Source organism: Phyllostomus discolor, chromosome 4 (assembly GCF_004126475.2).
Source record: "Phyllostomus discolor isolate MPI-MPIP mPhyDis1 chromosome 4, mPhyDis1.pri.v3, whole genome shotgun sequence".
NCBI lineage: Eukaryota > Metazoa > Chordata > Mammalia > Chiroptera > Phyllostomidae > Phyllostomus > Phyllostomus discolor.
In genome coordinates, this window is record NC_040906.2 from 154124946 (window position 1) to 154413303 (window position 288358).

General features: G+C 34.9%; 1 protein-coding gene and 1 non-coding gene across 7 annotated transcripts; both read right to left on the bottom strand.

Annotated features, from left to right (window-relative positions):
* Positions 1 to 65027: 65027 nt before the first annotated feature.
* Positions 65028 to 236068, bottom strand: EPHA7 (EPH receptor A7). 6 transcript variants are annotated; one of them, XM_036024484.1, is made up of 17 exons: positions 235689 to 236065; positions 231004 to 231068; positions 226723 to 227392; positions 174080 to 174235; positions 172898 to 173233; positions 95635 to 95759; positions 92229 to 92397; positions 87883 to 87991; positions 87290 to 87345; positions 82878 to 82991; positions 81552 to 81737; positions 80915 to 80976; positions 79322 to 79531; positions 78297 to 78446; positions 71450 to 71643; positions 70263 to 70418; positions 65028 to 68542 (listed from the first exon to the last, which is right to left on the bottom strand). In XM_036024484.1, the coding sequence occupies exons 1-17, from the start codon at positions 235783 to 235785 to the stop codon at positions 68428 to 68430; spliced, it is 2970 nt and encodes a 989-aa protein (XP_035880377.1). In that variant the 5' UTR covers positions 235786 to 236065; the 3' UTR covers positions 65028 to 68427. The 6 variants fall into 6 exon arrangements, with proteins under 6 accessions (XP_035880377.1, XP_028366467.1, XP_028366466.1 ...); XM_028510666.2 differs by having other exon boundaries at positions 82878 to 83003; positions 235689 to 236064; XM_028510665.2 differs by having other exon boundaries at positions 92214 to 92397; positions 235689 to 236064.
* Positions 183813 to 183977, bottom strand: LOC114495875. Its single transcript, XR_003684538.1, has one exon. It is a non-coding gene; the product is annotated as a U1 spliceosomal RNA (small nuclear RNA).
* Positions 236069 to 288358: the final 52290 nt, after the last annotated feature.

The following is a 288358-nucleotide window of genomic DNA, read 5'->3' on the forward strand; positions in this document are numbered from 1 at the left end:
TTTGATGTGCACCAACAGGAGGCACATAGCCTACAGGTTATTGAGCCAGCATTCAAATCCTAGCTATTTGACCTTGGAAATTTACCTAACGGTTAATGTAAAACTAAAGGACATAATGATTTTAAAGTGTTTAACCTGACATGTCATATGTGCTGTATAATTGCCAGCTATTTTATTTTATTTATTATTGTTATTAGTTATAAAAACCGTCTATGTGTAACTTCATAAATTTACTGATAACTATATTTAAGTACATGCAAGTCATTTTCAAACATAGATCACATTTTGTATAGCTACTTAATCTGACTGATCATCAGGAGCAGTTTAGAGAATTGTTTAAACAAATGCTAATAACAAAACACATTACCGGACCATAACTTGGTATTAAGGTATAATGCATGATAATTAAATGAACGATAATATATGCATTTCATATATTTCTTTTGCTTTGGCTAAATTGATAAAGTTGCTATACATTTGCAAATTAATTTAGAATTCCTAGACTCATTCTGTTCCCTAAGGAATCTCAGCCCTCTCCTTTTACTCATGATCAAACCATGTGACTTTACTGTTAGTTGTTCCAAGGTGTAATATTTCCTTCCCACTACAGTCCTTTAATTTTATTCACTGCTCTTCCCTAATCCTCCCAGGACAAGACCCTTGGAATGCATTTGTTTCTCTCCCTCTCCTCTCAACCTTTCCCCTGCCCCTCACGAGACCATTCAACATCTTCAACTTCTTCTCTCACTCACACCACTGTGACCCCCCAACACCCAGGTTTCCTGGAATAATTTTGTACTTATTGGAATTGCTTTTTCATTAAGTCTCTCAGGTTTCGAAAGTCCTCATATCCTAATTTGCAGAATTCACGCTCACCACTATTTCCTCTTTCTACATCCTGTAGTCTCTCTTATATCTTTTGCTTGCTTTTGTTTATTGTTTCTCCTTGAGTGTTTTCCTTGGATAAAATATTTGCAGGGCAAGCTGTCTGAGTTTTTATGTTAACAAGAAAAGGACTGAGTATAGGATTTTTCACATGCTATTTTTTATTCCTTGTAGATTAGTAAAGAATCCCTTATTGTCTATTGGCTTCCAATGTCAAATAATAAGACTGACATCAGTGTGATTATTTTTCCTTTGTTGGTAACTTGTCCCCTTATGCTGGGAACATACATTATTTTTCTTTACCCTTGTAGTTCACACATTTTGCAAGGATTTACTTGGTTGTGTATGTCTTCTTACTAAATCGGCCTGGAACTCAGTCAGACTTTGTAATTTCTGGACTGAAATCTTTCTTTAGCTCATGAAAATTTATTTCTAAGAGTTGATTAGTGTTTACCTCCCTCCAGAGCATCCACTCCTTTTTCCTTCTTCTAAATCACCTTTTACTGTTCTTTTTCTTAAAATTACTCTCCTAGTTTCTTTTCCCTCTGTGATTTCTCTTTATCCTCTTTATCTGTGGTATGAGATATTTCTTGTACTTAAATCATTTACTCTGAACAGTAACTATTCTGCCTTTGAATATATTTAATTTGTCAGTTCCAAAATCAGGGACTTTGTTTCTGCATGTATGTTTGTGTGTGTTTTGTCCTTGTATATCTTTCAATTCCTTCTCCTTTTCTTATTTTTTTTAATCCAGTTGTTCATTTACCCTTATGTCACTGGACATGCATTCTGAATTTCAAGCTGATCCTCTTTTTTTCTGGCTGCTATGACTTCTTAAATAAGCAGTTATTTTCTCAAGCAGCTCACTGGACTCACTCTGGTGGGTAGAATTTATTTAGAGCAGGAATTCTCTAGAGGATAAAAGGTCAAAGGGTTATCTCTCTCTCTCTCTCTCTTTTAGCCTTGTCATGTCTCTAATGACAGGCTATCAGTCTCTTCCTGAGACACCAGAGTGGCCCTCCTTTTTTCTGGTTTCCCTGCATTCTCACAGATGTAAGATTAGGGCAGACTCAGCTAAACCTCCAATTCTGGCCTTTAGAGGGTCAAGTTGACCAGGGTCACTTAAACAGAGTGATCATATACCTTCTTGGTTGACAGAGTCCACTCGTTCCCAAACACTGAAGTCTTCCCTGGATCCACCACTCACCTGCCCATTTCCTGGGCTTTTGATGCTGTTCTTTACACAACTGAGTAATCTACATGAGAGGGACCTCCACAGAGCCCGGCAATCCATCGACCCTTAGTCACCTACAAGTCTTAGGAGTTACCCAGCTCAGAAATGGCAAACAGATTACAACTGAGATAAGGAGGAAAGGGGGATCTTTAAGTTGTTTCTTTGTTGTTGTTTAACTTGGCAGGGCATGAACTAGGAAAAACATACCATGTAAAAAAAGCCAACGATATATTAATTAAATACATAATAAACTAGGGTGCTAGTGTTTATAGGAACATGGTAATTATAGAAGACAGATAAGACAGAATAGTGGACAAATTGCTTATTGAAGAGGCACTGCTTCCCCTCTCCTTCTCTGTGCCAGAGCCCCCATTTTTCTCAGGTGATCACCCTCTCACATGCCTGGTGCAGAGGAACTCTCCTCCTCCCAGGGTGAGTCATGACCAATGCAAGCTGCTCATGGTGGTGTCCATCTTTGGCCAGTGTCTGGTCGAGGCTGGCAAATGTGACTCTAGTTCCAGGGCAGAAAATCTCTTTGGTGGCTTCTGGAAATGGTTTCCTCATTAATAAGAAGATACACACTGGGAAATATCTCCTTGTCCCCTGCAACTACTTCCTGAATCTACCAATTTGGTTGCATTTATCTTTTGTGAATTATCTAATTCTTTATTATCTGAACAGTTTTATGCATCTTTCTGACACGTGCTGCTAAAACCCCTCTACATATTGTAAACACATGTATGTATTGTGAAAAAGAACTTTGGGGTCAATTTAAATTTAAATTGAAAGTACAACTTATTTAGCTACATTAAGTCTGCTCTTTCATCAGTTGGTCTCTTACTTCGCTGGTCTGTGATAAATATTACACTTGACAGTTTATGTAAACTCCCCATAGATGATTGTGTATACTAAGTACTACCTGTGGTTGTCCCACAGGTGGTGAAAAAATCAACTTTTCTCCAAAAATTTGGTTCAGCTATTGAAGTAGATGAACCATACATGCACTGGGAGGATATTAAAAGCTTATACTCACAAACTGAGGTCTTCTGGGGAAGATAGGATGGCTCCCAAGCAAGTGTGAAAATGATGTGTGAGAGACAAGAGGGGTACCTGACTTGGGGATTACTTGTGTTTAGTGGGTGTGTCCAGGCTCAGGGTCCCTAGGCAGCAGACAGGGAGTTTGGGAGTTTAAACTTCCCACTAGCACCAGACAGGAAGTGTGAGCACCTTCTTAAGGATTTTCCAAGAAGTGGGGTAAGAAAGGAAAAGAGAGGGGTGGGTTTTGAAAGCTATTAGAGGCCAAACGTCAAAAATGAAGTCAGGATCCATTACACATGCTCATTTAATGTCCCCTCCCCACTTTGTCATTTTCAGTAACACATCATGAAATATTGATTAGGCATTCCTTTTACAGACATAGAGAAAAACGGGGTCTTAATAGGAAAAATAACCCCTATTGCCATAAGTTTAAATATCATTTTTGCAAGGAGCACAAAACACATGAACTCATTTACACATCTAATACTGATGTTACACTCTCATCAGATCCCATTTTAGAATAAAATCAATGTGTGAGTCATCAAATAGATAGTAGACAAGTGAATAAATGAGTAAATGCTTTCCTGTTGGTTTGAAGTAGCTTTGGTGTTTAATTTCTAGGAGTCTGAACATTTACACTAAAAGAGAACTTCCTTTTTCATGATGTTCTTCTGTCTGAGATCTGTTTAGTCTTCCTCCATATTGACAGTTAACCGAAATCTTTTGCAAACTTAAAACCAAAGTAAACAGCATGTTAAGAGCATTGGGGTTTTTTTCTCCTGCATGTAGATTTATTACATTACATTCCAGCCAGTTCTTGTGAGCACACAGCCAGAAACTCTGTGCTGCAGAAACCAGGCGCTTGCTGCCCGAGTTCTCACAGAGGCAAGGGGAGGAAGCTCTGTTTCACACATTCTTCTGCATTTCCTGTAAAGATAAAAAAGAAGCATGCAGCAACACTTTACATTAAAAGGCACAAAGACGAGTGATTATGAGCTTTTGGTTTTCTATTGCCTTTAAGATTGAGCACATAAGATATTGGGTATTTAAAATATTGATGACTTGGTCAACTATTCCTCACTCGGTTCAGAAAGTGATAAAACTCATTATAACCATCTCTTCCAAAATTGACCAGGTGTGCTGTGCAAAGATTTTAATATTTGCTTCTTTCCAAGCTATTGCACGTCCTTGTCAGTGTAATTTTCATACATTCTCCTTTTTCTCTATCTCAAAAAATTTTCATCTTTCAGTTCACTGCCATGAGTTTTTGAAATCAAAAAAGCAGGCAGAACAAGCTCATTTGACTTACTATGCTCTTGACCTCAGGCAGGTCTTTGCAGCCAACATGACCCTCCCCACCCCACTATGCCTTTTCTTCACTACTTCATAAACCCTTCGAATACCTGCTTACAAGTCAAGAACAACAAACACTATGGAATTTTCTCAGAAAACTAAAAATGGATCTGCTTTTGACCCAGCAATTCCACTGCCAGGATTATATCCTAAGAACCCTGAAACACCAATCCAAAAGAACTTATGTACCCCAATGTTCATAGCAGCACAATTTACAATAGCCAAGTGCTGGAAGCAACCTAGGTGCCCAGCAGTAAATAAATGGATCAAAAAACTATGGTACATTTACACAATGGAATTCTATGCAGCAAAAAGAAAGAAGGAGCTCCTTCACTTTGTGACAGCATGGATGGACCTGGAAAGCATTATGCTAAGTGAAATAAGCCAAGTGGTGCAAGACAAATACCATATGATCTCACCTTTAACAGGAACCTAAACAACAAAACAAAGAAACAAGCAAAATATAACCAAAGATACTGAAATAGAGAACAGGCTGACAGTGTTCAGAGGGGAGAGGGGAGGGAATTTCAGGGGAAAAGAGGAAGGGTTTATAGGAACAAGTGTAAAGAACACATGCATAAAAACTAGAGAGGGTTGGAAATGGGAGGGAGGTGGGGAGGGCTGGGTGGGTGGGCTGAGATGGGAGTGAAAGACAGAAAACTCTACTGGAACAACAATTAAGATAAAATTTAAAGGAAAAAAAAAAACAACACACAGGCTCACTATATTACTAGTTACACAATGTGGCACAGTCTGTTTCCTATTTCATTAGGGAGGAGCAAACATTAGTTTACTTTCCAAGCTAACCTTTAGCCACTCAATCAGTTACCAATACTGCATATTTAGTTTAGTAGCCTGTGTATCAAATTTTCTTTAGGTTATAGTGAACCATGGGACTGGACCACTGGGCTGGAAATTTGCTCTTAGCAATGACAAGAAGAGGCAAAAGTCAGGTTTTGAGAGGGAACATTTTAAATGCCTAAATATGCTCTACACCATATAATTCCTCCCCTTCTTCACACATTAATTAGAAGTAGAAGCTAGGAAAAGGGCAACCAGCCCCATATTGGCCCTTAATTCAATTCTTGCATGAGCAAGCTACTGAAAGACTCTGGACCTCAATTTCTTTAGTCCCTTTCCTTTCTACCCTTCCATAATCAAGGTGACTGCATCTTCTTGTCCCCATTACTCTCTGTGTGACTTTTGAGCTTTAGTCTTTTTAGTCTTTTCTTCCATCCCAGTTCCTTTTTAATGTGGTATCTATCACAGATACCTGTGGGAGAGACTGGGAAAAGAAACCAGAGTCTCCCAAGAAGCAGCCCTGCCTTCTTAGCAATGGACCAAACACTAACATGAGATATAAAGGAAAGTGTTAGCCTTTGAGATTTCCCTGTTGAAAAACAGGAGAAAAAAAATAAATGCAAGCGCTTTCACCTTTGCTCTAGAGTATTCTAATATTTTTCACAGATTTAAAGAGGCTGATAGGATTTACAAAAGGTTTGGACTTCTCTCCTCTGAAAAAGAAATCTAATAAAATCCTAAAGTCAATATTTGTTTTTCTCAGCAAGTGTTCATAAACAGAGTCAGCACTTCAAATGAATACACATTCATAAACCAGGGAACAAACAGCAAGTTTACATAGATATCTGGTGATTTCCATGTTTTCCTCACTTGTTTGCTTAACTCAAACCACAACATGTGGTCATTTGGCTTTATTTGACTTTATAATTATTGCAACTCTACATAACTAGGTACAAACAACTATGCCAAAATGTCCACACTCTGTGATCAATGCCAACATTTTTGCTACCATTGTTCTTGGTCTAAATATAGTTTTAAAGGCCTCTACTCTAATAGTTCCATATTTTTGCATAACACAAAACAGTGCTATTTTGAATTGCAAAAATTACCTATGGAAAAATACTAAAGGAGTGTCCAAGCAGAATTCTTTTTACTATCTCAGGTACCTGGGGCAGTTGATTTAAATCATTCAGACTATAAGGAAGTTATGTATCCTAAACAAGTCTACATGACCTTCCAAATACCTGGCTGTGTAGTCACTTGACCTATCAGAAAAATTAAAGTGTATGCTTTTTATTGCCAACTTTGTCAAACTCCACTTGCAAACATGAATCTTCTTGAGACTCTGCCCTCAGAGTCTTGTGGAGACCACCTTTGAACAGCTGTCACCTGACATTCAGCTCTGATCTCCCCATATCTGTCAACCCCCAAATATATAGTAATAGCTATGTCCATGGGTGAGGAACTATTCTCAGTGTTAGGAAGATATAAAAGAATAAAAAGATGAGTTCCTATTCTCAAAGAGATCAGAACCTATTTGGAAAGACAAAATTCAGATAGATGGAACAGCTAAGGACTCCCATCAGGTAATTTATAGCTAAGCTCCAAATCATGTAGCTCAGATAATAAAATATGCTAAGAATTTGGAAAAGTGAGAGATCAATAAAGAGCTTTTAATAATCCTTTTACTAATCTTAAGGGATCCAAGATTGAGATAGAGAAAAATTGCAATGTAGGTAGTTATGTGTATTATTTAATGGTCAGTTACTGTCTGACTTACCTAGGTCAAGTGAAATAGAATACATATTTAAATTTCATGCTTTCCTTTATAGACCAATTTCGCCTCTCTTTCCTCTCATCTCCTTTTCTTTCCTTTTTTCTTCCTTCTTCCTTCCTTCCCTTCCTTCCTTCCTTCCTTCCTTCTTCCTTCCTTCCTTCCTTTCTTTCTTCCTTCCTTCCTCCCTTCTTCCTTCCTTCCTTCCCTTCTTCCTTCCTTCCTTCCTTCCTTCCTTCCTTCCTTCCACTCTCATCTGACAGAGATTTATCTAGGGGCATTTCAATGACTTTTGCTAGGTGGGTCATAAGGATAGCAGTTATTTTCAGAAAAACAATTTTAAAGCTTCAAATGCTTAAATTTTCTCTATTGAGGTGAGTAATTTTCTTTCCTTTACTTAAAGCTTTACTGTCACATAGAGGATAAATTTTGTAGTAAAACCATTTGAGGCATCACTGCTGTGAGGTCTATGTGTAAAAGGCTAACCAAGCAGGGTGGGGTGAAAAGCAGGATATCAGGGATAAGAAGTCAGGGGAAAGGTATTAGAGAGGGAAAAATGTTTCAGATAAGAAGAAAATGTGTTCCATAAGAGATCTCCAGGGGCAGAACAAGAACCAGGTGTGTCTAACCCATGGCCCAGAATGTCTATGAGCGAAGCCCAATACAAAATTGTAAATTTATTTAAAACCAATTTTTTTGTTCATCAGTTTTTGTTAGTGTTTGTATATTTAACGTGTGGCCCAAGACAACTCTTCTTCCAGTGTGACCTAGAGAAGCCAATAGGTTGTACAGCCCTTACACCAAAAGAGGGTGGGCTTCTCTTAAAGAAGAGAGAAGAGACAAAGGTGATTGAGAGTAGAGGTGGTACAGGAAAACTATCTTTTAAAAGCAAACAGGCTGATAAAAATTAAACACAGTCTCCTAAGTTATACAAATGGGACTTTATTGCTCTTTCAGGCTTAATTTATTTTACCATATTTGTTCTCCATTCTTGTGAAAAAGTGGTCATTATCACCAACAAGAAGGCAGAGTATTCTGTTGTCATTTGTTTACTGTCATTTGTATTTTGTTTGTGTTTCATTTTGTTTTTATACTCGGTGAAGGGAAGTCTGTCCACCAGGATTCTGACACCTGACCTTACAAACTGTGTTTTATGATGTTTAAGAAGAGTTGAACAGGTTGAAATGAACATGCACATACAGACACGTTCCTTAATGCTACTTATTTTTAATTTTTGTGCCTAAGATCCAAGTAAGGCAACAGCTATTGTTATTTCTAAAATCAAGGTAATACCAACTTTCCATTCACAGCATGATTTACTTGTGCCATAAAATGAAGAACACTCTTGCTCTTTTCCTTGAAAACTTCATTCTGGGTATAGAGAAGAAACTAATTTGGTGGCTCTAACTATTGTTATGCACTTCCATAAAGAACAATGAATTATGTTACAGAGCTGACTATCAGTAAAACAAATGCAAAAGTTCATAGTAGAGTCTGATGATACCTGAGGAGTTTGAAATTAATATCCAAAAGCATGGCTGAATGTGAGTAAAATAAACCTAGTACAGCCGATCCTTGCACATTGCAGGGTTAAGGGCACTGACCCCTGCAAAGCTGAAAATCTGTGTATAACTTTTGGCTCCCCCAAAACTTAACTAATAATAACCTGCTACTGACCAGAAACCCTACTGATAACATAAACAGTAAATCAAAACCTATTTTGTACATTATATGTATTATATCAATATCCTTGTAATAAAATAAGCTACAGAACAAATGTTATTAAGAGAATCCCCCTGGCTGGTGTAGCTCAGTGGATTGAGTGTGGGCTGAGAACCAAAGGGTCACTGGTTTGATCCCCAGTCAGTGCAGGTCCCTGGTCAAGTCCCCAGTAGGAGGTGCGTGAGAGGCAACCACACATTGATGTTCCTCTCCCTCTCTTTCTCCTTCCCTTCCCCTTTCTCTAATAATAAATTTAAAAAATCTTTTAAAAAAGAAAATCATAAGGAAGAGAATATACATTTATAGTATGTATTTTAAAAAATCAATGCATAATTGGACCTGCTCAGTTCAAACCTATGTTAAGGGTCATATATAAAACAAAAACAACTCTTTCAAAAGAATGTGCCTACTGATAACTATAAAACTATGAAGTATACTACTTGGCTAGTGACTTAACATTTATCTTCAAGGTACAGGCTAGTAAGTTAAATCTCAACTTAAATTCAATTGTAAATAGTCTCCAGAATAGCATAAACTAATCTAGATTTTTTAAAAATTATGATATATTAGAAGAATAAGTTAAGAAATGTTTCAAAATTTATATTTAGAATAACTGCAGAAACAAGTCCTTTAAGAGAAGTGGTTTTCATATACGAGGAAATGTGAACATTTTATTTTCAACTTAAACTACAGTCACTTACCCTATATTGCCACAGAAAAATCAAGAGCCATTTGAAAATCCACCTACACAGTGCTTCACCCTGAAATATACTTAGAGGAAAAAGAATTACAGAATTTTAAAAATCAGATGTTTTTCTTTTTTCATCATTTCTGCCATTGGCAATAGCTTAAGGGGGAAACCTTTAACTAGGATTAAAAATATCAAATGTTCTATGAGGTGACATTAAGTGTAATGGAATTTCAAGGTTGAATTAATTTTGTAGCTTCCCTATCACTCCAAAGATTACTATCTCAATAACTGGCATCAATAGTCAACACAAGAGAACTTGAATAATTGGTGATCAATCATGGTGACTTCAGCCTTTCCAGGTCTTAAAACCTTAGAGATTTTGTTTAGGAAAAGTACATAGAAAAACATAACTATAGCTAGGTACAAGTTTAATTTGACTGTTTGAAAGTACAGTCTAACCTTGCATTTCAAATTTTCATTATTCCATGCTAATAAGCACATGAGAATTTTATGGGCTTGGTAGTTACTCATTTAGGAATGTTTCATATCACTGGAAGTAATGCATTTTACTACTAGTCAAACAACCTCATAAAATTCTCAGAGATAAGATTTCATAAAAGTTGGACAGCAGTCGAGATAAAAAAATTTTATCTTAATGAAATTCCAAGACAGGCATCATATTTCTATATGAAATAGTTTCACAGAGAAGACATTTTACATCAAAGAATCTAAATTAGGATGAGTGCAACTTGGAGCAGAAGCCCACCACCAAGAGAGGTTTTCACAAATTCTCTTCTCAAGACCAGTCTTCTATGAAAATAAAAATATTTACACATCTATTTAGTCAGTGACAAATAGAGAGGAAACCATCTGGCCATTTGAATCAGTGTAAATTGCCCAGCCACTCTTGTGAAAAGAGGAAGCTAGACAAATTAAATGCTTATTTTGTTTTGGAGCTAAACAATTGTCCTAAACTGTAATCATAAAATCCACATTTGCAGTACCAAATAAACAAAAGCAAATCAGTGAAGAAAACTTGTTTTTGTGTAGTAATTGGCAAGGGGATTAGTATTTCAGTGGATCCGATTTCCTAAACCTCCTCACTCCTGATAACAGCCTCAGTGGTGAGGTGACACACCAAGAGGCATAAATTATCTAAAGCTGGAGATAAGCAGAGGCCATTTGGGGGTTCTGAGCACAACATAAATAGATGCAAAACAGTAGGAGAACCAGCCCATCCAAAACCTCAGAAGGATTAGCCGCATGAGCTCTGACTCCTTTGCCATTGTTAGCTGTGATTTATCATCAGACAGTAACAGAGACTCGGCCTTATCTGTGATAATTCAATGGCTTAATGGCAGTACCTTTATCCGGAGGTCATAATTAAGCTTGTTTGATCAGACTGAGAACAAGCACCTATGCTGTGCATTAGCCTTAACTATTGCTTTTGGTGTCGGGGGTATAACATAATAAGAATATCATTGGGAATAACATTAGTAATTTTGTTTAAATGCTATGGCAAGTTATTACTTAACTGTAGAACAGAGTCCCCTAAATAAAGAACAATGCACTCAAAATTTAGGAATTTCTGTGTAGTTTGTTTTTTTTTTTAAGTTTAAAAAGTAGCTTTGGTCTTTGGGGCTTGGACCTAAAACCAATTTAAATATAAAACTTAAAATGAGGAAATACTGTAACATTATCTTCAACTAATAAAAGCAAATGTTTATTAAAAGAAAAAAATGAACATTTATTGCATCCTACAATTGAAACATCTTAATGAACTCCAGCATCTCTCCAAACGTAATAGAAATTATAGGCATTAATTCAAAAAGACATCATAAAACCTTATTAAACCTGAAATTACTGGATGGAGGTTTCATTTGATTTTAAGAAATATATGAACTATTAAATATTTTAAAATAAATTATATTTTATTACTTTAAAGTACTTAGCTAATTTGAACTAGCTGTTATACATTTTTAGAAAGAGATTATGTCAGCTCTAAATTTAATAACATGTGTTGAATTTAGCAATGCCATTTTGTAACAAATCATGAGTATATTAAAACACATAGAAAATTTTTTCTTTACCTTTGTTAAAATGTATTTATGATTACTTTATGCACAATCTTTTTTTTCTTAAAATTGTGCACAAGTAAATTTTATAGAGGTTAGGTATAATTATAAATTCTGAATGAAGGTATGATATATCTAAGATGTCTTGCAGCAGTTGATTTTAGGTATATGTCACTTGAGTATTTTATGAAATTAAATAAAAAGACCTCCATAAAATATTTTTTCATAAAATTTAATTGATTTAATGGATACTTAGTTCCACCTCTTTTTATATGTGATATGAAATTTTTTAAAAAAGTTCTCTCCTACTGATGTTTAGCAAGTTTAGACAAACAAATATACCGACAGCAAAGTCAGATGCCATGGGTTCAATTCACATCTCTGTCACAGTCTATGTGACCTTGGGCAAATTATTTAATCTCTCTAAGCTTCAATTTCCTACTCTGTTAAAGGAAGAGAATAGTAGCACCCTATGGTGGTATTCGGAGAATATTCCAAGAAGTAAATTCTTCTCCAAGAAGAAAATTCATGTAAAGTATTTTGCACAACACCCCACCATAATTCATACTGGATGTTAACTCTCCCATTTAGTCTTGCTTCCCTATTTCACCTTTGCATCTGCACCTAGGCAAGAGCTTGAAGTTAATTCCTTTAAAAAAGAGCATACCAGGAAATTTATGACAACTAGATGTTAAGAATGATTAAATAGATGAAGTCAATATGATAGTCAAAAGTAACTAATCAAGTCAACTTTACAGTCTCTTCTACTGATTAATAACCTGTTTCAAAAGCTTGCATCTTTTGGGAGTCTCAGATATCTTCATTTCCTTCTTCTCCCCATAAGTACATTTATAACCTCCTGGAGAAAATTATCAGAAGAAAACATATGCATACAGTGTATTAATATTATACGTATGTTAATGTATATGCATATATGTCAATTTAATGTAAATTGTTTCTTTTTACTAAATGTTAAAAGGAATTTTCCATGTTCTTAATAAGAAAATCATTAGTATATAATAATTAAAATATATATTATAATTATATATTTGTGTATTTAATTATATATTGATATACTTTATATATTAATATGTATTTCTAAAGTACAATAATTGAAATATATATATCATGAAAATGGGTTGTTTGAATGATGGTGCATGATTATTTGCCTTGAAAATTATTCTTGTCAGACCCTAAGCAAAATTTCAGCACATAGAATCAGAACATTTAGTCACCTTTGTTTTTAGTAAATAATTGAAGCATCATAAATGTGGGCTTTCTCAGCTGCATATTGGCAAACCTCAGGTCTCGTGTGAGAGTGTGCATGCCCAATGTTCCAAAGACTCTGATCCTTGAAGGGATCACCATAAATGCAATCTCAGAGCAGGGGCCCTGTGTAATCCAGTGAGGTGGCAGAAAATCCCCACTCTCTTCCCACATGGAGAATATTGTTAAGTATACCTCGAAGGGTATTTCTATTTTGCATCTCACTCCTTAATTAGAAAGACCAATAAAACCATGTAGGAATACAAGTTGAAAACACAGTCACTGCCTGGGTTATACTACCCCCAGCCTCCTGGGAGAAAGGCTGAAGTCAGGAATTCTTAAAGGCAAAATAAAGAGAAAAAAAGTAAAAGCGAGATTAAGGTTGGACTGTTACAAGCTTTCCAAGTATCACATTTATATAGGTCATTTTAAGGTCATCCATTCCATTTACCAATTTAAGAACCTGAATTTTTTCACTATGAACTGTGCTAAGTTGTTGGTACCATGTGCCGGACAAGTCCAGCTTTCTATCTTGTAAAACAGGTCCTTCTCTCTTCGGACACTATTGCTAAAACTCTTTTCCAAAGTTTTCTGCAACTTCCATCTGTAAGTACTATTTGTTCTTCCATTTAGATCCATATTAAGCAATCTGATCTTCTATCTAACATCCCTTTGAACATTTGAAATTATACAACATATCTCACATGATATGTTCCTACAGGAGGCTAAATCATAGGCTTGGTTTTGAAAGTCCATACCAAATAAATTAGAATTGTGGGGTGAGGGCCAGGAATTGGAATGTTTCAAAGACCCCCAGGTGATTCCAGTGTGCAGCAGTGTTTGAGAATCAGTACCCTATAGCCTTGTCAGCACATTAATAATGCCAGGCTTCATCATTTTTAATCTGATTGGTAAAAATGCTATTCCACTGGTGATTTTAAAATTAATCTCTCTAATTAACACTGAGGCAGACCACAGTTTTATATGCTTATTGACATTCTGAGGTTGTGTTCTGAGATTTCATCTTCCTGTTACTTGACCATGTTCCTCATGGGTTGCTTTTCTCATATTTATTTATTAGAAGCCTTATACTTTATTGATACTGAGTCACCTTATTTATATTCCAATTATTTTCTTTCACTTTATCTTTAGATTTTTACTTTAAATGGGGCATTTTGTTTGGTGATGTAAAATAAGTAAAGATTTTTCTTTGGTTTACTTAAAAAAGCTTTCCCGCCCTGGCCGGCATAGCTCAGTGGATGGAGCGCGGGCTGGGAACCAAAGTGTCCCAGGTTCGATTCCCAGCCAGGGTACATTCCTGGGTTGCAGGCCATAACTCCCAGCAACCGCACATTGATGATTCTCTCCCTCCCCCCCCCCCCCCCTCTCTCTCTCCCCTCCCTTCCCTCTCTAAAAATAAATAAATAAAATATTAAAAAAAAAAAGCTTTCCCTACTTCCAAAGAAAATTCATTTCTTCTTGATGTCAAGGTGGCCAGTTTATGAATATAATGTAATTCTCCATTTATTCAGGCTTTATATTGTGTCTTGTAATAGAATTTTGTTAGATTAACTTCCATATATTCATTGCACATTTTCTACTATCTTATTTTTGGTTATTGCTGGTAAAGGATGCCATGGACTTTGGGCTACCTTTTTGAATCCAACCATCTTGCTGAGATTTTGTTCATTTTAATAGCTTTTGTGCTTATTCATTATGGTTTCTAGGAAAATTACCAAATTATCTGGAAATAATGACAGCATTTCTGTCAAAAACTGACAGAAATGACCATTTCTATTCCATACACCTTATCATAACATTCTACCTTTGCCAGGACCTTCCATAGCACATTGTACAACAGGGACAATATCAAGAATCCATGTGCATTCATTTACTGATGGGCACTTGAGCTGTTTCCTGATCTTGGCTATTGAGTGGATAAAAATGACTTGGTACATTTACACAATGGAATACTACATAGCTGTAAAAAAAAAAGAAGGAACTTTTACCCTTTGTGACAGCATGGATGGACCTGAAGATTATTATGCTAAGTGAAATAAACCAGTCAGAGAAAGAAAAATACCATATGATCTCACTCATATGTGGAATCTAATAAACAAAATGAACTGACAAAAAAAAATAAAACTAGAGGCATGGATACATGAAACAGACTGACAAATCTCAGAGGGGAGGGTGTGGGGAGGAGAGGAAGAGATCAGTCAAAAAATATATAAATATATATACATAGTCCATGGACAAAGACAACAATATGGTGAAAACTGGGGGATGGGGGTCGTGTAGAAGGAAACAAAGGGGAGGAGAACAAAGGGCATCTGTAATATATGAACAATAAAAACAAAAGAATCCATATCTTCTTCCAAACCTTAAAGATAATATTTCTAAAATTTCTTATCTAATTGCTTTGGGTTTGGGGTAAACAACTTTATCAGGTTAAGAAATTTATTTTTTATTCTTCTTTTTTTGTCTTTATGATAAATAAATGCTGAAAATTTTTCAAATGACTTTTCTGCAGGTATGAAAGTATGCAATTCCTTTTTATTAATATGGTATAAAATATTGAGAAATAACCTGTTATCTAACTACCTTACACTTGCAAGATAAAGTCTGCTCAATTGTAAGGTATCCTGCTCTTTTTGATCAACTAAAGATAATTTAGAATTTTTGAAACTATGTTCATTTGAAATTTGCCTATAATTTTGTTTTTATGGATAGTTTATTATCAAAGTTAGAATTATTTAATTAAATTAGTTAGATACTTTGCCCAACTTAATCTATGAATTTAATTGCTCAAGTATGTTGAGGAGAAATAGAATCTGTTCATTGACCTTTTGATAGTATTTACCTGTAATACTTTCTAAAACTAAAGTATTAGAAGTGAATGACTTTTTATTACATTCAAATTTCTGTATTGGTTATCAATGTATTCATATTTGTTTTATTTCTTATGCCAATTTGGGCATTTTATTATTTTCCCCAAATATACCCATATTTTCAAGTTTATTGACATGTAATTATATATAATATTCTTTATGATTTTATATACCTATTTTACCTAAGGTTATTTCTCTTTTTTATTTAATATTTGGTCTATTAAATCTGGTTTATGAGGTGTTTAGCATATTAACTCTGCTTCATGGTGCAGTCCATGAAATTTTTAATGTCTTTTTCATGATATTGACCTTCTTTAGTGAGGCTGATGATTCTTGATTATGGGCTAATGTTCTGCAACATTGTGATCATATCTTGGCCTCCAGCCAACACATATATAGCATAAAACATACCCTTGTAAAAGGAGTTTGGGAGACTTCCCTCCTCTTGAATTTTTTGAAGTAGTTTGAGAAGGACAGGTGTTAGTTCTTCTCAGAACATTTGGTAAAATTTTCCTGTGAAGCCACTGGGTCCAGGGTTTTTGTTTCTTGGGAGTTTTTTGGTTACTGCTTCAATTTCACTAGGTGTAATCTGTCTATCCAGATTATCTGATTCTTCCTGAATTTTGAAAAATTGTATGTTTCTTCCTAGAAATGTTATCCTAGGATGTTATCCATTTCATCCAGGTTGTCCAGTTTGTTGGCATACAGTTGTTCATAATATTTTTGTACAATCCTTCATAGTTCTTTTGTGTCAGTTGTTATTTCTCCTCTTTCATTTCTGAATTTATTTATTTGAGCCTTCTCTCTTTTTTTCTTGATGAGCCTGGTTAACAATTTGTCAAACTTGTTTATATTCAAAAAGAAGCTCTTGGATTTATTGACCTTTTATATAATTTATTTAGACTCTATTTCATTTATTTCTGCTCTGATCTTTATTATTTTCTTTCTACTCACTTTGGATTTTGTTGTTCTTTTTCAAGTTACATTAGGTGTAAAATTAGATTGTTTATTTGAGCTTTTTTTTTGAGATAGGCCTATAATGCTATGGATTTTCCTCATAAGATTGATTTCCCTGTGTCCCACAGATTTTGAATTGTTGTGTTCTCATTTTCACTTGTTTCAAGGTATCTTTCACTATCTTCCTTGATCTCATTGTTAACCCATTCATTGTTTAATAATATGTTATTTAACTTTCATGTCTTTGTGTGCTTTTCAGTGTTTTTCTTGTGATTAATTTCTAGTTTCATAGTATTCTTGTCAGGGAAGATGCTTGATATGATTTCAATCTTCTTAAATTTATTGAGACTTGTTTTGTACCGTAACACATGATCTATCCTAGAAAACGTGCCATGTACACTTGAAAAGTACATATATTTTGTTGCTTTGGGGAGAAATGCTCTGGAGATATCAGTTAAATCCATTTGATCTAGTGTGTCATTTAAGATAATTATCTCTTTGTTGATTTTCTCTCTGGAGGATCTACCCATGAAGTCAACGGATGTTAAAAATCCTTAACTATTACTGTATTTCTGTCCATCTCTCCCTTTATGTCTATTTAGATTTCCTCTACATGTTTAGGTGCCCAGATCATCTTAATTCCAGATAAAGACGCTCTAAAAAAAGAGGAAATATAAGCCAGTATTCTTGATGAACATAGATACTAAAATCCTCAACAAAATATTAGCAAACCAAATACAGCAATGCATCAAAAAGGTCATACACCATGATTAAGTGGGATTTACTTTGGGAATGCAAGGTTGGTACAACATTCATAAATCAATAAATATAATTCACCACAAAAACAACATGAAGGAGAAAAATCATGTTAATATTAATAGATGCAGACAAAGCATTTGATTAAAATTCAGCACCCATTTATGATAAAAACTCTCAGGAAAGTGGGAATAGAGGGAACATACCTAAACATAATAAAGGCCATAAATGACAAATCCACTGCCAGCATCATGCTCAATGTGCGAAAACTATAAGCATTCCCCTTAAGATCAGGAAAAAGACAGGGGTGTCTGTTTTCACCACTCTTATTCAATATAGCACTGAAGTCCTAGCCAAAACAATCAGACAAGAAGAAGTAATAAAAGACATCCAAATTGGAAAAAAAGTAGAGTAAAACTGTCTTCACTTGCAGATGACATGATACTGTAGATAGAGAACCCCAACGATTCCAAGAAAACACTAGAACTGATAAATGAATTCAGCAAAGTAGTAGGATTCAAAATTAATATCCAAAAATCAGTTGCATTTTTACATGCCAATAACGAACTAATAGAAAAGGAAATTAAGAAAATAAGTCCATTCACAATTCCTTCAAAAAAATTCTAGGAATAACCCTGCCTGAGGATGTAAAAGATTTGTACTCAGAAAATTATAAGACAAGGAAGAAAAAAATGAAGAAGATACAAGTGGAAGCACATACTGTATTTGTGGATAGAAAGAATTAGCAACATTAAAATATCTACACTACCCAAAACAATCTATAGATTCAACACAATTCCTATCAAGATTCCAATGATGTATTTCACAAACTAGAACATATATTCCATAAGTTTATATTGAACCACTAAATGTCCCACATAGCAACAGCAATCTCGAGAAAGAAGAACAAAGTTGGAGGAATCACACTACCTAATATCAAACTATACTATAAGATAATAGTAATCAAAACAGCATGGTACTGGCATAAAAACAGACCCATAGACCAATGGAACAAAATAAAGAGCCCAGAAATAAAACCACATCTTATATCAATTTTATTTGGGAAAGGAAGCAAGCAATAAAATGAATTAAAGGTAGTTTATTCAATTAATGATGTTGGGAAAATTTGACAGCTACATACAGTAGCTGAAATGAAACTAGACCACTTTCTTACACAACACACAAAAATAAACTCAAAATGGATTAAAGACTTAAATATTACACCTAAAACCATAACAATCTTAGAAGAAAACACAAGTAAAATTTTGGACACTGCTCATAGCAATATTTTATGGGATATATCTCTCCAGGCAAAGGAAAAACTAAACAAATGTGACTGTATCAAACCAAAAAGTTTTTGTAAAGAAAAGGACAACCTCAACAAAATAAAAAGACAACCCACAGAATGGGAGAACAAATTAACCAATATATCTGATAAGGGGTTAATATCCAAAATTTATAAATAACTTAAAAAATTCAAAACCAGAAAAACAAACAATTCAATTAAAAAATGAGCGAAGGACTTGAATAGACATTTCTCCAAAGAAGACATACAGATGGACAATAGACATATAAAAGAAGTTCAATGTTACTAATCATCAGAGAAATGCAAATTAAAACCACAATGAGATACCATCTCACACCTGTCAATATGGCCGTCATCAATAAATCAACAAACACCAAGTGCTGGCAAGGATGTGGAGAAAAGGGAACCCTTTTTCACTGTTGGAGGGAACGCAGATTGATATAACCACTGTGGAAGCAGTATGAAGGTACCTCAAAAAATTAAAAATGGATCTTACACTTGACCCAGCAATCCCACTTGTGGGAATATATCCAAAGGAACCCAAACACTAATTCAAGAGAACATAAACACCCCTATGTTCATTACATCTTATTTATAATGACCAAGATATGGAAGCAGCCCCAGTGCCCATTAGTAGATGAATGGATAAAACAACTATGGGACATTTATACAATGGAATACTACTCAGCCGCAAAAAAAGAAGAAAGTTTTACTCTTTGCAACAGCATGGATGGACCCGGAGAACATTCTGCTAATTGAAATAAGCCAGTCAGAGAAAGACAAATACCATATGATTTCACTCATATGTGGAATCTAATGAACAAACTGAACTAACAAGCAAAACAGAGACAGACTCATAGATAGAGAGCAGGATGACAGCTAAGGAAGTGTGGGGTCAGGGGTGGAGGGGTTGAATAAAAAGAAAAAAGGACTGGTGGACATGCACAACCGTGACGTGACTAGGGAGGTATTTAAGGGGACTAAATGATAATGGAAAAAATACAATAAAAAGTTTTTTTAAAAAGAAGCATATTCATTTTCTAGAGTACTGGAAATCCTTTGCTTTGGCAGGTAGTTTTCATGAACTCTACTCAAAGTGCTTTTATCTGGTTTCTCAAAAGCCTCTGGAAAACCAATCAAGGACTTGACCTGCTATGAGAGATGCCCATAGTCTCTGTCTGACGTGGACTGAGTACTGAAGACCAAGGGGAGGCTTGTCAAATTTCCTTTGCCCGGAGCCACTGCCTTGCAGAAATCAGCAATTTCATCTCCTTTCCCTCCTTTAATTGCTTCAGCAGTTAGGAGAAGTTGAGGATGAGAGTCTTTGTTTCCATTAGGGAAAACTTGAGAACAGAATGGAACTTTACCTAGACCCTATCAAAACTATTAGAAGTCAATAAATTTATGTTATCTGATATAAGTTTGTGACTTCTGGACCAAAATTTCTAACCTCAGTAAGATTATAGGCACCTAATTCCTTTTATTCCTTAATCAGCTTCCATGTAAGTTTTTTAGACACTTTTTTAGAAAGTTTTTTTTCTTGGTATGCTCAGATGTCTCTTAAATTTATAAACTATTCATCCACATTTACTAAATTATTATCTATTTCATGAACCCATTCACTTCAACCGTGCTGCTCAGAATACATTTTATTAGGTGGGACAAATTTACACAGTTGCCTTTGAGGAAGTACCCCTACCATTCTTGCTAACTTTCAAATTTCTCTATGGCAGGAGTTTCCTTCTCAAAATAGACCTATTTAGTCTTTCTTTCCAAACTGTACATATTTCACAAAGGTTATGATTTCTGTTGTAATATTAGCCTGACCCATCTACTTAGCTCTGATGAAAGCTTGAGAGTATGTATCCAGGCAATAGGGTTGTTCATATTCCACAGAACTCTGGTAAAATTATTTTTTGAAAAAATTTTGAATCTGAGCTATGGGCGTTACCATTGCTTTGGGAATACTAGGAAATTTAATATTGTAGGAAAATTCTAATAAGTCTCTCTTCAGCCGTATACTTACCATACCATATAGGCCCAAGTATTTTAAAACATCTTGTTCACTTTCATATTCATATCTGTTCTCCATACAATCATTGTATTTCCAAAATTCTTAACTAGTTCTGACAGTCACAGTTTTCTTTGCACCACTTGCACCATGGTTCCTAGAAGAAAAATCCCAGTCAGTGTCCAGGGATCATAACTGGGCATCAACAATAATATGCAGTCAAACAAGATTGTTAGCAAACACCAAGCAACACTTCCTACACGTGAGAGCTGGTTTCTCAGTCCAGTCATAAGTTTGCAACAGAACGCATGTTCTGTGAGGTCAAATTTTTGCCTGTTTTTCCTTCAACTTTTTTCCCAGTCTCTAAAACTGTGCCCAGAACAAAGGAGATTCAGTAAGTCTTTGTCAGGTGACTAAAATATCACTTTATTTTTTAACCCCATCTAAATTCTAATTTCAAATAAGATAGCTGAAATTTAACTTCAGTCATGCTTCTCACATTTTTGTCACTACATTTGTGTCAATGGGCTGAAATCTACTCAGATTCCAGGTATAAAGATCTATACTGAGCCAAGGCATGTTTGTTTATTTTGTTTGTTTGTTTTGCTGAGCTATCATAAGAATAATTTTTAGGCATGCACATATGCACAATTCAACTAAAGATAAATGATTGTCAAGTTCAAATCTAGCATGGGAAGGGTGTTACAAACAGATTAAGAATATTGGTGGAACCTGGATGGGATGTTGAACATGGAGAAATCTTGTTCCCATCCCTGCTAAATAGGACAGAGTGGCCCTCTCCATACAGAGTGGCGTGGATGGCTATCCAGTTATTGTACTTAAAAAATGGGCTTATCGCACAGATGGTCACATATCATTTTCTAGAATATTTGTTTATTTCTTTGTAATAGTCAAGGACAAAGAATCTGTGTGGTAGTTAACTGTTTCTTGAAGTTGAAGGGTATAGTCCTGACCCAGTGAAAGTCAAAGAAGGTGATTTATGACAGCTTTTTCCTCCACGGCAACATTTAAAAAGAAATAAGAACAAAGTGCTCTGACACCTCTGAGCGAGTAAAACACTCACAATTTACAAAATAAGTGCTTCAACGTGACCTATGACCAAACTGACAGCCTCTTTAAAAGCAGATATAAATTGCCAAGATAGAGAGAAAAGTTACGACTTGTTCAGAAGGATACAGGTCTCTGTAGCAGAAGGGGGTGACATTTTTGACAACAGCAACATCAAAGGTATTGCCCTAAGTGAAGACCAATTAGTTTTCTGAAACATGCCTAAACTCAAGTGGAATGATTGATTGGCATCAGAACTTTTTTTTTTTCCTGGACTCCTTGCAGTCTCTGAAAATTTATGGGTCAAAAATGGAAAAGGTAAAGGTGTGAATATGTGATTAAGGTTACTGGGGACACTGAGCTTGAGGATGGTCTCTCCAAAGCTTTCTTTGAGGAGAATGTTTAAACTTTTCTTTTTTATTGATGCTGATTTAGGTAATGCAAATCCATTAACTAAAATGGCAAACCCATTCTGTGTATTCTGATTTGGTCACTAAATGAACAAAGAAGTGTTATTTGAAGAGGAAGGAGGAAAAAGGGAAGAAGTAAGGGAAAGCAGAGAGGGAGGAAGAAGAAGAGGATAATAAAATGAGGAACAGGAGGTGAAGAAGGAGAACATCATGGTCTCAATCAGCATTACAGCCTAAATTCCTTTGGTGAATATCAAAAGTAGAAGGTGACCATTTATCTATCTGGGGGCAGGGGGTCAAACTAGACAGATGATTTAAAATACTAATAACTAATTAACATGTTATCTTCTTTTATATTGTTCGATTAGATCTTTCGCATGCATGGTTGCAAAAAAGAAAATGTAGTAATTATATTTGCTCTTATTGTTTAAAAAAGAGTAATTGCCAATAGTAAAATTGCTTCTTTGTATAAGCGAAATAGACTGTTAAAGAAAACTTTATCATGAGAATATTTATTCTTTCTAAACAAGTAAATCACAGATTGGATTTGGGTTCTTGATTTTTCTTCTGGTTATTACAGTGCACTTGCAGACTTGGCTTAAAGAAGAATCCTTCTATTGACAATAATTCTGAGTGCTTGTCAATATTTTACTTTAAATCTTTGTAATTAATATTGGTGTTATTTTTATTATTAATTATCTTATACTAGAAATATTTGCATGCATTTTTGTTTAAAAGACTTCAGTAATACAGAATTAACAATAACAAAATATAAGTGTCCCATTAACCTCTTTTATTGTGATTCCTTCTTTTCTCATTACAAGTAACTACTAACAAAAGATCAAGTACATTCTTCTAGCCCTTGTTCCTATACATTCACACACACACACCTGTCCTGTCTCTTTTTGCTTGCTACATTACTGTAAGTACACTGTGTTATTCTAAGACTTTATTTTTTTTAGTTGTCTTGAGATCTCTTCATGTCAGTATTTGCAGGTATACCTTCTCATTGTCCACATTTACATATAATTTCATTGTATAGATATGCTATAACTTATGTAACTGATCCCTTAAAAAGCAAATTTTATTTTTTCTGTTTCAAACAATGCTGTAAAGATCATTCTTGTACATTTATCTTTATGAGGATATCATGAAGCTGTTAACATTCAATAGTGGAAACCAAAGATACAGATTATGATGAGAACATGGTTAAGCATGCTTTTAATTTTCATTTTATAAGAAAATATAGGTAGTTAAGGAACAAAGTGTTTATATATTTTAACACTCATTAAAAACAATAAATATTAATTATTAAATGTTACTAAGTTATCTGTCTTTTAAAATAAGCTTTGTATCCAACACTTAATGTAAATAATTTTATATAATATATTGCATGGAGTGTGGTTTTAGATCATTTTTTAAGCTAATAGAACACCAGGTATTATCAAAGTTTGAATCCTACTGTGTATTTTGTTTTAGTGATATTTCAGCCTATCTTCAGGGATAGGCTGAAAAGGAAACTTTATGTTTTGAGCCAAAGAGGGAGGATATTTATGGACTGAGATTTATGGACTTCCTATTATTTGGAAAACGCACAAAATCTTAATTCTAATCCTCATATCAACTTTATGATGTTTTTTATTTTGCATCATACTTGTGCTTATAGTTCACAATTAAATATTCTTTTTTTAAGGTCAAGACTTCCTGTTACATTAGAAGATATTTTTAATTATTTTTGTTGCACTTTTTCTATGACATTTATCCCCCTTATGCCCCACCCCCCAACAGTCATCACACTGTTGTCTATCCCATGAGTCCTTTTTCCTCCTTGATTGATCTCCCTGCCCCTTAACCCCCATCTCCATAGCTGTCATCCTTCTATGAATTTGTCTCCATTTTGCTTGTTTAGTTCAGTTTGATCATTAGATTCCACACATGAGTGAAATCATACAGTATTTGTCTTTCTCTGTCTGGCTTATTTCACTTAGCATAATCTTATCCAGGTCCATCCATGCTGTTGCAAAGGGTAAAATCTGACAAGAGGTTCATAATCAAAATCTATAAAGAAGTAATAAAACTCAATGCCAAAATAACAAACTATCCAATTAAAAAATGAATAGACACTTCTCCAAAGAGGACATACAGATGGTGAGTAGACATATGAAAAGATACTCAACAGCACTAGTAATCAGGGAAATGCAAATTAAAATCACTATGAGCCCTGGCTGGTGTGGCTCAGTGGATTGAGTGCTGGTCTGTGAACCAAATGGTCGCTGGTTCGATTCCCAGATCAGGGAACATGCCTGGGTTGTTGGTCAGGTCCACAGTACGGGGTGCTCAAGAGGCGACCATACATTGATGTTTCTCTCCCTCCCTTTTTCTCTCCCTTCCCCTCTCTAAAAAGAAATAAAACCTTAAAACACACACACACACACACACACACACACACACACACATACAAACACACAATGAGCTATCACCCCACACTGGTCAGAATTGGTATTATTAATAAATCTTCAAACAACAAGTGCTGGCAAGGATGTGAAGAAAAGGGAACCCTAGTGCACTATTGATAGGAATGCAGACTGGTGCAGCCACTGTGGAAAGCAGTATGGAGATACCTCAAAAAATTAAAAATGGGTCTGCCTTTGGATCCAGTGATTCTTCTCCTGGGACTATATTCAAAGGAACCCAAAACACTAATTCAAAAGGACATAAGCATCCCTATGTTTACAATCACCAAGATATGGAAGCAGACCGAGTGTCCATTAGTAGATAAGCAGATAAAACAGCTATTGGACATTTATACAATGGAATACTACTAGGCCATGAAAATAGAAGAAAATATTTTTACATCAGCTAAAATTTTAAATCTCTTTCCAACTTGGTACCAATCTGGATATTAGAGAGTATTTTTTAAGCCAGGTTATATTCTTATAAGCAATCTTCAAAGTGATTAGTAACTGCTATAAAATGTCTTGCTGAAATCAAGATATACTTTGCACCATAGAATTCTCTGGTTTACCTGTCTAAAACTTAGTGACAAAAGGAAGCAAAGCAAGCCCGTTCATATCACTCAGTATAACTGGGCATGCAATAGTTCCTTTTTGTTGTTTTAAAGATTCAAATCCACTTTCTAATTTCACCCTGGGCTGTCACTGGTAGAGTGTATGAATTCTGCTTCTGCCACTGCCTTTTAATATTGAAAAGGAATTTGGCATCGCCTGTCATCGGACAGTTTCCCATTCCCTGTGACATTTCAGAGTGGAGATAAGGTTTTACAATCAAATTACAAATAAAAGCACTTCAAGGGCAGGATCTCTTTCTGTTTCCCCCCCTCTCCCCCTGTGGTATGAACATATGCTTAAAACAGTGCTGGGTAGGCACTCAATAAACATTTACTGAATCAATGACTGAATTGTTACACTAAACAGGGATTTAACTTCTGCCTAAAGACATGAATTTAAAATATTCGAGTGCTGTCTTACCATCTTGCGTAATATTATTTTCTTTTCTGTTCTGAATTTAAATTTACTCTTAACACTATTTTACTATTTCTAGTTTGAAGATTTTTCTTTTGCAAAAAAGACTTGATACAGGTATTAGGACAGAATGAAATCATGTGAGAGAGCTTTGAGGATTATGACCCTGTTTGCCGTCTCAGGTGCTCCTTTTGTGAGAGGTTTCTCAGTTCCAGAGCTACACGTGATCGCTTTTTTGAAGTAGGTTTTTATCCCCGCTGAGTTCAGTGTCAGAGACCAGGCCAGAGTCATTTATTTTGCAGACTGTCAGAAAAGTGCAAAGTTAAACTTCCACTGCTGACTCTTGCCTTACCTTTAAACTAAAGGGCCATGGCGGCCGTGAGCGCAGACGCATCCCTCTCAGGAAGGTGAGCCTAGGGAAAGTGTGCAGGGGTCCTTCAGGACCTCTGCCTTCCTGTGGTGTGCCACAGAGGTACTGTCACTCCAGGTTTCCTGTCCCCTAAAAACACCTTCAGAACCACACAGAAGGACTGGACGTCATTCAATCCAAAAGACTTCATAAATTTTTAAAGCTGTAAAATATTTTAACAACCAGGAAACTAGGACTGGACAGATATGTTACCAATCTAATTATAAGAGTGATTAATTAAGCCTATTACTCTTCTAGGCTTAAGATATGTCATAACTATAAAAGAAAAGTTAAAGTAGGTATGTTCATAACTTTTTTCTCAAGCACATGAAAATACACAATCACATAACAATTTATCATGTTTTTGTTTGTACATCTTCTGAAGGAAAGCCTTTTTAATCTATATCTATGAGGTGAGTATAGAAGAATTTGAAAGACAACTGGCAAGTCTGTGTCGATTTACATTAGAAAGGCAGACACATCAAACAGTATAGGTGGGGAGGGAGAGAAACTCCTACTCAGGCTGGACCTGGAGGAGTTCCAGCGCATAGTCAGTGCTGGGGTCCAGCTAAAGGGGGACTTTGGGGAGATAAGTCAGTTATGATTGGAATTTCTGTCTGGTACATTCCATGTCTCTCTGTAGAAATGTTCAAAATGGTTCTACACTCTCTTTTAAACACTGGTTAATATTAAGGTTTATATTGTTTTCTTAATATAAAACAGGTAAGTGACACTTTGCCTAGACTGGATAAAGGTGAGGACTATAATCTAATTTATTAAAAAAAATAGGATTTATACTTCCAGCCAAATAAAACAACAGGGTAAAACTTTATGTTTCCACTACAGTAATCCAAAAATAAAGAAAAACATTCAAAACAATGGGTTTCAAGACATTGGACTACAAAGAACAATGATCTCTAACAGACTGGAAACCAGTCAAGTGAAGCCTACAATCTCCTCGGCTTTCTACTTCAGAGAGCTTTCCGGTTGCAGCTGAGGAAGCCACAGCAAGCAGAACCTGGCAGACTTCCTGAGTTGAAGAGATCAGGCTGAGAGTCTGAGGAGACCGAAGTGCCAGAGTTTGTAGATAGGAAAGTGCAGCATGGTGCGAGAACTCTGAAGATCTAAAGAAGGTGCTTCAATTCTGAATAATTGATAAGCGCATCTGAGTAAGGAAAGTACCCAATGCCAGAGAAAGAAACACTCCAAAGACATCAGTACATGGTGTTCATATAAACTGGGAACAGTTATATCTACAAGGTGTTTTATATCAGCTTCACGGTAACCACAAAGAAAAACTTGATAGTAGGTATACAAAAGACAAAGATTTTAAGACTTATTATAAAGCTACAGTAAATAAAACTGTTGTACTGGCACAGGGATGGACAAAGATCAATGGAACTGACTAAAAAGTTTAGATATAGACCTGTATAGGTGCACAATTGGCTTTTGACAATGGTTCAAAAAACTTAGGGGAGAAAAGATAATGTTTTCAACAAACGTTATTAAAATAATTGAATATCCATAATGAAAATTCAAGACAAAATTTGTACCACATAAAAATTAATTCAAAATGTATCACAATCCTAGAAGTTAAACCTTAACTATAAAACTTCTAGAAAAAAAAAAAACAAAGAAAATTTTGTGACATTAGGTCAAGCAATATTTTCTTACACTACCAAGATACACTACCAAGACATAACATATAAAAAAGAAGTTGATAAACTGGACTTCAAAATTTAAAAGTTCTCTTCAAAAGACACTGTTAAGAGAGAATGATAAGAGAAGCTACAAACTGGGAGAAAATATTTGCAAACTCAGTATCTGATAAAGGACTTTTATCTAGAATATAGAGAACTCCTTCATGACTCAACAATAAGGATAATCCTTAATAAATAAAATGGATCAAAAAATTAAACACATACTTCACCAAAAAAAAGGCCTATGGGTGGTGAATAAGCCCAAAAGACACTCAGCATCATTAGTCACAGGAGAAAACCCAAGTGACCTGCCAAGACTACTACACACATATTAGAAGGTCTATGTTAAAGTGTCTGAGCACATCAAGCTCTGGTGTGGATGAGAAGCCCCTAAGACTCTGATATACTGCTGCTGGGAATGTGAAATGGTGCGGCTGTTTTGGAAAACAGTTTGTCGCTTTCTTAAAAAGTTAAACATGTTCAGACCATATGATCCAGCCACTCCACTCCTGCATATACACCCAAAAGAAATGAATAAATATATTCATACAAATTTGGTATACCATTATTCAGAGCAACTTTATTTGTAATAGTGTAAAGACAACTCAAATATCTTTGAACAGGTGAGTAAATAAATAATTTATGGTCTATCTATACCAGAATGAAAGGAATAAATTATTGATATACCCAATGATACATATAAAACTGCAAATGATTATTCTAAGTGATAGAATCTAGACAAAAAAAGATTACATCCTATAGGTTTTCATTTTTATGAAATTCTAGAAAATGCAAATTAACCTATAGTGACAGATGGCAGATCAGTGGTTGACTAGGGATGGGAAGATAGGTGAGGATTTGGAGGGATTGCAAAAGTACACCAGGAAACTCTTTTGAGTGATACAACATTCATTATTTTGATTGTGGTGATGTTTTCATAGAGGTACATGTCTGCCAAATTCTCCAAATTTTACACTTTAAATGGGTGCAATTATGGTGAATTATATACTAATATAGCTATTTTAAAGAAAATTTGGAAAATTTTGAAAACCTTTTCTTAAAGTTAAAAGGAAAAGGAGAAAGAAGAGGAAGAAGAACACAATAAGGATGAGAAGACCTAGAAAAAAATACTCCTAACTCAGTAAGATAAATGACAGAATGTCTGGCATTGTGTTTTTCAAATCCCAGGTGCTCTCCACTTACCCTCTACACAGAAGCATCTGCTCCCTTACTCCCGTGCTGGTAGCTGGTCCTGCCAGCTACTGAATTGCAGTGGCCTGGTCCTTTACTGGACCAAGGTAAAATGCATTTGCTTCTAGAATTTGTGCACATCAGTCTATCATTGTTATATATAAAATATTTTTCATCGTTCTTACTAATGAAGCCCACAATAGAGTAGCAAATTCCAATCACTACACCTTACATAATATGAGTTTCTTTAAATAACCTCAAAAACACAATTATCAGAAGCAAGTGACCCAGAAGAATATTGTTATGAGAGTAGCTATTATGAAATAAGGAAAACAGTAAGTAAAATTTAGACATTGAAGCAAGAATGAATGAATCATCATCAATAGACAAAAACCAAAAGTTTGTACAAAATTTCATTCATTCTTTGGTTGCTATAAAATGTTATCAACATACGGTTAACAGTGGGGAGTGTTAGCCTATCTGTGTCCACTTCATAGTTGTAAGGTTTTCTTAGACCCCGCCGAGGAAATAAGCAGCCAATTAGCCATGGAAACAGGCAGATGAGCTTTATTGTGGAAGTTTGTGCTCCCGGGCGACATTTTCCCCTGCCCGGAGAAGGGGCTAAGAAAAGACCGCGCGGGAGAAGGGAAAGGCTGGGAGTTTTATATGGCTGGACTACCCGAGGGAGCCAAGGATTGGTTCTTGGTGAACAAAGAAGCAACTTAGCATTGGTGGCTCCTGGTCTGATGTCAGTCACCTCTTCTGGGTCAGAGTTCAGTTGCCATATTACTTGTAGTCCAAATGGTGGCCATATTTGTAGTCCAAAATGCTAATTGTAACTAGATGCCCACTTGTCCTACCCTGCCCATCCTGACAATAGTAACATCCACTTTAATGCCCAAATTGTGTTTTGTTTCTCTGGCAAGCTTATACCATTGTCTAAATAAATTATTCTTAAAAGTACAAGTTGAGAAAAATCAAAAACTGTGATGTGAACTTACAATAATACATGTAGTTGTATGCTGAATCCTGTGCATTTCACAGATTACTTGGCATTCATCTGATTGTTAAAGTTCCTGCAGAAATAAATGCAGATGGCCAAATTTTATCAATTTATCTTTTTATACAGCAGTTTGTAAATATTTCTTACACCTCACAATAATACTGCATATACCTAAAGTTAAGAAAAGACCTGAATTGGTCTCATTTAAACTTATAATCCTTATATTTCCTAATGTTCATTTTACTTTTGGGAGGAGTTACAGATGATCAAGTATTTGATGGAGCATGGAATCTACTATTAACATATAAATTTTATTGTTTTAATAAATTTTAATTTTTTTTCCTTTTTTAAGATTTTATTTATTTATTTTTAGAGAGGAGGGAAGAAAGGGAGAAAAATAGGGAGAGAAACATCAGTGTGCAAAAACGACATCAATAGGTCATCTCTCATACAACCCCAGCAGGAGACGCGGCCTGCAACCCAGGCATATGACTGGGAATCAAACAGGTAACCCTTCTGTTTGCAGGCTGGCACTCAGTCCACTGAGCCACACCAGCCAGGGATAAATTTTATTCTTAAAAATAAAATTCTAAGTTACAATAAAGTATTGATTTGATAGTGAATGCTAATTTTCTTGTTAATTGGGATAAGATAGTATAACAGGGTGCAGCCAAGAGGGGGGACCCCAAATAGGGATTTGAAATGGGGTCCAGAACTCAAGGTGTTCAGGAAATAGTAGGACGTCCTCACCCCTTCCCCTACAGGTGTGGGTTGGGGGAAGGGACACATGGAGCAGGGCCATTGAGAGCTGTTTTGCATAGCAACAGCCTTGCAGCTAACCTCTTCTGTGGTCATTTAACATATCTATAACCTTTACCTGGTTGCATAGATATGTTAAATAGCTGTTTCAGAGCTGTGGCCATGCTCTGAAACAGGGGGATGGAAGGAGCTTCCCCACAAAGATGGAACTGGGGGCAGGTCCCTCAAGTTACAGCGCCTGCGTGGGAGCTTGGAGAAGATTGGCTCCATGACATGGGGCCACACCTGCCCAGACCCATGATGGCAGCCCAGTGAAGCTGGAAGGATATGAGAGAGCTGTCAAGGTATAGCTGATTGTAGGAGGAGTCGGAAATAAGGCTGCAGAGGAAGACTGGTGCAGGGATTTAAACCCAGACGCAGCAGCCATTGAAGAGAGAACCACTTGGTCTTTAGCAGAGTGCAGACTCCCCCAGCCCTGCGAGAGAGAATCACCATGCAGCTTTAGCAGAGAATCGCCACTCAGCTTTAGCAGAGTGGCGACCCCCCTCCTTGCAGCCAGTGGAGGGAGAATCACACGGTTTTGGCAGAGTGGAGACTCCCACAGCCCTTGTGCAGAGAGGAACATGTGGCTGGGGCAGTGAAGGAGAACTACATGGCTCTGCCAGATTGGGGACCCCAGCAGCTTTAGAAGGCGGAACCACCACCCGACTTCAGCAGAGATCCCGGTGACACAGCTGATGGTGCCAGAAACCAGGGGAAGACTACCAGCTGAGATAGATTACTGGGAAGAACTGGGGGCTGCCTGAGCCTTGGACTTCTATTTCTTTTCCTGAGATACAGTACCCCAGACTGGGCAAGGGAAGGAAGGACTGTGTGTGTTTGTGGGTGTTTTAAGGGACTTTGGGATTTTGATGAAGACATTAGGTCACTGCTTTAAGCTTGTATAGCATTAAATAAACATTTATTTTCCTTTTCATGAATCCTTGGCATTGAGAGACGTCTTTCCTCTGGTGGCGGACATAATGAACCAGGGGGGTTCCTTTCGGGTAATAGTATATTGTCCCAGGCCCCCCTTGTTGTTTTGTAACAATAGCATGAGCTTATCAGTCTGGTTTCAAAGTGGAGTAGACAGGTGTGAGGATGTGCCCATGAGGTACTTTGGAGAGAAAGTTTTGGAACACCAAAGAGAGAGGGGTGGACTGTAGGTACACAGGTGCTCGTAACTCGATTTCCCAATCCACATGTTCTTTTGCAGTGATATCTTGTTTTTTTCAATCAAAAAGTAGAGTTTATTTCTCCACTTCATGAAAATGGCTGCAGCAAAAGTCCTGTGCTTCCAGGCATTGACCTTACCCAGCCTGGGAGCTTAGGCTTCCTTTCTCTTGGAAGCCACATGCTATGTAATCAGTGGAGCTACCTAAGACCACCAAGCTGTGAAATGCCCAAGTCATGTGGTAAGTCCCTAAAGAATGGGAAACCACATGGAAAGGGAGAAAGGGGACAAGGAGCATTGAGACACCAGACATGTGAGCAAAGAAGCAATCTCGGAAATGCTTGTTGTAGCCCAGCTGCCCTGGATGACATCGCATGGAAACAAACCTCCCAACCAAGTGTTTTCCCAGTTCCTGACACACCAAGTTGTGAGTAAAATGAAATGGTTCTTATAAGTCACTAAGCTTTAAAGTAGTATTTTTTCCAGCAAGAAGTAACAAAAACAGAAATTATATCTTGAAACAAGGTCTTGCTGTAACAAAAAACTGAAACAAATAGCATTTGTTTTGCAACTAGAAGTCAGACAGACACTAAAAGAGCCTTTAGTAGACTATTAGTGAAGAATGGGGACATTGTTACCAGAGCTGGAGAAAAGACACCCTCTGTTCTATTGTGGAGGAAAGTCTGGCAACACTGTCACTGCTGATAACACAGAGAATAAAATATATCTACCTGGTTCATTTTGCTAAGGAGATTTCCAGGCAGAATGGTGAAAGTTAGAACATTTTTTAGTGGCATGGTAAAGAGAGAGAGAGAAATGGAGTTAAACTGGAATTATAGAGGTTCTGACACAGCCTTTCCAGTCAGGGAAAAGTTTTTCAAAGTAAAAAAAAAAAATGGTTTCAAGGTAAAGGTAAAGTCAAAGGTACAATGCTAAGATCCTTTTGCCAAGAACTCAGAAGGTTTAAGGGTATGTTCAAAGACTCTAACAAATAAACAATGAAGCTTCTAAGACTCTTCAGGATATATGCGTTTTAGACACTGGGCTAGACAAAAGGATTTTTATGGATCCTAAAGGTGTTGTCCCACAGCACCTGGACTCTCAGGGTAGAAGAACCTGTGTCTAAGAGATTGACAGATCTGGCTTTTGTCTAATAGAGTAAACCCCAGTGTGATTTATAAGAAGCTCATGAAGTTTGTAAGAGAATTTTTCTTGTTAGCTTAGATTGAAAAAGATGGAGACAGGTCAAAATGGGAAAAAAGGAAAAGGCCTCTGGGATCCCAGTTGCCTGGGGCTAGAAAGCTACACAATTGCAAATACAGACCAAAGGCAGATGTCTGGAGAGTGAAAACTGAACAACAGAGACCACGCCCAGGAAGTAGCATCAAACCTGCTTCCAGGAAAACACAACAAGAGCCTGGAAAGATTTAATGCTTTCTACCAGCAATGGCTACATCCGTCCCATTTCATACTCCCTCACTTTTGGCACTGGACCATTTGTTACATTTATTTATTCTTGCTTCAACATTAAGTGTGCTGGAAGCTGATAACTTGACTCCCTAGTCACAGGTTGCTCTTCATTCTCAGACTGAGAGCAATGACAAATAAGAAACCTCTGCCATACCTGAACCTGATTTAGGTGGTGAGCTCCTGGACTTTGAGGTAATGCCACACTGGAATGAGAATGTGCAGGTCTGGAGATGGGAGTGAGTGTGCTTTTCACATGGGGGAGACATGAATTGTAACAGCCAAAAGCAGACTGGTGGAGACACTTGCTCCCTGAACAATTGCTGCTTCTCGTATCAAGAGGTAGAGTCTAACGTCCTTCTCCCTGAGTGTGATGGACTAGTCTCAGGGACTTAATTAACTAACAGACTATAGTGGAAATGACATTCTAGGACTCCTGAAACTAAATCATAAGAAGCTTTTTAGTTCTACTTGAGCTTCTTGGAATCTTCCGCAGTGGCATCACATCCATCTGAGACAAACCTCCCACCCAAGTTCTCCCCAAGTTCCCAACATACAAAGTTGTGAGCAAAGTAAAATGGATGTTATAATACATTAACTAATACATATATCGTCATATAACTAACACATATATGTCATAATGTAAAATTGTTGTTACAACCTCTCTCGAAACCTAGGAGCCATGCAGTTGAAAGTCCAAAAGCCTCATCCAGAATCCAGATGTATGTGTTTCAGTCAGCCCTAGAGGATTTCTCAGCCAACAGCCAGCCTGGGCTTCCATGTGTGTGAGGAGCCTTCTTGGATATCCAGCCCAGCTGCCTCCCAGGTGACTGTTAGCTTTAGTCACTATCTGCCGGCAAGACGAAAGACTCTGAGTGAGAGAAAATAAATTGTTACTTTAAGCCCCTGAGGTTTGGGATAGTTTGTTACACAATAGTAGATAGCCTCTACAGAAAGGTTTTGTTTTGTCGGAAGAAAGGAATCGTTACTTCAGAAATGTGGCAGTTTCACATCTCAAATTATAACAGACCCTGGATATCACCCTACATTCTTCCACTCCCTTTGCTCAAAATCATTGATTAAGGAGACAAGTGTTTTGCAGTATGGAAGATAACACCTTCTTCAGTTGCAAAAAAGGAGAAGAAAAAAATAAAAAATTGTGAATTAGCCCCATAACTTGTGGTCTGGGTTGTGCAAATGTTAGCATATTCAATACTCCTAAAAATACCTATAATGTATTTTATGGACACCTGCCTTGATTTTTATTTTAAAATAAGATATGTATGGAAAACACGTGGGGAAATATTTTCAGTATAAGTTGTTGAAAGGACAAATATTTAAATACATGCATTTTGAAAGAAACGCTTCCCATTATCTCTTTTTGAAATACGATGGATAAAAGGTTTAGAATGTGTCCCTGTGGATATTTCCAGCACACAAAAACTCGCCTGAGATGGTTGCAGTTCTTTAAGAATGAAACCAAGCCAGCCCTAGGTAAAGCATTTATTTGTGGTCCTCGGACTTCTTAGCAAACATCTTGTTCCTAAAACTCCTGCTATATTGGTAGCCCAACCACACTGCTCTTCCTACAAGCCACTGGATGGTGAGGAACCTGCTTCTTTGTACTCCTTCCAGAATATGGTCTAGTGATATGCTCAAAATAGCTGCTTAGGTGGCTGCTGAATGAGAGCCTATCTTCAAAGTACAGAGAGTGGGCAGCCCCCTGGCATTTCATTCCCTCCTTGTGGAAGGGTTCTTTAGTTGCATTATACCTGTTAGTCTCTGTTCCTGGAGAAGCATTTCACATTAGCTAGCATCAGTACTTTAAAAAAAATCCATAGTGTTAATGACATAGTTCCACCTAAAGAACACAAATGAAGGTTAGGGAACAAGAAGTCATAGGAAGGTGGTTTTTCAAGGGAAAGATTGTTTTGGTCACTGACACCTGGGGGCCGCCATAAGGTGAAGATTGCGAGAGCAGAGGTCAGGTGTTCGAAGGAACAGGCAGCAGTCAAAGATTAGAGAAAGCAGGAAGCCAAAGGCTGGAGACTCCGCCAGGGCCAGAGGAGGCATAAAGAGCGACACGGAACCAGCTATAGGGGGACGAGAAAGAACCGGTAGGAAACTAGCCAGGCAGCTCGTGAAAGCCACGCCAGCAGAGAAGAACCTCAGGTGGCTCTGCAGGAGCTTCTGGGCACCAATTGATCAGCCACTGCAAATAGAAAGCTTTTCTCTTAGCCCATCTATTCATCAAAAAATAAGTGTTTATAAATTGCTTAAATTACTTCAGTGCCAGAGTGCTTGGGATATGACACATCTAGACAGACCCAGCTTTTTTTTTTTTTTCATAGACTTTACATTCTAGGGCAGATGTACTGAGCTGACCAGCCACACAAGAGTTATACAGATCCTCGAAGGTGGGCAAAAAGAGTTCTTCTGGGGCACTGACGTATTTCCCCCTGTTCAGGGGGCTATTTCACTTGCCTTTGTCCTGTCTTGAGTTGGCCACCCAGTAGTTTCCAAATGGATGGAATTGGAATTCTCACCCACTGTGATGGGAGCAAAGAGAGGAGTGGAAGCTGACTAAGGATTGCTTCCCCATGACGGCTCAAGCTGCACAGCACTGGGGATCACACGCATCTCAGTGCAAGAGGGTGTTCTGCACCTGGAGGGGAGGTGCTGCTCCTCTAGATTCTGCCCACCAATGAATGCCAAGTGGATTACAGGTGGCCGCTCTTTTTAGAGTGTTGAAGCAGAACTTTCTCTAGACATTTCTGCATGTGGAACAGGAACATGACTATTATAAGTCATTTGCCAAGAAAAGAAGAGCAGAGTTGTTGCCCTCTGTGCAAGGTCACTTGTATCCTTCCCTGATTCAGAGGCTCATTCTGTGGACCTGGCACTCTCTCTCACCACTTTTAGACTCTGTGCTCTTGTTTCAACCCACCCAGACACTACTGATGCTCTCAGCACGTTTCCATGCAGGCAGAGGCTGCTTTTAAATGATTCCCTTGTTTAAAAAACAGCAACAACAACAACAATGAAAGAAAAACGTATAAGCAACCAGCATTGACTGACATTTCTCATAAGCTCGGTGTATAATGACAGCCTTGCCTCCTTCATGTGCATTGTTTGGTAGCTTCCTCTCCCTGTAACCTGAATACTAATGAGAAACCTGTTCTCAATATCACTGCAATAGAATTTTTGAAATATAAATAGGGAGTAGAAAGAGTAGCTGCCCATAGCAAGCAAGATCTAAAGTAATGAGGCAGAAAAAATTGCAAAACAAAGAAAAATAAATGCACATATCCTGTGTATGGACCAAACGTGATACCCTTCTTTCTATTTTTTTAAATCACAGTTTGGTAAGCCTTGTGAGTACTCATTCAGAGAAAAAATTGGTGGTTAGAATTTAAAATTTAGAGTCAAACCTTGATTTAACTCTCAGTTCTGCCATATGCTAGCTGTGTGATTTTGAGTAAGATCTTTAATCATTATTTATGTCTCAATTTTACCATCTACAAAATGGATGAAATAAACTTACTATTCTTCAGGCAAAAAATTACAAAAATAACACAGAAGCCTCTGATCTATATGAAGCCCTTAAAAATGGTAGTGAGGTTGCCAGGCAAGGAGCCCTCAGTGCGGGGCTAAAGGCAGCTCCCCAGCCCCCTTCTAACGCCCCCTCCCCACCCCCGGCTGCCATACCAGCACCTGGCAGTGCATTGAGCGAAACCCTGTGAAGAATCCTGCCTCCTGAAGGCCTGCAGACCTGTTCAAGCTCTCATGCCTCTCTTGTTACATGTCATAGATCATCCCCACTCTCTGCATGGGCACCAGGGGGAAATAGAATTTCTAGGAGTGTGTGCATCCTAATAAATAAGACACAGATACACAAATAGGCTCTGCTAATATTAATAGGCACTCTGAACTGGCACCTCCCCCACTAGCATGGGACAGCCACATCTGATGGAGGTTCTAGGAGGAATTTGAGAAATGGGTACTTTTGCCATGCGACATTCTCAGTGACCTGTTTGCTTTTAGCAGTTTGTATTGTCTGCAGTTTACCTGTGGACAAGTGTGTGAAGTTTTGACTTTAGCAAAATCAACACTCACGTAATACGGGGCTTAAAAAGATTTCTGCCAAATCAGTCTGAGTGTTGACCACACTTATCACATCAACACAGGAGAACAAAAAGAATAACAAGGATAAGACCTCTAATGTGAATCCTCTGAAGGCCACCCACATTGACATTGTAGTGACTTCCATGAGAGCGGCAGGCATGGCGTGCCCCTTCAGTGATGCCCCTCTGAGACAGAGCTTGCTGTGTGCCTGCGAGGAGCAGTGAGTTGATGGCCTCTGGTCATTTGTGCTGCGAAGTGCACCTCTGCTCTCCCCTGGTGGCCCCCAGTGATGGACCAGCCCTGTGGGAGCAGATGGCCTTGCCATTTCTGCTCAGTGCAGGACTCTTCTGAAGGTGCTCTTTGCTCTGGAGCTTCCTTCTGAGATGCTGGAGACATTTTCAGATCAGCAAGTCAGTCTGAGATGCTGCCAGCCCAATCCTGGGTCTCCCCACCTCACCTGCACCTCTGCTTTCCCTTTACAGTTGTCAGCTTTGCGTTGCACTGTGGTCTGAAGGCTTCTTTGTTGTCTTGCTTTATTCTTCTGACTTTCACAAGCGTTACCCACAATAAAACCCGTGAACTCCAAGCTCCACCTCAGCCTGTGTTTCCCTGAGAACCCAAATGACTGAGAACTGAAACTTGAGACCTGGAAACAGAGTTTCCACAGAAACTGAATTAAAACTGTATTTTTCTCTTTTCTTTTACTTATTTAGTTGTCTAATTTTTGTTTCCTTGTACTTTTAACAATCAATATTTCACTTAAAGTTTTCTGCATATTTCTTTATTGCTTATATTGAACTTGTCTTTGCATCATTGTTCACATGGAATCTTGGCAGATTTATTATTAAAACACATATATGTACATGTATTTTTAATTTGTAAAACACTGCATTTTTATGTCTTTCTTAACTTACCACCAAACTAATTTTTCAAAAGATAAAAATAATTTTTAAACTATTTAGTGAAATAGTATTACAGTTTTACTCTGTCCCAGGCACTGCTGAAATACTGAGGTGTCCACATCACATGGCAAGCGGTGTTTCCTGCATTCGTGACACTTAGCATTCTCTGGAGGAAAGAGATGGCAACAAGCAAACCAGCTTCCCATTTGCAATGCTGTTCCAACCTTCCCAAGGTGATGTTCCTCACTTTATTCTGGTCTCTGTTCTAACATCACCTTACATAGGGCATCTATGGAAATTTCAACTCGAATAGCTCTTCTCCCTTTGTCTTGCTGACTGTGTCTTCCTTGCCCTTACTGCCTTAGGTACTGCATTTATTTGCTCATTGCTTTGTATGCTGCCTGCTTGAAGGTAAGCTTCATGTACCCAAGGACTTGGCCCAACCCCCAGCTACTAGAACCTGGGGTGATGTTCACCTGGACTGGACCTCTTCTGCAGTCAGTCATGAGGTCAAAACGATGATACTTTGACTAGAAGCTTTTCCTCCTAAAATTAAATAGACAAAGAATTATTTGAAGTGAAAGCTTGAGTCTGGCGCCTTAGACCACTCGGCCATCCTGACAAGCTTGACAAGAATTATTTGAAATGTAAAATTGTATTCATTATTGTTGTGATAAACTTCCTAGACCATTTTTGTCCTTGGGAAATTAGATAAGAGTAGTATGAAGCTATGACAAAAAAAAAACCATTTTATATATTTAATCTTCAGGTAATTCCTTAAACTGTCCATATTTGTGTATGCTTTAGATGCCCCAGTTTATAAATAAATAAACAGATAAACATTGTGGGAATGTATTAAAATATTTTTTTTCTGATAGGATATATATTTAAACACATTTGATGGTCACTGCTCTAGACATGAGTTTTAAACTGTTGAATATGATAGAAAATATTACAGACTGAATTCTACCCCCAACTCCAAATTTTTACATCAAATTCTTAGCCCCAGTACCTCTGAATGTGACAGTATTTGGAAAGGACTCAAGGACTTTATTGATGTAATTAAGTTAAAATAAGGTCATTAGTGTAGGCCCAACTCAATATGACTGATGTCCTTTTAAGAAGAAGACATTTGGACATAGGGAGACACACAGAGAGAAAGGCCAAACGGAGACCGGGGGGAAGACGGCATCTGCAAAGCACGGAGAGAGGTCTCTGAGGAAACCAGCCTGTCAACACCTTGATCTCGGACTTCTAGCCTACATGACAGTGAGGAATAAATTTCTCTGTTTAAGCCACCTAATCAGTGATACTTTGTTATGACAGTCCTAGCAAACTAATACAGGTGATACAGATTTCTATACAATTCTACATAAATTTGTTCTTAGTCTTCCCATATAGTTGGTGTTTTTTTATATATAAGTATCCTTGTTATAGATATTTAAATCCTAATATTTTAAAATTATTGAACAACACAAATGATACATTTAAGTTATTTATTCCTACACCTAGACATCTCTAGAAAGAAATGAGTTACCATAAGTTTGAGACCACTATATATGTATAGATAAATATAGATCTAGATATAGGTGTGTAGATATAGAGAGATACATATATTTAAATATTTGTGTTAAATTCTTATAAGTTTTATAATTATAAAGTTGTATAATCTTAGTAACTTTTGTAAATGAAAAAACTTAATGCTGAAATGAAACAGTTTGGGAAAAAAGTAAATATTCCTCCCCAAATTATGGTGTTTGTTTTGTGAATGCTATCGAAATCCAGCTGCTTCTACTGGAATTGAAACTAAATAGATTGCTAGGGACAGATTAGTCAGAAAAGCCAACCTTTCCCAGTCTGCTTGGTGATACACTGGGCTCAGGATTATGAATGTGTTATCAAAAATGATCAAAAATGGTTTGGCCTCAGCTATGATCCAACATCAAGCATCTTGTAGATGCTGTTAAAAATAGTAGCATTGCCAAATGAAATTGATACCCAAAACCAAAGAAAAAGATTGGATTTTTCTACTTTCTGTAACAAACCAGCTACAAAATCTGTAACACAATAGAGCTCTAGAACTGATGGATTCTAGCCATATGTATATATATGGCTAGAAATTCTCCAACTAAATTATTTGCAAATTCCTGGGTAAAAAGTAATTTACTACAGACGTTGAGATGAGCCAAGTCTGCTCTAATACTGAAGAAAAATAAACCAGTTGAGGAATGTTCTTTTATATCCACCAATATCCTTAGGACCCAGTCCAAGGTATTGGTTGACTTTTTGGCTCACAGATTAGAAGGTTATTTAATGGTGTGAATCAAAGAGTGGATTTTTATTCAGAAGGATAACATTATTAATAATTTTATTGCATGCCATACATCTCAATCACCACAGTGGACAAAAAGGCACAGATGTTTCATTAGATGTTAAGAAGGAATTTATTAAGTTAATTGCCATGTAAGTATTACATTTAGTAAAATGTCTAATAGTAAGTAAATCTTTCCAAAAGATTAAGATATAAACTTCACAAGGCAAGCTTAACATCAATATTCACTGTCTTCAGTTTCTCTTCTCTCACTGCTCCCTTGAACCTACTTCAATAAATATTTCGCTACATCACTCTGCAAACACTGCCATTATCAAAATCACCCTTCGTCTATTCCCAGCCTTCATTTCATTTACCTTATCCATGACATTTTGGCAGAGTTGATTACTCTTTCCTGCCAGAAACCCCTTTATGTCCTGTATCTCAGCACAGTATTCTCTGCTGGTTTTCTTCTTACCGTTGTGTTCTTTTCAGTGGCTCCTCCTCTCTCTGGACTCATGAATGACCCAGGCTCATCCTTGGCCAGTTCCCTAGCTACTCATTCTTGGTAATCTCATCCAGTTTCATGACTTTTCTTGCCGTGTACATGAATACTTTGGAACTTAGATCCCAGCCTCAGTGTCTGCCCTAAACCCCAGGCCCACCTACCACTTATCAAACTACTTCTTGCCACCATACACAGTTATATCTGTGGATATCTAATGGCCTCCCACAGTTAATATCTCCAAAACACATCAACTTCTCCCTAATCCTAAACAGACTTCTCTTCCAATATTCCTTCCTTAATGAGGCCTTCCTTATTTTCATTTGTTCAGTCCTATGGGTCACACTTTATTACTCTGCTTCTTTAGCTCATACCCTACTTCAATCAGTATAAATTAGGTGGCCTATGCCTTCAAACTATACCCATAATCTAACTATTCTCACCAACTCCGACATTGCTACCTGCTCCAAACTGCCATCATGTCTCTCTTGAAACTTATTTCATTAGGCAATCAGGCTGTGCCACAGGATCAATATAGTATGAATGCAGCCAAGGTCAAAAGCAGATAAGTATCACCTGAAGAGGAAGGAGACCATTGCATGACTTGAGGTCACTGAGAACAAACAACATGCATACCAAGTTCAAGTGGTACAGTAACAGGAGAGAGAGAGTACAAAAGACCCAGACCCTTGCAATGTGTCCGTACCCCATGACCAGATCATTCCTATGTGAGGTGGGCATGCACCCTCAACCCTGGTAGAAGACCTCAAACCTGGCCTTGAAATAAAAAATCTGGGGTCATTTCTGAGGGCCACTGATGCGGGCATAGCCAAACAGTTCCGAGGAAAGTTTATATGTACCTGCTTTGAGCAAACAGGGGTGTCTTGACTGTGTTCTGAACTCTTTGCACACAATCCAATTTATGAGCTTCCTAGGGAATCCTGTGCAGAGCACAGGGTTCTTGGAAACACAGGGAGCATGTGTAGAGCTATGCTGAGGTCCTTTCCTCAAAATATAAGTGACCTGCTCTTGCCTGGATACTAGTCTTCACTGAGTAGCCAGAGCAATCTTAAAACAGTACCTCAGAGCACAACCACCCGGCGCCTCACCACTTCACTCAAAATGAAAGCCAAAGCTGTGCCAATGGCCAAGAATGTTCTACATAATCTGTGTCCCTGTTACCTTTTATATATTATATTAGCCTCTAGTTCCCTTTTCTTTTCTGCTTCTCAAATTGATCCAGCTGGCTCCCAAAGAAAAGCTTTGCATTTGCTCTTCCTGGAATGCTTATGGCTGGAATGCCTTTGCTCATTCACCTCCATTAAAAGTTTGCTTAAATTTAGCCTTCTCACCTAGTCTTTCTGACCTCCTTGGTTACAACTGACACACATTCCCAGACCCATCAACAAAGTCTGTAATCCTTTCCTCTTTTCTAGTGTATGTTTTCTGCACAGCATTACCAACGTCTAATAAACTACATTTTTCATGTAATCATTTTGTTTGTCTATTGCCTCTTTAAAGACTAGACTGTAAAGTTTATAAATTTATGTGGACTTTGAGTCACTGTTCTCATCCAGCCTAGAATACTGTTGCTTGCACATAGTAGGCTTTCAAAAAAATAGTTGTTGAATAAATGTAAACAGAAATGTGTTAAGAATATGTGACTCTATAATCAATTCTGTCAGATGGAAACATGGGTTATACCAGAAACCTTTTATAATAATGGTTTGAAAGAAATATTAATACTTACTTATTAATCACTAAATGTTTTAAGAAGTTGAAATTTATTTATAAATTTCCTCATTTCATTCTTACAAAAGTCCATGGAGACAGCATTATCATTCCATTTTACAGACAAGGAACCCAAGGCACAGAAAAACTGAGTGTGCAAAGTTTCAGTATTAATAGGTGACATATATGGGATATTTATACAAATTTTAGATTTACCATTTATATTCTTAAACACTGAGATTCATTACCACTCCATGATAGGATATTAAACCTTATGTTAAATATCGAGAATAATTTTATTTTCCAGTGACAACAATGCAAGCCAAATTAGTATACAAACCAAAGGAACTTTATTGTCACATTCAACAGGGATAGAACTGGTCTCAGTCTCTTAAGGGACTCAAATTTTATCTTCAGGATTTTCTTTCCCCTTATCTAATCTTTGCTTGTCTGAGCAAGTTTCCTTTACTATTTTTTTCCTGTAGATATATATTTTTTCTTCACAAGGCAGCAGGTGAGGGAAGATTAACAATAGCATAACAGCCCTAAAATCCAGTTTGGGAAATCCCAAGGAAGGAAAGGGCCAGTCACTGTCTTTCAGTATTCGTGTATAATATACTCATTGTCCCTCTTTGGTGAAATGTTCATCCTTGGTCCATTACAGTGGTCAGGTGGTGGTTTTCCATGATTAGCCAGGCCCAGGGCACATACCTGTGGGTGGCTGAGTGGGATCTTTTGTTTGACAGACCAGAATCACACAAAGTTCCCTAAAGGAAGGCTATGAGCAGTGACAAAACAAAAGCTGTTTTTCCACTCTCACCTACTTTATTAGGCAAGATCAATATAAGAAATAATGAGCAGTATTGTAAGTTTCATAGTTAGACCTTGTGGATATTCAGTCCATGTTTCTTATTACAGTATTTAACTACTTAACTAGGTAAATTAATATATTTTAAAAGTGGGCCATGTTTAGACCAATGGAATAAGCATATCAAAGCTGGAGATTATTTATTTAAACCTGTGTACCTAAAGTACTAGTATCAAATTAAATTAAAAAGTTGAAGTAAATAGGTAAAAAAATTACAAACTAAAAAAATTTTTTTGAATAAAATATTACTCTTAGAGTGCCATGAGGTTGAGACAATAACAAATACCTGGCAGGACATCACCAAGGGTTCTTCGCTAGGGAAACTGAGGCATTTATGGAGAGAACTTGAAGTGTGCTAATGTTGGACCTTTGTTTTTCCAGCCGCCATGTGCTCTGTCACTGGCTTCCACCCTGTGCCACCTCTCTAGGACAGTGGTCTAGCAGAAGGTTCAATAATGAGCCACATATATGAGGTCTGTCCAGAAGGTATCCAGCCATGTAATATGAAAAATAGAAACATTTATTGAAGAAGATAAAAGATACAAGAAACATTGTACATAGGACAGTGACACCTCAGTCCCCTTTAAAGTAGGCACCTTGGGATCTCACACAGTTCTCTCAGTCTCCATCAGCTGCCACATTGTATTTTCTTTAATCTCATAGATGGTCTGAAATCTCTTCCCTTTCAAAGGTGATTTTAGCTTTGGGAAAAGACAGAAGTTACAAGGCACCAAATATGGGCTGCAGTGGGGCTGAGTGGCCTAGGTGATTTGATGTTGCACCAACAAACTCTGCGTTAGACATGATGCCATGATGGGCACTTTGTGATGAAGCTGCCAATCACCAGTTTCCCATAGCTGCAGCCTTCAGAATTACCTGAATAGTTTCTGGGGAAGAATGTTCAAGCTTAAGGCAAAATTTGATGCAGATTCATTTCTCTACTTGCTCAGCCATTTTTAATGTAATGGATGCACAGTAAACATGCTCAATCATTGGTGTCTGCTGCCCCCACTGACTAGTACAGTGAAGTCATCATTGTTCATGCATGAGCATTCCAGTCCACTCTCTTTGGATGCCAGTTTATACTGATGTCGTGCCAACTGTTCTCCTTATATTAACAATGGCTGGACTTTTTCCATGCAGACCTCCTACATTTGTCTTGTTAAGTCCATGTTTTGCCTTCTCCGGAGTGCTTGGCATCATTAACCTTATTTAAAATTATAGACTTTAAGAGGGTGAATACCTACACCCTCTTAAATTAACTGTAAGAATATTCACAAAAGTATAGGAGTAGTAATATTTCATTTATGATTTTTTTCTTAGCACAGTAAAAATAATTAAAAATATGCAGGTACACATCCATGTGCATATATGACTAGGCTTACATTTTGATCCATACGATTGTAAAATGTTTAGTAATTCTCTAACTAGTTCCATCCAGACATCAAGAGGAATTTCTAAAAAGTCTTAAGTTAGAAGATTCACTCTCTCAATTTTCTACTTAGTATGAACGTTCTCTATGACCATCTTTATAATCAACCCAGTTTATTTGTTTGAATAATTAAAAGCATATATTTATGTATTCTGTGCAGGTACTTTATAAACTTTAATTTTTATTTCTCTCACTAACTTTTTGAGGCAAATATTATTGTCCCATTTTTTTAAATGAGAAAACTTTGACTCAGGGACGATACATGAATTTCCCAAAGTCTCATAGCTCAGTGGATCTCCAAACACCATTTAAATGCTCGTAAGTGAAGACTAATATATCATGAGGTATTCACAGAAGAAAGACAGATGTTTATTAAGAAGGGCACATTTTTAAAGCATTCAGGGAAGCTCATTTTATTTTATTTTTTAAAAAACATTTTATTGCACTTTTTTCAATTGCCATGTAGCCCCCTTATACACCCCCTGCAATCACCACACTGTTGTCCATGAGTCCTTTTACCTTTTGGCTTGATCCCTCTACCCCCTAAACTACCCCCCTCAATAGCTGTCATCCTGCTCTCTATGAGTCTGTCTCTATTTTGCTTACTAGTTTGATTTGTTCATTAGATTCCACATATGAGGGAAATCATATGGTATTTGTCTTTCTGTGACTGGTTATTTCACTTAGCATAATGTTCTCCAGGCCCATCTATGGTTTTGCACTCTTGGTGGGATTGCAACAACCCAGACTGGTACAACCACCATGGGAAGCAGTATGGAGACACCTCAAAAAATTATAAATGGATCTGCCTTTTGACCCAGAAACCTCATTTCTGGGAAATTATCCAAAGAATCCAAAAACACTAATTTGAAAAAACATAAGCACCCATATATTCATTGCAGCATTATTTACAATCATCAGGATATGGAAACAGCGCAAGTGTCCATCAGTAGTTAAGTGGATTCAACAACTACGGGACTTTTACACAACAGAATACTACTCAGCCATAAAAAAGAAAAAAAAAATACTTTTTAGGACACACTTTCACAGGACCAGTGTGTGCAGGCCACATGTGATTAATACCAAGGGGGAATGGGCACATGTAGTCCAAAAATAAAATAAGTCTTGTATGGTTGCTAGAGATTTCAGACATGGAGATAGATTTGTGCAGGGGAGTACATAGGGGGAATTAATACCGAGGGGGAATGGGTACAGCTAGTCCAAGGGCTTTTTTCAGGGAGTATATTTGGCTGAAGTACGGGTTGTGCATTAAGGTGATATTTGGTCTCATTGCAGAGGATTTTCATCGCAAATAAATGTGTGTGCCTAATTTGATAACCATGGTTATTGACCCCACTTATTAAACATTTGCTCTGTGCCAGGCAATGACTGTGATTTTACTCACATGATGATAATCTAATGGGAGTATTTTCTGACACTGAGCATCATGAGTGGAAGTGTCATTACTTTGGCTCTCTGCTCTTTATGCCACCACACCAAGGTCAGAACCTACTTGTACTTGAAGGACATTTAAAGACCTATGTGCTCCCCTTCACAAATTTATCTCAGTGTCTGAAATCTCCAGCAACCATACAAGACTTACTTTTATCTTTTATTATTTATTACAACATTATTTATAATAGAGAATTTTACTAAATTGCCAGGAGCAGAGTTTATGGCAAAGGCCAGATGAGAAACCATGAATATCAAACTATGAGAATAAATGTTCAAGCCAGTATTCAAGAGCCAGAGTAGAGTACAGAAATGGCAGGTCAAGTACAAGGGCAACATGAAGACTGGTGGAGTGAACAAGACTTTCTTACTCTCTGACTCTGGGGGAGGCTGGCACACCTCACCACCCAGCCCTACTGCCTGGGCTGACCCAGGATGGGAGACCAGACTAGCAGAAGTGCAGAAGTCTCACCACTGCCTCAGGAAATTAGGAGACAAAAAAGAATCTTGCCCTGATGAGGTATCCTAAATTACACCTGTGTTTCCATGCAGTGAAAACCTGGTCTAATTCCAGACACCAGTCATTTGTATGGATTGATTCTAAAAGGGGCAAAAGATTATGTAATTTTTTCATATTAATCTGCAAAAGTGAAAAAACTAATTTGGATCCACTGCGAGGAAACTGACCAAAGCATCCTGAGCCCCGTAGCTGTTGTGACAGAATAACCCTCTTGGCATGTAAGTCTGCCCTTGGATTCCTCCTCTGGCTCCTGGCTGACAATGATTTGCTAAGCACTGCAGTAAGAGCTGGGTGACAGGAGGCACTGAGTTATCAGGCAACTATATAACCTTGTGCCAGCCTCATGCCTGCTAAAGAGCTCTTGTTGAACTTGTCTCTTTGAAAGAAAAAAAAGGCATTATGAAACTGATATGTATACCCAGAACTCATATCAAAGCTGACATATCAGATACACATTCAAACTACTGTGCTGGGCTGTGATAATAATTATTCTGACTGTCGGTATCATCATGTTCACACTATTACCCAGAAAAATTGCACCTTGAGATTGTTGTGTTGATTCAGATTTGAATCTATTCATGTCTAGAGCATATAGAGATACTAAAATAATTTCAAAATCTTTCCTTAGTAGAAAATATAATATCAGGCACATCTCTAAAGCAAAATTGAACTAAAATGTACTTTAGTGACTCAGGAGAAAATAACTGAGTTAAACTTGTGTTTTTTTTCACTAGCAAGGTTTTGAGATCTTTATCTGACTTCTTTGCCTTCATATTTGTTAATGTTAATAATAACAATGATAGACAAAAGACAAAAGGTATAGTATAGGTTCCATTTCCTGAAAAAAGTCTTAGAAAGTACTGAAGCCTGTCTATAAGCATTCAGTATAAAGATATGTTTATTCTATTATTTGTGTAATAAAAACATAAAAAGGCCAGTATTACGATATTGTTGGGCAAAGAATTGGAGAAATAGTTTGAAATCTCACATGGAAAAATCAGAATGTTAGACATAATAAGGACTGTAGACCATCTAATTAAGTGGTTCTCAAAGTATGGAGCAGCAGCATTGGTACCATTTAGGTATTTAGACATGTGAACCCCTCCTGCCTGACCTCATACCCAGAGAAGCTCAGGTGGAGTCCAACAGCCAGTATTTAACAAATGCTTCTGGCGATTATGATGTTCCTTTGAGAGACACTGATCTAATTCAAGGTCTTTACTTGACAGACAAGGAAACTAAGGCTCAGAGAGAGTGTCATTTATTCCTTTTTTTCAAATTTTATGTATTTATTTATTTATATAGAGAGGGGAAGGCAGGGAGATAAACATTGATGTGAGAGAGAAACTTCCATCGGTTGCTTCTCACATGCTCACATGCTCTCAACTGGGGACCTGGCCTGAAACCCAGCCATGTGCCCTGACTGGGAACTGAGCCAGTGACCTTTCAGTTCACAGGCCAGTGCTCAATCCATTGAGCCACAGCAGCCAGGGCTATTTATTCCTTTTATATATATGCATTGCACTTACATCACGAATTAAATAACACTTTTCTTTGAAAAATGTCAGTGAGAAATTAGAGGGTTGACAGGTCTGTAGGGTGGCAGTAGAGGGTGGAACCATGTTTCAGAATCACATGCTTCTCACACACTGCAGTCTTGGATCATTCTCAGACAGCCTTGTGGCCCTAGCATTCTGTTACAACTTTAGGGCACTAATAAAATTAATCTAAGGCATCTGTAATTCATGACTGTAGAATTATTATAGTCTTTTGTACTCTCCAGAACTGATTATAATTTTTGTCATATTACATGCCACTTATGCTCTTATTTCTCAAATAGCATAAAATATTCTCCCTCCCAACTCCTGAAAGACTTGATTAGGAAGATTTTACAATGCTTACTGAGAAGATAGTCATTTTATTGATGATCACTTTTCAAAATGTTTTCATGTTGCTTATTGAATTTTATTACAGTTTCCTTTGAATACTTTAAAACTATACTTCTAATCTGGGAACTGCAAGATACTAACCTATCCTTATTTTTCCAACTATAAGGTACTTAAGAAATAAACTCATTACTAAACAAGCATAAAACAAATACTATTTCAAATAAAAGTATTTCTTAACTATATTTAAATATAAGATCCTCACATGGTTGTAGAAAGCTCTTAGAAAAATGTTCTAAGGATACATACCTGCATTTTTTTCCTCTTCAAAGAGAAGACCACTTAGAATCAGGAAAGCAGAAAAAAATCCCAAATAATTTTAGTTAATGTATGTAGAGAAGAGTATGACATTTCAGAGTGAAATATAGCCATCAAGACTATAATGCCTATCTAGAACTTGGTTTTCTCATTTGTGGCCTGAGAATGATACCAACTTCTGCCTTGTGGAATTATCATGATAAATAAAAAGAGACCACATATTGAGTCTAGTAATCCATTTCCCTACAGATGGCTCTGATGTAATGTTCAGCAGTAAATATCTATAGAAGTTTAGCTACTAGATTTATATCCTTTTTTCTCTCATCAGAAATTATATAATCCTACGTGTGTGTCCCTCACATGTTTGATTTGTGTGTGTGTGTGTGTGTATTTTTAGCAGCATCTTCTCTGCATTGGGAACAGTCTTTATCCTACAATTCTGTTTATACTTATTAATACTTTTGACTTTTGATATTGTTTTTAAATTCATATCTAAAATGTACTACAAGTATATTCATTTTTAAGTGGTAACTCTTCTTCAAATTTATAGATTATTAGCTTCTTAGGGATTCATACCATGAAAGTCTACTCAGCTGTAAAAAAGAAGAAAAATTTACCCTGTGTAACAATATGGATGGACCTGGAGAAAATTATGCTAAGCGAAATAAGCCAGTAAGAGAAAGAAAAATACTGTATGATTTCCCTCATATGTGGAATCTAACAAACAAACTGAACTAACAAGCAAAACAGGAACGGACTCATAGATGGAGAGCAGAAGACACCTAGTTGTGGGGGTGGGGTTGCGAGGTTAAGGGGAGGAGGGATTGAGCAAAAAAGAAAAGGACTCATGGATGTGGACAACAGGGTGTTGAGGGCTGGGGGGAGGGGGAATAAGGGACTAAATGGTAATGGGAAAATGCAATAAAGATGATATATTTAAAGAAAATAAAATGTATGTCAACTTCTATCTGCAATTATAGAATGACAATAATTTACAACAGGAAGTGATGAGTTTAGGCATTGTCTTAGTACATCAGAACACAAATCACCTTGTGAATGTAGCTACTAGAAAAACTTAACAGCTGTTTGGGTTATTTATTAATGATAAACAAAAAGAGCAAGTGTTATGAGGTAAGCTATTTGAGTTTGATGTTCTAAAAAGCCTGGCATCCCATACTATGTGGCTGTCAGATAATACAACGGAAGAATCTAGGGTTTATACTCCAAATGGGCAATAAATATTCTCCTAGTCAACTGATAAGTTCATATTTCTTTAAGAAAAGAAAACCTCCCTAATTTAAATGCAGATGGTAATAATTCAAATGGAGTCTTTAGTATTCAAAATGTACTTATTCTGAGAAAAATTTTGGATTTTGTTAATTGTCAAACCATTTATGGAAAAATAAAAACTGCATGTAAGTGAAAACAGGTATTTAGTTAAAATTACACACACATTAATGTTTCTAAATATCTGAATAAGACATTACATTTACTGGTAACCATGACTGGATTTTAAACTTTTCTTCAGGATGTTTAGAGGTTATGTACATTGCTCAGGTCTGGTCTTATTTTCATTACAATATGCTGAGCCTGGATTCTGGAGTTCATCTACCTAGTTTTGAATCCTGGCTCTCATAGTTGTTCTCTGTGTAGCCTCCAGAAATCATTCAAATTCTCTGATCCTATTTCCACATCTTGGAAATGGGAATAAGAAATCCTAACCTTACTGAGTTTTAGAAGACATAGTTGAAATAATTCATGCACCATGTTTAGTAGATTCTTGGCAAAATGTTAACTATTATTAGTAACAGAATATTAACCATTACTATTTTTAGTATTGAATACTTAAATATATTTGAAAAAATGTTTAGTTAATACTAGTTAAGGAAAGGATAACAGATAAGCTCTAGAGTGTCTGACATTGTCAATAAATTAAATTTTTATACATATATATGTATTTATATATGACTTCTAATATTTAGAATATCAGATATCACAAAATGATTCCAGAACTATAAAGTCTCCGGAAATATCTAGCTCATTTTTTAGCCCATATAATATAAAATGGCCCTAAACATATTTATTTACCTCACAAGTCTGAAATAAAGTTTCACCAAATTTTATGAGCATTTTCTGAAACTTTGTTTTTTAAAATTTTAAAAAATATATTATTTTTTTATTTTTATACAGAGGGGAAGGCAGAGAGAAAAAAGGAGAGAAGCATCAATGTGTGGTTGCCCCTTACACACTCCCCAGTGGAGACCCGGCCTGCAACCCACGCATGGGCCCTGACTGGGAATCAAACTGGTGACACTTACCTTACAGGCTGGCACTCAGTCTGCTGAGCCACACCAGTCAGGGCCATTTTCTGAATTTTTTTGTAAAGAAATTACAAATCACTATTACATGTTTGAAACTGCCAAAAATATTTTCTATTAAGGGGCACAATCACAATGGCTATTATAAAGTTAAATTAGTACACACTTATTCAGAATTACTTAGAACTCTGAAATAATAACATTTGGGAGGGGGGAAGTCATAGCTCTTCCTATCCCACATGGTATAGAATGACCCACAGGGAAATACACAGTACTATTTCATGAAATTTTTATAAACCCAAAGGTTATATTCAAATTACCCAAAAAACAATTTTATAACAATAATAAACATATTCTCTGTTGATCCAAAGAGATAATCTTTTTTTAATTCTTTTTTTTAGATTTTATTTATTTATTTTTAGAGAGGGAAGGGAGGGGGATAGAGAGAGAAACATCAATGTGTGGTTGCTAGGGGTTATGGCCTGCAACCCAGGCATGTACCCTGGCTGGGAATCGAACCTGCGACACTTTGGTTCACAGCCCGCGCTCAGTCCACCGAGCTATGCCAGCCAGGGCTCCAGAGAGATAATCTTAAGTTCCCATTTCTTGGCTAAGGAGAATTAACATAATTAAGATGAATATCCTTCTCCATCCCCGTACATTTCTCCATTATAGACATGTCTAAAGTTTTATAAAAAATTATGAGACAGGCAACTGTTCATTTTTCTTGAGGTTATGAGGGGTGGAGTGGAAAGAAGACTTGTAAGCAATCATCATTTATATTATTTCTTTTAAGTGAGGAAGGAGCTGGGAGTGTGTTATCCAGGCCTGTCCCAAAGCCTGTAAATCCTGGTCCAAGTCAGTGGTTCCCAAAGTTTGCTGCATAGTGAAATCACCTTGATTTAGGAGAAGAAAAATCCCAATGTGCAGGTTGCACCCAGAGGAACTCTATCAAAATGCTGCGATCAAGAGCAAGGCACCCAACAGTATCTTTAAAAGGCCCCCAGTGGATTTTTCTGTGTGTCCAGTTTGGAGTCGATTTGATTAAATGTGAGCTTGGAGACCTCAACCCTAGACACTACTCTCTTCTCTCATGCATCACATCAACTTGAAAACTTAATACTTTTACATTAAAACAAACATATAGGCAAAGTCACTTGGAGTTGGCTCATTTCTACACAATTTGGCTTTTCTATGAAATAATACTCAAGTCTGGTGGGAAATATATAAGAAAAGATACTAGTATCTGGAGTGACTTCAAATTTTGTGAACAACATGGTAAGGGCTGCTGGAGAAAGCGTGGGTGGTGTACCCAGCTGTGAAACTGACAAAAGAATTAGAATGCATGGGTTTAGGTAGTCATATAAAGCATTAATTTGTAGCTTATTAAGCAGTGGGAACTCTATTTCCCAATATAAACAAGAAAGCTATTTTCCTAAATATATTTTTTAAAATAAAATTGTTTGTTAACTGATTCCCATCCTATAACTGTGTGAGAATGTTAGTGATCAGATGAGTCTGTACAATCATGCTTCTCTTTATTTCTAAGGACTAATAAGCAGTTTACAAATGTTTCTTGATAGTGCCATAAACATTATTTGGGGTAAAATGGAAATTTTATCTTTCTGAAGAAGATCTTAGATTGTCTGATACACCATTTGTTTGCTTTATGTGTTTTTTTTTTAACTTGAAAAAACAAGGCCCACTTTTATTTTTCATCTCTAAAATCTGTAAACTAAAGTCAGCATGGATTTTCCCTAAAAACAGTTAAGACATGAAAAGTTGTAAAAAATAATTTATTTCAAGCAAGCTTCAACTACTACCTTCCACGTGAAAGAAAGAAATCAGAAAACATGCAATGTTTGGTAAAACATTGGTAAAAGTTCGGTAAATGGGTGGAAATGCCTCCAAACACGTAGGAACTCACTGCTGGAATTCTAAAATGTGGAAGCCGGGACAATGTGTTTCAACTGTTTCAAAGTCCTTTGTAAAAGGCGGGAAAGTCCAACTACTGAAGCTGAAAGACAACTTTTATGCCTTTCCCACTGTTGCAAATGTCGATTTTGCACAGCATAGCATTTGTCTGCCTAGGATAGTAAAGTCAATGACTGCCTGCTATTCGACTAGAAGTTTGCAGACTTCCACTGTAAAACATTCGTATAAAGATGGGGCATAGATACTTTCTTCATTTGCATTTTATTGTTTATCTGAAGCTCTTTGCATACTTATTCAAGTGGAGTCCCTTTTATATGCGGAACTATGCGTGAAGGCAAGACTATTTTTCCTACTGGTGACACAACATGGAATGCACATTGAGATAAAGTAGAGGAAGGTGATGTTTTCTACAATTTTTATGATTCTGCTTACAGCTATTTAAAACAGAAAAGAAATGGGTTTTCTAAACCTATGCAGTTTTTTTTAGAAAGGCAGGTTGTTGGTTTACTTTCATGAAAATTAACTTTCAATAGGTTGTGGTAGTGAAAGGAAAAGGAATTAGGGCAAAATTGGAAATTCAGTTATAAAAACAATAATTAGGTATTTCTTTTTCTTCAGCTTATGTTTTTTCACTATTAAATATCATCAGTTTTGAAAGATAATTAAACTATTGTCATATCCACACTGCCTGTGGTATTGGACCGGATTATGCTTGTCAGCACTATGCTGTCATTTGTACTCACAGGCACTTCATTCAACGAGCTTATTTCAGGCCTGTGCACATATTTCATCAATATATGTACATCTGCTTCAACAACTAATTGGTTTTTATCTATTTCGCCGTGACTTTTATTTTTACTTTTCTATTCAGATTTTATACATAGGTGAGATCATCTGAGTTTTAGAAAATACTGTTATCTGTGAGCAATTAAAATAGTTTCAATACATCTTTAAAAACCTGGTGACCTGATTATATCATGGGTTTAGAGGCTATTGGTAGAGTATGGATGTTTCATTTCTGCTTCCCTACAGAAAGACTTCTGCTCATCACAACAAAAATTAGATGTGTACTAATGAAGGACTTTGCTGTGTCACACTCTGGCTGCTTTGCACTAGGGAAGCAATTTTGCATGGAGATAGACTGAAAAGAATTTGCTCCCTCAGCTTCCTTGGGAACAATAACCAGCCAGGGTGTTCATGTATGCTGTGGAGAGATGGTCAACACCATACCTGTCCGAGCTGCTGTCATTGCCATCTCTGGGATGGACACTGGTAAAACCAGGAAAAGGCATATTTGATACTTCAGCACGTATCATTGTGTCCTTCCTGCAGTCAAGGGGAGAAAAGAAACATTGTGTAATTTTAGCAGACAGTATGCTACATTCTCTCTCTCATCTTTTTTTTTTCTCAAAAACAGCACTTTGAAGTAGGTATTTTAGTCTTCCTTGGCTGGTGATGAAAGAGGCTGAAAAAGTTTGAGGGGTTTTCTCAACATCACAATTAGCAAAAGGCCATGTCTGCTCTATAAGCAAAATGTGTCTCACTCCGAGATCTGTGCAATTGTCTCTTCTGCAACTGATTAGGAAGGGATTTACAAAAATCCACAGTTCACATTCGTAGCCTAAGGCAGTGCCTGAGCAGGTTTTCTTTCATTCTTTCTGGAGTCAATGCTTTGCTCCAGAAATCCACATGTTTAGTTATAGATCCTTCTTTTAAAAGTTTTCTGAAGCTATATTCTGGGTTCTCTATATAGTTTATCAGTGACTCTTCTGTAATCACAGGGCTCTGAGGTCTAGCAGAATCTGATATTTAAGTTACTCTGCAGCAAAATCTTTCTGATTGTTTAAAAGAGGTTGTTTAACAATCTTTCTGATTGTTTAAACTCATCCTCTAATGAGTTTCTGCCTCTTAACTTACAAATACTGAGTGGTCTTTAGTCAGAGCTTAATGATTAAAATAATAGCAGCCAGGAACATTTCTAAGGTCTTTAGACACATTTATTTAATTCTAAGAGCAACTTATGAAAGAAGTAGTATTTATCATTCCTATTTAACAAAGAAGAAAATGAGGCAAAAATGTAGTTATGTAACTAGCCCAAGATCGCATCTCTGGTAATTGATAGAACTGGGACTTGAAAGTAAAACCAAAGGAGTTTTCCATCTTGTTGAGAAACAAACATTACTAACCTCTTCCTTCAGCGAAGCCTAAGTATTTGTGGCTGTCTACCTTGCTAAAACTTGTTATAATCTGAGAACAGAAGAGACTTTTCATATCTTGGAATCCCACAAAGGTATGCATCTACCTTTGAAATGAAAACAAGGACTACTCTCACCTTCTGCCATCAGATTTGGAAAAGTTAAATTGAGAAAGGATTTTGCAAACATGATAACCAAAGATGTCAGTTTTGGGAAACAATTGCAGGAGATTTAGAAAACAGCAAAATGCAAATCAAAACATGTCATATATTATAAAAAATTATATGAATACACATGATAATATTTATAATGTTATAGGCAAAGGTGGAGAAACTACCAAGTAAGTCCAGGTTTATTTCAGTAACTCTTTGAATTGTGTTTCTTTGGTCTTAATAGCTTTTATGTATTTTTATGTATTAATTTATTCAGTCATAATCATTTTGAAGTGGCTAGTTTTAAAGCATTGCTATTTATACATATGCATACATATTTCTACATGTCCGAAATATATTAAAATAAAAAAAGTAATGCAGTCTATTTTATTTTCAATGGAGTGAGCCATTTGAAAATTCAAAAAGTCACAAACAAAAAAAAATCTCAAAAATGCCTGTCATCTTCTTACCTGATTTTCAAATCATCTCAAACCTGGGGAGAAGGGTCAGGGAAGGCCCACTGTGGTGAGTCTGACATGAATATTTACCTCCGTGTTATAAACTCCTAAAATCATACAGAGCCTGAAAGTAGCGGGGACCCAACCTTAGTCACATTGTTTCAACTCCACTTGTTCTGCTCTGTTCCTGTGGTTGATGTTTCAAGATGAGAAAACCCTCGATAACAACACTACCTAACACCTCCACACAGTGCTAAACCAGCAAGCATGATTACATGCATACAAAGAGGATTAAAATAAAGAAATCAAAATTTACTGTACCGTGGAGCACTACCAAACAAACAGTTTATTCACGCTGAGGTTACAGTTGTTAAATTCAGGCAGCTTACACCTGTGCTGGGTAACATCCACCTCCTGTAACCTAGGGGCCAACATGCAGACTTCATGATGGCCAAGAAACTCCAGGTGGGCTGTAAAAGTAAGTTAAATGGTATGTAGTTTGGAGAGTAGGGTATGTGATTTAGAGTTTATGGGATTAAGAGACCTTGCAGGTTACATGCTGCAAGATCCCAGGAAGATTTAAAAGCTAAGAAGAAAAACCTTGAATTTGAACCTGTGCTTGACTGGAAGCCACTGAACTGAAAGCAAAGCAGGTGAATTCTTAGACTATGCAATGTACAAGTCATAAACCCTGAGAAGTCACAGTCGAGTTAGAAAATGCCAAACAGATCAAAAGAAAATGTACCAAAATCGTTAATAAATTTAAAAATATCAATGTATTTTTCTAAACTTATATATTTAGATTTACCAAGCTAAATCAAAATTGCAGGGAAACATTTGGTAAGAAGACAGAAAATTCAATTAAAAAATGAAATAATCATAATGTTATTTTAAATTTATTCCATATTATTTAAAGCTCATTTATCCACTAATTTCATGCATTCTTCATTAAATTATTGTTAAAAAATGTAAGGTTGATATACCCAATACAATGGATAAAAAAACCTGTGTTTCAAAGAGTTTAATTATTCTGCCAGTGTCAAGGAATCACTAAATGATGGAACCAGGACTAATACCTCCACATCTGAAACCTTCTTATTTTGGTTATTTTTATTCTCTCTTAATTGTGAAGATTCTGCTTTGATATTAAATTTATATGGAGCAACATAAAATGGCAGTTAAAACTTAGTAGTAAAAATTGAAATATTACCAAGTAAGTGAAAGTCTGTATTTTAGTTGCATTTGAAATGTATTTACTTGGCCCCAGTAGTAGCTATAAAAACTAATGGTAGTTTTCCTTTCAGTCAACATTATTGATTATGTACATACCATGTGAAAGGCATTTTTCTTCCAGCTGCTATGCAGTGTCTGTTAATATATGGAAAGAAAGATCCACTGCAATAACTTCATGGCTGTAGTTCATGCATAGAGAAACTTTGCACTGGAAAATTAAATCTTTACAAAAGGAAAGTAAGAAAGAAACATGATAATATTTTTACTTTTGAAAAATGGAAAAAATATTCAATTAAATGTATGTCTCTAATAGCAGATTTTGGTTCTTATAATTACCTTGAATGTATGAAAGCAGCACAAGCAAAACCTCTTCAACCCTAGCCCCAAACACACTGTCCAGACAAGCCACAGGGTCTGTTGCCACTCTGGGAGCAGAAAGCAGAGGTAGAGTAAGAATTATAAAAACATCGCCCTGGCTGGCATAGCTCAGTGGACTGAGCGTGGGTTGGGAACCAAAGTGTCCCAGGTTCGATTCCCAGCCAGGATACATTCATGGGTTGCAGGCCATAACCCCCAGCAACTGCACATTGATGTTTCTCTCTCTCTTTCTCTTCCCCCCCCCTCTCCCCTCCTCCCTCCCTCCCTTCCCTCTCTAAAAATAAATAAATAAAATCTTAAAAAAATAAATAAAAAGAATTATAAAAACATGTGTTTAGCCTATTTAAGTCAGCTTATGTACATAAATAAATGATTAAACATGAAGGTATACATTTAAAAAATATAAATGTCAAGAAACATGCTAATTCTGAGTGTGATATTGCCTTGTGTTAAGACCATACAGATCTGTTGCTGAAGGAAAGAAGTGAAGGAAATGCATGAAGTGGTTAGTTTGATTATTTGGAAAGAGGTGGGAGAAGAAATATACAAATGTAGGTCAGTGGCCATATTTTAAATAGTCAGAATAGTATTTTGGAACAATGAATTTATGATTACATATCTGTTTTCCAATAAAAAAGTGTGTAAGCAGTTAATCGAATATAAACATGCTGTTTTTATACTCTCAGAAATTAAGATGTGCCCCTCACACCTTATTTGTTCATACAGGGTGTGCAAATCGCTGTGGTCTCCAGACTTCAGATGGGCTTGTGCGTATCTCTCAGGCCAGTGAAGATGGGGCCAGGTGAAGGACGGCACAGTGCCGCAACTGGGAAACCTCTGTGACACTGAAAAGAGACATATGGAATGAGAGTGATTAAGGGCTCAGGTCTGGAGAATGGTCTTCATGCAGCAGGTTAAGACTTACTGCCAGGGTATCTGAGTGCCTGGCTCCAGGATCATGTGATCTCAAACACTCAACACACTCCTGCTCAGAATCTGCAAGCTGGTAGGAGCTGTCCCAGGTTTTGAAATAGAAATGGGAGTAGGACAAAATTTCCACTTCCTGTTGGTGAGGCGACATAATTGACAGATAAACAATGTAAAATATTATATAATGTAACTGGGTAATAAAAAATCAGAGGGTTTTTTTTTACTTTTTGAAAAGATGATAGAATAAAACCATGCAGAAATCTCCCCACAACTTCAACAATAGCAAAGAAAGATAAAATTGAGAACATATACTTAGATGAGATAAAATATACATTAGCATATCAACATATAGATATAATTTTCTAATAACTAAGGGTGCAATGTTTATTAACAAAATAATTTGCTTTCTCTTTTTTTCCCAGAGGTACATTAAAGTCATTGAAAGAGATGCATACAAAGTTAAAAAAAATGACATTGTAGTATTAATTACAAAATTGAATGAAGATTGTGTGTTTTTCCTCAAATTTATCTTTCTTTTGTCCAGCATTTGTTTTAAAGATAATTACATATTTTGGCTTTGAGGTATAGGAATAGAGGCCATTCCCAGCCTTTAAATCTGTGTTGGGCTCAGTAAATTCTAGGAGACATTAAATAAATTCACTTGTTCCCTCAGGGAACTTTTAATGACATGGGAGTGTGAGAGAACTTTGTATGTCAAATACACAAGTAGCTGAGTCCAGCACAAGGGGTAACATCCCAGATCACACAGGCAGGGCCCCAGTGGTCAACGTTATGCTACAAAATTGAGTGCACCTCTCCATCAGTTAAGGAGCCATTACTTAGTCTTTCAAACTGGGGGAAAACAGGATCAGATACGGTTTAGAGAAGTGACTCTGAAAGTCATGGTTGAAAAGGACTGGGGGAAGAGGGTGTAACATCCATTTGGGTGAGAGGGGATGATGAAAGGTTAGGGCAGCGGCTGTGAGAGGGGTGGCAGATTACAGAAATCCCGAAGAGCCAAGGTCATCAGCTGGATGTGGAGAGCGATTGTTTATGGTCAGATTAAAGTTTGATGTTTTGGGGTATTGATTTGAGAGATATGATTAATAATGATTTGTTAGAAAATCGAGGAAAGGATATGAATGAGAGTTGGGGCAAAAACATATAACTTGTATTGAAAAATTCATTTGTAAGAATTTACAACAGTGTGTTCAGTGTGTTCATTTGTAAGAATTCACAACAGTGTGTTCAGGTGATAAATAGAACAAAATGCAGAGAAAAACATTTCCTTAAGAAATTGTAATAGCTAACATGTATTGAGCATTTCATATTGTTATAAGTACTTTCCAAGTATCAGTTGATAAATTAAACAACTCTTGAAGTTGGGAACTATTTATGCCCATCTTTACAGGTAAGAAAGAGGAAAGCTAAAGAGAAGTTAAACCATTTTCCCACATGATCTGGCTTCGAACTCTTCAATCACTGGAGACACTGTCTGCCCCTTCATGATGTGAATGTGAAGCAGATTTATAGGCAGGCCTGCAAAAATTGGCTTTATTATATATATTTTTAAAGATTTTATTTATTTATAGACAGAAGGAAAGGGAGGAAAAAAGAGAGAGAAGTATTAATGTGTGTTTGTCTCATGCACATCCACTACTAGGGACCTGGCCTGAAACCCAGGCATGTGCCCTAGACAGGGAATCGAACCTGTCACCCTTTGGTTCAAAACCCAGCGATCAATCCACTGAGTCACACCAGCCAGGGGCTTTATTATATCTTTAATTAACTACAAAATCACTGATGCTCTCTTGAGGTTGAGAGTTGGAATGAGAGACATTTTCTTACAGAAAAAGAAAATATTCTTTTCCATTGTCTAGGACTAACTTAAAAATAAATAGTCACAATCACATCTCATGTATTTCTGCAGACTACTACTCTTTTAAAAAAATTCTCACCATGTATTTTCTTCATCAAACAAGATATTGGTAAATAGCCCTTCATTGTTTCTTTTATGAAGCCCAATTTCTTCTACTTGATCTCAAATTCTTCTTTAATCTTGTTCTGTTATTTATAACTGGTGATACCTCTTACATTTAACCTCTGGAAGATGTTGCTATTTGAAGTATCTGGGTTTTGTTTACTAATCAGTTCCTCCCCTCTCCCTTTCTCACTCAGGTCCACGTCTCTGAGCTCCTCCGCTGAGTCCCCTGGGGCACTCCTACCGCCCCAGGCCTATCACAGAAGCATCCATCCGTGCTCTGAAATTACTTTTCTCCCTCAAAACCTATTTTTGTTACCACCTTCACAGCACCCCATTCATCCTTCAGAGCACCTGATTCTCGCTACTTTTTAAGACAAAAAGCAATTTGAATGAATTTGCACTTCAAGGATTCTAAAATATTTATAGAGTGTCTACTGAGTGCCAGAAACTGTTAAGTCCCAAAGGACACAATGCAAAGATTTCCACTTGGCTTCTGCCCTCCAAGAGCACTTGATCTACTGGGACATGCACACACACAGATAATCAGACCCAGCACAGGAAGATAATCACAGCACCAGTAGCATAAACAAAACACAGGAAAGAGCTTTGTGGCACTTGGGTGTCAGTGAAGACTTGAAAGAAAGAACTTTTGAGTTATGTCTTTAAAAATATATATTTATTTTAGGGAGAAGGGGAGGGAGGAAGAGAGGGAGAGAAACATTGATCAGCTGTCTCTTGCACACCCCCGAGCTGGGGATCGGCCTGCAACCCAGGCATGTGCCCTGACCAGAAATTGAATCAGTGACCGTTAGCTTGCAGGACATCACCCAACCTATGGAACCACACCAGTCAGGGCTTCAGTTCTGTTTTGTAGAGTGGAACTTCTTCCTTTTAGGAAAGTGAGAGGGGATGTGAGGATAGAGAGCGAAGGTATGAAAGCATAAAAGTGTGTGTTCTATTGCTCTGATCCAGAAATGCAGTAATTATTTCCTATTTCAGGTACAGTTGCCAGACCTTGGTTCCTTAACCTTCATTTCCACCCATCCCTTTTCTGGTTAGAATTGGTAATAGCTTGTCTTTGCCTGTGCCTTTAAACTCAGCTTCTCCTATCTGACTCTACAGATTTCCTGTAATGCATCTATGCCTCTTATATATAAAATCTTATATATATGCCTCTTCTATGTAAAATATTATGTGTTCCTTTTCAAAAAATGAAAGTTAGTATTATACAATGCTTGCTGGCTTTGTTTTATAAGTAGATCAGAAGAGGTTTGATTCCTTCTTGTTCTGCTGGCCCTACTCCACACTTAACCTATCAGGTAGTTCTTCATGATAAGTGGAACTGTTGAAATAACAGCAGCAGCCCATGCATTAATTCCTGTCCATTTCTCAGATAAAACTAAGCAGGACTGTTTGTCACATCAGGTTCCTGTGTGTGTGTGAAGTTGGGTTCTGGAGCTTGGGGTGCAACTTGCGAAGACCTCATGAAAACATGGAATAACAACGAGGCATGGCCAACAGGTCTGCTGCCCAGTAGGTCCCCCCAAACACTTGTGCTGACATCAGAGCTGGAGAAAATCTTTGGTTTCTTTCACCTGGAAAGAATACATATTCTGTCCAGTTTTCAGTGTTAACAGCATGTGTCTCTGACAAACGATAGAGGCATATCATATTAAACTTAGGACTTTCTTTTATAATTTACTCTAAGTCTGTCCCATCAGTATAGTGCAAAGCATTCTTGGTTTGCCTTATTTCTATGAATTGGAAAATATTTTTAAAAGCAAGTGATTGGTATGAACACTAGTTCTGCATGTGTAGTTTAATTTTTTGTTTGTTTTCTTAGAGTTTGTTTTCCAGTCACTCACTTTATTTTGTTTTGGTCACACAGTAAATTGAGGGGACTTGAGTAGTATGTATTTGTCTTTTACTACACTAGAACCAACATTGCTTAAACCAAATGTTCCTGCTTCTTCCTATGTGGTTTTCTTTAATTAAGATCTGATTAATGACACATTTAAAATATATTGTGCATTCTTATAGTTACATGTATAAAATCTACAAATATACTTAATTAAAGACCATGAATTTCAAAAAGGAAACATAACTAACCTTTCACAGGAGTAACCTGAGATGTTTAAAATAATGACATTCATGTGGTAAATTTTATCTGATTGAGCTTTATTTGCTATTCATGGAGGTTTAGAATAGACAACACTTCACTGGTTTGTGTCCCTGAATCATCAAATGCTGGTGGTTTAGGAATTCCTACCACTGTTAATATACTTAAAGTGCTCTCACATGCCTACAGAACACTAGAACTACTTATTGCTATGTATCAAACTCTGTGCAATAGGCCTAATAAAATCAATTATTTACATTATTTTAACCTCAAAGTCAATCAGAAAAGATTTTTTATTGATTAATTGTAGATTTAATTATGTTCAATCACTGAACTTGAAAAAAAACACCCCTTTACAGGATTTAAATCTAATGAGGCTCGCAGAAGCACTCATGTTGAAATATTTTATTCTCCTGTCCTGTTCTTCAAGCTATGTGGAGATGCATCAGGCGGAACCGAGACAGCAGCTTGGGAGGTACTGCTGTACACAAAGCCAAGAGGATGCTGTTTTTGTCTGAGCAGCTTGAAAGTTTGCCAGTCACTATGCACAGTTTTATATCACTTGTTAGAAATTTGATCACTTCTTTCATGTGTCGTGCTTTTAGAAACTATCCTCAAAATTGATATTGAGTATTCATTACAGTTAACTATAAAACAAAGGGTAAAGCAGGAGATCAAAGTCCTTCAACAAAAAGCTGTTAGTGATGATTACCATAAGTATTCAATCTAATTTTTACTTAGTGATAGAGCTTATATCCCTAATAATGGCTTTACAATTTTGGAAGAAAAAGAATACTGGTAGGATAGTGTATTTTTGTGCCACTTGTGAATCCAGTACTGAGGAGATCGTTTGAGTGCCCTTCGGTGTTCCAACTGCGTGAACTTAACAAAGGTGTTACCTGTTGAAAGTTCAGGAATAGCCAAGACTTCAAGATTATCTTCAAATTTCAGGTTGGCTTAGCCTAAACCTCGGCATCACCAATGTGACAACTGGCAGCAGTACCTCATCTGGTACGTTGCCTGGTCTCATGGTTTGAAATATGTTTGGATATTCATTAAGAGCTTGTAGAGCTTACGATGATGCTATAGAAAAAGGAGGGTGTGGTTTTTTTCATTTCAGGTGCAATTTGAAATGATCTTTGGGTCAGTGTCAGTGAAACACTCCATCAGACCATCAACTAGCTTACTTTTCCATTTGCTCCATACCCTATATTTGTGTCCTGCAGAATCTTAAATGTGAACTTTCAAAGTTATATATATGTACATACACACACATGCACACACACATATATATCCATTTTATCAAATGGGTAAAATATTCATCAGGGTCCAATGATGAAATATTACCTTCCCCATGGGAATATTCTTGTTAGGTCCATGTAGCTGTAGTTTCAAAGGGAACAAAAAAGGTTTTAATGAAAATGTCTGACAGTACAGCCTTTTTTTTTTTTAAAGATTTTATTTATTTATTTTTAGAGAGGGAAGAGAGGGAGAAAGAGAGAGAGAGAGAAACATCAATGTGCGGTTGCTGGGGGCCATGGCCTGCAACCCAGGCATGTGCCCTGACTGGGAAAGCACAGCCTTTTAACAGCCTTTTCTTAACTTGTTATTCTTTAATAATTAGAGTAGAATAAAATCAGAAGGCAAGAGGATGAGGGGAGGCAAAGGGTATTAATTCTCTTCATAGTCAGATGGGTCCACTGAAATATTTCAATAACACCTTTACTCTGAATATCTCCCTTCATGATATTGTGTAAGAAAATAAAGAGTAAGTCAGGGGCATAAATGAATCCGCCAATGACTGGAGACAGGGTTTTCTTTACATTGTCTAATAGACTCGTTTATTATTTTAAGCTGGTAAAAAGAGACTTATGATTTGTGTTGAAGAAAGAGTTACTTGTGCTTGATACATTGAAGACACTGTTCAAAAGCAGTTTGTCCTTAGAAAAGGATGACCCCTGTAATAATTCTTAGGCAAGGAGGGACAAATTCAACCAACAAAAAGCACATCTCGCCCCAAGTTCCCCATGATTTCTCCACATATAAGCAAAAAAATACACATCAGTAATTTATTTGAACATGCACATCTGTGAGCAGCACAGTTCTAAGCTACTCAGGAAACAAAAAGGAGAATATCAGCATTACCTAAATAAAAAAAAAAGAGAGGTGAATTACACCATTTTAATTGTCTTAAAATCACGGATAAGAGGAGCAATTAAAATATAGTCCTAAATAGTACTAGCTAATGTAGATTACATAAGTGTACAATATGATTCAACTAAGAGTGCTCTGACAAGCATAAACCACCAGTCCTAGGAAACGAGGCCCAGATCAATTGCTGAGAAAACGTTGGATCCAGATGTCATAAACATCACCTTTATTTCAGTACTGAATGCAAAACACAAGTCAAGTGTGAAGACAGCGTTCTAAAAAAGGTGGCTCTATTAAAGTAAGGAGGCCATTTTTTTTTGCATTTTTATAATTTTTGAATTCTACTTTTGACATTTGCTTTCTTTACTTTTCCTCCCCTGAGCACTAATTTATCAAAAAAAAAAAAGATTTCAAGGTGCAAGTTATACATTCTTACTGTTAAAACCATTTCATCTCTTTCTGGAAGAGAGTATTACAATCAGCATTACAATGTTAATCTTTTTTTCTCTGAATATCTGTTTCACACATGTTTCAAATTATAATGTCAATTGGGAAATGAAACTTACAAATGAGAGAGTGATGTCATCATACACTTCCTATTGTGCTGTGTGTCTTTCCCATCCCTTCTCCCCTTTCCCTGTAAAGAGCTGTAAAAAATTTAAGGCAGATGAGGTATATTGCTGAAGAAAAGTTATTTTTGAAAAAAAATCAAAAAAACTTTTTATTCTGCCCTTCTACTCAAGAAAGACTACTCAACTATAAATCTAGTGCTAGAAAAAAGCAGGAAAGACACCGTTTGCATGTACCATACTATGTCTTCTATTTCTAGAATGGCTTTTTGTTAATTTAATTTTAATAGAAAAAATAAGCACCTTAAGCTATGAACAAGAAAGGAACTTCATTATTAGTGAGTCTAGAATCCAAATGGAATTAAGAACACTCACTCAAACTCTTCCACTCATTCTCACAAAGGCCAATGCTACTGATTAGAATTGTAAAGTGCTGTACTTAGTATAAACACTTGTATACACTGCAGACACTGAAAAATAACCCTCAAGCACATTGTGTTATAGTTCCAAAAATATATTTACAGTCTATTACAAAGATTACAAATGGAAGTGTCTAGGTGACTGTAATATGCTAATTAAAATTATTTTACAGATTATTTTTCCTTAGGGACAAAAAACATTTTAGTGAAATTAAAATGATTTTTCTAGTCAATCAAAAATAAATAAAAATATCAAATAACACTGTACAGTGATTTAAAAGAAAAAAAGGGGTGGGAAGGGGTTTGGGAAGCAATCCATTTGAGTTTTTCTATAGCCATCTTTGGTCCTAAATGTGGGAAAACACATTATGTAGCACTGAAAATACCTGTTCTTTTGTGATGCTCTGCAAGTAAAATAGAAAAATATAGTGCATTTTCAAAGTATTCAGAGCCCACTACAGAGAAATGTGTGTACAAAACAAGACAGTATAAATAAAATTTACAAGTTTTACAAAGGAACATTTACAGATTTTGTTTCTGTTATTTGTTTGTTTGTGGATGCCCACATTATCAAACAAGACCAATTATGACCGATCCCTGGGATCTTTCTCTATTAAAATCATTATAAACAGCCCAATTCTCTTTGGAAATACAACAGTTCAATTCTGGGGTAGTTCATGATTTTCATAACTTTTGAAAGCAGTACTCACAATATGTATACATTCCTGAAATAGCTATAAAGACATTTAATTATTGCTTGTGAAATTCTAACATGTAATCAAATAATATGGAATAATAAATAAAGCTGAAAGAAAGTCAGATCCTTCACCTCTTTCGCCCATGGTAAAAAGAGTTCTTTCACTTAAGTTTCTCAGTGTTCACAAATAAAATAATTTTTTTCTTGAACTGCATTGGTGATATCCTGTGCAGCAAATTTGTTTTGAAGGGTGAAAATTGTGAACTGCCCCTTGTATCATGCTTCAGAGTTCTAATATAAAACTTAATTCTTTCCACTTCTTTTTGGACTGCGTTAAACAGAACAAGATACAAAATATATGCCAACTATTTCTCCTAAATTCCCTAATGTCACGATATTAAAAAAAATCTTGATGTGCTCACACTATATTTTAGATAACACTGGATAGTTCTTGCTTTAAGAGACTTGCCTTCACCAACATTCTCTAGATGAAGTGCCTCATATTTTCTGTGGTCATAAACCTACAATTTGAGTTTTTTTTTAGTAAATTCTGTCTAGTAAAATCACTTTATAAACAATCAGTTAAAAGTGCCTTATAGTATTTATGGATCATTATTGCTTTTTTCATTGAAAAGATAGCATTGTCTGCTCTTTACAAAAAAAATTCTTTTAAAAAATATCAGAGCTCTGGCAACTTGCATTTTCTTGACTACCTGCCAATTAGCAAACAATATCAAAACAGCACGGATTAAACAAAATAAAATGGCACAAGAAAGGATACCAATGTTCTGACAGAGATATCTTCAATCATGCTATTTTTTTCTTTTTTTCCTTTTTTTTAATTTGAGATTCTTTCAAAAGTACCCAGTGTAGTAATGTGTCATAGAGCAACACTAAAAAGGTCCAAAGTTATAAACACCTTTCTAAAACAAAGTCCTTATGAAGAATAAACACAAATGATTTTAAAAAGGAATAGTCTGAAATCACATATTTGAGGAAAATATTTCATTGATTTTAACAATAAGATCATGATTTTATTTGACAAATATATTCTTTCTTAAATTCTTTATGTACATTTTAAAAAGTCTATAAGATAAAAAGGAGGTTAGAGAGCTCAAGGTGTTTGGATGTGTTTCAGGTAGTACTTTGTTTATTGTCACTGCTGTTTTCCTGGCCACCAGTGGTGGATCCTAAATTCCCTTTTTATGTATTCCGGTGGCACTTAGGAGTTCAAGTGTGTAGGTGCTTCATCAATCTTCTCTTCACTGTAGAAAGGACCCAGGACTCAGCTGTCTTGTAGCAGCATCCTATGCACACGCCAAAGGCCAACACTGTTCTCTCCAGTCCGCAGCCTCCCGCACGAGGGAGAAGCGCCCATCACACCTGGATGCCGGTCCCGTGTAAGTGAAGCATTTGTGCTCTCATAGTCTGAATGCTGCTCATGATTTTCTTCTGATGGCCAACCAGTGTGATCCCTAAACTCATCACATCGCTGAAAAAGGCAGATGAATTTTTTGTTAGTTATCTTACCAAGAATTTATTCGGTAGTAGACTGTCGTCAACTCTTTAATTAAATGATCTGTGTATCTTATGGGAACAAATGCCATATTGATGTTCGCAGGTATTGTGGGTCACATTCCTGCAGCAGGTCAGGTCAGCGACCTGCATCACCTTCCCCTCTGTGAAAACTGCACTCCTTGGGCTATTTGCCAATAAGATATTTTAAAAGTGATTTGAAATTTCATGTAGGAAATTATCAAAGTGTTAAAATTATTATTAACTTAAGGTAAAATTAGGAAATGTTAGTTGAAACATTGTAATCTTGAACCTAAGTGGAATTTAAAATATTTTCTTATTAAAATAGGTGTATGGTATGAACAGAAACAGTTCTGGCCTCTAGTAGAACAAGAATTTTCATTGATTGTATAAATTTTGATAGAGTTTAATTATATGGTAGTTCTGAGCACACTATTGGTCATATACTTACTTTCAGTTCTGTTCAATAATTTTTTAAAGAGTACAATACCCATTACCCATGTTTAATAGCTTAAATCTGACATTAGCTAACTAATGTGTATGTACTTTTGTCTTTCTCGATGGCCAGAAAGACTGAGCTTAGGTATTCAAGCAACTAACACACAGCGACAGGACAGTGTGGTGGTATTCTGCAGCAGTATGTAGTAAGACTTTGAGAGGCAAGGTCTTTAAGGGGAGTAGCTTACTCTGGAAAGACAAGGATAATTGTGCCAGCTCTGCCCATGTGGTGCCTAGCAGAAAACTAGACAAGATAGCATGCGCAGTGTTAAATTCGTGTACATGGCATATCCTGACACTGGGAAGGACTGCTGGCCTTCATTTCATCTGAAAAGTGTAAATCCTTCTCACAACAGCAGGTAAAAAGGACCCCACTAATGGGAACTTGATAATTGTTTCTCATTTGCAAACACATTGGCTGAGAGAAACAGCATCATCCATAAGAGTTATGTAGTAGCCAAAGAAGGCAAGGTTGGGATATATTAAATTGTTTTCCTAAGGTCACATAATCGGCGATGGAGCCAAAGCAGAAAATTAGTTTTTACTTAAAGATCACAGCAATTTCTAAGTTGTTTTATCAGGTGATTCCTAACATTAAACATTTTTTTGACTCAATCAACACTTTCCAATAGGTAAGTTAAACTAAACTGTTACAATAGTTACAGTGAATTAAATTGTTTCCTTTGACCTCTTCAGAAAATAATCGTATTGAATGTCCTAATGCATTCTGGTGTCGGGTTTGAAACTTTGAGATTTGTAATGTCTGATACAAACATGGTGAAAGAAATCCTCCTTTGCAGTGAAGAAAGAGTAGGAACCTAAGGACACCGTGGTTAATGAAAAAAGAAAGTCTCACTGAATGATGTTTAGCACATTGGCTGCAGAGACAAATTAGCTGCCACTTAACTGGATCAGTTTGGGGAAAATTCTTAAGTTTCGAGGCTTAGCCTTGTTGTGGATGAAACTGCTGAGTTAGCAAAACTGTTGCTGTGAGGATTAAAAAATACTATACGTGGAAAGGTCATTTAGCATAATGCCTGGTGCATAGAAGGCATTTATTAAGGAGATACTTTTCTCCATGGTTTTGTGGTTCATACCTCTTTCATATACCTTGAATGGGTAAAGCTTGGATTGTACCTAATACATTCTTAAATATAATTTTTAAAGTTTAAACTTACTCAATAGTCATCCTGGCGACTGATTCAAGGGTGTTGTAGCCAGCTGCTGTGAAGTTATCTTTATATCTTTCCATCTTAATAGCTTGTAGCCATTCTCCAACTGAACAAAATGTAGTGAAGTCAGGAGTGTTTTGATCCAGAAGAGGGCTTATTGGCCTAGATAAAAATAAAACAAATACTTTTTTTTTCATGAACTACAAGGGAAAAGATCTTGCACCATACAAAAATAAGGGTATAGGGAATAAAATTGCATTCTTTAACTAATGTTATTATAATACTTATAAAATATAAAAATGAATAGATATGCTAATAAAATCTCATATAGTTTACCCAGTAATTACAGACTCCAAAATTTATATTTTATTTATATATGATGGCCAAGAGACTGCATGTTTTATGCATTTTTAAAATATAGTCAACAGTACTATAATCAGTAAATATTTGTTCATTTGCTTTTCCAAATGTAGCTGGGAGTAAAGGAAGCACATTTGGCTATGGGCTGACTTGTTTAGAAAAAGAGGCTACTGTTAAGACATTCTGTGTCCACTGCACTGCTGGCAGCCATATGAGCACCTTGTGGCTCACACGCTTTCACAAGGCCTAAGGGACAACCAGTGCAGACCAGAGAGCAGGCTTACCTGGCCACTGAGGCTGAATAGCTACTACCATGCATTACAATGGAGGAAGCCAAGTGCAAAGAATGGAGTGTTTCAGACTTGTTTAAAGCTGGTATAGTTCTTTAATCAGGTATTGAATTACTTTTATAAATGTTAATGTCAGAGAATCATTTTACTAACTACAAGCAAATAATAAAATTGATACTATGTAACAAACCAGGGAGACAGTGATAAAATTTTACATAATAATAATCACACTAATAATAGTAATTTGAAAATGTGAAATGTCACCTAATTACAAAATTCCAATTAAAAATTTTTTCTACATGACAGCCACTGATATCTATCGTAACTTTTAAGGAAAAAAGCAATAATAATTAATAGATCTCTTTAAACACTAATTTAATTAGGGATCTGAAAAAATAAAATCTTCTGCAAACACAGTATATTTAATATGGATCTATAATTTTACACAAATGTCAACTTGCCAAGGAGGTGGGGCTGAGGAGAAAAATGATTCCTATGAATATTTTAATTTCTCCAGATTCCCTTCCTTCAGGTTTTTCTTACCTACTACAGGTTCCCAAGGGCGTTTTCAGACTATTTGGGTTTCGAATCATTTTGTCTAGAATTCCAACTATCTGTTCAAACTTTGGCCTTTCCGAGCGCTCCTTCTGCCAACAATCCAGCATCAGCTGGTGAAGACCAGCTGGGCAGTCCATGGGTGCAGGTAAACGATAACCTTCTTCTATTGCTTTTATAACCTAATGGCCAAAAGGACATTAAAGATATTACCAAATGAGGTTCAGGTATAATTAACTAAATTGCCTAGTAGGCAAAGTGATTTATCCTGATAAAAGTGAAGCACACTGCTTTGCAAAAGACTTATTTTTTCCAAAATATCCATGAATATTAAGCATGTTATTAATGGGTGCATAAGGTGCAGGATATGATGACATTTTTTAGTTAATTCAGCAATAGACAGCAGCAATTAAGTTCACTCAGAGTGCAATAGATGGAAAATTTTTTAATGTCATCCCAGAGGTTTTCAAAAGGAAAGATGTTATGAAAGTATTTTACATGCACAATATATAGTTGTGCATGTACACATTTCTCCATAAATTTATACATTTTTTAAGTTGTAAAAGGAAGTTCTATGTTACCCAAAATGGGAACCTCCAAAGTTTCAATTTTTGCAAAGTTCAAATAATACTTTTAAACAAAATATCAAAATATGTGAATATACCATGATAAAAAATCACCAAGCACAATACTATTTTAAATAATATGAAGCTTAAATGTTAGAAAGTGTATAGTGTTGTCAGGTACAGTGGTGTGGGAGCCAATCAGTACTGGTTCCCGAGATGATTAAGTCACCTTGGGGCTCCAAGTTTAGTGACCTCACAGTGGCAGACCAAAACCAGCCTTGCGGGAGGAGAGGAGGGCAAGGAGTTCCACTAAGAAATTGAAAAAGGTTACAAATCAGGGCTTTCCTACTCAGATTTCTGGTTGTTAAACTTTTATTAGCATATAACTGCTTATTTATATGTAATAATAGCCTAAAATGCTATTTACGTTGTTTTGCCTGTTAATGAAAAATAGGCCTCCATAAACATTTATATGTGGCAATCAGAAAGTCCAAAGTCCAGAAAGTCCATTACTTATTCAGACTTATTTTTTTACTGATATGGAAAGAAAAAACAGATCTTGAGAAGCAGACATTGTCACAAATCTGAGCAGCACAAGGAAAATAATAGGAAGGCAAATAATTCAAAAGAGAAGGACTCACAAAATATTCATTGGGGGGTTAAAATCTTTGGGTAGTGACATAATATAGCAGAAATATAAGGGAAAATGATTGAAAAAAAGAGGTGACCTTGAGTTTTTTAAGAAAGTAAAGTCAAAGGTAGGCAAACTGCCTTGAAGAAATGGCTTGAAGCCTAAAACTGGCTTGAAGAAATGTTGATTAACTTATTATTTGTAGGAAATCAGATCCTTAAGATGCTTGTTGACATTTATGAACAGCACATACAAATGTAAAAGAATGTGGGATGGAATGAATAAAGTAGCTGTTATCAACAATTTTTGGAGAAAGTCCTTTGTTTAAAAAAAGTCCATTTGAATTTTTAAACACCTATGTATGCAAGTTGATAAAGTTTAAAAGGTAAACAGACAAACTTAACTACAGTAATTTTTGAGGAGTGTTGTAAGTGTAAAGTCCTCGGCCCCAATTCTCCCCTCATCACTACATTTTTATACATCAGCTTACTAGACATCTTCTTCACCTGTGTTTCCCATGGGCACCTCGTATGTCTTATAAGCAAAGACACACAAATGGTAACTCTGTCGAGGTCACAAATATATAACTATAGGAGGAATTAAATTAAAAATACATTAAATACAAACAATTTCATGTGGCTTTGTACAACATTCCAGGGAAGCACTCTGCTTGGACTCCAAAGCACTCTCTGTTCAACCACGTAGAAGTACAAGGAATGCACTTTGGGAAGTTGGGTTAAGTTATATAAACAAGTTGTGCGTTAAGTAAATAAAAACTTCTAAAAACTTTATTATTCAAAATGATCAAATCATAAACAGTTGGGGTACTTTTTAATTGGGAAAGGAGTGGCTTTCCCTGTATTTGAATTTGCTGGTGTGTGAACGCATGCAGTATCTTCTGATTGGACAGGGCTCCGTTCCCATGTCCGTAACATTACTGTGGTCTTTATTACCACCTTGGAACTTGTTTCCCTCTCATAGTTTGTCTTCCTTCTGATGTCCAGAAAGAAGCAACACAGGTAGAAGGAGCCTTCCTTTTTTCTTTCTCTCTAAACAATCTTTTAAAAGATAAACCTAAATCTTATCATGATCCTTCTGACCTAATACTGGTCAATAACTCCCCCATAAGCTTCTCTAGTTTTGAACACAAGAAGTTCTTGTCTTTGCATTAATGAACACAGTGTAGTACCATTTAATGACTCTTACAGAAATAAAAGGGTTAATTAATCCCTGCAGCTTCCTATGACATTATAGGAATTTCATGCTTATTATTATAGCAGAGAAACAACATTTAATTCAATACAAAATAAAACTTCCAGCTCTCAAAGCTACAGTGGTTTACACATTTTTAATGGAGAAGAAGCAATATATAACTTTTAAAATAAGGTGTTCTGGATTGGGAATCCATTTTGGGACCATAATGTTCCCCTTAATTATCATGCCCTCACCTACAGGAGCACTTGCTGGGAACCTCGGCCTGCACAGAGCACGGTTTGGCATTAACTGTGCATCCCCTTTGAGCATTAACCAGCCAACAGGGGACAAATCAGGCACAAACTGAACCTAGAGGTTCTGTGGTCTTTAATTTGGTTAGCTTCATTGTATTTCCAATTAGGAAAATAAGAATCACAATCTGCAGATTGTTAGGAATTTTTGGAAACAATAAGGCTCATAGACAGGTAAGGTAAGAACTTTGTCTTCTTAGAGCATTACACAATTATTCATGCGATTCATTAAAACATCTTTTTGTGAAATTACTGAAAAATACCCTGGTATTATCTGTCCAGATCTAGCCTTAATATTGTAATAAAAGTCAAAGAAAAAACATTTATAAGCCATTTCTAAGTTTAGATAGGTGCCTCAGGAGTAAGAAGCAACTAGGGTCAATGCCATCTATAAAAAACCACTGGGATACAATAGGGAGTGCTGGCATACACTGTAAAAAGTTACTTAGAAATAAAAACAGAAGTTGTTCATTGGTTGTGTTTCACTATGGCTAGTGTGACTGCTGCGATTAAGAGAAAAAGAAGCACAGAATGACCATGCTAATGGGCCTGTATTAACTCAAAATGGGATGTAAGGTGATTGGCTTCTGTTCTCTGCTCATGCCCATTTCACTTGGTTAACCTCACATAACGTAACCCACATTTCATATAATTAAGTATTTTGAACCCCACTTACAAGATTATGGCAAAGTTTTACAAGAATCAAAATTTTGTGTCTATCTTAATATAAAAATATGAAGACATAAAGCAGTGGTGGCTTTGAAAACAACTGAGGGTTCACAAAAAAATTTAGAGCTTGATATATTTTCAAATCTCACAAATGTCTTAAAATGGACCACTTTAAGAACTTATTGTTATGTCCCATGTACTTTCAGAAGCCCACTTTCATCATCCTATGTGTATCTACTAATAAAATAAAAATTGTATTGGCCTAACCCAAAGTGAGAAAAAATAACTTTGTTGGGTAATATACACAGAAAAAAAACTAATCTATACAATGAAGAATTTCAAAATTTGAAAGCAATAATGTTATTTGAATTAATTAGGACATAAATGCAATTAAAAGACAGCTGATGTGAATGCTAACTATGAGTATTTTCAATTTCTGTAATATTTATTACACTAGACTGCATTTTATATACAGAAAGATTTTTCTTTGAAAGGGCTATGTATCTGCAGATTTTTAAGAAGAATGAAAACTGGAAACTTATTTAGAAAACTCTGCCTTGATTTTGATTGTAAATAACTAGATTCTAACTGCTTCTATTTAGTAAAATTTGAGAAAGTTAGAGGTACATGAAAATACAATGAGCTTTCAAACAGTGTTAATCAAGTCACAAAGCATGTGGGTATCATTATACTTATGCACATTATCTTTTCCCATGTGTTTCTTGCTCACAGACATGTCTTGAGTTTGACTAAATCCTCCTGGCAACTATCTACCTCACTGCCTTCTACAATACCCCCTTTCTATATCTTAAGTGTGATCAAAGAAACTTCCCTTTATTCAGCATTCAGCCAGGAATTTTGTGAACTTGCTTATAAATAGAACCATCAATTTACTGACTATTTTCATGGCATTTTATTAAAAGTGTTTTAAAATCTAAGGCATTTGAAAGTTGGGGGCTTTCTAAATTCCTGACAAATCCCAAGCAGCTTCACTTAAACACTATAAAGTACATTGATTCATTTGGTAAATTAATCTAAGTTAATTAAAACATTAATATATCTGAAGTTCTGATGAAAGCAAACTCCCCAGCAAAACACAGTGTATTTGCTTATACACAAGATTTCCATATGCATGAGGAGGTTCAGAGATGTCAAGTCTCACCATGAAGTGTTAACCAGAGACCCCAAGTAAAAAAAAAAACCTTTTATCTAGAGAATTATTTACCAGAATGGAATTATTTTAAAATTACCACGTTTTTTCATCATTGAAAATGATGCATATATAATTGTTCAATAGTAGTTCAACAATACAAGTATGAAATAATAAATATTACCCTATAAAAGGAAAATTAACATCCATGTCATTACAAAACTGAACTGCATAGGTAATCTCTTACTATTGTACAAACTTGTCTCAGAATTTAATAATTCAAACCTTCAAAATGAAAAAAAAGAAAGAAGGTGTTAATTGTTCTACATCAGAACTCAATTTGATTCTATACATATTTGAATTTGATCAATAAAAATATTTATTAACTCTTGATATGCCAATTATGTATTCATGATATTTCACTTTCAAGGAAAACAACGGAACAGTACTTCAGGAATTCCAAAAAATGAAAACTGAATACATTTATTTTTTTTTTCTTAATCATTTCTATTATTTGTTTCTAGAAATGAACTCTGAATTTAAGTTATCTGATATTCCTGTCATTCCCTTTATGTTTGAATCTAGTACAGAGGGAAGGTGTCAAAAGAAATGAAACTCCACTGGGTGTCTGGGGAATGTAAATATTTCTCTGTCTCTGCCCCAAGGATGTTTGTCCTTGTCTTGACAGTCCATGAAATCTTTGACACTGAGACCTGTCAAATACTAACAACTTTTCCTCTGCCAAGAGACTCATCATTTAGACTTTTATCTTTGAAAAATGAAAACAAAAACTAAAAATAAAAAAAAGTTTCATGTTTTCTCTCAAATTAAAATACCAAAACATTTAAGTGATTTAAAAGCTTCACCTTTTCAGGGTGTGAACTTTTCAGGTGGTGCACCAGTTTGTAGGAAAATACATGGAAAATAACTTGACCAACAGTCCGACTTGACTTTAGTTGCTTAAAAATAACTAAGTTTTAAAAACCATAGACACTTGATATGAAAATTCTAAAATCAAGAACAAAGATATTGATATAACAGAACAATGTTCATGATCTTTTTCTTGAAAAATAACATAATTTTAACTTTAGTCAGCTTTTCTCAGTGTCCATGTTTGCAGAAATGACTAATCCAAACGGTTTGTTAGTCATGTCCCTATTCTGTATGGCAACACGAACTCTCCTCAATCACTAACAATTTTTTATTCTACTCCTCAAGAACATGCATTTGTGACATTTTTAAATTCCTTCAAAAAAGTCTGTTATGAATGTGTTCCAACCTAATCCTCATTTGGAATCACTACCAATGTGCACATCTTTGGTATAGAAAAGTAAATCTGTTTGCTAGGTCCCGACACACCTCACTAAGTCTTTGCTTCTCAACTTTCCAATGTGTTCCCTTCAAGAATCTTCTCATCAGCTATAAACCAAGGTCTTCAGATTTCTAGTTCCTGGGTTTACACTTTCTCTACTTTTATCTAAATTTCACTGACATTGTCAATAAGTTGAACTATATAAATCTGCCAGTACTTGAATGTTTCTGACTTCTAAAAATGTCAATTTCATAAAATTCAACCTAAGGGAAGCTAAAATTCACTTTTACTTATCTTGTATTGTTTTATAAATGGGTTCTTAGAGCGAGATGTTTACCCCCAAGAAATGCTCTCAGCTTCTTCTGTCAAAAAATAACAGCATGTTTTACATCTTTGTACATAACAGAACACACATTAATGAGTACCATATTTTTAGGAATTTCCAAAGACACTTCCATTGTGATTATGTTCTAAATATCACTATGAAACACTTACCAGTCTTGGTCACAAATAGCTTTGTCTCATGAAATTAAAATTTAATTAAATCAATCAATAATATTTAAGCATTTTCTCAGACCATTAAAGAAAAAGAAAAATAACATTCAAAGACAAAAAACAAACAAATGAAACCAACCCACAACCACAGCCTTCTTTCCCATTCTCTCCGGAAATGATTACTCCTGTGACTCTCCCACTACAGCTGTGAAAGCAAAGCATCATTATCTTTATTAAGGAGGAAATATCCCGTGTAGGCCTATTATATCCAGAGAATTTAAATTGAAAAAAAAAAAAAGCAATTCTTCAAAATGAAAAGGAAAATGAAATTAATTGACCTACTAATTTATGATTAATTATTGTGGTATTTTGTGCTATTGTGTATTCCCAGCAATTGTATTTTTATAATCTATAGAAGTTTCTTCTTATAAACCATTACCTACATGTTCCAATAATAATGAATATTAAGGTATCACATCCTTTTTGTTTAAATAGTGTAACACCTACATCTTGATTTGACATGTCCCAATAAGGTCTTTCTCCGTAAGACATAACTTCCCACATGACTATTCCATAGCTCCATACATCACTGGCTGATGTGAATTTCCGGTACTGGATGGCTTCAGGTGCTGTCCACCTCACTGGAATTTTCCCACCCTGTTATAAGAAGAAAGCAACATTTGAAATATGTACAATAACTTATTTAAATACATCATTTGTAGCTGAACAATCAAACTGTCATTAAACATCTATATATTGTTTGGCAATTCAGCAGTACCAACCATATCTGTCTTGAATCTTCCTTAAGTGTATTTAAAGTTACTAATCTGTTTTTTAAAATCATTATAAGACTTCATTTTTTAAGGCAACTCAATTTAATGGGTCTTATGTGGTCTCAGGGTAAGAGTCTAGGCAAAAGACGATAACAAATTAGGTAAAATAATTACTAAAATGGAATGAAATATGGGGTACTTAAATAAACACATATTTCCTTTTTATCTAGTCTCACAAGAGTTACAAGAATTACTGTAGTTAACACTTTTTAAATCATTATTTAAAATTGAATTATATTTTTCTGCTACAAGTATGAGGACTGGTACATATATGAATTCACATTTTTTAAAATATTTTATTTATTTATTTTTAGAGAGAGAAGGGAGGGAGATAGATAGAGAGAGATGGGAAACATCAATGTGTGGTTGCTGGGGGTTATGGCCTGCAACCCAGGAATGTACCCTGGCTGGGAATCGAACCTGGGACACTTTGGTTCCCAGCCTGCGCTTGAATTCACATTTTTATGAACATTCTGGTATAAGATAGGCATGTTGCCATTCTTATCATTATTTCTTCTCTTATCCTATATGTAGGTTGTAAAAGCAACAATGATTCTTCCAAAAGAAAACAGTAACACACAAAAGATGAGCTCAATTTTCCTCTTTTCTCCCTGTTAGTTTTGTATTACTAAAGCTTTGCTCTGTTGGTAGGAAAGTCTCAGGCATTGCAAAGAGAGTCAGGGCTAGGCTTTTTCTTACAGTCGTTGTGTAGACGGCTTCTGGATCATCCTCTATGACCCGGGAAAGGCCGAAATCTGACACTTTACAGACAAGATTGCTGTTGACGAGGATATTGCGCGCTGCAAGGTCCCGGTGAACATATCCCATATCAGCCAGATATCTCATTCCAGCAGCAATTCCTCTCAGCATTCCTACTAACTGAATGACTGTGAATTGCCCATCATGTTTCTACCGGGAGACAAAAACAGAAGTCCAGTTAACTACACCCTGAAAGGGAAAAAATCCCCTTGAAAACCGTCTGCACACTATTCATTTACTGTTGTATAATAAGAACTACTAATTAATTTTCTATACAATGCAGGCATTTGTGAAAAACATAACAAATGCTGATTTAACTGAGAGTCAAATATGAATAGAATTTTGGTAATCATTTATATTGATATATTATTTATATTAATAATTAGTTCAGATTACACAAATTCAAAAGTATGTGCTAATTTTTAGGTGAAAGTTAGGAAATGGAATTCCAAGCATATCCCTGATTGCTAAGTGTTTTCCTCACTAGCTATAAAATTATATAAATACTCTAAAATTACAAAAGTATGAAGACACATATATTAAAATATTTTCTCCCAGTGGTAAGAAGGGGTGGTGGATTTTTGAGTAAAAACAGGGAAAGTAAAAAAAAATGATTATATTGTCTGACTTTGTTCTCATTTTACACTTTTCCTTGTTTTGTTATTAGTAGAAACATTACTTGCAACAAAGAGTCTCCAAAATAGATGTACTAGCACACGGGATTGAAGACTATTTGCAACTTGACTGGCTATTACATATTTTTAACCTGTTTTTAACCCATAGGTTTCTCCAACTGAATTACAAATAGGGTGTGTGAGGCCACTGCTTTGAGCTGATGAACTTGCTAGGTGACACTTTCCTCCAGAGAGCTGCTAGTTAAGCAGGCCATAAAGATGCAGCAGTGCACATTTCTCTAGATCTTCTGAATATGTATACATCTGGGTTCAATGTATCATTCTAGATAATGCATGAAAACTCTGCATGTGCTCTTATTGCTTAGATTATTTTATCTTTGCTGTTAAAAATGTTAATGTGTTCATGTTCATGGGTAAAGTCTCTGAGAATTAAAATACACATGTTTATACATTTAGATTACATCATTTACAAAAATAACCACATACTATTAATTTAAAAAAAATGTTAACAACTCTGTGCTCAATATTTACCCAGCAATCTAAACAGTTTCAAAGAGCAGAACTTGGACCATGGTTCCTGGAGGTATAGCTGTGCTACAAAAGTAAAATGCTACTTTCCGACCTGCATTCAAGTTACAGGGCTTCAAATAGCCTCTGTTACTTGAGAGAACATAAGAATAGAAACTGTTTTTGTTAAGTACATTGTATCACCTAAAAGATCAAAAAGATTGTAGTTCAATCCAGTCTAAAACTCTCATTTTAATCTGCGTTTCAAAGACAGCTTTCTAACTTGTTAAAGTTTCTAACGTCCACATTTGCACCACAAAAAGAAAAGTTGAGGAAATTATTTTGGTAGCACGCATATAACATATTTAGAATGGAAGAATTTGCTACTCACCCTGAGAAATGCATCTAGGGCTCCGTTTTCCATGAATTCTATTACAATCATGACTGGTTTCCCTAAAAGTAAAAATGCACATATGTAAGAAAAAAGAGGTGTTGCTTAAGAAACCACAGCCTCAACTTCAGGGTTATTCTTCTTTTATCCCAGATAAAACACATGGTGCCATTTCGAAAGACTCAATGTGTGAGCCGTGAGTGTTTCAAGTATTTCTAGTGCTGCTGCTGAGGTCAAAGGGTCATTAAATGTCTGGAGCATGGTCATGATACATAAAATTTAACAATAAAAATCAGTGTGTTCTCCTGACTCCTGCTTTGTGCACAGAACTCAGAGAAAATGACACTTTACATATAAAATGTGAAGACTAAATGGCATAATTTTTACAGCTTTTTGAGCTAAATGAGAATATTTATCAGTTGCTCTATTGGATTTATTTTTTTAATTCTAATCCTGCACTCATTTGATTTTTTTTTCCTGAGGTGGTGACACAAAATAATTGTTTAGCCAGTTCATACCACGAACAACATTCATTTAGAATATGCAACATGTTTATAATTTGATATTTTATTATGTATGAAATGACACTAATTTCTGACAGTCCACTTGATAAATGAAAAGTACAATCAATATCTACCTCTTGTAACAACCCCCTCCAAATGCACAACATTGGGGTGGTCAAACTGCCCCATGATGCTTGCTTCACATAGAAAGTCTCTCCGTTGTTTTTCAGTGTAACCAACTTTCAGGGTTTTTATGGCTACGGCAACATCTCTTTTCCCTGGAAGTTTCAAACGACCACTACAGACTTCTCCAAATTCTCCTGAAGTAACAGAACAGGCAGATGTATTTTAATGTCAGAAATATTTCGTCTCTCAGAGTAAATGTAAACAAGTCTTCAAAAGCACTTTTAAGCTTTTCTAAACTATTTGTTACATAAGCTACCATTTTATTATATTTTTTACATCACCATTTATCTGCACTTTACTCTCCTCCACATCCACCCTCCCCCTTCTCCCCTGGAATCACCACACAGTTGTCTGTGTCCATGATTTCTTTCTCTCTTTTTTCCTTTCTTGCTCAATCCTCCCACACCCCAGCACACTCCCCAGAGCTGTCAGCCGGCTCTCTATCTGTGAGTCTGTCTCTGTTTCACTTGATAGTTCTGTTTGTTCATTAGATTTCATAAATATGTGAAATCATATGGTACTTGCCTTGCTCTGACTGGCTTAGCTACTATTTTTAACTGAATTAACAAAAATTTCAGAAAAAATTTAGATTTGAAATACACTGTATAATATACGTACACTGCCTACTAAAGATAAGAGTGCATCAGCAAATTCTAAACATTGCTACTGCTTTTATGGTTTAAGGAACAAATAGTTTTTAAAGGTTTAAGAGTTTGGAATTCATGTGCACTATGCTACATTGAAGGCAGTTGGAATGAAAAAAATGTAAAATTATTATGTAAGTACATTGTACACAGAGAAACTAATACTCATTTAAAATAAGTCATACATATTAGTTTTCTACATGAAATTAAATAGTACAAGGGCTACCTAATACCTATAAATACAAGAAAAAAGTATAAAAATGAGAGCTTAGTAAGAAGATGGAAAATCAAGAAAGATGAAATGTATTCCAATATAATTATGACACTTTAATTTTTTAAAATGCTACATCATTTCTTGAACAACAGGCCAAAACTTAATAAAACAGCTTACAAAAAACCCCCAGTATTTTAAAAATACAGCAAAAGACAAAAGATACCCAGATTATCTGTGCCACATGTTTTTTTTCCCCCTTAAGATTTCATAAACAAGTACAGCCTCTTGCTTCCAACAGTTCAGGTAAATGCAAAAGTTCTGTACTTGAGGTATAATTATTTGCCTGTCATTATGATATATGACTTTCGATCTTGGCTAAATGGAAGAGCTGAATAAGGAAGCTACACCAGCCTTACCTGCACCAATCACACGCTCAATTTTAATACAGGAGGCATCTAGCTCCTTGGCGAATTGATGGACAGCTCTATTTGGATCTTCATAGGTTTCAGGGTCAATGTAGGTTTTGGTGCCTGGAAATTTAACTGTAATGATGTAAGAAAGCATGACTGTGATGAAGCAAAGCACTTATTGTGCAGTCAGCCCAGGAATTTCATTATGCAGAGTGCTCCTTGGAACAGTGAACTTGCTTCCACATCACCTGATTCACAGCACTTTTAACAGACTACTTCAGTCTGTTGGTGTATAGGTATTATCTGCAAGCTTCTATAGGTAACATGGGATCCAGCTCATAGGTTACTAACTGAATTGCTTCTCCAGTAAATCAACAAAAGACATCATGAAAATTCTCTGACATGACTTATCATACTGGAGGTTTAATTAAAAACACTGCTATCACAGCACAGTTCAGGCCATATTGAAGTTTGTAATGGACTTGGAAACACATTTGTAAATCTGTAAGTCAGTCAATCAATCAAATACATACACTGAGAAAAGATGACATTTCATATACAGGTAGCCTACTACACTGATAGCAATATTAAAACATTTAGACATCTTACTTATTCTTTTGATTTATTTGTTAAAGACCAACCACCGTTGACATATACATAAAATTAATACAAGATATGAGGGTTGCTATCACAGACTCAGAGAGAAATCTACTAAAAACACAGTTTCATCTTTACCTTACAAGGCAATAGAAGCCAGATGTACAAAGTCCAGAATAAAGTTAGAAAATTTACAATATTCCTGGGATCTGCTAACCATGTATGACACAATTTGAAAGAGGAGTGGTTTATATAAACTTTCAATTATAAGGCTCTGGAGGGAGGCAGCAAATATGCCTCAGAAAAGGTAGTCAAGATTCAAACAACATAGAATCATAAAAGTTGCAAGAGTTAAAAACCTTCTTAAAATGCACCCAGAAGCATGCAGGTAACAGAAAATACTATGTTAACTATAAATCAAATTCAATTACAATAATGTATTCCAATCAATCATTTGATTAAAGGCAAAGATAAGATAAATAAGCATATATTTGGTTATATTAATGCAATGAAAAGAATTACACTATATCCTCAAAAACACTTTATTGTTTTTTAACAAAGCCACTGAACAATCTTTTCATTAAATCTTACTATTTGGAGAACAATATATTTCTTTATGTATTACACTGCAGCCTACCTGTGCTTATGTCATCACATTAACTTAAAATTATATTTTAGAAATAAACACATAACAAACAAAAAGAAGCAGAATGTATAAAGGAAAATGGGATTTAAAAATCTTGATTTATTCTGCTGTAGTTGGTTGTTTATCCAAAATTGATTGTCTTAAACAATTATTGTTGCAGTTTATAAAACTGACAGATGCTCATTTGTTACTAAAGCTGAACATGAAAAAAAAAACACAAGAAGAAAAGAGAGAGGGGATAGGAAGAGAAAAGAGAGAAGAAGGAGTGCAGGGAAGAGGGGGAAAGAGAAAAAGAGAGAAGGGAAGAAAACAATAGGTTAACCTCCTAGATTGGCAGGCAGATGGAGAATGAGCCATCTTCTCTCTTTTTATTCTCTTTCTTTCATAGTTTTTTTTTTTCTGTTTGTTTTGTTTTGCTTTGCGGTAAGGGAACTAGAGTGGAGGTAACCTTCTGCATCTCAAACGGGGTCTCTGATGGTTCTTTATTCAAGCTGTCATAAAACATTTTGACAGGCCAGAGCAATTTTGGCATAAAAACATGAAATACTGCCCAGCTTGGATTCAAAGACATTGTTAGAAGAAATGGTAGGAGGAAACAAAATGTAAATTGGAATTGCTTCACTAAACTCCTCCACTGTTTATATCTTTAAATGTAGCACTTGGGCCATAGAGAGTTGAGGGTGCCTGATACAAATGACTGGACATTCTATTAAATTCAGTGCTCTAAAAAGGTAGCAAAATGGTTGCTTTCATGTTTCCATAAAAATCCAATCTGGCATCTTAGCACCTAAGAAAATTGTTTGTATACTAAAGGAATAAAAGGACACCAACTTGTAAATAGCCAGTGACCATAGTGTTTCAGTTTACGTTTTTTTAGATACAGTCATAAAATCAAATAAAACACCTGGTCTCATCATATGATAAGAAAAGATATCCTGTAAAAAGGGCAATTCAGAACTATCACCCTCTACTACAGATTTACCAGAATAGGACATGTGAAGTGCACTTTGTTTCATTATTCATTTAAAATGGATCTTTAAAATAAAAAAATATTGACATAATTTCTGAATATTCTAGTCTGTTGCTTATCTCAATTTAAGACTGTGAGCTTTTTGGTGTTTTATTAGCTCATTTACATTTCTCATGAATGCTAAATATCTTAAAACCACCATTGAAATTTCTGTTCTATAGATGAAAACTGTGTATTTATCAAGCTCATCTTGTCTATGTTAGCAAGTAAAACACACAGCTCTATTTTTTCTAATTACAAACTGAATGTCAAATGTAAAAAAAGCAAATGGCATTAAAATATTAAAACGGAGTGATGACAAGCATAAGGCTATACAAGTTTTCTGGAAGCCATATTTCAATTTAACTTCTGCAATAAACTACAAGCTAAAACCAAATAAACTAAAATGTGTTTGATAATTCAGAAATGTTTCAGATATACTCAGTAAAAGAAACTAAAGTGACATAGTGATTAAGGCAATATTAAATGATTCTGCCATCAAATTATTCACATGTGCGCAGAATCAGGGATTCCAGGAACCATACTCTAGTTACTCTTCTATATACATATTAAAATAGAGATAAAATTGTAGGCATTCAAGTTTGGATTCCCTTCTTCCCGTCTGTGGAAGTGTTAAAAATGATTCTCTCTTGTCATGACAGAGGCAAGAAAAAAGTAACTTGCATCTTTTTCTGTACGTCCTCTAACTAAAACCTGTCTATGGAACACTCTTATCACCAAGACATGCTAGTCACAGGCAAATCATTCACTGCTGTGTTGGCAAGGGGAGGCATAAGCTTTGGGAGCGTATCAAATACTCCCAGAGGGGGCCAGTGATGGGATCATATCTACTCAGTCAGAATCACAGGGAGATTTCGGATTTATGAGGGTTAGACCTTCTACAATTGGAATACCCTCTTAAAGTAAAGAGAGATCACACCACAAAATTGCTAGCACTTTACCAGGTCCTTAACAGGGGGTCTGTGAAAGTGAGAGGCCCTGAAGGGTAGACTTTGCAATAAAGTCATCTCTGGTCAAACTGTTAACTTTGTCTTGCAGTATCCCCAATAACCTTCCTGCCTTCAGTGGCTGGAATTCTAAAGAGTTTTATAATCAACTTAGATATGATTATCTAGAGCCACTTTTATTTTGAAAACTGAAGTCATAGTAACTGCTGGTTCAACAAATAAAAACACATTAAAGAAACCCAGGAATAGTAATAATAACATTTATAATTTTTGTTTTTGAACAACACATTTTCTTGATTGATGCTTATATAAACTTTTAATTTTACATAAAATTGGATACATGACAATATCTCCTTAGATACTGACATCATGATTTAATAAATAACACAATAATATATATAATTCTTATGCCCTTTGAGAAATGTATCTATGAAATGTTCTAGTAAAGATTATTGCTACTATGAAAAATAATAAGTAAAATAGTTCCTAATAGTTTCAAGGATTACAATAACTAGTATCATTTGATTTTTAGTTTTTTACTTTGGTTGTCTTTTTTTTTCCTGCTTTCCATCCACGTTGAACAAGAATAAGAGTAATACAGATGGACATTTATTTTCTTTTGTTCTCTAAGCTTTCTTCTAAATATGATTTCTAAAATGAATGTTTAATAATCAGGTAACCCAAACCCAAGGGAGAACATTGGAGGATTACATCTTACTTTTATACCTTTGACGCCTGGTAAAAGCATCTATTGGGGATAGACAGTTTTAGCAGCTGAAGAGAAAGAGGTTCCTTTTTAGCCTTGCAAGGTAGCAACACTCATTGGGTGGGAAATCCTTCTAATCTGATACGAATTCCTTAGTTAAACGTGGGTCATGCAAAATTTAATGGGTCATTACTAGAAGAGTAGGAAACCATTGGTCAAAGTTTGCAAAAGGAAAAATTGTGACATTAAAGCAGCTTAATATCCTGCAGTTATATTAAAATTTCTTGTGAGGTTACATTTCAGAATATATTTTATTTTTTAAAAATTCACATTCTATGACTTTTATTCTTGTGAAATGGTTTAAAGCAATACTCTGAGTTCATTACATAATTTCAAGCATGATGCATTAGGAATTTTTGTCATGCCAATATTAACAACCACGTTTCTGTATTAACTGGGATATATAAAAGTAAAGAAAAACCAAACACTTACAATGAAAGTAAAGCTCTTCATCTCCTTCTTGGTCAGCTTTGCTATAACCACAGTGCCTGAAAAATAATCATCAAATTTGTGACAAGCACAATCAATAATCTCACTTTATATATTTAAAATCATATGAAATACACCTTATTTACAACATGCTAGTTAGATCTAATAAACTTAATAAATGACATAAACTTAATAATAATACATCAATTCATACGATTTAAATGGGCATAGAATATAAAATATTCCTGTAAGACAATGTAGAAGGAACATATTTTGTAGCTTTAGATTTACCAGTGAGTAAATATTAGCTTATACCTTTTTTCTGGAAAACAACAGATTTTAAATGGTTTCCACAAACATTAACTAAAAGAAGTAATTTACCCAATCAAAATTGCAATACTCATCCTCTTAAACTAAAGGCAACGATTAAGCTCAAAGTGTATTTTGACCTTGGGAGAATAAAAACTTACTGACTTTTAACGTTTCTTATCAGACAAGGAATATTGCATATACTATTCTATTGCACTAAATAATTAATAATGGGTAACATAATTTTGAAAAGTTATCTCAGAGATTAGAAGAAGTTTGCATTCTACCTTCTTCCAATGATGAAGCCAAAGACCATGAACACCAGAATGATGGTCCCTGCCACTGCCACCACTGCGATGATGATGACGGGGTTCTGCTCGCTGGACACGGCTGTGGCTGCAAAGAGGGCAGGGGCTTAGAAACACTCCGGGCCACGCAGAACTTGAGAGGCTACACAAGTCTTATCAACAAGAGCCATCTCTGCTATTGAATTCAGCTCTAATTTTAAATATATGCATTATATTGTAACTACAAATTTAAATATTTATTTTTGCGTGTTAAAGAAGTGGTAAGAACAATGTTTTCATCTATTTAGATCCCTCAGCTATAAGAAAAGTGAGCCCATACAATGACTTATTGAATGCCTATCTCCTGCTTATTTACTGGAAACATACTTATGAATCAGAAATAGAGATCTTTGATCTACAATTGCTATTAAATCTTTCTGAGCAAGATATGTGATCCCTCTATGGCTGTTTTCTTTTGTTGTTGTTGTATAATAAAGCAGACAAAATACATGCTCTCCTTTTTTCAAAGCACCTTAAGAACTTTATATTTCATATTATCAATGTAAAATAAGAATCATCATGTGATCATATTAAATCATCATGAATTTACAATGTACCATAATTATGGAATGAGAGAAGAATTACTTTTACTAATTTGAAAAAATATGCAATATACACATAAGAGTTTATAGAGGAGATTAATACAAGAGGAAACTTTCTTCAAGTTCTTTAAAAACATTTCAGCACGATCTAATTGCAGATTCTTCCCATCTTTTATGCTCACTTATGAAGGCAAGCCTAGCCGCCTTCCTGAGAGTCTCTCTGGGAAGAGTATATGTTTCCATGTCCTTTACAGCAGCCTCTGTTTCCAATTCTTCATCACATCACATGGCCTTCTTTCCCACTTCCGTTTTCCCAAATTAGTGAAGTTTTACTTACAATGTAATTTGTAATTGTCATATTTTTCTGACTATATTCTCAATGCCAGTATGGACTTCATAAAATAATCAAAGCAATATAAAGCACCAAAAATGTATAGTACAGTAAATGAATCAGTTGCAAATACCACATATAATGTCAAACTAATAGTTTGCTTATTTTTGACAAAATATGCAATATACACATAAGAGTTTATAGAGGAGATTTATTTCTGAAACAATCAATGGCTATAATCTTGAATTTATGGCAAGATGGAAAATACTAGCTCTTCTTTATGGTGACAAGGGACTGGGTCTCCAGAGAGGTACTCACAGGTGGGCAGAGATACGTGTCACCACCATAGGCAGCATAAAGCTTTTTTCCTTTAGTTTATCTATGTCTCCCTCTATTTGATAACTCATCTCTTAACTTTGTATACCTATGCTAACTCTGGATAGCTTTTACACTGAAAAACAGTATAAATAAATCTGTTGTAATAGTTTCTGAACACAGGTACCCAATTCATCACCTGCTGATTACTCCCCACGGGAACTAAATGAAGAGAGGGGGAGAAAACTTTTAACCTTTGTTTCTGATTTACAGCTTATTATCATTCAACAAGAAAAGATAACTTCAACTACTTTTGTTTGGTTGTTTATTGTTTTCATCTGTGTTTTTATGTATATTAAGAAAAGAAAAAGAATGGTGTATTTTGTTCATGAGCAAGGAAAAATTATACACATATGTGTCGAACTTATTTCCATTCAATGGGTATTTCTCATGGGTCTAATCCCTTGCGTGTCTTAGGTTCAATTTTCTCTTAACTTCAGAAACAGAGCTCCAATCAGAAAACTAACTCAGGTAAGTTATGAAATAGAATTTGTTAATATTTATTTCTACCTTTATATATAAATAAAAATATATATGTATTATATATACATATATAGTCACACTTTAATTTTTCCATAGTAAACATTTATGGTTAATATTTTCATCTATTTCATGGGTAATAGAATTTAAAACTAACTTATAAGTGTCATGGGGTATTGACAAACACCCCATGGTTTAAAAATTGTAAAAACAGTAGTTGACTTGGATAGAGGGGGCTTTTAGGATGATGTGCAATGAAACAATCTGTTTACCTTCTCTTGTCCAACAGTGCTGGACAGGCGTCTCTTTGGTGGCTTCTTCCCTTTTCCCCTTCTCCCAGCACAGTGCGTGGCTATTCCTGACACTCTGAGAGCACTGGGCCATGCCCTCTGTCAGCACTTAACTGCATGGCCAGCATTTGTGTACAAGCCTGTCTTTCACCAAATTTTAAATTGAAAGTATCAACTGTGTCATGTGTCTGTGCATCTCCAGTTCTTAGTACAGTTCCTTGTGCTAAATCAGTGTTTCTCAAAGGGTGGTCTGGGAACTCCTAAGGATCCCTCAAGAGCTCTCCAGGGGATCTGCAAGGTCAAAACTATTTTCATATGACATGATGTTATTTGAAGTTTTCATTTACATATGCTCAGAAGTGCACAGAGTAGTCCGGAAGTTATATGACATGGGATGATGTCATCACTTTGATAGCCAATGAAATGTGTTTTAATAGGGTGAATATTGATCGATATATTCCAAGTAATCAAAGACTCTTTGGGGATTATCAATATTTTTAATGGCCTATAAGGGTTCCTGAAAACGAAAAGTTTGAATGATTGTGATAAATAATAAAAGCTGACAGTTGAGACTGTGTGTTGGGCACTGTATTGGCACTTTGTGTACACTGATTCAGGGGACCACAGCCCCTGGGCATTGGACGGTACTGGTATGTGGTCTGTTAGGGACTGAAACATTCACAGATTAACTGAGTCTTCAGACTGCCCTCTGAGTTAGGTACAGAGAATAGTTCATTCAAAGTCCCACAAATGGGCATGGCAAAGCTGAATATGTCTACTCTCACTGATTGATACTGATTATCTGTTCTAAATCAATGACTGCGGGGCACTCATTCTTTGCTTATTTACTGAATGCCTTCTATGTGTCAAGCACTGTAGCAGGTACTGGCAAGCCAATAGTAAGAAAAGGAGATATTATCATTCTTTTATCAGTTTACATTCCAGGGGAAGAGAATATTCTTACACTAAAAATCCCCACATTCTTTCTAATGCACAAATCTATTTTTAACATTTATTTCATGTATTCATTCAGGTTTCACTGCTTCATTTTAATCTCTTTGAGTCTTATTTACCTCATTTTAAATAATGAACATAATATGAATGAATCTCAGCACACAATAAACAATAGTTTAGAAAGCTTTCAAACCTATTTGGAAAATATTTTGAGACCAATTTTGAAACCTATTTTGAAACTATATTTAAACATATTATGAAAATATATATATATTTAGATTTTTATTTATTTATTTTTAGAGAGGGAAGGGAGGGTGAGAGAGAGAGAGAAACATCAATGTGTGGTTGCTGGGGGTCATGGCCTGCAACCCAGGCATGTACCCTGACTGGGACTTGAACCTGTGACACTTTGGTTCGCAGCCGGTGCTCAATCCACTGAGCTACGCCAGCCAGGTGACTTTCCAAAATTAATGCTTTTGTGCCTACAATTCTAACCTCAGCTAGCCGAAGAACAACCAGCATTGGTGCCCAAGCTGTTTGAAACTTGCACTTTGATGATAAACTAGGACGTGAACCCAAGATAGCTCTGTTTAGTTTCTGTAGACACATGTGCTGTTTTGTTCCTAGGTAGCACTATAAAGCATAGGCAAATGTAAAGGGGATTCAATGTATTGGTGCCATTTATTTTTAAGTTGAGTGGTAGTTACAGAGATATTCATTTAGATATACATAAATTTCATATGTACTTTCCATATATTCTTTAGTATGCTTGAAATTTTTCACAAAAAGTGAAAAAGAAATGATTAAAATAAAGATAAATGCAAGTTCTAAGATCTTCTTGAACTCAATTTTTTGAACTTACTGCTAAAAGGCAAGTCACTTAAGTTAACACAAATTCTTCCATTTTATCTTCCTCTGGCCCGCCCAGGTGTGCATCCTGGATTTACCTGGTTTCTATAAGGAAGCAGTTTTGACTGACAGAAGCAAAACTCATTCATTTGGGGGTCTACGAAATCAGCCTGTGCCAGCACACAATTGAACAAGTCCCACTTCTGTTCCTAACTTTGTCTTTTCCAAATAAACCCAGTATGTATTAAAGAGACCAATGTAAATCATGTGCTTCTAATATTGCAAAATAAAACAGCACATTTTATATTATTATTCTAAATAACCTCCACAAAGTACATATACAGGCGTATACATTCACCTTTAAAGGTAAAACTTATCTTGAACAAAATCTTCATCCCTGATATTTTAAAAAAATGCCAGTTATAGAGAGTAATTATAGGTGGTAATTACCTTCAAACATTTTACCTGTAGCTTCCTCCAGTGTAGCAACATCAAGCCTGGGACTGTAATTTCCATAGCCAGCAGCAGTAAAAGCCCGAATCTGGAAAACATACACTGTCCCTGGCTTCAGGTTATTAATGGAGGCTGAAGTGGACTTGGTTTTTACTGTCGAGTAGGTACGTTCCCTTTGATCCTACAAACAATAAATAGAGTATATTTAATTGTGATTGCAACCAGGCAGTTTGACAGCCAATTTTTTCAATTTATTTCAGTTTTCTGCATTGTTACTAGAAAGGCTACATTGTATACTCTGTGGAATATTGTAGCATTGAGTTGTTTCTTGGAAAATATAAAATGTAAATGTGAACACATGCTTTTCTTCTATAAATTTCAAAGAGATATGTTTGTTAATGCATTTATGATGTTTTGAGCTTTTGCTTTGTTGGTGGAGGGCATAGTGGTAAGAACAATTGCATAAAGAAAATTTGATGTCCTAATGACCAAGACATAGTTACACCTGTAAAATCTATGGGTTAGTAAAGGTCTTCACTTCATAATATAATGCTCTTAATATTTTTAATGAGTGTTATTCAGCAAGTAAAAAAACATGCTAAAATGAGGAAACTTACTAAATAAAGATATTTAGCTAACACCACTACTATAGTACAGTGATTTTCCACCAGTGTGCTGCAAGAATTTTTAAGAACATACAATACCTAACTATTCAGTCAGGGGCATTGATCTGTTTTCCCTTAGACTGTCAAATAAGAAATGACAAGAGCCAACACAATAGCCATTGAGTGTGAATACCCTGTCTTGAACCATAAATATATAGTCATCTAATAGAGTTGCATCTTATTGGTCATGTAGCATGATATGGTTGTGTCTATTGGTCAATTCTTGGTAACAGAAATCCTTATATACAAGTAAAAGCACCTGATTTAAAAAAATCACATTGGGACAAAAAAGGGTAGATAATTAATAATATTATTTATTTTTTGTAAGTTGGCAATCAAAATTACACCTATTTTTGTCAGATCAGCAAAACACATACTTTTTGTATGCTGCAGAATTTTAATAATTAGCTTATGTGTGCCATGAGAGGAAAAATACTGCAAATCACTGCCACAGTAACATTATCAATTATTTTCATTATAAACTGCAATTCTAACAGAATAAAACCATTCTTACTATATAAATTAAAAAAAAATATTTTAGCCATGGCTGGGCAGCTCAGTTGCTTAGACCATTGTCCCAATATGACAAGGTTGAGGGTTCAATGGTTGGTCAGGCCACATACAAGAATCGACCAATGATGGCATAAATAAGTCAGACAACAAACTGATCTTCCTCTCTCTCTTTCTCTGAAATCCATCAATCAATACTTTTTTAAATAAATATTTTATATCAAGAGTATCAATATAGTATCAAAGTACTATATGATTTATGGTATGACAATACTTTAAACAATATTGCTTAGCTCAATTTCCTTATTTTTCAGATATGTAAACTGAGGCTCACAGAGTTTAAAAATGTTTATCATATTATATGACTTAGAATAAAAAGCACTTAAAAATTTAAGAATATAAAACTCCATCAAAATAATAGTAAAATAAATAAAAATTTAAAGCTTAATTGATATGCCTCTAATATTCTATTATGAAAAAGTAATAAAAACTACTGATCCAAGTATATAATTTTAGACAGTTTTTAATTTCTTCTATAATAAATTCCTGTGCTCAACTGTGACTGTCAATAAAACTGCTCACTGAAATCTGAAAATACCAGTCTAGTTCGATCTGTCTTTAGTTTGGCATTCATGGAAGTGTAAATAAATTTATATTTAAACTGGATTTAGTGAAACTGATTTGTGATTGTGTTCATTATAATCATGCATAAGATGATTGTATTATAGTATATGTTTATCTAAGAAAAACTAGGTATAGCTGATATTAGATGACAATGATATATACATAGATCATATGCTTACATACATTATAGTGCAACACAGTTATTTTCTTTTAATGATTGCCTAATTTGTAAGTGCAGGAAGTGTAAATACATATCACCTCTATCATGCAAAATAGAAAAGTATTTGAATGAACTTATTCTAGACTAAGGAACTGCAAAATATTCTGTTCCATTGTGAGACTTCACTCTCATTTACCATATAACTTACCTTTTAGAAACGTATTTTATTGCTTTTGAAATCTGATGAAATTTCAGAAGGGACTACAACTGTTAGAGCTCATTGGAAAACAGACATAAGACCAACATTAAAAACAAGCATTCCCTCAGAAATGCATTTGATGGGATAAAAAATACGTTCCCTGGTACAAAATGAGGCATTTTAAATGTGACTTTGGCAATGGAAGTCACAAATTTATAATGGAAAAATTAGCCAAAATATTGTAAACTTAATCTGAACATTGAAACTAATCTTAAACTCTGTTTTTTCCTCAAAGGGAAAAAAATATCTATTGTCACTGCACTATGTGCATGTTTACTCAATCAAGTTGATCAGTCCCAAGATTTCCAAAAGCCTGACAGTCCTATTTTGAAATGCTGTTTAAATGGTTAAAACAGTTACATGTATATTACAGCACTTCAGCTAACTCATTTAAGTCCATAACAGTAACACTTATTATTACTATTACCACTAGTAATCACAATAGTTTCCACGCTTGAACCAGGTCCTTCTGTGAGGTAGAGCTTACATAATAATTTGTGACCAGGATGCACCAGTCTCCCACTCTTTCCAGATGGGTTAGAAAAAAAAAGTGTTCATATGCTCAGATACATCACTAATCATTAAAGTTTAGCCAACATGGAGATTAAAGGAGCAGCACATGGGATTTAGCAGTGCCATTTTTCATGGAGAGGCATATAAAGAGGTGGTATTGTACATGACTAACATCACATACATGAACTCTCAGGAGGAATTTAAAGGAGTGGAATAGCCTCGTCCAATTCTAAAGTTTAGAGACTACTGTAAAGTTACTGCAGAAAATACAATTATATTTTCAAATTACAAAATAATTGGAGGCCAGCATCCCTATCACTAAAACCACATAAATAAAATAAACCATTAAAAGCTCAGGCATCCTAAAAGAAACATGTTCCACAAATGCATTGGGTTGTGAGGCTTCTGAGCTACTAAAACATCCTCCAACAAATTATCAGGATTTCAAAAACTGAATAAATCAATACTAGTGGAATATTTTCATTTGTGTGATTTAATATACAGAAATTATAATTATAATAATGAACCAGAGATTCAGGGAGATAGTTATCAAAATTGGATAAAATTAACTATGAATTTTGAAGTTCCACCAGATTGTTGGCATAATGACCAACGTTAGTCTACCGAGCGGTAGGATGACATGAGACATACTGCACATCCTGTGCATTTCCTGTTTTTAGCACTTACTTTCTCGTAATACTTGATTTCATATTCGGTGATGACTCCATTGGGATGCTCCGGTTCCTGCCAGGAAAGCTCCACACTCCGCTGTAGCACTCTCTCCTTCATTACTCCGCTCACTTGCGAGGGAGCTGTTTGGACAAGATGTGTCAATAAACAATGAGAAAATTCACTGGATGCCTCAAATCAAATGTCACAACCGATCAGTCCCATGCTGTGCCAGTTTCATTAAGGTAAAAGAAAGCACCTTTTCATAGCTCACAATTCAGAAGCTAATGAATATTCAAACAGGACCTTATTACTGTTCATAAACCTTAATAGGAATTTAAATTAAAGTGCAAACAGCAGAAGATAGCATTGTTCAAGTTAGTGAAAAATGGAAATGATGGGGCTGAGGATGACAATTAAGCAAATGAATGCTAATTAAGGCTACAAAATATGATTTCAGATTAATCTCCATTGATAAACTAAGTCCAAATATTTATTTCACATACAACAGCAATACACTTTAAAAATAATTTAATTTTGTGCAAGAAAAAGTATATGAAATGGCTACTTTAATATTCAATTAAATCACACTTTTCAAAAATATTTTCATGTTTCACGTGTGTGTATTCCCAAGAATTCCAGTTAACCTTGGAAAAAAATTTTATTCTCCATCATGTCAAGGGGGAGAACATGCTAAAGCTGCTGCTATTTAAATATGTATGTAAAAAAAAAAAACACATACATACCCCTGCATAAGTAATTTATACTTATGTAACCGAGGCTTCAAGCTTTGAGAGAAGCAGCTCAAACTATACTTTTGCTTCCTCTTTCTATATAGATAATAATATGCTTAGCGTTCTTTCATTCTAATTAGTGGCATATACTCCTTTTGGTAGCTAAGGCTGTGGAATGCAGCAAACTAATTTGCTCTGTCTAATTTGCTCAGTGATGATTAACTAGTTGTCTTCTCTGTCTAAATGAGTAGCTGCACTGGCTTGGCTGAATTTCAGTGGGGTCATTATGTTCCATGTATCATGCTCTATCTCATTTTGTAAAATATTTTCAGGCTGTTAATTTAATTTTCAGATGTCCAAATTTGTTAATAATCCTGCTGACAGAAAAGCAATTATATGGGGCCAAAGCTGTTTAAGCAAGATTCTGATGTTTATCCCTTTGGCTTTATTTTGTTGCTTCTACTTTTTAATATTTTCTTGTATCACTGTCTAGAAAAGAAAACATTTTTCACCTTCCAGCTTGGTGGTTGTAAAAGAAGGACATGGAAGATGCATGACCTCCATTTCCTCTCAGATTACTAACAAAAGTGTAACTAGGGAAGATTAAGTGGAACAACTTTTGCTTTTGGGGGATGCAGCTGAAGTACTCAACACACTGTGTTTACAGAGTTTCTGATAGGTTTCCAGTGTGGCAAGTTTCTCATAAGAAGTATTATTTTTTCCACAATTTAAAAACCGGAATATATGCAGTGAAGAAGAACTTGTTTTTAAAGTGATGTGCCTCTCCGCCCAGGACATGCTTAGCAGGTCTCAGCCCACTGTGAGACCTTCATGAGGCTGCTTCCTCAAGCCATACCCTTGGCAAAAAAACCCCAAAAATCACGAGGTGAGATTCCACTTAGAAAATAATCTGTAATAGCCTAATTTACTTAAAATCATTCAGAAAAATCTGTATTTTCACTTTTGTTAGTAAAAAAGAGAATACAGCACAGGTAAGATTACAGTAATAGTTGAAACACGTGATTATCCAGTATAAAGGAGGGTTAACAATGTGGCGTGTACCGTTTGGAAATAGGTTAGCTGAAAGTAGATTAGAGAGCTCATAGGTACCAATCTCTAGGTCTCCTTCAAATAACACACACAGCTTAATGTGATTTTCAGTTAAGTCAAACTGCAAGACATTTTGATTAGTTTCTGTCCTTAAATATTAAGGTGAAGGAGGCAGGAGAACTTAATTCTCCAAGGTGTGGAAGAGACTTGGTGTATAAGTCTACCTCATTTACTATCTGATATATTACTGCAAGATCTAAGTATAGATGGGACTTGATTTCCGCACTTACACACTAAAATTATATTCATTGTTTATCCTGAAGGAAAAACTTTAACCGATAAAATCAGAGTAATTGGGGGTTGGGGGAAAAAGATACCTAAAGTATTTTTCAAATAGCTAGTATTTTGAAATTCACATCTCATCACTAACAGTGCAGTGTGCTGTTTTTTATCCCTCTTTTGCACAAGGAGCCCTGTCCATAAGTGACTATACTTCTGCTTTTCTGTATATTTCCTGTTTTTAAAATTTATCCCTTGATGATACTGAAGCAAGTCACACATTTAAGAGGATCAGAGACAGAAGTACTAGCACATGGCCCTTGAGAATAGATAAACTGTATGATAGGAAAAATCTTTCCCTGTCTTATGACCTTCAAATACAATATTTTGGTACAGGAAAACTGATAATATTTTCCCTTGAGTTTTAATATCTCAGACATAAAGGATATACAACTCAAAAGATATATCAGCTAGTCAGATTCTAATTTTATTTGCAGATAAAATTATATGTACAAGTAAAACTGAAGTTGCATAAAATAATCTTAAAACTCAATGATTTCTATGGTTAATATAGATGATCTACTGAATTAATTACATTGTTACAATTTCACTAAGAATATACTCATGCTTAGACCAAAATATTCAATTTATTGTATCTGAAGTTCATTTTGAAAAGAATATGTATACAAATTAAATTACATACATAGTTAACAACCAATTAGGTGTTATGACATTTAAATTGTAATTTCTACAATTATCAAAGTGAAATAAAATATATTATAACTTGACTTGACGTGAAGCTAATAAGTGGTAACCAACAATAATAAATTCCCTAATTTGAAAAAGTAGGAAAACCAGTACTTCATGTAGAGAGGCTTTAAATATGAATTTTTGTTAGGGTTTCCAACAAATGATTAACAGATTCATTTCTTACCTAAGTTTCTAGAAATATTCAGATATAAAAATTAATTTCAACTGAATGAACAAATGGAAGTTTTTTCCCCATCAAAATCTTAATTACTTTTTTAGGGACATATCTAGAGTCTGTAGAAATGACAGTAAATGATGACCTCAGGAAATTCAGAAAATGGTTTCTGTGGCTCAAAAGGGTAAATTTCAACTGTATAAAAACAAAGTTGATAACATTGATGGGACAGGAAAGCAGAAATCTAATAACAAGGGGAAGGTAAATTTGTGGGCTAGGTTTGTTAGTGTGAGCCTTTGAATTACAAAATAAACATGTATGTAAATATTTAAAGATAGAAAACCCAATGGGTAAACAAATGTAGCATAGCCAAACAATGGACTGCTACTCAGCAATAAAAAGAGCAGACTACTGGTGCATGCTACAAAATAGATAAACCTCAGAAGTGTCGGTAAGTGGAAGGAGCTAGACAGTGAAACTGCACACTGCATCATTTAATGTATGTGAACTGCCTGGAAAAGACAGAAAGGAAACGTCAGTTGTGGCTGGGAGAGGAGTAATGGAATTTGATGTTGCTAGCAGGTGCAAGAGAACTTTGTAATGACCTAAATGTTCTAAAATGGCATTTTAGATTGGTGATGGTAGCACAATATAATAAATGTACAGAAAATGCATTGACTTGTATAGTTATAATGTGTACACTTATGATATGTACATTATACTTCTTTAAGTTGTTAAAATAACAATAAAAAGAGCTACCCCCAAAAATAATCACTAAGAATGGTGGGTTTATGTTAAGGCCTGCACCAATCAGCATTTTACAGATTTTGACCTTTAGGTAGTCATTAGGCTTTAGCTTTTGATCTTAATCAATTTCTAATTAAAATTCAAATTCAAAAGATGCATTTAAATTTTAAAATGAAATGTATTTATAAAGGCTCAATTTTCTCCTTAAAATGTTAAGTTTACCTTTATGTATGGAAAAGTGTCCTGCCACAAAGTTGGGATAAAACACAATTTTAAAACATAGTGCAGTAGACGAGTGGCCCTCCAAAGATGCCCATAGTCTAATCTCTGGAATTGGTGAATGTGCAGCAGTGTAGGGCAAAATGGACACTGCAGATGCAATTATGGTTATAGATGCTACAATAAAGCTATCCTAGATTTTTCCCAGGGGGTCCACTCTAATCACATCAGCCAGTGCGACAGAGGTGCTGCAGAAGAAGCCAGAGAAGTGAAGCGTGTGATGGTATCAACCTGTCAGAGGGCACATGGAAAACACGAGGTATGGAGACAGCCTTTAGGATCACAGACTGGTCCTGGGTGACAGAGACAAGAAAATGGAGACCTCGATTCTCTGAGCGAAAGACCCTGAATTCTAACAATACGAATGAGCTTGGGAGTAGGCATTCCCCAGAGTCTGCAGATAAGAGCCGAGCCCAGCTGACAACCTGGCTTTACCCAGTGAGGCTGTTGATAGGGCATCCAGCTGAGAGCTCTGCTGTGCACAGATTTTCGACCAGCAGAATTGGGAGATAATATAAAGAAGTGCTGTTTTTAAGTTTTTTGTAGTAATTTTTATGGTAGCAATAGAAAATGAATACATATAGATAATAAAGCAAAAAACAAAAAAAGAAAATCTACTGGTCTATTTATGAAGTCTATGAAAAAACCTTAGCAATAGGACAGTTTGATAATGGAATATGTGAAAATTCATGTTGAGATAACACAAAGTCAAAATTTTTTATCTTAACACTCAAAACACAATGTCTCATAGGAAAGAAATTTTCATTATACAGTTAAAAAACTTTTTTTTTGTGCTGGAACTTCAGTGTAGCTCATGATTTTGATTTTGGATTTAAAAAGTAATTTATACTAGTCATCATTGTTACTACACTATAACTGTCATTGAATTTCAACAAGGGATGGTGAGTGGAAACAAATATTTGCATTTCTAAACAATACAATGAAGTAAGATGGGTCAACAGGCATGACCTGAGCTTTTGCCATGCACTTAAAATTGTTAAATCTATTGACATTTGTTAGGGTTCCATTAAATATTGAATAAATACAAAATGGGAACATGAACAAATCTGTAAAACAATCAAATGCAAATCTGATGATAGAAGAATAGTAGTCTTTAGTGAACACTTTTGTTTCTATACGGCATGGAATTCATTTTTAGCAATGTTTTGAAATCATAAATGTGTACTATTAGAAGCATAGTATGTTGTAACACACAACTTTTAGTTTCTTTACTCTTCCTCACAGGTGTTTCATTTTTGCACTACAAAAAAAACATATAAAAACACATATAAGTTTATTTCAGTGACAAAACAGTAGCACACAGCTGAATATCATGTAACATATCAATTCCATTTTTGTGGTATTTAGGAATATGTAGAAATTGTAGTATGTGATTTCCCTAAACTTTAATTTCCTGACTGCAAAGAGGGAGGTTAGAATAATATTATAAGCAATAAATAGAAAATGTTATCTAAGAAAAAGAAGCGCTGTGAACTAAGGGCAATTGAGCCCATAACAATTATGAGCAATCAATGTGTAATAGATGTCTGTCAAATTATTTTTGGTGGGACAGAAGCATGATTTGCAGCTAAAACAAACAAAATCTCATTCTATAATAAGTAGTTGGAAAAAAAAGTCTGTGGAAAATTGATTTATCTTTTTTAAAATAAAATCATGTTATTTGCATTGCTATCTATTTAATATACCAATTAGCATGATTTTTATTTGCAATGAAAAATACACTACATATTAAGTAAGATATATCACAGAATGGATTTCTAAATGTATTTAAGTACAATAACTGAAAAGACAACTTAAGAGTAAAACTATGAGCTGGAACTTCTGTGAAAAAATGAATATGATGTTGAATTGACAAAGCAGAAAAAAATCCAGTCAAGTATAATTTTAATTTACTTTATTTTAAAAATATTTTTATTTTATTTTTATAGACAGAGAGAGAAAGAGAGGGAGAGAAACATCAATGTGTGGTTGCCTCTTGTGTGCCCCCTACTGGGGACCTGGCCTGCAACCCAGGGCACAAAATTATACTTGTGCCCTGACTGAGAATCGAACCAGCGACCTTTTGGTTTGCAGGTCTGCACTCAATCCACTGAGCTACACCAGCCAGGGCTCAAGTATAGTTTTAAATTAAGTCCATAAGTTTTCAGTAGGGTAACAAAACATAATGGGAACAACAAAAGTCACTGTTCTACTGTTCAGTTAGAAAAGCTTTGTTCTTTAGAGCAATAATTACAACATGACCTGACAACACTTTTTTTCTGAGAATAAGGTTTTCTTTGTTGTTATCAGATGATTGGTACCCAATTGGTTGGATATTTAATGAATTGCTACAAGAGTTACCACTTCCTGGCAAAATCTCTTGATAAAATGCTTTAAGGTCAAAGATGTGAGGGTTGTGGAGAAAGCTACTATGGCCATTGGTCATCCTAAACATATACTGGGCCTGCTGATAATCTCACTTTAAGTGTATATTTAAAATTTATTTTCTGATTTTGAGAAAGGAAGGAAGGAGGAAAGAGAAAGAAACATCGACCTTATTCCTTATTCCTGCACCCATTGGTTGATTCTTGTATGTGCCCCAACCGAGGATCGAACCAGCAAGTGTGCTGCATCAGGACAGCCCTTCTGACTAAAATATTAACTGACTAAAGGTTAATTTGTAACCCCTGGTACATTTGTATTTTCACAGAATTACAATGTAATTGTAACTGCCAATGTAAATAAAAAAATAAAATTGTATTTTGTAAACAATAGTTATAAGTTACTGGTCAATGAGATAGAAATGGGTTAAATGAACACCTGCATCAGTAAGCACTTTATTGTTGCTGCTCAGCTGGCTTTTTTCTTCTTCTTAGGAAACTTTTCTGGATGGAAAAAAGCATTTCTTTTTCTTTGCAGACTCCTTGATGTTATTTCTGGTGTAAGCTACTTAACATATTCTAGCATTTTCAGTGGCAATGTCTTTTAAAAATAGTGTAGCATTAATTTAAGTACCCTTTCCAGTTACATTGAAATGCTTAGAAGGTAATGTCACGATAACACCATTTTATTGATTTCTGATGAAAGCTTCATTTGCTTATAAGTTCAACATACAATTTTTCATGAGATAGTAACAGTATAAACAAAGCATTGTAAGAACTGCAAATATGACAAGGCCACAGTTGCTACTTTCAAGGAGATTTTAATGTAGAAAATAAGTTAGAAGGTAAATGTACTTGATTTGAATGCACAATTAAAGCTTATAGCACAGATGAAATATGAACCAAGTGTAGGAAAATCTTGGGAGGCTGTAAAGTGCCAACCACACAAAAACATCCCCTGTAACTCAGTGTTTGACTGGTATAACTATATATTTAAACTAATTATCAGGAACATTGATATCATGTCTATAACATGTAAGAGACTGCTTAACATCAATCAATAGTAACAGAGCCAGACTGATCCCATGATTTTCTCTCTAATGGCCTCTACCAATAAGTTACAACTCACTGAGTCATTTTTCCTCTGCTTCAGCTAATACAGAATTATTTTTCAATTACAGTTTATATTTAATATTATTCTGTATTTGTTTCAGATGTACAGCATAGTGGCCAGAACATCATGCACTTTACAGAGTGGCTCACCCAATATTTCAAGCATCCACATGACCCAACACATACTTATTTTGATACCACTGACCATGTTCCCCAGGCTGTAATCTACATCTCTGTGACTATACCCTAACCACCCATCAGTACTTCTTAATCCCGCCACATTTTTCACCCAGTACCCAAACCCCTCTCTTCTGTCAACTGTCAGTCTGTTTCTATCTTGTTTGTTAGTTTATTTTGTTCTTTAGAGTGAAATATATGTGAAATCATATGGTATTTCGCTGTTTCTCTTATTTCACTTAGTATAATACCCTCTAGAACTATCCATTTGCTGCAAAAGGTAAGACTTCATTCTTTTGTTATGGCTGAGTAGTATTCCCTTGTTAAATGTATCACAGCTTTTTTAACCACTCACCTATTGATGGGCACTTGGGTGGCTTCCATATCTTGCCTATTGTAAATAATACTACAAAGAACATAGGTGTATGTGTATCCGTTTGAATTAATGTTTGGGGTTTCTTCAGATAAATACACTGAAGTGGAATTGCTGGGTCATAAGGCAATTCCACTTTTTAATTTTTTGAGGAACCTCCATGCTGCTTTCCATAGTGGCTGCACTGGTCTGCGTTCCCACCAATAGTGCACAAGTGTTCCCTTTTATCCACATCTTCGCCAATACTTGTTTGTTGAGTTTTTTATGATAACTGTTTTGACAGGTGTGAGGTAAAATCTCATCATTGTTTTGATTTAATACAGTTTTTTCTAAAAACCTATTTCCCTTGTTGACAGTACTATACAATATAGCATTTAATCATTTTATAGTTGCTTATCTCCTCAGTTATTCTGATATTCCCTGAAGGCAAGAAATTTAGAAAAGCAGGAGAGTGTAGGACTGAAGCACATGTGCCCAGGTCTGCACCTGGGTTCCATTACCTATTTGCAATCTGTGTGAAAATAAGTTAGAAGGTAAATTTACTTGACTGAACTTCCCTGTGCCTCCGTTTTCTCAGACTTAAAATAGCTATAATCAGACCACATACTTCAATAATAGAATTGTTCTAGAAATCTTAAAACCAGTCCTGGCATCTGCTGGGACTCAAAAAATATGTATCATCCTATATTTTGTGTGTATTAGATTTACTGATGACAAAGACCTATTCCAGAATATTCTGATTCTGAGGTCAAAATCAGACTTCAGGATTTTTTTCAAATACTCCTCAGATAAAGCTGACTTATATCTGAGTTTGAGAATAATTCCTTTGGAAATTTAACAGGAACATAAATTGTTATTTCAAGGTGAAATAACATATTTTAGATTTTAAAATATTACATTGACAATTTTGTTCAATTTCTAAAATGTAGAAATGACCAATTTCTATAATCTATATTCTGTACTAATTTTACATGCACTAGAAAGATATTCATGTTAAGTCATTTAGAAGGAACTTATTGTAAAAAATAAAAAAATAAAAACTACCAAAATGGGAAGAGGGCTGACAACACACATTCTTTTTTTAATTTCAAAATTTTATTTATTTTTAGAGAAAAGGGAAAGAAGGAAGAAAGAGAGGAAGAACAACATTACTGTGTGGTTGCTTCTCGAGCACCCCCTACTGGGGACCTGGCCCACAACCCAGGCCGGTGCTCTGACTGGGAATCAAACTAGTGACCTTTTGGTTTGCAGACACTCAATCCACTGAGCCACACCAGCCAGGGCAACACACATTCTTTTTAGTATATTATAATATATAAAGTTAAGAGAAAAATACAGATTAAGCAATCGCTTCTAATTTTGGTGATGATAAAATATTTTAGTAATTTTTAAAAATAAAAAAAAAACACTTAAATCTGGTCTCTCAGGTCCTCTGGCTCCATCTCTATTTTCCATGAATCCATAGCTAATAACTAGCTTATTTATAAAGCCAATTATGTGATTACAGCCCATAGGTAGACCTTTTTGCTAAAGAAAATAAACTCAAATAAGATGAGATATATACACATATGTATGTGTATATATATTTGTTAAGGACCAGAACCTCCCTTATATGTCATCAGAATAACATTTTTAGTTGTGTATATTTTCTTTGATCTTGGAACATTGTTTTTTTAAAAAATAATACATAGAGAATTGTGTTGTATTTCAATCATAAAAATAGTTTAATACCAGTTGACAATTTTTGAAAAGTTAAGTTAGCCCAAATGTTTACGTTGTGAATATCTTTAATTATAATTTTGAAAGCTAAATTCTTTACAATGAATATTCTTCCATTAGTTTATATTTAACAGTCTAAATTATCTTGTATTTGAGATAAACTATATTTCCTGACAATATGTGCATGAGTATAATCACTCAATTAGATCAATAAGTTTAATTTATATACTATTATATAATAGATATCACAAAAACATTATTCTTCTATTATATAATAATATACACTAATATTCACATAAATAATTATGTGGTTAAGAAAGCTCATTAGTTCTTCCTAAATATCTAACAATGCTTAAACTATTGTACTATATGTCATAACAACATGCAGAAACTTCACAGATGTAGTTTATTTTACAGGAGTAATAAAGCATGCATTTAAACAACATGTAGGTTGTTTATTAAGAGAAGCATTGTCAATAGGAAGAATATTAAAAAAAGAGAAGTGACCTTCTCTTAAAGCCTTGCGTTAATCATATGGAGTCAGAATAAATCATATTTCCCATTAGAATAAAACCTGCATTACTAAATGTCAAGTCAGTACTACGTGGCAGCACTGCATTTATAACTGCTAAATCCTTTTCCAGTATACCACTGTTCCTCATTATTTTAAAGTTAATATAATGCATTGCAACCATAATTCTAAAAAAAGGAATGGGATAGAATAAAGTTAAGTTTTTCAAATGAAAGGGGGGACAGAAAATAAACCAGAATTTATTTATAAAATATTGTGTATTTATTCTACATGTTTAAACTTCAGTCACCTTCAAAGTACTCTCCTTTTGATGCAATACACCTATTGAGACATTTTGTCCACTGCTCAAAACAGTTCTTGAACTCATTGATTTTGATGTGTTTTAGTGCTTCTGCTGTTTTTTGTTTCACCTCCTCCACATCAGCTAAATGTTTCCTCCTGAGGATATTTTCATCAGGGAAACAAACAAACAAAAAGTCACTTAGGGTGAGATTGGGTGAATATGGAGGGTAGGGCACAGGGGTCAGGGGAATCTTGGTCAAAAGCTATTGAACACTCAGCACGGTGTGGGCTGAGCTCATAAATCACCCACCATGAAACGGACAAAGGCACTGAAAGAATCTTCAAAAAAATTCACGGAAGCCAATGTAGCCTCTTAGAACAACGCCAGCTGGTGCACTGATACAGATGGGCTCCTAGAACACTCACCTAGCAGGGGAAGCCTCTGTCAGAAGGGGGACACCCTCCTGAAGATAATTCTTTTTTTTAATTCCCTCATATATTTCATGAACTGTTTGTTTCATATATGTGTGTGTATGTTTGAATATACCAAAGTATAGATATATAGTATGAATTTGTGAATTAGTAGTTATTCTAAAATTTCTTTAAAAGCCACTTCATCACATGATATATAATTGAGGTTATGTCCCTTTATAGAGCGATAAGCATGTGCAAAGTGATACAATACAAACCATAATACAGCAACAAAAGTTTGAGAGTTTCATATTACAGTATTATTTTACTCTATCCCAAGTTTATTGATGATGGTTGAAGAAAATGACTGAGCCCATTATATTCTGACTTCTATCAGCCTCATACTTTTCCACTTTAGGGCTCTTTTTATTCTATTTCTCCTCTTTGTGTCCTCTACTCTGCTATGAATTGTTTTTTAATGCATTCCTCCTTGGCCTAAAAATCCTATGTATCCAAACCAATCTACTTTCTTAAATATTACTTTAAAATATTAAGTTTTGCAGGGATTTTTCATTACTGGTGTTATCCATTTTATTTTTTTAACCTTACCCCCAAATCATCACTGTGGTGCTCTTCACAATTAATTTGTTTTGATTTTCCATTCTATTATAAGTTGAATTATTCAAGGAGAATAAGAGAACAGAACTAGTAAAGAAGGAGAAAATAAAGTAAGGAGGTGGTGGAGGATGAGGAGGAAAAAGAGGAGAAAAAATAAGGAAATGTAAGTATCTCAAAACATTAAAATTACCTCATTTAAAATGTGCAATTAAAAAATATCATCACCTCAACTGCTTTACATACTCTGCATATATTCTTTTCAACACCAGTCAAGATTTATTATTTCAAGAAACCTACCTAAGCACTTAGTTTAATGGAGTCTGCTAAATACATTTCAATTAGCACTGCAGCTTGTATTTTAAAGTTGTTGCCTCACAACATGAAAGCTACTGCCTGAGAATTTAGGCATAAATGAAAACTACTTTAAATTTCCTAAACCTGTACGATGCCAATGGTACAATATAGCATTAATTTACTAAGTAATATTTTAGCACCAAGAGAGAATGAATGCAGTGTGGCCAATACTTAAGGAGTCACTTTTTCCTCCCCACAGAAGGCTGAGCATTGAGTTTAGCTATCTCTAAAAATATTTAAAAATCAACATATAAAACTAAGAAGTCACTTTTATGTACAGGGGAAATTTGGCTCAGAATGAGTAGATGTACAGAATAAGAGTTACCAGTTTATGAATAAGTTTGGTTCTAAAGGTCTGTTTGTAGTTCAGTTGTGTGTAATTGGATTTCAACTTTCATAGAAACAATATTATAAATAACATGTAGATTTCCAGGGTAGCCCACAAACATGTATTTGACCTAGACTGTTGTTACAATATTACAGATTTGTACAGAAAAAGAAACAAAAACAGTTGTTTAATAATAGTAATTAGGAAAATAAAAAACAATACAATGAATAAAATGGGTTTGTTATTATCTGGAACACAGGTGCTTCAAAATAGTAATTAATTAAGGTCTTCCCAGATCCACCTAAAATTCCCATGCATCTTAGCCAAAAGCAGAAGCTGATCAGCTCTGGCTTGCCTTCTGCTCCTTCCCTCTTCTTGCTATACAAAAAGTTTTGACTTTGTTCCTAAATACTCCCCAGCCACCAGGAAATAACCATCTCAATAACCAACTAGAAGATAAATAACAGTTTCGCCTTTTATCAGAGCAATGGTCTACGATCATAGCCAGTTTTGGCCAGTCATCTGTTTTTGTAAACAGTTTTATTGGAACACAGCTGCATCCTTGTGTTTACATATTGTCTGTGGCTGATAACATGATAAAATATCAGAGGTAAGAAATTGCAACAGAGAAAATAAAGCCCACAAAGCATGAAACTTTTATTATCTGGTCTTTTTCAGGGAAAAAAAATGGCCTACCCCTGAGTTAGTTTGTTTGGCTGCAAGTAAGGAGACCCAAATAAACAGTGGCTTAAGGTTTACTTGTTAGTTTTCTTGTGCAAAAAAAAAATGCAGTCCACAAACAGGCAAATGGTATTTTTCGTTCTGTAGATCAAGGATGTTAAGATCATTCTCATGGCCTTTTGCTTGAGGCTGCAATAGGCTGTGCTTGCTGCTACTATAAAGCTATCACACTCAAGCAGCCAGCATGCAGTGAAATGGCAGTGTGGAGATGCTTGGAGTCCAAATTAGAATAGTCAACTTTGTTAGCAAATTCTAGCAGTCTCCTGTTTATGTTTCATTCATCTCATTCCCTAGGCTGGACATGGATATTTAACATTTAAACTGGATATACTGTAGCCCTAAAAATGATAGTAAATAAGAAAAAAGAACTTGATATTACAGAGAAAACCAGCAGTGCCTTCCACTCTCATCTTCCCAATAGCACGGGAGAAGGAGAGCATTCACTAACTTGATTCCTGTTCCCACAGCCTCCTCAATTACTTTTTCTTCCGAGTATAGAAAGAAAGGACCAAGGAAAGTTATTCCAACTCCTAAATGAAGGCACCAGACTATGGATGAAAAGAAAGTTCAAATGAACTAGGACTTGGAGAGTTATGATACCAATAAATCTTCATAAGTCAAGTTTAAGAGAGGTGAGAAAGTCTCCCTCCTTTTTTTTCTGTTTGACTGCATTAAATAGTTATCTTGGGTAAGGCTTTTCCTTGTAAGATCAGATAATTTAAGAAAACCTGGACAGGGTAACCACCACTATCCTGAAAAAGTAATCTCCTGATTTGAACATATTTTGAGTGAGAGAAGCCATTTCCTAGACAGCATGAATAACATGTTAACTAAACATAAATGAGAACTTTTTACAAGAACACCTTTCAGTAACATCATTTAAGTTAGCCATTATACATTTGAGAAGTTTATATATGAAAAAAATAGAGTCTCAAATTGGTCCACCTTGCATATTTAGGCACTTAGCATATGCTAAATAAATGGACAAAGACATCCCACTGCAAATTACTTTCTCTTTTATATAACTGATATCTTCCAATTTGGATTCTTCCTAATAGATTTTCCATAAACTTAACTTTCTCCCATGAAACGAAAATTATTTCTCAAGTTTACACCCCTTTCCACCTGCTGAGGAATTTCTCTTCTTTCCTTAACAGCCAACTATGCCAACAAAGTTGTCTAGATTCTTTTTCGCTATTTCTTCATCTCCATGCAAGCCCCAATCTTCTCCAGTCTGGCTTCAGCCCACCTCATTCTGTCCAGTGAGTTGCTCATAAGGCCACAAATGCCCTCATCTAACCACACCGAAGTACTTTCCTCAGTCCTCACCTTCCTTAGATTCCTGGCAGCACTAATACCATTAACCTTGCTCTCCTTGGCTTCCAGGACACACTCTTCTAGCTTTTTTTCCATCTGGCTAATTCTTTTGTTTCCTCAGCAAGCCTCTTCTCCTCAACCAATAGATACATTTCCTCAAGGTTGCATTAAAAAATGCCCATTTTAATAAGTCATTAAGGAAATGCAAATCAAACAATATTAAAATACCATTTGATACTGACTAGGATGTCTACAATAAAAAACACAGAAAACCACAACAACCATCCCATCTCGGTGAGAATGTCAAAGAGGGCAGCCACTTAGCAAAAGCAGTCTGACAATTCTTTAGAGTTAAATATAAAATTACCATATGACCCATCAATACCACTCTTAGTTGTCTACACAGAATAAATAAAAAAAAAACACAGGTCCACAGGAAGTCTTAAACATGATGTTCAAGCAACATTATTCATATAATCAGTAAGAGAAAACTGCATTAAGGTTTAGCAACAACTGGGGAAGAGATAAAATGTCATAGATACAAGGAAACAATATTAATCCACAAAAGTGATTGCTATATGATACAAATGGATGCCCCTCAAAAAACCTTATGCTAAGTGAAAGATGCCAAATGTGCTGAGACTCACAATGTATGATTTTATTTATATGAAATGTTTAGAAAGAGAACCCTACAGAGGAGAGACGAAGTAGATTAGTAGTTGGCTAGGTCTAGGCATGGGAATAGGGAGAGGCTGTAAATGAGTGTGAGGGAATCTTACTGTGTTAACAAAATGTTTAGCCCCGGTTGGTGTAGCTCAGTGGATTGAGTGCGGGCTATGAACCAAAGTATCGCAGGTTCAATTCCCAGTCAGGGCACATGCCTGGGTTGGAGGCCACGGCCTCCAGCAACTGCACATTGATGTCTCTCTCTCTCTCTCTCTCTCTCTCTCTCTTTCTCCCTCCCTTCCCTCTCTAAATAAATAAATAAATAAATAAAATCTTTAAAAAAACTTGAAATACTCTGTCACTAGTTTAAAAAAACACTAAAACAAAATGTTTAAATATTGGATTGTGGTAACGGTTATACAGTTCTGTAAATTTATTAAAATCATTGAATTATACACTTAAAATGAATGAATTTTATGGTATGCAAGTCACATTTGATAAAAAGTTAAAATTTGGTGTCGTATCACGTTTAGAATAGGGACCAAAATCTTTAGCATTCCTTATGCTCTGACCTCAATCTATCTATTCACCTCACCATGTAGAAACCTCCCTTTCTGTGCGTTCCTCACCCCTGATTCCCAGCTGTGTCAAACTCCATTCGCACTGCTGTGACACATCTTTCTGACTGCTCCTCTTAGAACTCTCTCTCCCAACTCCTCTGACTGGATGCAACCCAACGTGGAGGTGGAACCTGACATGTGTTTGTATAATTATTATTTCATGAATGTCTGTTTCTTCCACTACATGACTGTATCCTCCATAAGGCTGTGGCGGGGGGTGGGGGGTGAGGGTAGTCAAGGTCATGTTTGGTTTTCTTAACAAAATAATGCCCCTACTATTTGTCATAATTCCCAAGCTTTAGTTATATATTTAATTCTGGTTTATTAAATAAATAACAATGCTCAATGCTCAATTATCTAAAATTTTCCTCTAGGGAGCATTTTTTTCTTTTTAATTATTCTCTCAAATTAAAGTGCTAAAATATCTTATAGAATTTGTAGAGTGTATAAATACCTTAAGATCAGACTTTACTTTTTGACTCCTGATTGCTATGTATATTGCATTTCTTTATGGAGAAACATCATAAAGTCCCAAATGGTTAAAAAGAAAAACTAGTGATACCCATCTACATTAGGGTGATCACTTAAAAGTGAGCCAGTTTTGGTAATTTTCAATATATCATTAGGATGAATTTTGATACTAATGAGTTAAAATGATTTACTCAGAGTTTTTAAACTCAGCTTTTGAAACCTAGAGCAACTTTGCTTACACTATATTGAGGCACATTTTATTTTATTAAAAAAATTCCAAATGCTCTCATTACATCGTATACCGTGTGCCTGCACTGAAGTCTGAGGATCACATAGAACATAAAATTATTGGTAGCATATAACATACTTCTTAATAAAACAAAGCCCATCAATATATTAGTTTCAATTCCTCAAATTATTATTTAAATGGTCATAATGATGAAGGATTTTAGTTTATACTCATTCTCTTGGCCTTATAACTGTTTCAAAAAAATGTTTACAAATTATAAAAGACCTAATTATTTTTATCCAAATTAATGTGGACTTCATATTTATATACATATATAAAATGTATCTTCTAAATATTTATTCCAAGTGATTTTCCATGTATTAAAATATTTATAGTTTCTCATAGTTTCTCATTTACTATATTTAAACATATTATATATATCAATTTTAAACAAGTCATATATAGACTTGTCATATATACATAATCATGTGCATATATATATACATATATAATGTTTATATAAAGACTTCTTCATATCTATAGTTAAAAGCAATTTATGACCACCATATTTTGGTAATTTTATGGCTAATGATTTCCATAGTGTTTAACTACAGAAAAGTGTTGTGAAATAAATGACTTGTACATTCTCAAAGATATTTTCCATTTATTTAAGACAGTTTCATAAATTCTATTGGCTTTTATTCCCTAAAAATAAACTCCATATTGAATAAAGGTATGGAATTGGTAACTCTTCAGCTCTCTATTCACACAATAGCTAATATATACACGAGAAAGAGCACTAAACATTTCCTCAAGTCTGTGGAACCGTTTGCCAGGTTTAATTTTTAGAGACTGTTGTCACCATGGTTAATATTTGTTATAAAATTCCAATAAAATTCAAATCTGAAATTTTCCTCTAAAGTAGGCAAAATATTTTTCTTCTCCTCTCCCTTATTTTTAGTTTTAGGTTAATTGTTTTGCTTTAGATCTTTTTGCCTTAAATTGGTAGACTATCAACTAACTGCCATTAAGGCTGGAGCATAACTTTTGTTCCCCGAGAATGAAGCAATGCAGGGTTATGACCACCTACCATTACACAGTCACATAACGACCTCGGCTCACTCAGGGCAACAGCGAGGCTCTTCAGGGTTCCCCGTGCCCTGGCATTTTCTGTTCAGGGGCCTGGCAGGGATGATCCATTAAAAGTAATTCTACTTCCTGTTTTTTATAAATCCAATTCCTTATTAGTATAAAACAAAACATACAACTGCAGGCAATAAATATAACATTGACATATATCCAGTTGTCTATGTTGCATATATTACCCTGCTGATGTACACTTAATCTTTGCAACTCACTGACTGACAAATGCTTAATGGCTGTGTAAAATGAATACATTTTCTAGTTTGCCCAGTAATAAAATTTGTCCAGTGGTACACTTCTTTAGAAAACTGCATCATAGTTCTCAACACATCCCTCATTTCTGCTCTACATTGTCTTGGATGGCAAACAAAAGAATTGTAGAACATATTTTGTGCTATATACAGATGAAAAATGAAAAGCAGATTCCACATGGTTTGTACCGATAGGAATATATTTTGAATGAAAGATTCCTATATTATTCTAAAATAAAAACTTTTGAATTTAACTAAGTTCTAATGCTATTTTCTCAAGTCAAAGACAAGAGAATTATCATTAAACATCTAACCACAGAGTCAAATAAAATATTTGATTAAAGCTGCAAAATAAATTAATATTTAATCACTAAATAACCTTTGCTGGGTCAGTACTCACTCCTGATGTATAAATAAGTGATGTTCACAGTAAGTGATGTCCTGTCCTCATCAGGTCTGTTCAGCTCCTTTAGATGCAAGCCTAAGGCTTCTTTTACGGAGTCAGTCCATCTCACATTGGTCTTCCTTTTTCTCCCACAGCCTAGCAGTACTGTCTTTTCCAAAGAATCCTACCTTCTCATAATATGCTCGAGGTAGAACAGCTTCAGTGTTGTTATTTTTACTTTTAGCAATGTTTCAGGCTTAATTTGTTCTAGGACCCATTTGTTCATGGGTCCAGGTAGAGGTTCTCTTCTGGCATCACATTTCAAATGTGTTAATTTTGTTTCCTCTCCACCCTCCTCACTGTCCACCTTTTGAATCAGTACATAGCAATGGGGAATATACTATCTAATTGATGACTTCCAACTGTTTCATTCATTAAGTCAAATGGAAACTACTCTGTAACACACAAGGAATAATTTTCTGGTGCCTCATTACCAGATTATGTGTTCAAGAATCAAAAATAACATTTGTTAGCTAACACCCGGTGATCCATTTGGAAATTATTCCTTAGATAAAAGGTGCAAAGCACACTTGGCCACTTGGAACACACACACATGCACAGGCATGCACACTAGAAATGTAATTCTGTCATGTTCCAGAGTTAAAAGGAAAAGTATTTTCAAACCAGTCTAAGTGAAATTTGATTTCCCATGCTTAATATTCACCACTACCACCATCACCATAATATAAACATTATGTATTGTTTATATAAAGATATATGTATATACTTATAGTAAATGGAAAGAAAATGTGTTGCTAAAGATGGTCCTCTCCCAGTTTTACAAGCTTTGAAGTCATACAGAAAAAAAATTCAATCCCAGCTCTGCGCATCAGACATAGATGATTAGTCATGTCATATTGCTCAAGTTGCTAAAATGTTCTGAGTTAGGTATATTTTATGGGTAAAATGGGAATAATATGAATGTTACAAGAATTCAAAAATATAACTAGTGTGAATCACTTAACACAATGCTTAGCAATTACCAGTAGCAATATTTCAATAAATGTTAGTATTAAAAATAAATTTTAAAAGAAATAAACTTGTCAAATTGACTTCATAAAACAGCGTATCAAGACATATTTCTATTCAACTCATTTATATTATTTCCTTCTAATGAAAACTGACATTTTAAAATTTAACATAAATATTTTAAATACATAATATTTGAAATCTTGAGTATTTTAATTTAGGTCCACAGAGATATACTATAATTAGGCATCTGTTGAGGGGCACATATATACTGTCACATTCAATCATCACGTCCTACTTAATTTCTTTTGAAAAGTATATTTGATTGATTATTATAGTTTTCCCAATTTTTCTCCCCTTTATCCCCCCTCCAGCACTACCCCCCTCTTAGTTCATGTCCATGGGTCATACATATAAGTTCTTTGGCTTCTCTATTTCCTATGGTATTCTTAACCTCCTCCTGTCTATTCTATGCCTACCATTTACGCTTCTTATTCTTTGTACCTTTCCTTCCCATTCTCCTCTCCCCCTCCCTGCTGATAACCTTCCATGTGATCTAAATTTCTGTGATTCTGTTCCTGTTCTAGTTGTTTGCTTAGTTTTTGTTTTTGTATTTTAGATTCAGTTGTTGATAGTTGTGAGTTTGTTGTCATTTTAACTCTCCATAGATTTTGATCTTCTTCAATTTCTTAGATAAGTCCCTTTAACATTTCACATAATAAGGGCTTGGAAATGATGAACTCCTTTAACTTGACCTTGTCTGGGAAGCAGTTTATCTGTCTTTCCATTGTAAATGAAAGCTTTGCTGGATAGAGTAATCTTGGATGTAGGTCCTTGCCTTTCATGACTTCAAATACCTCTTTCCGGCCCCTTATTGCCTGTAAGGTTTCTTTTGAGAAATCAACTGATAGTCTTTATGGGCACTCCTTTGTAGGTAACTCCTCCTTTGCCACAATGCAGCAAAGAGGGCTGCCCTGCCAGGGCAAATACCTAAAGTTCCACCCTTTACAACATAACAGGTGCACTGAGACAAAGAAATATAACCCAAATGAAAGAAGAGATCAAAACTCCAGAAAAAGAAGTAAACGACAAGGAGAGAGGCAACCTATCAGATGCAGAGTTCAAAACACCGGTAATCAGGATGCTCACAGAAATGATTGAGTTCAGTCACAAAATGAAGGAAGAAATGAAGGCTATACAAAGTGAAATACAGGGGTCCTACTTAATTTCTTTTTGTGTGTTAATAGGGAGTACGACTTATAAATGTTCTGCATAATTTGAAACCATCCATTCACACAAATTAAAATGTAAGGATGATATATACGATATAAAGTATTATATGTTGAACTCTGGATATTATATAAACTGCAGTTTTTCTGATGGGAGGAAATTTTCTTTGCTAATAAATTGATCTGTTACTATTTTAACTGATATGTTATTATTTTAAATGACTTGAAAGTATGACCTTAATACTCTTTACAGCCTCAAATATGTTTTAACTCTTCAAACCATATTTTGATTGTATTATTCTGATGCTTTAAGTGCCCTTAAATAACTCCTAATTAACAATTATTTTCTTGGTTACCTTGAGCTGTGTGAATATATAGACATGTTGTTTCATTTCATTGTATGCCTTAGTTTTCTCATCTCTTAAATGGAGATACTATTATCAAGTTTTATGGGGGCCATTGAAAGCACTCTATGAGAAAAATATAGGAAAGGCTTAGCATGCTGAGTATAAAATAAATGGTAGCAGTCATAATATTAGCAAGGAATACAATGTTGTAGTTGCCTCTTTTTAGTTTTCTAGCATCGTCATATATTACTTCCTTCTTATATCTATATGTGAGTATTGCAAAAACACCTTGAAATTTCTTTAACAGGAAAAGTATCTCTTTTTTCAAATTTTTTATTGTTGTTCAAGTCCAGTTGTCTCCATTTCTCCCCCACCCCAGCCATCCGCTTCCCACCTGATAATGGGGGAACAAGGGAGGAGGGTTATCAGGAACATGTATAAAGGACACATGGACAAAGCCAAAGCAGGGTAGGATCAAGGGAAAACTATCTCTTTTAACTGTGCATTCCATTTTATGATATCATGGTTATTATGGCTGCCCGACTTCTTCTACTTGGAAATCCTTATACCCTTATCAGTTAGTAAATTTCTGCTCACAACTTCAAGAAAAACAAAGGCTCAGCTGCTCTGTACTTGCCATGTGCTTTAACTAGGTGATTACCTGTTTGCATTCCTTCTTTCCTTACCAAAACAGGAGCTCCACTGAGATAGGAACTGTATTTGTTCAAGGTTACATCTCCCGACACTGCATAGTACCAAACACAAGAAGCACGTACTTCACACATGTTTGTTGAACAAAGTGAAAGTTTTTGGATTTTTTAAAATATTTGGGCAAGCAATACATCTCTTTAAAGAAGATTGATAACAATTTTTATATGTAAATATAACAATACTCACATCTCTATTTTCAGTGTTTCCCATATTGCCGATACTTCTTTAGTATTTTAAGTATCAGTGCCCAGACTGATGATACTCATTAGGTTGACAGCAGCATATAAACTAGTTATTTGAAAGCTGCTGATTTTTTTAAAGATGGGTAAAATTGCAGCACTTGCAATTTCTCTGTTATTTTAGTTAAGTTACTAAATGACAATCTGACCCTGATAAAGAATTATGATATACCAGTGTATTATATATAAATACCTGTTGCTTTAGATCAAATCCACAAAATTCCCCATTGTGTTTAAAAGCCCAGCATACTAAACTGGCATAAATGAATCACCTGTTTTACACTAATAATAATCTACAGAGAAGCAACTTAACTTCCTCAGACAAACTTTCATGTTGTATTATAAAAATAACAGATTGCAAGTTCTGTATAGAAATAACAGATTGCTTATAAGTTCTGTCAACTCTAGGTAGATAGGTCAACAGCTCACTGAACCACAGGTGATAGGAGCAGTAGCTAGAGGTATTCAAGTCAAATCTATGTCCCTGCCAATGCTCTATGCCTAATCTTTGGTCTAATTTTAGAGGAGATATAAATTCTTATATTTTGTTCTTATTTGTGGAAGCAAAGAGTAATGAAGATGGAATATATAAACTATATAGATGGGATTCATAATTCTGGATATTGCAAAATTTATAAGAAATAAATTATTTTTCTAATATAAGTTGACTTTAAAAAATAGCGATAAAGTCATACATACTTAGAAATTAAATTATTTTTAATGATTTTAAGATTTTATTATTTATTATTTTTGAATTTATTTTTAGGGAGAGGGGAGGAGAAGGAGAAAGAGAGGGAGAAACATTGATGTGAGTGAAAAACATAGATTGGTAGCCTCTCTGACTGGGGACCGAACTTGCAACCCAGGTATGTGCCCTGAGCAGGAATTGAACTGGCAACACTTCCCCCGACGGGGCAACGCCAATACAACCAAGCCATACAGGTCAGGGCAAGAATTAAATTATTAAAAACTCAGAAATATGTGGGAAAGTTGCCCTGGCTGGTATAGCTCAGTGGATTGAGTGCGGGCTGCGAACCAAAGTGTCGCAGGTTTGATTCCCAGTCAGGGCACATGCCTGGGTTGCAGGCCATGACCCCCAGCAACCGCACATTGATATTTCTCTCTCTCTATCTCTCTCTCTTTCTCCCCTCCTTCCCTCTCTAAAAATAAAATAAATAAAATCTTAAAAAAAAAGAAATATGTGGGAAGGTCTATGCAAAGGCATACATGATGCACATATGTAATTTTTTGTATTCATAATTTAGTTTGTAAAATATTTGATCTGTTACTTAAATTTATTTGCACTTGCATTATAATTTTTATTTAAAACAAAATTTTTGTTAACAATTTATAAATTATTAAAATTTTTAGATGACAGGTATTTATTTTAGTATCAAAAGAAAATTGATAAATTCTGATTTTGTTTTAAAATATGAATGTTTCACAATATGAGATAAACTTCAGAAAGAAATGTACAATTAAATGAACCATTTAGGAAAATTAGGTAGTTAGTGCTTGCTCCTAAGATCATCTTTATGAAATCCCTTTTTCTTTCTTTGACATCTAAAAGAAAACATTGTCATTCTTATGTGTTTTTTAGATCAGTCTGTTGACACTGGTATCAAACAACTTTGAACTGATGTTGAGTTGTGTAACAAGTGACAATATCAACTCCCAAGACAGCCAGGATGCTTGCCTCATGAATGCATTTTGACAGGTCAGACACAAACCTGATACTTACAAATGTGCAGCAGCAATAAGCCAGCATCACAAATAGTAAACAAAGCCTCTCTTACCTTGGAAGTCATGTTTATATTTTCTGGAAAACATGTTATAGTCATATATTAATTATTATTCTCCATCTTATCTTTGTTGTAATTCAGATAAGGCATTGCATTTTCTTTTTTTTAGTATAAAAGTATTTTCCTCCTGCTTGTGAATAAAAACTCTGGCCCATAGGTACTGCTGTTTGTAAATGACTCCCAAAGGCAACAAGACATCATTTTCCCAGGTGGGCTACTCATTTACTTTCTGTTTTCTTTCTCCCACTATTCATCTATGGTGACAAGTGTCAATTATGGACAGGAGATTTATGGGTCGGGAAAGATAAAGCCCAATTTACAAATCATTTCCTGAGCAAGCAGACAGGTGCAATGACAGAGCCGGCTTGCTGTAATTGAATTTCTTGCTGCTATCTACTCAGTCACAAGAAGATGTCAACCTCAAGGATATTAGCTATGGAAAAAGTCTTAATACACTATGATTTTGAATGTGGAGATGACAATATAGCCTGGGTTTTAACTCTGGACTCCGAATGGAATATACTAAAGTAATTTTTTTTCATGTAAAAATAAGGAGTTTCCTGACCCCTTAAATGGACAGTTCATCAGGAACAATGTGTCAAGGTAGGCTAAGTTTAAATCCAATGGCAATTATGGTTAAAAAATAAATTCCATCCAGATGTATCTAAAAGTTGATTTATATGTAACTACTAACGTACTAACACTGCAGAATATTTTTTGGAGAAATGTACATATTTTCATGAGTAACTAGTTTGAACCTATTTATTAATGGGAATATTTTCCATCAATGCCTATGGTGTTATAAACTAGTAGTTAAACTTTGCCTTGTTTTAAAAAATATGTAAATATATACCATAATAGGAAACTATGACTATATTAATTGCAGTTTATCAGCTCCAAAAACTTATATAACTTGTTTAAAATGATTAATTTTACATGTTTACTTTAAATCCAAAATTTTCAATGCATTTGTTAACCAGTAAGCCTTCACATAGGGCCATTGATGGTAAGCAGAGGACTGGAGGTCTACAGAGAGTTTGACACAGGTACCACTGTTGCTTTGCCAGCACACATGTTATTAAAGTGAGACTGGCTAGTTTAGTAGCCAGGTACTCAAAGTTTGAGATGTAAATGTCTCAAATTAACTTTTTTTCTGAAAAAAATCTTTCAAGTCCTACAAATGTGATAATTTTGTGAAATGGGGGGGGTCACTTTGAACCAAACTTGATTAGGAAATTTTTCTAAAATCCTGCAAATTCTAAAAACAGAAAGACATGTTAGCCTACAGTCATTGTTTCCTAATAGATGCTTAAGTTAATTTCCATTTTATTTTTAATGAACTGATTGCAGATAATGATACTGTGAATTATTTTGAACGTGTGAATGTATCTAGAATTTCATTAGTAACGGAATTTAGTTTGATATTGCTACATTGCTCTACACAGTTTTATAAATTTCTAGTTCAACCTGAAATTTACAAAGTTTCCATTTTTCTGTGTTCTAGACAACACTTGATGTTATATGTTTAATTAATATTTTATTCATATGTGTTACATTGTCTTTTGTTGCTGTTCATTTTTATACCTCTCTAATTTTGTTAATTTAATGGCCATTCCTATTTCATCAATTTCAATGTATTTGATAAGTTTTCTTTTGCTTAGTATTTGTGTAATTTTTCTTTTTTAAAAATAAACACTGGGCACTACTCCTTTGTTAAACATACAAATATATATAACATTTCCTCCTACCATGAGACTTCTATAATATTTTCACTTTTAGAGTCAATTTTATTCATCTTTTCTTTATGGTCTGGGTTTCTTGGAAATTCCTACTGTAATCAAAGGTCATAAAGAGAGCCCTCTATATTATCTTCAAAATTATTTGTTACATTTTTTTCTCTTCTCAATTGTCTTTTCTATGATATTGTTTATTGTGTGCAGTAAAATAAATGGTGTTATAATGCTTTTTACTTATTTAATTATATCACTTCTGTCATTTCATATTTCCATATATCTTTGAGATCTTGTTCTGTTTTCTTAGACTAGTTACCTATGTTTTTTACTGAGAGCACATTTTTAATTCTATAGTTTTATAATATATCTCCATACCTTTTTCTTGGTTTTAGCTATTCTTATCCATTTTCATTTTTTCATTCAATTCAGGAATTTGATTAACTGATCAAGACTTACACACATCCTATTGGAAATTTGATTATAATCACACTGAATATAAAAATTCATTTGAGAAGTCTTGATATATTTGTAGTATGAAGACTTCCATGCACTATTGTCAACCTTTCCATATTTTAGGGTTTTATGTCATTTGAGATGTTTTTGTAGTTTTTTCAATGTAAAATCTTGCATAACACATGGTCCCCTGTAAATTTTATGTGTTTCTACTACTGTCAATTGATTTTTTAAGTTATGTCTTCATAGTGGCCACTGTTCATTTTCCAAATGCTGAGTGCTGCCCACTGAGGAAGGTACTTATAAAATCACCTACTGTGGTAGTCCCAACAGTCCTTGGGGAAGGCATTTCAACCATGTTATAGAAAGAAACAGGTTAAAACAATTAAACTTTCCTAAGGTCACTAAATCTATAATGCTAAGAACATAACTAGGTCTAACTTATTTTTCTTCCTGAGAAAAGTGAACTTACTTATTTGCAGGATATTGCATACGAATCTTAAGAAAAAACATTTTTTTAAACTAAAGTTCATCTTGTTCAATATGGCCATAAAGACCCCAAAACGCATTTTATAAGTTTTGGTGCTCTGTCTCTACTCAAAAATCTCTTTTCTTTTTGTGTCCCACGTAATCGTGTGTTAATAATTGGTTTAGGTGCACTATTCCAGAGGTGGCCACTATTGTGGATAGCCACTCCAGACCAAAGGAAGATTTTAAGAAATGGAAAATTCTTTATAAGCAAGTGCAAGTTGCCACTGGCTATTCATATAAAAGCTTTCTCATATACAACCTTGTCAGTGATAGCACTTAGTGACCCACAGGGCAGCTACTTACTAAAAACAGAAACTCAGTAATTGAGGTCCCTATACTCTCATACCATATCTCCAAGCCTGTACCAAAACACACTACAAAGGCCTCAGCTAAATGCTTTTTAAGCTGCCAAAGTTTGTAAGCTACTAAATGCTTTTTAAGCTACGTTAGCATACATCTCTGTCAAAAACACCCCAGCTGGCCCTTATTTCCATTATGATATTTTATATGTAATTCCCAACAGACTAGGTTTGCAGTTACCTTAGTTTCGGTGGGAGCAAAATTAGCTCTCAACTTAATAAACTTTAGCTTTAGATATGTATCATTTCAGAGATTCCCTTTCCTGAAAGTGTATGTAATTAGGAGGGTCCCCTTAACAAACAAAACTGCTGTGATGTCTGCCTCCTTTGCTTTTGACCTACTGTGATCTTTATATTGACGTCAGCCTAATATAATTCACAGCCCAAGAAAAGTCCTGACTTCAAGGTATGTTGAACGGGAATATAAATTAGTATTTATTGAGCATAAGGTTTTTTTAAGGCTTTGTAGAATTTTCTTGATTATAACTTAAGGCTTAGTTCTCCCCAGACTTAGTCACCATTTACAATACAGACACAGAATGTCAGACTCAGAACAGTTTTTGGTGCCCTATAATTTAATTTCCAGAAGGACGGGGGTTTTGACTCATTCACTGCCTTACATCTAGTAAATATCACATGACTAGGGTCACAGTGGGAGCAGAGTCAATAAATTAAAACATATTTTCCAATTCAATATCTTGAATGTTATAGCTGAGAACACTGAGATTCCAAAAAGTGAGGTCACTTGTCAAAGGTAAATGGTAACTTACTAGAAGAGTGATTAGAATCCCGTTTTTCTTGTATTATGGTCAGTGGGTTTTCCAGGATGCCCAAATGCTGCAAACTGGGTAGCCACAGATAGTGCTTTCCTGGCCCAAGTATAAGAACTACAAAGACCAGAAACAAAGAATGTTCCCACCAGCAGGTGTCTTTTTGTTACAGAGTTGGATCACTGGGCATGGTGTGAAGTACTTTCAACAAATTCTCAGGTAAACTGGCTGAGAATGACTGCATAATCAATTATTCATAACGCAGTGTTTGATGATATTTAAAATACAGCCCATATTTATACATTTTATGAAATAAAAAGTCAGCTTCCTCACTGCAGACTTAGTCTCACAGGTCTAGCTATTTTATTTTCCTTCAAACATAAAATTGATTTAAGAAAAATCACTTAGGAATAAACCTAAAAATTTAACAGGACTTATATAAAGAAAATAATAATCCTTTACTCAACTACACAGAGACATATGTAATTAAATAAAGGAATGGAATATGTTCAGAGAAGGCTCCATATTGGATAGATAGCTATTTTATTCATATTAATCCACAAACTCAATAAAATGACCATTTCCTGTAAACTCCAAAAGAATTAAAACAACAACAAAAAGAGAATAAAATTTAGCTGGAAAAGTAAATACATCAGAAGAATCAATAAAGAAAAATAATTATAATTAGGTGTATACATTATAAAATATAAAATTCTAAATTGGTAATAAGTAAAACAAAGTCCTATTAGCCAACAAAACAATGAATAATTAGGTAAAACTAGAAAGTCCACCAATAGGCCTTGGCACAAAATTTCAGCATTTTAAATACTGTGAAAAGAATGAATTTTACAATAAATAATACCAAAGCAACTAAAAAGATTAGTAGGAATAGAATTAAAACCACCTTCATACGGTGTACAAAATATATTCTTGATAACTTAAAATTTTAACATGAAGTCTAAGTCATATTAATAAAAGAACATCTGAATAAATATTTTTATAACTCTGTTATAAATCAAGTTTTTTGTAGCATGATAGTACATCCATAAACCATTAAGCAAAAGATAGACTCATAAAAATATGTCAAAGAGTAACATATAAAGTTAAAAGACAATAAAAAAGTTAAAAGACAATAAAGTAGAAACTATATCTGTGCATGTATATATAATTTCAGATATACCTTACTTATTTCACATAATTGGCACTTAAATTCATTTAATCAACAAATACTTAATGTAATAGATTGAATTTATTTATGTTTCCTCTAAGAAACTTACATCTTAATGGAGGTAAGAAGATATACAGGAAATAACATGAATAAGTAAAATACATGCTATGCTAATAGTGAGCAGTGTTAAGAAAAAAATAAGGCAGGGTAGAGGTATGGGAAAGACTGTTGATGGCTGAAATTTCAGATCTAGTGTACAGACTATCTTAAGAAGTAAAACAGTACTATATATTGCTTTTAAGAAACAAATGGAAAAAAGGAGACAGGAGCATATGCATCAGCACAATATTTACTCTGCATTTTTAAATAGGCTTTTAATTTCATTATTTTATCTATAGGAAGGTGCTCTATGATTTTGTAAAAATGGGAGGTTAAGTTGCATTTTTGAAGTATGAAAAAGCAAGGCAAAAGAACACCCCTTTTATTCTATGAGTGCCTAGAGGAACTCCACCTATTTTCTACAAGTCTCCTTATTTCCATGAATTGTTCCCCCTGATTTTCTTTGGTTGAATTGTTAAGAATTGTCCATGGAAACCTAACTGCCACTTAATATGCGTCTCACATGCTGCAGAACATAAACGTCTGAGAAATGAACAGGAGAAAGATGGTATGGTATCTGATGTTAAGGACATACTTCACTGCACTCAACTGAAGAGAACACAGGGACATTTTTGATTAAATCACAGGCTCCACTAAAGAAAAGTGTAAATGACTAACAGGCATTGTAAGATGGAGGGGCTGTAATGCGTAAGTCCCAAATTTTGGACACTCGTTCAAACTATATATTGTGAAAGACAATACAGAGGCACCTGAAGCTTTGTGGTTTACTCTTGGTTCTAGACTGAAGACAGAAAAGCAATCTCTGTCAAACTGCCTGTTTATACAAAGTACAGTAATGATTCCATGTAAAAAAGCATCTGGGAGCTGCCAATACTTATTTTATCCATTCTGCTCCAACCTCCCCCACCAAATCCATGATTATTTACTGAATGCACTACATCACCTGCTTTATTCCAGGTGCTTGATGGGATAGAAAAATGATGGATTATACCTTGTGTCCTTGACTTAAAAAAGGGTAGAATTAAGTTAAGTAAGATGTAAGTGCAGAAAATAAGATATACAGGTTGGACATCCTGCATGCCTTAAAGAATGGCATGGATCCTTTTAGAGAAGGGTCCAGCAAAACCCCAGCTGAAACTTTCCAATGGTTTCCCAACTACCTCAGTGAAAAAGCCAAGTGCTTAGAGTAGTTACTATCTCCATTGCCTACGGCTTAAACTCTCCTTTGCATGTTAGCCACAGTCTTCTTGCTGTTGCCAGACTCACTAGGTATACTCCAGCCTCATGCATAAGGGGTTCCATCTGTCTGGAACATTCTTTCTTCAGATGTATATGTGGTTTGCTACCTTTCCTCCTCCTTGTTATTGATGCCCCCCTTACTATTATTGAAAATTGACAATCAGGCCCTGCCTAACCACCACCCTTTGTCTACTTCCTATTCCTGTTTCTTAGCTTCTAATAACCACATAGTTACTAATAACCACATAGTTACTAATAACCACATAGTTAATAAACCACATAGTTTACTTACTTATTTTGTTGGTTATCTCCACCCATAACTCTAGTATTTATTTGAAAAACATATGTTTCAGTTCATTTTGAAAATAAACTGCAGTAGCAGGAGAGATGAACATTTTGTCTTTTTCCCCCACAATTATTTCTATAGCTTCCCCACAATTACTTCTAGTTACAAAATACATATGTGTTGAGTCAATGAACAACTTAAAAGGTTCATGGAAGAAAACCATGAGCTGGATTTAATGATGTTAGATTTGATTAAGAAGGGAAAACAGTATATGGTAAAAAGGAATGTAAAAGGTGCTAATATTGAAATTATTAAAGAAGAAATTAATAGAGAAATTATGCAAGTGAAATTCCAAGGAATAATATGAGAGGCTAAAGCAGTTCTGCTATATGGAATTTTGTGGATTAAAATCTCCTAATAATTTCATGGTGCTCTCTGGTGGTTACAAATCACGTTTTGTAAGGAATCTTTCCTCCTATAATTTCTCTATAACCATTAAAAACTAAATGGGCAATTCTAACCTAAAATGCCCATTTAAGAGAGAAATACTTCTCTGGTAGCAAAAAAGCACAATATATATAATTAAGCAATTTAGTGACAACTAGTTATTGTGAAAGGCAATTACTTTCTAATTATTCATGACTTTTAATGCTAATTTAGACTTATTAGACATATTTAGGTTACTATGAAAAAATAATACAGACTGTAACTGCAAATGAAAACCACAAATCATTAATTTATTCTATTACCAATGGGAATAGATACAGGTAATAAAGCCAATTTTTTTTCTGTTGTCAATACCTTCATTAGCGACATCTTTGCAAACTTATATACATACTTTAAAAATTTTTTCCTTCCATATATCTTTAATGTTCATGTAGAAATAACACTATTTAATGCAGTCATGTTACTCTCATTAACAGATGTTCAGTTAATACCTAATCTTTTTGCTTTGAAATACATCAATCTGTATAGTGAGCATCACAATAATATATCAGAATAAAATCTATCCTGGTCCAAAAAAGTGGGAATACTCACTAAATAACTCTTCAGAAGTGTGATTCGATTGGAGCACAGTGGAAGAAGCCCTCCTTCCTCTCTACCCTCGTAAACAGCACCCCACCCTTCCTGCCAGATCCCAGCTGAATGGCTCTTTATTTTGCTGATGTGCCAGAAATTATATTGAAAATTTTACATTTTACCTCATTAAAGGGGATAAAGATTCTGTGGGAATAAAAATACAAAGAATGCCCTAAGAGAGCTTGTCAAATACCAGATTCCTATAAAGCAGAAAAAGTTTCAGGAATATATTCTCAACTACACAAATGGACTTAATTAAAGTAAATAGTAATCTCTGTTGATGTAGCCACCCCCCTCAACATGTGCATGGCACAGTATTATAGACTTAAAAATTATAAGACCAGAAAAATTAGAGTAAAACAAAGACCAAAAGCTGGGTAGTAATTCATGTAACCTATGTTATCCTGAACTGAATAGTGTCTCTTTTTAAATGTGAAACTGATTCCGATGTTTAACAAAACTCAGTGTAATTAAATTGATTTTACCCCTCTGATTTCTCAGCTAGATTCCATGTAGAGTTCAAATCAATTTATATATTTACAAGATATATAAATAATATAGGCGTTTTATAAATAACATACCTATTTTTAAAGCTTAAGACCATTAACCCTTAGTTTCTTTCCAGCTACATTAAAAGTTGAATTAAATTTTATGAACTGTGGGAACACTAGGTTTTACTTCATCAAGTGACAGAAATTAACTCCCTTTTGAAGAAGGGAAGATTCTATATGTGAAGATAAATCAAATAATTTCATTCTTTTGCAATTACTATTTATTTTAACAGAAAATATAAGCACACTTAGAATTGTTTGTATCTCAATTTAATCTTAATAGAATATTGTTATTTAAAAGAAGTATAATTATAAATAACATATTTGAACACAATTTAAATATAACTGATAAAAATGAAATCAGACTGTAAATTATAAAGTTTAAATAAACTGCATCTTTTTACAAAGAAAATATTTAATGTTACCATGATTTTATTAACCAAATGTTAGGTTCTATGCATTTTCTGTATTAAAAAAACAACCAGTTTGACAATATGTGGTACAAAAAAAAATTCACCTTGATGAAAATCCCAAAATTTTAGGTGAGAAGATGCTGTCCACACTATATAGCAGACATAAATCAAAGGCACTAAACCTTGAAATCTATTAGGGTAATGAACTGAGTTGTTCAGCCTCTGGTAACAAATTCTGAATAATGGTTTTTGCTATATTTTTATCTTTCTCTGAACTAAACTACACCCATAATACTTCACCAACAGATATTTTGAAAGAATATTATTTTTCATCCTTTCTTTCTCCCTAACATAGACAGTTTTTAAGAAGCTGAATCTATTCATTGAAAATTAAATAATCATTTTTAAATTTTAGACCACATTCAAGTTTTTGAGTCAAGTTTATTTGTGCTCTTCTTAGGTTATTACCCATTTAATTTCATGGCATTCAGATCAGGCAGTTAGCAGACAGTGGAAAAATAAGAGCAATAGTGGTAAAATATATGTATGTCCTTATGCTACACATTAATACAGACCAGTCATCATGGCTGTGTTCTTTATCCCCTGTGGGCTGTGTGAGCATGTGCTGTCCTTTTCATTCTGGGTTGAAAGCTTGCCACCATTCTTTGAATCTGGATGAAACCAGGAAGACTTACTAATAACAAAAGTACCTTTTATGGTTACTTGAAAAGAGTGAAGGTAATAAAGAGTTTCTACTTAGTTCTCAAATATCAATATTTCTTTACAACGAATATGGATGTGAGCATTTTTGTTCAGATGTCAGCACTATCAAAATAAAGAGAGACATTATCCTGAATTCTCCTATTTTCAGTGATTTGGCGAAGGGTGCAGGGTGAGAGAGATGTTGTGTGAGCAGAGTAAGCTTACAGTATCAGACAAACTGTATTGTCATCACAGAAACCTGACACTATCGGAACAGAAAGCATATTCTTTGTGTCTCATGAAAAGCTGACCATTTTTAATCTTCTGAAGTTTAATCACTATTGAGTGATATGCTACATGGTAACTCAAACCCTTCTCAGGCTCTAACCATCACCTTTCCTTCTTGCTTGAGATACTAGAACCTGTTCTCTATGGCTCTCCATGGAGCAGAGAATACTGTCCCTTCAATACCTGCTCAAGCTACCATGTAAGAGATTTCAATGCCCAAAAGAAAAAAAATGTTATTGCCGTTATAATTAGTAGAACCAATGCACTATTAATCCTGATAATAAAGGTTCACAGTTAGTTAATACTTACATGTGGACTTTTTTATTTGAAATAATTTTAAAGTAGTTTTCTATTTTTTAATTAGAGCTGACATACAATATATTAGTTGCAAGTGTATAACATGGTAATTAGACATTTATATAACTTATGAAATGATTCACCCCAATAAATCTATTACCCATCTGACACCATACATAGTTAATATAGTATTGATTATATGCCCTATGCTATACTTTACACCCTCATGACTACTTTGTAACTTTCAACACGTACTTAATCCCAATCCTTTTTACATCCATCCCCTCAACCCCTCCCCCAGTTTGGTAACCACCAAAATGTTCTCTGTATCTATGACTGTGTTTCTGTTTTATTTGTTCATTTATTTTGTTTTTTAGATTCCACTTGTAAGTCATATGATATTAAAAAAAGCAATTAGTTTGACAAATTTCACAGATGTCTTTTTTCTTGAAAGAGCAATATAGAATAACTTTAATTTCTGAAATTCTTCATAATTTGATGGCTACTTTAAAAATGTTCTATATTTACAACTTACCATTAGCAAAGTTAATCTTGATAAAAAATAAAGGCTTATAAGTAAGTGATCATTTTTATTTAAACACTGAAAAAAACTGCCAGTGTCTGATAAAGCTAAACAAAGATATCTTTATTATATATGCCATTGAAATTTCAAAAATTATGACTGTGTATAATTTATACTATTAAATATTAAGTATATGAGAAATGAATATGTACCTACCCAAATGTTATATACTATTATACAATATTTTACCATAAGAAATCTTATTATTGAGGTAAATATAAAGAACAAAATAAATGTTCATGTAGACACTAGCAATTAAATGCACCAACAAATGTCCAATATTATTGGACATGAATAGTTGCACAATTAAATGAACAATGGAGATAAATGTTCTGTTAAATTCACTAACATTTGAAAATAACATTAGAAAAATTTTCAGGTTTTGACTTATTTTTAAAAGTCCAGCAAAGAAAGTGAGATCAGGGATATGGAAAATGTGTTTTAAAAGGTGGATTTTAACCACTTCAGTCACTTCATGTTGGTTTACAGTCCCTAATTCCTGGACAGCTTTATTGCTTTATTAGACATCTAATGAGTGTATTTGAAAACACTTAAAAGAGTTATGTTTTTGAAAAGTATGCAATAAAAGTGAATTATTATAATCAATTTACATTTTCATGGTGTTGAGTTTTGGAGCTAATGACTTGGCCTATGACATGAGTAAAATTCATATAAATTTTGGTTATGGGCTCAATGAAGAAAGCTGTATCTCTCACCTCCCAAGTGATTTTTCAATTTTGTTATGAAGCACATTGAAAACTAAGTGAAAATCGGCAATGGAAAAATCTCCCAAATACATGGCATTGAGTTTTTACATAGTGTTTCATGTTAATCTCATAGAAGTTAAAAAGAAAACAAAGCAAAACAAAACTCACAGCAGGCTCTCTCCTGTTCTGTTACAGTGTACCCATTTGTAAATAATCCATTTGTAAAACAATTAAACAGTAAGCACCAAGTTTTGACTGAGTAATTCTCTTTGTGTGAATAGATGTTATTGTAAAAGATGTATCTTTAGAGAAATATGAAGGGATTATCAACAGTAGTAGACAGTTGAAAACAATATAAATATCCTACCTATATAATAAAACCACTGAAAATAATGTTTTCAAGAAATATTTCATTTCATGAGAAAATGATACTATATAATACTGAGGGAAAAGTAGTGTATAGGATTAAATATATACTATTAATGAAAATTTGGGAAAATTTGAACAGTTGGTGATTGTGTTTTTTCTTGTTTGTATATTGTACATGTCTGGATTTCCTAGTTTAAAACAGCAAACATATTGCTTTATAATCTAAAACAATAAATGTTATTTTAAGAGAACCCATATAATTAAGTATTCTTACTTGGTATGATCAGGGATACAAACAAAATTTAATATAGATATCTAAGCAGAATAAAATACATTCATTTTTAAATAACTACCAAATATAATTTTCTAAGATTACTAAATTAAACTCAAAGTATTAGCCATATGATTTCTAATTTTAAAGAAACACATTTTAAAAATACCGGCATTAATCATCAGAGTTAAGTATTCATTAGATGGCACAGGCAGTATTAAAAACTCATGCAGAGGTCTGCTTAGCCTGTCACGAAGTGATGGTCAAGGAGAAGGACCAGGCTAAGGTAGGTGGTCTTAGTGGGGGAAAGATGGAAATTTTGGGCAATAGTACCATACCTAGCACTGGGAGCCAAACACATATGTAGCAAATACATTTGGCATATAAAGAGTTTAGGGATGGTCTTTCTCTTCCTTCCTCTTTTCTATTTCTATGTCTTATTTCATATTCTCATTCTTTTTATCTCTCTTCACTCTTTTCAATTCTTCTGCTCATGCATTACACTCTATACTTCTTCCTGCATTATTTTAGTCATATTGAAACAATCTTATTGTGTTCAGTTTTTCCCCCTGAGGCTAAACAAGAATATTACATATGAAATATTTCTCATTCAGGAAAATATCTAAAGTAATGTTTAATACATAAAAGTAAATTACATTAGAAAATAAATGTTGAGGTCTCAGTTTGGTTAAATTGCTCTTTTTTTGTGTGAAGTGTAACATGGAACAAATCCTATATAATATTACATCCATTATCACTTCTCCTATTATATATTATGGCACAGTAATCAGCCTAATAATTATTATTGTGATTACAATTTCAGAGATGAAGACTTTTAGGCTTGGATTAGTATTTAACAGGGCAGTATAAGGACACACCTGACTATGAAGGAGCAGAGGCATTTTTCCCAGACCTGCCCAGACCCCACATGTCTCCTAAGCTGCCTCAAAATCATTAATTAAAGCAGTCACCTACTGAACATTTACAAAAATCTTAGTTCAGCCAACGAGTAGCAAGTCTGCCTTATATACATGACTTTCCACTATGACCAAACATCAGAACCATAACTGGAAAACCATGTTTAATAGGCATTATTCTAAGAATACAAGCAATTTTGTGGAGGGAAAGAAAGATAAAATGTTCATTCAAGAAAACAATTTTAATACTTCAAATAAAAACTCCTGAATTTGTAGTTAGATATATTTTAGCTGATAATCTGATACTAAAGTATGAGTTTTATAAAATATTACAGTTATTTAATAAATATGGTATGTTAGTATTTTTTCTTAAAAATATTAAACATTATTATAAACATATATACAAAAACTTACATATTAACATCAAGCTGACAAAAAGATTTTCTTAGATAAATAGCATTAAATGATATGTCCGAAAGTGGATGTACAGAATCTTAAAATCTGAAACACCAGAATATTTCATTCTTTCATTGGGTCTAAGTCCATGATTAAAACACACACCACTTAACTGGCAATGAATAAAAACTAGGGTAATGTCTTCTCAGTTGTATGTCAAATATCTTATAAGATGTACTCCTAATTAAGAATAAAGAACACAACCATAGTAATGCTAAGAAGTTGTGTGGTCCATTTTTGTGTGCAGGGGCCTAAGTCATACAAATTTAAGCAATTTCAAGATCAAATAGTTAATGTTTACAATAAAAAAGTGACCCAAAATGCACTCCATCTGCCCTTAAATAATGACTCCCTTTGATTTCAGCTAAATTCTCTGCTAGTGAAAAAGCAATGATCGACTCTTTTTTTATACTTGAAAAAAATCTCTGAAACTTTAGTTTGGCTCTTGTGGGTACTTAATTCAAGTTTTTGTTGCATATTTTTCACTGTGCCTATTTTTGACCTAAAATGAACACCATGACAACCTACTGAAATGTCCTTGTTCAATTTTTTACCTATGGAGAACGACACATTTGCCTTATCAACTTCATGGCCTATGAAGCTATTTAAGCATCTCATAATGTGTTACTTTCCTTATGATAAACATGCTAATAACTTACTCTCAGTGTTGTTTTTAAATTTTCTCTTTGAAAGAAAGGGTTTCTGTTGTATTATAAGAACTCTACTGTAGAAGCAGGCCTCCTAGACTGGATACTTTAAAACATAGCTCTAATGGTTTATGGAAAAGGTCAATTTCATTGGTCTTGCATTAAAAATTAAAGTTCCTCTGAGTCAAAGAAGAAATGGTAAAGCTAAGCTCCTACCTTTTTTTGAAAGCGGTGAGAGAGTATAATGAAAACAATTTAAAAGGAAGTGTATGACTGATTTATTCTATCACAGGAAAGTCCTGCATTGCCACAGTTTTGATAATAGAGTAAAGCCAACAGATAATCATTTTGCTGCGTATAATGTGCACCCATGTTTTGGGCCCAAACTTTCAGGAACAAAATCTTTTAACTTTTTAATTCAATTTTTTACTGATTTGTATTTAGATACTTGTTTTTTTGTATTATAAAGGAATTTAGTATTTATTCTTAACATATTATGATGTAAGAAATTTTATGTAACATTCCGGCCAAGATGGAGGCATAGGTGGACACACTGTACCTCCACACACAACCAAAATAAGGACAACGACAATTTAGAAACAGAATAACATCCAGAAATGACAGAAAATTGATCTGAATGTAAGTTGGACAACCAAGGTGTTGAGTTAGACTCGTGCATCCAGACTGGTAGGAGGGGCAGAGATGAGCAGCCAGGCGCAGAGAGCAGAGGGCAGTGGGACTGAGCGCGTAAGGCACCTGGGGGCACGTAAGGCATCCAGGGCGCGCAAGACCACAGCAGGTGGACCCTGAGTGCGCGGGTGGCAGCTGGCAAACCCCAGTCCAGGGGTGGCAACCTGCAACCCGCAAACCCAGTGAGGCAGCGATTGTAAAGCAAGGCAGTGAGTGCAAACCAGGATCCCAGCACTGGGAAATAGAGCCTTGGGACACTTATTGAGGTCACCTGTGGGAGTTGAGGCACACGAAGAGACACCCAGCCTCACAGGGGAGGTCTTTGGAGGGTCCCACGGCGTGTACAAGCCCACCCACATGGGAATTGGCACTAGAGGGGCCCAGTTTGCTTGGGGGAAGCAACAGAGGGGGCTGAGGTCCCACGAAGAACGTAGCAACTGCCATTGTTCCCTCTCTACCCCACCCCCGCATACAAAGTCACAACTCAGAGACTGGGGTGCCCAGCCCTGGTGAACACCTAAGGCTCTGCCCCTCACTGTAACAGGTGTGACCAGACCCCCCCCCCGCCCAAAAAAAAAATAGAGAGAGAGAGAGACAGATGGCTCGAACAGAAGAACAAATCAAAGCCCCAGAACCCATCATTTTAAGTGACCGAGAGATAGCCAACCTATCAGATGCACAGTTCAAAACACTGGTGATCAGGATGCTCACAGAATTGGTTGATTTTGGTCACAAATTAAATGAACAAATGCAGGCTACGATAAGAGAAATGAAAGAAAATGCATAGGGAACTGATAGTGATGGGAAGGAAACTGGGACTCAAAACAATAGAGTAGACCAGAAGGAAGAAAGAAACAACCAAACAGGAAAGAATGGAGAAATAAGAATTCAAAAAAATGAGGAGAAGCTTAGAAACCTCCAGGACACCTTTAAACATTCCAATATCTGAATTATAGGGGTACCAGAAGGAGAAGAGAAAGAGCCAAAAATTGAAAACTTATTTGAATAAATAACAAAGGAGAACTTCGCCATTCTGGCAAAGGAAATAGACTTCCAGTAAGTCCAGGAAGCTCAGAGAGTCCCAAAGGAATTGGACCCAAGAAGGAATACACCAAGGCACATCATAATTACATTAGCCAAGGTAAAAATGAAGGAGAGAATCCTAGAAGCCGCAAGAGATAAGGAGACAGTAACCTACAAAGGAGTTCCCATCAGACTGTCAGCTGATTTCTCAAAAGAGACCTTACAGGCAGGAAGGGGCTGGAAAGAAGTGTTCCAAGTCATGAAAGACAAGGATCTACATCCAAGATTGCTCTATTCATCAAAGCTTTCATTTAGAATGGAAGGGCAGATAAAGTGCTTCTCAGATAAGGTCAAGTTAAAGGAGTTCATCATCACCAAGCCCTTATTTTATGAAATGTTAGAGGGACTTAGCTAAGAAAAGAAGATAAAAAAACATGTATAGTAAAATGACAGCAAACTAACAATTATTAACAACCACACTTAAACAAAACCAAAAGAAACAAAGCAAACAACTAGAACAGGAACAGAACCATAGAAAGGGAGATCACATGGAGGGTTAGCAACAGGGGAGTGGGAAGAGGAGAGAAGAGGAAAAGGTACAGAGAATAAGTAGCATAGATGGTAGGTAGAAAATAGACAGGAGGAGGGCAAGAATAGTATGGGAAATGTAGAAGCTAAAGAACTTATGACACATGGACATGAACTAAAGGGGAGAAATGTGGGTGGGAGAGGGTGTACAGGGTGGAGGGGAGTGAAGGGGGAAATGGGGCAAATTAATAGCATAATTAATAAAATATATTTTAATAAAGTAAAATAAAATATGTAACAAATAATTACAAAACAAAGGAACAGATGCAAGGGACCAGAAATAAAAAAATTAAAAACATTTATATAAATATGGAATTAGTACTACCCATGTATAATGTGCATCCGTATTTTTCCCTCAAAAAAATCTGGGTAAGAAAAGTGCACATTATACATGGCAAAATAAGGTAGGTGAGCCTACTTTACTCTCTCAAAACATGACTAGGAAGGCAGGCAGGAGTTAATTTCTAAAAGTCTTTTCTCTTTAATAATTAATATGTAGCACATTAACTGTGTTTAAGAATAAGAGTAAATAATACTCTATGTTTAAGAACAGAGCAAGGCTTCTAAATACATAAGTGATATAGCTATAAAAACAAATTTTGAAAATATCAAGAAGTCAGATGGAAAATAGTAATTCACCTTGACACAAGAAAAGTAAACCACAGCTTTAAGGTGGAATGCAGTAATTTCATATTGTACATTTAGTAAAACTACCTGCTGTGTTTACTAGGGTCATTTCTCCTTAACTGCTCTTTGCCAAACAAATAATAATGTGCTGGACACTTTAGATCCTCTCTTCTCTTCCTTTCTGTTGGGATTAGAGCAAAGTTCAGAGCAGGTGCTGTTGGGGGCTTCATTCTCTACATATAATTTGTACATTTGCCTGGATAGGTATAAACCACTCTTGTAGCAACCCCATCACTTTCTTATGTTTTGAATAAGCTAATGTGAAAATGAATTTACATTTCTCTATGAATGACAGGTGGAAGTCAGTCCTAGCTGTAATCCACAATGGAAGGTAGCCTAAAAACAAGGTTGTTCCCAAGGGAAAGTTTCTAATTTGGGGGACACAGTTATACAAGAACCACTTTTGTACTGCTCTTCATACTTTTTAGATATGAATTATGGACCATGGTGGGTTCTCATACACATTTTTTAGAGTATCCCACTTTAACATTAGCAAAGTGAGTAATCCAACTACAATCTATCAGTAAGGCCCCATCATATGAAGAATTAGTCTCAAGCAGGGCTTACACTTGATCACAGAATTACACATTACAGGTTTAATTATTAACTGTTTTGGAAGAACCAACTTTACCAAAATTAAAGCATAAATAAGTTGTACCCTCCTTTCCACGTCAACACTACCCACTCCCATACCTTCAGCTGTTATAAAAGCAGAAATATTTGACCCTGCCTAGCACCCACAATATGTGAAACTGTCTCCTGCTGCCATCACAGCTAGCTTAAGAATCCCCTGGAGAGTCATTAGCTACAGACAGAGATGAAACAGCTAATCTAATGAAGTTACAATATGAGTTGGAACTCTTCATCTTCCTTTAAGAAAGCCTTCTAATAATCACAGCTTTCAATCTTACCTTCGTACCTTCCTCATAATCATTTTCTGTATCTGGAATGCTTTGCCATTTCTTTTTGATCAAAATATTACAGTGCATGAAGCTTGAAGAGCTAATTCAATTATGGTATTATTATCCTTCTCAGAAGAAAAATGTTGTACTCTAAGACATACAGCACTCCTATGCACTAATGCTTCTTTGTTGCTAATTCATGGATTTGTTAAAGGAAATAATATATATGAATACACTAACACAGTGCTTGGTACATAACATGTACCAAGACTAACATAACATGTAACACTCAAAAGTGTTAGTTTTTTCTCTTGCTGTTATTTTGCCTACAAATTCTAGCACAACTTTCAGTTCATGGCAGAATAAATTGGCCTGTGTGTCACCATAGCTTGCCACTATGCTACCATCTGCTTGGTGAGAAAGTGAAAGATGCCTGCAGGAAGAAACGACTTAGAATTAGGCACTTTGGAGCCAACGACTTCACTAATTCATTGTATTTAAATGTATATTCGTGGACTACTGATATTCCTTACAGTAGTTTTCACTAGAAATTTAAAAAAGACAAATAATCCTGCAATTTAGTATATTTTTAATAAAGGCGATGGATTTAATTTAAAAGATGTCCTTAATCATGCAACTTTATTTTTTGTTCATATAATTTTAAACACACTTTAAGAAATAGTGGACTACTAGGGTGCTCACTTCATAAATTATATAAATGTCTGACCATGGTGTTGTATACCTGATACTAATACAATATTATACTAATATTTTTAAAAATTAAATTAATAAAATAAATAACAGAGATAAGACAATACTGTCACTTGAAAACTTTTTTCTTTCCTATCTATATCATTACCCTTATGGTGATCATATAGTGGTATTAGTCCCTAAAGCTTCATGCAGTTTTCTTCATTTGTTAACTTTTTCTTTTTTAAAATTTTAGAGTTGCCTAAAATTCTAGAATTTGAAAACTGTTACTGTGGCTGAAAAAGAAATATGCTGGTCTTTTCTGATAAATACAAGTAATTCTTCTGTTGTCTAAATTTCTCAATCTTTGCTATTATTTAAATTTAGATTTAAATTCTTAAGAATAAATAATATGCATTTAATAGTTACTCTTCCTGCTAATGTCACAATGCAATTCAAATTAACAAATGCTTATTAAGGGTTTCCTATATTCACACCATTCTTGTGTTAGGGAAACAAAATCAAGGAAAGGGTGTATCTACAGTCTCATGAAGCTCACATCACCCTTAAGGAAGACAGACAATAAGCCTAAGAACTAAGAAATTGTATAGCACAGAGTGTGAAGCCTGGAATAGAAAAAATAAACAGTACAGCAGGGTCTGGGTGTCAGGATATTGAAAAGCTACAAACTGTCATATTAAATAGATAGTTCAGATAGACCTCACTGTGAATGTAGCATCTGAACAATAACTTGAAAGAGATTAATTGGTTAGCTGAACAGATACCCAGCTGAAGAAAATTCTGAGGCAGCAAGAGTAGCCGGCACAAAGACCCAAAGGTGGGAGCATTTCTGGTGTGGTTAAGGACCAGCACAGACTGATGTGGTTGCAGTAAGTGAGTGAGGGGCAATTGTAGGAGACTAGACCAGAGAGTGTAAGCAGGTGTGTTAGGTTAGGGAACCGATCACATAAGGTCTGGTGGACTTTCACTCTGGCTCTGAATGATATGGGAAATTATGGCAGCTTTCTGAGAAGAGGAATGCAATGGTCTATTCTTTTGAAAGGATCTAGCTTCCACATCAGGAATGGATCATCAAGAGCCATGTGTAGAAGAGCAGAGATCCTGCTAGGAGGTTTTACAGTCACCCAGGGAAAAAGTGCTGGTGGCCTGGAACAGCCCAACAGTCACTGAAGTAAAGAAAGTGGTCAGATTCTGCATATACATTTTATAAATGTATACATGTGTTGAGGGTAGAGTCAACAGGGTTTCCTCAGCCTGCTTATATTAACAACCAAGTATTAAGAGTATTATAATAATCATTATTTAGTAACTAAAACTAACTATAAATTCACTTGAAAATAATATCTACAAAGCAACAAAATAGTGTATTTTATAATTTTCTGAGTTTCTGTGGTAAGATGAAACATGAATTTTCTATGCTAAGGATCTCTCTTATTAAAACATATTTACTAGATATTTAGATAATGAGTTGTGTATTAAATTGGGTAGAACACTGAAATAAGGAAGAATGATAGGTAATTAAAAAGATGTGACTCAGTGGTGAAATGTGTAGTATGTATTGTGTTCTAGTACTTTTAGGCAGAGAAATTACTAATCCATTTCATTGATTATAATCAATGATTATATTACAATCAATGATTATCCTTATAAAACTTTAGAAATTTTATCTATCATATTTTCATGACTGGTTTTATCTAGAAGTACTTTAATAAATGTTATATTTTAATACTAAGAAGCTTCAGCATGTTAGAATATTCTGCAGATACAACAAAAGCTTAGCGAAGCACTTTGAGATATAAGGACAATTCAAATAAAGATTCAGCATATTAGTTTTTTCATTCCAAAAGAGAATTCTTTAAATTAACATTATATTACAGTGATAGGAAAAGTGATTAGAGACTAAATATGCTTGGCTATTTTAAAAGAATACAGTCATTAGCACAAAATGATTTGTAGTGTGATTTTACTTCACTGGGGAGAAAAACAATTCCCTTTCATATTTAGTAAATATATTTAAGAATGTAGCTTGAAAAAAACAGGTTTGGTAGACATATAATGCTTATTTTTCTCTTGCATGGTTTAAAAAAGACGGTATTAGACACAGGTTGGATGTGCAATTAAAATCCGAGGGAAATATATTTTATAATAAAAACATATGGCATTTTTGATAATATATGAAATTTAATAAGCATTAGTCAGAAAATATAATTTGGGAAATTATATTTAAAGCTTACAGTATTTAATGCTTTAGAGACAAGATGGCCCAACACAATTAGCCAAGTCCTGAGGCAGCATTAAAATGCTGAAATATGGGATTACGGTAGCTTATCAAGTCAGAAGTTTCCCAAAATAATTTTGCTTAGATAACATGTTATTTCACTTATAAAATGTTCCAAGACATACAAAAGAATTTGTGTATTTTCTAATATTTTGTTCTATATTATGTAATAATTGCTAAATATAATAAGTTTTTTTCTTATTGTAAGTGCTAGGAAGAAGGCTGTTAAAATGAGCTGTGTAGTTCAGAAACCATGTCCTGAAGAAGATATACATAATATGTAGTTTTATATATCTCTTTAAATGAGTATATCTCAAACTGCTATATTAACATCTGGCATATGTAAAAAACATTCATAAGAATCACCTACATACATAGAAACAATGCACATAAATGGGCTCCACCCAGTTAGCTAGGAATCAGGATTTCTTCACTGTGGGTGAAGAAACATATTGAGACTTAAAGAATCAAAGAATGGGACACCTACCACAGAAATGCAATATTTGTTGATGGTGTATACATCAATCATGGTGGCTGACAGTATGGTCTATACAGACTCATTAAAAAAAAGGAGGCTTAAGCAGATATTTAAAGATGCAGAGAACACGGACAAGCAGAGGTGGGGAGCAAGACAATCTGGTGAAGGGACTGGATTAACAGGGAAGAGTTGGAAAAGAGTTCCTGGATGACTTGGGTTGTGACATGGCTAAGGCTGGACAGGAAGCAGACTGGACTGTACACTGTGGTGCACCACACAGAGCCCCATCTCTTCCATGGTGTTACGTGTGCTGGTGATTGACAGCTTACTGCTGTCTTTCTGAACATCGTTCTAGGCTGACAAGAGCCACCTGGGCCAAGGTAATCCCCCCTGAGTAGGGGCATATGCAATGACCAATAAATGCCAGAAGAGGAGATGACAGAGTTCTGGCACCTTGCCTCAATTGAGACAACTCTACAGTGCCTTCCCAGCCCTAATCAAAGGACTGGCTAAAGCCATTGTTGTGGTAGAATCTTAGCTCATGTGTTCCACTGCCCAGTCCTGGTACCGTTGTGCTCTGTGATGTTGATCTCAACCCCCAATAAATTTCCTGCATACATATCCCTTTCTCAGACTTTATTTACCTTTGGAACTCAAACCTACAATGCCTGTGTAGCTGTGTTAAAAAACTAATGCACTTCTTGTTTCCTTCCTAAACATCTGTGGGTTTGACACAATAAGGGGATTATTTAGTTTTTTAAATTGAATTATTATACAACATTATTAAATCTGAAGACTTCATTGAAAAACAGATTTCTGGCTTGCCTTCTGGAAGTTACATTGCTGGCCCTGCTGAGCACACATGCTTCTTCAGTCTGCTTTGCTTCCCCCAGAGCAGTCTTTCCTCTGCAGGTCCCCACAGTCCACACAACTCCATACGTTAATCAACATTATGTATGTTGATATGGCCTCAACATTAATAGGTCAGTTGTTTAGAAATTTGTTTAAACTAATTGGTCACTCAGGTAAATATCTAAACTACACCATTTAAGAATTAATTGTGGGCTGCTTCTAAATCTTGGCAATTGTAAATAGGATGAGTGGATAAAATAACTATGGCACACTTACACGATGGAATAGTACTCGGCCATAAAAATGGTTTTACCCTTTGTGACAGCGTGGATGAACCTGAAGAGCATTATGCTAAGTGAAATAAGCCAGTTAGAGAATAGCAAATACCATGTGATTTCATTTACATGTGGAATCTAATGAACAAACTGAACTAACAAGCAAAACAGAGAGAAACTCATAGATGGAGAGCAGGCTGACAGCTCTGGGGGATGGTTAGAAGGTGAAGGGATTGAACAAAAAAGAAAAAGGGCTCATGGACACAGAAAGCAGTGTGGTGTTTGCTGGGGGGAGGGGCTTGAGTGGAGGAGTAAGAGGGTATAAGGGGGATAAAGGGTAATGAAAAATACAATAAAAACAAATAAATAAAAGTGAAAAAAGACTTGATTTTGGTTTTTAAGAGTACTAGAAAATTCGAAGGCCATAAGGCATGGTGATTGAAAACATGATTTAGGGTTTGACTTCTGTTTCTGTACAACCTTGGGTTACTCCAATGTTCTACACCTTTATTTCCTCTACAACCTTATTTATCTATAAAATGGGGAAATTAATACTCACATTATGGTGAGTATTGTGAGGATTCACTGAACTAATGAATACAAAGAACCTAATACCGAACTTTGGTTGGGCAAATGCAGGTTTTACAGTTGTGAGCACATGAAATACAGAGTTTATTCTTGAATTACTATTTATTAATTATTGTATTATTTCCATATGAACAACAGTAAACCTACTTTTGCTCCACTTATACTGTATGCAATTTATATATTACATATCTACAATGTATAAAATATATACTGTAGAAAATTGAAATAAACAAGTTTAAGATAGGTCTTTAATGGGAGGAAACATAGCTTTAGTTAGTATTACTTTTAAAATTCAGGGAGAAATATTCCAATAAAGAATTACATGGAAATCAAAAGCAAGTATCTTTTATACTCTATTCATTGCAATTCTTTTTTCTATCTTGTATTAAAATATAAAGTTCCCTGGAGAGGCCAAATGATTCATTATTTTAGAGGGGTGATTTTCTGATAACTTTTGCAGATACACACTCTTTCTTAAACAATTTCTACATCTGAACTAACTACACCATCCTTACTATAGAACATGTTTTTCCTAGTCCAATTTTTTGGTAAGGGAACATGTTAATGTAATGCAGTTAGCTCTGGTTACATGGAAGACATAATCAGGGAGGCATTTTAGTGACTATCTATCCTGATTTATTCCTTTAAAACTTGAGTTTCTAAATCATGAGCTTAGTCACTGAGTCAAATCAGGATCAAAATTCTGTTTGGATTCAGTGACTCACATACATTTCTATGGTAAACCTCCCTAAAGTCACTTGCAGATACTTGCATGTGTGTTGGGCTAAGAAAGAGGGGGTCATTCTTTTAGTTAGAAAAGTACGATAAGCAGTTTCAAATATTTAGATCAGGGTGTCAAACTCATGTTCACCAGGGGCCACATCAGCCTCGTGGTTTCCTTCAAGGGGCCAAATGTAATTGTAGGACTGTGTAAATGTAACTACCCCTTAACTACAGGCAAGTAGCTCTACATTTGGCCCTTTGAAAGCAACCTTGAGGCTGATTTGGCCCCTGGTGGAAATGACTTGACACCCTGATTTAGAGAATGTGTGTTTGTGTGTGTGTGTGTGTGTGTGTGTGTGTGTGTGAAAAGATGGATGTGTATGAACAAATGTGTGTGAGTTTTAACTGTTCTGTTAAATATATTTATTAATGCTATTTAGGACTCATATAAACCAGCAATCAATCACATTGGTCATTTTCAGTGAATTTAATTTAAAAGCTTCAATTCAAATTTTACTAATAGTGTAGCCAAGGTGGAAAGCAAACAAAAGACATGATATGAAAATTTCTTATAATGCAATTATGGCTTTTGCCCACAGATCCCAAATCAAAAAAACAATTTTAAGCATGTGATATTCTGCGTATGTGCACTTAAGAATTTTGGTAAAATAGGTTATGTCTAAATACTCATCGCTCTAGGAAATAAATGAATAGGTAGACTATATTAACCAACCAAATCTAGGTGCTTTAAAACTTAGGACCATACATGTGATTATTCCATATTCAGCAGGCCTTTTATCCACCTCAGTGTGGGCTTAAATACTGGCATCCAATAGAGTAAAATGTTTTCAAATATATTTGGGACTCCTGCCATTCTTCCCCAAATGCTTTCCTTCTTTTTCTCAGTATTCTACTCATTATCCTCCATCACTTCTTACAGTTTAGCTCTTGAAACCAAAATAATGATTTTCAGTATAAAGAATATAAAGTTCTGGGAAATGTGCATGATTCTGCATGCTTACAGATATATACTATTCATTAGGTACTAAATTTCAACACACAAAGTAGCATGTGTTTCCTGGCTTACTGTAATCAAGATTTTGGAAAGGCAGCTGTTTGGCAATATTATTTACATATTTTCAGATTTTATTTTTGAAGTGGAAAATTCCATCTGAATTAAAATATATTCCTCCAAGGTTAAAAAATCAGAAATGAGGGAACACTACCCCTAACTGATCCTGCTGGCATTCAGACAGTGCTGCTCTCCAGCATCTTTCGGTTTGATACCGTTTTCGGATGTAACTAAATGCCAGATACCCTGACAAACATATACTCTACCAGCTGGATCTCCATCTGCTCAACTAAACATTTTCACACCAAATCTGTATAAAAAGCTATATTTTCAAAGACAGTTATCTACAACTGAAATATTAAAATCTTAACTCCAGGAGTCCTTCCACTTACATATTTCACATGCGTTTAATCACAAATACAAAACCACCTCAAAGCGTTATCAGTGGTCTGCTTGCTCTGTTTTGACAAAAGTTATCTTCAGCCATCCATAAAGGGCAGATGAAGTTTTTGAGCATAAGAAATACTTTTGTGATTTTCACAGAAGCATTGTTAATATCTTTTGATGTGTTTGCTTAGGAAAAAAACCGTAAAATTAATGTTAATGGATAGAATGATTTTTTAAAAAATCTGCATTAATTTTGTCCTGGGATAACTTTATTTGCCTACATATAAATTTGTTAGCAAGAAATATGTTTATAAATAATTCAGAATCTTTTTAATTGGGCCTCACTTATGCAGAATAGCCAAGGAAATCTCAAGTAATTAAAAAAGTTTCTACCTGAAAAATCAAATTAATCTAAGAAGGTTTTAAAGAATACTACATAAACCTCAGTGGCTGACATATTGTAGGCTGGGGAAGAGTCATCTAAAACTATTATTAGATTTTAGGAAACCCACAAGCAGATGAGGGACATAAAGTACAAAAGTATAGCAGTATTTTCAATGAGGTAAAAACAGGATCCAGAACTCATACAACATACTAGTGAGAAAAGGAAAATCTTGGAAACAGAGAATTGCATACTCTCAGCACTGTGTACATTACTTCTAGATAATATCAAGGTCCATCCCTAAAAAATACATGTGTGTGTATGTTGGGGCAAGTAAGAAGTAAGAGGGGTCTATTATTTCAGATTAGTAAAAGCATAGTCAAGAGAAGAATCAAGGATGACTTCCAAGATTTATTCAAAGAAATAAAAATCTGCATTTCTTTGGACCTAGGCAAGCAATCTTAAAGCATTCAGAACTTTAAGATTTCTTACAAATCAAGTCCTTGGCCAGGAAGCAGAAGGAAATGCTTGTCCGCTCACAGCCAAGAGTAGAAGAGAGGTTCATTTCGTAAGAGGGAGAAGGGGTACATGCAATCCTGCATCTGTAGATTTTCTCTTTCCTATTCTATTCTCTACATATTAATAACAATTCTTAAAAAACATGCTTTCCAGTAAACATGGTTATTCTAAGACTGAGGTTAGGTAGGATAAAAAAATGGTTGTGGATGGGGGTAGAGGGAGTACATATACAGATTTTCTTCAGGTAAGTATTTTACAGGAAAAACACAATTTAGCCTTCATCTCTGAACTTCCCCTAGGGAAAAAAAAAACAAAAGATTTAAATCACAATAAATACAAACACCTATGTTGTAAACCAAAAATTTTTGAGTCTGCCAGCAGGAAAAGAAACAGAATTGCCAAGTATAATATATGCACATAGGAAAATACTTGTAAAAATAGAGCTCAATTCTAATCCTAAATTCTAAATGAAAGGCCAATGGAATTTAGAAAGAACTAGTTCTAAATTGCTTTTATTTCATAGAAATATCAACATTATGTCACTTATTATGTATTGTTTTAATAATCAAAACTTTCTAGGTAAAAAGTTCTTTACCTATCCTTCTAAAACATATAATATGCTCCAGTATCAAAGCAAATGTCAGGCCCCTTCAGCAGCATGAAAACATAGGCCAAAGACTGGTGGGTACTTGACTCAAAATAAATATCAATTGTCCAAAATTTCTTAGTGCAAGCTTTGTTTAAAATGGGAAAAGTTGGGATACAACATCCTACTAAACTATACTGCTCCTCACTCTCCACACCTGGTCCTGAGTTTGCCAAAATATAACTACCTAGCATACCCAGGTAAAAAATAAAAGATACAATCAGTCAAATTTTTTAAATATTTAAAAAAAATGAACTACTTCTTTCCTTAATATCAAAAACAGGTGTATATTTAAAAATTGACGTTAAAAAAAGAAACTGTTTTGAACACACTGGTATACTTAATGTTTTATATATTTACTCAGACATACTCTGCAGGATATGAATATATTTAATTGGCTGAAAAAAGGGCTCTGAATCATAAGAATATCAATGAAGAAAACTTGCTCAATTCAAGCACTTGCCAAGAAAAATGGTTATCATCAAACACAGGAGATTAAATAATTATCTGTTTTCTTTGCTGGCTCAAGATAGATGCAGTGCTGATGCCTACGCTTAGTGAAAAAAATGACATAACATCCTGTCTTTGCCATCAGTGAGATCTACCAAAGATTTGAGAACAATCATTCTATGTTTATAAACTGCCTAATGTCTTTTCCAAACATTAGCCAGAGAGCAGATACTTCTATTCATAGGCTAAGGACATGTAACGAGAATCTCCTAAGAACACTCAAGAAAAACTTCACAGTGACCGTGGAAGGGAGAAGGAAAGGTCGATACCCATCTCCCTCAGTAACCTAGGTCCCATGACACATGAAGACCATTTCAGCACTGAATCCCCAACCCTCAGCAAATTACCTGACATATAGCACTCAATAAATGTTTAACAAAGGAGTTAAAACACAACCCAAATCTCAATACAAATTGCCACAATATTCAAGGTTATATAAGAAGTGATCTTAAGTGAATTTAACATGAGTATTACATATCTAATGAATATTGTAACTTGAACTTAGAAGAAAGGCTGACTGGCATGTGATCTAGAATTCTCCATTTGTGACGATTTCGTCATTCACTGAAAATTATAAGCAGGAGCAAGCACAGAGAGATATTTTTAAAACTGAGAAATCATTTGTTCCTTGAATTTCCAAAGAAAGATTATGTTCACTCTCCTCTCTTTGTCACTTTCAGTGACTGAATTTCCTGTTATTACAAGAAGACACAGAGACCTGGGATCTCATCATTGCATGTCACGGTTTGGGACTAAAATTCTTCAGTCTACTTCATGAACACAGAAATCTTGTCTTCCTTACATACCACTTGAACTCCAGGGGCTAGCAGAGTGTCTGACACCTCATAAGCACATAATACTTATTGAATAAACAAATGAATGGACAGAAACAACAGACAAATTGAAACTAAAACTTCCTAAGATAGAAACTTCCTAGTTTTTTGAAGGTTAATGTAATACTTTCCTCAGTTTTCTCTGAGTTAGCTAAACCCATTCTTTCAACATGATGGTGAGTCACTTCACAACTTAGAGTGACAAGTGCAGAGAAGAGTGCAATGTCAGCCACCCTTGATCTATAGATAAGTGTGATCTAAGACAAGAGATGTTCTGATGGCCACTAGACTCATACTGAGCTCATTATATCCAAAGTTCACTTCTCACTCCTTGCCTTGCAGGGCTATTAACATTTGACAGAGGCCATGACTCTTCCTTGAAACGGTGCCTTTATTTTCAGGGCATTAAACTGAATTTTCCTCCTATCTCACTAGCTGTTCATTCTCTGTCACTTTTTCTGATTGTTCTTCATTACCCACTGTCCTGGCACTCAGATCTAACCCGTCTTTTTAAAAAAAAAAAATTCATCTATACTAGCTCAATTATCCATTTATTTTCATTAATTTAAATTCCATATCTGGCCATGGCTGGTGCAGCTCAGTGGACTGAAAGCTGACCTGTGAACTAAAGGGTTGCTGGTTCGATTCCCAGTCAGTGCACATGTCTAGGTTGCTGGCCAGGTCCTGCGAGAGGCAGGAAACACTCACTGTAGGGAGTGTGCGAGACACAACCCCACAGTGATGTTTGTCTCTCTCCCTTCCCCTCTCTCTAAAAATAAATAAAATCTTTTAAAAATTCCATATCTGTGCTGATATTGCCAGGTTTACATCACTAACCCAGACCTCACACATCAACTCTAGATTTGTATAACCAATTAGAAGCAATAGGCATCTTAAAATGAGCGTGTCCAAACTGAGGTCCTAAACTTCTCCTTTGAACCTGTCCCATGGCAAATCTGCTGTTCCTGGAAATAGCCCTTCTCAGTTGTATTCTCATGATGCAGGTCAGTGAAATGACCCAAAAAATAAAATGTAAAAAGTCCAAACACGAGGAGGGGAAAAAAACCACTCCCCCTGCATCTGCGTCATTAGCAATTCCACCTTGTCAGTTGCTTAGGCTAAAATTCTCAGTCACTCTTGGTCTCTCCCTCTTATATCTCACAGTCCACAGTCAGTTAATTTTGTTGATATTCTACTCAAAATGTGCCCAGACTGACCACCACTCCTTACCATGCCCCTGCTAATAGCCTGCACAAGTCAACTTCATCTCTTCTAGCATACTGCTATAGCCTCCCCAAATAATCTGCTTCCATTCTTGACCCCTCTTATCTATTAACATAGAGGTCAAGTGATATCATTAAAATGGAAGTAAATTTATGTCACTCCTCTGTTCAAATCTCCATTGGCTTTCCATTTCCATCTAAAGCCAGTGGTTATAATGACCCACAAGGACAAACACAATATCCTCCAACCTCGTGAACATGCTGATCTCCACTTCTACTCTCCTCCTTCTCTCCACACCAGGTATTCCCACCTGTGTGTGAACATGCCGAATGTGTTCTTCCCCTCTGAAATTCTGCTTGAGCCTTTCATGCACTATTTATTGGACAGTATCATCTAATGTTTAAATATTTTACAGGTTTTATATACTTTTGTATGTTGAGCCTTGTGTACCTAATTCCCACTAAAAGCTAAGGGAAGAATTTTTTTGTCTGCTGCTTTTTCCCAGCACCTAAGCCATGCATGAAATTTATGAATGCTGAATAAAGATTTCTGAATGATAAAAGAATGAATGGAAGTTTTAAAAGAAAATATTTCACTACTGAATTTTCACTGGTTGGGAAACTACTTTAGTGTGATGGAGTCCACACCCTCCTGGAGGAGCACCCAATGTCACACTCCATTGATTTTTCCTACTCAAAATAGAGGTAGCTGGTCTCACCCAGCTTTATTATCTTTGGATAACAAGATTTCTCCTAGGACATTGGTTCCTTAGTTACAGCAATTTTAAAGCGTAAGAGGGTCACTCTCCACTCTGGGTAGTAAAACATTCTCATTAGAGAATTCCCATGGAAGCTCTAGGATAATCAATGCATGTCTGCTAAGCACACAACTTAACCTAGGAGAAGATTCTCTGGGGAACAGAGGGGTGAAAGATGGCACTGTCTCCTGAAGCAAACTACATACACACCAGGGTCAAAATAATGCTTTGGCTAAGCAACAAAATAGACAAAGTTCTAGTTTCTAATTGAAAGATGAAATTAAGAAAGCATGAGAAGAAAAAGGCACATTTTTTAGACATATTAACCAAAACTGCATTATAAAAATCCATGTTCATCTTTCATTATTAAAATCAACTTGTAGGGAGAACACCATAATTGTGAAAGTCTCATCATTTTAACACATATTTTAACCTCATAGAACTGAGGTTAATAATGTAATATGGGTTTTTTTGTTATGAATAACTTTTAACTTTTGTCTCAAAAATTTTATATTTTAGTATCAGTTACAGTGAATAAATATCTTCTTTCTTCAGACCTCTAATGATATCAGTAATTCATACCTTATATGTGTAACTACAGAGTATGTTTCACAAATTCTGAATGAGGCACTGGCCACTAAACATTTATCATATAATTTTAGCAAAATAACTAAATTTTTAAATTGCTAATCATCACAAGTTTGTATTTCAGACACAAAAGTTTGAAAACTTTTTCTATGAACATCCAAGCCACACTGTAAGCAATATTAGTGCAAATATAAAAATAAATTTATCATTTTTAATGATAAAAATTATACACACTAACACAACAATAGCAAATGGTTCAAGAGCTCCTCAAAGAACTTTAGTCCACACAAAATAAATGAGTGTGAGCACTACAACATGAATTCTGAATTCTGATATATTTGCTTTTTTCATGTGCTTTTCCAACATAGCTGCTCTTTGTAGAATTTTGAAAATAAGGGGACCCTTCCCAAAGTATACATTGCATCCATTAGAATATATGGGTGAGGTTAAATAAATTTAGTGACTTCCTGGATTTTCTCAAATATTCTTGGCATTTTCCCAAATATTTTTGTAACTATCAAATATCTTTTCATATGCACAGTCCACTTCATATCCTGAGAATGGGCTACAACCAGCAAGGACACCAGGTCTACTTGCTAGAGGGCCCACTGTCTTTCCAGTACACTCAATGGTAAAAAACAGACTCATGCTTGGAGCTGAAGATACTAAGCAATAATATTGCCTTAAATTTCAATTGCATCTCAGAGATATTGCAAGTTTGGTCCTAAACCACTGGGAAAAAAATGAGTATTGCAATAAAGTGAGTTGAAATAATTTTAACCATGGACAGCCTTGCCTTTGCTTTGTAAAAAACACAAAATCTGCGAAGTGCAATCAAGTGAAGTTGATCTGTATGACACTGTAAACTCTCACCTACAGTAAAACGAGACCTATCATTTTGCATTGGTCCAAAGAAAAACTATGCTTTGGAAGGAATGAAAAACAATATCACAGACAGTGGGATGAGGGGAGGAGAATACCAAAGGGAATTGGGATAATCCTTGTTAAACGTGTTAAACATAGTCATTAAATTATTTTAGAAACAGTGCATATAGTGGTAGTCACAGTAAGAAGGTGACTCTTTAAGGCTGTCAGCAGCATTTTTCTCTAAGGGCAAAAACTTTTATTTCTTTTCTTCTTTGTTAACTTTGCATCAGTCAAGAAGGCATTTCAAAGGCAGCTAAGGACTTTTTGCCTCTTTACTCTAGAACTAACCTTAGGACTTTACATTATGAAGAACATACACAACTAATCAATGTTGAGTATTTCTTAATTGGATTTAATTAGAAGATCTGTCTAATGAAGTTCACATTGGAAAGTCGGCTTATAGAGCAAACATTTCAATACAGCAATGGCTGTTTGAAGAAAAGTATTGTAAATGTTGAAGTGTAAATTGACAATATGAGAATGAAGTAAACCTATAAAGGTTTAGCAATAACTTTTGGTGAAGAATGTAAAAATCAGAACATTACAAATAAGGATATTATAGTACTTTAGAAAAAGAAGTAAACAAAGATGGCCTAGTAGTTTTTCACTAGTTTTATTTTCCACATATATGTTCACACTTCTATAGTAAAGACATGTTTTCTAAGGATTGATATCCTTCTAGCTAACTCCAAATGTCTTTTCTCAGTTTTCTTCACCCATAAACCCTTTCCAAATTCTGTAACTCTTGAACACATGTCTTCTTGAAATATGCAAATTTCATCTTTAGCAGAAAACAAATATAAAAAACATGTTCTGGAGTTCACTCGAATCAAGCATACACATACTTTTTTTATTCTTTTAGAACTTATTTAGAAAAAGAAATTCCTTCTAGAATGCATAATGTATTTATTTATGTGACACAGGAATATTTTTCACAGAAATGATCCTAAGTCAAGGAAAGAATCTGAGTAACTGAGGACAAAGAATTATCTCATTTTAAATATTCAAACAACTGAGGTAATGGTGCTTTCTCACTGAATAAGTTCCTCAATACAATGTAGGTGTGGCAAATAGCCACTCAGCCACATCAGACATTTAGTTTATCAATATATTATTTCTTCAAAGGCATGTATTTTTCACTTTTCAGCTTCCAGTGTGAACCACTGTCATTTTTTCTGTTCCATAGAATCCACAAGCCAATGCTGAATAAATAGGCTTTAATTATATGAACTCTGATTCAAAGGGAACATTGGTAAATCTAAGTCACATTTACTCATATAGTTCAATTCAATATAAATCATGTATTAATATACTTTGTCAAGAAATATGTACAATGCACCTACAACTGTTAGGTGTTTGACTTTTGAAAACATGTTTAATACTTGAAATTTTGAAAACTTGTTTAAGAATATACTCATAGAATCAGACTCTGAGTATGTTTACAGTGGAGCTCAGTGGACCTGGTAGGAGCTGAGGAGTGGAAATGAATTGAGCACAAAGTAAAAAAATAAAAAAAGTGAAAAAGTCTTCTAGAGAAAATAGATTAATAAAAATGTCATAAAATAAAATAAATGCAATGATGGAAATTACAGCTCTTCTTCTCTGGTAAGTTACATTTCTGCTAAATCTGGCAATAACTACATAAGGAGAACACTATAAAATGATCAGCTATTTATAGAATGTGAACTGTGCATATTTGTTATCAGTAATCTGATATAAACTTTTACGATAATGGCGAATTCCATTTCTCTCTTTGCTAAATGGCTTATATTTATATTATATGCAGTTTCTACACAGAATCTCAATTATAAATTTAATAATGTTTTCTGTGCTACATGCATAGGAATATATATGTGCAATACAAAAGTAAGCAAGTATTAGTACTGGTTTTGTGCACATTCTAATAATACATTTTAAATTCTGAAGGCAAAAGCAAGAGATAATTTTTTTAATGCCTTAAATTTTCAATACAAGGAAGTAAAAATATTATTTAGGATATTTTTGAATTTTTAAAAAACTTCCTATTAATGATATAATTTGAAGAGATTTAAAGCAAATAAATTGTTCAAAGTTTTGATTGTGGAAAGTATTGATTTAAAATAAAAAATGGTTCAAAATCATCAAATAACAAATTAATTTTGTATTTCTACTTATATTAATTTTATATTGCTTTAGATAATTCTTTAACTTGCATATACTACACCTGCAATTTGAAATACTTTCTGTATTTTATTTTTTAAAAGAACTTTATTTATTTTTATAGAGGGGGAAGGGAAGGAGAAAGAGGAGAGAAACATCAGTGTATGGTTGTCTCTCACCTCTCACGTGCCCCTTACTGGGGACCTGGCCCATAGCCCAGGCATGTGCCTTGACTGGGAATTGAACTAGCAACCCTTTGGTTCACAGGCCTGGGCTAAATCCACTTAGCTACACCAACCAGGGCAGAAATACTTTCTAATTTCTACAGAGCAAATTTAACATTTAAGAAATGTATTAGATGTTACCATTGCTGCTACTCTGGGTTGAAATCATCCATGCATTACAACCAGAACATTCTGAATCAAAACCATAAATATGAAGGTAAAAAGTGTGATGCAAATACATTTCTTTCCTTGATAAACACAAATATACTTGCACATTTTTCACCTTTATACTTAATCTAAAAATAATGTAAATTTTGATGTGCAGGCCGCATTTAGAAATTTTCCGGTATGAGTATATATCACTTTTTTTTTAAATTGACTTTTCTTTTTCCAGAAGTAGAGCAGCACAACTACAAAAATGAAGAAAAGGAGAGGTAATATAATACAGAAAATAAGAAGAGACCATAGGGCCAATGTGACCCCACTGGTCATCTCACCCAGCCACTTTACAGCCTTATCACCTTGGGCAATTTACTTAACTTCTGCCTACATTCTGAATAATACAGCACATGCTTAACAAAACTCTTTTGAGTTTGGTACCTAGGGAGTCAATATATTGTTAATAGCCAGAACTGAACCTCTAAATATCTTCTATGCAACTTCAATCTTACTTCTTCTACTCCTTAAATGTAATGGGGGTACTCAAGAAATATTATAAAAATGTTCTTTGCTTCTGTTTTAGTATTAGAATGAAATGAGACTTTCCAACCAAAGTAAAGTATAATCATCTACATATGTGATGTACAATATTATCTGTCTAGGGTTGTAATATTAGCTTTTCACCCTGACCAAACCTGGGATATGAATTCTATTTGAAATTGTACAATTTCATTGGTATTTACATTATAATTACAAAGGATTATTTACAATTCTGGATGTCATTAAGGACATAAGGAATTACTTTCTAAAAAAGCATTGAAATAATTATGTTTTAAAACACCTGTGCTTTGGGAGGGAGACCACCAGAAAAGATATAGAGCAGTAAGAAAAAGAAAGGGGCAGGAAAGAGAAACTAATTGGACCCACAGATTAACCCATAATTCAGTGTCACTGCAATAATCTTCCAGTTTTTGTGCTTTAACTTGAAATTCTATGGTATTTATAGGAATTAAAATGGAAACAAGTTATACTTTCTAAATTCTTATGCTAATAATATTTTACTAACATAAATAACTATAAATTGCATCAATTTCTTTTGCATTTAGTGAAAACTGAGAGAAACTATTTATTTAATAATGAAAAAGATTATTAAGATACAAATCACTCATGTGGAAACTGCCTTTTCATCTTTTGATACTCTACACTGATCTGAACATGAATCCAAGATGGACATATGATGCATCTTTCTCTCTAAAAACTAGAAGAGAAACAGATATTATCCTTGTTATTCAATACTAAATAGATAATGTTTAATTATGATTTAGGTGTTTTAAAAGCATACTTAAAGTATATTATAAAAGGAAATAAAGTTAAATAATTCATTTAGTGTTTTGAGTGCCAAAACATTTAAGCCTTTCAACTTTCATAAAGCCTTTTAATATAAAGAAAAATAATAACAACCATCATATAACTTTATTTACAATATTGTGCTTGATTTTTTTTAGGGTTGCTGGGAGGAATGTGTCTTATACACACACACCTCAGTGACTTCATCACCAGTAAACCAGGCAAGATCAATTCACACACAAAAGTTTCAGATTCTGTTCATTTGCCATGTTACAAATTGCTTTGACACAGTGTGTCCATCCATTTGAAAACTTAGTAGGTAGTTAAATGTATAGTTAGATAAAGCCTTTCTACACCTTTTAACAACAGAACAGTTTTCCCCCTAAACCAGCTCCTTTAGCAGGTACTGCTAAAGCAGCCAAGAGGAATCTCTTGCTTTGAATGGCACATCCTTCTTCAAGTTTCTCAATTTTACTATCAACCTGAAGGATGTTTAGAGTGACATACATTGGATATCTCTTATAATATACTACAGGAAAGAAAGAAAAAACAAAGAAACTTATACCAGCCAGCCTGTTCATTTGTTTGCCTTCTGTAGAGATAGGGGTTGGGAATGGTCAGGAAAAAGGCACCTGTGAAGTATAAACAAGTAACTGAAAGTGACAATGGTGTCCTTTTGCTGTATTTGGCTGAAGGCACATTCACTAAAGTGAGCATCTTCACAGATGATATCTTAAACAACAGAAGAGGGTATTGCTGCTTTGTTTTCAAATCCAGAATTCAAAACCTCACTTTTCTCCCCTGGGAGACTGAAAACACTAGAGAAAGATCCTCAAGAATAAGATCGCTCACTAACGCCAAAGATTGCTAATGATCAAAAGCGAGGTTCCAGCGAGCACACTCCATTTCCAAAAGGTCAAAATCACAAGATCTTGTAGTAAATGAATGTGTTTACACAGTGGTTGAATAAGGCTGTGACAAAAGACTCCACTTTTATTCTTTGGAATACAGATTAGAAACACGACCTGCTTTTCTGTGGGTAGTTCTTTGACCCAAATCTACCTTTAGAAAGAGCTACTTTTACAAATATAAAATGAGTTTGGGGTAGTGCTGCTTTTTGTTTACGAGAATTTTTAGGTGTCTGAAAGCAAGTCTTTGCTCTGTTTTGAAAGGGACCCAAACAACTACTTTTTAAAAAAAACCACTTATTCATATTTGTATAAATGTACTCAGGACAAAATTGAGAGATTTCTGTCACAGCAAGCTGGTAAGAGTGCAGTATCACAGACAAGTCTTGTTCTCACCACTGATCTCAAACCTGCAGCTCTCATGTTAGGTGCACCTTAGAAGGACAAGTATCACAGGACAAAACAAGCAGTGACATCCCGGAGGCAAAGAAATGAATTCTCAGGGAACAGGTCATTCTTCATTCACTATGTATGTGACTCTTGTGGTACTGAACTAGTGGTTTTATATTGGAGCAAGCCTTTTCCCGTGCTGAGCTGCTGGCCACCAAAACAAATGGGAAGGCAGGGAGGGCAACAGGGGAGAGAAAAAGAGGAGGATGGGGGGAGGAGTAAAAGAACTAACATGTCAAACAGCATACAAGTCTAGAATAGGAGCCTCAAGGATACTGTTATGTTGCCAAAAGTCCCCATCAACAACACCCCCTGGGGATAGAAATAGAAAAGCCACCTCTACCAAAAAAATGAGTTATAGGTCAGTCTGGAACTGTCCAACAATAGAATGCATGTTCTTCTCTCTCCTTTTTTTAAAAAAATGTTTTGTACCTTTTGGTTTCCTAGTTTTTGCTTCCCTCTAACCCCTCCAAAAGTTTAAAGTAATCTAAGCAAGTTGTGTGGACATGAAGGTGTATTCAAGGGCTCATTTTCTAGCCAGCAAAGAAAGGACCAAATGGAAAAGTGGAAACCAATCAAATGTATTAAATGAGAACAATTTCCTGGTACTTTAATAAGCTCATACAGAACTACATAAGGGAGTATTCTCATGATTTTATACCATTAAAATTAAATTTTCTCTTTAAATTAGTATTTCAATAAATCATGTTTCTTATTCCAGTTTGTAATAAGCAGGCTTAGATTTCAAACATAGATGTTCCCAAATATCTAGAACTTCTTCGAAGTTATCAATAATATCTGAATATCAAATAATAATCAAAACCAAAAATGGGTCATTTTTATTCTTATTATTTAGTGAACTTACATACTAGAAAATCTCCTTAAAAACTGAAACAACTAAAGCTTATTGGTCTTTAAAATCTTTTCAATTTATTTCTATCAAATCATCTTCTTCTAAGTTTATATTATCTTATTCACAAAATAAAACATAAATTGATTCCAGTAGTGGAAAAGGCCCTATATTTTTATAGGGCAGTAAAGAAAATTATACGCAGTTATAATATTTATTTATATATCTAGAGAATTAAATTTTATGAAAGGTTAAATGTTAAATTATATTAATCCATAAAAACACAATAGTACCATAAGGTGTCAACATATCTTCATACTACTTAATTTAAAAAAAATTATGGGTAAAAGATAACATTGATATTTACCACAATTCCCTAACAGTAAACAATATGAAAACTAATTTAGTACAAAATACTTCTTAATTCAAAGTTAATTTTAAGAAACCAATTATATCTAATATATCTCATTAATTCCTGGAATTCTCTGAATTATGATGATTTTGCCTAGAAATGGGTTTATAGAAATGTCTCTATTTTTGTACCCTTGGTTACTGAGAGGGTTACATTTTATGAGAATTAAGCCAACATTAATTGGTAGTATAATCTGCATTAGTTTGCTAACTTTATCAAGATTGTATTTTGTCAGTTAAATTTATAGCACAGCTGGTCAATATTTTATTCTAGTGTATCAATACCAGGAACTGAAAACTGCAAATTGTTTTTATCTTATGAAATAATTTTTAATGCATTGCTTCATGTAACACTGATATTAACTAGTAAAACAGAGAGACTGCATGATTCATCCAAGGTCATAAACAACTCGAGACCCTGGACTGAAACATTCTGAGTCTAAATCCAGAGTTTTAAGTCCAGCTTGTTCGATATGCCTTTTAAGTTTAATTTTTTCTATATGAACTATTATATAAAAACAGGTTTTATTTTGATGTAGGTAAGTAATCTGCTAAGCTAAATATATTTGACTGTGCAAACAGCCTAAGCTATACATATTTTTAGCAAGCCAATACACTGAGGGATCTACACTTAGAGAAGCAAGACAACTCAGATAAAATGTTTTTGCTTAACAAACCATTCCTAAAATTCTGAACCCTACTGACACACTACAAGATTTTATTCAAATAATCTCTCTTATTTAAGCTTTGACTCCTTTATCTGTAAACATTGAATTATTTATATTTTCACACTCACAATTCAAAATGGTGTTACAGGGAACATTTACTGAAAAATATAAACTCTCATCATTCAGAAGTGCCAAAAAGAAACTCAATGGTAGGGACAGATGTTAAAAGGCCATAAATTGTTTGGATATTAATATCTATCTAAGGAGGAAATCTATCTATTTAAGATACTCTATATGTCCAATTGTTAGGGGTAGTATATGTTAATAGCATAATCATAGAGAAAATAATTTCTTCAACATTTATAATATGAATTCATTCATATTCATACATGATATACACAAACGTGGGTGTGCAGGTGCTTATGTGCACACATGTGCGCGCACACACACACTTTACTGAGGAATTCGTAACAGCGAGCCATTCAGTAAGGAATCTTCCTCACTACTTAAATCCTGAGTTCAACTGTCCTGTAGCTTACAAGCAATTAGTGTGAACATTTCTAATAAAAATAATATTAAATTAAGTTACTGCATCTCCATTCCAGAAATAACATGGATGGTAAAATATCTGTATATTCTTGTAATTAAATTACTGTGAAAAAATACCCAAAAGTTCATTTTTAAATAACTAGGGAAATACTTAGATAAAGAAATACTATGTGATTTTTATAAAGTAATGTTAAATGTTTTGTGAGTCCATATTTAATACATAGCACATTAAAATGTGTTCAATTATTTTCATAAAAAACAAAAAGTCAAATTGATGTTACACATTAAGAAGTATTTTTTAAAATAAAATAAAATTTTAGCTATGTCGAGTTTTGGTTTGATGATGGAATACTTATAATTTAAATCACAACCTATATCCTTAAACAACCTGCCTATAGGGCAGGGCTTTCTTTGTGAGAGAGGTAAGGGCTAGAAGCAGAGACTTATGGAGTTAATTAATTATATAGGGGTGGATAGTAGAAGCTAGAAACATACTCATCTTTTTCTCAGTATCAACAGTCTAAATTTTCCAAACTATCTTACTGAGTAAACATAATATCCTACTTCATCTACTACAGATTGGACTGCTTTCTCTTCCAGGCAATTTAGGCATAAAAGGTTGTCAGATATTTAGATTACTTTCAAACTGACATTTTACTTGATTTTTAAGGAGCCCCAATATTTAAAAAAATGTCTCCAGAGTAGAGAAATAAAACATTATATATATTACAAACATAACTTCTAAGTTAGAAAATTATAAAACACTTATTTCATGTGTTCACTAAAATATAAAACAAGACTATAACAGAAAGGCAAATTACATATTTAGAATTATTTTATGCATGTGTGTTTAAACTAAGTTGGTAATATCATTGAACTTTGGCATTAATCAATGTAAGTATTGAAGGGATGAATCCCATCAAAATAAAAAGACAAAACATAAAAGGTGAGATATCTGTTAATTCAAAATAAAGAAAATTGTAGAAAACAGAGTATAATGTAGAAAATATGTTAATTTTGATCTAACCATCTTTTAACCAAAAAAATCACCTAAGGATTATGCTTACATTAAGGTGGTGTCTGTGGCAAATTTATATCAGCAAATTGATACAAAAGTTAGCGACAGTTAACAATTCAGCACGTGTCCACAACATACACAATGACATGCAGACTCGCTATACCTAGAAGAGAAGGCTTTCGATGATTACAATAATCTATAGACCTCATTGAATATGGAAGTGTACTTGTGATGTCAAATATAATTTAATAACAACATCTAAGAAAAAAACTTGTAAGACATGGTTCCAGCATCTGGAAGACTCCATATCTCTTTCAGGGTCTGCCTGGTTAAAGACCCAAGACCCATTCAAGCACTCATAATTCAGGAGCCCGCCTGCCAGCAATAAAGGCTGCAACTGGATACTTGGTGAGATTAATTACCTAGATAGGGCTTGATAATGCAAGTCAAATGGGAATGTAATTAAAGTGCACCTTCCATGAAAATTATTCATTGCTGATGGATCAGGTGACAGATAAATCAAAAGGCATTTTACAGAAGCCTACAGGTTAACTTGAAGCAGGTCTTTCCTTTTTATAAAACTCTGTAATTGTGGGTATGAAATTCACTCTTGCTGCCCTATCCTCATCATGATACCATAAGACAAAGGTAGATTGTAATATAACCTATTGGAAACAGAAGCCAATAGAAAAGCCATTAGGATCATAGTTACAAACAAAAGCCCACACCCTGACTGGCGTGGCTCAGTGGATTGAGTGCTGGCCTGTGAACTGAATGTCTGTGGTTCTCGGGCCAGGTCCCCATTTGGGGGCATGTGAGAGAGGCAACCAATTCATGTTATCTCTTGCACATTGCTGTTTCTCTCCCTTTCTTTCTCCCTCCCTAACCCTCTCTTTGAAAGTAAATAAATAAAATCTTAAAAGAAAAAAGGTCAGCTAGACTGGAACCAGTTGGCTGGCAGCTTTCAGGAGAGGGTATCACTCTACCTCCATACTATAATGGGGATTGCAATCACAGAGAACAAGTGATGAATTAATAAGTTGACTGGTCCCCAGGGTGTAATCCTTGCAGATGAAAGACCTGATGGGGTAATCAAAACAGAGTTATAAATTAGATAAATCAGGTGGTATAAAACATTTCACATCATCATTCTTAAAAAAAGTATTCCTGGATGTGCCATTAATTCTTTACTGTCAATAATTTATTTATAGTATAAGAATAATTTTTTAAAAACCCTGTTTTATAACAACAGCAGGGTAATTTCAGTTACCCAGAGGGATACTAAATCTAATTTCCATGCTGGGTTCTCTTAGCCCTGTTTATTATACACTGAAGAGCAGAAAAATGAAACAAAATGTCCAATTAAATGATAGTTATTGGAAGATAGGGTTTTACATGTTACTAATTTGCTTGCATTCACTAATGAACACAGTTTGCTTTTAATGACCTGTGTAAAGGAAATGCCTAATGGTTTTCTTGTCTGTAAGGACAAACTGGATTGTAGACATGAAAACCATGCTGTCGGGTAGCTGGTATACGGAATAAACAAAAAAGGACCATTACTGTCAAAATATTAACCTTAGCATAAAAGTTGAAATACTTTTGTTCAACAGAAATCTTTAAATAATAACATAAATATTAATGTACTATTGCAAATTCTATAATTATGTAACTTTTCCAAAAATTTACATTGTTTTATTTAAACTTAAAAAAACATGAAGTCAAATTCCCCTTAGTAAATCACCCATTCCAGTATCAAATAAAAATCCTTCAAATCAAAAGACAATCAAAATAATAAAACTTATGTTGTATTATTACCTATAGGCAATTAAAGGGCTCATCACAAATGTTCTTTCCTAATTCTCATGAATATTTCTAACATTGTTGTAAGTTAAAAAAAAAAAAAAGTTTCGCCCTGGCTGGCTTAGCTCAGTGGATTGAGCGTGGACTGCGAACCAAAGCATCGCAGGTTCGATTCCCAGTCAGTGCACATGCCTGGGTTGCAGGCCACGGCCCCCAGAAACCACACATTGATGTTTCTCTCTCTCTCTCTTTCTCCCTCCCTTCCCACTCTAAAAATAAATAAATAAAACCTTTAAAAAATAAATAAAACATTTAAAAATTTTTAAAAAGAATAAAGCATAGTCAGAGCATTCAAATGTTAACTCTACTTCTAAGTGGTGTGTGTAAACCTCAGGGAAGTGAGTTAACATCTTTAAAAAAATAAAAAAAAATGTTTCCAGAGAAGCTCTTTCCAAATGGTGAAAACTCTTAAGGAAGTATACAATTAGATTTTAGGTATGTAAATTTGATACATGGGGCCCAGTTGTGTTTGAAGTGCTACAGGTAAATGTATAGATATACGTCTGTCAGAAAATCATCTGTTTATATTTCTCCATTCCTAAAGGTTACTGATTAAAATTGAAAGCAGGTGTGGCAAATACCCAAGGCATTTCATCAGCACACATTGCTCTTTTTGTTCCCTGCAGGTTCCAGTTAGTAACTTAATCCCAACCAAACTATAAAGTAAACTGTTCATGATTTGTCAGATTAGCTGATGCTTATCCACAAAAATGGGCTAAAAAAAGTCACCAGGACAATGTAATTAAGAGCCATTCATCCATTTCACCCCTGGACTGAAGAAAATAATGAAACACCAAAGTAGCCAGACAGCATTCTAAAGGAGGCCAGTTAGTATCTTTTCAAAAGTAACACCAGTGTTTAATGCAGCAGGTGCACCAGAAGTGACTTACAAATCATATTAATAGCCAAGTGTTTGTTGAAGTGGCATCATGACTATCTCTTCATTGCTTATTTAATTTTTAAAGTAAAGGAGATGTGACTAAAAAGAAAAGGTAAAGGCTTTGTTGTATTAACATACTATAAGTAGCAAGAATGAAGCTTCCAAACTTTGAGGTGGATGCCCTACTTTTTTATAAGGGAGCACATAATATGGAGCATAATTTTAAATGCCCAGGAGAAAGAAATATGAAAACCCAAAGCACAACAAAAATATAAGTGTATGGGTGTATTGATCCATCTACATGTGTATGTATCTATATACATACATATATACTATGTATACACTAAATATACTAACAGACCTAATCTTAATGAGATGTGTATGACAAGCCATTTGAATTGATAGCTATATTTAATATTAAGAATGATAAATGTATTAGCAGAGACATTGTATAAATGCATAGTTTATCTTTATACAATTAACAGCTTTTCTTTTGTGACTTCTACTTCTGAGATTATCAAGTTCTCAACAAAGAAATTTATGTGAGGCTAAATTTGGGTTGGTAGTGATGTCAGGGATATGCAAAAGGAAAACAGGATAAGATGTCAAAACAAGGAGAAAATAAGGTTATGATAATGTATTGGAAAAGGAAAAAGGCAGTAATTTTTTTCAGACTCATTCTCTGTCTTAGAGCCTTTGCCAGTCTGATGAATGTTGTATGAAATCAGCATAAAGAGTCATCTTTTACAGCTCAATGCCACCAACACGGAGCACTCACACCACGTGTGCCCTGGTGTCAGGCTTTGTTTTCAACCATGAAAAATGATCACAACATTCTGTACCCCAAGTCGTTGAACAAAATTGTCTCTCAGAGTTCAGAATTGTTGAATTTAATGGACTTTCTTTTGTCTTCATTCCACTGACTTCCTGTAACGTTTCATTCTGCAGTCCACTGACCTAGGAACCACCCCATCCTTCTGTCACTGTCACAGATTACCTGTCCAGCTGGCCTTGCCACTCCAGCTTGGTCTTCTTCCTGTGCTCTTCACATTCCATCAGCTCCTCACCCTTGGTGTTCTCACAACTTCTCTCTTAAACTTTTTAATTATACCTCTATCTCTATTTCCAAGAAAGACTATTCTTTAACTCACTGTGCAGAGAGGGTTATGATTCTCAGACATATAACATTTAGGTTCCGCTGCCATCCTAATGTCCATTCTCTTAGGAATATATGTGCACTCATAAAATGTATGAATTAAAAAAGTACATACAACTAATGTCAATATACATGTCTATATACATAAATATATCAGATCACATTATAGTATGATGTAACAAAAGGTAAAGGTGTGATGTTTAAGAAAATTAGCACCAATTGCTCATAAACTATTCAATAATGAAATGGCTTAACCATATCTTTGCATTTATTATCACATATGATTGCCATTATGAATATTATGCCCAGAAAATGATGTACATTTTTCTACATGCTTTAGTTCATGATCAAGCATTATTAAAAATTGGGAGACACTAATGATCTAATGTCAACATGCTATGGACAATTAAGAAGTGCACATTAAAGCTAAGCTGTTTCTCACATCTCCTTCTCTGTGTCTTCCACAAGCAGGAACATGCATCATCCACTCTGCTTTCTCCCTGATTAATTTTGTTGGGTTGCAGCAATTATTACTTCCTTTGTGACCAACCTCTTTGTAAATGGAGTGCAGGAAATACGGATAGTTTTTCCTGGGTTTTTACCACATAATTGATCCTTTTTCTTTCTTACAATAGTACAAAGGGAGCCTAAGTCATAAAACAGTTGCAGTAAAAACAAGTATCAGGCGTGGACAGCATTAACAGACAGATGTGAAAAGCAAGATCTTGATAGTGTTTTCTCCTTCACCTTATTACTTAGGTCAGTTGGTTAAAACTGTTAATAATCCTCTTGGATCAATGTCTTTTCCTTGTAGCTCTAATTTACCACATTGGTTGATTAGTACAGATGTTTTTGTGGGTAACTCTGCATTATTCCACCAGGTTACTTGTCTGAATCAAATTTGATTCGATTCATTACCAATGAAGCAAGAAATAAAATAATCAACATTTACACTCTTAACAGTGGTACTAAAAACAGAACAAATAAATGCTTGTCAATTTAAATGCTACCTTCCACCTTTCTCAAAGTTTGTCCCTAAGTTTATCCAGAGCTTCATGTGGCATGGTTGGGTGTAGCAGTGTGTAGGAAATAGGACTGGGTGGGGACCTAAATATGTGCTTCAAACTTATGGGCCCAAGTTTTTATCATCATCATCATCATTATCATCAACTCACATTAAGTTTACTTGTTTATATACAAATAATGTATGAAATTACCATCCACTGGCTTTTCATTCTCTGAAATACAGCATATTGATTTCTAACTATTAAATGAAATTTCTTCTGAAACTGTGTCCGTTTCAGAAAAAAAATCAATGCTATTCCTTTAATAACACTTTAGGGAAATGGTTACAATAGTTTGCTCTATAAGAACTAAGCAAACAACTCACAGATAAAAAACCTTTTCATGCTGTGAAAGAACACTGAGTAAATTAGGTAACCAGTTTTGTTAAACTAAGGAAAAATCACTTCTTGACTCAATTCAAATTAAAAATATTTCACAAATGGGTTAGTTTGCATTTTTAATATAGTAATATGACACCATATTATATGTTTTACTTTTTATTATTTGTTTACTATCTCTAGAAAGGGACCAAATTCAATAAACAAGAACTTTCCAGAAAAACTCCAGCCATTATTAATATAACGGCAATGTTTTGCCCTACATCAGTGTAACCTGGCAGCCAAGGAGAGTGGACTGGAATGTGCATGCTTGATCAATGACAACTTCACTGTACTAGTCATTGGGGGTGGTAGACGCCATTGAGTGAGCATGTATAACAGTGTGTTCATCTCATTCAAAATGATTGAGTGAGTAAAGCAATGAATCTGCATCAATTTTGCATTAGGCTTGAACATTCCTCTGCAGAAACTATTTGGATGATTCAGAAGGCCACAGCTATGGGCAACTGGTGATTGGCAGCTTTATCTCAACAATGTGCCTGCTCGTGCATCACATCTCATGTGGAGTTTTTCGGTAAAACATCAAATCACCCAGGTGACTCAGCTCCACTACAGCCCAGATTTGGCACCCTGCAACTTCTGGCTTTTCCCAAAACTAAAATTACCTTTGAAAGGGAAGAGATTTCAGACCATTAATGAGATTCAGGAAAATACAACAGGGTAGCTAATGGTGATTAGGAGAACTGTGTTAGGTCCCAAGGTGCTTTGAAGGGGACCAAGGTGTTATTGTCCTATATACAAGGTTTCTTGTATCTTGTATCTTCTTCAAGTGCGTCTATTTCCCATAGTATGTGGCTGGATACCTTCTGGACAGACCTTGTATACTGACCCAGGGGGTACAATAAAAAAATGCATATTGTACTTAAGTACATGCTATTTTTTTTATTTTGTATATTTTTCTTCTAAAAATAAAGAGCAGGTGGTCTGGTTAGTCATATTTCAGTTAAAACAAAATTTCTATGTCTTAACTGAACAAACATCTTGTCTTTAAAAGTAAAGTGGCTATTTCTTTATCAATAATATTCTAGTGGATGCATTTTTAAATTGCTTCAATCTCTAGTTGATAAACCAACAGCAAAATGAAGGATCTCCTATTAAGAACAACACATATAATAAGAACTACTTTACGTAATTCCATCATTATGGACTATTCCAGGATAATGATTCTAATGGGTAGTCATATATTTTTGAACAACCTTTTTAGAGGGAGCTTAAATTTAACAAGTTACAAATTTAAATCTCCAAAATATCAAATTTTAAAAACCTTTTCACTAGAAAATCCTGAAACAGCACTCACTTCTTAAACACGGAGGTATTTCTAGTTTAATATTGTCAAGAATATGGTGAACTTAGTCAAGCTTGAAAAACCAGGGACAGAACTTGTAACTTATTTTGTACCAAATAAAATTGTGAACTCTCTCACATATTCTCTCTCTCTCTCTTTAAAGATGTTACTTATTTATTTTTAGAGAGAGGGGAAGGAAAGGAGAAAGAGAGGGGAAGAAACATCAATATGTGGATGCCTCACACATGCCTCCTATGGGGAACTGGCCTGCAGCCCAGGCATGTGCCCTGGCTGGGAACAGAACCAGCAACCCTTTGGTTTGCAGGCTGGCACTCAATTTGAGCCACACCAGCCAGGGCTCTGGTGTGTTTTATATGGACATTAAGCCTGTAGGATCAGGTCCTCAAACTTATAACCTTAATTATCTCCTTATAGCTTCTATGTTCAAAATACAGTTGGGAGTCAAGGCTTTAATATAAGATTTGTGCTAGAGGGACACAATTTAGTTCACAGCAGTATTAAAACTAAGCTAATGAATAGATTTAAGGCCTTCCTAGATCTTAAATATGATTATCCACAAAATAGCAATTCTGAGATCAAAATTTAAGACAAGATTAAGATGTATTAAATTGAAAATACGAAAGGCCATTTAAAACACCTGTTACTAGGTGTCTTTCAAAAGTTTACAGAATCCTTCCATTGAGCAGTATAAAGATCAATTTCTCCCCCTAACCCCAACAAAAGCAGATATAGTTCACTAAAGGGTGAATCCGACAGCTCATAAAGATACTAGAGTTGGAGAATATGGAGGTGGGATGAATGTGAAAGTGTGGGAATGAGAACACAGGTTGTTTACACATATTTTAATTGAGAAAAATCACAGGACAGCTATATACTATAGTTGGAAGCACACAAAAATACTACTAAACAGAAAAAATATTAAAATAATATATGAAAAGATGGTGTTATATGCTTAAAATAGTAATCCTAGCACAAATAAAAAAGAACTCAAATTTTGGTTTCCACTCATGCTTCTACTACATTCAATGTCATATAAAAAGATAGAAATTAATTCTATTTTCAGATTTTCAAAATATGAAGAATTCTAAGTTTTCACAATTAAAGGTTATTCACATCTTAATATTTTATAATAGGATTACTTTAAGCTTTTGTCCTAAACCTCTACTTAAATACCAAGCTATGATTAAAAACTCATTTTAAGATTTTAAATATATCTATAGTTTCAAGTCCAAATCACAAAATTTTTATAGTTGAAATCATTATCCTATGTATTCATTGAATTTAGATAATATTATATTGAATTTGAATTAAACTAACCCTTTATATACTAATCTTGATCATCTTAAAAAGTCTCTTTTCATATTACAATACTATATAAAGAATTTTTATCCAACAGATTTTCTGAGCACGTACCCTGAACCCAGTATGTTACAGGGGCTAGAGAATAAGAACATCACTGTTTTCTTATAATGTGAACAATGTGAAGACACTGTAAGAAAATAGTGTCTAACAGGAAAGACAAACAGTTCCCAAATAATATGTGGAGAATGTTATAAGAAAATGTATGAGACACCTACTGTAAGACTGAATCACACAAAGACACACTTTTCTCCTTAATTTCCATAGCAAGTTGGAACATAAATATACTGTGTAGGTATATAAAATGACTAGCCCATAACCAGCACTCAATAAGTTGTGGTTGTCAGTATTAATGCCAACATGGCTGCATTTTCCATGTAAAATATGGTTAAGTTTATTAAAAAATCCTCATTATGTATGAGGGGGTATGTGCCAAAAAATGGAATTATCTTCTGAGGGCCGGGGCCCTTGTAGTACAGGCTTAGGAACCAATACATATCAGTGCACAGCTGGTGTTGTTGGGAGAGGCTATGTTCTGCTTCAGTGACTTTTTTTTTGAAGATTCTTTCAATGTTTTGCCCATGATTTCATGATGGGCGATTTATGAGCGTACCTGCCCACACCACGCTGAGTGTTCAGCAGTTTTTGACTAAAAACAGCATGACCCCCATGCCCCATCTTCCCTCTTCACCTGATCCGGTCCCAAGTGACTGTTTTTTGCTTCCCCAGATGAAAAAACTCTTCAAAGGAAAACCTTTTGCCATGTGAAAGAGGTAAAACAAAAAACAGCAGAAGCACTAAAAGGCAACACAATTGAATCCAAAACTGCTTTGGGCAATGGGAAAAACATCTTGATACGTGTATTGCATCAAACGTACAGTATTTGAAAGGTGACTGAAGTTTAATTGTGTAAGAATAAAAACACAATTTTTTATAAATGAATTCTGGCTTTTCTGCAGGGTCTCCTGTCACGTTTTGATTACTGATGACCATTAGAGAAAAACTGTTAATGTGTCTATATGTATAATTTTAAATTAATGGCACCACAAAAATACTTAAGTGTTAAAGGATTAAAAGTCACTAGAATAATCTGAAACACCTACTTGCTAAACAAAGCATGTAATTTTCTAAAATATCATGCCTTATGGCATGAAATTAACATGACTGGATTTGTTCTGCCTTTCAGGTATATCAGGTTTATAAAATAACTAGAAATGAACAGAAATTTGTTTTTGAATGCTTTACTGTTAAATGAATCTCATTCAGTTGATCTTTCTGTTGCAGATTACTTAAATGTGAGTACATACATAAGTTGTAACAACACTAAAACTATTTCTATAAAATATTTTTGTTGTTGGTGGTGGTAGTGTAGACTTTTCTTGCATTTACATTTTTTTTCACTTTATGAGGCTGTTGAATTAATATTATTTAAAATAATCAGTAAATGCTCTCAAGCAATATAATTTTTCATAACATCAAACTCACTTAAAATTATGTCAAGTTTATACATTCCTAAGAAATATCAAAACATATAAACTTAAATGGAATTTGTTTCTTTATAACTTGGACTACAATTTTAAATTATTGAAAACAATGATTTGAACTAATTTATGAGAAAAACAGTCACTTGAGTAACATTAATAAATATGAGTAATGATATTCTGACAAACAGAAGATGACTTCTGGCACTGTCTCTTTTAAAAGTAATTTTTACTATGTATGTTATATAACTATACTTATATTTCATTCAACACTTTATAAACATTACAGAAATCTAGGCAAAGTTTCTACTTAAGCAAATCTTAATTTTGACAGTGAAATAAGATCTGGGCACTTGAAAACATAAAGGAAATTAGGCAAATTAAGAATGCAGAGTTATTTTAATAGCTTCTTAAAGGACAATAAAATTACAGCCAAAAGGGTATGAGGAGTCAAGTAGTACGATACTGTTTCAGAAGAAAATTCAAGTTCAAAGAGATAACATAACTTGTCCAAAATTAAGTACTTCTGTCATCAAATTTCAAACCCTATGCCTTTTCCATTCATATCTCAATGCTTTCCTTCTTGGAAAATTGTTTAATTTTTCTTGTGCATGACTAGTAACCCTGATGGAATTAATAGCACAGCATTTGTTGTACAGCTAGTATACAGAAAGAATTGTGCTACTGTATTTTTTTTATATCAGTAGTGAAATGTCAGAAAGGGAAAGTAAGAAAACAACCCCATTTATAATTGCATACAAGTATACCTAGGACTGAATTTAACAAGGATGTAAAAGACCTGTATTGGAAAATTATCAGACATTTGAAGAAAGAAATTAAGGAAGACAAAAATAAATGGAAGCATATACCACAATCACGGATAGGAAGTATTAACATCATTAAAATGTCCATACTACCCAAAGCAATCTGGGCCTCCATTATTTCCCCCCATATTGCAATAAATGAAGATTGAGAACATTTTGTTTTGACATTACACAAAGAATTGCATAAATAAAGGATTATATAATGTACAGATGACATGTCACAGAATTGTGTACCTGGAACCTATACTGTTTAATCTTATTTACTGGTGTCACCCCAATAAACTCAATAAAAAGAGGACTAATCAGCATTCATCTTGCTACTCACTGAAATAACACTTTTGTAGTAGTAAAGAGTTTTAAGTTTTCTCTAATATAGTCTTATTTAACAGGATAATACAGGAAGCAAACAGTATTTTATCCTCATTTTATTCATAAAGAACTTCAGTGATTCATCCATGAGCACATACCTCCTAAGTGTCAGGACTGGGGCTGGAGCACAGAGATCCTTTAACCCCCCCAAACTCTACTACTGCCCTGAATGAAGGATAGAAGGTATTCAAAGTATTTCCATTTCCACAAACATTTTTATGGAGGGTCCTGAGCTCCAGACTCCAAACTTAATAGAAATGGAATGACAGAGTGCACACACTGCCTTCAAACACTGGCTGCCTATATTCCACTGTTACTCTGTGTCCTTGACCCCTCACAGGCAGATTCTGTTTTTATACTAGGCATCAGTGGATTGCTGATGAGGAGGATAACAAACCAGAGATCAAGATTTAAACTGATTATTGTAGTGACTGCAGCATAAATTAGGTGGGCGGTGATGCTGTTTGGTTAATGGAGAATGGGAGTGTCAAGGGTCACCGTAGGTTTCCATGATTGGCATGAGCATAGACAGAGTGTCAAATCACTCCCCCTTTAAAAAGAGCACATATATTGGTGATGCAGCTTGTGGGGGGTGAGGGGGATGTGGTTATAGAAATTGAGTAATACAATAGTCACTAACATATTCTAAATTTTCTGTTAAAAATAAATTAAAACTTTTAAAATTGCCACAGCTTGTTGCGATTTTTAAACACATTTTTTGTAAGTAGAAAATGCTAACAGAAAAAGCTAACAGTGTAACAGTGAAACTTCATGGGTTTCTCGTGTTTGAGACATGGTAGAGACTGGGCAATTGTACATTAATATTTCAATATAAAAGTGCAAACCTAGTTTGCTTTTGAACTTTATTATATTTATTCTTCATAAAAAGTTTAATAGCTTTATTGGGATATAATTTACATACCATAAATTCATTCATGGTAAGTATACAATTCAATATTTTTAATATATTTAGAGTTGTGCAACCATCACAATTTAATTTTTGCACATTTAAATTACTTCCTCCCCTTGGAAACAAATCTAGTTTGCTCTTAACCAAAAGAGAATCAATGCCCAAAGCCACTTTACCTAACCACTGTGAGATATTTGATTCGAAAATTTATGGAAAATCTATGACCCATTTAGCTAGTGTAACATAAACTTGAAAAATTAAACACCGACCTTTAAAGAGCAAGAAAACCTACTCCAAATGCAACCTATTTGGCAAACTCTATTTATGGTATCAGTTCAGCATCTTTATGTTGCATTAAAAAAATTAAAATGTCCCTTTTTATACTTGATATTAGCAGGAATAAAGCAGTTATTCTAGCTCAGTGGACCTCAGAGTCCAGTTAATGGTGCCAAAGATAGAATAATGTCACAATTATGAACCTAAAGTGTCTCAAACACACTCACTGTGGAGTTATGAGGGCAAATTTAAATATATAGCAATACAAAATATGTAATGACAATGACATTTTAAAAGACTGGTAAATATAGTAAGGGTAAATAAAATATTTCAATCCAAGTATCAGTTAAATAGGTTATTTATTTTGTCCAATGTTTGAAGATTTAAAATCTGCTATGTTGTTTTACTCTCAGACATCTGTTTTTACACGGGAGACACGATGCGCAATAGGATTTTATATATCAAAAAGAAACGTTAAGAATAAGAACTGACTAATCTGTTCAAAATGGTAAGCAGGAGACCAGATGCAGAGTTTTTGTTCTGCAGATATAATTTAAATAAGTAATGTTTTGTTAAAATTGGCATAGAAATGAAGACTAGATTAGTCTATGTCCAGGAATTTGGGATAATGCTGGTTTTTGACAGTCAGCCAAAGATCAAGAAGACCTTGTTATAAGCTTGTTATGTTGCTCACACAACTCAAGACCCCAGTGAGAGTTCCACTGTATTGATGATGATGATGTAGCACTGGCTACACCTACCGCCTAGTATCTTCCTTCAGCAGCAAGGATTTTCAAAAGGTTAGGAAAGTCCTCAACTTCTGAAACTTCCTTCAGTAATAAGATTTCTCTGAAGGCATATAAAGTCTTCAATTTATGAAGCTTTCTTTCCAATTTGTACTTTCTAAAACATACTTGGAGGAGCGAAGAATGACTGACTCTGTCAGTTAAGAAAATAAGTGAAAATTACTTTTAGGCTAAACTACAAAGGTCATAATCATGGTTATTATATTTCCTAATTAATTTCTTATGAAGCCATCATGAGATCACTTACATGCTTATTTCAATATTATAAACATTAACATCATCATAAATCTACTGATGAACTTAAAATTTTCTCACAGAAAATTTAATGCAGACTTGCCTTATATTTTAATATCATATTTTGTCTCATAAAAAATTGATTAACACTATGTGAGACAGTGTAACCAACTCTTTCATTATTCCCAATTATCATGTACATTCTGATCACGAACACTGGGCACACAAAAATGTAAAAATGCAAGAAATATCCTTCACTTCACTTTATCCAATACATACACCCTCCTCCTCTGGATCTTTGAACAGACTTTCTTGTCTTAGAGCAGTCTTAACTGGTTTACAATTTATCCCTTTTATTTCTCCTACCAGATCTCTGGAGGAGATGTTAATGAGTCTAGTAATGGTTTAACAGGCAGCAGGAGAAATAACAAAGAAAAGTTAAAGGTGTGAATAATCAACAAGCTGGAATAATTGAGTTCTGTGTAGCCAAGTTAACCAAATATTCAAGCGAGACACCTCACTTAGGTAGAGACATTATTCAGTCAGTAAAGGCAAACAAAAAAACATACCTGCTTGACCAGTGGTGATACTGACGGCTGCAAAAAGCCTCTGGGATCGGCTCAAGTCAGAAACTCCATTTACAGCTTCAACTTCAAAAGTATAATTAGCGTGGGCTAGCAGGTCCATGACAGTGACAAAGTTATCCTCTAATCCAGTCTGCTGGGGCATGTATCCAATGTTACTCCCACAGGGAACGCATTCGCCCTGCTCCCAACTGCACCGCTTACACAGTATCCTGTAGGTCACATCGTTTCTTCCCCCATTGTCCGCAGGAGGACTCCACTCCAAACTTACTGTCGTCTGGTTGATGTTGAAAATGAGGTTCTGTGGTGCAGATGGAGGCCCTTGGGAAACCAAACCAAACAAACAAATAAACATGATAGGAAAAAAGCAAACAAAATGAATGGAAGGACCATGTGGGGCACTAAGAGAGTGGCTCAATTACCATACAGAAAACTAGTTGAAATGCTTTCTTTCACATAAACATTTCATTACCTTTCCTAGAGAAGCTATATAAAAGCCTCCTTGAATTCACTTGGCAAGAGGCTTTATTTATTTTCCATTTAATATGTCAAAATGAAAACAGGATAACAACTGTCTTTGTACTTTTGCCACGGCCTTTAGCTACTTTACTTCCAAGCAATTAAAAAAGAACAGTTAATTCTCCTAAAAAAAAAAACAGTTGTACTGTTGTTTAAAAAAATGGTTTTCCTTTCAACCATATAACAGATAATACATCTATTCATTTTTAATGTGCTCAAGAATGATTTATAAGACTGTCTGGAATTTGGTTTGGATTTGGGTCTCTCAAACGTTCATTAATTGAAGGACCATGATGTGTGATTTGCTCTATTTAGTAATAGAATTTTAATTTAGAAGCCATTACTTTTTAATTGAATTTTATACACATGTAAGACTCAAATAATTTTTCTATTTTATGATTCCTGTAAAATACATGTGAAAAATACTAAAACACATCTTGGCTTCACAGACATAAAAATTACATTGAAGTTGAAGTAAGATGTATCTTATATTACTGTTTAGCCTTAGAGGTTCATGAAAAATTCGAAATAGTTAATAATAATTAAGACTTTATTCACAAATTGTATGCCTGTCAATGATGTCACAACAGTACAAGTGAGAAGCAGGGACCTGAAAGTCCTTTTTTAACTTTATTATTATGGACTTACTTGTGCACGCAACATAGGGTGGGTCAGAAGGAGCCCTATAATATCCATCCTCACACTCGCATCTTGAAGAGCCTTCCTTGTCAGAAAAACTGTGTGTCGGGCACCGAGAGCACTGAAGATCTTGAGAGGAAGACTTGTAGAACCCCCGGCCACAGGCTGGGCATGCAAGAGAAAGTGAAAACACAAATATGAGACCAAGCAGAACTTTCCAAAACTATAGTAATATTTAGCAAAGAATAAAATATGAAATACGATTTTTGAAAAACAAGCTCTTTATGATTAAAATTTTGTTGTATGTATCAAAAACCCAAGTTATACTACTGCGTTTTAGGACAAAAGTAATAAAAAAATATACAGCAAACTTGTTTCTATAGTTGGCATCAGTTCAAAGTCCAGAGCCCAAAACTGAACACAAGCATAGTTTATTCAGACAAAATCTTAGGATATTTAATTAAGGGTAACTTTGATTTCAATACAATTAGCTGTGTGTTGAACTGTATTAACACACTTAGAAGTTATGTTTCTTTATTCACTATAGCTATACATTAAGCATAAGTATAAATATGAGTTAAAACGTAAAATATAAAAATAATTTTAATCATCTACTAGAAATAATGGTTTTAAAAATTTCATCTGAAAAATGATAGAAATGTATTCCTTTCAAATTTTCAGGAAATTTCAAAATATAATTTCAACCAATTTAATTTAAAAGGAAGGTTGCTTTCCACTAAGTGACTTCCTTGTTCATAAAATAACGAAATCTCATATACAGGAGAAACCTGTTCCACTAGCATCAAGGAGAAAGCCATCAGCTGGAAACAGACCAGGGCTGTCTCTCCTTTGCGGAGAGGCTTGGGGTCTGGTCATGCTAACACAGCAACTGCTCTCAGCAAGGGACAGACAGGTACAGAGAACTTCTCTAGCACCACCTTGTGAAGTAGTTTTTATTCAATTACATCTTCTTTGTTATTAAATCAAGTAACCTTGAACTATTTACTATCACTGGATATTTTATATATTTTTAATTAAAATTAAGCAAACTAAATTTTTTATTATTTTAACTATTTTTTATTTATTGATGGTATTATACATTGAATATATTAAATAAATCCCATTTGTCCTTCATATTTTAAATGAATATTAAGTTCTAGTGACCTTCAAATGTAATAGACATTAATAAATCATATCTATAAAGATCAGTGAATAGTTAATATAAATTAAATTATAACTTTTAATTTATTAGATTCAAGTTTCTTTAATGTTCTTAACTTGAGAATTATTTGGTAACTTAATCACATTTTGCTCTTTGGTGGGGATAAAAAACCTTATCAAAAAGGTATATTCTCCAGAATAAAAGTTGAAACATTCTCTGCTTTTGTTCACATGCTGAACTGAATATTTAATGTATAATTCTGACTCACTGAGAGCTCAAAATCATATTCAGAGTTTCAAGAAAATAAAACTGTTTCACACAAATAAGATAGATATTTTAGATAACTTAGAAACTTAATCTAAAGATATGATATAATGTGATAGATCAATATTAGATATGGGAACAGAACTACAATCATTTCTTTGCAAATCTATTATTCACAGCTGCCCTCTGAGCCAGTTTCCCTTTAGTTGGCTTCCTTGGTTCATAGAAGAGGAAAACACTCCTATAGCATATTAAGCAAAAAACTTAAGGCATCTTTACATGTTCTCAGTAGCAATCACTACAAATCTAAGGCACAAAGAGAACAATGAGATTCAAATAATATATCAAACATATAACACAAAAATGTTTCTACAGATATGATCCTGCCACATAAAAGAATGGTGAATTGATTTTGTATTTGAAAGAAAGATTTTTATTTACAGTGGTAGTTTGGAAACTTTTAAAATTTTGTCTCATTTAAAGAAGTTAGCTTTTTGGCTCTTAATCAAACTCCATCAGGATAGAGAATTTCTGTAAAATAAGAGATAATAACAGTTCCTAAAGTTTATCTGGCATATATATGGGTAGGCTTTTATTCAACCCATCTTAGTTGCACGATTATAACTTCCAAGTGGAATCTCTAAGTAGTTTTCAATAAGTTTCTAATATGAATGTAGCTGGGTATCAAACAGAAGATAAAGTTGTTCAAGAAAAGAAGCATTGACAAGTTAAAGTAAAAAAAAATAAAATTTCTTTTGAGGTGAAAAAAATAAGAATGGTGAACTGCTAGAATAAAGAACTTAGCATAGCTTTCTCAGAATGGAAACTCCTTTCTTTTATGTAAGAAGTTTCTTACTTGCTCTAAGTATTATCTGTAATTCAATTTTCAGATATGACATCCACAAAATAGAGAAGGCAATGCTTTACTCACAATCTGCAGGTTGACAACATTAAGACCCAAAGAATTAAAAAAGAAAAAAAAGAGTAACAGAGAGGTAGAGAGATGAGAGAGAGAGAGAGAGTGGGGGGCTAACATTGAGAGTCTTTGCTGATGTTATGTGGGCACTTATTTTTCACAGGGAGAGGAAGACAGGAAGCAGGGAGACGGGGAACACAATGGCAACATGATTTAACATCTACTTAGGTGAGTCTTCTGAAATGACTAGGCAGCAAACTACCTAGTGGATTCCTTCAGAATACTCATTCTCCCATTGCAAATAAAAGCCTCTATCTAAAGGCTTATTCCCATTTTTCTCACAAACAAGGTACATTTTTTGCTCAACATACATGATTTATGGAATATATACAGTATCTAATGTGAAAAACTTAAAATCTTTATCATTCAACTTCCAAATCACATTAAATTCTGCTACCACTTTAACAGATGGGAAAACAGATTTGAAGCAAAAGTAACCTGAGTTCTTCAAATCATTCCGTTTGTCTAAGTTAAAGCTGGATTTAGAACACAGGACTACCGAGAGTCAACCATATGCTATTCTATCAGTGCTGACTGCTGAATAAGCCAAAGTTTGGCACTTATTCAATGGTTCTCAAGCACTTTAGCAATACCCCAAATTAATTTTCAATGTGTCCCTATTGTCTCTGACTATACCCTTTTACTAATTTAAAGCTACTATTTTAATTTTGAGAACTATGAAATGATAGCCTGGCACACCTTGCAGAATATATATTAAATAGGTTCTCTCGATCTCACTGTGAATGCTGGCACTGATGATGCCTGCAAAATGATGAGTGCGTGCATAGCTGTTATTAAAGAGATAATCATAGAAGCAATACTGGAAAAAATGTGGTCATCAAAGTCTTCACATTTTTTTCTTTGAACTAATATTTTATTTCAGTTCAGTTAATACTGAAAATAATGACTTGTAACAAGACAGTTTTGACTTAACTTTTAAGGAAGCTATTATTAAAAAGAAGTGCAAGAATCCCCCCTTTTCTGGGGTTTTGCTTTCCGCAGTTTCTGTTACCACCGTCAATTGGCATGGCTTCATGATCCAGGGCCACCCACAGCAGGTGACCCTCCATCTGATGTACTGTCAGAGGTCAAGGGTAGCCTAACCATGTCACATTGCCTACCTCATTTACTTCACTTCATCTCATAATTGTATCATTTCACATCACCACAAGAGAAGGATGAGTGTAGCACAACAGGGTTTTGAGAGAGAGAACACACATTCACATAACTTTTATTACAGTACAATTATAATTGTTCTATTTTATCATTAGTTATCATTGTTAATCTACTGTGCCTAATTCCTAAATTCAACTTTATTATAGATATGTATGTATAGGAAAAAACTTAGTATACATAGAGCCTCGCACTCTCCTTGGTTTCGAGCATCCACCAGAGGCCCTGTACAAAATCTTTAGAGCTGTGATGTCAAATCAAGAACATGCAACAAGATAAGCTGTGACTCTTATGGTAACAGTGGGTGATTGGGTGGTTAAGAAGTTTGGGAAGAAAGTAACACATGTTCTTAAAATTAAAATTTTAGGTTAAATATCTACATGAATTATCTTGAATAACACAATCAGACAGAAAGTGGGGTGACAGTGACATCTGACAGTCGACCAAATACAACATTTTGCCATGTACACTGAGAACTTTTGCCCAAATTTTTCAGGGAAAAATAAGGATGTGCAATATACATGGGTAGTACCTGAAATGCTTTGTATCTGTTCTTGTGTTTTGTAATTATTTGTTACATAAAATTTTTTGTACCATATATGTTCAAAAATAAATGCTAAAATTCATTTATTATACAAAAATGAAGTATCTAAATATAAATAAAATTTGAATTAAAAAATTAAAATGAAATATTTTTTTTCCTGAAAGTGTGGCCCAACAGCATGGGGTACATTATACATGACAAAACATGAAAGAATTAGTTGAGTTCTCCAACTGCTTCTAAAAAGGCTACATGGAAACCAAAGCAATCCCACACCCCCTACAAAATGCAGCTGGTTTTCTATAAAGTACTCGAAAAAAGTTTTTAGGGTAAATGACTTCTGAAGCCTCAATCAAAGACAAATTTCCTTTCATACATAACCCTGAAGTATACAGGAATGACCTTCTAGGAGTTGTGCAATAGTAGTTTTAAAACTCTTTTTACTTTGCTTTATTTCTCAATTTTTTCAACATCATTTGAACTCAAAACAACCATTAATATAATGTGTCTATGGCAAAGTTAGGTACAATAAGAAACATAATTTTAATTTCCTGCCTTTTGATGTTTTTGGTTTTTTAACTGAACACTTTTTTGTGTTTATATATATTTTCTTTTTTATAGAATTTATTGGAGTGACATTAGTTAATAAAATTATACAGATTTCAGGTGTACAATTCTATAATATATCATCTGTATATTGTATCATATTCACCACCCCTTAAGGTAATGTTTCATTGGATTGATAAAAATTGGAAAAATGTATAAAATTTGTTTTCAACATTTTATTACTTTTGTAAAAAAATCTTTCACCTATTATTTTAATAACATTATTTTTTCAGTGTTACCTCAAAAGCCAGGGATTGATTCTTTTTATTTTTTTTTCAGCCTCTAAGGCCTTAATGAATAAAATAACATAAATTCATTATCCTAGAGCCAAGAACCATAATCTTGTCAGATTTCATATATTAAGCAAGTTTTCATTTAGTCTGTTCTTTAAATGGAAAAAAATCAAAAAAGGGCATCAAGGAAGCACATGAAACTTCTGTTTACTAGACATTAACATTATTATTATTTACTTCAATATATCAACAAAATTATAATATACTGTACTACAAAATCTGTTATAGTATCTACTGCAATAAAATAAATGTAATCGAATATATTTAATTTCCACTACTTAAAATAAGAGTATTTAAATGCCCTATGTAACTCAATTGGTTCAAATAATATGTGGGATTTAAATTCCTTTAAAAAAAAGCAAAAGGCTTTCCCATTTATACATCAATTACTTAAGAAATATAACACTGCAACAAAATTTTGAACACAGAAAAATTTAACTATACAGGAGAATTGATACTGCATCCTCATACTCTGTCAGAGTCTCCTAACAACTGCATGTCCAACAGCTGTCTTCAATGGATGTCAAGTAGTCAAGCAACAGGGTGTCAGGGCTTTAAGTGTATACTTGCACGAGGCAGTCTGTGGAATGATCAGGCACTGGTTTAAGAACTGTGTTCTCAAATGAACAATCCTAAAGGCCATGCTAAAAGCCACAGGCAAATTTCTACCCTTCAGTCTAAGCAATTAGGTGAAATGGAACAGTACCTCTTCTTTTTGAAGGAGGGTGCAGATGCTCAGACTAGCCTTGGTACTTTAGATTTATTACCTATAAAGGTAAGTGTAGGGGATAGTTTATCTAGTTTTATTTCTAAGGACTCTATCTCAAAAAATCCACAGACTTCTGCAGCCAAAAACGATTCCCTGATCCTTAATGGGCTATTTTCTTGGAAATCTTAAACTCCGATTTTAACCTCAGGCTTTTTGACACCGTCCTGGACCATCAAGGCACTAATAATCCATCATCTCGGTCAGCTATGCTCCATGGCTGCATATTAGGGATGCTTTCAAAAGGCACTAATGACTTGGCCCTATCACAGTAATTGAATCATTTCTGGAGCCTGAACATGTTTATATTTTAAAAGGTTTCCAGGTGTTTAGAATCATCATTCTGTAGGTTCTAGGTCTTTTCTCATACTATCAAAACCTCTAAAGAATGCATAATAACAAAATATCTCCATTATAAAATTGAGTGGGGAAGTAAAATAAGAAATTATTGAGAAATCTAGACATACATTTTAAGCAAAATAAAAATTAAAAAATCATTAATAAGCCAATAAAAAACAGGCAAATAATCTGAATAGATATTCCTCAATGGAAGATACCACAAATAGCCAATAAACACTCAAAAACATGGTCAGCATCATTAGCCACCAGGGAAATGCAAGTCAATACAACAATGAAATAACACTTACACTATGTAGAATGGCTACAATCAAAAAGACAGATAAAACAAGTGTTGGTAAGAATACGGAGAAATCAGAACTCTTATACACTGTAAATGTAAAATGTAAAATGTTGCAGCCTCTTTGAAAAAAACTAGCAGTTCCTCTAAAGCGGGGGTTTCAAACTCATTTTCACCAGGGGCCACATCATCCTGGCGGTTGCCTTCAAAGGGCCAAATGTAATTCTTGGACTGTATGATGCAATTACTCCTTAACAATTAAGTGAGAGCTCAAGCCCAGTGCTGTGCCCGTGTAGAAACAAGGTGCGGGCCAGATAAAACAGGGTGGAGGGCCAGACTCAGCCCTCGGGTCTTTTGTGTGCCACCTGTGCTCTAAAGGTAAAACAAGTTACCTTATAACCCAACAATTCTGTTCCTAAGTATATGATCAAGAAAAGTGAAAACATGTATCAACACAAAATCTTATACATAAAAGTTCAGAGCAGATTCATTCATAATAACCAGAAAGTAGAACCAACCCAAATGCCCATCAAATAATAAATGAATAAACACAATGGAGCATTATTCAGCAATTGAAAGGAGTTAAATATTGACATGATAAACACGGATAAACTGAAAAACACTATGCTAGGTAAAGAAATCCAGGCACAAAAGATTGTGTAGGTGAAGAAATCCAGGCACAAAAGATTGTGTATTATGTAATTACCTTTATGAGAAATTCAGAATAAGCAAATCTATAGAGACGGAAAGTTATCAGTGGTTGCTAGGGGCTGGTACAGTGGGGAGACATGGTAAGTGACTATTAATGGGTACATAGTTCCTTTTGTGGGGTGATGGAAATGTTCTAAAATTAATTTGTGGTGATGGTTATACAATTCTATGACTATACCAAAAACTACTAAATTATTTTAATGGGTGAAATGTATGGCATGTGAATTATATCTCAGTAAAGCTGTTACATATAATAAAATCCATTAATAATGCAACTTCAAACTCAACATTTAAGTAAACAAATAGCAAGTTTTATCTTTTGATTATATATTACTTTGCTTTTCTAACACATATTCTATATTCACCTGTGTTTATAAAGCTGTATTTAGGTAAAATAAATTAACTATAAATTACTTTAAAATTTTGAACATCTATAATCAATATATTCTTCTTACCCATTTTTTTAAATTTTAGAGTCACATAAATAACAATGAATATTTTATCTGACAAATAGCAATTTTATCCATGTAATTTTACAACTTAAAAGAAATAGATACTTATCAACACCAAGCCTGTATTAAGGGGAGATTTTTGATACATTATAGAAAATGTGATTTTGAGTAAACATCTGAGTAGGTCTTAAATATTCTTACTTTTTATTCACAGCATTTTGCCAGGCAAAGGCTGGTTGCCTTCCTTCCTACCCCTCCATTCTTCTTCCATGGGATAACTGAATATAACTAGACTTAGCTTCCTCAGGTCTTACTCTTTCCAAAACCTGTGATTTTAAGCACAATTGAACTTTTTCTGAGGGAATGATGTGCATGTGCCTATGTGTAAAATATGAGGCTTTGCAGATGTTTCCGGCCACAGTTATGCAGCTGCAAAAGTTTATTAATTATGAAATATAAGTGGATTCTTCTGTAATTGGAAGTGCCTGGGCTTTAACATTATTGTAGAATCTATACATACATAGTTAGGGATTCTGATACATGCTGTTATTTTTATTTATTGCAGATGGACATTTTCCTTAATTCAGGGAAATCAAGTCTGTTTCCATAGGTGCTTTCAAATATTTGTGTCATATTAATGTCCGTGGTTCTATAATGCAAAGGGGAAAGCGCAGCTTGTCGAAATTGTGCTCCCACTGCTCAAGGCGCTGGCCTCATCTGGGACAAATAGGTCCAGATTCTGTGTTTTAATCCTATTGACAGTGCCTCAGTGGGAATAATTACAAAAGGCTGTCTGAAAGCCAGCCCTCTTGTCATTGATATGCTAGGATTTCTCATATTGAGAATGAACACCGGGCAGGGAGGATAAAAACGACATGATGTAATGAGTTTATCAGTTTGTGGGGCACCATCCAAAGTACCGTGCAACTAACCTGTGAGAATTCAGCAAAGAAATGAAGCACAGTATAAAGTTTGCAATGACAGGTGCTCAAGTACTGAACTTAATCAGGGGATTTTTAAAACTAAAAAGAAAGATTAATTTCAGGGCGTTATAAATAGATGTTATTTATTTGTGTTATTTAGTTTAGTACTTTTATTGACAGTACACAGTGGAAAAGAAATATAAAATAAGAAGCTTTTACAAGTTATATTTTTAAGGCTTAGACTGTAAAAGAAAATAAAGCATTATGTAAACACAGTGTTTTCTCCTTTATTAAATTACCAGTTTGGAATATGTTAAGAATTCTGCTGAGGTCTGACATTGAACTACTCTTTATTTTATCAGGATATCACCCTTGTTCTAGTGACATTACAAAACTGATTTAAAAGGAATAAAGATGTCAAGTTAGAACATTCAAAATCTTTTTTGTATTCTTATTCTACTGTATAAATATTAGACTATGTTAAAGAGGTACTGTGTTGCAGCAAGAGGGAACTGGATTTTAATTGAAATGATCTGTGTTCAGATCTACTCTACCACTTACTGGCATGCAATTTGGACAAAGCCACTGCACATTCCCGGGTTACCACGTTATTGTTTCCTTGTTATTAATGATAGAGTGCTACAGACATATTAGCCGTTTTTATATTTCTATTTGTAATCAATCACCTAGCTGTTCAAACTCTCATATAATTGTCTTTAATGTAGTACTAACATTAAAACATGTTTCTACCACCACTACCACACTCCCAAAACCCCACATACAAACTAACACCCCCTAGTCTTTCAGTGGTGCCCCCACAAGAGTGTGAAAGGTTCTCAAAGGCTGTCCTGCCTCTCATGCCATCCCTGCCAGAGATGTGTCCCTGTGCCAGGGACCCCTCCGCCTAACAATTCCCCTCTAACCCGCTCTATACCATTGTTGTCAAACCCTGTCTGTGTTCCCACAGATGTGCACATCCACTTTGATGCACATCTCACAAATAAGGATCCAGAAATGAAGTTTGAAAACTAAGTAAATTACTTAAAATCAACTCCCATAAAAGGAATGATTTCAAAATGAAATTAGACCCTTCTGGACCTCACACGATATTGTCCTCATTCGTCCATTCTGAGATGTCAAACTACAGAATAAAAAAAAAACTATCTGTGAAATCTCAGAATTTAGTAACCCTGAGGGAAAACAACTAAAATATAGTTATCTTTTTTTGTTGTTGTTGCCAGGTGAGAGCGTGAACCCAGTCCCCCACTACCACAAACTGTGCTGTTCAAGTTTCCCACATTTGGGGAAATCGCAGGGGTCAGCCCATCCAGAGTGCAATGGAAAAGCCTTGCCCTGGGAAAACCACCTTTGTGATCATGGTAACTCCCCTGCCAGGTAAGTATTAAACACACACACACACAGTAATCTTAAATCTAATTCAAGTTTATAGCAAAGTAATATAGTTATGGGGTTGTCATGGATAAAAACACTTAAATTAGGAGAAGGTAACTGACCAAACTCAGACATTTCATTACTTATTTGTAGTCACTAACAAAAAATGTGGCTTATTTTTGACAGCGTTATTTTATTTTTCTAAAAGATTTCCTTTAGGTCATGTCATCATGAACAAGAAGCTCTTAAACAGCAGTATAAAAGCAATGCAACTTGTCCTTTATAGAAATTATCAGTTTGGCTTCCTCTCCAGCATGTAGCAGCTACATAACTTTTGTAAATTTGCTTATGTTCTCTGAGCATCATTTTCCCATATTTAAAACAGAGAAACCAGCCCTGGCTGGCGTAGTTCAGTGGATTGAGCGTGGGCTGTGAACCAAAGTGTCACAGGTTCGATTCCCAGTCAGGGCACATGCCTGGGTTGCAGGCTATGACCCCCAGCAACAGCACATTGATGTTTCTCTCTCTCTCTCTCTCTCTCTCTTCCCTCTATAAAAATGGATGGATAAAATCTAAAAAAAACCCAGAGAAACCTTATAATAAGATGACCTCATAAGAATGTTGTGAACTGAAGTATAGATTCATGTGAAGACTTAGCACAGTGCCTAGTGGAGAATAAGCACTCAATAAATAACTACCATGATTCTTTCACAAACTGATTTTCCATGCAAAGTTCTCACTATAGTATCTACTCTGATAAACACTGAGTCACTTTTCCATTTCCAGATGTGTATGTATACAAGAAACACTAACTCTTAAGCAAATATAGTCAAATCACTTATTCCTTAATTAAATAATTATTGTTTGCCTATTCTTTGCACTGTCAGGCAGTGGACCAAAGATATATCTGCTAAAAGACAGACATGATGATATCGAAACACCATGCTCTTTGACCTAGCATCAAGTGGTATGTATAAACATTTGATTATGTCTTTCAGCTAAGATTCTGATATTTTATAACAATTACATATATAAATTATAAATATTGTGCCTTAATTTGTATCTTTTAGAATGTGTTTAATTATCTCCTTGTTTAGTGGTGAATACAGATTCTAAAGTCACCTTTCCTGCCAAGCTGTAGCATTTCATCAATGTGAAGTGAGAAAACTACTTAGCGCAAGTAGATGTTCAGGAAATATGTGTAGGGTCATAGGACTGACCAATTATACTTAAACTGGAGACCTATTTGTGGCAGTTCTTGGCACATTTCTCAATGAGACTAATAGTGCATCTGGCACTATCAGAATATTCTACAAGGGCAGGTTACTTCAAATTGAAAGAACTTCAGCTAGCCCTGGCTGGTGTGGCTCAGTAGACTAAGTGCTGGCCTGCAAACCAAAGGCTCACCAGTTCGATTCCAGGTCAGGGCACATGCCTGGGTTGCAGGCCAGGTCCCCATTTGGGGGCCCATGAGAGGCATTCACACATTGGTATTTTTCTCCCTTTTCTTCTCCCTCCCTTCCCCTCTCTTTAAAAATAAATAAATAAAATCTTTTAAAAAAAGAATTTCAGCTAGACAAGAAATATAAATACAAATGTTTGAGATTTCATTGTGTTTAATAAAGTGAATATATTTTAGTCCAATTCAAAGAATTAAAATTTTAGAGTATTTTGTGAGTGATTCATCAATAACAGGTTTTACTTCTATAATATACTTAAATCTATGTATTTAGAAAAGTCTTTAAAATCCATAGCCAAAATAAAAAATTCCATCTTGTCCCTTTTTTTGTTGTATTTTTCCATCTTAATTTCTTAAAAAGCAGTCCTTCCATTTCAAGCAGTCTCAGACATGCCTTTTCACCATCAGCTTTCTGTAATAATTTCAAAATGATTAAAACAAAATCACCAGTTAAAGCAATCTTTCTAGCTATTTTCTTAAGACTATTTTTCCTTATTTAGTCAGTTATAAAATCTGGATCAATACTAAGCCTTGTGAAGCAAATAACCCTAAAGCAGTTTCAGGCCATTTGAACATTTAGGGAGATAAATAATCATTTGTTATGCCAGTAGAAAATTTTCTGAAGATCATAAAGAAATCAGTTTACCCTGAAGCATGACATTTACAAAAGATGCATCAGAACAATGATAAGATTGACCCAATCCTTAACTTTTAGAAATAAAAGAAAATAACAGGAAGAAAAAAGCCGTAATAACAAATGATGCTTCTCAGCTCAATCGATTATTCAAAAAAAGAAGCTAGCTATGCACACACATAAAAAGCAAACAGATATAGACATATATGCCCATGTGTATATCCTTACTACATATGAGGTAAACAGTCATTAGAGATACAAAATAGTAAAGTGCTATAAGTGCATTCCCATTCTTCCTACTCCTTATAATAGAATATAAGTTTATTGCTAATTTTTATTTCTACACCAAGAAAATAATCTATCACAGTTATATCTGTATCTTATACACTTTGCATCCATAGCATTTTGCAAAGAGATAATGCAAGTACTAATAGAATCTTTTAATATAATTTTTAGTAAACTCTAGAAAAAGTCTCTATGTTAGATGTGAAAAATATGTCTAGTTTAGTTCTTTAAGAATAACTAACTCATTCTCCAAGCTGAAAAACAACAATATTCTAACTTTAGATAATCTAGAATTGCTATATTCTAGAATGTATACAAGTTCTTGTATTTCTGGTAGTAATTTGGAACTAGACAGGCCACTATTAAAATAAATACTTGTAATTATCACTTATATTGGAAAACACAGAAATATCACTGATGCCTTACATTATGAAAAATGATTTCAATTTATTTCTTACCGGCTCTCTTTCAAATTTTAAAAACAATTATTGTGGAGCAAACAAAAAACTAATTTTAATACAATGGGTTATTACATCTTTTATTTTTATTATGAACACAACTATATATGTATATTTTTCCACACACCTTGCCTGTACATTTTCGTGTTCTCATTCAATCTTGTATGTTGTTATGATAAATTAATTTATTCAACCTATAACATATGGAGTAGGAAGCATGAAAAAACTAAGTGTTAAAGCCTATTTATATGCACATGTATTATTTCACTTTTGTCTCAAGTTGAAATGTAAACCTAACAGGAAAACTGGATAAAAACATAAAGTACCTTTTCATTAAGCGGGAGCTCAGCAAAGCAATACAAAGTATCAAACTCAATATATACTCCTGCATACCTCAATCTGAAACAACTGAGAAATTTAGAAGTTAAATACTGTGTTCTCAAGGTAATGGATGATAATGTAATGTGAACATTTCCAAGAACAATTTGATGAAAGTTCTCTAGAATATAATGATTGATTCTATTTCTACACTAAAGGTGCTGTAATATAATACTGTGTGCAGAAAGCTGAAAATGTATAAAATCATCCAAATTAATGATAATCAAATCACCTCAAAACCTACCAAAATTTTGAAAATATAAATTTATACTAATCATAAAACAGATAATAAGGAAGGAATGAAAAAGTTGAAAGATTGCCCCAAATGAAATGGTGAAGAGTATTCAGCAGGAAAGTAGATAGCAGACTGTGAAGACACACTGTCCCAGGTCACATACTGTCCTGGTGGAATGGGTTAGATGATATTTTCAGAACAGATTTATTTTTTTTAATATTTTATTTATTTATTTTTAGAGAGGGAAGGGAGGAAGAGAGAGAGAGAGAGAAAGAGAGAGAGAGAGAGAGAAACATCAATGTGCGGTTGCTGGGGGGTATGGCCTGCAACCCAGGAATGTACCCTGGCTGGGAACCTGGGACATTTTGATTCCCAGCCCGCGCTGAATCCACTGAGCTATGCCAGCCAGGGCTAGAATAGATTTATTTTTTAACATTTAAGTTAAATTACCCTTTGGTGTACACATTCAACAAAAGATTGATAAGAATACTAGTTGAAAATATGTCTAAATAAATAGTATGTGTAAATAAATAGTATGTCTAAAAATCCAAGGTATGATTGAATTAGTCCAATGTAATAGGGATAATCTAAACACACTTTTTGTGAGGGGATGTATACAAATAGGAAAATGAGGTACCTGATGCTTGAAAATGCTCATGTGCTTTCATTTCACTTCACCATAATGAACACAACACCTACAGCACGAAAAAGCAAGGGTCATCCTTGCCAACTGCCAACAATATAAAAAGAAATATGTCTAATCTTAGAATAATGTGAATATCCCTTTTGCCATTTTTCAACAATTATTTTGTAGTTTAAATTAATGTTCCTTTAAGTAAGAGGCTTACAAAGTAGATCTTTTCAACTTATAGTTATTAGAGAAACAGGTCTACTCACAATGTCAATATAAATTTTGAAGTTCTTAGATTTTCCCGAAATAAAATCCTTCTCTTATCATATAAATTAGACAGTGTTGATTATATCCCCAAATGACATGTAGTCTGTAGAATATTAAATTACCCATCAGAAGAAAGCACAAAAATAACATGGAGCTTCACAGAAGGTATTTCAGTAGATCATTTTTTTTAGAGTCAGGCTCAAATTTAGAGGAATTCGTGTCAAGGAGTAAGCTATGTGGCACTGACCTTTCTGAGAGATTCACAACAAATGCATTTGCTAAAATTTCCACCACACATCCTTAGTTAAGCTGTGTCTGACCTCTGGTTTAGGCGACTGGATGCCTCCTCTCTCTCTCCACTTATAGATAAAGTTTATGTCTATATCAATATCTGTATCTCTGTCTGCATCTGTGTTTATATATGTCTGTATGTCTGTATGCCTATATCTACAACTATATCTTTATATCTCTATAGATGCAACACTGGGGATATTATAGTCTCCTTATAATCTTTTAAGATAGTTACTGTAGTTTTCCAATTAAATAAATGTGTTCATTATATTTCCTTTATATTTCATAACAGTTTGGTCCTTTAGAGTCTTCCATCTGAGTGGCATACCTCACTAAGCAAGTCTTTAATATTGCCCAGAATGTTGGTGTCTTAAGTATATTTATGTAGATTGCAATTTTAATTGCTAAAATAGGAGAAACATATATGTGTGAATATGTACAGATGATTAAGAAAAAGTTTATAGAATAGTAGAGAATAGTCTTTAAGAATTCAGGCTGTAGAGCCAAGCACCTTGAGTTCAAATCCTAGATCAAATGCTAGACCTACCACTAGACCACTATAGAGACTTGTGCAGAAAGTCTCCATCCATGTACTATGAAAAATAGAGACATTTATTGAAGAATATAGAATAAACATTGTATATAAACAATGACACCTCAGTCCCCTTCAAAGTAGGCACCTTGGGACCTCACAGTTCTCCCATTCACCATTAGCTGCCTTGTCATATTTTTGTGAATCTCATCAATGGTCTGAAATCTCTTCCTTTTGAAAGGGGATTTTAATATTGGGAAAAGCCAGAAGTCACAGGACACCAAATCTGGGCTAAAGGGGGACAGAGTCACCTGGGTGATTTTAAGTTTCACCAAAAAACTCTGCAGGAGACGTGATGCATGAATAGGCACATCGTCATGATGAAGCTGCCAATCACCAGTTGCCCATAGCCGTGGCCTTCTGAATCATCCAAATAGTTTCCTCAGAGGAATATTCAAGCTTAATGCAAAATGTGATGCAGATTCATTGCTCTTCTTACTCAGTCATTTTGAATGTGACAGCCACACAGTACACATGCTCATGCAACAGCATCTACTGCCCCTACTGACTAGCAGTGCAGTCATCATTATTCACACATGAGCTTTCCAGTACATTCTCCTTGGGCTGCCACGTTACATTAATGCCATGCAAACTGTTCTTGTTATATTAACAATGGCTGGACATTTTCCAAACGGACCTCATGGATAAGAAACTGACTAAAAATAGTGGTAGTTTTTTTTCCCTAATAGATTGTTATATGGACTAAATTAACAGACTTATAACAGTGTCTAGCACATACTAAATATTTTACACACGCCAGTTAGTATATCATTATTGCATTAACATATAGTAAAGAACACTATTTTAAAAAATTAAGATAATTTTGCTTCCACTAAAACATACAAAAACTTCTGAATATTCTCCAACATTTTTTCAAAGAATCTGTTTTACTGCATGAATATGTAAATTATGTAGCTAAATGTCAGAAAGTTTCAGCTTAGGAATTCCTTAATAGTTTCTACAACTAAAAATATCATGTATATTGAATTATTTAAAATAACATAATTAAAAAAACTTCATTGAAAATAACCTATTTTCCTTTCTGTTGTTTTTGTTCTGGATAAACTTACTTCATTTAGCTTATTATTTAGGTAGAGACTCTACTCTACCTTATACTCTAAAAGAAATTATGCCAAATACATTTCAATCTGTGCAACTTGCCAATTAATGCCAAAATAAAGCAACATGACAAAGACTGATAAAATATCAGAGATTTGAAAAGAGGGGAGTAATACAAAAAAGAACAGATTTCTATGGTAATATAACTTTTGTTCTAGTCAGTTCATGCTTTTTTCTTTGCTACCCTTACCAGTGATGTAATAATCCATACACATTTTAATATCAGTCTGCTTTCTATACACATTAGCAAAGTCTGATGATTTTTTTAAAGACTCCTAAGAAAAATGAAAGCTACCATTCTTTTCCTTTAAGACCACAAAATGGGGGGGAAAATCACAGTACTATTAGGGATTATTCTGTCATTATTTCCCTTAGTCAGTCTACCCACAGAACCTTCATTATAAGAGATTTATGACATGTGGGTTTGAAACAAGTTACGGAGAAGAAGGTAGGGTCTTCTTATAATTAATAACAAGTCTGAAGGTAAGAAGCAAGAGAGAGGACAGACTGTAGCAACATGTTATACCATCACTAGCAATAACTAAGTGAAAAAGTATGGCTTTATTTTCATATATTAATACAACACTGGTAGTCTGCAGCCAAACAACTAATGTGAATCTTTGAGAAAGCAAATGATAATAATATATGAGAAGGCCAAAATGTTTCTCCACTCTATAGGGATATGTGGCTATTTTATTTTTGAAAATCATGTCCTTCCATTATAAGATAAATGTTCACTGTTTTCCATATCCATGCATATGAACAAAAATAAAGAAGACTATATACATAAGTGCACACCCTATAAGTAAAGGCTTGCCTTTGGGGAAATGTAAGTACTCCTCAACCCTTTAATCTTGAGCCTCAAGTTAAAGGTGCAGGCAGAGTCATGCACTCTTTGAGGAAGATCCTCAAAATGCAAATTAATTGTTCATCCTTTTCTTAGGTCCCATCATCGATGCTATTCCTCAGAAGACTTTGCTTTCTGAGACAAGTAGCCAGGAGTCCTCACTGCTTCATTTCCAGAAATATGTGAGAGTACTCACATTGTTGGCCCTTTACATTTACTAGTAGTGACTGAATTAAGATCTAGGAATAACTTACATGGGAATTACAAGTCTCCAATATATGACATGGTTTTTCCATCTATGACAAAGGATATAATTTTTAATTCTATAGTGCACTATTGTGCAAGTGAGGGTATTTTGGTCCCAAGAAATATTTCACAAAGACTGCAGATATTTTGAATAATTTAACTATAAGTGGGGGTGATGTTACTAGCATCTAGTAGGCAGACATCAGAGACGCTGCTAAGCATCCTACAGGGCTCTCCACAACAAAGAATTAACTGGCACAAAACGTCAACAGTGCTACTGCTGAGGAACCCTGCTTCACTCACTGCAAACAAATATTTGTCAGTTTTTTTTCTGAGTCCTAGTTATCTGCTTGTTAATAAGCACTTCCTAAGTAAAACAAAAATGACTTTGGCTAGATTTTTTCTAAACTTAAGTAAAAATAGAACATAACTGTGTTACAAAAGTTAGTTTTATCTTTCATAAGCTTAGTTTTTCTTCATATTTCTCCAGCTAAAGCACTAGATGATTTGCTAAGAAATTAACCTCATTTGAAATTTCTGTGGCAAAAAAAGTTTTGAAAAAACAAAAATAGTGCTATAAAAACTCAAGTTGACAGAACTATTGTTATTACCACTATCACTTCTCTTATATCAGTGTCTCTTATTTCAAATGTCCAGCTATCTGTAAGATGTTTCCACTTATAAAGCTCATCATAACCTCAAATTCAAAAGCTGGCTGAAAACCCCTGAAGTTGCCATTCCTTCAGAAGGATGAAGCTTGAAGTGTCTACTTTCCTCTAACTTTCATAGTAAGTTAATTCTTGTCCATTACTCTTTTGACACTATCATTACAGTAACCTGGGTCAAATGTTTATCACAGGTCTTCCCATTTACAGTACTATCTTCCTGTAGTCCACAGGTGGCAAACAAAAGGCTAGTGGGCTGAATCCAGCTCTCTGCTTTGTTACTACCTGGCAGCAGCACCAAGCTCTTGCTTACCTGTTAAGGAGTGGTTACCTTTATACAGTCCTAAAATTGTATTTGGCCCGTTGAAGGCAACTGTGAGGCTTATGTAGCCCCCAGTGAAAGTGAGTTTGACACCACTGCTATAGTCATTCACTTATTCATTCATTCAACAAATGTATTGAATACTTCTGATGAACTCATATCAGAAGAATGATAGGCATTTGGGGGAGAAAGACAGATGCTGTCCTTACAAAGCTCTAAGCCTAGTAGAAGGCCAAGTGTTAAATAAGCAAGTGTAATGGACCAAAATGGAATAGAAAATGGGCTCACTGTAGAAACACCCATAGGTGGCATCTCTTCTCATATAAGTGAAACCTGCACAATAATTAAGGAACATTTTTAACAAAAGGGTGGAAAGAAATTATTCACAGGCAAAGAAAGAACAAAGAGAAAAAATATTATGGCACATTTGAGGCAATTACAGAATGTCAGTGTGCTGGAATGTAGAAGAGAAACATGTAATGAAGCTAGAAGAGAAGGCAGGGGTGGGAGTTAAATTTTTTACTCTAAGAGAAATAGGAAACCACTGAAGGATTTTAAGAAGAGAGTGCTGCGATAAGACTCACATTTAGAAAGACCACTCTAGCTACAACAGAATAGCAGCAGACAGAAAAAGAGAATAGCAAGAAGGTTGCAGCCGTGATACCAGCGAAAGACGACGGTGGAATGTAACAGGACACAGCGTGTGTTTACAGAGAACAGGGCATTAAGTAGATCTGGGAGGAAGACTCTCTCGGAAGAATCAAGAGATTTTTCACTAGATAGTCTCCAGTCTCTTACACTCTCCAATTGTGCAGCACATACCAGCAGATTCGATTTTGAAATACTCTAGAATAAAATACAGTTTGATTTACAATAGCAATGAGGGTCCTTGTAACATCAAATGAGATCGGTGAGGCAAGCAAAATCCTCTCATTTGACAAATGCTGAAAGTGGAGGCTCAAAAAGACTAAGTAATTCAGGCCAACTTATAATGCTACCAGACAGTAAAAATAGGCTTTGCACTCAACTCAGTTTCTGAATCCACTTCTGTTCCTAGTAGTGTGCGTCTCCCAGATCCAGACCTCTGCTAAAGTCTTGTGCTATTTGGTGTATATTACACACTCTGGCACCCGATTACTGTCTAGCATAATTTTCTAATCATTTCATAAATGTATAGGTATATTCAGTAACTATTCCACAGAGAAAGGGAAATAAAAGCATAAACTCTTGTTATACTGAATATAGCTAAATGAATAAAATTATAAATAGGCACTTATGTTAATATCAGTAATACAGGAAGAAGAGAGCTAATAGCATTGTCCAGGCTAAAATTATGTTTCATGTGGATTAGTTGGAAGTATGATCAGAGCATAAATATTTAATGAAATATGAAAATCAAATTTGCCTTCATGCAAGTTCACTCTTAATGCACATTAACTCCAGTGAAGTAAAAAAGTTGAATTGCCTTTTCCTCCAAAACATAATTTCTCTTTCCATTTAGCTGTTTGACAAGTAATCCTATAAGGTGCTTTACATCTTCTGCTCTAACTTTGACTGTGAAAGCATTATAATTAATCAGTTTGCTATCATGAAATATGAAGTCCTGAGTCACTGTTTAATTAGGGCAATGTAATTACTTTTGTTAGTGGACATAACTACCAGTTACATATAAATTTATTTTTGGATAAGATAGTAACAATAAATGTATATTTTTAAAAAGCTATAATCTACAAAAATACATTTAAAAAGTGATTACTTTAGAACATATAAAATGTGTGAAAAGAAGCCAAACACTTTACATGGAAGACGACTATGTAATTTATTAACCAAACCAGGGCCCTTTGAAGACTGAAAGAGGAACTATTAACGATAACAACAAAATGAGTGTCACTGTAGTCACCAGAGTAGATAACAGGAAAGGGAAATGCCTTTCTAAGACGTCCTGAAATCACAATGATAAGCCATACACAGCTTACAATAACTAAATAACCCAGACATACACCAAAGTGTTAAAATTTGGAAATTTTGGAAATTTTACCAGTCAGCCCACTTTCAATATTTATAGAGGTGAGTTGGAATCAATATATTTCACAGTAACAACTTGCTTAAAACTGAGTTTAAAGCTGAAAGAAATTTTTGTTTGTTTTTAATATTTCTCCACACTCACTAAAGTATCCTTATTTAGTGCAAAGAATCTGGGTTCCTTGCCACACTTACAAAACAGATTTCAATCTCTAATACATTTACAAAAATCTTTTATTATTTCCATTTAACACTTTTCAGTCTATAACAACACCCAATTAACTTTGAAAAGCAAAGTATAAAGCACCAAACAAGTCAAACCCTATTTTACCTCTCCTAATTCTTGCACTTCAGTTCTAAACAGTTATGAGACAAAGTAAATATTTTTGTAGGGGCAAAGAAAAATACTTTAACTCAAAGTACTAAGGTGTGAGTTGTGAACAATAACCACTTACAATATATAATAGAAAAGCAATATGCTCCCTCAAAAGCATTCCTCCATGGATACCAGACATTTTAATCCGTTTTTGTAAAGAACAGGAGGTATTAGAGTTGAAACAGAAACAGGATTCTTTAAGATGCCTGGAGAAAGAAATATCCATTAGTAAGCAGGATTCTCACTGGGATTGCATTTCTTGAATATTCTCCGTCAAGGAGATGAGAATATCACTTTTTACACTTTAGTCCAGGAAAGTGATAGTCTGAAATTAGAGCTGCTAAAAACAGGCAGGTACTGTGAAATTCAAGGAAATGCTGCATCAAGAAGCTAAAGGAAAGAAAAAAGGATAAAATTCTCTTTATCCTTACAAAATTGGCACATTATTCCAAGTGAGGTAACAGGCAGAACCTCACAGCAGATTAAAAGGAATTTGAGGACAAATGTTTCATTCAGTAGGCCTTTCTATATAGCAGATAACTTTCCACCCAGTAAAGAAAAGCCTTGTCTTTTATTAACTACATTTGAAGGTTTGCCTTAGTATATAAAACCCCTCTTTTTTCACTTATTCATGACTATATTGGCAAGTGCCTCTACATCATTCATACTTATAAAATTCAGCATGGCAGGTGGCCCAAATTTTTCACTGTAACTATTAAAAGCTCCGCAGAAGATAACTGCCTTGTTTTAATTTGATTTTTGTTTCCTTCAGTTACCATTAAGAAATTCCTCCTCAACATTTTCAGAAAGCATTCTCTTTAAAAATTATGAAGTCCTCTTTAGAAAGAAATATGTAGTAGATTTTTTCTGAAGAAAATTTTACTGTTCCAGTCACAGGTATATTCATTTTAAAGGATCACATTTGCTATTTACAAATTCATTTACTTTCAGTGCTACACTCGATGTCCTTGACAACACAATTATAAATTGAGAAAATTCTAAGGTGATAACTTTTAAGTTAAAAGGAAAATAAGCAATACAAGCAAGCCATTATTTTAAGTTATTACTTAGATAAAGTGATACATATCTCATTTTCATAATTGGGAACTGGAGAGAAATGGTGGGAAACACAAGTAAGATCTAATGTAAAATGCCTTTAAAAGATATTATTGTGTTTTACTACCCTCTCTGAAACAAACTAAAGATTTCTATTATAGAAAATCCTTTTCATTTCAAAATATGCCCTTAAAAACAGGAACCTTTCAATTTAATTTATTTTGTAAGGCAGATAAGCTGCTTCTTTTGATATTGTGATTATTAACACATGTATTTAGTAATTCTAACAACTGAAGAATTAATAAACATTAGTAAATTAATCACAACTTAAATCACAAAATAAAAAGCTTAGAAACTTTATATCAAAGGTTGTTGAAACCAATGAACTAATAAGTTAGGAGAAAAGATAATTACATTCTGGAATTCTGTAGCAGATTACTTTTTTTCCCTCTTCATTTTCTTAGAGCCTGTGCTCCACTCATCCCAATTCTGCCCCCTCTCTGGAGAGACAGATTGATAGCATCCCCCTTCGTCAACGAGCACAGCCATACTTAAGCCATCATCACCAATCAGAACTTTTTTCATTTTCCAGTCACAAACCCTGAAATTTTTCACTTTGACCTCAGCCTTGAATCTTGTTCCTTTCTCACTTTAATCCTACTTTTTTGCTCATCTCCTTCAAGAACTTTAGATGATCACTTCCCCAACTATGTTTGCAAACGTTACTCCAAATATTGTTACGAATCACATAAAAAGATTTTATCATAAGGTCAACTGCCTAGATTACGTCAATCAGTTTAGAAAACTTTGGATGCAAGAAGTCTTTAATACCAACCTCTCAAGCCTTTGTCTCACATCATAACCCCTCAAAAGGGAATAAAACCATTTTGATGTGGACCATCCAAGTAATTAGAGAAATTTTTATCCACTCTTCTAACAAGTTTACTTTGTCACTGATCCCTTTCCTTTATGACAAACTATTTTCTGTCCAGCCATTTTTTCACTTACCATTCATTCCTTGGCTCATTTAAACGTGTCTGTCTCTGCCCTCACCACTGTTAGATGATGGGATCTGCTTATCTATATGGTTCCCCTTAAAAAACTCTCCCACCAGAATTTACCTGCATTTTTCGGACTATAAGACACACTCCCCACCAACCCCCCCCACCATTTGGGAGGAAAAGGGGGGTGTGTCTTATAGTCTGCATGTAGCTTACCTGGCTCCCCATGGGGGAGGTGGCCTATGTTATTTATGTTATTAAATATTTTACCACCGTTTTTGCTTCAATTTTTCCCCCTATTTTCCTCCTTAAAACCTAGGTGCTTCTGACAGTCCAAAAAATTTGGTAATCTAACTTGTCTTCCCAGCTTTTTCTACCACCACTATTTTCATAAAGATCTCTGACAGGGACCTAAGTCATTTTCGGGAGGTATCAGTAACAGTGAGCACAGCCAAGCCTCCAGCCACATTCATTCCAATGGAGAAAACTACCCGGTTTTCTGACCTGACCAAGGAGGAGACAGCACAAGTGGGTATGTGAAGCCATTTTTTTCTTTTTTGTCTACTGCATTCAATCAAAGTCTTTATCCTATTTTAAAAGCCATCATTAAAAATGCTCCATTTGAAGGGAGAGTCTCATTACCTATTTCCATATATAGTTTAGGTAATTCACATCATTTCACACAATGCCTAATATATTTACCAAGCACATGTTTGTTTCAGGAATGTCATTCAGTAATACATATGCACCAGGTAACTGAATATTGGGTAGCACTCTGAATCTGTAGATTCTACCATGATTCCCCAGTTGAAGATGAGAAAACTGAGATTATGTGCAATTAAGTAATTTGCTCAAGGTCACAACTAGTAAGTAGCAGAATATGAATTTGTCTCCAAAGCTGTTGCTCTTCACCACTAGAATATAATAGCTAATAAATTATTTTTCATAAGAAATATACAAATATAATATTCTGGACTTCTAAGAGAGGAGAGATTAGTATGACTGAAAATTAGAGAGGGTTACCTAGAAGAGTTAACATGGGTTTTTGAGGAACACACAATACATGAACATTTTATGAGGATATGGAAGAAAAGGAGTGTCAGGTACATAAAATAAGTACAATAAAAAGTATTGAATTCAAAAAGTAAGGGTTACATTTGGAAACTGTTGACCAATTACATTAGTTTCACTGAAGTAAAGTGTGCTTACAAAGGATAGTAGTAAAAGATAAACTCAGAAATTCTCCAGTCTTGTTTCATCCTTAATGTCTTGTTTTTCTAGTCATTAGTTTTTAGTTCCCTAATGTGTAACACATCACTTCCTTCCCATTCTCCGTAACAGGGCCTTCATTCAGAGTCTTTACCCTGAGTCACCCCAAACACACGGTTGTTTTAAGTTTCTCTCACCTCTAATCCAGTCTTCGATCTCCCTTAAAGTTGCTACGACAGCACAACTTTTACTTTATGCCCCCTTAAAAATTCTTGATGATTTCTCCATAACTACAAGTGGTAGTATAAAATCCTTAAGGCTATCATACAGAAATCCCTCCACCTAAGATTTAATCCAATTTATCTCATACTTTTCTAGCTAAATCACTATTTAGAACTTTTTGCATGTACCCCCAACTACTTGATCACCAAATATGGCTGCGGTTTCATACATATCCCACCTTTACCCACAGCACTCACTGGACCTGGAAGTATCTTTGTGTGATTTCATATCTATCTACTCAAACACAATGTGCATACCATCTCCTGTAAGCCTTTATTTGTCTCCATTTGAAATTTGTCTTCTCACTTAATTAGAATACAAGTATCTACACAATTTATCACTTCTGACTTGTATTTTAACTAGTCATTTAAACATTTATACTTTAATGAGAATACAAAGTCTACCTAATGTGCACAGAACAGATGCTCAGTACTATTTTGTTTTGTTTTTCTGTTTTATCAACTAATGGATGGGGAGGTAAATTTGGGAAGAAATTGTCAGTAGAAGTTTTCCTGATGCAGCTCTTACAATGGGCGTCAGCTATCGATATGGGAAAACACAAATGCTGGGCGGCCTTTTCCATAAACTCTACTAATCACAAATTCCCTGGTACTGCAGAAGCATCTAAGACCAAGATCCTCAAATGTTATCTATTGCCTGAGCATCTGAATAGAGAAAGCTGATCTACCAAAATTATAAAGGACTAAGTAGGGCTAGAGGCTACACATTTATATATCTTTTTAAAAACTCATAAATTATACTCTATCATATGCTTCACAGATGATTTATCTGCTAAAATATTTTCTGTAGTCTGTTATGAAAACAAGTGTTAATTCCTTAAAACAAACCAACTGAATGGCATGAAAGTTTAAAAACTGTATTTTTATTGGAACTAAGAAACAAAAGATTTTGAATATGTCATATTAGACAATCAAAATTAGTTTCATGAAAAATACAAATGTTCATGTAATATCCATATCATGGCAAGATTCGACATGCCATTAAGAATGATTGTTACAACATATTCACTTACTTTTAGTAGTTAATTGTGTAATTAATTTGGTTTTCTTCCCAGAATTAATACACAATTATATGCCAATTTCTCTTACCTCCCCCACCCACACAAAGAGATTTACCTTTGGAGAATTCATATATAAAACCTATTTTGATTTCAACCTACTCATTTATAGCTAATTCCATAAGCGATATTCATTGCCACAAAACAATGCATCTGACTGAAAATACATAACAGCTTATTAGTAACAGCTACAACTCAAAGACTATAACATCTAAAAATCTATAAGAATGTGTGTGTATACACACACACACACGAGAGTTTTATGTATTTTATATATTAGAATATGTTTAAATAATCTACTTCTCTGTGTTATCCAGCAGTCAGAAAGAAATAAGGTGTTAAATTCTTCCTAAGTTTTTAAAACACACAAAGTCCCTGTTTTACTTCTACATTTATGGTAGAGCATTTACTAAATTTGTCTAGATTGTGTTTCTTAATCAATAGTAAAATATTCCTGAAAAATAAGAGACACTGTACTTAACTAGAGTGGTATCCTATATTTTTAAAAAAGAACCAAAAATAGTACTTGCTCCCCACATGTTAATGAAAGTAAAAAACAAGGCAAGGAATCGTTAATTTTGTCATGTTACATGCTCCTTTTCTTGCTTTGTGACATTATAACTAGATTAGATAGACAGATGTATTGGTACACACACACACACACACACACACACACACACACATATATAAAATACACAGTCAATGCAAAAAACACAAAGTAGAATAATCAAAAGAAGACTACATATAACCTATATCCCACTGAGCACAGAGGATCCACATTATCAATTGTATATATATTTCCCAGTCTTTTTCTAACAGTGGTATCACACCTCCTTGTACACTGCTTTTAACTTAGCTTAATATTGTTAACAATTTCCCATGTAAACAATTATAATTTAATGACATGATTTGACAGTCCATATGAGATTTCACTTGATAAATACCCTGTAATAGTTTTAGTCTCCTATTCTCAAACATGTAAGTTGGTATTGCCTTTTTCAGAGTCAAGGATCTTTTTCTTATCTTGGAAGAGAATCCACATTTTCATCATCACTGTCATCAAAATTGCTTGTTGGTACTTAATTGTTTGTTAACTGGAAATTAGCTGAACACTGAACAAGAAAGGAAATTTTGGGGTACTGCTGTATAGAAGTTAACTAAATAGCTATATTTATATATTTAACACTTTCTGTTCTACTTACTGAATAGGTAGGGTGAGCCAGGTAGGATGCTAGTTTTAGTGGATACAAAGAAATGCCATTATTTTGCAGTAACCTATAGCTAATGAGGCACATTACAATAAAGCTTATGCACTTTGGAAACTTGTCTGATCCCATATCTGGGAACCTGTGGGAAGAAGAAAGGAAGGGGAGTACAGAGTGATAAGATTATAAGACTTCCAAAGAGAGATGATAGTCAAGGCAGAAAATTACAGTATCTCAAGAACACAAGGAGAAATAAAGCATTTAGGATTCCTCAATTTTCAACATAGCCAAGTACTAGGTATAAAAAATAAACAGAGGCAAGTAAGAAAGGATTTTGAGTAAGGTGGTAAGAACTATCTTGGTAATTACTTGAGTAAATATGTTTAAAGAAAGTCATGACATAACTGAATTTACATTTTAAAAAATTACTCTGGAGGGGTAAGTAGAAAAAATATTAAAAGGGAATAAGACAAAACATAAACAAAAGATAAAAACCTAGCAGGCTACTGATATTCTCTAAGTTGATAAAACAAAGACATAAAATTGGATAGGGGCAATAGGACAGAAAAAAATGTATTGGATAGATTGAAGAGATTTTATGGATGTAGAATAAATCAGGCTTCTGCATAATTTCCAGCATCTTTTAGCACCGTAAAAATACAAAGAACAATTTTTAGAATAATAACAATGTAGCTAACATATATTGTTTACCATGTGTTAGACAATGTACTAAGTGCTTTATAAGCATCATCTCATTTTTATGCAAATTTATCTTCCACTGTTCCTGTGCAAGTGCTGCATGTTAGATCATTTAGTCTACACAAAATCTCTTGAAATAGATACTGTTACTATTTCCCATTTTGAATGTAGGAGACCAAAGACTTGAGAGATTAAGTAGATTGCCCATTCACACAGCTAAATGGTGACAGATTCTGGACGTGCACCTTAGTGTATCTCTAGTCCAGAAGAAATATTTTCAAGCATTAACAATTACTTTAATTGGGCCATGTTCCCAGTATGAAAGGTTTCTCAAAAGTCTCCTGAAAATGAAGTACTTTTTCACTCATTATGAAGTATGCATACCAATAAAGATGCATTGAATTTCTCTTTAAAGGAAAAAAAAGAACAAAGGCTAAAAGATGTAGGCTAGAATTTCAATCTTAAAAATTTTGAACTGACATCAATGTATATAATTCATATTCAAATTGATTCTTGTTAAAGTAGAAACCATTCTTCTTTAACTAGAAACTTGCTTTGAAAACAATTATTTTATTAGAATTCATGAGTCCACAGGACTATTGAAAAATTAACTGGGACTAGGAAGAACAATAACTCTTACTTACAGAATAAAACATACTAAATATAGAAGGCATAAGAAAATTAGAAAGTCAACATCTTGAAATACTAATGTAGTAAATGATTTCACGTGCTATTAACAATGGATAATAAAACACTGGGTGAAAGATTGTCAAAGAATAGGAACATTATAGTATCTCTAAGTATCACTGCCTAGATTATTGATTAATTACAAAGGGAAAACAGTAAATTTACAATAACATAACCTTAACAGAACCATCAAACTTAGTATTGCAAATAAGGGGACAAGTTGACATGATGTGATACAAGCAGAAATAAAACACATCAACTATGCTATCTCTGCCTTTGGTATCCCTGTCAAAAATTTAACTTGAATATAATAATAAGATAGCCAAGCAAATTTCCAATGTTGTATCAGTCTAAGAAATAAATGATCTAGATTCTTAAAAAATTTTTAATAAAGTGAAAAAACATTGAAAGTTCTAGATTAAAATGAAAGAAGGGAAATATGATAACCAGTTGTGAGATCTTTTAATTGTATCATGGATTGAAAAAATATCAGCTATAAGAGATAGTTTGAGGCAAATAAGGAAATTAGCATATGAACATTTTATAGATAAACATTTACCTAAATATTAAAGTTCTTGCATTTCAGGCTTCCAGTCAAGATAGTGGCACAGGTAAATGCAGCTTGCCTCATTGCACAAACAAATCGAAATTACAACTAAACTATAAAACAACTATTCTTCAGAACCATCGGGAATTGAGCTGAATGGAAGTTCTATAACAACACATTTAAAGAAGAAACCACAGTGAGACTGGTAGGAGGGGTGGAAATGGGGAGCTGGCTTATTGCATATGCATGTGTGGCAGATAAAAATTGGGAGGGATATCTTGGGAGTGAGGGATCCCAGCCTCATACCAAGTCCTCCAGCCCACAATTTCAGTGCCAAGAAGAGAAGTTCCCATAATTTCTGGCTATAAAAACCAGTGAAAATTGAGACTGTAATACTGCTAGAGTCCCAGGCAGTTCCTCCTAGGAGGTCCCAGGTCCATTCACAGACTTAATCCAACTCATCTCTCTGGGCTCCAGCATGGGGACAGCAGATTGAAAGGCATCACAAAGATACAGGGAGGAACTTGAATTGTCTGGCATCAGTGTGAAAACTAAGGGACCGCTTACACCCAGAGAGAAGTGCAAGCAGAGGTCATTGTTTCTTTTTTGAGCCCTCCCCATACAGAGCCAACAGGTGTGAGCTGTATCTGAGACTCCATCAACCTTGCTTACACTGCCTGCCCCACCATGGTGATTCCATGAGGCCCTGCCCCATCCAACATTCAAACCACCCAAGCTGCTTTCCAGTGTTTTTTTTTTGTATGAATGGCTTGCCTTGGCCCATGCTTCAGATTTTCCTAAATTCTCTCAAACAAACAGATTCTGGCTTCAGTGAGCCCTGTACCTCTCGCTAAGTTTCTATAGGCCCAGTGCTAGCAGAAGCTAGACTTGGTTCACAACTTGGCCTCCTCTGTGTACTTCCAAGCCCAATACAAGTAACAGCCATCTACAGATCACTTTGTGGCTAATGCTCTGTGACCCTGGGCAGAACACAGGCAATGGATAACCTTGGACATGCCAATAGCAATCAAGGTTCAACTATAAGAGGAAGGTGTATTCAGCCCACACAGAAGGCACACCTTGAGTAGCCAGCTTGGGTAATAGGGAAGGCTGTGGCACTGAACCCTACAGGACACCTAATACATTACACCACTGTATCAAGCCTGACAGATGTCATAGCTCCACTTAATGCATAAAAACAAACATGCGGAAGCTGCCAAAATGAGGAGACAAAGAAGCATGGACCAAATGAAAGACTAGAACAAATCTCCAGAAAAAGAAATGAACAAAATAGAGAAAAGCAATCTATCAGATGCAGAGTCCAAAACACTGGTTATAAGGATGCTCAAGAAACTTAGTGGAACTCAACATCATGAAAAAGATCCAGTCAGAAACAAAGGACGCATTAATTGAAATAAAGAATAATTTACAGGGAACCAACAGTAGAATGCATGAAGCTAAGAATCAAATCAGTGATTTAGAACATAAGGAAGCAAAAAATAACCAATCAGAACACCAACAAGAAAAAAGAATTTAAAAAATGAGGACAGTGAAGAGCCTCTGGGACAACTTCAAGCATACCAACATTCTCTTCATATGGGTACTGGAAGGAGAAGAGAGAGGGCAAGAAATTGGAAACCCATTTGAAAAATAATGAAAGAAAACTTCCCTAAATTTGGGGAGAAAATAGACATTCAAATCCAGGAGGTACAAAGAGTCCCAAGAATATGGACCCAAACAGGGCCCACTGTAAGACAGGTCATAATTAAAGTATCAAAGGTTAAATATAAAGAGAGAATATTAAAAGTAGCAAGGGAAAAGCAGTTAGTTACTTATAAAGGAAACCCCATAAGACAGTCAGCTGATTTATTAAAAGAAACGTTGTAGGCTAGAAGGGATTGGCAAAAAATATTTAGTGATAAAACGCAAGGACTTACAACCAGAATTACTTTACCTAGCAAAGCTATCATTTAAAATAGAAGGAAAGATAAAGAGTTTCCCATACATGAAAAAGCTAAATAAGTTCATCATCACCAAACCAGTGTTTCATGAAATGTTAAAGGTCTTCCTTAAGAAGAAGGTCAGGCCCTGGTTGGTGTGGCTTAGTGGACTGACTACCAGCCTGTGAACCAAAGGGTAGCCTGTTCAATTCCCAGTCAGGGCACATGACTCGGTTGCAGGCCAGGCCCCCACTAGGGGGCACTTGAGAGGAAACCACACACTGATATTTCCCTCTCTTTCTCCTTCCCTTCTCCTCTGTCTAAAAATAAATAAAAAAGAGAAATATATGAACAATAAAATGGCAATAAATACATATCTATCACCAACTGAATTTAAAAAAAACAAAATAAGTAGAACAGAAACAGAAATCATAGATACAGAGAACATTTTGGTGATAAAGGTGAAGGGATTAATAAGTACAAATCAGTAGTTACAGAATACTCATAGGGATGTAAAGTACAGTATAGGGAAAAGTAGCCAAAGAACTTATATGCAGAACCATGGACATGGATAACAATGTGGGGATGGCCTGAGGGTGTCAGGAGGAGGGGTTCTCAGTGGAGGTACACAAAGGGGGGAATTTTGGGACAACTGTAATAGCATAAACAATAAAATATAATTAAAAATAAAGTTCTTGCAGTTGAAATATAGTATTATGTTTATATAGAAGAACGTCTTTGTTTTGGAAAAATGCTAGAGTATGTAAGAGTTACTTTTAAATGGTTCAGCCAGGAAAAAATATATCTAAATGCATGATGTTTAAAAACAGATGATATACACACAAGGATGAAAAAGGGGAACAAAAAATATGTGGCAATATTTTAAAGATCAGAGGGTCTGAAGACCATTAGTGTTCTTAGGCTATTCTTTGTACTTTTCTGTTGGTTAGACATTTTAAGTTTTTATGTACTTATTTTAGAAAGAGGAAGGGAGAGAGGGAGAAAGGGAGAGAAAGACATTAATTTGTTGTGCCACTTATTTATGCATTCATTGGTTGACTCTTAAATCAGGACACAGGGGTTGTGCTCTGACAGGGGTTCAATCCCACAACCTTGGTGTATTGGTAGAATGCTCTAGCTAACTGAGCTATTTGGCCAGGGTTGGTTAGACATTTTAATAGGAAAAAAATTATAAGGTGGAACTTTATTTATCAAATGTAGTTCAACATTTACTACTTGATTGTTAACATTATTAATTTAGAGTGTTTTGGCAATCTATAAACTCATATAAATTTATCTCTCACTAACACATTTGTCATAGTAATCTATAAACAAAAAGCACTCAAAAAGTGTTTGCTGAACTAAATTAAATTGTTTTTATATTCCAAGCCCTTTTCCCCAACAGTGTTTTTAGTACTGAATTCTTGTTAACAATACTATTTTGTTTGATCATCTACTCTCCATGCAGCATTGGTGAATTCCTAATATGCTGATATGTTATATCCCTGTACAGTTTCAGCTTTTTTTTTTCAGTAAAATGCATTAAATTTTGGCAATCACTTAAATTGCTAACAAATATTTAAATCTAGCCTACTAGTACTTGTACCCTTGATATGGATACACTGTAATGAGAACAATCCCTCTGGAATTTTATACCAGGTACTAACTCTCCGGAGGTTTATAGATATTCCAAAGCAAGCATCTCTTCCTGAGGGCAAGAAAGGTCACTACATGTACAAAAGCATGAATGGAAACTTCAATGTCATCTTCACCTGAAAAACCATTAATGTGATACCACTACTTAAGGAATAAACAAAAACAGACATTTTGCAATAGAGGGAACTAGAAAATACTTCCTGATATTCGAATAGTGAGACATAATTATATATAGTGCTACCAAGAAGAAAATAGAGCACCTCGACCTTCACATGTCAACTTTTATGGCTTGGTAGAGCAAGACAGAGGAGGGCCTAAGGGAAGTAGCATGAATAGGGCAGAACTCAAGGAACAAATTCCTCAGTCACGAAGAAAAAATACAGATAAGAAAGGATTTACTGCAAAGCCTGTGGACCTGAGAAAACTGTCTATATATTTATGAATATACCTATATACTAATGAACAATTTGTATTTATGAATATAAATATCTAACAGAAGGAAAGGTGGAAGGATGAGAGGGAGAAATGGAGAAAAGAGAAAACTGGTTATTTATTTATCTAGCTAAAAAGAGCAACAGAATAAAATAATCCACTATTCTAACCTATTTCTTCCTCACTTAACTTCCAGCTAATTAAAAATATAATAAAAGTTAAACTCATGGTTTAAGAGATAGAAAATCGAAAAACTAAAAACCCAAGGTTTGAATTCTGATTGCATTTAAACCCAATAGAATGATTATACTTTTGAGCATAAATCAGAATTAGAGAATTTTCTTCAATATAAAATGATACAATCAAAATTTTTCAAAATTATTATGTTACAATCTAAATTTTTAAAAATTATATTGTAGTCTCCTGCTCTACAGAAAAAGCAATCTTTCCACCCAAATCCTTCCATCTCAGGATTCTTTTACAACCATCAGAAAAGCCACAGCCGTGCTGACAAAGCAGTGCAGAGTAAACTCCAATCTACACATAGCTTCAGAGATCTGCAGGTACAGAAAGTGAAAATCACCCACTTTTCCTGACCTCAAACATAGGTCAAACTTCGCCAGAAATCCTTGATCCCTGTACCACAGTAAGAATCAGAAATAAAATCAACCATGCCCTCAAAGGAATGGCTACTTTTTCAGTTGTCCTGTGAAATGTCAGCCCAAATATTGGAAATGCTGGTTTATTTTGTCCTCCAGATTGACAGAAAGGAAAAAACAACTCCCATGAATTTTAGTGAGAGATGCACTATTACCTGATGATTCATTCTCCAATTGATTCTAGTACAAATAACATTTCCCATTTTTTCTGTGCCTTTTTAAATAGGAAAACCAAACAGAAGGTGTTGAAAACTGAATACTACCCATTTACTGGATTTTTCCATAAATTGTTTCTTCAAGACACAAAAGTAACACTTATATTTTAACACAGTATATAAAATCACTATCAAGGAAAAGACTGTGGGGAAGGGAAGGTAAATGCAAAGTAATTTCCTTCACATTTAAAAATATAGGCATGTCAGGTCCTCCTTCACACAATAAGTCACAATTTATTAATTTAAAAATGTGTCCATTTTGATATCATATATTCCCCACGTAAGGTCTGTGGTGATTACTGGGGTCAGAGTATATAAGGGGACTAAATGGTAATACACTAAATGGAAAAAATATAGTAAAGATTAAATAAAAATAAATAAACAACAAAATGGTAAAATTACAAAGTTTTATCTAAAATGTCAATTTTTCTTTGAAAATAAACAGAAACAGATGTTTTATTGGGACTCATGGTTTAACATTTATATAAACTTATTTGTTGAATAATTTATAGCAACCCATTACTTTATAAATCACATAATTAATACTAGTTAGGACAAAATATCTCATTTCTTTTAATAATATATGGCAATAATAACAATCAACTCTGGGAAAGGATGCTTTGATTCTACAGTCTAACTGAATTGAAAGATCTTTAAGATTCATTTTAAAACCTGTTTTAGAACATCATAATTTATACTGAGGTGGCATGATTTGTTTAGTCATCTTTAATAATCCTGTAATGCCCCCCCCCCCCCGCCCCAAACTATTGCCCTCAGCAATTGTGGCAGGAATCTAGGAATCCCAATTATTTCAGGCATTGTTTGGTTCCTAAAATCTGAAATACAATCAGTATTTATGTAAATATAGTACCTAGTAAAGGTTGAGCAATGTTAATTGATGACTATTACATTAGTACATGAGTGATGTTTAGTACTTTCCTAGTCTGGAAGAAGCTTCTAATCCAAATAATGCCTCTGAGAATAACCCAAGAAATCCTGTGAGATGACACCATTGGTTCAAATGATTTAATAAAGAATAATTTTAGAAAGTTACCAGAAGCCTGTATGACACCAGAATACACTGACTTGCATATTTAAACAACCCTACACTGGGCTCGCAGGACTTAACTGAACTGAACTCCGTAAATTCTAAGGGCAAAGGGGCTGAGACTTAACAGCAGCATGAAATGACACTTCTGTTTCAGTGTTACTAATCTAATCTGACTCCTGCAGATCATAATGTACAAATGGCCTTTTCAGTTTAGATTCGAAAACTGAATCTAAACGAAATCCATTAGCTAGTAATTCCATGTAGCAAAATCTATTGGCTTTTCAACAGTTCTTCCTTATTTTCTTCAACTATGGAAACTCTTTGAATGCTATTTCTGAAGAAATCAAGAAAATCTGTGACAACATAATGTAAAACTCTTATGCAAAATTATATCTGTACTCCTGGCAGCTTTTCACAAATGTTTATAAAGGAGTTACTACACTGTGTAGTAGATCATTTATAAAAAACACTAGCAGGAGGCTGCTATCATTTCTGGAGTATGTTTGTGTATATTTGTCTCCATTTGATTTATTTGGAGAATTCTTTGTACAAAAGAAATGCAATTCAAGATATTTGAAAATCAGCTTAATTTAGTTCACCCCCACCACCATCACCGCCAACACTACTAACAACAAAACTTACAAAGTTACTCTTTGTCAGAGTACTGCTTTGAAAATAACTGTTGCATTGACTGAATTTAATATCTGTATGTGCAGATAGTGCATACAATTCATAAACAAAGCTACAACTCTACTACTTGCAATTTATATGTATGTTATTTTTAAATCCTACAGAAGATAACTGATGAGAGAGCGAGATGCCAGAACTCAGTGAAGTGCTATCAACAAGGATAATTTCTCTCCGATCTTTGAGCATCATTTTACTTCTAGGGGTGCTTAGATTCAGACAAATATGAGGGGGAAAAACAAGAATTTGACTAAACACATGTTTAGTGTCTTTGTATGATTAGGTTCTGGAACACTGCCAGTGCCAGGATAAAACTTTGTGTATGGTCTCATCTGATTTTAGTTACTTGTAAAAAATAAATAAGAATAATATATCTTACTAATCAAATGCTGTCTTTTCAAGTTTGATAGAAGAAAAAACATGTCTCCTCCTTTAATAAGTATAAATAAACAAGACTGATGAGGTGAAAAAAATCAATACCCAGATTCCAAAAATGTTACAACTGTTTATTTTCAGTTCAAACATGACTGATGTCAATTAGATGCAGTCTATCCTGGCAATTCTCATAAAATCCATCATGTCAGACAGTTACCTTCCATGCAACTCTGAAAATTCAACACTATGCTTTAATGTGTCTTTTTCCTAAATCCTTAAATTCCACACATTCCTTTAAATAATTGTTTTATATTTATCACAGGTATTCTATTTTTATCAGTGGTAGTGTTTTAGTTATACTACACAGAACTACTTAATAGTGTTGATATAATGGACATTTATGACCACTGGAATATTTTAATCCTAATTTTTTAAGTGTTATGGATTTTTTAAGTACTGAGATTTTTTGAGTACTGTGAAAAATCCCTCAGAGTGAGAATATAAACAATATACAATTTAAAATATAGTAAGAAAAATATAGGAAAATCTTGCTTTATAGACTATAGTCTGTTAGATTGTAACAGACATTATTAACTAAAAAGAAAAGGCTTTTTGGCAATGCTTTAAAATGATAATGCCATTCTGACTTGCTCTCTAATAAGAGCAATCCACTTTTTATAATCATAGAGAAATATAGTCTGCTTCATTATGTTTTGAACGTGAACTAGTAATTCAGAATTTCTTTGAAATTTATATCTTTTATTAGTGAGAAATGAGTCTGTTCTTCGGTGACAAGACAGTTACAGAAACTAAGGGAAGCCAAATAAGAGCTTGTTCTGCAGCAGAGTCGAGCTCTGCATGTGAAAACATCTTGATGTGTAGTGAAAATACTACAAAGCTAAACTGTTATCAAAATGGTGAATCTGTGGCTACTGTGAAAATCAACTAAAAATATCACTTGGCTAAAGGATATATATTTGCTTTCTTGACCAAGAAAAACAAACTCACATACACACACAAATATACTCAACACACTCAGTCCATCACTCACTTTTTGAAGTGTCAGATAACATTATTTCTCAAATGACACACGGGGCTTCATTTGCTATGCATAAGGTCAGTGAATATTAGCTTCATTTACACTTGGCTGAGAATCTGTTGGTGTCAACAGTTGAGGCTTAGTTCCTCCACTGAACAGGGTTAGAATCTGACAGAAAGCTGCCACTGAAGAAGATGGATGATCTTCTTTGCTGACCCTGCTCCCCTAAAGTGTCACAGTTTGGGTCTCTGTCCAATGCTACAACAAAAGGCCCTCTCTGAGCTCCCCAGTAGCCTTCAGCTTTATTGGTGCTAACAAGTCCAGACATTTTCATCGATTTGGTTCTCTACCTTTCAAACACAAGAGCCTGCCCTTTTTGGCTAGCTAAACCTTGGCACAGATGTCTTTCTTCGTAATTGCATCTTTGCTGTCTGTTGGAAAGGATGCAATCAGGCAGGCAAACATCATGTCAGCACAGAAAATGCTGAACTGTTTATCTCAGTTTCCCAATGTCATTTGTCTGTGGAAATTAACTCTTAATATCCATGTACACTTCTAAAGAGAAAATGAAAATCGCATGTTTATGTGATGATCACTAGCTTGTAAAATATGTTATGCAGAACCATTCAGTTTGTAGGAAAAAAAATGCCTCTGAGTCATTTTTATAAAAGCAGTTATTGACAACCGCATTTTAAAATGAATGTACCTGAAAACATTCTATATAATTTTCATAGCTCAATTTTGATCTCTGTTGTTAGTGGCTAACACTGTGAAATACAGCCATCCCTGACTAAGAAATACATAAAAATATTTACCATCTAACAACAATGCTGTAACAATATAATAAGTTACATGTTGCTTTGAAAGGCTATGAGCTATTTTAATGTTAGATTAATATTGATTTTGAAAAGAAATTACCTAACCTCAGATTCAAATGTTCAAATATGCATATGCAAACATGATAAAAAGTTCTTACTGACTTTGAAAAATAGAGTATATATTTATAACTAAGAAGCTCTAAAATATTATAATTATTACTGCCAAAACTATTCCATGCAAAATATAATTTAATAGATTTACATATCTAAAATTACAGAGTTAGCTAATAAATATGTGTACACATAAAATATACCAATCTGAGTACTAAAAAAGAGAACTGAAAATAAATTTTACAAGAATGAACTATGTACATAAGTTATAATTCAAGTTAGCCCTTTTTTAAATTGCAGACAAAATATAATTTGATCATTTTCCATTACTTTAAAATAAAAACTATTAACCCTATATTGATTTTGAAATTCTGCACATTATTTTCAAGTGCTAATGCTTTCATTCAAATTGAGAAAATTAACAAATTGAAAATAACTATTAATTAAAATCTCTGCAAACATTTTGATATGTTATTGGCAGCTATCAGTAAAATGAGTACACACTATAGTTGAGGAATCCATTAAAAATATACAATGCTGACAGTCATTCAGGAGAAATTCAAAACCACAGTTCACTTTTATGTTTAATATCATGTATACTATACATCATATATACTATACATCAATGACTCAACTTTTATTCTCTCAATAGCATTTGTCTAAGAAGAATTGCAGTAATTTTAGGCATGTATATGCATAGCAACTATAAATTTTTATGTATTTATTTTATTTATTTAAGTTTCTGTAAGATAGAAAGAACAAAATCAAAATTCTCTAAATGTGAGTCAGAGCACCAGGGACCTGATTTTTTAAAAATCGAATCAGTGATTATTCTTCCTTGATAATTATGAGGCTAAAAATCTAAAATTAATCTTAAACTCAAATGAACTGATAGTAAGCAAAATTTTCTTAAAAGTAAAGAAAAATAGCAACAAGATTCTTCATGGCCAATCAGGTCCAGGATGATTTTATGTGTTCAACTGGCTTAAGCAGTCTGCCGGTGCAGATTTTCTCAGGAGTAGGTCCATCAATCAGTGTCAGCGTTCCATCAGACTCCACTCTGATTCAAGTGACAGTCAGTTATCTACTGACACTAATGAATAATAAATAACCATGCCCTCTTGGCGTATATGAATATAGCATATATTATTTTTCATGTAGATTAGCCTTTATGCAGAAGCAGATTTTTCTTTTGGTTGTGCGTGTGTGTGTGTGTGTTCATCTTATACATTAGGAACTGGTAAAAAAAAAAAGTGGCTGCAATAAAAGATGTGCTTAATGTGAACTCTGGTATACATTAGTGGTTTGTTTTTCACCAAGTCAACCTTGTCTCAGCTTGTATCATATAAGCTTAAATGAGTCTCCTGAATATTTATGCTCTTTTTTACAGATCTGACACATAGTTTGTTGTCTCTGCAACAGTATAAAATGACAGAAAATCCTTAAAAACCTAAAGATCAGAAGAAGTTGTGTCAGCACCCTAACCTTGCCCCTCTTTCAGAGTCACCCTTAATCTGCCTTCCTGGAGGAAAATCTATTTAAATTATGAGTACACTCTCTTTAGTTGTTAAGTCTCCATCTCTCTCTGATTTAAACACATAATAATAGAAATAGTTACATACTTTTTTTGAAAAAATAAGGATTAAGAACTTTAACTGATTAGGCATTCCTATGCACATCTTGCTGACTTCCTTTATGGTATTGACTGACAGAGGTAATTCTAGAATTAACTATAGTCATAGTTAAATGTTATAAATGAGACTGTTCAAAGTGTGAATCATTTTCTTAGCTGAATAAAAACAACCTAGAATTCAAATTATGCAAGTTTTATCATATATTATGATCATTTTAAAATTTACCGTTTTACTTTTCCATTATGAAACTTTCTCAATTTACTAGTAAGTGTTTAACTTTATTAACTTTTAAAAATAATGAACATAGTCAATGATTTCAAGAGGTAAAAACTAGATTTCTTATTTTACCTAATTAAGACTTTTAACAGAAATGTAAAAGAATGAATTATAGTTCAAAACAGAAAGATATGCCAAGATTATATCAAAACTTCACAATAATGAATAATAGTTATTATAAAGAATAAGCATTTTTATTAGCTGTTTACTAATTTATACAACTTTGAATTATAATATGTAAAATCACTGCCATGCAAAGAAAGCAAAAGGGAAAAATGTTGCGGGCTACATATTTATACTTCAGTAAAGACACAGTGCAAGGAAAATGTATTTTCACTATTTTAATCCACTTAATTGATGGGAAGGTATACTCTAAAAAGTTTTAAATCAGGGGATTATGTCGAATTTTCTGAAAGGTAAATGAAAAGCTATTGTCAATGTTTACAAAACTTTTGGAAAAAATGCAGAGAAAAAGGAAACCACAGGAAGTGGGGATGGCAAAGAACATCCACTTTACCACATTGAAGGATAAAAAACATTAGAAAGAAGGGTGAGTACACACACAGCAATGGCCTGGAGAATAATTTTGAAAACCAATGAGAGAGCTGTTCGAATTTGCAGGGAGAAGCAATGTTGGCTTATTGGGAAAACTTACAAAGAGTAAAATGGTCAAAGCATTATATGTTCAGCCTTAAAAAAACACAGCATTTTCATTCATAATGTTTGTGCATAATAAACATTAGCATAGAAAGAGCATGGCTGAGGCAGCAAACTTAAAAAGTTCCTCAAATTTTCTTTGCAAACTAAAATACTGTCACAACATAATAAACCTAGAGCCACATGTTTTCCCAGCTCCAGCTTGTAGTCTGAATGTCTGAGCTTAACATGTGTTAATTTTATAGCTCAGTTGTGAAGAAAAGATTTTGCAGAAGCAAGGACTGAGGGTCCAAAGCCTGCAGTTTTCTCAGAGGAGATCTAGTCAGAAACTACAAGGTTAAACAGCAGAGTCTTTGCTCCCTCTGAAATTCTAGGTTTCTAATAATGTAAGAAGTGGCCACTATTCTCATGCTAAACATTGACATGCAATCATCACAATATCCAAAATGTGTTAATTGCTAAAATTCACCTTCTCATGATATAGTAAAATACTACAAGAATTGAATAAAAAAATTTACATTATCTTGCAGTAGAGGAATCCTAAATAATCTACTTGAAAATCAAGAAGCAAAAGTTTGTTTATAAAATTTTTGCTTTGTGAAAGAAAATTTAAAGGCATTGCTAAGGAAGCTTTATTCTGTTTTTTTTTTTCTTTTTAAAATATGCAATAACCCAAGAATATCCTTGGGTTAGACCTTTTCAGTTTCTTCATTATTGTTGATTGAGTTTTCCACAGAGAAAAAAGATCTTAACTATTCAGCACTTACAAATTAAAAGATTAGTGTACAGCAATTTAGAAATATAAAAGTGGGTCAAGAACAAAAATATACTTAATTCTCTGATACATTATGTTAACTTGTGATTTTTTTTCCTAGTATAGGTAGAGGTCGGCAGTGTATATATATCTATGTCAGCATGTGAACATGTGTGTATATGCATGTACATGTATGTACAATATGTGTATTATGTTGAAGTGGGAAAAACTGAAAAGAATAAATTCTGATTTTAGCTAGGAATCTGTCAAGAATGACCTGTTAGAATATAAATGAGGTCTTTAATTATTCCATTCTTGAAAAACAGAGAGACCAGAAACCCCCTCTCACTTTTAAAATCTGTAAATTACACTCAAATTCCAAGAATTTAAAATTCTAATTTTCTAAGAGATTATAACCTCATGGAGTACAAAAAATACCCACAGAACAGTTTTGTTATAATGAATTTATGTATTTGAGAGGGCAAGTCAATTGATTATTTATTTAATCCATCTACTAGTTTAAATTAAAGTCATAATTAATGTGATTAAGTAAGTTAATGCCCTTATGTATAATTGTCTACATGGGAATTAGTTTAGATAATAGTAAGCAAACTACTATTAAAATAAACATAAAACATATACATCCATTGAAAATATAGACTCATATAGTGAACTTACTGATATTTAATTTGTTTTTCTCAGAATAAACTTTCATTATATCTAATGAAGCTTCAGATATATTTTACCCTTCTACACCTATGTCCCTTTCTTACTCTTTTAGAAAGAGTCCTCTTCTTAAAAAGTAGAGTAGAAGACATTAACGTAATAGATTGTTGACCGACTTTAAAAATAATAAATTCGCCCTGGCCAGGCAGCTCAGTTGGTTGGAGTGATACCCGGTCCACCGAAAGGTTTCAGGTTCAACCCCTGGTCAGGGCACACACCTATGTTGCTGTTTGATCCCCAGTCAGGATGCAAAAGGGAGGCAGCCGACGGATGTTTCTTTCCTACATAGATGTTTCTCTTTCTCTCTCTCTTTCTACCTTCCTCTCTTTTTAGAAGCAATGAATATACCCTCGGTAAGAATTTAAAATAATAACAATAAAATTAAAAATGCAAGTTATGTAGATGATAATTACAGCTGATCAGTATTATGCTCCCCTCCCCAGATCTAGGTTTCCTACAACTTTGGCTATAACTCAGGTGTCAGTGTTAATGGCTTAGGTGCAGGTCTGATACCACCATAGGTGAGGGTCTAAACTAGGTGTTAATTGAGTGAAATATGAAGTAAAATATAAACACAGTATGTGTCCTTTTGAAGATTTGTGACTTTTTAAAACATTGAAAGCAAGAGATAGTATAATCATCAACAGTAAATAATATAAGTGAATAAGCCAAATAAAAAAATTAAAACCCACAGTACTATAATCCCCTTTTATCCAGGAGAGAATAGCTTCCAAGAGCTCTAGTAGATGCTGAAACCGTGGTCAATACCACATCCTGTACATATATACTACATTTTTCCTATACATAGAGGCCTATGACAAAAGTTATTTATAAATTGGAAAGAATAAGATATTAATGACAATTAACTAATAATAAAAAAATAATTACAATAACATCCTGTAATAAAAGTTAAGTGAATGTGGTCTCTCTCTTTCTCTCTCAAAATATCTTATTTTGCTGTACTCACCTCTTCACTTAAAGGAAGCACTTCACAGCTTAATTTTTGCCAGCATCACTCTTTTGCACTTTAGGGACATTAGGAAACAAAATAAGAGTCACCGGAACACAAGCACAGTCCATCTGATAACTGAGACAGCTACAAGTGACCAACAAGCAGGCAGCCCATACCATGTAGATATTCTGGAGAAGGGAATGATGCATGTCCCAGACGGGATGAAGTGACGAGAGAGTATGAGATTTCATCACGCCATTCATAACAGCATGGAAAACACAGAGTGTTTATTTCTGGAATTTTCCATTTAATATTTTTGGACTGTGGTTGATTATGAGTAACTGAAATTGTGAAAAGCTAAATTGTGAAATAAGGGAAGACTACTGTACGTAACATGTAACTCCCCCCCCAAAATTTCAAATTGCTATACTCAAGCATGTACTTTCCCTGGTTTTCTATGTCAGTCATTGATCTCTGAATAAACAAAATAAGGTAAATAATAAACCTCCCATACTTATTCATAAGACCACAGAATTTATGAGAAATAATACACATTTAACTCAACTGAGGTGTGTATTATTCTCAGTTCTTACAAAATTGTGTTATTCAGGATTAATACTATGATCTATACATGCAGATTCTCAGATTCTAAAACCGTTAACAAAGTTGATATCACAGGTAGAAAACAGAAAAGAATGTCTATCTCTCACTAAGCTCAAAGTTGAATGATTTTTGGTAACAGGTTTTTAAAAAATGTACATTATATATGCATGTAACCTACTACATTCCAAGTATTAATACTAAGTGAATCTCCTAATAAAGACATGCCTCCATAAAACTAAATTTGTGAGATATATTGCAGAGAATGGGATAACTTAAATGTGAAAAAAAATATAAAAAGGATTTTCTGAAATTTCCTTCTGTAACTCATACACTGGATATTTATGTACATAGACAAAAATACAGGATCTGGAAGAAATTAACACCTGCTTGAGTGTGGTTGGTAGGGTAATAATATGGGTATAATCATTTATAATTTTAATTTGAACATTTCACCTAAAATGTCATATGGTGTGCTTGAGTGAGATATTGTTGTGTTACAGAATTACATGCTTAGGATTTTTGTAATCAAAGATTTTATAAAAAAGGGGGGGCACTAGTTGAGCTGAACCCTGCATATACTAATAAAGGGTGGGGCAAAAAGCAGATTTACACTTGTGAGGATGTGAAACACAGAGTTTATTCTTGTACTATTATTTATTATTTTATTATTTTCCATACAAATAACTAAACCTACTTTTGCCCCACCCTGTACATAGCAGGGTTAAATTCCTTCTTTAAAGATATTATTGTTTGTACAAAACAACCACATTTTTCACAATATCATAATAAATTACCTAAATACTTTATAGATTAGAATTATAGTGACAATTATCTTAGAGGAAAAGGCTATAAGTTGAATACAAAAATCAAATTAAATGCATAATTTTAAGGTATCATTGATTTGCATCATGACATTGCCTGGCAGAGATAAATGCCATTTTAAACTTCCACTAGAAATGTAAAAGAATGACCACATACTTGCCAAAGTTAGGATAATTAGAAAAGTTCTAAAGTTATACACCGAGCTTATAAATCATAAAAAGTTAAATCAGACACATTAATTTCACATGTCCTTTTTTAATTATTTTTTTTTCTCTTTCATCAGATCCTCCTTCCTGTCCTTTATTTATGGAATAGTTGAGTGCACCGTAGTCACACACAAGGATAAGTAAAAAGCAGTATAATTTTAAATTAAGTTAACAATTTTCTAGCAGAAAATTGTGATACCCTAATTTAAGAATCACAATTACGCTTCTCCATTTTTCTTTTCTAAGGAATTATGAGCAAACATCTCTGTAGAGGACAGAAGAGACTGAGACTGGCAGTGGCTGCGGGGGAGCAGGGCTGTGGACTGGAGCACAGGGAGGGCACTGGCTCTGGATCCATGCACGCCATCCATTCGAAAACGTCTTAAAGCAAGTACTATAAGCCTCTGAAAGTGAACAATTTAAAGAACAGTATAAAATTGTAATGTAATGTAGTTATAACTTCAACAGAAGAAACATATTTGGAAATGACACTTAATTTATGTAATTTCCAATTTGTAGAGTGTAATATTAAGTTAGGAACTGATTTCTCAGGTTTTGTTTCTTTCTATTATTTTTGCTTGTTTTGCAACTCAGTAAATATTTATATTATATAATTTGGAAGCAAAACAATATAATCTTACAACAAAAGTCACTTTCTCATATAAGATAATGGCAAATATACTTCAAGAACTTATCTTAGATATTTGGAACTCTGTCTTTTTCAAGGCATAGATGTTAGAAAAGAAGGTAATGGTTTTCATTTCATTAGAAGAGGGAAATGAAATTGTAAAGGAAGACACAGAAAGACAGTGATGAACAGAATGGATATATGATAATGAACAAATATAAATAGATATATCATTTTATAGAAATAAATTTCTCATATCTAGAGCAGACTCCTGTTCATATTTGCTACTTATTAGCATATTGCCTTGCTATATGCTATGAAAATATGCAATATATTAAAGGGTTCTCATACTACAAAGTTTAAGACTAATCATAGAGACTAGCCACACACAATTAGAAATTAAACAGTCATATAAATCTAAAATAGAAAAATATTTAATTTGGCAATGGGTAATATATGATTAAGTCTAAGAAAATTGATAAACATTTATTGGCAGACTTATGTGGTGCAAAGAACTGTAAGCTTCCATTGTTAAGAAGCTTAAAAGCTATAAAAAGAAAATCACAAATAATAATTAAAATCAGATAGCATGTGATGATTCCATAGGGAAAGGGCAAGGTATTTATAAAAGGGCAAAGTATTTATAAGTACTCACAAGGAGAGATTATCTAACAGGGGATCAGTGGCATTTAATTTGAAATTGTAAATAAAGGCAAAATTTCCACAGGCTAAGACAAACTAGGTGGCATTGTAGGTAGAAAAAAGCAAGGCACGGTGAGAATAGGAAAATGGCACTGTCAGTAACTGCCATTAGAATTTCGAAGACTGAGGTCACTGAAGAAGATGGGGAAGTGCAGGATTAAGGTACAATAGGTAATTGTGAGAGGTCATGAGAGTTTGTGTTTTCTGTTTATTTGGGGCCAAATGTTAAGTAATAGGATATCACAAAAATATCCATGGTGTGTTAAAGGTACAATGAGAGACCAGAACCAGGCAGGAGGAGCTGGGGCTTCAAGTATGATAAATATGTGACTGGGTGAAAGACAAAAGAGATGAGGGTTATGTTGGTGGGATTTAAATGCCAGCTTAAAAAGTAGAAAATTTTTATTGATAATCAGGAGCCTAAAGCTTTCTGCAAAATAAAGTGATACTATGTTGTGTTGTACAAAGCACATTTTGATTGCTGTGTGAAAAAAAATGAATACTAAAGAGAATGGTAAAGATGAAATATTAGGATGTTGGGAAGACAGAGTCATAAGTATTTTGAAATTACTATAAATAAAAGAATATGTTCAAATTTGTATCACCTTTCAAGAAACCCTAAAAGAAAGTTTATTCTTATAAAAGACTGCAATGGATAACATGGTCATCTATAAAGACACTGCCCACTATATTGGTTACAAACGAAGATTCTGGAGCGAGAAGTCCTCGATTAAACAGCAGTCTGCTACTCCCTACGAGACTGTAGGAATTTAACGCACCCTTTACTGTGCTTCAGTTTCCTTACATAAAAAGTGTGTGCATATACCTTATATATAAATGTAATTTAATATATAATACTTCAATAAGTCTTTTTCTCCTTTAAGTTGTGTTATAATAGTGTCTACCTACCTGATTAAATGGGTTAGTAAAATCTTGCTTTAAGATTAAGTGAATATATGTGAAGCTCTTAAAATAACTCTTCCCATCTATTAAGAATTAAAAAATAAAATAAAATCTATGACCTATTTCTGTTAAATGCCTTGAATCTCTCCCCTTTTAAATGATTTAAACTATACCTGACAGTTACTACTGCTCTGGCTCCTGAGCCCTATATTTAATACAGACATTAACTTAATTTAAAAACCTGTATTTTGGAGATGCAATTTAATTTGTCTTTGTATGAACTATCAGGTTACATATAACATAATTATATTGTTAAAAAAAAACTCATAGACACAGAAAGTCATAAGGAAATTACTAGAGGGAAAGTGGGGCGGAGGAAACAGAAGAGAGGAAAGGGAGAATAGATGGTGATAAAAGGGAGACTTGACCTGGGGCGGTGAACACACAATACAGTACAGATACTATATTATAAAATTGTACATCTGAAACCTACATAATTTTATTAACCAATGACACCCTAATAAATTCAATTAGAAAGAAACAAAAAACATTAGTGTTCAAGATATTTAAAAATGGGGAGAACAACCTTGGTTGGGTGGCAGGAGCATCATCCTATGCACCAAAAGGTTGTGAGTTCAGTCCTCGGTCAGTGCGCATACCTAGGTTTCAGGTTCAACCTATAGTTGGGGGCATGTGGGGGGCAACCAATGGATGTTTCTCTCTCAAATTGATGATATTCCCTTTCTCTCTCTCCCTGTCCCTCCCTCTGCTCCTCCTTTCTCTCTCTCTAAATCAATAAACATATCCTTGGGTAAGAATTTAAAAAAACAAATACAAATACAGAGAATGAAAGATCACCCACCATCCCACCAGTCTGACATTTAATGTGATATTTATACTCCCGTCTATTCTTTTCCCTATGTGAATTTTGCCTAGTCCTAAATATCAGTGTATACAAAGTTTTATTCTTTATTCTTCATTCAAATTTTTAATGGCACAATTTAAAATTCCTGTTAACACAGTGTTGATAAGTTCAATCAAGGTGATGCACTTAAATTTCGACATTCAAGCTATTTCCAATATTTTAAATTACATAAAATGTTGGGGTAGAGTTATGTAAAAGGTTTTCCTTTACTGAACTATCCTTTTAGGTAAATTAAGGATGAGAATACTGATTTAAATAATATCAAACTATCTCTGGCCCATAAGATTTATGTTTATTCACTCATTTTCATAAAAATTATTTACTTCACAAACTCCTTATATTATTAATAAAAAGATAATAGCAAGTATTCTTTGCTTATTTGCTATGTCCCAGATACTATTCTTAGGGTTTTAACATGCATTATTTCATTCATTTCTGACAAGAATCCTATCAGGGACATACTATTTTTATTAGTCCCAGTTTATACTTAAGGAAATTAAGGCTTAGAGAGATTGTCCTAGTTTGTACACCTGGTATAGTGTGGAACCATAAATTTAAAACTCTGTGACTCCAACATCAGAGCTACTAATTCTGTAGTGCATCTTACATTTCTGTATGTATTTGATTATAAATACTGTACATTATAAAGACTCACTTGTTATAATGAAAAGTGATGGTACAGATCACATACTACTTTTCTGTGAAAAAAAAACACACTGTTTCTGAAAATCCCATCAAGCAGAAATTTTAATATCAATGCTATCAAATTGAATAAATGTTTTAATTTATTGAATTGTGTATGCTACATGTCCATAAGTTATATCTTATTAAAATGACAGACCTATTAATTTAATAGAAAATATTAAGAAACAACTATGAGAAAATTTTCTTATAATAAAAATGAGAAATGTATGATTATTTGAATGCCCCTTTACATGAAATCATAAAAAATCTAAATCTTTGTTTTAATTCAGAAACTTGAAATTAAGCAACATAAATAATAGAGGCAGATCACTTTTCTATGTTCTAATATATGCACATGTAAAATGCATTACAGCTTTAGATGTTTTACAATTAGGATGACTATGTATTTTATCATCCAAATCAGAATACTTCTGAAAGCAAGCAGAAGCAATGTTGATAAGTAAAAAAAAATATAGCAGGCAAATTAGGCTTATGGTCATAAGGTTCCATCAATTCTTCTGTAACTAAAATCCACTAGTTGAAGTACAGGACATATTTTAGGAAGCAGTGGGGCATGATGGGGAAGTAATAAACAGGATCTTAGGTTCTCAAGAATTTTTGTTCTTTATTAATATCCCTGAGTTTCAGTTTCCTCAGATGTCAAAAGAGAAAAAAGAATACTTGTCACTTGTCATGATGTGCTACAGATTAAATGAGAAAACGAACATAATTGTTCAGTGTAAAATGCAAATTACTATATAAATCCAAGTTACACTATGAAGCTCCGCATTTTGACAAATAATATTCTAATTTTAAAAGGAAATCAAATTATACAAAATTTACAAAAATTTCAAAATATAACTTTATTAGCCTTCTGAAAATATTTATATATGTAAAATATATGGGTAGGTTACAGTTGTACATATGCAAAACAGTTTATTCTTGCATTATTATTTATTAATTAATGTTTTATTTTCTATACAAATAACTGTAAACCTACTTTTGTACACCTCCGTATAATCTGCTCTCGATTGAATGACTGAGCTTTTTATCTAAGAACATATATTGGCTAGTTTTATAAAAGTGACAGCTTCCATGGTAATTTTTAAAAAGGACTTTTGACTGTACTTGAACAATAATAAAAAATGTGGAAAAATAAAAATAAAATTAGTCTAAAAAAATAAAATAAAAGCATGTTAACTACATGGAATTATATATTTTTAATAACTATAAAAAGATTTATTCATAAAAGCACTATATTAAGGAATCAGACAGAAATTCACCATATATTAGCCTTGAGAAATATTTAGTTTTCAAATTTGAGGTTTTTTTCAAAATAACAAAGAAAAAAATTTACATCAAATTATCAAAATTCTGATCAGCTTTTATAGTTGTTAATATTTCAAATTCTATTCTGAGAACATCACAATGGGCTGCCACTCTAGAAAGCGTTCAGATAAATGTACCTTGAAGTGGCAAACCACACTTATCTGTTTAGGGACTCACTAGCATCGTCTCCCAAACACTCTAGTTTTCCTCAATATGGGACTAGAATTTGTTTTCAAACTCTTAACAGGATCGCTGAAGGGAAACAGGAGAAACACTATAAAGGCAGGCCTGGATTGATTCCAGGGGCAAGTACTCTCAAAGAGATGCCAAGAAATTATGCCAAGGAGGGAAGTGATTTTGCAAATGAATATAGTGTCCTAGTTATGTATGAGGCATTTAATTCTTTTGTCAATATCACCAAGGTTAAAAAGTAAGAAAGTTTTCTGATAAACAATTTACTTGACTTATAAAATGTAGACATAGGCTTACAATTGAATGATAAGAAGGCATCTTTACTCTTTTAATTACATTTTCTTTAATGAATTCTTACTATTAATATCTAATTCCACCTATTCTAACACATAATTAATGTAGATGACAGTGAAGTAATTTTATTTTACTTTTAAGTACCTCAGTGTATTTTGCAGGTGACAATAATTTTGGTATTCAAATGAGGTCCCAATTCTTGAAATCAAAATAAACAAATGTGAACATTGTTGCTGGTAATGAGATGATTTAACGAGATGATTTTGATCATTTGGAAGACTTTTCTTCACAGTAAATGTATCCCTTTACTTGCAGTTAAAGATTGCTTTTCTTACTAAATTCTACACTTAGAAGTATAGGACTCAAAAAGTTCCTATTTATTTTTTTAACAAGTAAATGTAGAAACCATATGAGTTAAATTACATTAAATGAAACAAAAAATACTCTAATTTTCTTTAAAATCTTTTAAAACCAATTTTAATGTATTTTTAATGTTTTTAAACATTAAATGTTTAATTTAAACATTAAAAGTGCAGGACCTTTAATATCATCTCCTAATCTTTTCATAGACAAAATTTTTTGTGCACTTTTATATGTATTCCTGCTTTATTTCTGTTTCCCATTTTAATTGCAGTAAAGTTTCACATTCCATTTTCACATCAGTCAAAATCTTCATATTAGTAACAGCAACTGCTGAGTGCCTTTATAGCTAAAATGTCATCATATGTTCTTAAAATGATCTTACAAGAGTTATTGTTGAATCCACCATCGTTTTCAAATAACTGTTGTTAGACTATAGTCCATGAGAACCTTGCCTTTCATTAAACTGATGAGTTAACTAAGAATATTTCTGTACTTACCCAGTACAATAGCATTCTGCCTACTAATAGTGATAAATCTTCAGATTTTGATTTCCACATACATGGAAACTGCAGGATATTTTACTCTGTAAGAAATCTGCCAAGGATGGAAAGGGGAAGAGGACAGCGGGTAGACAGGTTTGACTCCCTCAGGGAGTGTAAAAGAAGGCTAGTAAACTTCCCTATGGGATCTGAACCTGTAACATCTCCATTGATTTTGCACACAGCTCCACAATGTCAGATGTGGATAGAATGATAATTGAGTGCTGAGCCATAAGTATTTTATATGCTAGTGACCATCCACATGAAGCATTTAACTCTTCAATCAGGACAGAAAAATATGTTTGCTAAGTTACTCCATCTAAATAGTCCATCTAGTAGAAATATAATGTGAGCCACATATGAAAATTTAAAACTTCTAGGAGTCACATTGAAAGAGTAAAAAGAAACAGTTGAAATTAATTTTAATATTTTATTTTATTCAACCCAATTTATCTTTAAAATGAAATTATTTTTAATCATGTATTTTTAAAAACATATTTTTTATTTTTGTACTAAGCCTTTGAGATCCAGACTGTAATTTATTCTTATAGAACAGCTGGATTTTGAATAGCCAGTTTTCAGAGCCTAAAGAGGTACTGGCTACCAATTGCACAACATAGATCTAAATATTTTTTATTATTATTTCTTTAAGTATTCTATTAGAAAAAGAATTTGGGGGGAAGTAATATGATTTATATACCACTATTAACAACACATTAAAGTTCAGCAATGAAAGAGAATATTTGCTAGGGTTCTCCTTGCTTTGTGATGGAAGATAGAACAATATTATTAAAAGTCCAGACTCTGGAATCAGAATGCTCTGAGTTTGAATCAAAGCTAAAATGAGCATTACTTACTAAAGTAGTGGCAGGCAAACCATATACACTCGACAGCCTGAGTTTTCATTCTGTAACATAGAGATGATGATGACATCTCCCTCATTAAGTAAACTAGCAATGTGAAGCACTTGGAGGAGTATCTGCACACACTGTTATTCCCTAAATTTAATTATAGTAATTATTGTTAGTTACAGTCCCTCTGAATTAGCTAATATTTGCAAATATTAAAATTATGCTGCTGACTAGGAGTAAAAGAATAAATAAGTTATTTTTTTGAAATGTATCATATTTTATAAGTTACAAGTTAAGAGAGATGTGATATAATCCTAAGAAAATTTTCAAGATAGGCATATGTGACATAGTTTTAGATAAAAAAATACTGGCCAGTTAGTATGACCCCATAATGTTAAGTAATAGAAAATCCAGTTTTACAAAACATAAGGTTTACAAATTCATAGGCTATTAGTGTTTCAAAACAAATAGAAAATGTCCAGCTGAGGTATTACAATAACTAAAACTTTACTCTGGCCCACTTCCACAAAAATGTGGTCTGCTATCATATAAAGTTATCAGGAAAACACTCATTGTATTATTTAGTCCAGAAAAGAAATATGGCTTTGGTAGAAGTAACCTCAGAGATTTATTAAGTGAAATGTGATGATTTTGTATCAAAACTTTGGTATTTATAAAAAATGTTTCTAAAAGTTTGCAAATGTATTTGTACATGCCCTGTCAGCAGAACTCTTGTTAGCAAGCCCCTTAACCTACTTTTTTGTGCTACTCACAAGTCCAGGCGATTTGGGTTTCAGAACAGAAGGAGTCACAAATCATCAAATCCTGATTAATGTCACTTCACTTTCCTCACTTAAATCTCACAGCTCAAGGTGCAACTGTTGACTGCTATGTCAAGCATAAGGCAAATGAAATTTTAGTAACAAATACCATTATCGCCCATATTTATTACATAGCCGTAATGCAGATATCACAGTGGGGAATCATTGATAAGTTTAATAGAGAGTTTGCTTATGATCTACTGAATCAGGCTGCTGTTACGAAGAAGACTCACACGTTCAAATAATTATTACTACTTAAAGACCTTGATACTGGAACAGAAAATAGTGCAAAGTAGAATTTTAATAGCACATATTACTTACGTTCACAAGTGTCCCCTTTTTGCTGGTAGCCTGCTTTGCAGATACACTTTCCAATGGGCACTAACCATTCTCCTTCTGCACTGCAGTGCATCCTGGGGGAGTTTTCCGCCTCTTCCTCTGCACTGCTGACACATGTCCCTCGAACCTCGACTAAAGAGGAAAATTCTGAACCAGTCACTGTATCTGGAAAGACAGCTAAGTTCTCAATAATGGACCAGCACTTCTTGTAGTACACTTTGACAGAAACCAAAGCTATGCAAGCCCCTACATCCTGAAAGGCAAGATAGAATCCCTTTTTGGACAAAGGTCCAATCTCTCTCACCTCAGTGTTAAGCTTCATCTTTCTTTCACCAAGGTCACCTTGAGTAAAACTTTCATCTGCAGCAATGGTGTCTATTTTTACATAGAGGTTTTCTCTTATATTCCTGCCAGTGTCGTAGTCTGTTTCATAATAGTACAAATTAAAGGTTTCCTTGCAAGTTCCCAGTACTCCAGGAAGACTGTTACAATCCCTCAGGGTGAATTTCAATTCTACAAAAATCCTTTGTGCGTTGCCTTTCGAAATCCAGTTAGTCCGCAGCCAGTTGTTTTGGTTGGGCTCCATGACCTGGCATACCTGGTATGTTCGTATTGGGGTGTAGTTCTCATCCAAACCACTAATTTCTTCCCACTGTAAAATTAAATAAAGGTCATCAGTCATTCAGCAAAAAATAACATTTTGATTTTGAGAGTGCATGAGGAATCTTTCATAGTACAAATGCATATCTTTGAAAGAGGTGGGTCTCTGCCCTAACAAACACTGTAACCTGAGAATACCGCCTTCTCACTTCAGCTTAGAACTTGTGGTGGAGCATCATGTAGCGTGCTTGCATTGTTTCTGCATACAATTAATATTTAACATTGTTTAATGTATTTTTGCTAGTGTATTATATTAGGGTTTCTTTTTACATGTTTACTTACATCCGTAGTCTCCATTGAGATTATAATATTTATGGACTAAAGTGCATAACACAATTACTTATATTATAGTTAAATGCATATACATATGGGTACGTGGCAGAATTTCTTATAACTCAGTTGACATTTTAAGTGTAAATGTTGTATTTAAACTTAGAAAGTACCTAAAAACATAGGAAGAAAATGCCAAGAGTACTCTGTAATGTAAAAGCATTCCGCTATATGTTGATATTCATAATGCAACTCTTTTACAATCTTTTCAAAATGAGACATGAGAGTAACATTTTACAGAGCTATTTATTTATTGCAGTGTTATCAATAATATTGTACATAAATCCACATAACTATAAAAAAGTATTTGTATGAAAGTATGATTCATCTTTTTAAATAAATTGCTTTCAATAGAAAATCAAATATATGTAGCAAATCAGCATCCTGAATCATATTTCAGTAATAAGTTTTCTGACAGGAAAAATATCAGATGTTTCAAAATGCCCATTCTTATGCTGATACAATGCATGCAATAGCAAACTCATATTGCATATATGAACAAAAAAAAAGAAAATAAGTTTAGTAGTCCTGGCAACAATTTAAAGATTATTATATCATCTATATTACCTATATTGCTATTAGCAATCACGGTCATTTCACCTAAAATAGCCCAAAAAGCCTAAGACAAGTTGTTTATGTCCTTCTTTACCATTGTTACAAAATCACCCACATTATATTTATGCTGCCTTCTTAGTGAAATCGTCATGTACTTTTACTCATTTCTCCAATGTGAAATGCCAGTATAAAAATATATTATTAAAGTCCAAGGTCACATAGCATGCAATATTTAAACTATTATTTCAAGAAAAGCAGATGGGAAAATAAACTAATAGTCATGTGCTAATGATTCGTATCTATAAAACTTGACCAAGAATCAATTTATTTAAATGCTTTATGAAGTATTAATATCTATTTTAAAACTGTTTCTTAGCAAACTAACAAAACTGAGTTACTAATATCATTAAGAACAGTCTTGTACGATGTTATATAATTACTACAATTTTATTATACATACCATCAAAGGTCCTCACCTACAGCAAAGAGCCCATTATTATGTGTTTACTCAACACAACTTGAGTTTGTGACTAGTTACTGTAATGCACATATTCCCTTTGTTTCCATTAGCTGCTCCGAATCTGTTTGAATGGCACTTAATCAAATAAACCCAAATTCCTCCATTTAAAGAGGTAGACTTTAGTCTCTTAATAAGATTGAAATTAGTAAAAGAAGTAAAACTGGTAATGGCATCTCAAAAAAAAAATCAAAAGCTCCAAAGGTAAATGTGCTCTTTTTAATAATTTTCCAGTTTGAGGAAAGCAAGGCTAATTATCATAAAGGATTATATCTCAAGAATTCCTTTTGTCTAACTTTAAAACAATTACATTACTTTGCCCTGTCTATACAAAATCAACTTTACTAAGATATGGATCCCAGTTAATTTTAATTTTTATTTAAAACTTTACTCCTGAGGGGAAAATATCAAGACAACTATGTATAGATAACAAATAGTGAGACTACATAAATGTATTTAACACAATTCTTGTTTTATTAGCTCACTTTCTGAGAAGCTGCAGTGATTTCTACAAATGACACCACTGGGGGAAAAATGTTAATTCAGATACTGTGCTTTTATAGTTCACTTATAAAAATAGTTTCAGGAAATTTGTATCTTAATAACAATTTACTTCCAGTTAGGTATTTAATCACATTAGCCAATCCATTTCATATATGGGAAACAACATCAATTATCCTTTTCTAATACTGTCTGTTGAGTTCTTTGGAAATGTAGGGTTAACTGTGATTCAGATACTTTGGACTGACAAACCACCCACTTGAGTCCAAGGTAACACAGAAGGTCATGATTTATCATTTTGTGGATTACATGGATGAAATACTATAATCGTATATCAGTTTACTTCTCCTTAGAGATAAAACCACCCCCTATCTTTATTTGTTTTAATTGATGGATGGTAGAAAATAAGCTATATCTATCATTGGCAACAAAGGTGTTTCATTTCTTATTGTAAATGTCTTCCTATAACTACATTATTTCATTCATGGAACACTTCCTTTTGCAAGAAAAGTATTGATGCTTACCTCCGCCTTTGTGTACTTTTTATACTTACCCTGTAAAACATTTGTTACTTTTCATAACATTCTGACCAACACAGGAAACTACAATATGATCTTAAGCAATCTCTCAAATATTAACTGAATGAAAAATCTGAATATTTTAAACAGATTTCCATAACTCGCATCTTGCATTCTTAAAGTGACTTCCACTTCATGACATTGAGTTTTTGATATTCTTATACTTAACAATTTCTTTTGGACTTTCATTCTTCTCTTTGCAAAATCCGTTATACTTTTTATATCCTCACTTATATTTCATGCACTTTGATTCAGATTTTTCACTGTGCTAAAGATTAACTCAAGTATCAATGGAGTATATTTTCCTTTTCAGAGCCCTCTTCCTTAAGAGGGAATGAAGTATGCACCTTCTTTCACAATTAAAAAACCAGAGGATAAAGATGTTGAACTAAATTTAAGTAATATATCTTCCCTGATACATCAAATGTATGGTAAAACACTGGTGTGGGAGGATTACTTATATTTTCACAGATTTTTATTTGAACGCTTTCACTCATACTTACTGTAACATAGTTATTTTTACTGTAAAAAATATGTATGTTCTGCCACCAATTCTGATTAATAACAGCAGATAGCACATGATATAAATTTGGAAACTCTAAATAATATTTGATAGCAAATTGTATGCTTAAATAGTGAGCCAATTACATTTTAGCTACCTTTTAAAGTATATTTTGAATGATGCCAAAACTGTTTTTGAAAGAGGAAAAACAGATTACATTCTGTTTTAAGGAATGTACACAACCTACCTGGTTATTATACTAAAGAAGTATAAAGCAACTAGAGAGGTTTAAGGGAGTCTGTGGAAAAGCTGTTCCCTGTAATTAGTTAGAATTTACAGTCTGGAACCTCAGGTTTGATTCCACTCACAATAAGAACTCATAATATTATGGTTACAGAGTTTTTTAAATCCATGTCCCCAAGCACTAACTACACCTCCTTCTCTACTTAATGAATTCAATGTCTCGTGACAAACACAACAAAACACTGAGCAAAATATTCAGAATTCTAATAAAACTCTTCGAATATAAAGAATATGAGTAACTCCACTGTGGAGAGAGGGAAATATTTTTGTGTTTTACTTTAAAATGCAAAGTGTGATATTTTATAAGAAGCACTTACCCCATTTGGTGGGTAGGAAATCCATTCCAGCTCTGTTTGTTGTGCTTTAGAATCCAGCAGCAGTACTGAAAAAAAAAGTTTGATTTCCAAATGTTACATGAACATTTTAAACACATTTTAAAAGTTATTAAAGTGAATCTAATTTGATATATTATCACTTTATCACTTAAGATATATACAATTATTTATATAAATGGTGAAATGAGTATCTACCAGAAACAAGTATATTACTCAACTTTGGGAGAAAATATATTAAAATACCACCTTACATTTGGTATTTTTAAATAAAATATTAAAGTTAATTTAAGAACTCAAAAGTAACATGTAAGTGAGGGTAAAAATTGCTATGTGATGCAATGTTTCTATAGTAATTGTATATTATAAAAGCTTTGTAAACCACTGAGCCCTGAAAATGTTGTCAAAGAAGATAATGAAAACATAATAAAGTATAATTCTACAGTACTCTTAAGATAGTCATTAATTTATAATATTCTACCATAAGCATTTCCCTGCATTTTTTGAGAATTAGAGTTTATTTTTGTGAAACTTTTCACACACAGTGTTTTCTGTGAATCCAAAATGAATGTGATTAAAAGCTTTATTAAGCAATGCTGTCCTGAGAAAAATAAACTATTATTTGCAAGGAATACTTCTGAGTTAGTCAGACATCTGTTTTCAATAATTCTGCTTTCTTCATTTCCAAAGGTTTCGAAGCATTAACTAATTCTCAAAATGGTGTAAATCAGCTCTGACTTGACCATGTTTCTGACTTGCCTTTTTAAACCAGTTGAGTTCTGCTTCTGTGTATCAAAAATCACAATACAATGTATGTAAATGTATATAAATGTAATGAATGTTCCTGATAGTCTTAATAGAACATATTTAAATGCCATACTTCCACAAAATATACTTCCAATTTGATATATTTTATTGCTCTTTAAGACAATTACCCCCCTAAAGAATTCACTGTTTTCTCAAACTGGTTTGTTACCTGAGTCTTTTTCTTTAAAATATTTTTGACTGTACAGCATGTAGAAATGTATCGGTCTGTCCAGAAATACCAGTGAATGTATTTTTGAGTATGTAAATGTGATTAACACCAACCGCAGCAAAATGTTAAAACTGGAACTCTAATAAAAATACATGTTTATAGGAACTTTTAAATAATCACTACAGGAAAAAAACGTGTATTTTAAATGAAATGAAAATTTGTTATACTTAGAAAACAAAAGAGCACACTGATGCGTTCAACTTCCTCCCGCTAGTCAAGGTTTATTCTCTGCAACTTAGCAAGGTAGATATAGATAGATAGACGTGTTTTTTTGAAAAAGTGGTTTACACTTAAGACTGTAGTGGGGACCATAACAACACAAACCCTGGTGACAAACACTGGACTCTCTTCCAAATGAGGAGGGAAAAAACCCACACACTTTTAAGTACAAGTTGTATTTCACACCTGGAACATCGATAAGTCATTGGTCTAGTGAACTTATATGAAGTAATTTTTAAAAATTTCTTGATTTGAGAGAGAGAGGAAGGGAGAGGGGGAGGGAGGAAGGGGGTGGGGAGGGTGAGAGAGAGATCAATTTGTTCCACTTTTTGATGTATTCATTGATTGCTTCTTGTATGTGTCCTCACAGCGATGGAACCCACAACCTTGGCGCTTTTGATGACGACGCTCTAACCAAATGAGCTACCCAGCCTGGGCCTTAAGTATTTTTCAAAGTTTATTTTGTTTTTGTCCTCAACGATAGAGAGGAAGCACAGAGAAACAATGTGGATGCTAGATACTCTTCTTCTGAGGTGAATTACTCTATTTTAATTTTTTTTTTGTCTTTCGTACTGGCATGACAAGAGACAAGTTGGCGTTAAACACAGGTGACCTTCTCGGGTCGTTTCTGAGGATGAAACAAGCACTGCGGGCTGTTTATTGCCATTCCGTTACCGCTCAGCACAGCCCGGGGTGGGAACTGGGACCACGACGGGGCGATGATGGCAAACATGTTGAGAAATAAACAAATAAAAACAAAACAGAAACCGCCCCCTGAACCTTTAATCAGAAGCAGCTCTAAAGTGATCGGTTGGCCTCGCTCCCCGCCGTCTGCCCCGCAGCTACACCCCCGAGTGAGCGCTTCAGCCTCCCTGCTCAGAGCGCGCGGCGCCACCCTCCCTTCGAGCCCGCGGCTGCAGAGCCAGGCGTGCGAGCGGGACGCGTGGCGCTTGGACCCGGGCTCGGGGACTCGGCGCCCTTCTTCGGGGCCAGGCCGGGTGAGGGCTAAGGGCGCGAGGTGGGCGCGCTCCTCGGAGCCCGCGCCGCGCAGCTCCGGCCGCAGCGGGCAGCGGCGGGCAGCAGTGGCCGGGGCGGGGCCGCTGGTGGGGCGGGGCGGGGGCTGCCAGACGGGCGTGCCCGCAGCACTGTGCATCCATTACGTCTCCGCCAGACCTGGGCACTCCAGGGAACCAGTGGCGCCCTCACTCCAGAAGGAGACGGGAGGAGGAGAGAGGCTTTCGGGAACCGTCTCCTCAGCGAACGGCGACGGCAGCTTTTACGAAGAGGAAAAAACAGCAGCTGCACTTTCGCCTGCAAGCGTCAGACTTTGATTTAAAGACACTGGCTCGCGAGGGCGGGAACTGACCACTCGGAGTTAAAGTGTACCGGGAAAGTGGAAGAAGGTGGAGAGGCCCCTCACCTCCGTTCAATCGTCTCATCCAACCCGGAGGCCGGGCAGTGCTCCAGCATCCCCAGCGCCCGCTAGTAATTGCCCCTGCCCATGTCCGGCAGCGGAGCTTGCTGGTTCCCAGATTTGCAGCTCCAGATCGCCGCTGCGCGATGGGAGAGTTGCCACAGAGAAGCCGGGCACATTCGCCACCCCGCCCACATTTTAAATATCTCACTTATGCGTTTACAGAATTCAGCCTCCCAGAATCAGAACCCTCCCCACGAATGCTGCACCTAGAAGAAAAAGGCGAGCGCGAGAGCCAGCCAGGCTGCGGGAACCTCTCCCCCTAGTGATGCAGTTATTTATAGCTCAAACTCCCGCCTGGGTCAGACAGAGCGCGAGCGCCAGGCTTCGCCGCCGCCGCCGAGATGCAAACTTTCCGCAACTCCCGCTATTCCAGAAAAATCGGGATGAGGTTCCAGGACTGAATGCTCCTAATCGCACGCGAGGAGAAATGTGGGGTTCGATGTGTTTGGGTGTATGTTTCTAGCAGACATAGGTTAGGCTGCAAATGCGTAACCGACAGTTCTGAGTCAAGGTTTTCTCTGAATGGGTTCTGGGTCTACAGTGGTTGCAGATGTGGAACTGGGGTCAGAAGGTCAGGCTGGAATACGAAGTGGGATAAGACACTGGGTTGGGGAGGTTTGTGGGAACGAAGAGAGGCGTACGAAGAGAACTTTGGGGGGGAACCCGGCGCTAAATCCCTAAGTTTTTAGGGATAAATGAAGCGAAGGCCGATTTGTAGCCCCCACCCCCATTACCACGGTGACCTAAATCTGATATCAGTTTCCTCCATCTTCCACAGTTCAGGAACAAATAATGATCAGTATTCTGCTTTTAAATATCGGAAAATTAACCTTAGACTTACGAGCCTGGAAGACACGAGGTGGGGTGGGGAATAAATTGCCACTGCTCGGAGCAAGACGTTTCCATTGACAGGATTTCTTTTTCCCCAGCTCCAACTACAGGCACCGAAAGGTATTTTACCTTCTGTCAGTGGTTCAAAGGAGAAGGAAAAAAAATAACCATATACATAACAGCGTATCTGGTTACCTAAGTGGAACCTACTCTCTTCATCCACCACTAGCCCGCAGGGTCCAGGTCTTTCGCAGGGTTTGACCCCTCGGACTGAACTGGCGGACTTGGGGCAGGTGTTTAGGGACTTCCAAACGCCTAGGCGGCAGCGCGTTATCAGAGTCACAGCCCCAGCCCGACCCCTGCCTCCCCGGCCGAGCAGAGCCCCCTAGGCTCCGCCTGCCCCGGGCTGTCTGGACCTGCGCGCCGCGCACCCTAGAGGGAAGCGTCCCCGACCACGGGGCGCGCGTCCCCGGTCGACTTCACCTCCGCGGCGTTATTGTTCCGCGCCGGCGGCCGAGCGCCAGCCGCAGGCCCGCTCCTCCTCCTCGGATGCAGTGAGCACTTCATTAGTAACCCGAGCGTTCGGAGCTCACACAAGTCACGGCCCCTCGTGGAAGGCTCCGCACTTCAGCCGCGCGCTGACGGGCTGGCTGGGACACTAGAGACTGCGCTCCCCAGTCTCCGACTAACTCCGGCTGCAGCTTAACCCTCAGGAAGCAGACGCAGAGAGGAGGAAGGAGAGAGGTCTAGAAAGAGGAAGACATCTGACTTTCCCCGTGTCCTGGAGGATGATCACGCCGGCCGTACCCCACCACCTCACCCCACCCCACCGCCCTCCGTAGCTGCTCACGCCCTCCAGACTGCCCGCGCCAAAAACCCAGCTCCCGTCCGGCCGACAGCCCCGGGCGCGGGGCTGCAAGCGACTGTGGAAGCAGCCCCACTTGCCGCCGGCCCGGGGCAGCCGGAGCGGCGAGGGGGCGGGGAGCCAGCGGGGAGGGTCACCCTTCGCCGGAGGCGCGGCCGGCAGCCCCCGCGGACGAGACCGCTCCTGCAGGTAGACAGCTAAATAAATAAGTCAGAACAAACTTTGCTTTTCCATCACCTTACCTTCCTTTGCAGCCTGTGCCTCCCCGGTGTGTGCAAAACGGAAAAGCCAGATGTAGCATAAAATAATCCAAGAAGGGTGCCGAGTTTGAAAAACCATGGTGCATGAGCAGGTTTTATTTTAGGTCTCAGTTGAGTCGTAGCTTTTTAAATGCTGTTTGATCCAAAGTGGGTTCTTTTTTATTGCTCTCCTCGCATCGATTCCCCTTCTCGATCTCCGGGCGGCGGCTGCACGTTCAGCTTTTTAAAATTTCACCCCCCTCCCCTCCAGTTCCTTCGCACTGTGTTCACTGCCTGCAAGTCTCCGACTGCAGACCCGCCGCTTGCTCCACACTCGAATAATATCAATTAGGGGGGGGTGAGGGCGGGACTCCGAGTGGAGAGCCTCCGCCACTCGGACTGAGTGGCAGGCGCAGCTGGCCTTTCAGGCAGCGATTCCCAGGGCCGAGGGGCGGGTCTCTGCGAAACGGCCGCCCCGGCCACGGGGGCGGGATTCGTGCAGCGGGCCAATCGGCGGTGAGCGGAGTCAAGTTGCGGGTCCAGGATTCCCTCCAGGTTCTGAGTTCCCCGATCGCTCTGGCTGCTCGGGGAGGGAGGACGTGGAAGGCAGCTGAGGTGCGTGTTGCCGTAGGCACTTTGGTTTGTAGAAATGGTAAGCTTTCGTGGAGCAGAATCAAGATGAGAATAACGCTCCCAATTTACAGTTTCCTACATAGATTTACTCCTCTAGGTCTTGTAGAAACCAGAGGCAATGCAAGCGGTGTCTCAGCTACCAAGCACGGAGCCAGGACAGTGAATGAGCTGTGCCTTTAAGTAAAGTGTCTTTTACTTTTTTTGTTGTTGTTGTTACAATCTCCGAGGGTCGGATCACTGTTCTTTGCCTTTCTTGAATAGTTTCTACTTTTCTTTTTGTTACTCCAACAGCAGTCAACTCTAGGCTACACCCAGCATAGTCCCTAGAAGAATAAAAGTAACGATATGTATTATGTTCAAACAGTGTTTCCAAGAGTTTGCAACAAGCTCTGGCAAAAGAAACAGAGGAAAAGGGAGTAAAGAAAGGAAGTCTTTTGTTTTATGGGTCCCCCTCACCCCGCCCAATCTTTTCACAATAGTTTGTTGGTTGCAATAAAACATTCACACAACCTTCAGATGATTCCGTGTCATTTTTAAAAAAACATATTTATCATTTTCTGAGGTTTTTCTTTGGGTTTCTCCACTTCGATCGTTACTCATTTCGTTGCATAAGTTACATTTAATTTTAAAGAATGCTACTATGAATTAAGCTCATAAAGTAAACGTCTTTCGCAAATATCAACTACTTTCCCATAAGTATTAAATCATCTCTGAAAGGGAAACTGAGAATAAAAAGTATAACCAACATCTCCAGTTGAATTCAGCCAACTAAAATGTCAGGGAGGACTGTGTAGAGGGAAATACGTTTACCGTTAGGCAGTTTTGGACTCTGCAATTCAGGAGGTGAGGAATATAATAAGAACATTAAAACATTAATTGCCAAGTCATCAATTTCAAAAGTCACCCAGAGTAACATTATCACATATTTAAGATGAGTTTTATTTTCTTCTTGTCCTTTATTGTTCCTTTAAAAAGAATATCTGTCATTCATAATTTATTTGTATTTATGATAGGCACAAAGTTTGATCTCACCTACAATTACAATTTTTTCTTGTTTATCTGGAAGAATAAAGTAAATTGGGTTATTTCTGGTATTTTTAGTAAAGACTTTTCAGAAATGAGAACCCCAGATTTTTAAATTTTAATTTATGATAAATTGGCTCCTAGAGTTTTTATTTGCCTAATGCAATTACAAAAGAAAAAGAGAGAGAGAGAGAGAGAGAGAGAAATGCAGTCTGCTTTGCGTTTAACCTCTCTTTAGTTCCATAGAGTTTTTCCCCTCTTAAATATTATTGTTTTTAGCCATTACACCAATTAAATATTTTAGAAAGTATATCTAAAGACACCCTAAGTTTCTTTTAAATGATGCCAAGAAAATGTAAACTGCTTAACAGATTAACCTTGAACAGAGACAAAACAAAACAAAAACTAGAGTACACTTGTTACAGAGATCAAGCAGTATTTATACTAACAGATGCTTTAGGAGTAAAAACTGAAAGGTAAAACATTAGAATTAAAAACATAAATCCCCACATGTAGTCTATAAAACTATTAATCTCAGAACCATAAAATCACAAATATTAAGCCACTTCTAATAGTTAAAAATAATTCACCAGGATTTCAGCACTTTCCCCAGAGTCTCATCCCGCTTCTTAGAATGACACCAAGCTAGCCTTTAAAGTTGAAAATATTCCTTTCATCTATTGAATGACTAATACTGAGTGATGTGAATACAAATACCTTTCCATTAAACCAGGAAACCAAAGAAGTAACATCCTTCACTCTGATGAGCATAGGTAGTGTAGGGAGCCCCCTTATTGTGTGCTCTCTCTGTCAAACATAGGGGCATGTGCAGCCTCGCTTTTATTTTTAGAGACAAGATGCTTCACATTATATGCACATGTGCCAGGCTGCTGACAGTTTTCAGAGTTGCACAGTGATGCTCATTTTAAGTTTACCAACCTTCCCTTCTCCTCCTCCTCCTCCTCCTCCTTCTTTTTGGTATCTAGGTACAGCATATTGATAAAGAAGTCATGGCATTTAAATAAAAGTGAGTGATTTAGTCAAGAAGAGAATGTTCATTGCTCAGTATTATACAGCATATATTTTAGTATATAAATTGGTATTAGACTCTATTTCACTAGCAGCAAAGCATATAAATCTATTTGAACATGAAGCATTGAAATAAAAAATAATCAGTTTGTGAAACTTTCATATTTTAAGATAACATTTGAAAGTTAATTACTTTATATAACTTTAATAGTCTATTTTAGCTTCAAATGTATGATATTTGCATATTATCTCTTTTAAAGCAAATTGTAAAAAGTGTCATAAATGTACATGTGTATATAAAATGAGTTAGACAAGAAGTCATTTTCCTCAGCAAAATCAAATGGGTATATAGTCAACACATGTCAAAGCAGAGCTTGTGAAAACTATTTCTTAATTTTACATATTCATTATACAATGCAATTGATAGATATATTTAGCTAATTTTAAATAAATGGAAAAAGATGGAAACTTTAGTATTTCCATTTATATCCCCTCTTTTGAAACATCTATCATAAATGTATAGTAAAAAGGTGAAAATGCCTACTTTCAGATACAAAGATAATATACCAAGTTTTTGTGTACCATGTTATTTTTATCTAGCTATTCACTAATAATCACACATAACTGTACATATATGAAAATAAATGTACAAATTCAAGACAAATATCAAATGAGGGCACAGAAATTATTTTCTTTTAATTTGTTCTAATACTAACCTTTACCTCACTGTTTGTCTCTGGGAGACATTTTGTTATTTTAAGAGAGACGTGGATTCTCACAGTAAATGATAAAGACTCAGGAATAAGTGCCATGGATAGTCAAGTAAAAGCCTTTGTGTGTACGTGTGTGAGTGTGTGTGTGTGTGTGTGTGTGTGTGGTAAAGGAGACTTTAGAAGGTAGAGGAGCAGCCTGAGACGTTAGTATGTTACAAATTGAAGGTGCCAAACTAAATACTGAACAACAGCAACAAAGAAATCAAAGGGCTGTTTTTGAACCTACTACTTCAGTGTTTACGTCTAAATGCATTCACAGCCGGTAAATGTGAAAATGGAACTTTATCACTGAAAAAGCAGGTAGTGGTAAGTTAAACTGAATTAGAAAAAGTACTGTGCATAAGAAACTGACTATAAACAGAAAAGAAATGGTATGTCTCAGTTAATAGGTATTACAGAAAATTTGTTCTCTATTTGTGATTTCAGTCAAAATGTAAACAATCTATTGTGCAGAAAAATCACATATTTACATTGGCATGATTTATGTAGTATATATAAAAATTTATTTGTAACGCAATGTAAAAAAATGTACATGAGCTAAGCTCATTTTTAAAAGTAATAATTTAATTTATTCTTCTAAGCTTAGATTATCTGGCCATATATGCGGAAGGCAGTGGTCTGAAATGAAATCATAAGTCAAGACTATATTCTGTTCCTTTATAAAAGTTCACTCACTTTTATGAGGTCAGATAAATATTATAATGTTCAGAAGAATACAACTTTAATTCTTTAACTGCAATTACTGAGTTAATTTAACGCATCTTAACAAATAATAATATTTATATCAAAATTATGAGTCCGGTTGAATATTGCTAAATTGTCAAACTGAAATTTTTAATCATTTAAAGTATCCAAAGTGATAAGTAAAATAAAGTTATTATTTCACTAATGTTAAAAGAACTACTAATATAGCAGGAAAAAATGTTGCACATTATACTTAAAACCACTTAGCACATGTTCAATATTCTTCAGAATTTTTTAATTTGATTTTTGCCTGGGAAGATTCCCTCTTTGCATTACTTACCCTTCATTTTGTGGTAAATCACCATCAATGATAAGAAGAACTATCTTAAATTATGCAAATTACTTCTACATGCTTTCATGTTTTCTCATCTTGCAATTTTTTAGCCCTTCAAATGCAGTGGACTGTTGTCAAGGGGATCTGTGATAATTCAGTGACCACCAGGGGGCACCACAATCTCTGGATGTCCTAACCAATCAAGTCCATACTGAATAAGAATGAGGTAATTATGAAATTATTTTTATATATATAATTATGAATATTTGTATATACAACTTCATATATGTAATTAGTATTATAGATACTTTTATCCTCTCTGTCAGCCTGCTAAAGACCTTTGTAAAAATTTGTGAGATGTTCTATGACCTATTTCCACCTACAGAGGCCAAGTTAACTAAAGGAGCTCCAAAGCCACCTTATAAAGTAAATTATAATGCAGAAAAATGCTCCCCAATTTTTAAAAACTTAAGATCCGAGGATCTCAGACTTCAGATACTCTCTTCCTAACTTCCCACCCACTTAATTCCCGAAGTCTTTTACCCTAGAAACAGTGTAAGCATTGAGTATCCTCTAGGACTTGACAGTTCTCAGATTTTAAGGATCTTGTGAACTTCCTAGAACTCTCTAGCTAAGGGAGCATTTTAGAGACCACTTTGCACCCTAATTTTCTGCTATAGTTAATACTGGACACATTGTATCAAAATTTGCCTGACTGCTCTCAAGGAGATCTAAAAAAAGGTCTAAGGGGTGTCCAATCTGCAGCCCCTTAGGCCACAGGCAGCCCAGGATGGCTGTGAATGTGGCCCAACACAAAACCGTAAACTTACTTAAAACATTATGAGGTTTTTTTTGGTGTGATGATGTGTTGCAATGTATTTAATGTATGGCCCAAGACAACTCTTTTTCCAGTGTGGTGCAAAGATGCCAAAAAGTCAGGCACCCCTGATGGAATTTCTATGTGCCAAAGTAATTTAGAAATAGAATCTCTATGTTATTGGGGAAATAATTCATAAATAGTGTCTGCTAGCCATAAAATTATAAACCTGGGTGTACTCTCTTCACAGACTAGAGGCAGAATTCTATGTGCTGCCAAAGGTGGTGCCTAATACTACCCATTGACTGGACATGTAGAGTTGTTCTCCATAGAAGAATTGGGAAAATTTGTGTGAAATAAAGACTGCCCTGGTAGGAGAGACATCACCAGTTCCCAACTCAGTCACATTTGAGATTCAACCATATTGAAAGCTCTGAAATATTAGGATTGTTCGGACTGAGAAGAAAATGAACCCAAGCACCCAAAGAAGTACTGTTTGTGAAGGAAAGGGAATTCTGTGCTTAGAATTTGCTAGGTGGAGACATATGCCTGAGGCTCAAAGGCCCTCTGAACCCAGCAACCCAGGTGTGGTGTACCCACTACTTAAGTAGAGCTGTATACCCTTTGGAGTAGCACTGCTTCTGGGGAGGGATCTCTAGAACGAGGGAACACTGGATCGATTCTGTATAAAGTCTGTTTTCAAAATTATACAGCGTGACACTGATGAAAATAGTTAGTGGTGTGCTGAACTTACTAATCATTAGAAGAAATCCAATTGCTTTGGGATGAGTGTACTCCTAGAGTTAGCAGACACTTGTGGAGAAGAAAAAGCCTCAAGAAGGAGATGTAGGTGTTCTCTTAAGTTGTACAAGCCAACTTAAAAGAGATAAATGAATATATTTCTTCTGGATGATGGGGGTCAAACTGATTACAAATTCACAGTCTAAACAGCACAGTATTCCTGAAAGAAAATAATGGCAGAAACTTCAATTAAAGTAGGATTTTTAAGTATTTATTCAATATTTACAAAGGCATTAGGGGCACATGCAGACAAAGCACAGCCCAACACTCAAGAGACCTAACACCCATCAGGGTTCCTTTGTGACTCGTGTTTCCTTTTAGAGAAGTGGGGAAGATCATATGTTTAGAGAAATAGGTAAATAGCCAGTTTTACCCAGTGTCGATTTCAACCACATCAAAACGACGATGTCTTCATAATCACTCTATTGACTGTAAACTACAAAATGATTCAATGCACAATAAGGCTTTTATCATGTGGCTTGTCCAAGATTGTTTTCTTTTCCTTTCTCTGCACTCAGATCAGATAAAAGAATTCATGAAAATTTATACTCCATCTCAGATTCTATGAGGTTGTTATTACCATTGTTTGGCTTTATATATGCATTGCTTTAGCTAAAGCTACATAGTTCACCTGGCACACTCTCTTGTTGGTTTTAGATTGATGAAATGGCTGAGGTCAATCTCAGTTTAATTATTTTAATATCTGACAGTCACCCTCTCAGCAGTCTTTTAACAGGCAAGTTCTAGTGGCAAAGTCTGTAAAACTAAAGCTGTGAAAAACATGGAACAAAATTGGCTTAAGAATAGGTGATGATGATAAAAGGTAAAGTCTATTTTATCTACCTCACAGGTGCAGGGAAAGAAGAAATTGTCCTGCCTTCCAATAAAGAAGGACAGGAGCTTTATGAGTTCTTCCACATCTCAAATTGGAATTAATGTTTCTATATTATCACACCTCTATATTTACTTTAACAGTTTACCATATATTGACATATACCTTGGAGTTAAATTTTGAGAGATTGATTACTTTATGTTTGAATAATGATATACTATAATCATATGCATGTCCTCAGATACTTCTGGGGAACTGTGCAGTAAATCATCACATTTTAGATAAATGGCAGCTATGCCCATTTCAGAGAATAACAGCTATGATTCAAGTACTTATACTTGTTCCCAGGGACATAGGATATACAGCAGGATGGTGAAGGATAATGAATGAAAAGGAGAAAGAAAAGTAGTTACAAGCTTAGAGTCAATGTTAGGGAGAGTTCTGACTTTTTAAACATTTCAAAATATAATAAATATTTTTTAAAAAATTGCTTTATATTCACCCAATTACATGTCTGCAGTAAAGCTTAAGCCTTAAAGAAATAGATCCATTTTGACCAGAAATTAAAGTGTACATTTTATATAAATTTCAGTATTAGATACATATAGAAAATTTTTTAAATTGTCTATAAAGTTTGGGTATGATAGTGTATATTTTTGTATAGTTGTGCAAAATGTATACCTTTTATTTTCTCATTTATTTATTTATTTAAAAATTTTCTTTATTTATTTTTAGAGAAAGGGGAAGGGAGGGAGAAAGAGAGGGACAGAAACATCAATGTGTGGTTGCCTCTCACTTGGCCCCCACTGGGGACCTGGCCAGCAACCCAGGCATACCCTGACTGGGAATTGAACTAGTGACCCTTTGGTTCACAGCCCATGTTCAATCCATTGAGCCACACCAGCCGGGGCTAATTTCTTCATATTTAATAGAGACTTAGCATGAATCTAAAGAATGAATCTTTCTACTAGAGAAATAGATTCTCTAGTAATAACTATTATTCAAAATTTAATTTTTGTCAGAGGTTATCATTATAAGGCATTGATCCCAAAATTAAAAGTAAATGCTTATGTCATATTTATTTATGTGTGATTTGAATAATGAACATAGAACTAGAAATATTGTTATTCATATGTATATATATAATACATTATTTCCAAGAGCTACTTGACTCACAGATTTTGCAAGTTTCTCTCCTTCCCTAGTAGAAGCCAGTTGGCTTTCTCCTTAGTCTCTCTGCAAACTAAGCCTAGCAACAAGAAGGCAGAATTCAAGGACTACAAGTTACATACTCGAAAGACCAGTGCTTCATTTTTAAATCTAGTTTTCTAAATCTGGTATTCAAATCCCTATCTTGACCCATAAATGCAAGTCCCTTAAGTAAACTTCCCACTACTCCATTTCTCTAACAAGATCCTTGTCCTAGGACCTGGCCCTGTGCTGTAGGCCACTTAGGCCTTGCTGCCTGCTGATACACCATCTTGAGGTGGACCACCTGCCATCTGCATGGATATTAACTGCTTTTCAGTGCTTTCTTTGCTTGCTACCTACTATGTTTTCCTGAATTTGTCCAATGCCAACAATTTACACGTCATGCCATTGTTCTTATCAAAATATTTATTAGACAGTATACTACCTGCCTTTCTAGACTACTTTATCATGTATAGATTTGGGTATTTCCTTTAGCAAGCCTAGTTGTATCTTATGCTAGCCCTGACCCTTCCACTCCATTACATTTTTCTACATTTAGCGCGCAATGTTTCTGACCCATCATAAAATGCCACAGAATGTACTCTTTTTCAGATTACAAAACCCTGTGTTTTAATTACCACACTTAGGATGAGGCCTGCTTTTAGAGTTAGTCATCTCTTCTTCTGTCATTCTGTCTCCTTCCTTCATTGTGTCCCTCTTTTATTTCTTCCTTCTCTCCATTTTTGACAGTTTACAAAGCACAGTCCACTATTTAGCCTTTAGCAAAAGTACACACAGACATTACTGTTTCAATGAGATGGGTGGTCTGATAGATTATTCAGAGCAATAAATCAGACTGGGGAGAGCACCCTATAAGAGACTGGTGTTTTAGGTTGCACTTGGGTTGCAAAGAATAGCTGGGCAGATAAAGTTGATTGTAGAAGTGAATTCAGAGAGCATAGCAGGAAATATATGGGAATATATGATATGTTTTTTTGAAGAAACAAACTAATCTAGGAATTGTGAGCTGATAAAATGTAATTTGAATGACCTTGAATATGGATCTTAGGAGGCCTGAAAACAGCCCCATTGTGTGAGTTAGTAAGTGAATCCTCCCTGGGTTGAGCCTTGAGATGACCACAGTCCTTGCTGACACCGCAACTGCAGCCTTGTGAAGTCCCTGAGCCAGAGGACCCAGCTGAGTTACACTGGATTTCTGGCCCACAGAAACTCAACAAATAAATGTTGATTGTCTTAAGCTGCAAACTTTTTGGCTAATTTTTATGTAGTTAGAGAAAACTAATACAAGAACTTAAGCACATTTTTGTGGACCTCTAATTTCCAAGTTACATTTATTTGATGTAAAATGCTGAGGCTAGTTTCTGTTCCTCAGTACATCAATCAGAGCACCTAGGTGTGAGGGCTCACCTGCTCCACGTGCTGACCAACACTTCATATTTTTTTAGCCATCCTGTGTTGTAGTATCATGTTGTGTCTAATGTTTATTTATCTGATGACTAATGAAGTTGAATACACCTTTCTATGTTTATGGTCATTTGAATATCATCACTTATGAGGAGCCTGCCCAATTTTTTTTCTTTTTTTTCTTACTCGTCTTTGTTATAGATTACATACAGGAGTTTCTTTCCCATATCTAAATATACATCCTTTGTCAGATATACATGCATTGTCATCACATTTTGCGGTTTCTTTTTAACTCTATTAACTACATATTTTGATTAAAAGAAGTCAATTTTAAAATGGTCCAGTTTAACATTATGTTCTTCTGTGATTACTAATTTTACTACCTTCTTCAAGAAATCAGTGCCTAATCCAAGGTCACAAAGATATTCCTATTTTTCCCTAAAATCTGAATTGTGTTACCTTTCATATTTGAATCTGCAGTCCATGGGGATTCATTTTTGTTTATGGTGGGAGGTAGAGGTCAAAATGCATTGCTTTCCTCATAGAGTATCCCATGGCCCCAGCATCATTTTGTATGCATTGCACTACAGTAGAACTTTGGTTGTAAGTCTGGTTGATGACTCCATATGTGGAATACCTCACTGAATTTTTGTGGAAATTCTTTTGTCAAAGACTGTTAGTCTGAAATCTGGCTTATTTCTATATCCTTGTACAAGAGGGGAAATGTCTGTTTAAAATTCTTTGCAGTCACATAGATTCACAAAGATCTTAATTTTGTTGATAGGACTTCAAAACATTTACTCTTTATATATTTTGAGACAATGTCTAGTTATTATCCATTCTCCATTTACCCTGATTCTTGGAAAATGTACTGTTTACGTGAGACAAGCTCACGGATGCTTCATCCGCCTAAACACTGGGCAGGAAGGCAGCAAGCAGCACTGAAACACTGTTTCCATCGTGTCAAGGATAAAGGAGCTTTAAGGGTATGTCCAGCAGCTTTTTTCTAAGGGAAAGAAAAAAAGTACCCAGGAGGCATATATTCCTGCTGCTCCTGTTCTTCACCTCTTTGCTTTATACAATCTGGGTCAGTGCACAAGCTGAGAGTGATTTTAAAGTAATTAAAGTAACTTAAACATTTAGGTATAAAATACAGCATTTAAGTTTAAAATGTACTACCCATTCTCTGAAATTTTGGATTATTCTGTTAAACTGGGCTCTCTGCTTCTGACAGTGCCAATACCCTCAATCCATTTTCAACTGTTTAAAACATACCAGAACAAATCTCTCCTCTACTGGAAACTCTCTGCTGGCTCCCGTCGTGGTTGGTAAAAGCGAGGCTCATTAATGACTCAAACAGTTTTGCATACTATGACCTGTGTGACTCCTCCGGCTCTCGCCTCTTCCCCCTTTCTCAATTGCTTTCCTCCCACTGACTTCTTGCTCTTCTAATAGACCAGGCGAGCTTCTGCTTTCAGGCACTTAAAGTCCCTCCACCTCTGCCTGAAATACAATTCCCCTAGACATTTATATAGACCACTCCTTCACCTCCTTTAGATTTACCCAATTGTCTCTTCTCACAAAGATGTTCCGTAGACAAAGGTGAGGAAGATGTTGGCCAGAGGGTACAAACTTCCAGGTATAGGGTGAGTGTGTTCTGGGGACCTAGTGTGTAGCATGGTGATAATAGCTAACAATACTGTGATAGACTTGAGAGTTTTTAAGGAAGTACATCTTAAATCTTACCACAAAAATTGTCATTTTGTGAGGTGATGTATGTGTTAACTCACCTAATTGTAGTCATCATTTTACAGTATATGTTTACCAAATCATCAAGGTATACACTTTAAACTTAATAAAATGTCATGTTAATTGTATACCAATACAGCTGAAACAGTTAAATAAAGAGTGAAATTCACTTTAGTAATATATTTTATTTTGCTTAGCATGTGAAAATATTATTTCGGCCTGTGGCACTAGCCACATTTCAAGTGTTAGGCAGCTATACGTGGGGAGTGGCTGCTGTAGTGGGCAAAGTGTGTACCAGGGTGGCCTAGATGTTTTGTCAGAACACAGGTTCCCGTTTCCCAGTCTCAATGCTTCTAAACTAGTAGGACTTGGGTGAAGCCTTAGAACTTGCATGACTAACACATTTCCAAGTGATCCTTTCGCTTCTGATTTGGGGATTGCACCATGAGAGACACTGCTTTGGAACATTGTTTTTTTAATGTTGGCTGTTTATTGAAATCACTTGGAATGTTTTTAACCTGTTACTACTAGAGATTCTGACTTAATCTGGGTTTCTAAAAAGATTCTCAGGTGATTTTTTAAACTTTTTCTTTATAAAGAATCATACCTTCACAGAAGTTACCAAAAAAAAAAAAAAAAGACACAAAGGACACTATATCATTTGCCCAGTTTCCGACAGTATTAACATCTTGCAAAAACTATTGTAGAATATGAAAACTGTGAAAATGACACCAGTGCAATCCACAGAGCATATTCAGATGTGACCATTTTTACATGCACTCATTTGTGTGTGTGTATAGTTCTATGCAATTTTATCACATGTAGATTCATGTACCCACTGTCATAATCCAGATACAGGACTGTTGCATCACAAAAAAGACCCCACATGCTCCTTTTTTGTAGTTATACTCACCATTAACATCTTCTTTATCCCTATCATTTGTGATTTGATCATATGGGATCATACACAATTTGTGACTTTTCGAGATGGGCCATTTTTGCTCAGCATAATAGCCATGAAGTTCATCCAAGCTGTTGAATGTGTTAATAGTACATTCTTTTCATTGATGAGAAGCATGCCATTGCATGAATATCACAGTTTAATTACCCATCCACCCACTGAAGGACATTTGAATTGTTTCCAGAATGTGACCACTATAACTAAAGCTATAAACATTCATGTGCAGGTTTTTGTATCATCATAAGTTTCTGTTTCTCTGGGATAAGCCCAAGAGTATAAGTCCTGAGTCACATGGTATGCACAAGCTTAGTTGTGTAAGAAATTGAAACTGTTATATTCTTTTTCAGTGTGGCTGTACCATTTTGCATTCTGATCAGCAATATATGAGTGATCCAATTTTACTGCATCCTTGTCAGCATTTTATATTATTGCATTCTTTTTCAGCCACTCATTTAGGTATGTTAGTGGTATCTCCTTATGCAATTTACATTTCATTAATAGCTAATGATATGGAATATTTTCCTTTGTGCTTATTTGCCATCTGTTTATCCTCTTTGGTGAAATGACTCTTCATATCTTTTTTCCTGTTTTTCAATTAGATTGTTTTGTTTTGTACTGCTGAGTTTTGAGACCTTTTAAAATATAATCTAGATGCAAGAACTTTTATGGATATGTGGTTTACAACAGTTATCTCCCAGGCCGTGACATATTATTTCATTCTCTTCACAAGGTCCTTTACAGAGAGAAAGTTTTGAATTTTGGTGAGGTCTAATTTATCAATTTGTTTCTTTTGTAAAATGTGTCTTTGTCATTAAGACTAAAACCTCTTCACTTGCCCTAGACTTAAGACTTTCTTCTCTGTTTTGTACTGTTTGTTAGTGTTGCATCTTATATCTGTGATCATTTTAAGTTAATGCTTTCTTTTAAGGTATGACTTTTAGGTAAGTTTCATTTATTAGAACTTGTGCTTCAATTGCTCTAGCACCATTTATTCAAAACACTTCCCTAGCACAGTTTGAAAACCACTATAAACTTTGGCAGATTAATACCTTTGCATCTACCTCCCTCTTCTGGTGCATTACAAGTCATTAAGAAGTATGTTTCAATGGTCTCAGATTCCAAATGTACTAACACACATGGAGTTTGGCTAATTCAAGTATTCTGAGTTGAGATTCAGATTTATAAATACATTACTTTTTCCTCTACCTCCCTTCCTTTACTCTTTTCCTTTTATCTTCCTCCTCACCTTTCTTTTACTCCTCTGCTCTCCTCATTGCAGATACTGGGGATGTAGCAATGAACAAATTATAATTGTCTTCATGGAAACTTTAATCTGCATTAAAGGGCCAAATAATGTGGACAACTCAAAATAATACAGATTCAGAGACCAGTAAGTGTTTGGAAACTAGTAAATGTTGGTAATATTATGAAGTTCATTAAAGGGAAGACTACTTTAAATCAAGGTGTAAGCAAGTCCTTCTTCAGGGAGTGTGTGTACACACAAATAGATGTCTTATAGTAGGACTTTCATTTTTAGTGTTTTTTAAAATTGAAATACATAGTGTTTCTTTCTTCTTTTTTTTCCACCCAAGGACATTTTGTTTATTCCTTTTAGAGAGGGAAAAAGGGGGAGAGGATGGGAGAAAGATACACATCAGTGTGAGAGAGAAGCATCAATTGGCTGCCTCCCATACATTCCTGGACCTGAGATCCATGTCAGGATCAGAGAGGGGATCATAAGCATCTGACCAGGAATCTCACAGCGCTCTCCACTGGACCAGAGATCAAACCGGCACCCTTGGTATGTGCCCTGACAAGGAATCCAACTGCAATCTTTTGTTTGCCAGATGATGTTCCAGCCACCTGAACCACACTGGCCAGGGCCAGAGTGTTTTTGCAAAGCAGGGAACAGTGTTGTTCTAGCAGGTGCCTGAAGCACCTCTGAAAAGGACTGGGCAGTGCAGTCACAGGAACACATTCAAGGCCCAAACCAGGGACCTGCTTAAGGACAGTGCATATCTTTGTGATATAAATCTAGCTTTGTTCTTCAGTGCTCAATTTCCTTCATAATAGACTATATTAAGCATATACTTGTTGATCATTCTTCTTAAAATGTATCAATAATTGAGCAAATTTAAAAACAAAAAAGGACAAAAGAGAAGCCACTGAAAGAAAAGTAGGTACAAAAGTGAAAGCCTATTCTTATTTTAAATTTCATTAAGCCCACTTTTTCTTCGAACTCAGACCTTCTTGAGATGTAAGATAGTCAAATGCCACTGACAAAACTCCCTTTGCATCTGTCATGACAAGGCTGAAGTTCCTTGCAAGGAACATATCTTGAAAGGAAGACTGTGAAGTTGAAGTTCCCAGTAGAGCTTCCTGTCAGAACTTGATAGAGCAAGATCCTGTTTGCTTATTGCACAGACTTAAGCCTTGGTAGAAGTCAATTTTGCAGTCAAATTTTATATGTCCATCTGCAATTGGCCAGAAAAACATACTCCACATGCTTTTAACAAGTTAACCTGTTCTTTCCACCCCAAGAACTACCCATAAACAAATTTTCTCTGTATGTTGCAGATCCCACAGTTTGTCATTTTTATGAGTCATTTTAATAACCTTGTCTAAATTTGGATGGGCAGGTAAATGTAGTTGCAAAAATGCTGTAAATGCATTATCTTTCAAAGACAAAGAGACTTTTACTTGTGGGAAAAAGAACGGTTAAATCAACTCGTGGTTTGCCATGTGTACTACTGGGACAATCTGGGAAACAAGTGTGTTTTACTGTTGTGTCTCCTAGCAAGGGGACTTTATTGATTTGTAGTTTTGGGTGTGAATTTCTTGGTACTATGTTTGTTTGGTGGTTATCTCAATTCAATATATGTTTTCATAGAACCCTCTCTTTGTCTCATCTTCAGGTATAGTGCTTAAACAGCGCTCTTTAAATTTTCTGAGAACTTGTCATATTTCCTGTGTTTCCATTATACAGAAGTTGATAATGACTTTTCTACTTCATCTAAACATCTGCACTTATTCATTTTTCTCAAAGTTTTTCAATAACTACAGTTTTAATAACTCAAATGTAAGTTACAAGACCATACTGTTAGAAATTTTGTATGAAAGGAAAAATAACTTGATAGTGCTTGTTCACTAATGGAATGTAATTTTTGTAATAAGTGCAGCTCTTAGTTCCAGGCATATTATCTTCAAAATAAACACAACCAGAAAGGTTACTATAGTCTTACTCTGGGGTGTAATGTTGAATGATACATAATGATACATGCATACATAGCTAGGGTCAAATCCCAGCCCCATTCTTACTTGCTTTGTGATTTTGGGCATGTCTCTTCAAGCTGTCCAACATGTTTCTTCATTTGTCTGATAAAGATAAGAATATGTATCTCACAAAGTAATTGTCACAATCCAAATTGAAGAATGTAACTCAATGAACAGTGTTTTGCAAATTTTATAAAAGTTTTATTTTAGCAAAATGATGAGGCCATGGTCTTTTAACAGATTTATATATATACAATTTGTATCAATTAGGATAGTAAGTAGACCACAGTAATAAGATACATAGATGGTACTTACTAGTCTGATTGATATGGAGAACAATATTTTAAATGGGCACAGCTTCCTGTGCCCAGATTCTAACTCCATTCCAAACATTCCTAATTTGGTGACTATTCTCTTCAGCCTCCCCAGTCTCTCACTTGGAACTAATTATGGATCTTTGACATGCTGGAACCCTCATGTATCTGCCATAGGTCTGAGGAACCCCAATCCCTGAATCCTTCTATAGAATGAAGCCTGGGTTGATGTGTGCCATTCTATCCCAATCTTTTGGGACCCTGGGACAACAAATTTATCAAAATGGTGTTGGTGCCTAGAGTGGTGAGAATGCCCTGTGTTTCTCTTCCTGGCCTGGGCTTAATGAATTCTTTTCTACTTCTTGGCAGTTCGATTTCACATGGCTTCTCTTCAGTCTCCTTCTTCCACTGTCACTGTCACAGAAGGGTTCACCTATAACATTTCAATGTAAATAGTTTTTTCAAATAAGATAAAAATAACATGAGCTCACCACAGCCAATTAAGCAATACCAAGATCTACAGAGAAATGTCGACAATGTCTCACTCCCCTCACTTTGCTGTCTCCCATCCTTCAATGTAATCCCACATAAATATGTTACCATTGGAGGATGTTTGCAACCACAGTGTCATCCATCCTTTTTCAGTCATGTTGTCACTTTCCTGGGTTTATAAAATTATTTGAACAAAAGTCAGTCCATCTGAATCTGCAATTATGTTTTTACATTTAATAATGCATTAAGGGTATCTCCTCATTTCCATGAATAATAGTTGCTCTTCTAATACTTTAATTTATTTTTCGAATTTAAATATTAAATTTATTTCAAAATTAATTTTGCATGTGGTGAGAGCTTGGGCCCCATCTTTATTTTTTTCTTGGGTGTCCAGCTGCTTGAAGAGCTCCCCAGTGTTGTGAGTCACCATTTACACTTAATCCACTTTTGAATTCTCTGTTCTGCTTCACTGATTTATTTTTATCTTTCCATGCCCAAACCACAGTTTTATTATAAAATGTTTTACAGTAAACATTTTTAGTATTTAGAAAACCTAGTATTTTTTAAAAAATATTTTTCCCAATCATTATTCTTTTTCTTAATTTTGTTACCATTTCATTGACTATGCATTTTTCGCCTGAATATTTAAATGTTATCACATTAAAACTGTGTTGGAACATTAAATTAGAATTAAATTAGTGAAAATCATATAAAACATTCTGATTCAGAGACAAGTCTATTTCTACAATTGTTCAGGTTTGCTTGCAATAATATTTTATAATTTCCTTCACATAAATGCTCTACTTAAAAAAAAATTACTCCTACCTGGCTGGTGTAGCTCAGTGGATGGAGTGCGAGCTGCGAACCAAAGCATCGCAGGTTCAATTCCCTGTCAGGGCACATACCTGGGCTGCAGGCCACAGCCCCCAGCAACTGCACATTGATGTCTCTCTCTCTCTCTCTCTCTCTCTCTCTCTCTCTCTCTCTCTCTCTCTCTCTCTCTCCCCCTCCTTTACCTTTCTAAAAGTAAATAAATAAAATCTTTTTTAAAATCTTAAAAAAAATTACTCCTAAGCCCTGGCCGGGTAGCTCAGTTGATTGGGGTACCATCCATCCTGATGTGCCAAGACTGTGGGTTTGATCCTTGGTCAGGGCACATGCAAGAATCAACCAAGGGGTGCATACATAAGTGGAACAACAAATTAATGTTTCACTCCCTGTATATCTCTCTCTCTCCCCTTCTCCCTCTCCCTGAAACCAATCACTAAAATTTATTTTTGCATTTTGTATTTTTTTAATTGTCACTAGGATATTAATTTTTAGCCCTATTTTCTAACTTGTTATTGGGAATTATTTATGGATCCTTGCATATTTTTTATATCTGCTCAACTTATCAAATTTTATTTTAAATTCTACTACTATAGTATTTGCTGGATTTGGGGGATATATATTATAAATTATGTGAATCAATATAATTTTATTCCTCTAATGATTAAAAATTTTCATTTTTTAGTTCCAACTGCATTAACTAAACTGTCCAAAGTAATTTTCACAATCATAATAGTTGGCACAAACATTCTCATCTTGTTCTTGACCTCTGTGTTATGATTTTAACACTTAACCATTCACTATCATGGTAGCTGTTGGTAAATATGTTATCAATGTTTATATCAAAGTTAAATCATTTCCTTCTATTTCTATTAAGTTTATAGTTTTTATATGTATTGGCTGTTAAACTTTATTGGACTTTGTATGATCATATGAGTTTTTTTATGAAATAACCTGATTTTGATCATTCCTTCTGGAATGCACCCTATTTAACCACCATTCATTATGTTTTTGTCTGATTCTTTGTTTACTTTTAATTATATGAAAGTGAAATTCATGTAACATGAAATAGATCACTTTTAAGGCAATTTACTTGTATTTTAGTACTTTTACAACATTGCAAGTCACCTTTATCTAGTTCTGAAACATTTTTGTCACCCAAAAGGTAACCCATTAAGCACTTACTCTCCATCCTCATTCCCCCCTAAGCCCACCTGCTGACAACCACCAGTCTGCTTTCTGCCTCTCTTCACTTTCCCTACTCTGTATATTTCACATAAATAGAATCTTAGGATCTGTGGTGTTCCCTGGTGATATGTGGGGGTCGCTTTTACTTAGCATAATGTGTCTAAGTTCAAACCAACTATAGCATGTATCAGGACTTCATTACATTTTATGGCTGAACAATATTCTGTTGTGTACCACAAATTGTTTACCCATTCACCTTTTGATGGATTCTGACATTTTAGCTATTATGAACATTGTTACTATCAATGTGCATGAGTACATATTTATTTAAATCTCCATATTCATTTCTCTTGGGTATATACTGAGTGAATTTTCTGGGATGTATGGTTTTTTATATTTAACTTTTTGAGGAATTATCAAACTATTTTCTATTGTACCTGAACCCAATTTTACCTTTCACTAGCAATGTATGGCAGTTCTACTTTATCTAGCCATTGTAAGCTACACTCTCCAGTCTTAAAGTTGAAACATTAAATACCCTCCTTATAAGTTATCATGGAGAGAACACACTAAGTTACCTTCTGCTCATGCCTGAGTAATTCTCCCTCTGCCTACTGCCCTCTTTTACAGGAAGAAAAGTGTTTTCTGTTCCACCAGGCTAGACTAGAGCTAAAAGAAGAGAGGATATCACCAACTACATGTGGGTACAGACGGGAGGTAGTGTCATCCATTAGTGTCTTTAGAAATTCTGATTTATTCTTTCTCATCAGGAAAAAGTAATTTTCTTGCTAGACTCATTTCCATTCTGGACAGAATGTTAGTGCAAAATTTATTTTGCTTCAAATTCTTACCCTTTGATGAGTTTTCTCACTTCTAATTCACTCTCCATCTTGTTTCTTAAAAGGATTCATACAATACCTTTCTCTTGTTATAGAATCCACATCTTAAAATACAGTTCAACAGAATATGTGCACAGATGTGAGTGCAATAACTTCTTAATTTTCTTAAATCAATTAAGAAAACACTAAGTAGTTCATGCTGCTAATTTTTTTCTTTTAAAGCAACTCTGCATTTCTAACTTAGTAATTCAGATTTAGATTGCTCTCTTCCCACTCCCTCACCCTCCAAACTGGTAACCATTTATTGTAATATATGCCACCAGGTAAAGTCCATATTTGAACAACTGTATGCTACTGAAGTTCCAAAGAAGGTTCGAATTAAAACAGAGTATTTATAAACTGATGAACATTGTACATTGTTACTTTGGGGTGTATGTTACTTATAATTTCCTTCTGCTGTAAGATTTTAGTGATATTTATGATAATATGCATACATTTTTGTCTTTTTCTTTTCAGTTAACTGAAATCTTCAAATAGAATTTCACATAGTTAAAGCCAGTTTTGTAAAAACAGGGCTAACCAAATAATGCTTTGTTGAATTGTAATAAGGAGCTTTTCCAAACATCATTATTCAGTTAGTTGAAATCTAAGTTATGATACCTATAGTATTAAATAAAACTTATATATAATAATAAAGGTTGGAGCAATGTAAACTTCCAAATAGTATAAAAGATGAGCTTTAGATGAAGTCCAAAAAGGTAAATCCCAACCTATTATCAGACATGAAGACGAATAAATGAAGGGAAATGGAATGATTAAATGCTTTCATCTGGAAATTTGATTTCAATATTCAGAAAGTCTACAATTCTGCTAATTCATCACAGTCTTTGTTTATTACTAATAAATTAGTGTGCTGATGGAAAGAATTCATTACCCTATCTGCACACTTCACTAGTTGCAGGTCATTTATTTCTGTGTTATCTGGTGAGACTAAAACAGCTGTAATTACATTGTTAAACATTGATTAATAAGCAACTCTCATCACTAATAAAAGAAACATGTAAAATGTGTATTCTTTCAAGTATTAAGTTTAAAGTTTTACTGTCCTCTTGGGAATAAGGAATTTCAGAATGCCATTAATATCTTCCTGAGCTCTTGATTTGCTTCTGCAGCTGCTTCCAGTCACACCAATGAAACCTGATTACCAAAAAGAATTCAGTTACACTAAAGAAGCTCACAAATTTATAATCTGGTATATTCATACCTACTCTTTTCACAAAATAAAATTAATTCCTTAAAATTAACATTCAAAATATGATTTTCAGTTATTTTTCTTTAATGTTAACAGTCTACTCAATCAAAGCCATGTTTTTATTTCCTCTATTTTGATTTTACAATTGAATACACATCTATTGTGGTTGGGAATTCAAGTATTTTGTAGATTGGCAGTACTTCAGCTAGGAGCATATTAAAGAACTCTGTAGTTACTGTGTATTAAGTGTAGTATAATCAGGTTGATTTAAGTGTTACCAGGACATTATTACATGCCAGATATTTTAATTATCATTAATGGTACATAAGTAGACTCTGTCTGACACATGAGCAAATTATGCAATTTCCTTTCCAGCAATACCAATAGCACATAATATGGTACTTTAAGAAATGGTTTTCTAGTAGGTGTTTTAAGCACAACCCAATAGAATGCATGACTTCTTAATAAAGTTCCTTTTGTGCTGTCAAAAATTCATCTTGAAATTTGAGGTGCCATGTAGTCTCTTGTACTTTTGTGACTGAACTGATGACTGCCATGAATTTTTTCAGACTCATATGTCAGGATCTTTAAAGTGGTAGCTGTCATTTTCAGGCAGGGTGGTAGTGTGGCAAGAGCTGAGGGTGGGACTTACAGGTTCAAATCCCATCTCTGTCACTAAATAAGTAATTCAGAGAAGTTACCTGAACTCTCTTATTGTGAGAATGAAAGGAGATAATTTCAAACAGTGGACAGCACAGTATGGGTGAGTTATGGTAGACAAGTGCAAAATGTTATTTCCCCCCTTTCCATTGCATTAAAAATTTTAGGCAGACTAGTCAGTCATTGAATTGCTGAGATTTTTAAGTCTTCCAGGATGGTGTTTCTGTTCCCCAAATATCTCAACTAACACCTGGCCTCTGATACCAAAAATCTGTCGGTTATCACATCAAGCTTCTATCAGTTGTGCACATTTATCTGAATTCAAATATTGGAATTAAAATGTTTGGAGTGAAAATATTTCCAAAGATGAGTATTGAAATAGAAAAATACTACAAATAAATAAAGAAGATAGGTAGAGATGGTGGGGAAAGGCTCTGGATGAGGACAGAGTCAGGGCAAAGGAAGGACTAACTGAGGCACTGAGTGACAGGGTAAGGAGGTCAGGACAAGCAGGAACAGGTCCAGGTCATGTGTGAAAAGGAATAATCCCACCTACTCCACGGGGGAAGATGTTACCGTCCAACTAGCAACTCAGTGTTGCAAACAGGAACCATGTACTTTAGGGTGCTCTTGAGTACACATACCACAAGCCAACAAGAGCATTTATTGGAAGGGTTTTTGGAGTTTATGTAATTGTTGAGAAGCTGGAAGTCTAGGTTAGGGGAATGAATTGAATTAAAGGCTTCCCAGTAGATAAAGCACAGAAAAGTACTCTAAGTGTTTTTAGCAGGAATAGCCTGGCTAGGCAGTTACTGCCTCTGTTAAGGAAATGAGCAGAGATTTTTTCTTTTATCTTCTATTTTTAGAATGAATCCCAACTCCCTAGTTAATATTGCTTACTTCCTCCTCATTTAGAATCTTGGTAGAATGTATCTCCATTCAACAATCGTAGGTCCAGAAACTTGTCTTAGTGGGCAGAGGGCTGCTAGAGGAAAGATATGCCCCTTGAGCATTCATAGTCAGTGACAGGAGGAGCCTTTCCCCTACTTCACCACCGAGGCGATAACAATGGTGAATTCCTTCAACAAAGGAAAGGAGATTGGATGCTATCAAACAAACAAACAAAATAGGAGTGACTATGATACTAGCATTGAGTGTGAGTCTTCCAAACAGTGAGAGAGAAAAAACAAAAATCTCTCTGGTTGGGTGGGGGATTCATCTCCTTGCTGCTTGAAAAAAAATGCAGGGTCTGAGCAACTTACTGAAGGAAAACATTTATTTTCTTCCTGGAGGATGTGCTAAAGATATGTGTTTGCCACTTCTCTACTCCTCTGTGCTAGGGAAGGCTGACTTGTATGGCCGTATCAGCTGGTTTCCCTCATCTTCTGTTTGGGTTTAGAAGTTGGGAGGAAGGGCCAGATATTAGAGATTAGGAGGACAATAAGTTTGAGATATTTATTTTCCTCACTCCCTTCCTCTCAGTCTTTATTCTGGTTGGCTATAGCTATTTTTTTCTCTTAAAGATATAGCTCCTACCCTGTCCTTTTCCTACAGTTACATGATCACCTGGGTTCTAGCAAATATTCCCTCTCCTTACTTACTGAGGCCTGGGCTGCCTTTTCACTATTATGAGCCCTTGCATGCTATGCCACTTTTAGTTGTTTTCCTTCAACTGTGTTGAAGCCTTTGTAAAATGGTTTCTTCTATGAATCATCTTCACAGATAACTCCTTTTGAGTATGTGTTTGGTTTCCTGCCATAGCCTGACAATACAGGTGAGCTGCGGGATAGGTCATTACCTGTGAATGGTCTTACTGCTATTCCACGAATGTATTTGCCAGTATTTGGGTGAGAAAACAATCTGCAAAATCTTGGGCATAATACACGCTTTCACTATTTTTTTCCATTTCTATAAAAATAGGATGAATCAGAAAGTTCTGGCCAAGATGGAGGCATAGGTAGAAACGCTTTTCTTCCTTGCACAACCAGAAGAAGGATAACCAATTAAAAAACAATAAACCACCAGAATTGCCAGAAAATCAAACTGCATGGAACTCCAACAACCAAGCAGTTAAAGAAACATTCATCCAGACCTGTAGGAAGGGTGGGCAGGCTGGGCATGCAGAGGGCACCTGTGGCAAGGCGGCAGACCTTGAGGCCAAGGAGGGGCTGGCTCACCAGGACTAAAGAATGAAAACATGTAGTGGTACAATACTGTGAGGGTTGCGAAGGCTGGAGAAATTCCCAGTCTCACAGAAGAGTTCCTTGGAAAGTGGGGCTAAAGCAGAGCATGTGAGCAGCATTGTTCCCTCTCTGACCACTGCCCCACAGACAGCACCACAGCACAGCAATGTGGGTTGCCCCACCCTGGTGAATACCTAAGGCTCTGCTCCTTACAACATAACATATGCTGAGACAAAGAAATACCACCCAAATGAAAGAATGGATCAAAACTCCAGAAAAAGAGCTAAGCAATGAAGAGAGAGCCTATTTGATGCAGAGTTGAAAACACTGATAATCAGGATGCTCACACAATTGATTAAGCTAGGTTGCAAAATGAAGGAAGAAGTGAAGGCTATACAAAGTGAAATAAAACAAAATATACAGGGAACTAACAGTGAAGGGAAGGAAACTTGGATTCAAATAAGCAATTTGGAACAAAAGGAAGAAGTAAATACACAACTGGAACAGAATGAAGAAGCAAGAGTTAAAAAAATCAGGAGAGGCTTAGAAACCTCTGGGGCAACTTTAAGCACTCCAACATCTGAATCATAGGGCTGTCAGGAGAAGAGGAAAAGCAAGAAATTGAAAACTTATTTGAACAAATAATGAAGGAAAACTTCCCCAATCTGGTGAAGGAAATAGACTTTCAGGAAGCCCAGACGGTTCCAAAGAAATTGGACCTTAGGAGCAACACACCAAGGCACATCATAATTAAGTTACCCAAAATTAAAGATAAGGAGAGAATCTTAAAAACAACAAGAGAAAAGGAGAGAGTTACCTACAAAGGAATGCCCTTAAGACTATCAGCTGATTTCTCCAAAGAAATCTTGCAGGCAAGAAGGGGCTGGAAAGAAGGATTTGAAGTCATGAAAGGCAAGGACCTACATCCAAGAGTACTCTATCCAGCAAAGTTTTCATTTCGAATGGAAGGGCAGATAAAGTGCTTCCCATATAAGGTCAAGTTAAAGGAGTTCATCATCACCAAACCCTTATTATATGAAATGTTAAAGGTACTTATCTAAGGAATAGAAGATCAAAAACTGTGAATAATAAAGTGACAACAAAATCATAACTATGAACAACAGAACCTAAAAAACAAAAACTAAGCAAACAACTAGAAGAGGAACGGAATCACAGAAATGAAGATCACATTGAAAGTTATCAGTGGGGAAGGATGGGGAAAGTGGGGCGAAAGGTACAATGAATAAGAAGCATAAATGGTAGGCACAAAATAGACAGGGGCATGTGAGAATAATATAGGAAATAGAGAAGCCAAAGAACTTATATGTATAACACATGGACTTGAACTAAAGTTGGGGGGAATATTGAAGGGTGGGGGTGCATGGCAAAGGGGAGAAAAAAATTCAGACAACTGTAATAGCATAATCAATAAAATATACTTTAAAAATTAGGATGAATCAATATCAAGATCAACTAAAAAAATCACCTTGATCTTATCTTGTAATGGGTTTATTTCACGTTGATGTCTATCCTCATCTTCAACAATATTATAGAATAAAGTGTGAGTCATTGTTCTCTTTACCAATCCTTCTTTTTGTATGACATGTTGATTCTGAAAATAAGATATTCAAATTCAAGTTTAAGAGCAAATTTACAATTTGGTATATTCATATCTACTCTTTTCATGAACCTTTAAATATGAAATCAGTTAAGAATATACTCATATACTCTCTCATGTGGATTAAACTTTTCAAAAATACCCCAAAAACCTCATGCAAAAAGAATGTTTTGGACTTCTTGTATCTCTTTTCTCACTTTCCATTCCCATAAAATACACTGAAATCTGACCCCTATGAAACCAACAATAATCTCCAAAATTCCAAATTCATTTGAATTTAATCTCTTGACTGCATGGGATTTCTCATTATTTATTGGACATTTCTCCTTCCTTGGCTTTCATGAAAGCACCATCTCTGTTTTCTTACTTGCTTTACCATCCCTACTATGCTTTTTTGGCACATCGTTCTCCAAGTTTTCAACTGTTTCTCAAGGAAAATCTTTCTTCCTTTCCCTTCCACTTCCCTTTTATTCTCCTTCTTTTCATCTTTTTTCTTTCTCCTTTTTAGCTTCCTCCTTTTATCTCTTATAAGTGATTTAATTAAGTATAAAGCTTTAGCTTTCACCTAGACCAGAGATAGAAAACTTAAGGATCATCAGAGTTTGCTAATATATGTTGAGGATTTTAGCATCTATGTTCATCAGGGATATTGGCCTATAATTTTTTATACAATAAAAACAATTAGGGGCTAACAGGTAATACAAATGAGTGAGGCAGATGGACGTGTGTATGTGCCTCCTTAATGACTAGAGGAGGAATAAAGAAGCAGCCTTTGCTTGGTAAGTGGGAAATGTGTCATGTGGTCCAGGGCTCCCTGAACTTGTAGAATTAGTCTCCAAATGCTTAGATGCTAGTTCAGAAACATATGTTAACATCATGCATATCAAACAAAACACTTGTGAAGACCAGATTTGGTTTAAGGTGGGATAATTTTTGGCATTTAATCCCAACCTTCATTTTTAGAAATCTAGGCCTTTTTTGTGTCTTTCTCCTGTAAATCTTTACTTATCCTCTTGAAAATATGTTTCCATGTTGTGATCACTACATTTATTCACAAACTTTTCTATCTTTATTTGTGATTTTCAAAAATGTCATCAGTATTGAGACCAACTACCCAAGATAGAAACCTTGAAACCATCCTTGTTTTATTCTTAATCTCCCAATGTTGGCTGACACTGGATCCTTTATATTTTAAATAAGTTCTCTCTTGTCAATTATTACTGTGCCTATGATATATTTTCCTGATTTCTACATCATTTAGAGGTCTCCCTAAAATATACATATGTATTAGAGAAGTTTAAATATATATGCATTTAAAATTCCACATATATTAAAGATAAATATTTATATATTGAAATATATATGTTGAAACATACATTGAAATATATATATATATATATATATATACACACACACACACACACACACACTTCCATTGCCTCTCTACTGTCTTATGAGACTTTTCAAATTTGTTTCTTAAATTTCCTGGAGATGCTGCTTTCTCAGATTATTCATGGAAGGTTTTAGAAGTCCCAAACTAACCATGTCTGGGTTTGCTGTAATATCCATTTTACTCATTTGTAAGTGGATCAAACCATTCCGAAAATATTACTACAAACAAAAGAGGAGAATGCAAGATTCTCACTAATTTTCACAGTAAGGTATGAGACTAAAATGTTTTTCTGCTTGCAGTGGAATGCAGCTACAGACGGTGCTGACAGACCTGTGGGTTTACAAATTCACTGTCATCTCTCTGCATTATTACTATGGCAGTAAGTTTGAAAAGCATTATTTTCAGGACAAATGTTCATGGCATACAAGACCTTATAATTGGGTACAAATTCATCTTTTCTGTCCCATCTGCATCTCTCACCCTCACTCACACTGTGCCCACATCACTGAATTTTTTGTGGTTTCCCAAACATACCAGACCTTTTGCAAAGCTCTCTCCCCTATGTAGAGTAATTTTTTTTCAAGTTCCAGGTCAAATGTTAGCTTTTTATAAAAGCTTCCCTGTTCTGAGGTCTTTTCACATGTATTGCCTTTTAATTAGTTACTAACTTTGTCTATTTCACTACACTGTGAATTTCTGGAAAGCAGAGATCCTCTTTTTAATTCAAAGTGCCTAGCAGAGTGCATGATAATTATCAAAAGAATGAATGATGAACCTTGTTGAATACATTAATGTGTATGTGTGTGTCAAACTGAAAGTATCTCTTATAACTGCTGTTGAGTGATGAGACTCATATTGGGCCAGATTGTGAACTATGTCAATAGTGACACTAGAAATTAGAAATAATTCAAGCAAGCACTTCCTGGTTGTAGTTAACTAGTATTTAAAAACCTTATATATTAATTAGGAAAACACTTAGCTATGTATTTCTTTTGGCTAGGAAATTGTTGGTTTACTCATCTAGACACCCTGTTCTCCTCTCTATCCAGTTTTCTGTGTGAGAAAAATAAACAACTTGGCTTGCCATGGGGCTCTTGTACCAGAGGCTACTAATTTGGTCTGGCCTTTGGAGATCCCGGTAGAAGATCTGAGGGAGGGAAGAGAATGAACTCAAGTGTTTATTCTCTTGGCTCTCTGCATTGGCCCAGCAACTGGTCTCTCTCTTGTCGGCTCTGTCAGGGCGCAGCAATCCACTGTCACTACTAAGCTCACACGGCTGCACAGTGCTTTGTGGTTCTTCTAGACCCTGGCTCTGTAAATAGCCTCATATGAGAGTAATTTGTTGAAATATCCTGATTTTATTGTAACACCTATTTCTTGTTGGAAATCTGAGGCTATAATTCTCTTCTATTCCCATAATTACTTATTGTAAGTGGATGGCTTTTGTGTGTGATTTTTTTAGTACTTTATACAACTATAAGTTTTGTTCATCCTTAGGCAATTGCATGTGTGTTTTTATAATACTAACTTAAATAGGAACAATCAAATTTTTGCAAAATATACATTTATTATAGAACAATATTTCAAAATTATATAGATTGAAATTGAATAGCATTAATATTTTCAGGATATTTTCAATTAAGTGGAATTATTTACTCAAAAGCATAAGTCAAATTAAGATGGCATTAGAGTATTTCTCATGATACATAACAAATTTCATGAAAATTTGGACCTTTAAACAAATAAACTTAATTTTTAACTTTCTGTGTAAAACAATTAAAAACAATAGTAATGAAGATGGCAAAAATTTAAATAATTAAAAAATATTTTACATCTTTTAAAAAGGTAAAAATTAAATACATAACCAAAAGTTATATAAAGTATTGATTTTTTTAAAGATTTTATTTATTTATTTATTTTTTTAGAGAGGGAAGGGAGGGGGGAGAGACAGAGAGAGAGAGAGAGAGAGAGAGAGAGAGAGAGAGAGAGAGAAACATTCATGTGCGGTTGCTGGGGGTTCTGGCCTGCAACCCAGGAATGTACCCTGGCTGGGAATCGAACCTGGGGCACTTTGGTTCCCAGCCCACGCTCAATCCACTGAGCTACGCCAGCCAGGGGAGTATTGATTATTTTTTAAGAAAATTAGCCTGGCTGGCATAGCTCAGTGGATTGAGCGCGGGCTGCAAACCAAAGTGTCGCAGGTTCGATTCCCAGTCAGGGCACATGCCTGGGTTGCAGGCCATGACCCCAAGCAACCACACATGGATGTTTCTCTCTGTCTCTCTTTCTCCCTCCCTTCCCTCTCTAAAAAATAAATAAATAAAATCTTAAAAAAAAATTAAATAAAGCATTCTCATCATAAATTCTTAGTTTATTGTTTTGATTCCTAAACAAATTATGGTTATTATTCCAAATTATTAAAATACAAATATATATTGGAATTTGCTAAGACACTGTACTCATGGTTTCTATTGTGAGGCTAACTTTAGTGAAAATATTAAGATCCTATTGACATTTCATTGAATATTCCTCCTCCAGGTAATGCCCAAATAGACTTGCTTCTTCTATAGTGTGTTCTATAGCGAAGAGCATTGTAGTGAAGTTTTCACACATAGATCTTTAAAATTCAAGCCTTCATATTTAAAGGAAACTTTAAAATATATTTTAATAAGGAACATACTCTGAAGTGAAAATATACCTTCAGCCCCTCTCTTTTATATGAAAAGTTGTTCCTACACTCTCATTTCTTGAACCTATCCCTTTCATTTTTACACGTCAAATCATTTTACAAATTGTAGTCTTTCCTTCCCACCTTTTTAAAAAACTTTCCAAAATGATTGACCACATTTCACAGTCTCAAGGTTGGTGACTCTGGCTTGTTATTTCCCTGTTAAGTATGGCTCATGTGTGGAATTGATTGAACGTTTCATGAAGTCAGGTATGTGTGTGTGTCTCTCTGTGTGACACTTTCATATACTATATAATTTTTGACAGCACTGGTGTTCATGAGTTTTGGGTAACATATCAGCCTCCTAACAGTAACAACAGTCCCTGAAAACACTAACCCCTGATCCAACATTCTGATGAATGTGATCTTGAAGCCCATCTATAAGAAGAAACACAGGTAACTATAAATCATTTGGTACTGTCTAAGTACAGATATGAAATAATAGAAAACTTTAAGAACCAACATATTGAATCAGTCACAACCAGAGAAATCTCATTGGCTCCTGGCCCCGAATTCTGCCAGTCTCCTTGACCTGATATTAATTCTTTTCCACCTAAATCATTTTTTATCATGCTCTCTTTGACAGTACTCTGCTTAGTTCTCTTGACTTCACTGTTCCAAATTCCATTACAGGACCGAGTCCACTTGTACATATCTAGTACACCTTCATATCCTCCCAGTTCTGAGACAATCTGACATATGAAAGAATGACTGAACATCTTAAGACATCAATCAGAAGACATTTAGCCATATTATTGGCTCTTCTGGCCTCAGGCTCTGAGCCAGAGACTTCTGAATAAAACTTGCTCTTATCCCTACAGATCAGTTCCCAGAGCAGGGCTAATAATTTAGTTTCTTTTACTCTGTCTTCTTTTGTACTCCTTTCTAGAAGTACAAAAGTGTTGCTTCTAAATGCCCACCTACTAAATAGGCCCTTATTTCTCACCTACAGACTTATTTCTGAATAGTAACTCTTTTTTTCTTCCTAAATTTCCTGGGCTATCAACCAGATTATAGTTGTTCTCTGCCTTCCTGCTGGGATCTAACACCTGCTCTTACAACCACCCTTTTGACTTTTGTCTGAATCCAAATTGAGTTTATGACATTCTTTGTGCATTGTTCATGGCTCATATTACCTCCTACACACCTTCCCCTTTCAAGTACACTTTGTAGTTAGTCTCACAGTGTATCTAACTACTGAATCCTAAACATAATGTTCACACCTGTTTTGCTCTGGTGGGTTCAGATTAAGGCCCACTGGATTCATCCTGTCCATTCTATTGTTTGCCTGTTTGGAGCTCCACATCTCATAACCTAGTCCGGTGTACAGCATGTCCCTACGTCATACGTTTTCCTTGCTCCCTCTCTCAATTCCGCAGCACACTCTTTGTTGTTCTCAGCTTCCTGAGAAATGTATTCTGTGGCCAGCTTGTTTATCACTGCTTTGAGATTGTCTTAGATTTAACATCATTATCATTTTCATCCTAAGTAGCAAACTCTGTGAAACCACATGTTTTATGTGCTCTGTGTTTTTTTAATGCATATTAAAAGGCATAACTATCAAAAAATGGTCAGATGACTGCTAATGTGATCAACTACTGATTTATTGTTACAATTCAGATAGACTTTAGGGTAATTTCTGTATCCATTAGAGGTTGTTTCACACTTTGTCATTTCCTTCCAGCTTCTCAGAACACTTCTGTCTCTCCACATCCCTTCCACTCCCCTATCCCTCCCTCACCCCTTCTTGCCTTTCCTCTCTGAGCAGATAAGGAACATGGATCATCTTACTTTTGTTAAGAGAACCATGTCTTTATTCTCTCCTAAAATTTCCCACAGTTAGCTCTTTCCTATTTTTCTTTTATCCAACAGAAAAGATTGGGTGCCCATCATCCTCAAATACAACTTTTTTAACATTCTTCACTTTTCATAATTACATTTATTGATGTATTCATCTTCTCTTAATTTTTAAACATTTCATCTTGGCCACCAGAAAAACTGAAATATTTCCTTTCTTGGCCCCTCAAGTAACAGTGGAAAATTATATCTGTTGAAGTAGTAACCCATCCCCATCATTCTTTTGACATTGTTTCTGGAAGTGCTAGCTCTAATGTGTGTCTAAGAGATGAACAGCATGTATGTTCAGGAATCTTAAAAAATGACTAGAAAAGGTAGACCCTGACCTTCAGGCATCCAAGATCTGGGAGATCTGCTGACCTTGAACCATGGGAATAGGATGACCTGAGCCAGGTTAACTAAACAAGGATGATGCACATCGGACTATCGCTTGCCTTATCGGAACAGGTGGTGCTGGTCTGCATGTAGAGAACTTTGCAACTTGCTCCATTGATCTCTTTGTTCTGCCCCCCTCTCCTTCCTTATAAAAACCTCTGCCTTCACTGAGACGTAGAAATGGGCTTTGAGGCACCAGTCCCCCATCTTCCAGATGGCTGACACCTGCAAATAAGCCACTTTACATCAGCACCTGCCTCTCAAGTATTGGCTTCCATAGAGGCAGGCAGCCACACCTGCGTTGGGTTACACTCATAGCCCTTGAGCTGCTGCAGAATCTCTTTTATACCCTTCACTAATGAGAGGGACTATAGCTTTTACTCAGTCTCCTAATAATTTACCTCTCAGTTGCTTATTTTTTTTCTTAATGTATTATAGCCTGCACACACACAAGTGTATATACTTATATTTTAAAAAATTATACAATGAGCATCCAGGTTAAGAAATAGATTATGACTGAAATGATTGAATGAGCTTCTGGCAATTACTGTTCTCCATTCCATCCTAGAAGTAATTACTATCCTAAATTTTGTGATAGTCATTTTCTTTCTTTTATGTGTATGTATCCCTAATTCACATATTGTGTATATTAATGCAACATTTGTCACAATTATTTTCCATATCGACAAATGCTTGTGGGGTCAACCAGCAGAGCCTCTCCCCCTCCTGTGACTGAGGGCTGGTAAAACGGCCACGGGCCAGAAGGAATGTGGACTGTGTTGGAAATGGATTGTTAACTCTCTCTTATCCCCATTTGGGAGTAGCTTCTTGTCCTGTGCTGCTTCTTGACTTTTTCTTTCTACACATACACACTGGGCAAAGTTACAAATAGGACACGTGCCTCCTTTGTCTGGCAGCACTTACAACAAGCCTCAGACTGGAGGAGGTGCAGTATTTGTTGCACACATCCACCACCATCAGTGCGCTCCCCTGTGAGTAGTAAGCAGTATGCCCTCATCTGCGAGTCCTCTGGGCCGTTTTTTCAAAATATCATGAGCACTTAAGAAACTTCTCAGTTTGAAGCTCCTGCATTACAATGATGTCATGAACTGGATATTCCAGAAAATACCCTTGTAGACTAGACTGCAGGTGATAACATGCTGGGTGAGGGAGGCCAGGAGGGAATCCTGGAAATAGCTTGGGAGGAGGGAGGAACCCCAGAGTGGTGCACCTGCATTGAGGGGGCACCCTCAATCCTTCCACAGTCCTTGCAGGGGGCCTGCATGGGGGAAAAAGAAGCAGCAGCTGAAGCAAAGTGTGGCAGTTAGAGAGTATGCTTTTGTTAGAAAGGTAAGGAGATAATGTTCTAAGGCTAGTCCTAGTCCCTTCTTGATTTTTTTTTTTTGCTTTAGATTTTGTTTTTGTTTCCATTTTGGAAAGGAGAGGTGTAGGTGACACTTTAGACTAATTAGAATTGTTTTCAGAAAGGTCTAGTAAAGGGGTTAAGATCTATGAAACATATTCATGAATTTGTCAATCTAAAGAATGCTAATTACTTATGTTTAACTTGGGGGAGAATTATATGGCTTTAATAATAAAAAGGTGTAAATTATGGCAATATGTTTTGAAGGAAATAAAACTAAAAGTAGATCATTCTAATTTCTGGATGAGTTGAAAGGGACTAGGAAAGCTACAGAAGGATTGTGTAGCGGGAATAAGCAAAAAGATAAGCAAATGAAAACATCTTGTGCTTTCTCTTCCCAAATTAGTAAGTCAGATTATGTGTATAGTTTTTATTATGTTCAGTATTCATGTGTATGGTCTCATGTGATATGTGTTCAACTGTGTATTAGGTGTGGTGTGTTTTCTGCCTCTGGATGGTGTAACTAGGGTATAATATTTTATTGGCCTAAAGAAAGTAAACACTTATATAAGCAGGACTCTGTGGTCTGGGCAAATTATTTGATATGAAAACCAGTTTCAAGTCTAATTTATGTCCTTTAAATGTATTACCACAAAAATGTGCTGTTTTAAAAAAGTTTATGTTATAATCTTTTGGTTAAGTTTGTTTGACAGCCTTCCCAAAACTCAAATTTTAAGAGGCTTTAAATGGGAAATGACTTTGGGTTATTCTAATAGGCCCCTGGAAGACCTCAAGTATTTGTTCTTCTTTTATAAAAGAGAAGTTTTGGAACTAGTTAGGCCTATTTAATATGCTTAAAGTACATGGGAAGATTTGCCAAATAAAGAAATAATAAGTATGTTCTATTTATGTACACATTTTTATTATTAAAGTAGATAATCTAGAGATTGTATTAGTTGTGATATACCTTCATCTGTAATTTTAGTTATCTTAAAATGTTGTTGTAGGAAAGCAAATTCCTTTGTCAATTGCATTATACTTAACTCTGTAACCATGTCGTTTTAAGTCCTGTCATTTATAAACAGTGATTGTTTTGCTCTAGTGCATTTACAAAAATATGTTATGTCTTGGGAGGGGTTCATGGAGAGGACTCCGACTTGTTTTGGATTGCATATTTCTGAGAACGGATTTTCGGATCATACCTTTGAACTGAGTGAAGATTGCTGGAGCTCTGTGAAATGATTGGATTTATAGAGGGGCTTGCAGATGATCAAGATAAACAAAAATTAATTATGGGACATAATAAACTGAAGATAATGTGGCTTCTTTAACTTTTTGCTGAAAATATTGCTAAGTTTTATTCATTTATTCTTCAGACATAAGAAAACTTTCTGTTTCTTAAAGCAATTTGGTAAAGTATACTTTCATAAGCAATATTGAGGCATTTATATTTTTTCTCCCTACCTGATCCTCTAGAATTTAGAAGCTCTTAATAAATGAGTATTGTTTTTTTCCCCATAGCAATATGTTTGTTTTCATAAATCTAATAGGAATCTGATTTCTTCATAGCAGGATGCATAAAGCCAGTTTCCAATTGTGGTTTTATGAACTAAGTCTTTGTCTGGAATGTTGTGATAAAAGAAGTCATGCCTGGACTCTGTATGCCATCAGGAAGCCAAAAGGCATTAAGATTGACTTTGAAGCCACTAAAATTTCCTTGGAGAAATGGCCTGGTACCTTATTGGTCACAGGTTCATGGCAGTCTTTCCAGGTAAGGATCAAAGGTTACTTACCTAAAAGGTGGCATGGTGAGAACCTCTAGACATCTTAGTGACTTCAAGAACTTGAGAAACTTTCCCAGATCTGCAGGTACTCCAAGCAGAGCCTGATGGCAACTGTGTGGCTTGGCTTCCCAGCCCTGAGGGGCTAATTAAAGCTGAATCTAGGAATTCCTTGTAACATTACAGCAAAGTAGATTTAAGAAAACCTATATGATCAATTGTTATTCCTGTTGTGTTTATACAAATAATCAGGCCAAATTGAAACTGGACTTCATACAGTAAATGAATTGGTCCTGATTTGGCTCTTTGATAAAAGCATGATTTTAGGGGAAAAATTATGTTTCAGTAAAACCTATTATACACAATTATGGAGAGAAGATGCAAATTCAGCGAATTGTCTGTAAAATTTTATTTCTTACCTAAGAACGAGACTGGATCCTGAATTTTTCCAGTTTTCTTTCAAACTAATGTTTCATTTTTCCTTGATCCTTTGATTTGAAATTATTGAGAACTACTGATGCCATGTCAACCATACAGAATTTACCCGAGCACCTGGTGTCACCAGAGACATTTAAACTACAGGTAAAGAGGATCTATCAGATTGACACTGCTTAATTTCATTACAGCAAAAAGCCTTGCAGTTGGAAGTCTTCCCATTTGACACTCTTGGAGACTCAGAAACTGGCTTATGGTTTGCTCTGTTCATTAACCATTGTGTTCTTTCTGTTTTCATAGAATGTATACTATGACCCTGTTTACCTGCTTTCTCTGTCAAATTCTTGGGGGTCATCTGGTTAGGTTCTTCAGGAACCCTTCCCCCAGTGGGCAGGAATACCGTCCTTTCTGAACAACTGCCCAGACTGCTGTGTTTGCACAGACTTTTCGACTGTGGCCCCTGCCAACCTGCCATGGTAGACTCACCCTGCGAACCAGACATGCTGGGACTGACTGCAGGACTGGAAGGCTTTTGACCCCCTCTTCAATCAGACATGTGAAAAGGTATTTTCCATCATGAGAAAACAGGTTAACCATACCAAGTCATGGTTTCATATGCAATTTGGGACTGTGTAGGGTGGCTGTCAGCATTACAGGTAGAGGTGCAACAACCTGTACCCATAGGCATTGAACACAGAAAAGGGTGATGCAGACCCTGGCTCGTGGGATCCAAAACATTGTGGATGGAAGAGAGACATTCACATGGACTACTGAGTCCTGTGGAGGAAAAGGGACAGCATGGCTTTTTCTCTCAAGGGGAGCCAAAAACCGCAGCTTCGCCATGACAGGCCTTTATTTCTTTTCTGGGCACATTACATGATGGTCCTCATTTACTATGCACAGGTTTACTTTAGGTGGTCACCTTTTACAGAAAACAAAGGAGCTGATGCCGCTAATCACATCACAGAAGAAGGATATTTGCAAATGAAAAAAGAAAAGTAGTTGAACCGATTATACTCGAACACACTCGATACTGGGGAGTTTTAGCATGGATTTTAGGAAGTTACACTAAGCACTTGCTGTCTCAATTCAGAATGAGGCAGTTTTAGCAAAAACAAGTCTCAAAGCGGCCTAGGTACATTGCAGGCCTGATTTCCCACGGGAGAACCTATCCATGGGCGTGGGTCCTGTGCATCTCTGAGTGGAGCTGGGCTCACGCCACGCAGAATGGTCTCCTACAATGGGACTGCAGATGAAATTGTTCAGCTCATGGTGTGGATGCCAGCAGCCCTGTGCAAGAATATTACGGTAATGACTGCTACAAACTGCTGAGGATAGTCTACTAACAGGATGCAGGCCCATCCTGTCCCATGGGGAGCCTATGGGCCTGTAGTCAATACGGTTGGCCTTAACTCCCATTGAATTGAACTGGGCATTGCACCAGGGGAAAACCATACAGCCCAGGATGAGTATTGAAGACTCTTCCACGTGTCCCTCCAAATGGGAACTCATTTGAGGCACACTGTCAAGTTAAGCATTCTTGTTGGTGGTCCTACCCTTTATCCCTTTTTGTATTCCTTGCAGGTAGTATTTTAACCCATGAATCGATGAAGCCCCTAGCAAATCACATTGCAATAGTCCTTAATCACACCAAGCACACTGTAGCTCTTATTTCTGATGAGGTCACTCAAATGAGGAAAGTTGTTCCACAGAATAGAATGGCATTATATCTCATCACTGCTGCCCAGGTGGGCACCTGTACCACTCTGCACACAGAGTGTTATATATATATTCCTGATAATGCCAATGATGTATCCCAAACATTAACTGCTGTAGGCACTAAAACAATCAAATATCGGCCACAGCTTCTGACCCCTTTAAGACTTGGTGGAACTCTTTAGGTTCTTGGTTGCATTCCCTCCTCCTGGATCTCTTTGGTTTCTGTCTTGGTGCATTTAGCTTTTGGGCGTAGCCTTTACTGTATCTGTGGTATATGGATGAAATGTGCCAACATGCTCACCACACAGGTCCCTCATTGGAAAAATTAACATGAACGATGTGAGGTGGAAGAGCAATGTTGGGGTGGAATGTGAGGTAAATGGACATGATTCTTCCCCCTTCCATGACAGAGGGCTGGTCAGATGGTGCTTGCTTGAAGGAATGTGTATTGTTTTGCAAATGATTGTGTAACTCCCTTCTTATCTCCTTTTGGGAACAGTATCTTGTCCTGTGACTACTTCGTGACTTTATTTTTTCTGCACATACACATTGGAGTAATGTAGTTTAGAGTTACACATGGGACACATGCCTCCTTTGTTTGGGACCCTTTATAATGAGCCTCAGACTGGAGGAGGCGTGCTTTCTCTTGCACTGACTCACCACCATCACTGTGCTCCCCTGTAATGTGAGTAATAAGCGGTGTGTCCACTGGTGGTTTTTTGGAATATCACAAACATTGAAGCAGCTCCACAGTTTGGAGTTCCTGCATTACAATACTCTTCTGGTGTAGTTTCAGAGCCCCTGAGCTTACATCTGCCATAGAATTTATCACATTTACTTTCTGCCAATCCCTTGGACTATGAGCTCTGTACATTTTATTTCTTTATTCTCAGAACTTAATCAGTATTCGGAATATAGTAAGCATTCAACAAATATGAGTTAAATAAATTAATAAAAGAAGAAATTGGGGGCACAACCTCATTGTAGGTTCAGAGTTCCTATATTTTCATATTTAACATTTAAGTAGATGAATACATTTTTAGTGGAGAAATGTTCAATCACAAGGATTATAACAAAAAGCATGTTCTAGTTAAGTTGCTCTTATAATCCCACTTCTGTCACTAATCGACTGCCACCTTGGGCCATTACTTAACCTCTTGGTCTTCTGTTACCTAATCTATAAAATGAGGTTGGAATAAATGATCTCCAAGGTCTTTTCCAGCTGTGAAATTCTGTGATTGTCATCAATGATTGTATAAATAAAAATTAAATTAACAGGAACTCTTAATTCCTAAGCATTATCATTAAATTGAGATTTTACTTTTTCAGAGAGCAATTATTTCATGTACACAGCAGGAAAAGAAAATGTTCACATATCTTCCTTTCTAGGCACAATTCAACTTCATCAACACAGTCCTTTTTACATAATGTGAACAGTGCTTTTCCTGGTCAAATATGGGATCTTCTCTTCCTTTGTAATGTTACAGAGAGATCTCTTTTTTATTTAATTGGTGAACTCACTCCTTAGCTTAGAATAGATGTGTCACTTGTCTTATACTAGTCCAATGAAATATACTAGGCTCTCCCCCAAAATCTAATTAGGCACTCTAGACTGTAGTTGTTAGGGGACCAGTTTGGGAGAATTTCTTAGATCTTCAGCTACTGACCTTGGCCTTTCATGTGTTTCTTCTGGACTTTTCCAAAGCCATTTCCACCTGCTAAATTATGTCCATCATTCTTTATCCTTTAGTCTTTCCTCCCCACTGCTCTCTGTCTTTTCTCTTATTCCTAAACTTCATGGAGAGATTTCTGGGTAATATACCCTGCCTAATTGTCCACAAAAGACTCCTTTCCACAAATCTGTCCCTGAAGGGAAACTCTTCATCTACTATGTTACTGCTACAAGGTCGGAATCTGGATACATAATACTGTAATTACAGTTAATAAAAATAACATATATAAAGAGTAGTACATGGTCATTATAAGTTTCTAAGCAGCTGTTTATGATATATAGTAAATGTTACATATACAAAGTATATATTGTGATAAGTTGTAAATCCATCAATGGGATCAAGATCATGAAAATAACTTTAACCCTTTTTAATTCCTGTTTTCTACCCTTCACATACCCTTCTCACCCTTTCCTTCCCAGGCCTCAAGTGCCACTCATTTGCTTTCTGATACTATTTATTACCTGTGTTTTCTAGATCTTCACTGATGTTTTTCTACTAGTTGACCATTTGTTTGAGATGGCTGATTTTGCTTTCCTTGTTGTTTCCCAGGTTTTCTTCAGAACATATTCCTTTATGTAAATGAATTCCTTTATGTAAATTTCTCCAGAAGTTGTTTGATTTCTGCTTTTATGTTTATGAATGTTATAATTATTTTTTCAAATTAAGATCTCTTTAGAGTGTTGATTAAAATTATATTATAACTTCAAAGTAGTTTGAAAGAATTTCAAATTTGTGTATTTTGTAACCTTATCCCAAAACAGTGTATGACTTTTCATTTATTAAAATATTCTTTATGGCTCTCAGGAAGTTTGTAGTTTACTTCATATGGATCTCAAATGTTTCTTATTCATTTTCTTACTAAGCACCTTATATTTAACATTAGTATATATGTTTTTAAATTATACTTTAATTATTTAATACTAATATACAGGAGTTAGGTCATTTTGTTTGTTTTTTTGTGTACAGTCACTTTATTGATTTTTCTTGTTAATTTTAGTACTGTTTCTCTAGATCCTTTCGAGTTTCCTTGTTATACATCACATTATTCATAATAATCATAATTTTATTTTTTCTCCATATTTTTACTATTCTTTAACTTTTATTTTTCGTTATATTGTATTGGTTAGAATTTTCAAGGACAATTAAAAATATAACATTTTTTCTCTGATTTTATTAGTGTTTTATATTTAGCATACAGTTAGCCATGTTTTAGCTTTTTTTATTGTACAGTTTAAAGCCAGTAATAAGGTTTGCTTAAAATTTTCTCATTTCTTCCTCGCTTAATCTGATAGTCATTCTCTCAATGTTATGTAAGGATAATAATAATCACTATAGCATTTCAAAATGTTAAATATTTGCCAGTTTACTGTTACCTTTGGAAATTGATTTCTGATTTTTAATTAAAACTATAAGATGGTCAGAGAAATCAATTGATGGAAACATTCAATGAACTCACATTTATTGAACTGTATAAGCAGAGTTATGAGCACCTACTCTGCCCTACAACTCTTTTTGATAGATATTTGAGAATGATAAAAAGCATTTCTGGAGCTTTGAATATGCCATTTTTGTCTAGTCACATTACCTTTCTGTGTCAGTAGGTCATGGAATATTACATATCTACTTAAAGTGTGTCGGGGGGATACTTGGCTGGCATAAGACCTTTGTGAATTTGAGCAAATTACTTCCTTTTCCCAATTTTTTTTACCTCATTGATTTATAAAGAGCTTAAGACAGCTTATCCCTTCTCTTTCTTTTCATTCAAACATCCTATAACTTTACAACAATCTTTGTTACCAGTAAAGTATACATACATAAAAAATATATCTATATGTAATACAAACTCAAGAGTCAATGTAGTATAGTGGAAATATTGAAGATTTTGGCTCAGACTATTCTATATCAAAATAGTGCTACTTTGCTATCTGTGAGACATTAGGTAAACTATTTACTTCTACAAGCTTGAGTTTCATTGCTGTCAATAGGAAATACTAAAATACGTATGTGTTATGATTGTGATAAGAACTACATAACAAAGAGTCTTGTAAGATGGGGATCTGTATTTGTTAGAATACCAACAGGAAGCAGATGACACACATAATTCTAGAATAATATATTTATAGAGATACTAATGATAAATGTGTAACTACAAAGGATATTGCAATAATTTGGGGCACATTTGCCCTAAATAATAATAGATTATTATTACATGTAGGCCCAGGGAGAATAAGGGAGGAAGCACTTTTGGGAGCCTTGAGGGACGTAAGTATTTAATCTTGTCTTTGAAGGAAGCAGTGGCTATGGGCAAGGGACACAGTCAGCCTAAGACAGAAATAAATTTCAATCAGAAAGGTATAAGTTTGGCTAATTGACTAATCACATCTGGGTTCTAGAATTTTAGCTCTAATAGGACCTGTGTTTTCTAGGTATCTTAATATAAACCTATCCAGCCTCGTCTTTTCATGTTGAACTTAAAGAAGGTATCAAATTCATTTTTCCAGAGTAACTAAGTCCATAAAGCAAAGGAAGGTTTTATATAATTTACAGTATAGTCAGGAAGGTCTATAATAGGCATGGGAGGTTCTAATATTTCCAAATTCTCCTCACACAAGACTTGTAATATTTATTTAACAATGTGATATGGTCCAATCTGGGTTCTGATCTTTCTGTATCAAGTTTCTCATGCCCAGATCTGCCTGATCTAGCAACAGACTCCTTAATACAAGATTCTCAGGCTTTTCCTGTTTTGCTTCCTCAATGTATAATCTTTAAGCACTGGATCTTTATCAATTGATTTCTACAACAAGCTGTGCTTCACTTCAATATGTTCTGGAAACTGCTCTCTGAGAGTAATTTCCAGCTAGTTACTCTTTGCTCTTCTATTCTGAGAGCCCTATCTACTGGCAAATGCTTTCTCTTTGTAGAATTAGTATTCAGTTCTTAACTTTTTTGATGACAGAGGGTTTGTTTGTAGGAGTCACTTCCTGCTTAGAATCAGAACTGAACCTGCTGTTGCAGGGAAACATGGACGTCATGATACTTCTGTGGGTAGCAATAGCCCAAGGCACTGTTCTTTAATTACTTCATGGCCTATTGTCAGGAAATTAACAGGGGTAGACAGTATGAAGACAAGAATGCTGTGATAGAAATTTCAACCCTGGGCCATATAGTTGTTTGTCCATTTCTAGCCATGCCATTTGAAAACAATTATTAAATTTTGATCCTCATATTTCTTTTTTCTCATTTGTAGAAATGAAATAATACACTGCTATACTTAACTCACTAATTGTTATGAGGCTCAAATGAAATAATGTATGTGATGTGATTTGCAAGCTATAAACTGGAAAGGATTATTACTATCTGGAAAAATGAATATTCTTGAGGCTTTGGAACAGCACAGTATGTTATGTAAATTAGTATTGACTTTGTGTTCATATTTTCCCACCTGACTAGCCAAACGAAAAAAGACATTTATTTTTCATGGAAATCTCAAGGGAATTAACCAATCTTCCTTCAGTATATTTGCTATAATTCTAAGAATTAATAGGGACACTTAGAGTAGTCACAGATACAAGACTGCACAAATCAAATCATAATCATGTTTATTTTATACTGGTAAAGTTTCCAAGAGTAAAGTGTACCTTTGCTATTCGTGACTTACTTGAATAGCTATAAAACTTCAAAATTATCATATTGACTTGAAGAAAAAAATTGCTTGACCTTCATTAAAGGCAATGGCTATTATGAATCAGCCTATTGCATGGTTCTTTGGATCATTAAATGTTTATGTGAGTTAAAATATTATTAGGGGATGTTATTTTGCTTAGATTTCTTCTTTGATAAACCAAATCATAATAATTACATTATCATTGCTTAATTATATATCTTTATTATTAGTAATTAGATTCTGTACTATTTTTCAATATGCAGCAAAGAGAATTTGAGAAAGGAAAGATAGGAAATCAATATTTTAAAATACAAACATTTCCTTGATGTATAAAGGACATGTGGGCAAAGCCATAGAAAAGGGGAGAAGGATTGAGGGTGGGAGGTGGGGATGGCTGGGGTGTGGGAAGAGTGGTGGAGGGAAAATGGAGACAACTGTACTTGGACAACAATAAAATAAAAAATAATAAAATGCAAATATTTCTTTCTTTGATTTAGATTTTTAAAAATATTTTATTTATTTATTTTTAGAGAGATGGGATGGGAAGGAGAAAGAGAGGGAGAGAAACATCAATGTGTGGTTGCCTCTTGCACACCCCCTACCCAGGACCTGGCCTACAACCCAGACATGTGCCCTGACTGGGAATTGAACCTGCAGCCCTTTGGTTCATAGGCCAGCACTCAATCCACTGAACCACACTAGCCAGGGCTAATTTAGAATTTCAAAGTAATTATCTCACTTCATTTTCTCTATTTCAATGTATTTTTAAAATATTTGTAAACATGTGAGTATTACCCACAATATTCATATCTTTTTGGTGTTTTATTTTTGCCATCTGCTACTTTGAAGTATTTAATGGCATTCATTGAGTGGTTACTATGTGTCTGACCGTTGACACCAGGTGGGGTAGGAAGTCATAAAAGGTGATTTCTCTTATGGAGATTACTTTTCAAGAGAGAAAGACATACCCAAATAACTGAACAAGAAACTTTCATATAGTGATAAGCACTATAATAATCAAACTGGAATACGGGCTCAGGAGTGACTGGGGTAGAGATGGGAGGGAGAGCTGCTTTAAATGGGATGGCCAAGGAAGATCTCTTTCAGGAGGTAACATTTGAGCTGGAACTGAATTATTAGAAAGGACTGGAAATTTTTCAAACCAGGGCAAGGACATTGTAAATAGAATATGTAGAAGCCCTGATAAGAGAATGAGCTTAGCAAAGAAAGTCTGGTTGGAGTGTCGTGAGTGATTAGACAGGTAGGCAGAAAGAAGTCAGATCAAATAATATGATTTAGGCTAAAACAACAAGTTTAGATTTTATTCTAATCACAATGAAAAGGTATTAGAGAGATTTAAACAGAAGAGTGACATTATTTTAGTTACATTTTTAAAGTTTGCCCTAACTAGCATATGGAAATGAGTCATGTGAAAGCCAATGATGGAAACTGAGGAACGAGTTAGGAGGCTGTTACAATATTTCAGGTGAGACAGGATGGTAGTGAACAAGGTGATTAGTGTTCAGTGGAAATAGTCAGATTTGGGGTACGTGTGAGAAATATAGCCCTTTTGTGCCCTTTGGCATTGAAATGCAAAGCTGGAGAACATGCAAACATGCAAGAAAACTTGAAAATGTGTAATCGGTTAGTTTGTGGTATCATTTTTTCATGTTTTGTGGTGTAATCATTTGGGTACCATTGACAGTGAGTGAGGAAATCTAAAAGAAGCAGCAGTTCGGAGGTAGGGCGGACTTGCAGCTGAAGTTGAATCAAAATTTCTGTTCTGAATTTGTTGATTTTTGAGATGCCTATTGGGCACCCAAATAGAGATGCTGAGTAGCCAGCCATTTAGGTGTGTTATCCTAAAAACTGGATTAGTCATTCTAGTGGAAGAGACCATTAACTTGGGTCATTTAATCATTAGAAAAAGAATTAACATTTTTGAACAACTATTATATGCTAAAATCTTTATATATGATAACTTAGAAAATTTTCACAATACTGTGAAGTACTCATTATTTCTCTAAATTTTAGAGAGAGAGAAAACTGTCTCTTAGAGAACTCACATTGTAATGAAGCCTATAGATTTAAATTCAGATCTATTAGACTACAAACTTCATGATCTTTTCAGTGAACCTGATGACTTCCAGATATTATTTTTATTGTTAGTTGCACTCCCACCTCCTAATTAACAGAAACTTGAAAATACTAAATAAAAACATGTGGGTGTGTTAGCATAATGAAAAGCTACTTTTGCTGCCATATCTCCAAACCAATTGATAGAACATTTTCAAGTTTCCTTGCATGTTCTCCAGCTTTGAATTTTAATGCCAATTGTATAACATAGTAATTAGTAAGTCTTCTATTCATCAAAAATAGAACTAACTTATGAACATTTAACTTTAGTTTGAATTACAGAATGTAATGTTGAAAATGACTTTAGAAGACATCTGTCTTATCATCTAACAGTTTAGAAATTTATTCTGTGGTATTTTTTTACTTCAAAAACTTTTAATTAAACTTATTGGTGTAACATTGGTTAATAAAACCACATAGGTTTATTTTTTAAAAGATTTTTATTTATTTTCATAGAGAAAGGAACGGAAGAGGAAAGATCAATGAACAAGAGAAACATCAGTTTGTTGCCTCTTACACCCCCCCAACTGGGGACCTGGCTTACAATCCAGGCCATGCCCTGACAGGGAATCAAACTGGTGACCTTCTAATATGCAGGCCGTCACTCAATCTACTCAGCTGTATCAGCCAGGTCACAGAAATCTGTGATATATAATCTGTATCACTGCATTGTGTGCTTGGGGAAGGACAAGTGAGTAAAAAACAAGAAAGTTGAACTACAAATTTGTAACATTGTTTTCAATCTTTAAGTCTAGTTTTAATCATTAGAATAATCATTAAATTTATTAGAATGAGCTTCATGTCAGCCCAAATTACAATTTTAATTAATTAATAATTCACTTAACATTTAGCTTTACTACTAATCTAGAAGCCTTGTTTGTGAATGCCAGGACACTGTTTTGTTTTGTCTTGTGTGTTGTTTTTCCCCACCACAATCTTTCCTGCACTGGTAGAGTCCATGGCATATTTTAAGTGTCCAATTAGTACTTACTGAATTTATTAGTGAAGAAAATAATAAAGCCTTATATTGATGCTGTCTATCTTCTACTTAATGGCCAATTTTCCAGACATTATCTTTTGAATACTCAGTAAATGCCTTGTATATGTGACCATATGGACCCCCAACAGACCTGTCCACTGCCTAATCCTAGGAACCTTTGAAAGTAGTATGTTTTGGAAAAATGGTTTTTATAGATATAATTGCATTAATGATAAAGATAAAATCATCCTGGATTCTCCAAGTGGGTGCTAAATCAAATGACAAGTGTCCTTGTAATCCTTATAAGAAATACTCAGAAGAGAACTAAAGAGAGGAGAGATAAAGAGAAACAAGAATGGTGGGCCAGAGTTGTGCAGCCACCAGCCCAAGTATGGGTGGAGCCACCAGAAGCTGGAAGAGGCAAGCAAGGGTTCTCCTTTACAGCCTTCCAAAGGAGTGCAGCAACTTGATTTTGGACCTCTGGCCTCCAGAACCTAAGTGAATTAATTTCTCTTGTTGTAAGCCATCAAATTTGCAGTACTTATTTGTGGTACTTAGTTTAGCAATCTCAGAAGATGCTACAATACAGTGACCAAGCAACAAGTTGGAGTTTGGAAGGATCCAGGTTCTAATCTTTGCTTCATTTTTTCTTAAACTGGTTCTGTGATCTTGAGCAAGTGACATAGACTAGTGAACATCAGTGTCCTCATCTAGAAGAGGGGTTACAACACTAACTTATGCTATTACCAAGTGTCAAAGAAATAAAGTAAAAAGCTATACAAATAGAAGTGTTTTATGTCTCATCATAATCCCTTCTAAAATAGAAATCTCTTTGGGACTTCTGTCTTTCTATGAGATGATATAATTTCCAAATTCTTCATAAAAATGGTTTTCTTCTTATGGAAGGATAAATTTGACTATTCTAAGTATAGAAAATTTTTCCATTGTCCATAATCAGAATATAAGAGATAAGTCAACTAAAATTGAGAGAGGAGAGAGAGAGAAGAGGAAGAGAAGAAAAGAAGAAGAAGAAGAACAACAACAACAATAACAAACAACAAGAAGGAGATGAGAAGAAAGAAGAGGAGAAAGAAAGGGGAGAAAAGTGGAGGAGAAAAGAGAAGGGGGAAATGAGAGGGGCAAGAAAAATTCACTAAAGAAAGAAGTCTGAAATTTGAGTCAATGTTATAAAATTTATATCAGAAAATCACAAATTTTGCTTTTCTTTCATAGTGTAGAAGTTTGAAAAAACAGTGACAGCAACCAAAAATTAATCAATAATAAAAATGAAAATGAGTTTTATTATATTTATATAAAAATATTATTTGGAGCTAAAACAAATCAGTCCAATCTCTATGTACCAATGTGAACCAGATTTCAAAAATATAATATTTAGTAAAAAATAGCAAGTTGCATAATGATGCAAAGAGTATACTCTCATTTATATGAAGTATATAAACATAAGGAACAATATAGAATCATTCTATATATTGCTTGTGAATACCTGTATATGTAATAGGAAAAATTAAAACATGGATAGGACTAATACACACCAAATTTTGGATAATAGCTACCAGTGGGAGAGAGATAAAGGAATGAGATTAACACATATTGCAAATGGGCTTGAGAAATAACTATAATGAGTACTTAAGAAAATTAAAGAGAAAGGAGAAGAGGAGGGGAGGGCGTGAGGGAGAAAGGCAGAGAGGGAGGAGGAAGAGAGGGCAGAAAGAAAGGAGATACATGCAGCAAATATAACAAACTGATAACTATTAAATCAATATGTTGAGTTCTTGAACTTATATTTTTTATAGTTTTTCAAATCATTGGAATATTTATCATAAATTTAACAGAGTAGTATTAGAATGCATACTTTTTAGGGTTAAATATTTTTACTGAAATGCTTATATTATTACATAGACGGCAAAACCTGTATTAGGTAAAAAACCCTTAAGTGACCATAATTCCATAAATAAAATTGTTTTATGTATTCTTAATTTTTAGAGATAAAACTTTTCATTCTTTCTAGTAAGTGGCACTAGTTTTGTGCTTTTCCTGTGCCCAACAGGGGAAGTCTTTGCAGTCTAAGTACTTTATTTATTACCATGATTTAAAGAAGAGTTGATTCAGGAAGGAAGAGGATAGATCTTCTGGTTTATACTTTTCATTAATCTGGTAAATGATACTATTCATTTACCTAATGGAAGGGTCTTAGGCTTTGATTGAACAAGAGGCAAATGGATATAGTGAGACAGTGCAAGTAGTAGTATTTCTGAAATACAATACATTTTAAGGAACCTAAACAAATTCATAATTAAATATAAGCCCTTGATTTTGTTCCAAAATCTATATAGTTGACACTGTGATTGTCTTCTACCCTTGATGACTCAGGACATTCTTCTCATGATATTTATGATATTCCTTACTATGAGTTTGATTGTGTTTCTCAAATGCCTGCTTCATTTCCTCTGACTTCATTACTCTAATTTGATTTTGTTTCTATAAATGAATTATATCCTGTGTCAATGTACCTTTCTTTTTAGGATACTGCTTTCTTTAGAAATGTTGTAAAGTGATCCAAAATAGTTCAGAGGCAACATAACAGGTATTTTAAATTTTATAACATCTGCTTACCAAAAACAGTTATCTAAAAGCAGTTCAACTGTGTCACAACAATTGTCCCTGTCAACAGAACAGAGCACACTTCCTTAGCATTTCCGTATTTTCTGTGAGAATTTTAGGTGCTGCCCCTGTTGGGAGGCAGTGAGGAAGAGGGTGGGAAGGGCCTGTAAAAGAAAGGGTTCTCTGCAGGAGATGGATTTATTTTAAAACTAACACAGAATTGCATGGATTATTCTGACTTTGTTACTTGGGATATGAAATTTAAATTTATCATGCTGCTCTAAACCATTAACAGATTTAAACCAGTTCAGTCTGGTTTTTTATTTTTTTTTAGTTTTATATAGGTTGTGTATAAACTTGATGTCAAAGTTGTTGCAATTTTTTAAAAATGCTATGCCTTTTCTATTTTATGTAATGATTCATACATCTATATTTTATTGTTAAAATACTAAATAGTATTGGTAAAGCAGTTTTAAAGTGATTTAAACTATCCATGTATACATTGTTACTATAATATATTTCACTTCCATCCTATATTACTTTATGTTTGTGAGAAAACCTAAAAGAAGCTGTTGGCATGAACAACATCTAATAGACATGCATGATGAAAATTTTTCTAGTTTTTCCCCTTAGTTTTTTTTTTTCTTGAGCCTTGCATTGTAGATCAAATGTTATTAACTCTTATGCTTAGGATTTCACCTTAAACCAGACTTAGAGATTTGATATATATACACTTATATAATAATTTTATAAATTACATATATACACACATTATATATATGTGTGTGTATATATATACATACATATATATATGTATGTGTGTGTGTATATATATATATATATATATATATATATATATATATATATAAATTTTCAGGTTTACTTGCCCAGTAAATATTGTTGAAAGACATCCTGGCAATCCATGAAAGAACAGGGTGTGGGGATCCTCATTAATCTTCTAATACTTTCTACTGTCCTCCTTGCTTTGTAAAGTATTTGCGATAAAGCAAAAACACTTTTGCTTCCCACTAAGCAATGCCATCCAGCCAGATCTCAACAAAGCCTCATCTGCCTTTCAAAATTGTTTCAGCCTCAGCTGTATTATTGGCTGGGGTTCTGAACCTTGAAAGGGAGACACTATTTGTTTAACTGTGTTTCACAATACAAACAAGCTTGGAGAATGCAGTTCCTTTGGTGTTTTTTTGTCTCCTGATGGTAATGCAGTGTTACTTCTCAGTGACTGCAGGATTACTTTGCAAACAGATGTTAGGCTTTTAAAATGTTTGTAAGCATTTCTTTAAACACTGTACCTTAATAACATACTGTGTTTACAATTAGCTGAAAAAGAAAATATCTAACTTGTTACATTAAAAGTAGTATGTCAACAACCTGTAAAATGACTTCCATGTTAAGCCACAAATGTGAGTGAGTGCTAGTTAAAATTGAATAAGTTACTTAAGGAAACTAATTTCTGGCCAGCTTTTAATGTATCTTTTAAAGTAATATTGGTTAATGAACATCTTTAATTTCAAGATTAAATTTGTAGGGTAGTCTTTGAAAAGGGAAAGCATATCTAAGTAATACCAAAATTTTACTCTCAGAACCTGATAGAAATTGTGCTATGTAAAACTTGATTTATACTGTTCTAAATCTATTATAAGAAATGATTATTTTATAAAAGAGAAAATAGTGGGAGTGATCTAACTCAATGCCTCAGTTACTTTATATTGGGATATATATATTATAAGAAATAATTCTTCATAATATTACATATTTAGAAAGATCAACTTGAAGCACATTGACATTTTCTTGGTTTAAAAAATCTTTTCATTTGAGCACATTACCACCTAAAACTGGTGGCAATATAAGAAGGAAGATTTACATGTGTGAATGTATCCTTTTGCAAAATGTTACATTTCTGTTATTTGATTAAAGATCTAAGTGCCCAGAAGAAAAGCATGTATAGGGCAACCATCCTTGAAAAAAGGGGTTCTAAAATTCTAATATCTGTTTATCTATCTATCTATCTATCTATTGTCTATCCATCATAACCAATTATAAATATTAAATAATATCAATTCTCAGAGAGAATAACCAAAGACATTGAAAATCATATGCAAATAAAAATGGTTGAGGCTTGGCTTTAAGACTCATGCAGCACACACTGAACTGTGGTTTTCAAAGTGTCATGTCTCAACAAACACAATCAGCATTACCTGGGAACTTATTAAAATGCAAATTCTTCAGTCCCATCCTAGGCCTAATGAATCAAAAACAACTGAGTATACAGGTGTTGTATTATAAAGTTGTATACCTGAAATTTATATAATGTAGTTAACCCATGTTATTCCAGTACATTCAATTTAAAAGAAAACTCTGGGCCAGGGTACCAATAAACTGAATTTTAACCAGCTACCATGTAATTCTAATATACCCCAATGTGTGATAACCACTGCTTTGTGCAGCACACTAGGTTGGCTGAAACGGATTCTGAGCCCCAGACAATGTAGTTTTCCAAAACTGTGAATCCAGGGGGGTTCAAGCAAACCATTGGTTACTGATAAAATAAAGACAGAAATCTCTTCCTTCCTTATCCATCCTTTATTTCTCAAGCAGACATGATCTTTGGATGTCACATGAAGAAAATATTTAATGTTTCAAGACAAGATGTTATTTTGAAATAAGAGGAGTTTTGACTAAAAAACACCACAGTACACTCTGTCCAGATCAATGTAGTAGTGCTTATGGGGAATTTCATTATAGAATCAGACCTGTATCATTGTTTTTCTTTGTTTGTTTTCTTTTTTTAAATATTACTTTTTAAAACCCACACCCAAAGATGTGCTTACTTTAGAGACAGAAGAAGGGAGAGACAGAGAGAGAAAAAAATCAATGTGTGAGAGAAACATTGATTGGTTGTCTCCCTTACATGCTCTGACCAGGGATTGAACCCACAATCTAGATATATGCCTTGACCAGGGACCAAACCTATAATCTTTTCTACCAGATGACACACCAACCAACTGAGCCACTTTCCAGGGCTTGTTTTAGATATAGTTTAAACAGAGTGCTCATAGCAAAATATTACCACTATAAAGATGCATCAGGCTTTCTCAGCCTCTGTACTCTGTTTATTTTAATAAAAGAGCTATGACATAAGCAGAATATCAACTTTTAAACACAATTCTAGTGACTTCATTGGGATATAGTGGAAGTACAGTTAGCCAATGGTATACTTTGAGAACATTTACTCATTGCTATATATATATTTTTTGGTAGACACAATCTATAATGTAATATAGTAATAAGTATCTTCAAACATCAGTAATGTTCTTTAACTCTGTAGGTATTCTACTAATAAGCAAATGCTAATATTAATTGCCATCCAACAAAATACATTATTTATAAACCTTGGAAGGGCAAAATACTTAAGTTCTTTGTATCTCAGTTTTCTCATCAATAAATTGAGGATAAACTTATCTCTAAAATTAATTCCCTAAATTGGGTAATCTTGAGCCATACATGAGATTTAAAAATGTACAGCACTGAAAATAATTCCTGGCAAATAACAACTACTCACTTAATATTAGCTAATGCTATTATTTTTATTTAACATTTTATAATTAATTTCTGAAATTAGGAATTTTTTCGAAAGATCCTGTCTACTTTGGTGATTATTTTGCAATATATATAGACAAATATTAAATCATGTTATGTACCTTTAACAAGTATAAAGTGGTTACATGTCAATTGTAGCTCAATAAAATATTACAAAATAAAAGCAAAAAATATTCCACTGCACTGTGATTCTGAGTGTTATAACAAGACCCACTGGAATAGACTTTTTAATTTAAAGAAGCCTTAAGCACTAAAATTTATTTACATGTTGCAAAACATTTGCGTTAGACATTGTCACCACTAGATATGAATTTGCTTTGTTTTCTATCTAAAGTCATCCCCATACACGTTGAAATGGAGTTAGGAGTACTGCACAGTCATTTCTCAAGAGACACAATCCGCACACCTACAGTACGTTTTTGGAATGTTCTTTAAGTCACCCTTTGAAAGTACTATAATAAAGTGCATGTGAGGAGTGGGAATGAGTCCATTCTCACCATCTGTTCCTAATTTTTTTGAGCTGAAGTCTCTGTATTATTAAACCACTGTGCAAAATATTAAGATGGCATTAGAAACTGGAGTTAAATCCACAGGGGTTCTGAGAACTTGGGGTTATTTGCAAAGATATCAATAGTTACATTACACTGATGAGTAAAATAAAAAGACCTTTTTTCTCAGGTAGTCCTGAACTTTATTTTCTAACCTTCCCATAGGTGTAAAATTCTCCAAAATATATTATTAGCTAAGTTGTATACATATATTTAATTTCTGTATAAACACGTGCAGTTTTGTACCCTGCTTTCTTTACCCTCATTTTGGCTAATAAAAATTTTAATATATCCTCTAGCCATCAAATTACAAAACTTTAAGAGTGCACACAATCCTGTGAAATAATTTTGTGAATTTTCTTAAGACCTCAAAATTTCAGACTGTGTTCTCCTCAAATGGTAAGTGATTTGATTTACTTTCTTCAGGGAATGTAGTTTACAATGTTTACATTACTTTTTTGTGGCATCCTTGGCAACTTCCAGAAACTTCTACAAAAACTGCCTGTGCTAAGATCTGGGTCTCAGGAATATACAGGTTTCCAATGGGATTTGAAACGGTGTAAAGTCTGCTTGGCTCCAAAATATCTTCATCCGAAGTCCTGCCAGTACAGTAGAAACTCCCACATCAATCACTACTATGTATTAGGATTAAAGATATGTTAAAATAGAACTGTACTCAGTTTTAGAAGCAGTCAACATGTATTCAGCATGTACACTGGGGCAAGCATTGGAGTGACTGGGTTTATGTGAATGTCAGTGCTTCAGCATGTGAGGAGGTCTGCACTGTCTTTGCCCATTCAAGTGGGTCAAATGGGCATGC

Bases quoted from the DNA above. Each gene is read 5' to 3' on its own strand.
- EPHA7 (XM_028510663.2), bottom strand. From the start codon at position 235,785: ATGGTTTTTCAAACTCGGCACCCTTCTTGGATTATTTTATGCTACATC. The intron at 174,236-226,722 runs GTAAGTAATATG...TTGCATGCCCAG, and splicing joins AAAAGGGGACACTTGTGAAC to CCTGTGGCCGGGGGTTCTAC. The intron at 80,977-81,551 runs GTAGATATTGAT...TTTTACTTTTAG, and splicing joins GGAGGGGGTTGTTACAAGAG to GGAAACCAGTCATGATTGTA.